The 267845-nt window shown below is 40.7% G+C and overlaps 1 protein-coding gene across 6 annotated transcripts; it reads left to right on the top strand.

The window, feature by feature from the left end:
• Window positions 1-36028: 36028 nt before the first annotated feature.
• On the top strand, window positions 36029-249553 carry DDX10 (DEAD-box helicase 10). 6 transcript variants are annotated; one of them, XM_075140022.1, is made up of 18 exons: window positions 36029-36283; window positions 41567-41627; window positions 41865-41995; window positions 43555-43713; window positions 44159-44279; window positions 45937-46126; window positions 48485-48611; window positions 49821-49983; window positions 51708-51792; window positions 65559-65660; window positions 74120-74207; window positions 80862-80950; window positions 96114-96579; window positions 160327-160440; window positions 162620-162781; window positions 183801-183857; window positions 232513-232646; window positions 248876-249553. In XM_075140022.1, exons 1-18 carry the CDS (start codon window positions 36074-36076, stop codon window positions 249063-249065), a joined length of 2649 nt encoding a protein of 882 aa, XP_074996123.1. In that variant the 5' UTR covers window positions 36029-36073; the 3' UTR covers window positions 249066-249553. The 6 variants fall into 6 exon arrangements, 5 of the variants coding, with proteins under 5 accessions (XP_074996123.1, XP_074996127.1, XP_074996126.1 ...); XR_012672021.1 differs by lacking the exons at window positions 232513-232646; window positions 248876-249553 and adding an exon at window positions 182596-182719 and having other exon boundaries at window positions 183801-183860; XM_075140026.1 differs by lacking the exons at window positions 232513-232646; window positions 248876-249553 and adding an exon at window positions 219534-219692.
• The last annotated feature ends 18292 nt before the right edge of the window (window positions 249554-267845 follow it).

Here is a 267845-nt window from a genome sequence, read left to right as displayed (position 1 = left end):
GCTCAGGAAGAATGCGATAACATTTTTTTCTGTATATCCATTGCAATGAACCTCATCAATGCCCACATTGCCTTAAAAACAATGTTTTATCTTATTGGTGAAGTTGTGGGTTTTTAAGTTCTTATGCAAACATCTGAAGTCAGGTTGGACAGGGCTCTGAGCAACCTGATCGAGTTGAAGATGTCCCTGCTCATTGCAGGGGGGTTGGACTAGATAACCTTTAAAGGTCCCTTCCAACGCAAACCACTGTAAGATTCTATGATAAAAAATAAATACGTGCATACAGAATACATAGGAAGGATGCACGTGTTCTTACGAGTTTGCAAAGGAAGTTATGTACTAGAGGCCTTACAAAGAAAGGGTGACATTCTCCCATAAATTTGGTGACTTTATAATTGTATTTATCCTGCATGTGCATTAAGAGTGGAATCATATTTCTAAGTTTCTGTCATCCTTTTTCTTCATTTCTAGCAATTTGATTGATTGGCTTTTTTTTTCATCTCCAAAATGTATGTTAGCATATTTTCAGTGCAGAGGGGAGCAGGGACAAGATATTCATTTAATATATGAGCAATGTATAGTCTTTCAGGTAATAACAAAGACGTTTGTTTTTCATTCCGTACAAAGTGATGAAATTATTTAGAAGAGTGACAAGTACGTACACTAGTGGCTTTAGAGAGATGCTGCCAGACATCACGGTGGTTTCATTGCCTTTTATCCAGAATATTTAGAGATCTGGGCATAGCCATCCTGTATGGTAAGAAGACCTTCTTTTTACACAGCATCTTTGGTATGGCATATCAGCATTACAAAATGTGCGTTGGATCATGACTAGAAACAGCTGCTATCTATGGAGTCTTCTACCAGGAACTTATTTTGTGAAAAATAACCACTTTTTCGTATGTCTCTTCATGACTCCACCTCACTTTAAAGTTTATGTCTTTTTCATATATGGATCATGATGGCAAGGATGCCTGTATTCCAGTATTTAGAGTCTCTGGCACCTCATGTGCTTTAATTTCTGTTGCACAAACCTAAGACAGGATACACGCTCTAAATTTTTTTCCATGATTTTTAGCTAACAGCTGTTCCAGGAAGATACAGAACTGTTTTCTTCTAAATAAGTAGCATTTCTGCTGTTTATCAACCTGAAACAGAGGGCCAAAATAGCATATGAGAGGCTGCAGACATGAGACATCTATTAGTAATGTTAATTGCCAATGCCACTAAAGAGGATGCTGACACACATACCTTAATTATAGGGCAAATTCTTCAAAAACTGCATTTCACAAATACTGTTGTACTAATGGGTGGTGTTAACTCCACTTATTCTCAGTGGAGGATTTCAAAGTGTAGGACTCCAGAAAGCCAGAGGGGCTGTTTCTAAAAGTTGATGTGTAGCTAGGGAATTGAGGGGAATTGAGCAGGGTTGGTTGAATCTTGTAGTGATTGGCCTTGAGGCTCGTATCAGCCTTGAGGCTTGGAAGAACTGTAAGGTCTTGTCTGTTCCTGTTGAACTAATTACTGTGTAAATTGTCACGCAGATTAGTGAAGGCTAGTTTAATTAACTCCCTGCGTTAAGTGAAAAAGGCTTCATGACAAGGCAAAGAATAAATATGAAGCGTCTTTCATTTAAAATGTATTAAATCTGCTTATTGTGTTTGAAATAAATATTTCTAACACTAACCTAGGTCAAAAATAGTTCGATCATACTACTCGTAAGAACAAAAGCAGTGCCTCTCCCTCTGTTTAACAAGCCCATCATTTGTATCTCAGTTTAATTGTAATTATTGATTTATGTGTATTAAGTTAACAACTAGAGGTCCAGCTGAGTTTCAGGGGACGTGGTGGCTTGCAGCGCAGTTCCCACTGCCACAGGTAGACATTTCCACGGAGCAGTCACTGGGCCCTCAGCTCCCACTTCAAAAGAGCTTTGGACTTTCATTTAGGCGTTTTAACTGTGAAGCGGTACACTTTGAAGAGTGCCTGGACGTCAACATCCAAACGCTGCTCGTGTCATTATAGCTGTTTGCGTGCTACGCAGCCTCTTGTGAGGCAAGGAGGGAGCCAGGACCGGGCTGAGCAGGTTGCAGAGTGTAGGCCATTGCTGTCCACCCTGAAACCGCCACAGGCGGTAGGCCTGCTCCCACAGGGACAGCCAATCTTCAAGGTACGCCACGTTCACAAGTCGCATCTTGCAGCCTGTGTGGCTGCAGACTGCTCCTTTTCACAATTTCCTCAAGCACTTCCTCTTGCCGAGTCTCTCATTCGCCTGCCTTTCCTCCCCATCCCTTGAGCGTGGGCCGCTCCCTTCCCCCGCTTTTAGACTCTGCCCTACCAACATGGCAGATTTCCTCACCCTACAAGTCATGCTTGCTGCTGCTGCCTCTCGCCCTAACGCCTTCCTACCCCATACATTGTCTATATGAACTCCTCAATTTTTTCCAGTGCAGGGTTGTTTCTGCTGAAATAGACTTGATCCCTTAGAATGGCAAAAGGGCATCATGGCAAAACATGATCTGGGTTTTCCCTACCAGAAGAAAGGTAAGAGTGATATCCCAAAAGCATATTAGCACTGCATGGCAGCAAGGAAAAGTGGCCATGAGAGAGACCTCTGAAATAGTGGCTGCAGTCTGACCCTTGCACTTCGTGACGCTACTCGGTGTGTTTGGTGCTGCTTTGGACAATGACTCCATGACACCCCTTCGTTTTGCTTTTTTGCTTATGACTGGCTGTCTGTCCTTCCCCTCCCTTACTTTTAGGATTCAGTTAATCACTAATTCCATTTTGAATACTCACGGGGACTGCACTTTCTCTGGACTGGAGAGAAGAGAAGATTGTGAGCAGGATTCCTCACAGGGCAAGACAGGTTGGGATTTTAGGGGGTTGCTGCAGCAGGCTGTGGCCTGGAGAGGCATATGAAGGATGTGGTTACCAGTACATCTCCGGAGCATAAGAGCACTGCTTGGAATGGGAGGGGGAACATGTTTTGTTGAAATGATACAGGATTTCTGCTTTATTGTAGGTCTGATATCTTGACTGTCAGAGCCATAGGTTGGCTAGTACTGCGTATAACATCTGCTCTCTTGGCAAAAACTATGTAACCTTCTCTTCCTCCTTAACTAATATGCATATAAACATACTCACCAGAGGCCAATACCTGGGACACAGCAGAATCATGCATTTAATATATTAAGGTTATATGCCAGTGCATGCAACCTATTAAGACAGGCTTCAGTAAAGGTAAAAAGAACCAGGCATGACTAAACAATAAGGAAGAGATGTTATTAGAAGCAAGAAGGCAACCTTCAAAACACTGAAGTCATATCCAAATGAAGAAAATAGAAAAATTTATAAGTCAGGGCTGATATTATATAAAAATAAAATTAAGCAGACCAAAAAAAAAAAAAGAGCTGGGAGGAGCAACGTGCTAAAGGACTCTAAACCAGCACTAAACCCTTCTTCAAACACATCAAGAAGCTCATCAGAGAGCCTGTAGGGCTGATCAATGACCAGGGTATAAAAGAAGCACTACAGAGAGCAGAAGACCTTTTCAGAGAACAAATTGATGTTCACTGTGGAAGAAACTAGGGAAACCCACATGCCAGAATATTTTTCCAGACAGGATCTGACTGAAACTGAAATGACTGTAAAAGAGATTATGTGACAAATTTGCAATATGAACATTAACAAATCACCAATACTAGAAGTTATTTCATCCAATGGTTCTAAGAAGACTTACCGTAGTCTGTAACTGCTCACTGTAGTCCTTGATACCTGAGGACTGGAGTGTGGCAAATAGATACCAGCTGTAAAATAGTTTTCAGAGAGAATCAAGGGAACTATGGGATTATGCTTCAGGCCTCTGGGCAAATTTGTGGAAACTGTAATAAAGGGCAGAATGAGTGGTTACCTGGGTTCATACAAGTTAACTCAGAAGAGTCAGTGTGGCTCCTAAAAAGGGAAGTCCTACTTTACAATCCTTTTTTTGAAGGGTGTCAGCAAATATTTGGACAAAGACAGCCAAATTGATCCAATCTGCTTGGACTTTTGAAGACTTTTGACAGTACCATCATCAGCGGTTTCCAAGGAGACTTAGTAGTCATGAGATTAAATAAAAGGTCCTTTTATGGGTAAATAATAGGTTACAAGTTAGGAAACAGAAGGTAAGAGGACTGGTTATTTATTAGAGTGGAGGAAAGTCACCACTGGAGTTTCCCAGAGCTCTGTGCTGGGATCTGTGTTGTTCATTACACTTTAAGTGACCTGGGAAAGAAGTGAGCGGTGAGGTGAGAAAGTTTGCTAGGTTGGTATGAAAGTTTGTGATATGAAGATATTCAGGATAGTAAGGACGAAGGCAGACTGTGAGGGACCACAGAGGCCTTTGTAAGACAGAGTGACTAAGAAATATGTGTGGAAAAAATACCCTAGCTTCACATATAAGCTAGCTTTCACATCTAAGCAATGGACTCTGAGCTGACTATTACCATTCGGAAGCAAAGTCTTTATGATATGCATAACCTGTGAAAACATCAGAAAAGCAAACCAAATATTAGAATTTATAGGAAAGAAAAATAAATCCATGGTTTGCCTACAGCTTGTATATGAATATGGAATTCTGTATGGAATATAGATTATATTACTTATTCATATACAATATTAACATAGATTCATCTATTTATATATTCTGGATATATATTCTGAATATATATTCATATATATTCTCTACATAGATGATGGAATTAGAATATGGAATTCTATATATTCTATATTTCTATATGGCATAGAAAGGGTGGAAAGGAATTGACTTCGGCATTTCTTCAAATACAAGAATGAGGGGCCACCAAATGGAGCTAACAAGCTGATTTCAATGCAAACAAAAGGAGATGAACTTGTGCAACTCCTTGCCAAACAATTTTATGGATGCAAAAGGCATCAAGGGGAGACTGTAGAAGTAGTTAAAAGAGAGATTCATTCAAGATTATTTAATAAAGAAACCACTCAAGAAAAACCCTGAGCTGAGAACAGACACATTTTGAGAAAGCTTCATGTATACTTGCCCTGTTCTCGTTCTTCCTTAGGCATTTGCTTACGGCCACTTGTGGCAACAGGACACTGAGCTGATGAGCATTTGCATGTTCTAACGAACATAGCTGGAGAACATGTATGTAAAACCTGGGGAGATGGGCTCACAACAGTATACAGTCGCCTCTGGATGGGCTGTGAATTGGACTAGCTGTGGAGCCTTAGCTGGGCATTCTTTGAGAACAATAATGCCTCAATGTTAGAGATCTGTCTCTGGGATCTCACCTGCCACACAGCTAGATCCAATAACTGCATGAATATGTGTTTTATATGGCTGCAGAGGGCTCCTTGTCTTAGATAAGACATTCCTGAGGTCTTACCTTCTTTTATGCCTTCTGTTCAGCTGTTCTGCTAATGTAATCATGACCAGCTGCCATGAGATCTTGTTGGAGTGGCCGTCCCCAGACAATTTCCAGATACTTACAAATACTACTACATGTTATATCCTTGGGAGCCAAAGAGATCCCCTGTTGATACCAGACATTCTTCACTGTCAAAGGCTTAAAAATTTTGCATCATCAACCACAGCTAACAGAGTGGTGTTAGAGTTAAAGCAGAGTGGTGTCAAGATATGAGGGCATACAGAGGGATAGGTGAGGCTGCTCTGTATGATGGGACAACTTTATAGCATTGGGACTAGGCCAATTCAAATGACTTGTGCATTTTTTACATCCAAACTGCTTACTGGAATTAGGTTCAAACTCAAAACTCCTTTAGTTGTACATTAATTCCTTATCAGGCCAGCTTTCTTGCTTATGCTAGACTCAGGCTTATGTGAACCAGCACATAAGGAATATAGGCAAGGCATGCAAATTCAGGTCCAAGCTAACATAACAGTATAGACATAGCTCAAGAGTCCCTGTGCTTCCCTCTGCATGTGTTGTTATATAAAAGCTAGCCCAAATCTGACTGCTGCATCATAAAGCCATCTATAGCCCCTGGAATTGCTATAGCTGTGTAGGGGGATCTATCTGTTCTTTCTTCACACAAAACTAACACAATTTTAAGAGCAGCCAGCATGGCTTTACCACAGATACCTGGCTGCCTTCAATGATCAGATGACTGCTTTGGGGATGAGAGGTGAGCAATGGATATTGGTTATTTTGACTTATCAAGACCATCTTTGGTACTTGAGAGAGATGGACAGGATGGGTGAACTACAAAGTTGATGAAAAAATGACTGGACCATCAGGCTGAAAGAGTTCTGGTTAGTAGCCGAAAGTCTAACTGGCAGCCAGTTAGGAGTGGTATTCTCTGAGTCAGATACTGAACCTGGTACTATTTAACTTCTTCACTAATGACCTGAATGATGAGATGGAATGCATCCTCACTACATTAGCAGGTGACATTAAATTGTGTGGAGAAGATGGTGTGCTGCAGGGCAGGGCAGCTATTCAGAGGGATCTCAACAGGCTGGAGAAATAGCCTGACAGAAACTTCTTGAAGTTCAAAGGCAAGTAAAAAAAAAAAAGGCAAGTAAAAAAAGGCAAGTAAAGCTCATCTATCTGGGCATGAAAAATACTGTGCCACCGTACCATTTGGGGACTGGCAGACTAAAAGGCAGTCTTTCAGGAAAGGACCTGGGGGTCATGGTGAACAACCTGAACATGAGCCAGCAATGTGCCTTTGCAGCATATTGGGCTGCTTTAGAAAGAGTGTAGCCAGCAGGCTGGGGAAAGTGGCCATTCCCTGTGAACTCAAGAGGCTGCATCTGGAATATTGTGTCCAGTTTTGGACTTCCAAATACAAGAAACATTAGCATACTGGAGCAAGTCCAGTGGAGGAGCACAAGGCTGACTAGGAGGCTACAGCCTGTGACACAGGAGTAGAGGCTGAGAGAAATGGGTTTGTTCAGTATGAAGAAAAGGTTAAGGGGATCTAATTGTTGTGTACAACTTTCTAGTGGGTGGTTACAGAGAGATCTTCTTGGACGTCCACCGCAAAAGGACAAGGGGCAATGGACATAAATTGCATAAAAAAATTCTTATTCACCATTATGAAAAAAAATCATAGAATCATAGAATGATTTGGGTTGGAAGGGACTTTTAAAGATCATCTGGTCCAACTCCCCTGCCATGGGCAGGGACATCTTCAACTACATCAAGTTGCTCAAAGCCCTGCCCAGCCTGACATTATAACAGGTTGTCTAGGGAGGTTGCAGGTATGCAAAACTTGACTGGGGAAGGCACTGAGCATCTAACATCAAAGTTAGCCCTGCTTTGAGCAGGGGATTTAACCTGATGACTTCCCAAAGTCAATCTAGATTATTTTATGCTTCTGTGATTCCCAGTGATTTATAGCATATATGTCACACTTAAATCTTCAAAACAGAGATTTGCAGAGATACATAACGCTTCTGTGTACTGACTGAAAGATGTAAATGTAACCTATTGTGAGAAAGTTTGTTTCATGGTATACATCAGCTCATCTTTTACTAGAGAATAATCACCAGATTATCAGAGATAGTAACTATCAGCAACAGTGATTGGTGTCCTTATAATCTCATAATTTCCAGTGCTGGGTGAAGAAGAAAGGTAGTATATCTTACAAAAATTATTACTTCAATTTTAATTTAATTAAGAAAGTTAAAATAAATGAAACACAATAAAAAATCACAATCTAAAATAAAGTTGCATAACAGAAAAACTTAATGATATCTTCAGTTAAAGTGTTTGAGCTAAAAGCATATCATGCTTTGTTTAAACCCTGAAGCAAGTACAGTTATTAATGCCCCAGAGAAAACTCTGGTTTTATTTACATGCTCTGTTTTGGAGGACAAGGTACAGCAACTATGATACAGCAAAATCAGAATGCCTCTGTGAATATACCAGGGGAAACGAATATAAATTGTGGAGGGAAAATGCCTTCCATTCCAGCTAAGAAGCAGATTGTCTAGAACTTAATTGTATCACAGCTAATTCTGTGATCTTTTTTAGCGCTTAACTCCAAGAGTGCTTTTATTGCAGGAGGATGACTAGGATAAGGCAAAATCCTTACTCTACTTGGTTTGCATAAGTACCCCTAACAGTGAAAGTTGGAGGAGTAGCCCGTTCACATCCTCCTTTCAAATATCAGTGGCTATTGATGTTGGTCAGCTATGAATACAGTATGACAGAAGAACAAACATAAGGACTAAAAGACATAATGACTAAAAAATATTTTACCCTTGCTTTTTTTATAGCAAGCAAGTTCCACCTGGAAGATCAGGTAAAAGACACATTTGTGCTTCAGTTCAACTCACTAGCTAATCCTCTTCTACATACATTGATGACGAGTCTAAATATCTTCAGCTGCCAGAGAAAGTATTCATTTTACTAAATGTAAACACTTGTAGTGTAGACAGCTCCCTTTAAATGGGTTTACCTTTATTTTCAATGAAGAGAACCAAATGCTTATAGTACACAATTTATCTCATTCTAAAGTAGACAACTAAAATAGGTCAGATGAATCATGCCTTAAAAGAGGCTCTTTCCATTGAATATAAAGGGAGTCTGGCATGACTAGCTCAGAAGTGTACACTGTGTATGTCTAAAGTTAGGTGAGAGGAATCCCATCCCACCTGTTTGTACACTTAATAAAAGAAGAATACCAATACAGTAAAAAATGAACTGTCCCCAGGCTCTAAAACAAGTTGTTTTAATCTTGAGCAATTCAGCTCTTAATTTAGGGTTTGATTCAACTCCCATTGAAGTCAATAGCTGTATGTTTTAAGAGGAATTTAATAAGGCTTGTCAATTATTTTTGTTTACTCACGCATCAAGGATATTTAACTAAATTCAATGAGAAATGGATACCTAATGCTTAATCAGAAAGGATATTCTATAAACACAGGTTATACTTGGAACAGGATTTTTTTGTAAATTAGTTTTTTTTTCCTTCCATCTTTTAAATTAAAGATGTGAGCAATATAGATAAATCCTTAGTGATAAATGTATTTAATAATTCTAATTCAAGTAACACCAGAAAGTACAGAAAGTTTTTTCCTGCCACAGGATGGTTAGTCCTTTAATTAATATGTGTAATATATTAAACAAAGTCCAGCAGGATGTTATTGCTCTGTTTAAGTGATGACTCTGAAACTTGCTTTGCACTGTCAGTTTTGCAGCGCTCCTCAGTGCTGGACCCCAGATAACAATAGGCATATGGTACTATTTACACGCAGAGTACAATGCAGTTATAGTTGGAAAGTTTGAAAAAAACTTTGGGAGCCTAGTGTAGGTGATGAAACTGAACAGCTATCTAAACGAAACCATTGAAGATTTACTGTGTAGCCTGGGTGTAATCCAGTCGTGATGTCGATGTGGGGAATTGAGGAAACGGTGGGCGTGCACGTAGATGACTGTGACCGTGACGTGTAACCAGGAGCCTCTGCTGGCACTAACGGGACAGATGAAGCCAAATGATTTGTATTCTCTTTCCTCCTTGCTGAATTCATACTGAATATCTAACTGGCTTCACGGTTCATTGATTTGCATGTGCAACTGGTACGGAGGTCTTGAAGGAGGGGAGAGTGGGAATTCTGTTGAAGGAGTTAGCATCTGAGTGAGAATAACACACTCTAGAGTTAGAGTAAACTCTAAACTTCTATTATCTAATTCAGTTTTTATTTTTGTCTGAAAATCTGCTTCAAAGTAATACAGGTTTGAGATTCTGAAGCCAGAACGTTACCAGGAGCTGTGTGAGCAGAGTGAGAGGGAAAGCTGTCTCTCCTTGCTTCTGCACTGAGAACTGTGCATTACAGCTTCCCCAGCCAACCCCTGTTTGACAACCCTGGTGTAAAGGCAAAAGAGGTCAGCTTGGAAGGATTCTTTTAAACGTATTAAAAACTGAGGTACAACTCCGCATATTAATAACAGGATTAAATTAAAAGAACTGGATCAGTATGGGAGTGGCTGAATGCAAAGGACTCTCTCCAGTGCACCTGGTAGTAAAAGAAGAGGATTTAACTAGATGGGGAAATATAAGCAGCTTCGAGAGGTTAGAAACAAACAATGATCCAAAATCAAATGCTTTTACTTTTATTCTCCCTGCCCCACTCTTGTGGCATGAGATTTTTGCTAAACAAGCAGTTCTCCTGTAGACTAGCTCTGCTGTGCCATTCCTAGCTTTCAATCCACTCAACATCCTGGCTACCTTTGGTTGCGGCACCAAATCCAGCCACTTGTCAATAGTCGGTCTGTGTAAGCGTGGAAGAGAGAACTGTGTGCTCTGCAAAGCTCTTTAATGGGGAGTCCTGAAGATGATAGCACGTGATGCTAGTAGGGAACTTCAGCACCTTCGGTGCTCTCCTCCCAGGTAAATCTGTGCTTGAATTGTTCTAATTGTGTCAGCCTGTATTTAAGAAAATTTGGTGCAGACTAACTGAAACTCTGGGTCCTGAAGGGACACAGAATTAAGACGTCTTTCCTGTTCCAATTTAATTAACTACATTAGTAGTTTTCCTGCAAATTATCACTTTGTTAGTTAACCTTGCAGACTTTATATTTCATACTGAAAGAAACATGAAGTTTGTGTGCATTAAAAGTAACAGTGATATGTAATCTATTACTTAGGTTTTTTACGAGGAATAATGAAAAACAGAAATTGTATCAATAATCCACAGGGAAACTGTTAGAGGCTGCATATATACATACAGATATAACTGCAGCATTTTCTAGTAACTTTTGATATGGTGACATGCTGAAAAATTTATATATGATCTCATTTTCCTGTAATACCATCCATAAATTTTATCTTATACAGTTCTATCTCATCAGGCAAAAAGAATTACACACAAGTTTTATAACACTATAAAGATAGGATGAGTTTCGCTTTCTTAATTACTAGAACAAAAATCCTAGTAAAAGCATTCTGATGGCACAAGAGCTGTCAAAATAACTTATTCAGTTTTAGCTTCTTGCTTTATTTACCAGCTCACATGAACTATATAAAAGCCTCTTTCTTAAGAGCAAATGAAGAAAACAGAACCGAGATGGCAAAGCCTTAGTAACAGCTGGGATTTAGCTGAGATTTTTATGTTCAGTAAACAATCATGTTCATCTACTCTGCTGGATTTGATGGTGGAAATGTTGCCATATGATCAGCATGGCAACAGTCATTACCAAATTAGTAAAATTGCACAATAATGATTTTGTGCCACATTGTGCTGGTTTTGACTGGGATAGAGTTAATTTTCTTCATAGTAGCTAGTATGAGGCTATGTTTTGGATTTGTGCTGGAAACAGTGTTGATAACACAGGGATGTTTTCCTTACTGCTGAGCAGTGCTTACACAGAGTCAAGGCCTTTTCTGCTCCTCACCCCACCCCACCAGCGAGTAGGCTGGGGGTGCACAAGAAGCTGGGAGGGGACACAGCTGGGACAGCTGACCCCAACTGACCAAAGGGGTATTCTATACCATATGACGTCATGCTCAGCATATAAAGCTGGGGGAAGAAGAAGGAAGGGGTGATGGTGTTTGTCTTCCCAAGTAATCCTTACGTGTGATGGAGCCCTGCTTTCCTGGCGATGGCTGAACACCTGCCTGCCGATGGGAAGCAGTGAATGAATTCCTTGTTTTGCTTTGCTTGCGTGCGCGGCTTTTGCTTTACCTGTTAAACTGTCTTTATCTCAACCCACGAGTTTTCTCACTTTTACTCTTCTGATTCTCTCCCCCATCCCACTGTGGGGGGAGTGAACGAGCGGCTGCGTGGGGCTTAGTTGCCGGCTGGGGTTACACCATGACACACATGTAGCATGGATGCTCTATCTAGTACCACAGGCTAATTTGCAAGGACGTGCCTACCCTGCAGGTCCTTTGATACCAGTCCTATTGCATTATAGGGATCCTTACATAATGGTGCTGGTATACCTGACAGCTTGTTTTTCAGATCAGCTGCTGCCCCAGGAAATAGAAAATGGCACTGGTAGGACTGACTACCTAAGTGTCTTAGCATGTTGAAAAGCAACATGTTGCATTACCTGAGTGACACACTATTACTCAGCAATAGCAGCAGCTGGCAGCAGCAGTGGAAGCAGTAGTATGGCTCCCAGCTGGACAAATAATTAATCTGGAGGGAGTTAGGAGCTGCCTATCACCCTTAACTTCTCTCCCCTGTATGGGCAGCCTCTGGTGATGGTAGCTACTTTTTGTATGATCTTAAAAATCATGATGTTGTTAGCAGCTGGACATGCTGCCCTGGGGATGGGGATGGGGATGGGAAGAATAGTAACGAAAAAACAGTCTATGTTTCTAAGGAGGAGCTGAATCCCGCTACCCAGAACAGCAAAATTTTTCCCTCTCTCCTTAATTTCCTTGGCACTGTGATGCTTGGCAGAAGATGCTCAAAAAGGAGGCAGAAATAATTATGTGCCTTTGCAATTAACCCTTGTCATGGATAACTAGGTCAGAGTAGCAAAAATACTTTTTCATTCAAATGCCTCCTCATTCCAGATCAGGAGCAAAACCAGTTCTTCCTCCATGCCCTGATGGTGACACTTGTACCTGTTTTCCATCAGCCCTGGTGACAAAGAGCAGATCTGTATTAATTCAGGACAATGAAAAGACTTTGTCAGCCAAGGCCAAGCTAGTTTGAGTGCTGACCCTGGCCAGCATCTGAGCCCCCACCCAGTCTCTTGCTCACTCCCCCCGAAGAGGGATGGGGGAGAGACTTGGAATAGCAAAAGCTGAAAACTTACGGGTCGAGATGAAGACAGTTTAGTAGGTGAAGCAAAGCTGTATATGCAAGCAAAGCAAAATAAGGAATTAATTCACTACTTCCTATCCGCAGACAGATGTCCAGCCACTTCCTGGGACGCAGGACCTCAGCATGCTTAACGGTTACCGGGGAAGACAAATGCTCTAACCACAGACATCCCCCTTTCCTCCTCCTTTCCCCGAGATGTTATTGCAGAGCACAATGTCATATGGCATGGAATATCTCTTCGGTCAGCCTGGGTCGGCTGTCCTGGTTGTGTCCCTTCCCCAGGCTACTTGCTGGTGGGGCAGAATGGGGAAAAGAAAAAAGAACCCAACCCTTGATGCTGTGCAAACACTGCTCAGCAACATCCAAAACAGTGGTATGTTATCAACACTGTTTTAGTCGCAAATGCAAAACACAGCAGGGTATGGGCTGCTATGAAGAAAGTTAACTCCATCCCAGCCAGACCCAGTACAAGTGCTGATCATGTTCTGCTGCTCTTGCAGCAAAAGTCATCACGAGAGAAGAGGAACATCTGTGCTGGAAGATGTACTTATAGAGGAGCCTGATGTGTCTGGGGATGGCATATCACTATGTCAACCTACAAATCAATTAAAAATCCCTAACATGTTAAGATGTCTGACTGATGCTTATCTGGGAGAGCAGCATACTGTTACAGCCCATGTTCTCTCCTTTTCTCAAGCGGAATAAATTATAATTGTACCTATGTGTATGTTTTGTCTGCATTCAAAATTCAAGCCATCAAGCACTACAGCTTGAGGGACCCAGGCAGGGTTCCACTGCTGGGTAAACGCGTGGAGGAAGCCGGCAGGGAAGCACAAGGCCAAGGGCATGGGGAGGAGCCCAGCCCAGGGCGCGGCTTCACAGGTGGGGCCGACACAGAGGGGTTCGGGCTGGGACCAGGAGTGGCTCCACTGCAGGGGTGTAGCAGGGGGTGCGGCCCCAGGCACGGCTCCAGAGGTGAGGTAGGCATGAAGACATGAGGTCCAGGGTGGGGTGGGAGAGCAGCATGTGTGCTGGCAAAATGCCCATATCCTGGCTCTGTGCCCAGAAAATGATAACAGAGGGAACCAGGAAAGGACCTACCAAATGACCTTCTTACCTGGGAAACCTAATTTTCGCTCCAGCGTGGGCTGTGGGCTGTGCACCTTGCTGGTGCACGAGTTGATGGAAGCAACAGCACAGGCCAACAAAACAAGCTCTGAGGAAGGCAAATGTCCAGTGGAGAGATTGAGTGAAAGATTAGGAAAAGTCTGAGGTAATAGTCTGAAGTTAAAGCAAAGTGTTAAATTGGAACCTGGAGCATCCAGACCCAACAATCCAGCATCGATGACTAGGAGGGAGGGTAGGAGAAACTAGTGAAAAGGATGGTGAGACAGCTGTGGAGAGTCTCACAAATCACTTGCACAGAGAGGCAATGCTTAATCTGACAAAGCCTACTAGTGCGTAGTTGACCCAGCAACATATTTGGAATAACTTTGAACTGGGAGAATACTTTTGACTAGGTCATTGGTTTGTGTTATGAAGGTAAAATATTATTGACTTAGTTGTAGGAGGCTTCAGCTCCACTCTAGTGGATGATCAAACCAGAGTGACTCCTATAATGGGGAAAGGGACGAATATTGATTTTGTTGCATGAGAGTCAGACTGCGTGAGCGTCTGAAAGCCACCGGGAGGTTAGGAAGAGCACTGGAGAGCAGTAGTACTGTGGCCTGAAGGGGAACCCAAAAGAAGGAGTAAGCCTTAGTCGCTGGCTTAGAACCTTCTTTAAATCTTCTATTGGATTTTTAATTCACATTATTTAATGACATATAATTCTCTATTATTATATAATTCCCATTTAACAGAAAATAGTAAACATCAAATTTGTGTTCATGCCTGTATTCCACCACGGAAATAAAATAAACAGTAATATCCAGTACTTGTAATTCTACATGGATCAGAAATTTTGATCTCAGACCTATCTGGAAGCAGAGCTAGGCTTCTGAATGTGGAAGTTAACCTCCTGCTGTCGTGTGTTGTTACTGTAGTTAGGAAACAGGACTTTGGATAGATGATTTTTTGCGCCCCTCACTACAAGAAGGACATTGAGGTGCTGGAGCATGTCCAGAGAAGGGCAAAGAACCTGGTGAAGGGTCTAGAGCACAAGTCTTAGGAGAAGCGGCTGAGGGAACTGGGACTGTTTAGCCTGGAGAAAAGGAGGCTGAGGGGAGACCTTATTGCTCTCTACAACTACCTGAAGGGAGCTTGTAGTGAGGTGGGTGTTGGTCTCTTCTCCCAAGTAACAAGCAATAGGACGAGAGGAAATGGCCTCAAGTTGCACCAAGGGAGGTTTAGATTGGATATTAGGAGAAATTTCTTCACCGAAAGGGTTATCAAGCCTTGGAACAGGCTGCCCAGGGAAGTGGTTGAGTCACCATCCCTGGAGGCGTTTAAAAGATGTGTAGATGTGGTGCTTAGGGACATGGTTTAGTGGTGGACTTGGCAGTGTTAGGTTCACAGTTGGACTTGATGATCTTAAGGGTCTTTTTCAACCTAAACAATTCTATGATTCTATGATTTACACAACCAGGATATGCAGAGAGAGAACAGATATTTTTTTTCCAGCGAAAACGATGTAACAAAATAGTCCTGAATACTGTCTAGCTGCTTGGGTTAACGGTAATAAACACAGTTTATATATACTGAGGTATTTGCAAACTGGCTGAGTAACCTTGTTAAATGGGGATCCACTTAACCATACACTTAATATCAATAATTTGTTAGTAACTTTATGAAATAAAATCTTGCTCCAGTGCAAAGTGACTATAAATTGGAGGCATTGTTAATAACAATACTAGCATATTATGTTCATGTGGTGATAATGTAAACTATTGTTCAAAGTACAAGGCAATGGGGCCATTGAGGATTTTTCTTATCTTCTGTCTGTTCTTCAGTCCCCTGAATATTACTGTTATTTTCCACCCACTCCTCCTAAGTTGTCTTCCAGATAAAAAGATAAACCCCGTATTTCCAGTGCAACTGCATATGATTTTACTGTAATGCTGGATTTCTAGATTATTTGAATCTCTTTATTCAGTGTTCTTTGAGTCAAATTGCTGGTGGGTTTTTTTCAGTACTGTTTATGTGTATCTGTGGGAAGAGTTTGTTTCTCTGACACCATTACATGTAGAAGCCTTTGCAGAAGACTAATGACATCAATTCATCTCACTAAATGTGGTATCAATGCAGGTATCCGTTTAAAATTTGTGAATGATGTCACTTCAACAGCTTCTGTATAACAATCTACATACCCTAGTACGTAGCTATGCTGTGGATATTTTAAGTGACAATGAGGCAAAAAACTACAGTGGTATCTTAGAAATTACAGTGCAAGTTTATTGCTTTAATTGGAAGCTCTTGGAAGACCAAAATGACAAATTACTAAATAAGTGCATAAATACTTGTATTTAAAAACAAAGTAGCATATGCCACTGGTTTTGAAGGATCCGTTTTCTAAGAAAGCAAAAGTTGGTTTTGTTTATTTTGAAACTCAGGAGAAGGGGAGAACTCATATATCACCAGTTCTCATCTCCTCGTATGTCGCAAAATCAGGCCTTGGGTCAGAAGAAAGGTGTCTAAAGGCATGTAGATGTATAAACAAACACAGCTTCTACGTCTGCACTCTTCACTGAAAAACTGATAATGTTGAATTCTATATGAGAAACTACTTTAATACTGATATCTTGATAACTGTTGATAGGAGCCTTCTACCTTTTGGAGACTATCCAGCCTGTAACTTTTAAAGGCTGCATTATGGTAGTAAAATGTAAGTCTCAAATGCTTCTGGCTTTTGTTCCTCTCTTGTCATAATCTGTTCTTCCTCCTTTTGTTGTTTCTATATTTACATGCTGCAGAGGCAAAATGATGTGGTTAAGTGATCAGGGTAATAAACTGTGAGCTTATGTTCAGATAACCGTCTCCCACTGCTGAAGAAAGTCATGAAGTAAATCCAAGACACTTATTTTTAAGTAAATTTAAACCATTATTGGAGCAAAATTTACACCCTGTTAATGTTGATCCTAGACAACAGAATATGAAAGAAAATTAAGCTTCAAGGTTTCCAGGGCAGCTTCCATCTATCCAGTAAAAAGTTAATCCAACAGGAATCTCAACTGAGACCATTGAGATACTTCAAAAGTAATATACTGCACATTCTTCTTGCACATTTAAGCCCCTAAAGACAACAGAAATGGTGATACATTTACAGCAAGGACCCTTAAACATCTGCAGCTCATCAGAAAATTAACTGTTCACAAGTTTTAATACTCTGAGTACAGCCTCCTCCTGGCAGCTGTGAGAACTGCGTAAGACTTGCTGTGAATCCCTTCTCCTCCACGCTCCCCTGCAGCGTGGTCCGAGCTGCGTAAAAGTCAGGGAAATGCATTGAATTTAAGCATCCCATCACTACGTGGGCAAGCAGGGTTTGAGGCCAGGTACTGCGAGGAACCATTTGCCTGAACTCTTCAGATAAATGCCTTGCACATCAAATCAGCACGTAGAGAGCTGATTTGATAGTTCATAATATGGTTAGTCTATAATTCCTTCAAAAGATAAAATTAACTATGTCTATCACAGGATTTATAAAGGCTATTCTGTCTTTTTAGAAAGAGTGTGTTTTTCAACAGCTTATTTTTCACTACATTTTTTGAAATTTGAATTGATGCTCACGTCCTTCATGAATTACTATGTATCTCCAAGGTCTTTATATGGCAAAGCACATTTTTCCAGTCCATACTGGGCAAGAACTGACACAGAATCTGTTCATCCTGTCCAAGGATTTTTGGGGGCCTAAAAAAATGCAGTTACCTATTCTGATCTGTAGCAGTTGCCTTGCCTGCCTCACAACCTTGAGGGTTGTGAACAGCTTCTAAAAATGTATCTGTGACACCACTCTGTCCTCCCTGTTGCATTTGTCGCCCATTGAACCCCTCCCTGGAGCCGCAGTAATTGGATTCATTGCAGAAAGGCATCCACGAACAGGAAGATTCTCATTAATATTACTGCAAGGAATGGGGTGGAGTGATTAGAACGAAGATGCAAAATAGCTGCTATCAAGAGCAAGGATCAAAGAGAAGGTGATGAATGGGCGGTTTTGGTTGTTATTCCTTTTGAAAGGTGACTGAAGGGAAAAGAAAAAAAAACACACACACAAAAATTGTTGTAAGTAACTTAAAGCTATTGGTCTGGATTCTCAGTCCAGCAAGTTCACTCGTGCTGCACTGTTTAAAATAATTCCACATTAGGGAAAATAAATCTTTTTCTTCTCCTTTATGAGAACATAAATAGCAACTCAAATGCCTCTTCCTTTTTCCTAAACTTAAACTGAAATGTCTCACTCTGTATCCTGGATTTTCTCCTCTGTTCTTTAGTTGTTTTCAAGCACGTGTTTTTTAGGCAAGACCTGTCTTTTATGTTATCTTTGTATCTCATTCAATAGCATAATATGCCATATTACGCTGATATGTATTACGCCAATTTTTATGGCACAACAAACAGTAAGCACAGATTTACAATGAAACACAGTAACAATAATAAATGGTAGGAAGAACAGCAGCTTTTTGTCACCCCAAACTTGAATTCATATTTGTTTTTCTCTAAACCCGTCGATACTATCCCGAGCACAGAGGCAATGCCCGATGAAAGGACACGTTCTTGCCATGGTGTGCTAATCACTCAGTGTGATTAGATGTGCTTCTTACAACTTTATTCACCCCTAAAAGGAGCTACTTTCTTTCCATGTCTGAAGTATTGCAGAGTGAAACCTAAGCCTTGTGGACATCTACAGCAAAACTCCATTGAGGACTGGATTTCAAGTTTTAGCAGTATTTGAGTTGCTGTGTTTAAAGGGATGGAAGTGTTCTGGGTCTTCTTCTAAGAGAAGCTAAGTTATTCAGATGTTCTCTGCTTTATTTACCCTTTCCGTGCAGTGAAGATGCTACTGTTTCCTGATGTCACAAGGCTGCTGAGGGACCAGATGGTATGGAAAACCCAAACTGACCAATACAGGTTGACGTGAATGGATGCATGCAGTTTTCTTCTGTGCCAGACAAGGAAAGCCAGAGCATAGAATATTTGCTTTGGACTTTACTGATGGACATGCAGTATAAATTCTTAACAGACTGTTTACAGTCTGGGGGGTAGAAAGCCAAGTACTGTTGCTATTAAAGCTCTACATGTAGCCATCCAGCTGGACAACATACACATACCCAACGTAATGGTATACAGCAATAGCACTGGGGCTTTTGTTGCTTTTACTTTTAATTGCTCCTATTTGTCCCTCATGGGATAATTTCTAGCTAGATAGCTAGATAGACAGTGAATGCCTAAATAAGAATCTTATAATAGATAGTCTCTTCATATCACTCAGATTTTATGGGTTGTAAAAAAGCCCATATTTGGTACATATACAGTTGGGATGGTTGTTCCCCATGTACATAATTTCACATTTATTTACATTGAATTTTAATTGCTGTTTTATTACCTAGCCAGTTTTTCTACAGTCTTCACAGGAAATCCTTTGTCACACTAGATAACATACTCTGCAAGGAAAGGTGAGGCGGGAGTGCAGAGTGACAGCGAGACAGGCAGGGACAGTGTCCTCCTCACTGACAAGGCACGGTCCCACAGTGCCTGAGCAGGGCGAGCAGAGCAGGTCTCGCGGTGGTCACCTAGCTCAGCCATGTCAGTCATTGCCAGACACACAAGTCTGTGGTGAGCCAGGGTCAAGCCAGGGAGTCAACTCAGCACATCAGGGTCCGTGTCCAGATCAATGAGGTGCATGGGCAGGCACCAACATACTTGCAACATAGCTCAGGCAAAGACCAGTACTAAGGCTCCTAACTCCTAACTCCTATCCTCCTCACTCCTAACTCCAATTTCAGATCACCTCCGAATATGTTGAAAATCATGGGCCAGAAAAGACCCAGATTGCCAGTGGTGCTTTCCCTTTACTCCTCAAAATATTTATTTATGCAAGAGGCACTTATAGCTTAAATATTGTTCAGGCATATTTGATTTGTTCCTTTGTGAGCAAAATAGGAGACTGCCAAGTAACATCTGCATAGATGAGTGCCGACAGTTGCATGGTTATCCACGTCCCCCCTGGAAGACATGCACCTGAGCTCTGCGGTAGGAAGTTTATGCTGCCAAACTCTACGGAGCGGCAGAGCCTGTTAGCTTAGACTGAGCGGCTGCGGCTGTGAAGCTCCTGCATTTGGCAGGAACCAATCTTCTGTACAGCCGTGCAGAGCTCTTATGGGTTTTTTGTTTGTTTGTTTTTATGAGTTGTTAAACCTGTATAATTTAAATCTGAAATAGAGATGCTAATTTCATTAAAGAATACTGAACATTTTGTGAACCGGATTCCAAAAAATAACCACCGAAAGATTTGTTTAGGCTTTAACTTTGCCCGTGAATCAGCCACATCTGCTGAAACAACCTGTTTCCTGAGTGTTATTGTTGATGCTAAAATGATTTAAAGGATTGCTAAATGAAGTGAAACTGGAACACTAATCTGCTGAGAAGCTCAGTGAAGCTTTTTAGGTCCATGTTTTCACATGCCTCTTATTGAGTCTTTACATTTGGTGAACATTAAACTTTCTGGGGAGGGATGTGGGACAGTCAGTTCCAGCCTGTAGGCACTTAAATGTCATGTCTACATGTCATGCTCCCATTATAGTGAGCGGAGATCTAGTCAATACAGCTAATGGACTCTAGAGGGGATTCAGATGACTAAATGAGATGTCTCTTTCAAAATGAGCCAAATAGCTCTACAGTTTCCAGTGGGATTAAACATAAGCATCTAGTGCCTTAGGGTATAGAAGCATCTGCACAGGGCTGGCAGATATGACATGGGGCATATGGCAGATCTGTGCCCTTCTGGAAAAGCAGCTGAGGCTCAGGCAGGATGCCTTACAGCATGTCAGATGGCAACAGAGCAACCGAACCAAGCCCCTCCATTTAGATGCCTATATGTATGTATCTACAGCCTGAAGCTGAATCCCACCCCCGGGATTTGATTGTTAAAAAATGTTAAATTATTATATTGGTTTGTCTAACAAAAGTATCCAGAATCTCCCATAAAAAATGTTGTTTTTCTTAATAATGTTTCTGGTTTTGCTTTTTCCTGTGTTCTTACAACCAGCAGTAGTACAGAAATGTTATTGTTAGATTCAGAAATCCAGCTATTCAGGCACATGGCTGTACTCCACCCATTGTGAACTGACCTTCAGTAGGGAACTGCACAGCTTCATCACGATACTGCTCCCTGAAAGGAAACCGTGTACCCTTTCCTTGCATTAGCCAGTGTGTAGATGAGGGGATTTAGCGCAGCAGCTTTTCTGTCTCCATTTGCTAGAATGCTGCGATTGCTCTCGTTTTTGGAGGTCACATGTGGCTACTCATGCTATAGTGATAGTATCCTTTTCACCTGAGTCTTGACAACACCTTCTACTTGAGAAATCTAGTACAACTGAAATAATAAAGCATGAAGACAAATTTATTTTTGATGTTGCAGTTATACACGGGATGAATTTGGTTTGACAACTGTACAGTTCATGCAGCTGTTATCCAGATGGGCCCGCACTGGATTCCTACCAGAGCACAAGTATAGGGATTGTCAGTAGGAATGGTTGAATGGTGTGGAGATGGGCATGGGTCCGGCCTCACCTCTGTCAGTGTAAACAGGTACTAGGAAGGTAGATTATCTTCAATTTCCTTTTGCCTTCCCACTTTGCCTTTCTGTGACTGATTCCCAGCCCATGTCTCTTCTCTAAAATTGCTCTCATGACCCATTACTATCAAACATGGGTCTAATAAGTATAAACATTTAAACCAAATTTAATTTCTACAGTCAGAAATATGCAAATCGGTAGGGCAGGCTGGGTGGATTACACTTCACAGCCACACAGCGCAGTGTTATTAAGTCATCATAAATAGGAGAGAAATGTGCACCTCAGAGTTGAGCAATACACCTAGCGAATAAACTACAGAATCAAAATAATAAACTATGACTTTCTCCAAATGCAAGAATAATCAAGCATATAAAAACAAGGATAATAAGGCATAAGTGCCTGCCACATAAAGGTGCAGCACCATTTTTTACATATCCGACAAACTAAATATATGGTACTATGCTAATGGGCTGGGAAAAACAATACATTAACTGTCTCTTGAAATGACTCTGAAATACAAAGAGCCCAAGAACTGTGCTAAATGCAAGTCCTTTTTTCCATAAAGTTCTTCTCTAATTAAAGGACAGCATTTAAGTGTGTCCTTTTTATATTAAGCCTCAGTAGCACCATGGTGTATACCATTCTGTTTCGGAAATGGCGTTCTTCCAAAATGTGTGATCATCCGAAAGGTTAACTAATCGTTCGTAATTTGATTTGTCAACTCTGTATCTGAGACAGGAAATCAGCTTAGTTTGCAAAAGAACTGTCAAACATGTTCAAAATTAAACACGTATTTATGGAGTTCCCTGAACTGGAGTAACAGCCTGTGCCCTGGGACTGTACATAGATCCCGGCCATCACAAAAAAGCAGGCTTAATTATTTAATGGTTCTTTTAGTGCGTATCTATTATGATCACAGTTTATTACTCATTTTTATTTCTACAGGTCTGCTACGGCCCCTAGTGGCTTCGATCTACCTAAATATCATCGTGGTCCTGGCACCAAAAGCTCTGAGAAGTGCAAAGTGCTACAGGGCAAACTGTAGGAAGCAGTGAAGTGATAGGGCCTGCAGAGCCTGGCTGTGTTTGACAGTTCTGTGAGGGAAAACAAGTTTCAGCAAACCCCGACATATATTTCTTGCAAGATTTGTCATGCTTATAATGTTTCAAAAAAACATTTTTGTTGGCTTAAAGGAAAAGTGTTTCAATTTTGTATTTGTTTTAACTTCTGTCCTGCATCTTTATAAAAAAACCCCTACATATCATAACATTTTGAAGAGACAGATGGTTTTATTTAACGATTGAAAGTGTGACACAGTAAGTCATTCACTTCTTAAATTACTTTCCATTTTATAGGTGGTCACCTTGCCTGACAATCTGAGTGAAAGCTTTCCCTTGACTATGGAAGTGTTCTCTTTGGCCAGGGCTTTCATCACAACTTTCCCAACATTCAGGTGGGCTTTCGCTGGCAAAAAGTTCATTTTGAGGGCCCTGCAGACTAAATCATGGATATTAGAATCACCAACAGCAGTTCCCTAGAACACAAAAAGTCCTTTGTCATTCCAGAAGAAATGTGTTTATGCCTTCTTATTAAAAAGCTCTTTAGCTTTTTTCCTAAAACATTCTGTTGTATCATACAATATTATCCAACGCTTCCTGACCAACAGTATCAATATTCTTTGGCATTTCTAGAGACTTGACAAGCTGGTTTTGCTTCTGATTTTGAAGAAACTTGGTTAATTTTTCCCCATCGCTGTTTTTCATATACATTGTGTGTTTTTGAAGCATCATGGCACAAAGTTTAACTTTCTTGTGTAAACTTAAATCTGTCCTTTGGTGGTTTTCATTTAAACATTTAGTAAGTTGGTTGCTGTCATTCTGATCAATATAATTGGCATTTAGTCAAAATCCTGGTAATCAAGAGAACAGCAAAGCATAAGTCCTCTCTCCTCTGCCAGTTTTCCCAGTCTGTTTCACCCCAGGTTTTCAGAGGATAATAGGCTTATAACTTGCATCTCCTAAAAGAATCCCAATTTGGAAACTTTTTGAAGGACAATTTTAAGAACCGAGGGCTGTTTCCATAGTGGTGGCTACTAAATTGTCCATGGCCAAAGAGAATGAGTGAAGGATTGGATTGAAGAGGGACATATTTCTCTCCATGGAGTTATCATTTGTCCTCTGGCAGGCTCAGGCTTGAAAAAGAAGCTTTCTAATATTATTTTATATATGATAGTTGGCTTTTTCAAAATATAAAAAGCAATGTGGACAGAAAAGACTTAATTCCAAAATTTTCTGTGGGAGGAACATTTAAATCCAGATACTGGTAAGAAATCTTTCAGAATTAACTCTGTGTTGCTGATGTATGTCTGTATTGCCAAAGTTGCAATCGGTAGTTTGTTCCAAGAGTTTTTAAGCTGGACCATGCGTTCGTGCTTAGAGTAACAGTATGACTACTTTTTTTCCAGAGCAGAATACATTTTGGATTGTCTGTATAAAACCAAATTCCTGTAATTGATATACTTGGTAAAAGCATTTTAATTTTATTACTTCCACAAGAAGAGCCCATAATGTCATCTGCAAAATCATATTTATTTTATTGTTGGGAAACAGCAGCTCATTACTAAGAGGAAACTACAAACCCTCAATTACACCACACAATATTCTTGGTCATAACTGACAATATTTATTCATCATAACTTACCCATTTGCTCAGACCAGGAATTACTGAAACAGAGTGTTTCTACTGTGTTTTTGAAAATCCAGTTTAACTTTTAACTTTTGAAATTTAATTTCTTGAGTATGGCCTTTTTATTCTAGGGCTACCCAATATAGGAAAACCCAATTCTTTTTTTAATCTTTTTTTCCGTACTCTTGTCTTTTTTTTGTTGTTGTTCTCCATTACAGACACCTAACGTGCCTCCTTTTTAGAGCTGCTTACCCTAGGTCTGCATAAGAGCGCTGAAATCTCTCTTTTAAACTGACAGCATTGATTTTTTTTCAGCTTGCAGTGCTCAGAGTAATACATTTAGGCTGCGGTGAAATGGGTTCCTGAACCTGTGGGCAGGGGTCGGGAGAGGCCCGAGGGGAGGCAGGCAGGGACAGTAAGGTCCAATAGTGCCTTCAGGGCCCTGACACCCACCCAGACATCCACCTCTTCTCTGAACAGTTCTGCCGACCACAGCTAATAATGCTCATTTAAAGTGATTTTTCTTTTTCCAAGTAGGTTTACCATTTTTCTGTGTCATACTGTACATCCTTTAGACAGATAAAAATTCATAACAATTTCTTATAGGAACATTACTTCTATTAAAAAGAACAGTCAGAAATCTGACTGCCATTTCCCTATTTTTTTCAAAACAGTCTGAAGTTACATTGTAGTACTGCAAATACTACATTGAAGATCCATCTTTTCACTGTGGGTATTTTCAAGCTTCCATGTCTCATTCACAGACACTCAAGCACAATCTTCAGATGCAAATTCTTACATGCTTTCTCTCAAATCTCCTGAGGCATAGCAAGTAAGCCTTGGAAGATAAGGAGAAGAGTGTCTCAGTTGTCTCAGATAAGTGAGAAGAGCCTCTCAGTTGAGGAAATTCTCCTAGCACTTGGCTGTTTCATTGAGAAAGGCTTTAGTGGTATTTCATTGACATCTTGTACTTCTGGGGTCACTTCCCCTAGTTTGCTGATTACCTCTTTAGATAGGTGATCAAGATTATGTGGAAAAATGGAAAGAAAACAGGGTAATACAAAAAAATCAAAGATTTAATGGAAAACCCAAAGTTTAACTTAAGCACACACACAATGTTACTTTTTATTTTTATTATTAAATAAAATCAACGCCTAGTTACCTTAAAATTCCTGTAGAGGTTTGCAAAGGAAATGTTTAACTGGGTATATGACACGTGAACGAGTCTGTGCAGCAGCATGAGGCACCAGGAATGGCACAGCAGGAGCGCAGGGAGTGATGCACGTGCAGCAAGCCACGAGAGTAAGACCAACCACGAAATGTACGAAAGAATGTAGGCAAGAATGGGGAATTGGCAGGATTTGAGTGTAGGGCCAACCGTACTAATTCCACGCCGTGAAGAAAGCCCCATAGCACAGATGCGGAGCAACAGCAGTATGACACAACTCAACTTGGCCCTGAGGTTTTGCCAAGAGAGAATATAAAGGATACCAAAGATCATGCACCATTGTCACCATTGAGGATGAACCCAGAAAAAGTGACGAGGGCTTGATTGTCGGGGCACGGGAGGGCTGACTGCTCCCCAGGAGCCAGGAGCTGGGTGTGGTAACACAGCCCCTGAGCGAGGGAGCAGGGCACGCTCGTGGGGGGCAGCTGCCGTCAACCAGGAGTCCAGCACATCAGACAGGTCTGTGGCGATGAGGCAGGTCCAAGGTCAAGCTGGGAAATCAATTCTCTGGCCAGGCGCAGGGTCAGGACCCAGATCAGGATCAGGATCCGGTCTGGTGGCCACAACCAGCGTCAGACACAGCCGTTGATGACGGGGCAGGTCCACAGTGACGAAGCAGGTCCCAGGTCAAGCCTGGAAGTCAGCCTGCAGCTCAGAGTCCCAATCAGTGGCGTCTACGGCCAAGGACAGGCACGGCTGCGGCTGAGCCGGGGACCAACATGACAGATGACAAAACTCAGGCAGGGCCTGAAGCCCCAGGGAGGAGCTGAAGCGGGGCTCCTGGGCCCCAGGGTGGGGCGTAGGGGGAGGCCTCAGGTGAGGCCGGTCAGGGCCATTAAGGCCTAGGAGTGCCCTCGGGGCCCTGACCTTGATACTTGGTGCCCTTTGTCCTCCTTGTCACCATAAACAACCCTGCCCAGACACATACATGTTTGTGCTTATGAGTAGGAAAGCCTGAGTATGCATGAGAGTGAAATCCATGTGAGAATGACTGCTACTGAAATCAGTCTTGTTTAAAATAAAAAATTGCCACCTTCTCCTATATGGTCTTGTATGGAGCCTTGTTACATTTATTGCTACAGCCATACTCCCTTCATTTCTCCAAATTGCAAGTAAACAACCGTGCTTGAATCTTTTATTTGTCAGCTTGTAAAAGCAAATTTTTCTTCTCTCTCTCTCTCAAGCTTTTTATTACTCAGAAGGATCTCTGGTTTTGCAACAGTTTTAGGGACAGTACTATTACAAGACAACTGAAGTAGTCTTGCACATTGTAAACAAATAAAAATTAAGACAGTAACATTTTTTCACGTATATACGGAAAACTTTTACAAACAACTGGCTGTTTCTCGGGCAAGCTCCTCAGGGTGAGAGGACAGCAGAGAAAACCTTTGCAGGCTCCCAGACCTCCAGCACGAGGCCGAGAGGCTCTCCAGCATTTTACCTTCTCCTGTGGGACACAGGACAGGCCGCTTTTGACTTTCTGGTTTTCCTTTCCTGGACCTCTTGGCTAATGAACAAATAAATCATTAAAAAGCGTGGGAAACATATAGGCATAATTAACAGTGTTCATTATGACAGCAGCAAAAGAGTTGTTTTAGAAAGAGGATGGCAAGATATTATTTTCCATATAACTTTTTTCATTGAGGATTTATGTCCGTAGTGACTTACAGACCACTGCTGCTGTTCTGCTATGAGAGAGATGAGCCTGTAGGCAAAACATAGACCAGATGAGCAAACTCAGCATGTTCAAACACAACACTTTTACCCGTACGTTTACTTACAAAAAGGTTAAACTCACTCCAGTGCTGCAACAGCAGAAATTCGACACAGGAGGGGTTTTGTTTGTTTGTTTTTCTATTACAGGCGTACAGACAGAAACGCTTGAAGTGGCAGCTGAGCCCTGCCACTGTCTGATCGTGTTAGACTGGGACCTTGTTTTGTGTGTGAAGTTAATGTGCTGTAATCGTGGGAAAGATGTGCCACCCCCCAGAAGCACATCCTTCGCGGTGGAACAGCACCTCTTGCAAACAGTTTTTCACCAGGTACTTTTGGAAAAAAAATTTTGTTTCAAGAATAAAACCTTCGGTATCCTTCCTTATTCATCTTAACAGCGAATAAACCCCTAGAGAAAACCATTGCATTCAAAGCTCTACCTGGGAGGAGAGATCCCATCGGGGCATATTTAATGGAGATTTTTCCAGCCTTTCCTGAAATTAGGAACTTGATGTATTTTAAAGGGAAAACAAACATTTCTATGATCACAGGTTTCCCCGATGTCAGGGAGGAGGGAAAACATCTTCAGTGATACACCCAACATATGTATGGCAAAAGTGGAGCTAATTAAGAGACACTCCCTTTTTCCCTTGGCTTTCTGGAATTCCAATCCTTCATCAGAGGCAGTAATTATTCTGGGAGTCTTTCACTGTTCCCCTCATCAATGTGTTTACTTCCTTCTTATGACATTGCATAAATACGTTTGTAATTTTCTCTTCCTGATGTGGCACAACTCTGCAGCCTGATTTTGTTTTTAATTCTGTGCGCTGATGAAGTGCCAAAACTGACTCATCAAATCGTTTCTGATGATGCAGACCTTCCCCGTAGGGAGGGGTTAAGAATCGGTGCTCGTAAAGATAGCGTAATACAAATTTGCAGGTTGATTAAATCTAGTTACTTTGAGAGATATGTGCTGCTGATAGAGACGGCCCTTATACCACCCAGTGTAAAACAACTCTGCGTGTTTGTAGTTTTCCCTGTGATATTCTACCAACCCTTCGCATAGTTCAAGGCTCTGAGCCAAGACCATCAAGACTGACTACAACTGTATTATGAAGGGTCGAACTGTTGTCCCTCAGGCGGGGCTCCTTACCTGGTGTGCAATAAGCCAGTCTCACACACAGAGCCGAGATATTTGTTTATGTCATGTCTGCGCAGAGATGGGTGCTAGGGGGTAACCCCAAAAGCTAGCTGTCCTGGTTCCAGCTGGGACAGGGTTAACTTTCTTCCCAGTAGCCTGGGGGGTGTGCTGTGTTTTGGGTTCGGTGTGAAAGGAGCGTTGATGGCCCATTGATGCTTTGGCTGTTGCTGGGTGATGCTTGCACCGGGAGGGGGGAGCACAGCCGGGGTGGTGGACCCAGCTGGCCAATGGGGTATTCTATACCATGTGACATCATGCTCAGTATAAAAACCAGGTGTGCGGGGGGGCTCGCCCCCCGTTCGTGACACGCGGTCGGCGGTCGGTGAGCGGTTCTGTTGTGCATTGCCTGCTTTGTGTATTCTGTTATTGTTGTTGTTCTCACTGTTATTATTACTGTTCTACTTAGTTTTATTTCAATTATTAAACTGTTTTTATCTCAACCCGGGAGCTTTCCTACTTGTGCCCTCCCAATTCTCTCCCCCATCCCACCGGGGGGGGGGTGATCGAGCGGCTGCGCGGCGTTTATTTTTGCTGGCTGGGGTTAAACCACGACAGTCCTTTTTGGCGCCCAACGTGGGGCACGAAGGGTTGAGATAACGACAGATTATTTAGAACATATTAAGGAATTTATATCTGGTGACATATTCGTTTGTTCTGCACCATGCTCTTGTTTTTACTGTACCTGTTAAAAATTGGAGTTGGGTTTTGTAGTCTGTTGTGCTCTGCCGTGATTAATGATGTTTTGCCTGGGAGATTTGTTACTAAAACGCTGGCATTGGGGGTTATTTGGTATTTGGGATTCGTAATGAAGCCGTTTCTGCATTTCGGGTACCACCTCATGGAGACCATTAGCAATTATACCTTTTCCTCCGAGAGATTTTTTATGGAGGAAATAGAGAATGGCACCCTCACTACCTTCATCTCCTTTGTTAAAATAACTTGCCAGTACCTTGAACATCCCTGGGTAGTTAAGATATATCTCTTGGTACTCCTTGGGAATATTGTTGTGGTTTTATCCAAGGTTAGTAAGCAATTTAAGAACGTCATCCAGAGATCTGCCCCAAGGTTGGATAGCTATGAGTGGCAGGGCGAGTGGGATAGCATGGGCAAATGCCTAGGGCGATGGGCACCCCCAGTGTTCTGGAACTTTACCCCTGAACAAGTGAAGAACCCTGAAAAATTAGTAGAATATTTGGAAGAAGTATGCTGTCACCCTGGCCATTCCAGGGAGACGCAAATCACCACAATGTGCTGGGCCCACGCCTACCGAGCCCTGTTTAACACCACTCAGAACCCCCAAGGGGAAGGAAACGTCTCTGCAGCTGATGACAAAGCAACAGGCCCTGCGGCTACCCCACCCCCCAGGGCAAGCACAGCAGCTACTCCGCCCCCTGCGACAGAGAACCAACCCACACCGGTATCAGTCGCCCCTATACAAAAAAGAAAATGCACAAGAAAATCAGCTCGTCTAGTAAGGGATGAAGATGAACCAGGGCCATCACGAGAACAGGAGGAGGAGGAGGCAGAACCCGTAAATGAGATGGTGACCACCCGATCCCTATCCCTGGGTGAGCTGCGAGATATGCGAAAAGACTTCAGCCGTCGTCCAGGGGAGCACATTGTCACCTGGCTGCTCCGATGCTGGGATAACGGGGCCAGTAGCCTGGAATTAGAGGGTAGGGAAGCCAAGCAGCTGGGATCCCTTTCTAGGGAAGGGGGCATTGACAAAGCAATTGGACAAGGGGCACAAGTCCTCAGCCTCTGGAGGCGACTCCTGTCAGGTGTGAAGGAAAGGTATCCCTTCAAGGAAGATGTTATATGCCACCCAGGCAAGTGGACCACCATGGAGAGAGGTATCCAGTACCTGAGAGAATTAGCCATGCTGGAAGTGATTTATGATGACCTGAACAACGAGCAGTTATCCAAAGACCCAGATGAGGTCAAATGCACCCGACCCATGTGGCGGAAGTTTGTACGGAGCGCACCAGCGTCACATGCAAACTCATTGGCAGTAATGACCTGGAGAGATGGAGAGGAACAAACAGTGGATGAACTGGCTGGCCAACTCCGGCAATATGAAGAAAGTCTCTCTTCCTCCCTACGGGCCTGTGTCTCTGCTGTGGAGAAACTGTCTCAGGAGGTCCAGCAAATCAAAGAGGATATGTCCTGCTTCCCCCCTGCACGGGCCAGTGTCTCAGCCATTAGGAGCAAACGTCCCTCTGCTCAAGAGAGGAGACATCGTGGGTACACACCCCGGGGCACCCTGTGGTTTTACCTGCGTGACCACGGAGAGGACATGAGGAAGTGGGATGGAAAACCTACCTCAGTCCTACAGGCACGGGTACATGAGTTGCAAGGGAAAACAACCACAAAAGCGGGTTCTTCCAGGAAAACCGCTGCTCCGGTCTCCAGCGAGTTCCCCAGACAGAGTAGAAGGGCTGATTCCACTTCCGACCTTAACAAAGGGACTTCTGACTCATACTTACAAGAAGTAGATAGCGAATATGATGACCAGGACTAGAGGGGCCCTGCCTCCAGCCAGGTGGAGGAAAGGGACAACCGGGTTTACTGGACTGTGTGGATTCGATGGCCTGGCACATCAGATCCACAAGAATATAAGGCTCTCGTAGACACCGGTGCGCAGTGCACCCTGATGCCATCAGGCTATAAAGGGGCAGAACCCATTTGTATTTCTGGAGTGACAGGGGGATCCCAAGAGTTAACTGTATTGGAGGCCGAAGTGAGCCTAACCGGGAAGGAGTGGCAGAAGCACCCCATCGTGACTGGCCCAGAAGCTCCATGCATCCTTGGCATAGACTACCTCAGGAGAGGGTATTTCAAGGACCCAAAAGGGTACCGGTGGGCTTTTGGTATAGCTGCCCTGGAGACGGAGGAAATTAAACAGCTGTCCACCTTGCCCGGTCTTTCAGAGAATCCTTCTGTTGTGGGGTTGTTAAAGGTCCAAGAACAACAGGTGCCGATCGCTACCACAACAGTGCACCGGCGGCAATACCGCACCAACCGAGACTCCTTGATCCCCATCCATGAGCTGATTCGTCCACTGGAGAGCCAAGGAGTGATCAGCAAGACTCGCTCACCCTTTAACAGTCCCATATGGCCAGTGCGAAAGTCCAATGGAGAGTGGAGGCTAACAGTAGACTATCGTGGCCTGAACGAAGTGACGCCACCACTGAGTGCTGCCGTGCCGGACATGCTGGAACTTCAATACGAACTGGAGTCAAAGGCAGCCAAGTGGTACGCCACCATTGATATCGCTAATGTATTCTTCTCCATCCCTTTGGCGGCAGAGTGCAGGCCACAGTTTGCTTTCACTTGGAGGGGTGTCCAGTACACCTGGAACCGACTGCCCCAGGGGTGGAAACACAGCCCTACCATTTGCCATGGACTGATCCACACCACACTGGAACAGGGTGAGGCTCCAGAACACCTGCAATACATTGATGACATCATCGTGTGGGGCAACACAGCAGAGGAAGTTTTCAAGAAAGGGGAGAGAATAGTCCAAATCCTTCTGAAGGCCGGCTTTGCAATAAAACGAAGTAAGGTCAAGGGACCTGCACAGGAGATCCAGTTTTTAGGAATAAAATGGCAAGATGGACGTCGTCAGATCCCAACAGATGTGATCAATAAAATAACAGCCATGTCTCCACCAACTAACAAAAAGGAAACGCAAGCTTTCTTAGGCGTTGTAGGCTTTTGGAGAATGCATATTCCAAATTACAGTCAGATCGTAAGCCCTCTCTATCACGTGACCAGGAAGAAGAACGACTTCAGATGGGGCCCTGAGCAACGACAAGCATTTGAGCAAATTAAACAGGAGATAGTTCAGGCAGTAGCCCTTGGGCCAGTCCGGGCAGGACAAGATGTGAAGAATGTGCTCTACACCGCAGCCGGGGAGAATGGCCCTACCTGGAGCCTCTGGCAGAAAGCACCAGGGGAGACTCGAGGTCGACCCTTAGGGTTCTGGAGTCGGGGATACAGAGGATCCGAGGCCCGCTACACTCCAACTGAGAAGGAGATATTGGCAGCATATGAAGGGGTTCAAGCTGCTTCGGAAGTGGTTGGCACTGAAGCACAGCTCCTCCTGGCACCCCGACTGCCGGTGCTGGGCTGGATGTTCAAAGGGAGCGTCCCCTCTACACATCATGCAACTGATGCTACGTGGAGTAAGTGGGTCGCGCTGATCACACAACGGGCCCGAATAGGAAACCCCAGTCGCCCAGGAATCTTGGAGGTGATCACGAACTGGCCAGAAGGCAAAGATTTTGGAATATCCCCAGAGGAGGAGGTGATGCGTGCTGAAGAGGCCCCACCATATAACAAACTACCAGAAAACGAGAAGCAATATGCCCTGTTCACGGATGGGTCCTGTCGCCTTGTGGGAAAACATCGGAGATGGAAGGCTGCTGTATGGAGTCCTATACGCCAAGTTGCAGAAACTGCTGAAGGAGAAGGTGAATCGAGCCAGTTTGCAGAGGTGAAAGCCATCCAGCTGGCCTTGGGCATTGCCGAACGAGAAAAATGGCCAGTACTTTATCTCTATACTGACTCATGGATGGTGGCAAATGCCCTGTGGGGGTGGTTGCAGCAGTGGAAGCAGAACAACTGGCAGCGCAGAGGTAAACCCATCTGGGCTGCCGCATTGTGGCAAGATATTGCTGCCCAGGTAGAGAACCTGACTGTAAAAGTACGACACGTAGATGCTCACGTACCCAAGAGTCGGGCCAGTGAAGAGCACCAAAACAACCAGCAGGTGGATCAGGCTGCCAAGATCGAAGTAGCTCAGGTAGATCTGGACTGGCAACATAAAGGTGAATTATTTATAGCTCGGTGGGCCCATGACACTTCAGGCCACCAAGGGAGAGATGCAACATATAGATGGGCTCGTGATCGAGGGGTGGACTTAACCATGGACACTATTGCACAGGTTATCCACGAATGTGAAACATGCGCTGCAATCAAGCAAGCCAAACGAGTAAAGCCTCTTTGGTATGGAGGACAATGGTTGAAGTATAAATATGGGGAGGCTTGGCAGATTGATTATATCACGCTCCCACAAACCCGACAGGGCAAGCGCTATGTGCTCACCATGGTGGAAGTAACCACAGGATGGCTGGAAACATACCCTGTGCCCCATGCCACCGCCCGGAACACCATCCTGGGCCTTGAAAAGCAAGTCCTGTGGCGACATGGCACCCCAGAAAGAATTGAGTCAGACAACGGGACTCACTTCCGAAACGCCCTCATAGACACCTGGGCCAAAGAGCACGGCATTGAGTGGGTATATCACATCCCCTACCATGCACCAGCCTCCGGGAAAATCGAACGATACAACGGGCTGCTAAAGACAACACTGAGGGCAATGGGTGGTGGGACATTCAAGCATTGGGATACACATTTAGCAAAGGCCACCTGGTTAGTGAACACTAGGGGATCTGTCACTCGAGCTGGCCCTGCCCAATCCAAACCCTTACGTGCTGTAGAGGGGGATAAAGTCCCTGTCGTGCATATGAGAAATATGCTGGGGAAGACAGTCTGGGTTGCTCCTGCCTCTGGCAAGGGAAAACCCATCCGTGGGATTGCTTTTGCTCAGGGACCTGGGTGCACTTGGTGGGTGATGAGAAAGGATGGGGAAGTCCGGTGTGTACCTCAGGGGGATTTAATTTTGGGTGAAAATAGCCAATGAACTGAATTGTACGATGTTAGTTATTACATAGTACTGTATGTCATCACTTTTATGGTTACCATATGCCATATTAACAGTATTACAGTAAGAATCACCCAGATTAATTTAGGATGAACGCCGATGAAACTGAGCAAGGTGCAACAATGATAGAACCAGACGAGCGCCCAGAACTGGCCTCCGCATGCAAGAGCCCGACACCACACACCATCTCTCCTGCCCTGCAAGACTGTTACAACAGATGGAACCCGAAGTCATGGACTAAATGAACTCAACGGACGTTTTAGAGGGATGGCCCATGGACTAAGGGAATGATATCTCTGTGTGCGTATATATCAAAAGGCAGGGAAAAGGAGCGGTGACTAATTGGAATGTATGGGAAAATGTGAGACCTGGGCATGATGTAGATGGTATAGAATAAGGGGTGGATATTGTCCTGTTTCCGGCTGGGACAGGGTTAACTTTCTTCCCAGTAGCTGGGGGGGTGCTGTGTCTTGGGTTCAGTGTGAAAGGAGCGTTGATGGCCCATTGATGCTTTGGCTGTTGCTGGGTGATGCTTGCACCGGGAGGGGGGAGCACAGCCGGGGTGGTGGACCCAGCTGGCCAATGGGGTATTCTATACCATGTGACATCATGCTCAGTATAAAAACCAGGTGTGTGGGGGGGCTCGCCCCCCGTTCGTGACACGCGGTCGGCGGTCGGTGAGCGGTTCTGTTGTGCATTGCCTGCTTTGTGTATTCTGTTATTGTTGTTGTTCTCACTGTTATTATTACTGTTCTACTTAGTTTTATTTCAATTATTAAACTGTTTTTATCTCAACCCGGGAGCTTTCCTACTTGTGCCCTCCCAATTCTCTCCCCCATCCCACCGGGGGGGGGGTGATCGAGCGGCTGCGTGGCGTTTATTTTTGCTGGCTGGGGTTAAACCACGACACTAGCACACCTCAGTTAACACACGGTAGACACTTTATAGTGTATAGAGCAAAAGTTGTCAGTACTTTTTACGTTTATGTTTAGTCGCTCTTGCTTCTATTGGTTCTTGCAATGTCTCGTCTTCAAGTCACAGTGTCCTCCTCCCCTCTTACCGCGCATATTCTGTGGGGAAGGGGCTTGGGTTGGCAGGGGGCTTCCCTGCCCGTGGGTGGGTTTTTACTGTGCTCATTAGGGTAGTTCACCCGTAGTTCAAGTAGTTGTTTCTTTAGTTTTATCGGTGGTTTCTGTTCTCTTAGCGCTTATCTTGGTACTCCCTTATTTGGCCGACTTATCATGTTTCTGCCCCCAAGGCCATGCCCAGTTAACTCTATACAGAGGTTGAAAAATGTGTTTTATTTAATTCCTTGCATACCTCCTCATTTACCTCACCAGAGCCTTCCTGGGATTCACCATTCTTGCTGCATCTAATCCCTCAGATAAACAATGTCAACGTAAACTGAAAGCTAACTCAAACATATGGATTTGATTAGACTATAAAACCACACATCAAACAGAGCTTAGATCCAGCATCTTAAACACACGGCACACCATACATCTTTCAATTGCTTTTTCTTTTTCCCCACATTTGTCAGTTTTTCCCTGTAATAAATTAGCAAATGAAGCATTAACAGACTTGTCACAGAACTCTTCCCCCGATCCCCCACACCACCATACTCCAGAGGATGAAATTTATGAGGGTACTAAGCACACACTCCTCTTCTATTACGGCGTTATTTTTTTTAATGGGTTTTTTTTTTCCGTTCCATAATCTCTATCCTAGAGCACATTTTGCATGCTGCGCCCACAGCTCACTTTTTTGAGTTGTATTTCACGAAGTGTGATTTTTCTTCAAGCCTTGTGCATCCTCTTCACCGTCCCACAGGCCGGGGACGAGCCAGGGCGCCCCGCCGCGCCCCTGGCGGCCGAGCCGCGCTGCGCCGAGCCGCGCCGAGCCGCGCCGAGCCGCGCCGAGCCGAGCCGAGCCGAGCCGCGCCGAGCCCTCCCCCGGCGGCGCGGCCGGCTGACGCGCTCCGGCTGCGCCCAGCCCCGCCCCCGGAGGCCGTGTGCGTCCCATGCGGGGCGGCGGGGGCAGCATGGGCCGGGCCGGCAGCGATGGCGGCGGCGGGCCGGCGGCGATGGACCCGGTGCGCAGCTTCGAGCGCTGGAAGAAGAAGTACACCCGGCGGACGAGGAGGCTGCGGCTGCAGCGCAAGGAGCGGAAGCGGCCCGAGTGGCAGGTGGAGCGGGAGGGCATCGGCCGCCTGGTGCAGCGCTACCCCGAGGTACGGCACGGGCGGGCGGCTGGTGCTGCTGGGCCGGGGCGGGGAGCGAGGGGCGTTGCAGGGCGGGGACGGGAGGGCACTCGCCGGGTGGGCACGGCGGGCCTGCGGGGGGCGGAAAAGCGGCTCCTCTCCTCGTGTGGCGTGTGTGGGGGTAGGGCTGGGGGGAGGAGGAGGAGGAGGGGGATCTCTGAGGGGGGGGTCCCGGGCAGGGGTGGGGAGCACTCCTAGTTGAGGGGGCTGTTCCTCTGGCTGTTGGCGGTGCCTGCAGGTAACAGGTTTGGTGGGTGGCACTGCTCAGTGGCAGGCAGAAGGGCTTTCACCTCCATGAGGCAGGGATGATCCTCCATTCCTTTCCTTTCCTTTCTCCCCCGAGGCAGAGGAGGAGAGGGCAGTAACCGCAGTCCCGGTGGTTCTGGTGGAGGTGACTGTGGGCAGGCTGTGGAGCCAGGGGTAGTGAGGCCCTCAGGAGGGGAGCGAGTGGTTGAGAGTGTGGTGGAGAAGCAGATGGGGGAATGGTTGTAACCAGTGGCACTTGACCCTTCTGACCAGGCAGCACGGATGTCTCGCCGTTGGAGATGGGACACGTTTGTCTCCATAGAAGATGCCCTACAGGCAAACATCATTTTAGAAGAGTATGTTGATTAACAGCCAGTCAGGAATATAGGTATTTGAATGTTAGAGCCAGGGTCAAGGGTGTTGGCTTTGTCACCCAGATTCCCGTGAACTCCTCTGAGAGATGGTCGGCTTTTGAGCCATACTGATTAGCAGAAAGTACTGTAATTGTGAATAACAGCTTAGATGTGCTCTGCCTGTGATGTTGCTCTAAGTCCTGCCAACTTTTGCTGAATTTGCAGCTACTGCTGGGAAGGAGCATAGCCATTGTACTTGGTTATGCAGCACTCAGTGTAGCTGATAGTAGAGACTTTTTGGTGGTTGTAATTTGATTGAGCAGAAAGTAATGACAAGAGGTATAGAAGAAACATGTCTGTTGCCACGGAGAGGTCATGATAGGTCCTTTGGTTAAGATTCAGCAAGTTAGTATTTTGAAGCTTCACACAATGTTGGCTTTACTGGTTTGAAAGCAAATGGTATGGTTCCAAAGATGGTCAAATTACTGTTTTAAATCACAGATCATTTTTCAGGGAAAAAAATGGACTTATCATTCATTGTTTTTATATAAAAATTAAAGATGGTAACTACATAAATGATTAATACATTTTGTTGTGGACAAATTTTGAGTCAACTTGTTTTGGCAATATTTTTCTACTCACTGTAGAAATAGAGGACTTGGATGCTGACTGTGAAAGCAGACTACTCGAATTGTTAGAGGCTTGTATTGTGCTGAGTGGGATGACCACTGGTAGGTATGTGTCTTTCATTGTGGAATGAAGAACCTCCTACATTACTACAGTACTGTTGGACTACTTGTTATAACCTAGACTTAGAGAGTTGCCTCTGCATGGTCTCTGGAGGGTGTGTGTCTGAGCAAGAGAGAGAAACTGAGTTAAAGCAACTTGGCAAAGACTGGGTACAGAGTTTGTGAACTCTCTGCACAGATCCCAGGGTGGTGGGCTTATTGTTTATATACCACATTGCAGTATATATGCAATAGATTGCTTTCTATTTCTGTGTATTTGAACACAGACAGGGAGGTGTGTAGTGAAATTAATTTTGCACGTTGTCAGGCCCTAATAGTTTCTACATTTGAGAATAGCTTGCATTTACTTGATAATGCCACACGCAAATTAGGCTGCTGCGTTACCTTTGGGTGCTATGGCAAGATCTAGCTATTCGTTCTTCTCTATCTCTTGCTTTGGAGTCCCATCACTGGTCATTTAATACTCTGAGCAGTCAATCACCATCAGTCTCGCAGATAAAGTGATCGAGTTCAGGGGATAGCTTTTCTTCTATTATTAGTATTAGTATACCATTATTAGTTTTCTATAATAGGCAGAGCCTGCAGAAGGCTTGGTACTTAAAACATATATAAGGCTGATCTAACAGCTCAACAGCTTTTCATTTGAGACCTCCTCTGGAATTGTTATCAGGAGTTGTCAGGAACATCTGAGGACCATTTTGCTTGGTCCCTATGTTGGGAGGTTTCTGTTCAGCAATCTGTTAGAGATAAACGATACCTATTAGAAATGCGCAAGTTGTGTAAGCTCGGAGTTTGACATCTGGAAATCTCAGTTTATGGATGCTAGTCAGTATTCATTCAAAGCTGGGTTGTCTGCCTTCCTCTTCATGTGCTCAGGCTTTATAGATACAGTAGTCTCTTTATTTTTTTCCTGAGTTCTGTGGTTTTTTTCTGTCCTGCTGCTATTGATTGTTGTGAACTTTGCCAGTGGAAGCTGTCACATCTTTTGATGATCTCCTATCAGCTAGAACAAACTTGAAAGTATTACATTTTTCTTAAGATCTCTACTTGACATCTCAGCATATTTGTAAATCATTCAGCCAACTCATGGACTCAAACACACGCTTTTGGGGGTTGTGTGTGTGTGTGTGTGTTTGTGTAATTAACAGCTCTCAAGTATGCTGTAGAGGTGAACGGAGACAGAGAAGTAAATTAGTAGGTGTGAGGACAATTAATTACTTTTTTAGTATGTTTTGTACCCTGTAGGACAGCTCTAAAGAATTAAGTGTACCAAGCGCTAGAGGTTGGTGAATCTGGTGAGCTTCAGGACATAGATGGACTCTTCTTGTCCCAGTCAGGTAGATGCAAGATTGCTGCAGTTCTGGGTCCCCAAGTCCAGCCTGCAGTGAGGGTGAGCGTGTATTCCCAGTCGGTACACATGTGTGCACACACACGTGCGGCCACAGATGAACACAGACAGAGCAGTGCCTTTATCAGCCCCTGCGCAGACACGCACAGTGCTTGCATACATGTGAACAGCGTGGGCGGCACATACTGTCCTCTCTTTCTGATCAGGATTAACATCCACTAGTGAAATACTTACCCACACGTGGAAAATGGGCCTCTCCGGTAGCTGGCATTGGCTACTCAGTCTGCCTCAGAGCTGGCCTCAGGTGCTGGCATCAGCACCCACCAACCACTGAGGTCCATGGTCCCACTCCGGTTGCCGGCGCTCGGCTTTCATGCTGCTGCCCACTAGTCTGGCTTGAAGGTTGCTGGTGGTCTCTTATGCGGGCTCAGAATAGAGAGTGTGCCCACAAAGAAGAAGGATAGAAAGAATGCAAGAGTAATTATTATTAGTAGTAAATAATTATTTACATCATTATATAAGAATATCTAGTAAGACTGCAGGGCTGGCTGTGGTGATGGAGTGCAAGCGTACTGACCAGCCAGGTGTTACCCAGGACCAGCCCTTTTTATCCCCTTTTCCCTCTATTTTCTCAGACTGGTTCCTCCCCAGTCCACCTTGTTCCCTCCTTTTCCCTGCCTTTGATCCTTCCCCTAAACATCCCATAAGAAGTCTTGCACATTCCCACAACCCCCTTAATACACGTTGTAGAGACGTTGTAGAACATCTCCAAATGCTTTTCCCCTGCAGCCCCCCGTGAGCCCCACACCCCTTCAGGCGCTCATCCCCGTCAGCCTGGGAGGGGGTGGCCCCACTGGCTCCTCGGGGGGGTTCACCCAGGGACCATGGGCTGTCCCCTCTCCTCCGACCGTCCCAGGGAGCAGCTGAGTCAGGGTGCTTAACTTGATGCGCAGTGATGACGTTGGTGGGGCTCCTTCCCCGATGTTGTCCACCAATTCTTGTGGGGTCTTTGTGTTCGCAGTGATTAATCTTCAATCACATAACCTAATGCTAAGTATATGCAAAAAAATCTTGACACTGGAACTGTAGGGTCAAAATGGAAAATGGAGTGGGGGAGAAATGTGTTTGTTATCTGGAGCTATTTCTTGAAACATCCTCATTGCTTCAAGGGATCTGAAAATACAGATGGACAGCTTGGCTCTGGTAAGGTTGTAGGGAGGCTGCCAGCAGTGTTTGCATGTGATCCTTGCAGATGAAGGAGTCCGCCTTTATGCACTCACAAGTGCAGGTGAGCTGCTTTTTTTCAGGAAGATAACAGCTGTGTGCTTTGCAGCATAGTAATGTTTCTTTCTTAAGCCGGAATGGTTAAAAGAGAAGGGGGGTAAGAGCTCTGAGTTCCATTTTATGGGATAGGACTATCATTACTCCATTTGCAGTAGCTTCCAAAACCAAACTGCTCCTCTGTGGATATTCCCAGGAAAATGAATTTATGCTTAGCGTGCATGAATCATAAATGCAGTGCTTGTTTCAGCCACGCAGAAATATGAAATAATTAGCTAGTTATCTGTTTTGCCACAGATATTTTATTATAATCTCTATTGACAGTTAGTCTGACTGGGACAGTTTTGGAGAAAAAGGCTGCAGACGTTCTGATTTTTGGAGATACTGTATGCATGTGAAATGCTTAGCATGAGATTTAATTGCAAGTTATGTCTGGGGCTTGTGGCATGCTGCATTGTAGAAAATTTAGACCTTGCTTGCATACTGCAATATCTTTTTAAAATGTGATTTTAAAAAAACTTTTTATTTTTTTTTCTGAAGAATACTGCATCCAGCTTTGGACCCCCAAATACGAAAAAGACATCAATAAAGTGGATCCAGTTCAGTGGAGGGCCATTGAAATGGTGGGGGCTGGAGCATTTGCCCTGTGAGGAGAGGCTGGGGGAGATGGACTTGTCAGTCTGGAGCAGAGATAGCTTTGGGGTTGGGATGGGGACCTTACAGAAGCCCCCAGTGCCCCTGGGGAGATCACTGAGGAGATGGTGCAGGGTGGAAGGATGTGAGAGAACAGGTGTAAGTTGACAGAAGAGAGGCTCAGCCTGGCACAATTTTTGCCCCTGAGGGCAGTCAGTCAGAGGCACAGGTTGCGCGGAGAGGCTGTCCAGTCTCTGTCCTTCAATGATTTCAAGACCCAACTGGATGAAGCTCTGAGCTACCTGGTCTGACCTCAGAGCTGACCTGCTGTGAGCAGGAGGTTGGACCAGAGGCCTCCTGAGGTCCTTTTCAGCTGAAATTGTTCTGTGATTTCATGATGATATGAGCTTTAAATTGCACTACTAGCCTGCATGATTAATGTATATCTTATTAGTTACTGAACAGTTTATGGTAGAAGAGAGGTTTGGCTTAGGTCAAACTAGTAGAGATTGCCTGACCAGCTAACTTGGACCAGGTCATACTAAATTACTACATATTTATATTAACAGCAACTTAAAGAATCCTATTTAATTTCTCTGTTATGCTTAGATTGTAAGCACTGATTAAACTTGTTTTGTTTCAGATAAATGCAAGTGAAATTCAAAGATTTTCAGATTTTCCGTTGTCAAAAAAAACCCTAAAAGGTGAGTACAAAAGTTTTTTTTTTAAGTAATTTAAATAAAAATGAATGTATAATGTATAATTTACCTGCATCTGAACATTTTTTTGCTTTAAACTAAGTTTTAGGTAAGTGTTGCCATGTACAGTGTTTTCTAAACAGAGGAATGCAGCTCTGAGCAAGACAAAAATAAAGATTTTTTTTTTCTTTTTTTTTCCCCTTCCCCTCCCACACTCTTCTCTTCCTACACTGCAAATACTAGGATTGCAGGAAGCTCAGTATCGCATGGTAACGGAGATACAGAGGCAAACCATAGGTTTGGCTTTACAAGGTAAAGATGTACTTGGAGCTGCAAAGACTGGATCAGGCAAAACCTTGGCTTTTATTGTCCCAGTAAGTAATTTACATCCTCCATTTGTACTTAAACCAAGTTATCTGGGAAGTATTGGATGTCAAACAGCTTAGGTTAATAGATCCTGGGAGAAAAGTTATAATTCACTTGATCTAAATGTTCCAAGAAAGCTAAGATACTAATTTAATAAAGCTGCTTGAGGTTCTGAAAGAAGTATATTTTTGGCCCTAAGAATATTCTGACACATAGAAATTCCATTTTGATCCTTACATTAGTAGACCCTGTGTGATTTAGGAAGTGCTTTGTTTTTGTCTCAGGAATCTGTTTTCCTGGTGTAACTCTAGTTGTCCAATTCTTTTAAAATTTGAAAACTAAGTGTATGGAATAGAATGGTGAAATTTCTTCAGTTCCTTGGACTTTTTTTAGATGGGTGGTTTTCACCCCTTTAAAATTTTAGGATTTGGACCTTATATAGCAAACTTAAGCTTAGTGATTGTGGACTTCCATTTCCTTGTCTTTTGTGGACTCCTTAGAAATCACTTCCAGGTGCAAGCAGGAAAACAGGATGGAAACCCCTGTCATGGATAATACATGTTTGACTGTTTTACTCGAAGTATCATGCTCTGCATTTCATTTCTTCAAGTTGCAGCCTATTCTGTCAGTAACTGTGGGAACAGGAGTAGGTGTTTTGAATACCCTCTCTGGTTGAGAAGACTTATGCTTTATGCTGGTTTTGTTAAAATTTATTTTTTATTAGTAAAGAATAAAAAAAATTTAGGTGGCTTCAAAGGATAGTTGTGAACTTGAGAAATAAAAGTGGCATTGCTCAGTTAGTTAATCTAGGAGTAGAAGTACTTTGTTTTACAAACCTTATTTTAAAACAGTTTTAGGGGAGAAAAGTGTTAAGAGAGGAGCTGGAGAGATGAAGAGTGAAAAAAAAAAATTAGTTGTACAAGGATGCTTAACAGCCTTCAGTATTTCAGAATGCTTCAGGTATTGATACCTATGAAACCTTTGTGTTAGGATTAGCTAAGACAGTGTTTCTGCAGTGTGAATTCATAAGAGGAGGAATAATCCTGGTTTGAGGTTTATGACAACTTTGTTTGGAATGCTCTGTGTATAGCATATGTGGATAGTACTGCTAATTAAATTAATTAAAGTAACTGGAATTAAAGCTGCAATAATTTACTTTTCTCTAGTTGCTCATTCTGTTTCTGGTTCCCACAAAACCTTACGAGCAGGGAGGTTTCTTGTGTTTTTCTACATCTGATTTCTATTCTCGTATAAATGATTAAGGCTTAATTTTCAGAATTTAGCAGAGTAGGATTAATTGTGCAGTAAAATGTTTACGATTTACCACCCATTACTGTCTGTCATAGATTGATGCTGGGGAACTTTGCTACAGCAAGTATCATTACCATCAGTTAGAATTGATATATAATCAAACTATGTGAACTGTATACTGATGTTTCTTCAAGTCGTTATTTTAATTAGTGTGGCTTTATCTTTTTTTTTTATAATACATTTTGATACAAATTTTTTGTTGTTACATCTCTTCCTTCTGAGATTTTTATAATGAGAATATGGTAATTTTTTTCAGGCTTTGGAACTCCTGTATCGCCATCAGTGGACTTCGGCTGATGGACTGGGAGTTTTGATAATATCGCCTACTCGAGAACTGGCATATCAAACCTTCAAGGTTCTGCGTAAAGTGGGAAAGAATCATGAGTTCTCAGCTGGCCTTGTCATTGGAGGAAAGGTGTGTCCTCTCTTGGAGTTTGCTGTATGGAAGCATAAATAAATGCTATATTAAGTGCTAGTTTAGGAAGGAAATCCTGGAAATGAAAAGTGAGGGAAGAGAGTAGTTAATGGGAACCTATCAATGACCCACTCATTTTCTTGTGTGTGTACTCTGTGTTCTTTGAAGCTTTTGCATATTTACAGTCTTTCCGGGTTACTGGATGGACCCTCCGGACAGGCCTTCCAGGACTATCCTGTTAATTTAGATTATTCTGAAACACTTTTTGCTCAAGCCACCAGTATGTGCATGCTGAAGAAATTGTGATATCTTTGTAGAAAGAGGAAAGGCTGATCCTTGACTATTCTTTCTAAAAACTATCAATATGTTAAGCTGGCCTGATCATCTCTGGTACTGGACTTCTTGTGTGAACAACTAGAGCTAAGCTGGTTTAACTCCTTTTCAGGATCTGAAAGAAGAGTCTGAAAGAATCCACCACATAAATATGCTAATTTGCACTCCAGGACGGCTTCTACAGCACATGGATGAAACTTCATATTTCTATGCATCCGATCTGCAAATGTTGAGTAAGTTTTTTAAGTACTTGAAAGTACTCAGAAATATTTTGTAATAGTTCATAATTGTGTGGAGCACTTCCTTGGGTAAAAAGTTTATCCTAGTCATGGTATGTAGATGAAATGGCATTTAAGTTCACACATGTGCAAATTAAAATAGAAAACAAGAAAACCCCTTTCTTGTGTGTACTTTCTCTCAAACAGTTGCTGAGCATGCCTTCCGTAGGATGATAGGAACAAGTAGGTGAGTTAGGAAGTGTTGTGGTTTAACTGGCAGGCAGCCAAACACCAGGCAGCCGCTTGCTCACTCCCCCCCGCCCCAGTGGGACGGGGAGAGAATCAGAAGGGTAAGAGTGAGAAAAACTCGTGGGTTGAGATAAAGACAGTTTAATAGACCAGAAAAGGGAAAATAATAATAATAATAATGATAGAATATACAAAATGAGTGATGCACAATGCAATTGCTCACCACCCGCGCTGACCGATAACCAAGTAGCGATCGGTACTTCCTGGATCACGCCTACCCTTCATATACTGAGCATGACGTCACAAGGTATGGAATACTCCGTTGGCCGGCTGGGCTGGCTGTCCTGACTATGTTCCCTCCCATCTTGTGCACCTAGCTCGGTCGGTAGAACATGGGAGCTGTCCTTGATTAGGAGAGTACTTAGCAACAACTGAAAACATCAGTGTGTTATCAACATTCTTCTCATACTAAATCCAAAACACAGCACTAGGAAGAAATTTAACCCTATCCCAGCCGAAACCAGGACAGTAAGGAACCCCAAACCAAATGTAGTGTCCCATATAATCCTTTAAATGTGTCTTGGCTAACACTGGCCTTTCCTTTCTGGCTACGGCTCTCGTGTTTTTCTTGACGTGATAATTAACTATATGGAATGTCCATTGCAGTGTGTGTGTTTTGGGCCTGTTCTAGAAAACACTTTTCTTTGAATTTTAAGACAGATTGCTGCTCCTTTCATTGTTTTATTAGCATTGTTAACATTCTTTTCATCCTTCCAAGCTGAATAAAAATTTCAGTGTAATGAAAAGGTTTGCCTGCCACTAAGAACTGCGTAATCTTTAGCATAGCTTGAGGAACTTAGAAGCAGTTAAGAAGCTAATGAAGCTGATAAAATGTGAAATTATGCTTGCTACACTTACTACAGTTCATGGCAGTTAGACAAGAACTGCATTAAACGTAGGCCCTTTTCTTAAAGCTTTGTCTCTGTGCTACTCTGTTTATTCCCTGTGTTTCAATGCTAAATTCAGCTTAGGTACAGGAGAGTCTGTTTTGCTCTGTCATGAATAGTACAGCACTGTTTTATATTCCGTGCTTTTGTTTCAGTAATAGGACAGGGGGTTTTTAATTTGCAGTCTGTCTGCAAATTACTGAACTGTTTACTTGAAATGCTATCTTTATGCTTCAGCATGTGAAACTGAGGGCTGTAGTGTATAGATCATTGCAAATCCTATGACTTCTATTGCACTTTTTTAAAAAACATTTTATGGAGTATATCTAAAGAGAATCCTGTCATATACAGTAATTAAGCTAGTCTCTGCAGTTTAAGTAGGCATGGATTTTTGTACTATATGGATTTGATGTATGTTTTTTTTTAATATAAATAAAGCTAAAACCAGATTTTCTCAAATATATGTCTCAATTCAGTTCTTGATGAAGCTGATAGAATTCTAGACATGGGGTTTGCTGATACAATGAATGCAATCATAGAAAATCTACCTAAGAAACGCCAGACCTTGCTTTTTTCTGCAACACAAACAAAATCAGTGAAGGATCTTGCACGGCTGAGTCTGAAAGATCCAGAATATGTTTGGGTTCATGAGAAAGCCAAATTCAGGTATGTTGGGATAATTTTTTTTTTTCCTGGGGGGATTAAACAGATGGTGATCCTACTTGCTTCTCTGACTGTTGGTTTCCTGAATCAGAAGTTACTTCATGCCTCCTTCTTGCAGTGTCTGATCCTGTTGTGTGCCTTCCTGAAAGCAAGGAATTTCCAGATAAGAGGGTACTGGTTGTGACTGATTCATTACAGGGAGGCTGAACCTGCACTTCCCTTGTGGCTCCTCAGGCAGTTTCACAAACTGGAAATTTTCTTCCTCAGGAGCAAGCCCCAGAGTGTGTTATAGCCTGGATGGAGTAGTGTCCTGGCTGTAGCACTCGCTTCTGAATTGCTACTTTTTTGTTGTTTGGCTTCCTTACCTCCTGTGTGTGCACACTTGCTGTGCAGAACCACCAGATGTGTTGCACAAATACAGTGCTTCTGTACGCTGTTGATAAATCTGGCTTTCCAAGAAAATGCTACTCTATTGGGAAAGTGCAGAATGATAGTCTTGTTTGTGTATTCAATATTAGGTGCCCAAAGGAAAGCATGTGGCATTAGAATCATAGAATAGTTGGGTTGGAAGGGACCTTTAAAGGTCATCTAGTCCAACCCCCCTGCTGTGGGCAGGGACATCTTCAACTAGATCAGGTTGCTCAGAGCCCCGTCCAACCTGACCTTGAATGTTTCCAGGGATGGGGCATCTACCACCTCTCTGGGCAACCTGTGCCAGTGTTTCACCAATTACTCCATGTGCATTAAGTCTTGCGGCTTCCTGACATGCTGGGTTTACTGTGCATATGAAATAAATTTGTCATGCCATACAGTGTGGATCAGAATGGGAAGCTCTTGTGAGAAGTGAAGTATATGGTCTGCCAAGCTCAAAAAATTTAATGTGTCACTAAATGAAAACAAAATGCATGTTGTTTTTCGGCACTTTTTTTTTCTTTTGAAATCTAAGTGAAGAACGTTACTTAATATTTTGCATTTCTGTGGGTTCTATCATCTAAGTGTCAAATTGCTTATGAGCATGTATGATTTTTTTCCTGCTTTTCTATGAAGTATGCATATATTTCCATATGTAAGACGCAGGAGAAAGGTGAAGCACAGTGATAAAAATGGCTTTCCCAAGAGCAAGCAAAAAATCAGCAAAATGAACAGCAGAATCAGGTTGAATCCTGAGGCAGTTTTAACTATTTGATTTGATTATCCTCTGTATTGTACTGCAAATACCTTTTTTTTTTTTTAATCAGTAGTACTACCAAAGGCATCTTAAATAAGCATGATTGCCAGAGAAAATTGTGTGGTTAATATCCTCTTAGCAGGAGAGGATGTACAAGCCTATTATGTAGTCTTCATTTTGAGGACTGACTGTACATCTGTTTCACAGATCTTGCATTTTTTGTGAAGTCTATTTTAAATGACATAATTTAAAAAAAATATTTGGGAGAGTGCAATTACATAAGAAACTGAATCAAAAAAAAATTATTAATTTGTTTTAGAATTTACTGCCTTAGTATACAATAGGTTATTGCCTTATGAAAACAGTTTCCTCTGAAAGAATTACAAAGCAAAAGGTGCTGTGGCATAATTCAAATTGATTAGCAGAAAAAAACCTGGAGCACTGTCTTATAATTTCATTCTCTCAAGTGGCACCTTTAATAAAATAATTTTGAATTCCCTTGGTCTGTTTAGGGTGAAGCAGAGGAACTGTGAGAGATGAGCATTTAGATGTATTTCAAGGACAAATATGCCAAAGAATTTTTTTTTTTTTTTTTAGTTTAGTTTATTTTGTAAAGAACGGAGAGGTGAGTTAAGATGACAATTCAGAGCTTTGCAAAGTCACTTTGCATGTCAGGGTGTAATCAGTAGAAGTACATCAATGCTCATTTTTTGTGTGTGATTAGACTGTGCTTTGACGTTGCCTTAACCACAAATGATGCTGTAATAGGACTAATAGACAAAATTGCATTTTAAGTCAAGGCAATTTGAATGCCGCTGCTTAGACATGGAAAGAGTTTGGCTTGCTAGTAGTAAATGAATTTAGAAGTAATGTCAAAAGTTGTCCCCTCCTCCCCGCTGGCTTTTAGTAAGGAAATAGATTAATCTTTCAAGAGTAGCTTTCTAGTGGAGCTGCTAAGAGTTATTCCTCAAAGTGGGAGAACTTTCCAGCCTGACTTTTTTTTTTCTTTTTTTCTTTTTTTTTCTTCTTTTTCTGGGTATTTGTCAGACACTCTTAACTTAAAAGAAAGGACAGGCAGCTCTATAGATACTGTATGCCTGTATATTCTCTCTCTTCCCTTCTTTTCTTTCTCATTTTAATGTTGTGGGAACTAACGGTATCTAAATGTACTTTTGGGGCTTTTTTTTTTTTAGCACCCCGGCAACTTTGGATCAGAACTATGTTGTCTGTGAGCTTCAGCAAAAAGTAAACATGTTATACTCTTTCCTGAGAAGTCACTTGAAAAAGAAGAGCATTGTGTTTTTTGCAAGCTGTAAAGAGGTATGGCTATTTCCTCCCCCCCGTACCATTTTAAAACTGTTAAAATTAAGATATTCCTGTAGATGTCAAGGCACCAGAGAGGTGAGATTCTGGACTAGTTTGCAACAGGAAATTGGGGGAGGAACCAAACATCACCTACTCCTGTAGGCACGTCATGTAGGGCTTGGCTGCTGGGAAGCTCAGCGACCCAGCAGGAAGGTCCTGGAGATCTCGGTGCACTCAGCCATTTTTGTGGTCTGCTGTTAAAAACGAATTCTAAAAGTTATGTGACTAAGGGCCAGCTCTTTCAGTTTTGTCTCATCACACATTTCGTAGTTGGGTTACAGAGTATTTTAATAGTTGTACCTATTTTCTTTACAAGCTTTTAAATCTGCCTATCTAAGAAATTGTAATTGTGAAATAGTGCAGGGAGAGGTTTTTCTTATGGTTATATAGGAAGTAATCCTTCAAGTGTAAACGTCCTGGGACTATTCTGTTGAAGTTATTTGATTGTGTTTGTATGGCACAGGTATTTATTCCTATAACTACTGCATGTATCGAATATTTTACAACATACAATGCTGTAGTAAATATTCATTGCAGTTCTTCCACTTGTGTGAGAGGTTACAATGTTTTTGTTCTGCAGTTGGCTGGTGAGTACAGTGAGGTGGTAGGCTTAGTTGTACATAAATTCTCCGAGCTGCAGCTGTACTGCAATATATGCAGCTTCTGTAATTATTTGCTTAAAAGCTGCCTGGTATAAAATAATGCTGCATCATGGTACTGTATGTAAAAGTAAACAGACTGCTTTTATAAGAGAAGCTGTTGAAGCTTGAAATAGTAAACCAAGACTGTGTAGACTGCTTTGAGTGCAAGCATAAGACACTACACCCCTCCAGTATTGTCTAAAAGCAGTGCTTCTGGTGGACTTTTGATGCTTCGGTCCCTTGCATACACCTAATTAGTCATGTCCCAAGTTGTTCTTGCTGTTACCTACTCTGGTTCCTTTTAGGAAATGCCATCAAAAGGCATGCCAATCTTGTGCCACAGTTCATTTCCTCTTTTAGTACCTGGGCATGTGACAAAGTCTGAAAATAGCATCTCTTGTCTCTGATGTGGAGAAAAGTGTATTTTATTTGATGTGCTAAGTCAGTTGCTATATACTGGATATGATCTTAACAAGTTTAACATTGCATGGTAATTTTTTTTTCCCCCTGATTTGTTGGGTAGGTCCAGTATCTGTTCAGAGTGTTCTGTAAGCTTCAGCCTGGTCTTCCTGTACTGGCACTCCATGGCAAGCAGCATCAGATGAAGAGAATGGAAGTCTACACTTGTTTTGTTCGGAAAAAGGCAGCAGTACTTTTTGCTACAGATATTGCAGCTCGTGGCCTGGGTATGTACCCACAGAAGCAATAGTTGTTCACAAAGGGATGATCTAATCCTGTTGAGACTTTATCAGTGATAGTATGCTCTGAAGACCAACCTGATTTGTAAGAAATGAAGCTGTAGTTTGCTTAAATGCTTATTAAGGTCTCTCAGAAGAGATATGCTTCTTGGAGTTCTGCCGTTTCTTTACTGAAGAAACTTCATTTGTGCTTATTTTTTCTTTTTGTCCCAGAAAGACCTATGTTGTCACTAGTTTTGTAATGACATTTGTTAGTGAGGTAGTCGGTGGAAGCTGTCTTTTATTTATTTATTTATTCATTAAAGTCTGTAGACAATCCAGTTTTTCCAGCCATGTTCTGTGACAAATATCTGGAACGAGGGAAAATGGAAATTGTGATGTATTTGCTTACTGCATGCCTTAAGGCAAGATTTCAGCAGTTTTAAGTATTTCTGATGTGCCTGTATTCTGCGGGTTATTCCAGAATATAAAAAATTGCTAACCTACCAGGATGTGGAAATGAAAACCTGAAGAAATTTTAATGTCTGAACTATGAATGGCATTATAGGACTGTATTCTTAAGGAGGCAGAAAAATAGATGAGGGGAAAAAGCAAGAATATTTATAGGACCTGTTTGCTTGAGTTTCTTTCCTCTCGTCATTACCTGTGAATTATGATTTACTTCTTTATATTTTCAGTGGATGCTTTGGACTTTTTTTTTTTTTAGTACTTGGAGGCATTTAGGTGTGACACAGAACTGTTTTCAGGAGTCTACTCCTATCCCTGGAAACATTCAAGGTCAGGTTGGATGGGGCTTTGAGCAACCTGATCTAGTTGAAGATGTCCCTGCCCATGGCAGGTGGGTTGGACTAGATGACCTTTAAAGGTCCCTTCTAACCCAAACTATTCTATGATTCTTTCAGATAGCAAACTCTGTTGTACAAAATGTAAGGTTTTATCAGTATGCTACAAAAGGAAGGAAGGTGCTCTAAAAACTGAAGGCAGAAATGAAAACTGTTTATCATACCTCCTACACTGCTGAAATCTCACTAGCGAGCATCTAATGTGGGTATGGTTTGGGTTTAGAGTGTAGGTATAATTGTGGAATACAGCGCAGCTACAGACTTGGTCAGCAAGTAACACAAACTTACTCAGATGCAAAGCACGCTGCTGTTGGATGAAGTGCAGCAGTTAGAAAATGTTTATTAATAATATCATTCACATTCAATGTTGGCTTCTTTGTCAGGCTTAGACCCCCTCCTGTCTTTGAGAGGGACAATGATACTTCTGTATGCGGATAGCTGAAGTAGTGCTGTCTCGCCACAGCTTACTTCAAACCCCGGTTGTGTAGGATATTGATACTGTAGGTGAAAAGTGTGTCAGATATTGTTATTTAATTATTAAATGTAGTGGTGTTTTATCATCTGTGTGACACAAAGCATGTCTGTTCTTGTCAAGTGTGAAATTATGTTCCATTCAGTGTATTGTCATAATTTAGGAAATGAGGACACCATTAATTTTAGCTTTCTTTGATGAAGAGGGTGATTGTTTACGATATGCTAATACATGCAATTAATTTTATTGTTATTTCAGAGGTTGCACCCAATGTCTGTAAATTGGTCTAAATGATGGTTCTTACAAGAATTAATGCTCCAAAATAATACATTGCTCTTGAATAGGAGGATTTTGAGTACAGTGAGCTTAAATTTTGACATATTTTTTTCTTTGCACAGATTTTCCAGCAGTGAACTGGGTCATTCAGTTTGATTGTCCAGAAGATGCAAACACATACATCCACAGAGTGGGAAGAACAGCCAGGTTTGTTTTCACTTTTTATTAAGGTTTTAATGTTTAAAACTAGATCGCTATAGGGACAGATAATTGGCTAAAGACTCACTTGAAAAAAATCAAGATATAAATTGGAAAGAAAAAAGGGCTGTTATCACCAAAAGACTCTTTTGATTACTTAAGAGTAGTGGTTTGACTTAATAATTCTTAGTGAGCTTCAGAGACTCCTTACAGGAGACAGAAAAAATATGCTCAGTTGTTAAATCTGATCAGGGAAGACTAATAATGAGGAAGCAAAAAATCTTCTTTTGCCCTTGGCAGGATTACCTCAAAGGCTGAGTTGTGCATGTTTGTGGGTGGAAAAGCTTGTTTTGCCACCGCCATTTATAGATAAACAAGGCTTTAGACTGTGAATCCAATTTCTCTGTGTCATTGAAGACTCTTCAAAAGAATGGAAATATTTCTTCCTTATTTTAATTTGGGGAGGAAGGAATCAAATAATGTTAATTACAGGTTAAATTTTTAATTTTCTAAGTCTTTTGTAGAATTACATTCTTAGGGATAGCTTTAGTTAAAATATTTGTGGCTGAGCCTTTGTGATGGAAGGGAGTTACCCAGATATACAATTGCAAACCTTGTCCTTGATCTCTGAAGTAGATTTTTTAAGAGAAACAGGAGTTGTTATTGTGTATAATTCAGTAGGTCAAAAACTTTACGCAATTGTCTGAAGGATGAAATGCAAGACCTGGCATTATATCTTGTACATAATTTAATTTGTTTGTAGTAGGATTTTATCATCTTTGTTGCAATATAGGCAAAAGTCAAACCTAATGACAGAACGGTTTCTTAGAATAGGACTTCAGCACTCTGCTCTATAGGACTTTGAAGTCTGTCTTTCTGGATCAGATGGCATTAAATTTTGGTGACTGTGACAGGAGTGTGTACTTCCAACCCTCTTTCAGAATGTGGAAGTTCTAGCCATGTTTTCATTGTAATTGGTAACTCTGTAATTAGCAATTATAATTGGTAATTCTGTCCCATTCTGTCCTGTGTTCTCCATTTTCCTATCTACCTGTCATAATAGGAGGGAATAATAAATTTTTAAATGCTTTTAGAAAAAAACTGTCTATGAACAAAACCAATGAATGTTATATATAACTAGATAAAACATGTAGCTATTTGGCTGAATTCAAATCTAGCTGTAATTTCATGCATCCCAATTGAGAGAAAAGCATATAGGCTTAGAATTCTGGGGGGGGTGTGGTATTGTGTTGTTTGTTTTTTTTTTTTTTCCCCTTTTTTTTAATCCTGTGTGGCTTCCACAGGCGGCTTGTAATTTTGTCTTTATGGCATACTGTCATCGTGGAAGGGAAAACAATGTGTTTGGCACTGTTTAATTGGCAGTTTCTGGGAGGCTTGTTGAGCTCTTCCCGAGCTGTGTCACCGAGTTAAAGCAGGTACCTCCCTGGAGTTATAATCCTCAGCCTTGTCCCAGTTCTCATTAGGTGCTGAGAAGAGTGATTGTAAGTAGGTTTAGAGAGGGGAAGCAGCTACATAAAGACAAATAACCCCCCTTTTCCACAAAGCTTTTAATAAAATGTCACTCTGATGAGGACGTTAGCCTTGCAACCTTAAGGGTCTGTCTTCAGCGGCTTCTTAAATAGAATCTTCTTTGATTGCTTGAGGGCCAGATTTAGGCAGAAAATTGGGGCAGCGAGTCTGTCCCGCAGGCCACGGGCTGTGCCTGATGCCTGCCCCTTGCTTCACCGGGCTGTCATGTGCATTTCCCTTTACGTGAATTTCTCAGTAGCCAGAGCTTACTGAGACTGGGAGTATGTCTGAGCAAGTTGTTTGAGCTGGCAGGGTGGTGACTGATGCTGCAAACAAATTCCTTCTGTAGGAAAAGCTTTATGGGTATTTTCTGTCTCTTAATCTGTTACAAAGATCAAGGAAGGTTCTGCCTACGCTGGGCTTTCACTTCGGAGAAAGATAGAGGCTCTCTCTGTCCTGAAAGTAAAGCAGTCCTGGAAAGTGATTTGTTTAGGGAACCTAACAGCATGAAATAAATCTTTGAAAATAAAACAAGGGAGAAGTCCAATACTTTTAAGTAAATACTGTGCACTAAGTAAATATACTACTGCAGTTTTAGATGGTGATAATGGAGAATGTACTTCTTGGTGAACTCTTAAGTGTTGAGTAGGAAACTTCACTTGTTTTCAGTAGCTACAGTTAGTATGAGAAGCTCGTGTTTCTTCTAGAAACTTGATAAAAATGAACTGAACTGCAGTTTAGTAGTCCTCATTAATGACGTTAGAGATAATTACAAATTTTCATGGGTTATGAGAGTGTATAATTGCATGGAATGAAGGCTAAATTAAATATCTCAGCTAATTAAGAGACTGTTAAACTGTAATTAAAACTGGGATGCCAAATACTCTGTTTACTTTTGAAATCATTATTTTGTGATACAAAACTAAATACGAAAGTCAAGAGAGAAATTATTTTGGGGATAGGACTGAAAAACCTTTGACTAACAATCGTGGATGTGTTCCCACATCTGTTTTACAGTTTTGCAAAACCTTATCTAAGATGAAAGATAATGATTGATTTTTAAGTGGATAAGACCACCGTGTTCCCTAAGCAGCATTTCACTTGCATTTCATTTTACTGAAAAACATAAATTGCAACTCCTGCATTTTTGATTTATGGTAAAGTAAAATCAAGAAAATCTGGGTGTTGTCCAGTAATGCTTTTACTTTGTAGTAGAATTGGCGTATCTTTTTTTTTTTTTTTAAAAAAAAAAACTTGAATGGTATGCTACAATTGGAGTGATTGGAAGCTATTTCTTCCAACTGCATTTTAAAGTATTTATTTGAAGTCTTAACTAGTTCAGTAACAGAATTTCTAAAATACTGACAATATCATGGCCATGCCCATAAATATTTCTGGCTATATTTTTGTCACACAATCTCTTAGCAAAGTCTGTCATTTAAAATACTAGATCACAGTGTTTTCCTGTGGGTTTTAGTTTCAAAAATTCTGAGTAAATAAGAGCTACTTGTAGCGATTGTCTGCAAAACATATTTCTTTTGACTTTTAATTTCTATTGATGCCTTCTGTTCTGTAGCCTATGAAGCCTACAGTGGAAAATATTCTTTGATCAATTTTGTGAAACAAGTTACAGTGCCACTAGGGGACAGCAGAAGATAATAATTTCTGAAGCACACTGATACTCACTTTTTTCCCCAGCTGTTTTTCCAAACAAATTATATGGCATAAAAGAAACATATATAGGGATGTTTTTCTTTCAGTCATGATTGCATTGATGAGTAGAAAAGACACCAAAAAGTCTATTTTGTCTTCCTATTCATGCATAAATATCTTGTATTTTGGATGTCCCTGTATCCTGGCATGTCTCAGTAATTAATTTCTTTCTTTCCTAGCATTACATTCCTCCCTCCACTCTGTTTTTGGGGTGGCTTTTTTTTTGTTTGTTTGGTTTTTTTTTCTTCAGAGGAGACTATTAAAAACTGTTACTTGAGTTTAGTGATCTTTTTTTAAAGACACTGACAGTGGAATGTTAAACAGAATACATCTTTTTGCTCTGCAGTTTTTATCTGGACTTTACATAGGCTTTAGGTCTGACTCAGGCTCAGACTTCTGATCGTATTTAATCCAGGCTCGTTGGTTACGTTTCTTAGGTGCTTAAACGGATTTAGGAAAGTCACTGTAATTTTGTTGTTGTCGTTAAACTTAGTGTGCATACAGGCATGCATATTCTGTCTAGCTCTACATATGTTTTTTTCCTTTTAGTAAATTACATTCTGAAAACAAATGGAATAATAAAAGTCCATCTTCCCAAAGCAGGATACTCTATTGCCTACCATCTTTGTACTGACTGGTATGATGATTAGAGCCAAGAAGTACGAATAAAGACTTAAAAGATCTATAGTCTTTTTGATGCCTTGTGAATCCTGAAGAACACATGCACATCAAATTTTGGAAAGGTGAAAGGGGCAGGTCATATAATGATCTTATTCTGTGATGAAGTAAAATGCTTTGAAGCCTGCTCGTTGGGGCTCTCCTTAAGTAATTCCACATTATGTGTGTGTGAAAGTGAGACTAATGAGCCTTTAGGTAATCCTTGCAAGTGGCACTAAAGCATTTAAAAATGTAAGTGACTTAATGGAACTATTTTTCAATGGTGGAAGCTTGGGAAGCTTCCCCCCCCCACCATTGGGAAATATATCCCAGGGATACATGTCTTGGGTCCTGAATAAACAGTACAGTCAAGATGGCAGCTCCTTGTTTGATTATTTTTTTTTAATACTTAAGACCCATTGAAGCACTTTTACTGATATTTCTTTAAAAATAAATGCCGTATTTGGACCATGTCATATTATGCTGCAATCAAGTCATTATCCTAACTCAAGTTAAGTAAAAATAGCTGCTAGTGGAGGTCACAAGAAATTGTTGACACCACATATTTAACTTGCAATTCACATTATTAAATTCTCTAAAATTAAACACTCTACCCTAGCTACATTCCTGACAGTGGCCTGCGATGCCGCAGTCGTACTGACTGGCACTGTGTTACCCATTAGAATTCTCTTCATAATGGCATAGTATGAATGTTCCAATACACTGAAATATTAAGTGGCTAAGGTTATTACCTGCTGACATGAAGCTATCCTGTAAGCTGTAATAAAAAATAAGCAAGAACATGTATTTTAATGCAGTAGGGTGGACACAGCTGCTGTGGAAAATGGATTGCTTACAGTCTAGGCTGGAGGACCCAACAACCTCCCAAGGCCTTTTGAATTCATTGAATTTATTCTGAGACGAGCATGATAAGGTTGGCGACCCACTGCCTATTCTTGTCCATTGTTTCTTGTGACTAAGTCTGTCTGGCAAACAAGGACACCTAGCCAGTACGACCGAATGAAGGGGATTATGGTTTTGTGGTATGAATAAAACCTAGTTGCATGGTTTTCAGAACTTTGCAATGGATATAAATGGGCTACTGTCCAGACAGGAAAAGGAAAACGATATTAAGTGATCGGAGGAAAACAAAACAAAACCACCCCCAAAATAAACAAACCCTGAAGCAATCTCTAACTTCGTAGCCATATTTACTAATTTTTTTTTTTCCAGGATACTGAACTAAGGTCTATGCAATGGAGAAATAGGAGTGAACAAAGCATTAGAAGTGAGCTAAAGCAAAACCAAAAAATGAAGCCAGCTTACTTTGTGTTGTTTATTTTAAATGCTCCATGGGATGTTGGGCTGTTCATAACCCATGGGAAAGAGCTCTTCTCCCTGGCTGAATCGAGGAACCGGCAGTGAACACGGGCTGTCTGCAGCGTTTGCTCGGTTGTGAATAGCAAGCACGCTTTCTGGTCTATTGTAATTTTTCTTGGGCTGCTTTAGTAGGACTTGCTGTAGATGATACAGCCCAGTTTCAGCTAGCAGTGCACACAGATCTCTTGTCAAAGATTTGTTGTTTTAAAGAAAAATATCTATTACAAAAAGAGACCATTGATCATGTAGATGGGATAGAAATTCTGATATTCATGCATTTTTTTCCTGTGCTCATTTGTCACTTAAAAAATAGAATAACAAATTACCACATTAGGGAAGAAACCCAGCAGTATGGTAAACAGTAGATAAAACTCTTCTTGCTCCTGGGCTTGGAGAAATAATGTTTTCTAGTTTTGAAGCTTAAATTTCACCAGTCCTCATTGTGTGAGAAGGCCCGGAAGGTACTATAATTGCAAACAAAGTTTTGCCTGAATTGAGCCTGGTATGAGAGACCTAAAGGTGTTACTTTGTTTAAGAAATATGTTTAAAAATGGTATTTTATATGATCAGATTTAATGGTTGAATTTTAAAACAAAACTATGAATTACTGTATTTCTGTAGAAGGCCTTAGGGGTAGATATGGATATTAGTTTCTTTTTGTTGAAGGATAGTGTGTGGGTGAACAGATTTATTCGTATGCATATCAGATTGAAATAGGTCTTCTCCGAATAAAACTGTCCATTTTGATATTTTTTGGATATATTTTTATAGGTGTTTTATGTTGTTCCTTTACATAAGAGTGCAACACAGACAAATGTCTGCATCAATACAATGCTTTTTTCTTTCACTACTAGTTACTTTATCAAGGAATTGAAAATAATTTAAAAATAAAACATAAATTACATGCTAGAAATAATAGAACTTGACTCACTAACTTTTTTCTAGTCTGTATTATGTTAAACGTGATTGTTAGGTTTTTAGCTAACCTATAGATTGGGAAGTCACTGTAACCTAGCTTCTAAAAACTAGGTGTATGTTTGCATACTGAGATGGTGATTCTCTCTTTTCAAGTACTACTTACAACAGATGAAGAGCTGTACTATGCCAGGTTTTTTTTTTTGCATCCTCAAGTCTCAATTGCAATAGTGTGTACACTAACAAATACCTATATAATTTCACTGGCATATTCTTTCAGTCTTTACAGGGGTAAATCTTTGCTCTAGAAGCAGGGATCTGTGCTGCTTTTTGAATGTTGCTTGTCAGTTATTCCACGTGATGGAATTGTCTTTTTTCTGGATTCTTTATGGAAACTAAAATTGTATGCAAAGGTTTAAAGAACATTATTGTTGCAAAAATCAAGCGTTCCAGAATATTTGTTCTGAGAAGGGTGTGAATGATGGGCAGTGAATAAATGATCACCGTACATGCTGAATAATTTGGCTTCACAGTGGAAGTAACTACTAAATAATTTTGTATTCATAGTTTGACAACCATTTCTGATGAACAAAGGGTCCAGTGGAAGAAGAGTGAAAATCTGTAATTAGAGTGTATCATAATGTGCACGCAAAACCAGGCAAATTTAGTGGGCTTGGTTTTGACACTATTCCACATGCTTAACTTACTGACTTTTGTGTTTTAAGGAAAGCAGTCTTTTGCTTACTTCTGGTAAGTCTCTAGCAAATTTGACCTGGGTGCAGAAGAGACAGCTGAGAAGTTGATTTGGCTTCCTTGATGCCCGATTTCCTTTCCCTGAAGGGATCTACTGTGGAGAGTTTCTGCAATACTGATGTTTCCAAAGGTGGCTTGTTGGCTTGGAATGCGAGCCTTTTTAGGAATGGCTTTGATTTAAGCTCACAAGTTTTGCAGTGATACCTTACTTCTGTGTCTTTTGGCAGATGAGATGACAGCATGTGTTGATACTATCCATCCTGGCCTAGTTAGGGTAAAATTAGATGTTTAATCAAGTCACTTGGTAAAGTCCCATTTAAGTTAGAGATTAAAAAACCCCACAAAACTTTTTTTTTTTTTTTTAAGTATAGAGGTGGTAGATTTGTGACCTCCAAAGCATAAAAATTGTATACTTACAGTTCCTTGCATGTTCCTGTGTGGTAAATACCTTCAGAAACATTATCACCTCTTTTATATTGAGTTTTCTGTAATGGGAATTTTTCCAGTTCAGGAAACTGTAATGCAAGTATCTTTAATCTGCAACCCTCCTCCCTCAAATTTTATGATTACCTCATTTTCTCCTTTGCCAGTTTTTAAAATACATTATTTTTTTCTTGCCAAACAAAGCAGCAATACTGCCTTTAACTCTCTTGAAATTTGGCATCAGCTTCTATCTTCTGCAATACAAATGTTAGGGAAACATGTTGCAATACATCTGTTCAAGACAACCTGTATAACATTTCGTGTAAGGTCTGCATATCCATGCAGGCTATCTTTACAGTTCTCTTTCCGTTGCTTTCCCATAATTTTTTTTCCTACTAGATGTCTGCCCTACAGCAGAACACTGGTGCCTGATGACCATCAATCAGATGGTTCCCATTCCTATTTTATTCTGGTATCGCCAGAATGACTTGTATGTCACTGACAGTTAAAATATGGTGCATTTGACTGAACTATTATGTTACGGTGGTCACGGCAAGGATGTAAAATTACTCTAAATGTAGTTGGAACAAGCTCAACTCTAGCTGCATGGCAAAGTGGAATTGATTAATAACCATAGTACATTTTCATCTGTTGCCTTTGTGATAATGGTAGTATTGCTTGCTTTGGTATTATTGGCTAGGGGCATATGCAGCCTTTGGCTGGATCTGATCAAGGGTAGGTTAAGATAGGTTAAGATTAGCGAAAATTGAGTGTCTGTTTGGCCTGCACAAAAAGCATTTTTTTCTCATCCTGTCCTCACTGAATTGTTGCCATGTTATTAGTTCCTTCATGCTTGATACCAGCTGCCAGCTAAGGGTAATTTTCAGCAAAAGTTTAAGATAGATTCTGTCATGGTGAATAAACCATCCTCTTGATTTTAGTGTTTTATTTTATTTATTTTTTGGTATGAAGTGAAACGATTTGGCATCTCTTTGTGTTTCTTTGCTGGGGAAATGGTCCTCTTGACATTTTAACCCATTTTTCTCTACTTCTAATTAGCCAGTACCACAGTGTCCTAAATAACTTATCCCATTTCCTTCTTGTCCAGCCTTTGGTGCTTGCCCTTGGTTGTAGACATCCTTTTTCTCATCTGCAGTCAGTGTAAATATATAATTCCTACCCTTTGCTTTATAGTGCTAATGATGATTTGTCACAGCTTCCTTGCTTGTAAGTCAAGATTGAGTTGCAGAGAAGTTACTTGACTTTTTGATAAGTATTGAAGCCAATAGACTCTAGAAAATACGACAGGTTTGAACTAGAAGTATGTGAATTTTTTTTCCCAAAGACTTTCTGCAAGTAAGATGCAATTTTCTGTAGAATTGGAATGAATTGTATCTGGTATCCTAAGACAGTTGAAATTGCAATGCAAAGATGAGTCCCTACTCTGATTTCTTTATCACCTTGAGGAGATGACAAGATAAGTAATCAATTACTACACAGTCCAAGAAAGTTTGATTACTTTAAGGTTTTTAATTTACTTTTCTCCAGCACAGTTGAGGTGCATACTTAGTGAATAATAAATCACCAGAGTGAATTAACCTTTTAGGACAGGTGTTTGGTTTTGGTGATGATGGACAACTTGAAGGTTGCAGTCAGCAAGAACGGGGAGAACTTCTAATGTCTTCTCATCTTCAGAAGAAGTAGTCCTCCTGCTGAAGAATTTCAATAGCTGAGGTTGACTCTTTGCTGCTTTATCGTCTATAAAGGTTTAAAGGTTTTATCTGTCTACTGAAAATAATTATAGAAATGTTCTTTTGTTGGCTTTAGTGAAGAACGTTATTCCCTTAGGATACCGAGGAATGTTCTTCTCTCCTATGTTTTAGGCATTGTAATGGAAACAAATTTTGAGCAGAAAATCTAAGTGTTCTTTTCTTTATTGTTTATGCCAGTTTTTAGCAGCTTATGCTTTCATAAGTTTGCCAGTATAGAAGCTTTTAGTATGAAAGACACAGAGAAAACACTTTTGAAAACTTAAATTTTCCACTGCAACCTCTCTTTCTGAGGATATTTTTAAGACCATAATTTTCTTATTAGCACGTTACCAAGTTGTTTTCTTTTTTGAGAAAGAAGATAATACTCTGCCCAAGTAAAACTCTTTTTTTTATAGGCTTGCATTTTGCTTTCTTTAACTGAACACCCACTGGGGACACTGAACAGATACAAACCTTCCCAGATGGTACTTAAGATAGTTTGGTTTTCAACTTTCTCAATTCTGTAATGATTTCATTTTCATGTTTAGCTCTGAAGAACAGCGTTAATATTAAGCTGTCTGTTTTAATTAATTAAATCACACTTACAATATAAAAATAGGCAAAGACTGTTCCTCCTTAACTTCAAGTATGTTTAAAGTATTGTCATTTAAAAGAGTGAATGTTTCCAAAATAGGTAAGGAAAAAGATTATGCTGTATAAATAGTTACCAGATGTCTTTCAGTCTCTTTGAATTTCTGAAGGCATCAGCTCTGAGAAATATTTTTAATGTTGTGGGTTTTTTTTTTTCTCAGTAGTTGCCAAAATATGAGAAACTATAGGTGTTTGGAAACCTCTGTCTCTTCTTTGTCTATTTTTATGTGATTGTTTTTTTACTTAGCTGTAGTACTATTTTCTCTGTATAAAGGCTTTGCAAGACTTAACATAAACGTTGAATTAGTTGTCGTCCATAGATACCAGATTTAATGCTTGTTTTCTTTTTGTGAATTATCTATGGAATGTGTCTTTAGAATTACATCTCCTGAATTTGTACTTTCTGAAAAGATAACTGAGTCAGCATATAATGTGTTCAGCGCTAATAACACAAAAACACCTTTCAAGGGTCAGACTGCAGGTTCGTCTGATCTTGCATCCTGTTTTAAGAGTGACCTCGTGGGTACTGAGGAAAAGCTTACAAGCAAAACTAATGTAGAATGGTATTTCCTGTATTATATCATTCCAGAGTTTGGGTTTGTGCCTTACAGAGAGGATATCTGCGCTCTCTGACCCTTGATGGGTATTTCTTCCATGATTTGTATGGCACAGGTCTTCCATAGTGTGTTGCACACTGAATAAAATAAATATAATAAAGCAACAATTTAAGAATGCCAAGTCAGGCACTCTAGGATAAGAAATGCCAGAAGCAACAAAACTACATAAATCACTTCATGCCTTTCACTAAATTTAAAGAATCTGCAAAAATCATCCTTTGTAGTTGTTTATATAGTGTGATCAAGACTTTTTTTGTCTTCTTGACAAATGAGGAAGATTCTTGTTAGGAGACTAAACAGGCATTCTTTCCAGATACTGGATTGTTCTCATAGCTCTTTTCGGAATCCTTTCGTTTCGTGGCATCTGTTTTGAAGAGAAGAGCAGAGCTGTATGTTTTTCTGTACTGTAAATTGGTGAGACTAGTATTGGCAGCAATATTATCTCTGTCTTCCTGTCCGATACAAGCCTTCAGTAGATAAAAGAGAATGTTTTCATCCTTCTTTCCGATGGTGCTCTGAGAGCTCAGGTGCTCTGAGAGCTCAGGTGCTTTTGATGAGTAATTAGATGCTTTGGAACTGTGATCATCAATTTTTTTTGCAGTGGCAGTGTCTGACATGCACCCACTTTGTGGAAATATCATCTGGAATTTGGCTGGGTTAAAATACGTAGAGCTTTCTTAGAAGGTGCACTTGGTCTATGTAAGCAAGTCATTCCCAACCTTAATTATTATATAAAGGGCCCAAACATTCATGGGGTGTTTGGTCAGCAGTGACTTACGTCCTCCTATGCTGTTGGTAAAGATAATAAATTGCCTTAAGCCAAGCATATGGGTTGCTTTAGAACTCTTTTTTAGAAAGATTCTACAAGCTGTTATTTCTGCATTAAGAACATCTTAGGTCTACTAATTAAATGAATTAAAATCAAGTTAGTATAGTTTTTGTGCAGTATCTCTCCCTTATCCACAACCCTAAAGCAGTATTTTTTGGGACAAAGTCCAAATGTCTTACCATTTCTTTTGGTACTCTTACCAAACCATATAAACCCAGTAAATTTACATAGTGTTGGTATGTGGCAGAGACTCTCCTCTTGTATCAATTTGATTTCCATGTAAAATTTCAAAATCTAGAACGTAAGGGTTAAAATCTCATGATGAAAACATTTATTAAACATTTTAAAATTATCTTTAAAAGTCAGTCCCCAAACCCATCATGTATATCATTGGGCAAAAAAAAAAAAAGGCAGGCATCCAAGAGCATTTTGTTGTGATTTTTCAAATTCATCAAATGAAAGCAGAGAGCTGTAATAAAAGCTGTCAGACTGTTTTAACTGCAGATTTTGTTGCTACTTCCATTGCTTACTGTGCTGTGACAGATAGTGTTTATAGTTTTCAAACAGTTCTGCAGTACTGTTTTTGCCAAGTGATAACTGTTTATACTTGGAGAAGTATATTCCATCTCTATTCCATCTGAAATGATTTTTATCAGTTAATGGTATGATTCTTGTTTGGTGTGCCTGAGAATATCCTTCTGCGCTCTCTGGCCTCCAACTTAAAAGCTCTCTTAAGCCAAGGAGTCTTGACTCTTAATACTTCCTTAAATAGCACTTATGTTCCCTTTTCTGTCCACAAAGACTGAACTGGTGTTTTCTTCTGTCACTGCCGAGCTTTTATTGGAAAGATATGTGACCTACCCTGGCACAGTCCTGTTCTCTGTGGTCCCAAAGACAAACTAATAACATCTCCCACCCTTCTGCTGACAGTTTATACCTTTTGTATAATATCCTTTCCTTGATGGTTCTCTTGGTGGGGAAGAGTGAATGCAATTGGAGTAAAGACCCAACAGGAGAATGTATGATGGAGTAACAGAAGCTGAAGATTTATGAAATGGCAACAGACTGAGTGGAATAAAGATGGAGGAAACAGTTAACTTTCCTTAAAGAAAACAGAAAGGACAAACCAGATATGCTTAAGATAGATGAAAAGTTTTACCAGCAGGTAAAAAAAAAAAAAGGCAAATATGACTGGAGTAGGAACGAAACCAAAGGCCTGTTAAGGTAGTAAATAATTTGATATGAATTGGCACTTGAAAAATAATACGATGAGAATTTTCTGTTTCAAATAAATGGAATACTTGTAGTCATAGCAGTTTATGTATAAGCTTACAACCTGCTGCTGCCTGGGGACTCCCCTGTGAGTAGCTCTTGGCAGTTTAGAGCTGCTCTACATAGTAACTTACCACTCTCTTACTTTGTTTTGTTCCACACGTTCCTCTCATCAGTTGGTTGTGAGTTGGATTCTGTCCAATTTTGGCCTATTTCTGAAATTTAGTTGGATTGTTGTTTTTTATATAATGGAGGACTCTATGCAATACTTTCCTATCAATCTGTATTGTAAATGTAAATGAAGAAATAATATATGTGTTACAATAGATATGGACAGAGAGATAATACAGATAAGCTAACTCATCATTACTACTTTTTCAGTAGGACTTAAACCCATTGTCTTATTTGGTTACTAATGCTGTTGGGTATTTTTTTTTCTCCATGAATGTCCTCAAGTCGCTAAATTTGCCAAAAGTAGGAACTAACATTTTCTTTCACAAAAACAAAGTGAACAAGAAGATGCTTTAGGAATAAAATAGAAGAATTTTTATTTTTTTGCCAACCGTGTATCTTGAGTAATTAATAACTTAGCTACATTTGATACAGCTGTTAAGTGCATTGAAGAGTGTACACTAGATATGATCTTACAGCATCAGTTTGATTGTATTTTTTCTTTTTCTTTTCTAAAAACTGCTTCTATAAATGAAAGAACTCTTGTTTGTATGCTTTTCTTTCAGTGATGCCTCTGTGACCTGTTAGAAAAGTGGCCTTTATTGAACATGCAAGTATGAGTTGTTGTTTGGTATCAAGGCACTTATGCTTTCCTAACCTTTACACTCCCAGGATGTGCAAAGGAAAATCAGTTGTTACCAGGTGTTAAGACTTGCCTATTGGTAAAGGGTGAATGCAGGTAGCTAGATCTTCTAGTATTGTAAGCTTTGATCGAGTGCCATTTGATTACGACAGAAGTATTTCTAATCTAGGGAAGAAAACATCCGCTGATCTGAATCTACGTCTTAGTCCCAGATGTTTAGGGCTCTAGGTGTAGTTTTGAAATCAGCTCAAGTGGAGGTATTGGCAAGTCACTTAACTGGTTTGCCTTTTCTTTTCCCTTTGTAAAGTGAGGATTTTTGTCTGCTCTTTGGGCTGGTTATAAGGAAGCAAATGTAAATTCTCATTGGTTATTGAAAACATCAACAAAAAATTGATTTTTTTGTTGAAAAAAAAAATTTTTTTGCATGTTTGCTTGAGGTCTCTCTTTTATGTTTTTTTCCCCATAATCAGATACAAAGAAGGTGGCGAAGCTTTGTTAGTATTGCTTCCCTCAGAAGAAAAAAGCATGGTGGAACAGCTGGCACAGAGGAAAGTACCTGTCAGTGAAATCAAGTAAGTAATTAATGTCTTATCTGTTATTCAGCCTTCTTTCTACAAGAATAATGTGTGATGAGTCTGTGACAATCCTGATGGAGTCAAGTGCTTGAATTGCCTGGAGCTGGACAAAATAGGGAGATAATTTCATTTTGATAGTGTTGTAGAAGGAAAAGACCTTGAGAGGTTACCTATTCCATCCACTTTCCCAAAGGCAGGATCAGCTGCAGAAGTCATTCTTATCAGATGCTTGTCTAACTTGCCAATGAATATCTTCACAATTTCCCAAAGCGATCTCGTGTATACTCAACAGTTCCTGCCATTAAGGTTTTTTTCTTCAAGTGTCTGATAAGCCTTGTAAGTAATTTAAGTGAAATATTTCTTTTGTCCTGTGCCAAGAATATATGGAAAATTATGTATTCTCTCACTCTTTGCAACTACTTTTTATGTAATTGAACATTATCATGCTATCTCTTTCTCTTCTTTTGCAGATTAAATAATTACAATTTCTTTAATCCGTCCTTGTATGTTTTTATACCTTTTATCATTCTCGTTTCTCTTACCTCTCTTTTCTTTTGTTCTAGATTGTTTCTCCAATTTGTCATGATCTTTCTGAATCACTTAGTTGAAGAACAGGAAATAAAAGATGTGGCTAAATGGTCATTTTACATACCAGAGAGTATTCCAATGGAGGCCTGTAGAGATCTATGCTATCTGAGTTGCAGAAGCATATAATGATACCATGTAAAAATAAAAAAGCACTTATATTTTCAATTTCTATTAAATGCAGAGTAATGGACATGTAGGAAAGACAAAAACCCTAACTGTAAAAATAATAGAAAAAACCCACACCACTAAAAAGCATTGGTGGTAATTTCTTAATTAGCAGCTATAGGTAGGAAGGAGTTCATTGTTCTTTGAGCCTATCAGTCTAATGCTAAATCAAAAGAGGAAACAGAATATGAAGAAAATATGGAAGCAGAACTGAAAGCAAGCCAGAAAACGTGGCATGAGCCTGACTCCATTTTGAATACTTATATAGTTCAGGTTACACCATGCCAAAAATTGTAGAGTGGAGTTAGAAGAAATCCAGAGAAGGATGACAGGGTAGAAAATCAAGTTTCTGTACAAGTGGGTATGAGCAAGGCTAGGACATTTTTACTTTGAAGAGCTGTGGTTTGAATGTAAAGATGTGGATGTCTAAGCAAAGAAGATAATTAACTTTATGCAGAAAGTATTTGTGGAATAACTGTTTTTGAGAAGAAATCAAAGTAGGGTGAAACTTTAAGTGGTTATTATTACCTTGTTGCTTAAACCTTCAGGTCTTCAGGCAAACTTAACTATACTGTATTCTTTGAATTCTAGTGTAACGAAGGACGGTAAGAAATTGCCACCACTTACACTGTTATCTGTTTTTTGTTATCGTTTCCATATTCATGTGTGTCAAAGCTTGACTTAAGGAATAAAGTGAACACATACTTTAGGACTTGTCATTATTAAAATCTACTAAATAAGAATCTTCATTAGCTAATCTTCATTAGCTTTTTCTATTGTAAATTCAATAATAGGATGCATTAAAGTAAGTCAGGATAGCCTGGTCATTGCAATTTGATATGATAGTGACTTCTAACAAACTTCTTATTTTGTTTTTACAAATGAAAAGGAGGGCTTGTGTGATCAGCTGTAGTTAAGGAGAAAGACGCAAGAGCTTGGAATGATAACCACAAAATACTGTCAATTCCTACAGAATCTTACTCTTTTATGAGTGCTTCAGTGTTCAGCTTCACTAGGCTGATTTTTCTGTTTGGTTTTCCTGAGGATTGCCATTTTTGATACCGTAATTGGATGTCATCACTCCAAACGTGCCACACCTGGGCACAAGTTGTTATTTCTGCAAAGCAAAGAAACATGCATATAGCATTTTCCAGATTTAAGGCTTAGTTTTATTTTTTTAAAGTATTTTTGATGTATGGAATATGCCATTTCAGAGGCACTTGTGAACTGCACTTGTGAATGCTGCTTCTATGTAACCAACAGAGTACACAGCAGCCAGTGAAGTAAATGCACCTTTTCTGGTCAAACACGGGTATCAAATCTGTGTAGAATATGCGTGAACTTCAAACATAAGACCACTTTTGCTAAAACAGTGAAAATAAGGACTAGAATGGAGTCAAATAACTCCCAAAAGTCTAATTGTGCTTAAAGCTTTCTTTTGATGTTGCTGTTTAATAAAACCCACACAACAACAACAACAAAACAAACAAAAAAACCCCCAACTGAATGTGGACAATATCAGTGAGGAAACTTAATTAAAGTCTGATATTTTCTTTTCCTTTAAGCATCATAGCGCTTTAAAAGGATCTGTTGTGTAACCACCACAGCCTAAGTAAATTGCCTCTTTTTCCAAACTTCATCTTTTTCCTTCTTAAAATGATAGTTATTAAAATAATTTATCTTATTTTGATATTCACTAAATAAATGTCTGATCTCATGGATATTATAAATATTTCACCTTTCTTTGACAGCTAAGCTTTTAACTTCTTGAGTAATGCAGTTAATTGTTTGAACAGCTTATCATAGAACACGGTAAAAACGCCTCTTTAGCCTGTATTCATTCATACAAATCAAAGTCGATATTTTTGTACCAGAATAACAATTCAATTTTAATAAGGCAAATGTTTTATTTCCCCCTAATAAATGTGTCTTCTACTTATAATCCAAGTTAGATGTGTCTCTGGAGAGACATCCGTGGCTGCATCTCTTAACACATTCTTGCTAATCTGATGTTACATCAATGGAAAACTCTCTGCTATTTTTTTTTTTAAACACCACCCCAAAAATTCATTCTTTTATCAAGCCAGTAGGACATATGTATAACAAATACATTTAAGTAACATTCTTAATTGGAATCATTATAAGCAAATTCAGGGCTTTTGATTGATAATATATTTTAACATCCTGCCCCGAGATCCAGTTTTTGAATCTGCAAAACATACCTTATTAGTATTTGTAACATCTTAATGAAGGGGAATGCTTTTATTTAGAATTGTCTACCTAGCATCGTTAAGGCTTAAATGGTTTAGCCTCCTTAAAAAAAATTCATATAATTACTTGTGGATTGCAAACAGTTTCATCCTAAAAGTTTTTAACTACAAATTTTCTTAGGTTGTTTACTTCTAGCCAGTTTCCCAATTAATACAACCCTGGTGTGTTTTGTCAACTGATAAATTGTTGAAGAAGTTCCATCAACCCATGGATAACGTTCCAGGTCTTCTGTTGAAGTCTTCTGGTGTTGTTTGTGTGTATTCACCTAATTATAGATTCTCAAGAATTGATTTAACTTGTGAGTTAGAAGATAATGAGCATTGCTTGTTGCCAACAGAGTTTCACTTTTCAAACTTCTGAAATTCATTCTGAAACCTTTTTGTTTCTAAAACATCACTGTCAATTAATGTGTTTGTTTTGCTGTTCTTGTTAACCTGTTACCTTGCATAGGGATTGCAAGAACCAGTTTTCTGTTACTTTCCTTGGTTTGTATTTTCTGACTTACAAACAGCTTTTAACATTTCTTTATTTCATTTAGACAGAGCTTTTAAAACAGTTCCATAATTTGAAAGGATAGAGGGGAATAACTTTTTTCGTTTCCTGAATACCTGTTCAAAAGGCTAGAGTTTGGGCTGTTTTCTTAATTTTCGATTTGTCGTGGTTTAATCTGGCAGGCAGCCAAATACCACGCAGCCGCTCACTCACTCCCCCCGCCACCCCCAGTGGGACGGGAAGAGAATCGGAAGGGTGAGAGTGAGAAAAACTCATGGGTTGAGATAAAGACAGTTTAATAGAACAGAAGAGGGAAAATAATAATAATAATAATGATAAATAATGATAGAATACACAAAATGAGCGATGCACAATGCAATTGCTCGCCACCCGCGCTGACCGATAACCAAGAAGCAATCGGTACTTCCTGGATCACGCCTACCCTTCATATACTGAGCATGACGTCACATGGTATGGAATACCCCATTGGCCAGCTGGGCTGGCTGTCCTGATTATGTTCCCTCCCATCTTGTGTACCTAGCTCAGTCAGTAGGCACGGGAGCTGTCCTTGGACTAGGAGGGCACTTAGCAACAACTGAAAACATCAGTGTGTTATCAACATTCTCCTCATACTAAATCCAAAACACAGCACTAGGAAGAAATTTAACCCTATCCCAGCCGAAACCAGGACACAATTTTAAATTTGAACCTGTTAGTATACCATACCTTTCTAATCAGCACAAACTGCCAATTTACAGGTAGTGCTTGTAATAATACATCTCTCTTTCATGTTTCAAACAGAGCAAGAGAAAATGCAAAATATGCAATAATAAATATCGTATTGTAGAGCATTCGAATGTGGCAAAAAGCTACTCTGAAAGTATTAAATATTATGTACATATTTATAAGGAGTCTATAATTTCAAAGTTTTAGGTACAAGCTGTAAACTGAAATTATTTTTGATAATACCTTGAGACTACTTCATCGCATCTGATTTTGTTGAGTAACAAGATAAGAGCTGCTTCCTAAAGAGTTATCGTAACAAATTTTGTGTCTGGAAAATTTTACCAAAGGAAGTGCAAGTATGTAGATACCCACAATGTAATATTGCTTTCTTTAATATTATGACAAAAATGTGGTTCTTGAAGAAAACAACCATAACAACAACAAACCACCTTTTTTTCTGACAGTGGAGGATACTTGGATATGTATTCCACATGACAATAATATTAATACTAGGGGATCTATTAAAACTTGCTGCCTCCCAATTACCATCATTACTGTAGGACAATCCACTGGTGTCACTAACCAGCGTGGTTATGCACCTGTACATGATCAGCTGGTGTGAGGCTGGCAACTCTGAGCAGCCTTCCCTAGGTCCCAGCTCTTCCTCCTCTCTCCAGCCTTCCAGGCTGTCCGGTGTAACCATAGGGAGCCACCTTCCAGGCTGAGAGCACAGAGCAAAACCTGCTGCTGCTTGGAAGCTGGGTGGAATACGGAAACTTTTGCTACATCATGGCACTGAAGGTGGTGATTGTTGAGCTTTTTTGTTTAAATTCCACTTTGGAGAGAATGGGGAAGAGAGACTATCTAGTTAAAGCAGTGCTTGTATCATGGTGTTAAAAACAGGGGAAATGAGTGGAAAGCCGAGCATGTATCGACCAGGAAATTTGGAGAGTGCTGTTTGACCAGTCCATAAGACCAAGCAAGCACAGTCAAGTGTGGCCAGTTTTGCAACTGCTAGGCAGAACAACAGTTCCAAAAAGTTATACTGCTCCTTAAATGCAAGGTTTGTACTTGCAGAGTAAGAAAAGGAAGAAACAGCCTAGTGAAAATGACAGACTGTAATAAAATCCCCTTCTAGTTTTTGCATAGTTGGTTCTAGCTCACTGGTTCTTAGCTGTTTAGGCAAGCTTATAAATTACGATAATTCATTTAAGTGTTTAGATTTTAGGTTTGTCTCTCCAAATAGTCACATGTATATAATTATTATAAAAAGTTTTATTTGTTCAGAAAGAAATAACATGCAGACTCATTAAAACCAAAATCCAATTTAACAATGACCAGTTTTCTTATTCTTGGAATCCCAGCATGAGACGAAACGACAGTGGGTGGTTGTCATGGTACAATGTTGGAGAGGAGAGAATCGAGTATTATGACTCCTTTTTTAATATTCAGTGTTGCAAATTTACCCATTCATTAACAAACACATAACCTCAAAATGTGCTTGGGCACCATATTCTTGGTTGACATTGCTTAATTTACACTACAGTATCTTGCCTTGCTTTTAACTGTAAAGCATCTTGTGTTTTGTGTCTTTTTCAAACCCTTTTCTTGCAAGTTTCAACCAAATTACTTAAAAATTTATATGCAGTCAACAAAATGTTACATGTTGTCTAAGATTATTGTCTATTATGCTTGCAGCCCCAAGGATGTATTATCTCCTATAAATAGTGAATCATATTCCTGCAATAATCAATCATTACAGAAAATAATGAGTAATAGCGAGCCCAGGCGAGAATTGGAACTTGGTGTGCATTCTGAGTTTGGCAATGAGTCAATCCTAACTACTCTTTGAGTACACCTCCAAGGCCAGTTTGCATTTACTTAAAGATTTCATATAGACCATATTTCCCTAGCCAGACGCTTTGCTGACATCAGGATACGACATCTGCTGTTTCTTTCCTATTCCTAAAGCCCGCTAATGCTGCTATGAAGGATAATCAAACTGATTAGTCATGTTTTGCTGCTGACTAACCTATGTTGGCCATTATGTGTTTGCTTATTTTCTTTAGGTGCTTACAAATTGTTTTTTCAGTATCAAGAAAAAAGTTAATCGTTCAACTTCTCTTTTTTTGTCCTCTTTGAAGATGACCACTATGGTTACCTGCCTTGTCTCCTAGATTTTTATCTATCTCAGATGAGTTCTCAAGAACAGATACAACTATGACTCAAAGTGCTCTGTCTTTCTCTCTAGATGGTATGGAGCAAATTGCTTTTGACGCAGCTGATTTATCTAAGTACCTGTTATCCCGTGATTTGTGATTCTGGTGTGAGCTTGGACTGTGCTGTAGCTGTCTGATTGCAGCTGCCACTTTGAGTGAAGACAAGGGAAAAAAGACACTGGCTAATTTAAGTGCCTTGAGGTCATCTTTTAATAGCTTTCCCATAACTTAACAGCAATCCCAACATTTCTCTGGTCTTACTACTGTTGTTCATGTTAATTTTTTTTTTTTTTTTGTTATTCATGCTATCCCTTCTTTACTTTTTGTATCTCATTTTGTGCTTGGATTTCTTATTTTAAAGCACTGTATTTGTGCTGGTTTTATACTTGTCTCCAGTTCTACTTTAAGCTTTCTATTTGGGTTTCAGGTCATTGTAAACACATTGATCTCATCTAACTAGCCTTTTCACTCTTCCTCCTGTATTTCCTCTGCAGTGCGGTAGTATACTTTGTGTTTGTACCTTCTAATACAATTCGGTATTAAGCAAGACACTGCTTTTATTTTGCTATTCTACCATTTTTCCTTTGTTAGGATCATAGATATTTTCATCGTCACTTTCTCAGTCTTGTTTTATAGAATAAAATCTAGAAGAGCCTTCTCTCTGTTTACTTTTTCTATCTTTGTTATCTTGTGTGCATTCCATCCTGCATTGCATTTCAAAGACTTGTTGGTCAGTTTGTCCCCCACTGAATTTTTCATGCCTCTTCTTTTCTCTCTTATGTCTATACTTTTGGAGCAAATTATGCACTGGCTTGAAACTGGAACTTGACTTTTTGATCTTTCACTAAAACTGTAGCTAAATGGCTCGTGTGCACTACAGTCTTCCACTGGCTGTATCTGACAGAGATACGAAATTGAAATGGTGAAGGAATAAAGCTTGATATCTTTATAAATTAAAGTATTCCTTGGTAATACCCTCCGACCCCTTGCTTAGTTGCTGCATTCATATTTAGTAAGAATAATAGATGATCATAATGGCTTATGTTACAAAAAATGACTATAAAATGTTTATTAATCAGAGTTATGTTTTCTAGACTGACTTAATGCTATGTGAAAAAGCTTTCTTGACTTCCTTCAGCAAAGGCTATGTTTTTTTGTACAGTATGGGATGATAGGGCACACAGCAGCAAGAACCAGAGTGAGAAGTCTGGTAGTTGTGCATCTCTTTCTGACCCCTTACTTGAGGGGTACCCTGCTACCGTGCTTGGTAGGTTGTATGATACCCTTGGCTGGCACTAGCAGATCAAAGCCAGAAGTAGATAAGAAAAGATCTGGGCAAATAAACCTGGAATAGTGTAGATATCACTGGAATAAGTGTAAAAATCCAGAGTCTGGGAGTGGAGTTGCATAACTTCTTACTAGGTTTAATGGCATTTTCTATAGTACAGTCACTGATCTTTATTCACCTGATCAATATCTTGCAGAGCTCTTAAATCTGTTTAATCTTAATGTCCTTTATTTTTGCTCATCTGGCTGTAAGAAAGAAGTACTTAAATTTCGGTATTCCCAGGGCAATAGATCTTATTTACGCTTTCAAAAATGCTGAGAATTTCCTTATGAAGACTGCTATCTCAGTATAAAGTAGGACTATAATTCATTATGCTTCTTCTATATTTTTTCTCAGCATTTCTATAAATCCAAGAAGTTCTTTACTGCTGATCTTGGCTTCGCTTTGGAAGACGTTTCACCACCTTCATTGAAAACTGTCTCTGGATAAAAAGTCTGAGCTCCCATTTGTCTTTTCTGTGTTATTCGTTTGAGGAGTGTATGCTTCATCCTCAATACGGTTCCATTCTAAGCTTGTTCAGAGTGGTAATAGCTTTATGCATATGAAAGCAATGCAAAAGAGGTGAAGATACTCCTGAGAACCTAATAGGTGCTTATTTTTCCATGTTCTAATAATTAAAGCTAACTTTATTTTTTTTTTTTAATTAGAATTAATCCTGAAAAATTTACAGACATCCAAAAGAGGATGCAAGCTTTCTTAGCTCAAGATCAGGAGTTAAAAGACAAAGCTCAAAGGGTAAGTCATCTGCTACACTATAGTTCTTGAGGATGCTAGTCGAATAGAACTGCTGTTGGAATAACTGACCTGCTTGTATGTGCCCTAGCAGCAGTGTTTGGAACTGCTAAATTGTTCTGATTTTTAAGCTTTAAATCATGGCATCAGTAGAAACAATAATCGTGTACTAGCGGTTGGTAGTAAGTATGCCTGTATAGCCTGTGTGAGTTGATTCTCAACACGGGCTCATGACCCTAATGCCTGGAGACCCAACCTGCTGTTGTGGGTGGGTACATATTTATTTTAAACTCTTGGGTATGAATTTAATTTTTTATTTAGTAGTCACTGCTTCTTATCTGTTTGAGGGTTTTTACTGTTTTGTTTGGGTTTTTCCCAGCTGTTTGAGTCCTGAACCTGGAGAGGAGTAATCCCATACACCAGTACAGGCTGGGACCAAATGGCTGGAAAGCAACTTTGCAGAAAAGGACCTGCGGCAACAGGTTGTCCTAGTGGACAACAGGCTGAACATGAGCCAACAATGTGCCTTTGCAGCAAAGAAGGTCAAGCACATTCTGGGCGGCATTAGGCACAGCGCTGCTGACAGGTCAAGGGAGGTGATCCTTCCCTTCCCCTCTACTCAGCCCTGGTGAGACACATCTGGAGCGCAGAGCTTGATTCTGGGCTTCCAGTACAAGACAGACATGGACATATTGGAGGCAAGACCAATGAAGAACCACAAAGATGATTGAGCACTGGGAGTATCTCCTGTATTCGGAGAGAAGTATAAATTAGATGGGGGCAGAGTCTTCTGACTGGTGCCCAGTGACTGGAGAGGAGGCAATGGGCACAAATTTATAAACAAAAAACTCCATTTAAACTCAAGAAAAAAACTTCTATTGTGAGGGTGGTTGAACACTAGAACACTGCAACTGTGCAGTTTCCATTATTGGATATTAAAAACTGGGTGTGTTCCTGAGCAGCCTGCTCTAGCTGACCTTGCTTTGAGCAGGGATTTGGACTAGCTGATCTCTGGAGATTCCTTTCAGCTTCAACTATTCTGTAAAGCATAAAGCTGTTAAATCAGTACAAATATTTTTTTTTTCATCATGTATCCTTGGCAGCACAATGGAGAACAGGACTGTGTACCCTTCTGACTGAAGTTCTTCCTGAGAGGACTTTTCCTGGGGAACTGATAGAACATTCTAAAATAATCAAAAAAGGTTACTGAAAAGTGGCAGATCTCATTCTTTGGCTTAAAAAGTTAAAAATATGAAACCATGTAGGCTTCACATGCTGACTTTCTTAATCGATTTTTATTGTTGTATCTCCTGAATATATATGACAGTTTGTCCTTTCTCAGTGGTAAAATCCAATGCATTGAATAAAGCATTTTAACTGTCATTTGGATTTAAAAGAGAAGCAAAATAGCTTAGAATAGCTCTTCCAGATAAGATGGAGAAGTGTGTGAATGGGACTATGAATGTGATTTCTTTGCTGTTCTGATTAATGTTGGGAGACTCCATGAACAATATGTGAATTTCATCAAGATTTTAGCAGGTTTGGGGAAGATAGGAAAACTTAAAATAACTAGGTAGGTTCCCGGACTAGAATGAGCTAGTTGTAAAAGATACTTTCCATGGAAGATGGCCTGTGTAACATTTCTGGGCATCACGTTGCCTCTTCTTGCCATGACTAGACACGTTTACTGATCTTTCCCTGGTTTTATAATATCTTTAGGCTGTGAACTTTTTGGGATAGAGCTTACTACTTGTTATCGAAGCGCTGCAATGCGATAGTTTTCTGAGGTTAGTTGGTTTGTTTGTTTTTAAACCGCATGGGTATCATGAGCCTATGAATTCTGTAGTTCTACCAGGTGTCTTCCAAACTATGCAAAATCAGGAGTTCAAACTGAGATGCAGGGAAACAAGATGATTAGAAGAAAAATAAGAAAATCTTTCAGGTCATATTTTTGTTAATACATATAGGTCAAATTTAAAGAGCACTACCAAAGGCCAAATGATCAGAAATTCATAAATGCCAAAGCCTGAGAAATACAAGTTCTACCCAAGGAAAAGATTGCAGAAATTCTGGGTTAGTGTAAATAACTTTTTATTTGTCTGAGCTAGCATGGGGATTTATGACACCTGAAGACATTCTGGTAAACCTGAGTGACAGGATAAAATGAAAAGGAGATCCTGAATGCTTAAAGATAGACTAAGAGTTGTAGCCTTTCTGCTGAACTCAGCTGTAAAATGAGGCAAGTTGCAATATTTAAAACTCTTAAGGTGAGGTTCATCTCACCTAACTTTAGATGTCCTATGTGAGCTAGTCTGCCTGAGCTTTCATTTATAGCTGGTAAGAAAGGAATAGGCACTTCTAGGATGCATCCTGACATAGATACCTTAAAAACCCTTTGGGATGGGTGAATGGTGGTTTCTTTGCACTGCAGAGGTAGCCTGGGTGACGTGACCTAGCTTGGATGCCTGCAGTAAAGACACTTACTGGGTTGGAGGAATATCATTCTTACTTTCCTAAACAAGGAGTCTTAAATCAAAGTGCCTGAGGAAGTCAGTGGGAGCTTTGTGAATAAAATGTCTAAGGCAATGTTCGAGGGACTGCTTTTAAAACTATTTTTGGTGTTTAGGTATCCCAGGTTTTTGTAGTGCACAAAGTGTTACTTGCAGCGTGTGGAATGTCAGTGTAAGCTTCATCCTGACGTTGCGCAGGCCAGATGTACTGGTGACATATTACGAGCATCTGCAACTGCCAGAGGAAGTTGCAGTTACCACCAATTTGTATCAGAAGTGACAGAGCAGCTGGTTGGGGGAGGACAAGAGTAGGAGGAAGCCAGCATCATCTTACTTGGAATGAAAATACTAACAAACCTCTCTGTTTCTGGCTTTGGCTTTTTAAGATCTCTTAAAAGGCAGAGAGAGATTCTGAATGAGGCAAAAGAAAATAATAAAGTTTCAAAATAGCACAAGAATAAAATCAAACACGGCCTGTCTGTCAATGTTACAGATAAAAAATTAATTTTTTTTAATTGCCATTTAATTACCCTTTCAAGCCATTTTTATTGCAATTTTTCATTTATGGGTAGCAGTGCAGTGTCATCTTGCAGATGAACTGTATATACGTTCAGTTTTTGAAAATCTTGACATATGGACAAGTGGTTTATCATAGAAGCGTCCCTCCTTAATAAGATTTGAGTGTTCAGACATACTATGCAAATATGCCCCAGTAGTCTTACATATCAATGTGAATAAAACAATAAAAATAATGCAAATGAAATCCTGACTTTGGATCCTTATCTGGAATGCTGGATTTCTCAAAGGCACAGACCTGTGCTGTCTACCTTGTCTGTTGCAAGCTGCTAAATTCTTGACATTTGTAAGAAATAAATTCCCTACCTGAATGGATCAGATAGCAGTGAAACAGCATAGCTATGCACAGAAGTTCAAGTAGGATGTACTTTACTGTTTTGAGGGCAGGAGGTCTAACCGATTGCGTCCTCTAAGCTTGTTGATTTACTCCAAGATGCTTTTACTTTGTTTTTTTTAAAAAAAAAAGAAAGGAAAAAAGAACAAAGAAAATTCTTGATTACTAATTGCTTCAACAAACTTCATGGTTCATTTGATAGGACATGGTTCCTCTGCTGTTGCTTGGAAAGAGAGGGTGAATCAGATTGGGGCTCCTTTGAAACTTTTGCAGTTCCTCTCATGGACTAAGGCTGCTTTTTGGCATTTCTTGTAATTTTAATATTTAATATGTCAATTCATTCAGTTCCGAAAATCAGTCTTTAGAAAAAATGTCTTTTTCTTGCTAGTTTGAATGTTATTGTGTAGGGGATACTGGGACACTGAAGTGATGTCTGTCTGTCAAATTCTTCTTCGCCCCCAGAGGGACATGCAGGGTGTTACAGCCCGAGATTCCAGGCACGCCCTGTTACTTTGAATTCGATCAAAACAGCACATACATTGAATTGTGTGTGTTTTAATATTTAAAACAATTATCCAAAAATACATCAATAAATCAAAATTTAAATGTAGCTAATTAGTAGAGCATAGTACTTTTTGTCTAATGTATTTCTAGTACTTGTACAGTAGTCTCAGGTGGTTTTGGGGGCCTTTAGCTACTATTGCAATAGAGCTATAACATGTTTCTGATGCCCAACATTAACATTTTCCATAATGGTATAAATTAATTCATCTAATAATATTTTTGTAAAGTTTAGTTATTAAAAAAAACCCTTGAAAGTGATATCAAAACAGCAAAAATGGCAGTGGACAACAGCAATTGATAGAAGAGCAGGAAAAAAGTTTGCACTGACTAAACTTGTTCTCCCTCAGCTGTCCAGTGTGTGTTTACAGAGTGACCAAGTCTTAGGAGAATTGAATAAAAACCAAGCGAGATGACAGTATTTTAGAAGGAGGTTGAAGTGAAGGTATTGAAATCAAATCAAAATCAAAGAAGTCAGTTGGTCTTTCTGTACTTCATTTCTCTTCTTGTAAAGTAGAACAACTCTTCTCTGCTGTATGTAAATTTTCTAGTTTGGGTGTAAGCTCTTGGAGTAGGGAACATCTTTTGCTGGAAGTGTTCACAATGCCTAAAATAATAGAGAATGAGGTCAGCTGCAGACTTTAATCATCATTATATTACTATTGAATGATCTTTGAAGCCTCTTGCCTAAATTAGATGCCCATTTCTTTGAACGTAGAGCAATACCATCCTGCATACAGTCCATGACAAACTTTAAAAATTGTTTTGAGTCTCAGCAGGCTGAACCCTGTTGACAGCTGATGAACGTGAGTTAGAACATGGGGCATTTGTTTGGTCGTTCATCCTTGGTTATTGTAGGGCTTGATACATGTGCAAAAGGTGTGTTCTTTCTTATCTATCATTTGTTAATTTCTAGACCATTGTACGAAAGAAATACTAATGAAGTAAGTAGATGGCTTTATAGGTTATCCAAAAGACAGAATGAGATTTCTAGCCTGTGGCATGTAGTGACTCATGTAGATCTTCAGATCTGCAACTCTCAGATTCACAGAAAAGATACTTCTTGTTTAAACTGCTTTTTTCCGTATGTCACTACAGAGAAAGCAGAGGCTCCGTCATTTATTTTTGTCACTGCTTGCTAGACAGCAAAGATTAATGAGATCTGTCAAATTTGAAGCCTTTTCTTAAAGGTTCTAGTTATCTTCATAAAATGATTAATAATTTAATGTGAGCGAACAAGTGTTTTATTCCACACCTCATTCTTGGTAGCAGCTGAATGGATTGTGCTAGCACCTTCCACTGCTAAAATTAATTGAAAGACATAATCTGGACAGGAAACTTTACCCGAAAACTTAGCATTTGGAAGAATAAGCAAATGAAAATTTACTTCTGTAATGAGGTGTTGGGCAGCTTGCAAAGTGTATCTCTTAGTTCTACATATCTTACAATTAATAGTTTTTATTTCAGTTTGCCAAGGGGAAAAGTATGACTTCATGACATTGCTTAATTTACTGTCTCATCTTTGTTTTCACTTTTTGGAAATGTTTTTCCTCTTATAAGCATTTAAAGAATCCCCATAAGAGATCGATGCTCCTAACTGTTGGGTCTTTTCCTCCTCTATCTCAGGTTAACAAGAAATAGTTTGGTGTTTTTTTTTTTTAAATGCCACATGAATTATTAATACAATAATTTTCTCTGACAGGTGCCTGTACATGGCAGAACAAGGGTGTGATTGTAATATGCTTGAATATAATCCTATGAACTTAATTTGCTATTGTTACTAGTGTTTGCTGGTTTAAGCCTCATAGGAATTTTGGTATGTGTTAGAAATTAGGTTACAAACAACAGAAATCCAAGGATCTTTTCTGATACTTAAAATATTCCGGTATTTATGCTGATGATGATAGGCAGAAATCGACTACGTAAAAGAAACATGAGAAGAATAAGAATTTTTCCCTTGGGGAAGGATGGAGGGAAAATACAGCACAAGATTAAGTTATTCTGTTATGCAGCGCTTCCAGTTTTCTTGGTGAAATTTTCTTGGTGAAAGTCTGGGATTAATTGAAACTTCAGCCTTGGACTGGTCTTAGTAAATATTGTATAGTGAATTTATGTTGGTCAGCTGAGTTGCATTCAGTGACTGTGTGTATGTGATGAGCTGATGGCAAATGCAAGGAAATATGAATTATCCTAGGCCACAGTGAAAGGCAGCTACATTGAGTTGAATCACTTTTAGTGGCTAAGATTAAGTCAGGACACCTCAGATTGATATCAACACAGTCTGTTCTTGCTTCCACATATGTCAGAATAGTGTAACAACATTCAGAAAAGCTGGTAGAAAAAATTGAATCAGTAATGTTTCCTTCTGACTAATTTGCCATATTTTTTTTCTAGCGAAAATAACATGACATACCGTTGGGAAATTCAGCCAATTAATGTGCATTTAATGAAATATTTGAATACTTGAAGTCGCATCACTTCTGTAGTACTGATAAATTTTGGCTGATGGGTATTGACTAAAAGAATTTCAGTCTGAAATCAATATTGGATCGCTTAATAGTGGAGTTCTATTTTGTGTTTGGAGCAACAGTATAATGTTAGTTTAATGGGTTGGTAATTGAATGGTTTCTCTTTTTATTATTTATTTCTCTTTAAATACTTTTATTTTTCTTTCAGTGTTTTGTGTCCTACTTGCGTTCAGTTTACTTAATGAAGAATAAGGAAGTATTTGACGTTTTCAAACTGCCTCTAGCAGAATATGCCCTGTAAGTATAATCGACTTGGAAAGTGAAAACTGTATAGTGAGAAGTTTTGCAGTGTATATGATAGATTTAAATAGCTGTTTTGACTCTGTTAACACACAGAATTGGACAGTCTTGTAGTGTATTTACAGCTTCATATTTATGCTGTGCTTTTGCATATTTTCAAACACATTCTAAATAGAAATTATGTGTAAAAACTATATATCTCTACAGAGAGAAATAACTCCTACAGCAGAAGGTACGTTTGCTATATACAATAGAAGACAAAACTTGTGAAGTAAAAGGATAGAGAGCAATAGGGTTGGGTTTGTTATTTTTTTTTCCAGGTTTGCTCTTCAGCCTCATAGTTAAATGCCAGCCTATAAAGTGAATTATTTAAAAAGAAATTGGACTATCTAAAAATGATATATTGCAGTCTCATTTTGAGAGTGATTGGGACATTGCTTCTTGGACATAAATTACTTTTCAGAAGATTCGGTGTGCTTGGTAAAGATGAAACATTTGCACTGGACTGAATAGCGTCTATTTTACTATGTCTATTTTTGTACATGTATGTGAACCATTCCACATCTTGCATGAGAGGGAAATTAATTTTGACAGGTTGACTTTACAGATGACAACCACCTGAGATTGTTTTAAGACGTGAAGTTTTCAAATAATCTCATGGGACATAGAGTAGTCAGAAGGGAGCAGGAAGGTACTCAAAGATGCATGGTAAATTAATTTTACGTCTGTGGAATTTCATACAGAGAAGACTTAAGTCTTCAAACTTGTCAGCACGTGGCATAATGAACTAAAATGTGACAAATTACTAGACTGTAGAACACCTGGTCTTCCTGTGCTGTGCTGCAATTAACATGATTATGTTTTTAAGGTACATAAGCCTATTATAAAAGATGCTTTCTTACTTTATGGACTGAGAAATTTTTGAAAAGGAGAACTAGCAAAAGCTTGAAAAATTTCACTACATACATTGCCTGCCCCTTCACCTTTGTGATTTGTCAGCATCTTTAAAACTTTATTGTAGGTACTATGCTGAATGTAAGGGGTAGTGGCAGAAGATTAGGACTAAGAGGGATGACCATACAAATTTTAACCAGTGTGTTAAGAAACCAACTGACAAGTGGTGGTAATGCTGAATTTTCAGAATCCCAGTGCCTCTTTCTGGATTTCAGCATGGTGTGCCATCTAGTATCTGATACTGATGTGGACAGATGTCGTGGCTTAACCCCAGACAGCAAAAAATAAATCCCACGCAGCCACTCGATCACCCCCCCACTCTGGTGGGATGGGGGAGAGAATCGGGAGGACACAAGTAGGAAAGCTCCCGGGTTGAGATAGAAACAGTTTAATAATTGAAATAAAACAAAGTAGAACAGTAATAATAACAATGAGAACAACAACAATAACAGAATACACAAAACAGGCAATGCGCAATGCAACTTCTCACTGACCACCGACCGGTGTCACGAATGGGGGGCGAGCCCTCCCCCTTCCCCCCCCCCCCCCCCCCCCCCCCCCGGTTTTTATACTGAGCATGATGTCACATAGAATCATAGAATCATAGAATCATACAGGTTGGAAAAGACCTCTAAGATCATCGTGTCCAACCGTCAACCCAACACCACCATGCCCACTACACCATGTCCCTAAGGGCCTCATCTACACGTCTTTTAAATACTTCCAGGGATGGTGACTCCACCACTTCCCTGGGCAGCCTGTTCCAAGGCCTAACCACTCTTTCAGTAAAGAAATTTTTCCTAATGTCCAATCTAAACCTCCCTTGGCGCAACTTGAAGCCATTTCCTCTTGTCCTATCGCTAGTTACTTGGGAGAAGAGACCAACACCCACCTCGCTACAACCTCCTTTCAGGTAGTATACATGGTATAGAACACCCCATTGGCCAGCTGGGTCCGCCACCCCGGCTGTGCTCCCCCTCCCGGTGCAAGCATCACCCAGCAACAGCCAAAGCATCAATGGGCCATCAACGCTCCTTTCACACTGAACCCAAGACACAGCACCCCCCCAGCTACTGGGAAGAAAGTTAACTCTGTCCCAGCCGGAAACAGGACAATATCCACCCCTTATTCTATACCATCTACATCATGCCCAGGTCTCACATTTTCCCATACATTCCAATTAGTCACCACTACTTTTCCTGCCTTTTGATATATACGCACATAGGGATATCATTGCCTTAGTCCATGGGCCATCCCTCTAAAATGTCCGTTGAGTTCATTTAGTCCATGACTTCGGGTTCCACCTGTCATAACAGTCTTGCAGGGCAGGAGAGATGGTGTGTGGTGTTGGACTCTTGCATGCGGAGGCCAGTTCTGGGCGCTTGTCCGGTTCTATCATCGTTGCACCTTGTTCAGTTTCATCGGAGTTCATCCTACATTAATCTGGGTGATTCTTACTGTAATACTGTTAATATGGCATATGGTAACCATAGAAGTGATGACATACAGTACTATGTAATAACTAACATCATACATTCAGTTCATTGGCTATTTTCACCCAAAATGAGGTGTCCTTGAGGTACACACCGGACTTCCCCATCCTTTCTCATCACCCACCAAGTGCACCCAGGTCCCTGAGCAAAAGCAATCCCACGGATGGGTTTTCCCTTGCCAGAGGCAGGAGTAACCCAGACTGTCTTCCCCAGCATATTTCTCATATGCACGACAGGGACTTTATCCCCCTCTACAGTACGTAAGGGTTTTGATTGGGCAGGGCCAGCTCGATTGGCAGATCCCCTAGTGTTGACTAACCAGGTGGCCTTTGCTAAATGTGTATCCCAATGCTTGAATGTCCCACCACCCATTGCCCTCAGTGTTGTCTTTAACAGCCCGTTGTATCGTTCAATTTTCCCGGAGGCTGGTGCGTGGTAGGGGATGTGATAGACCCACTCAATGCCGTGCTCTTTGGCCCAGGTGTCTATGAGGGTGTTTCGGAAGTGAGTCCCGTTGTCTGACTCAATTCTTTCTGGGGTGCCATGTCACCACAGGACTTGCTTTTCAAGGCCCAGGATGGTGTTCCGGGCGGTGGCATGGGGCACGGGATATGTTTCCAGCTATCTGGTGGTTACTTCCACCATGGTGAGCACATAGCGCTTGCCCTGTCGGGTTTGTGGGAGTGTGATATAATCAATCTGCCAAGCTTCCCCATATTTATACTTCAACCATCGTCCTCCATACCAAAGAGGCTTTACTCGCTTGGCTTGTTTGATTGCAGCGCAGGTTTCACATTCATGGATAACCTGTGCCATAGCGTCCATGGTCAAGTCCACCCCTCGATCACGAGCCCATCTATATGTTGCATCTCTTCCCTGGTGGCCTGAAGTGTCATGGGCCCACCAAGCTATAAATAATTCACCTTTATGTTGCCAGTCCAAATCTACCTAAGCTACTTTGATCTTAGCAGCCTGGTCCACCTGCTGGTTGTTTTGATGTTCTTCACTGGCCCGACTCTTGGGTACGTGAGCATCTACGTGACGTACTTTTACAGTCAGGTTCTCTACCCGGGCAGCAATATCTTGCCACAATGCGGCAGCCCAGATGGGTTTACCTCTGCGCTGCCAGTTGTTCTGCTTCCATTGCTGCAACCACCCCCACAGGGCATTTGCCACCATCCATGAGTCAGTATAGAGATAAAGTACTGGCCATTTTTCTCATTCAGCAATGTCCAAGGCCAACTGGATGGCTTTCACCTCTGCAAACTGGCTCGATTCACCTTCTCCTTCAGCAGTTTCTGCAACTTGGCATATAGGACTCCATACAGCAGCTTTCCACCTCCGATGCTTTCCCACAAGGCGACAGGACCCATCAGTGAACAGGGCATATTGCTTCTCATTTTCTGGTAGTGTCACCTCCTCCTCTGGGGATATTCCAAAATCTTTGCCTTCTGGCCAGTTCGTGATCACCTCCAAGATTCCTGGGCGACTGGGGTTTCCTATTCGGGCCTGTTGTGTGATCAGTGCGACCTACTTACTCCACGTAGCATCGGTTGCATGATGTGTAGAGAGGACCCTCCCTTTGAACATCCAGCCCAGCACCGGCAGTTGGGGTGCCAGGAGGAGCTGTGCTTCAGTACCAACCACTTCCGAAGCAGCTCGAACCCCTTCATATGCAGCCAATATCTCCTTCTCAGTTGGAGTGTAGCGGGCCTCGGATCCTCTGTATCCCCGACTCCAGAACCCTAAGGGTCGACCTCGAGTCTCCCCTGGTGCTTTCTGCCAGAGGCTCCAGGTGGGTCCATTCTCCCCAGCTCCAGTGTAGAGCACATTCTTCACATCTTGTCCTGCCCGGACTGGCCCAAGGGCTACTGCATGAACTATCTCCTGTTTAATTTGCTCAAATGCTTGTCGTTGCTCAGGGCCCCATCTGAAGTCGTTCTTCTTCCTGGTCACTTGATAGAGAGGGCTTACAATCTGACTGTAATTTGGAATATGCATTCTCCAAAAACCCACAACGCCTAAGAAAGCTTGTGTTTCCTTTTTGCTAGTCGGTGGGGACATGGCTGTTATTTTATTGATCACATCCGTTGGGATCTGACGACGTCCATCTTGCCATTTTATTCCTAAAAACTGGATCTCCTGTGCAGGTCCCTTGACCTTACTTCGTTTTATTGCAAAGCCGGCCTTCAGAAGGATTTGAATTATTCTCTCCCCTTTCTCGAAAACTTCCTCTGCTGTGTTGCCCCACACGATGATATCATCAATGTATTGCAGGTGTTCCGGAGCCTCACCCTGTTCCAGTGCGGTGTGGATCAGTCCATGGCAAATGGTAGGGCTGTGTTTCCACCCCTGGGGCAGTCGGTTCCAGGTGTACTGGACGCCCCTCCAAGTGAAAGCAAACTGTGGCCTGCACTCTGCTGCCAAAGGGATGGAGAAGAAGGCATTAGCAATGTCAATTGTGGCGTACCACTTGGCTGCCTTTGACTCCAGTTCGTATTGAAGTTCTAGCATGTCCGGCTTGGCAGCACTCAGTGGCGGCGTGACTTCGTTCAGGCCACGGTAGTCTACTGTTAGCCTCCACTCTCCATTGGACTTTCGCACTGGCCATATGGGACTGTTAAAGGGCGAGTGAGTCTTGCTGATCACTCCTTGGCTCTCCAGTCGATGAATCAGCTCATGGATGGGGATCAGGGAGTCTCGGTTGGTGCGATATTGCCGCCGGTGCACTGTTGTGGTAGCAATTGGTACCTGTTGTTCTTGGACCTTCAACAACCCCACAACAGAAGGGTCCTCTGAGAGACCGGGCAAGGTGGACAGCTGTTTAATTTCCTCCGTCTCCAGGGCAGCTATACCAAAAGCCCACCGGTACCCTTTTGGGTCCTTGAAATACCCTCTCCTGAGGTAGTCTATGCCAAGGATGCACGGAGCCTCTGGGCAAGTCACAATGGGGTGCTTCTGCCACTCCTTCCCGGTTAGGCTCACTTCAGCCTCTAACACAGTTAACTCTTGGGATCCCCCTGTCACTCCAGAAATACAGGTGGGTTTTGCCCCTTTATAGCTTGATGGCATCAGAGTACACTGTGCAGCAGTGTCTACGAGAGCCTTATATTCTTGTGGATCTGATGTGCCAGGCCATCGAATCCACACAGTCCAGTAAGCCCAGTTGTCCCTTTCCTCCACCTGGCTGGAGGCAGGGCCCCTCTAGTCCTGGTCATCATATTCGCTATCCACTTCTTGTAAGTACGAGTCAGAAGTCCCTTTGTTAAGGTCAGTGGAATCAGCCCTTCTACTCTGCCTGGGGAACTCACTGGAGACTGGAGCAGCAGTTTTCCTGGAAGAACCCCCTTTTGTGGTTGTTTTTCCTTGCAACTCATGTACCCGTGCCTGTAGGACTGAGGTAGGTTTTCCATCCCACTTCCTCATGTCCTCTCCGTGGTCACGCAGGTAAAACCACAGGGTGCCCCGGGGTGTGTACCCACGAGGTCTCCTCTCTTGAGCAGAGGGACGCTTGCTCCTAATGGCTGAGACACTGGCCCGTGCAGGTGGAGAATAGGACATATCCTCTTTGAGTTGCTGGACCTCCTGAGACAGTTTCTCCACAGCAGAGACACAGGCCCGTAGGGAGGAAGAGAGACTTTCTTCATATTGCCGGAGTTGGCCAGCCAGTTCATCCACCGTTTGTTCCTCTCTGTCTCTCCAGGTCATTACTGCCAATGAGTTTGCATGTGACGCTGGTGCGCTCCGTACAAACTTCCGCCACATGAGTCGGGTGCATTTGACCTCATCTGGGTCTTTGGATAACTGCTCGTTGTTCAGGTCATCATAAATCACTTCCAGCATGGCTAATTCTCTCAGGTACTGGATACCTCTCTCCATGGTGGTCCACTTGCCTGGGTGGCATATAACATCTTCCTTGAAGGGATACCTTTCCTTCACGCCTGACAGGAGTCGCCTCCAGAGGCTGAGGACTTGTGCCCCTTGCCCAATTGCTTTGTCAATGCCCCCTTCCCTAGAAAGGGATCCCAGCTGCTTGGCTTCCCTACCCTCTAATTCCAGGCTACTGGCCCCGTTACCCCAGCACCGGAGCAGCCAGGTGACAATGTGCTCCCCTGGACGACGAAGTCTTTTCGCATATCTCGCAGCTCACCCAGGGATAGGGATCGGGTGGTCACCATCTCATTTACGGGTTCTGCCTCCCCCTCCTCTTGTTCTCGTGATGGCCCTGGTTCATCTTCATCCCTTACTAGACGAGCTGATTTTCTTGTGCATTTTCTCTTTTGTATAGGGGCGACTGATACCGGCATGGGTTGGTTCTCTGTCGCAGGGGGCGGAGTAGCTGCCGTGCCTGCCCTGGGGGGTGAGGGAGCCGCTGTGCTTGCCCTGGGGGGTGAGGGAGCCGCTGTGCTTGCCGTGGGGGGTGGGGTAGCCGCAGGGCCTGTTGCTCTGTCATCAGCTGCAGAGACGTTTCCTTCCCCTCGGGGGTTCTGAGTGGTGTTAAACAGGGCTCGGTAGGCGTGGGCCAGGCCCCAGCACATCGTAGTGATTTGCGTCTCCCTGGAATGGCCAGGGTGACAGCATACTTCTTCCAAATATTCTACTAATTTTTCAGGGTTCTTCACTTGTTCAGGGGTAAAGTTCCAGAACACTGGGGGTGCCCATCGCCCTAGGCATTTGCCCATGCTATCCCACTCGCCCTGCCACTCATAACTTTCCAGCCTTGTAGCAGATCTCTGGATGACGTTCTTAAATTGCTTACTAACCTTGGATAAAACCACAACAATATTCCCAAGGAGTGCCAATAGATGTATCTTAACTACCCAGGGATGTTCAAGGTACTGGCAAGTTATTTTAACAAAGGAGATGACATCATAGAGGAAGGTAGCGAGGGTGCCATTCTCTATTTCCTCCATAAAAAATCTCTCGGAGGAAAAGGTATAATTGGTAATGGTCTCCATAAGGTGGTACCCGAAATGCAGAAACAGCTTCATTACGAATCCCAAATACCAAATAACCCCCAATGCCAGCGTTTTAGTAACAAATCTCCCAGGCAAAACATCATTAATCACAGCAGAGCACAGCAGACTACAAAACCCAATTCCAATCTTTAACAGGTACAGCAAAAACAGGAGCATGGCGCAGAATAAATTAATATGTTAAGATATAAATTCCTTAATATGTTCTAATTAATCTGTCGTTATCTCAACCCTTCACTGCCCCACGTTGGGCGCCAAAAAGGACTGTCGTGGTTTAACCCCAGACAGCAAAAAATAAACCCCACGCAGCCGCTCGATCAACCCCCCCCCCCGGTGGGATGGGGGAGAGAATCGGGAGGGCACAAGTAGGAAAGCTCCCGGGTTGAGATAGAAACAGTTTAATAACTGAAATAAACCGAAGTAGAACAGTAATAATAACAATGAGAACAACAACAATAACAGAGTACACAAAGCAGGCAATGCACAACGCAACTGCTCACCGACCGCGTGTCACGAACGGGGGGGCGAGCCCCCCCCCACCCCTGGTTTTTATACTGAGCATGATGTCACATGGTATAGAACACGCCATTGGCCAGCTGGGTCCACCACCCCGGCTGTGCTCCCCCCTCCCGGTGCAAGCATCACCCAGCAACAGCCAAAGCATCAATGGGCCATCAACGCTCCTTTCACACCAAACCCAAAACACAGCACACTCCCCAAGCTACTGGGAAGAAAGTTAACTCTGTCCCAGCCGGAACCAGGACAACAGAGGAGTCTACAGTTCTGTTCTCGGGCCTTTGTGCCAGGATTTAGTCCTTCATCAAAGTCAATTCTAATCCCAACTTTGAAAAGTTACTAATAAGTCATTGCTGTATTAAAATGGAAGAAACTAGACAGTTGTTTGGAGAGAGTAGGAGAGGTTTAGTCAAGACTCTGAAATATATGGAAGTGTAATCAAAAAGTCAGAAGATAATAAATCTGTGAGATAATTTGGAGATTCTGCTCTAAATGAACAGTTTGTTGGCACTCTTCTTCCCCACTCTCCAGACTGCTAGTCTACCTAAATACAGCCTGCAGTTCCCTGCTTTCAATTCAGTGCATATCCACTTATACTGTGAATCAGTCACTTAATTTATCTGAAAGGCCCTCGAAGTCTGGTATGTTTGAATTCTGCATTCAGAAGCAACCTTGGTTTACGTTCTGTGCACAAACTCATGGCAGAACCTGGAATGAGAATCCTTTCTTCCCTTTACCTTATGTGTGTATTCTCTGAAAAGTGTTTCAGCCTTTCTGTGGAGATTTACGGCTAGCTTGATAGATGTTACTCCACCAAAAATCCTGCAGAGAAAACAGGCTGCTTAATGCCCCTGTCAGGTTTGCATCTCAGACTGTTGCCCACCATCTCCCTTGCTCTCTTGCCTGGCATGTCTGTGCACTGAGAATCTCTTAAGCTCTGTTGATTGAGTCTGCAGAAAAGCTGTAGTCTTTTTTGTTTTTATATATTATATAAAATTGTTGTATATAGAGAAAACAATATATATAAAAAATAAAAAGTGTGTGTGCGCATTTCTGTACGCATATACACATATGCATTCATCACCTTTAAGCTATGGTACAATAGTATTCTCTCCAGTATCCTCTCATTACAAATTGCTATCAAGAATAATTTGCTGGAGGAAGACTTGCACAGGCCTTGTCTTAACGTAGGCAGCATTTAAGTTTGGTGAAGGAGAACCTCGATGCTTGCATAAAAGAGAAATTTGTCTTTTCGTTGCAAAACACAGCTTTGAAAACGTAAGAAAATGTAAACAAACAACAGGGTGGAAAGGGATAATTAGTTAGACTGGTCTCCTGGATAGGAGACAAGGTAAAAAGGAGGCAAGGATTCAAAATATTTTACTTCTCAGGCACTTTATTTTGTTAAATGCTAACATATATATCAGTCTCCAGGGGCAGATCGTAACAGGCAAGTGTGCTGGATGGACTGGTTAGTCACAGCTCTGAGGGGCTGCCAAGGAAGGTAATTTCTTCTATGATTTTCGTCACGTCTTCCAGGAGGAATGCAGCATATTTTTCTCTGTTTATCCCTGCATTGGTACATAGAGAATAAATAAAGCAGGTTGAAGCCAAGGTATTTGGGAAATGTCTGATACACACAACTTAGTACCCAGCTAGTTTTGCAAGTATTGCTTACAGACCAGTGTTACAAAGCAGTAGGTAGCTGCAGGTGCTGAAATGGGCAATACCAGGATGCATGATCCATCTGTCCACATCTGTCTGTCCTCTCACTGACCAGGGAAAGCACGCACTGCACTGTCACCCCACCCCAGTCCCCCTGGCTGTGGATGTAGGCCTGACCTTACTGCATGGTCAGGGCAGAGGGTTTGGTTCGTTGTCTTGCTCCGGCTGCCCTAAGCAAGTGCGGGGCTACCCAGCACATCCCCCAGGCAGCGCCCGTCACAGGCTTTGCACATCTCATCTTCCCTTTGCTGGTTTTTGGCCCTCCTTCTCGCTGCCCTTGAACTTCCTTTTCTAGATCACAGTCTCCTTCCAACTAAAAAGCTTGCTCCTAATTACTTTCTCCCAGTTGTTTCCAATCTTCATACACATGTAACCAAACTTAGTATTTGTCATGCTGTTACCTAGTTAATCTCAGCCTCGTATGGTGTAACTCATACGGACCTCAATATTCCTTCCAGTAATCTGTGGAGTTTTGGCATTTCTCACGCAACTCCCCCTCAGCCACCTGGAGATCCAGCCATCCCTTTCTGAGCTTTCAGTAACTGCTTCTGTAAGCTTCTGAGCTTTTTGATTCTGCCATACAGATCTCTGAACAAGCTGCAGTCTCCTCTTTCAAAGTCCAGGGTCATCATCCTTGTTTCTTCTAGGATCTTGAACTGCCTTTTCTCATTGTGCAGCCAAGCCTGCTATTGACCTTCACTCACCTTAGAAGTAAATGTACTTGCATATGCATGAGTAGCAGTTCCAGTAGAGTGCCTCTCAGAGTTGGCTAATCCAGTTAACTTGGAGAAATGGTCTTTAATGCACTCTAGAAATCTCTGTTGCTTATGCTTTGCTGTGTTGCCCTTTGAACCACGTGTCAGGGTGGCTCAGGTACCAAGAGCACCAGGGCCTGCAACTGCAACGTGGAGGCTTCTTTTAGTTTTGTAAAGAAGGCTACATCGTCAGTCTTCCAAGTGATTGGATTCCAACCATGACATCCTCTTTGTTCGCCTTCTCTTTGATCCTGACCCATAAACTCTTGATTAGGTTGGCCCTCCTTATTAGTAGAGTACCGTGCATTTGAGCTCCTTAATGTAGAGGGCTAAAGCTGGCTAGTCAAATAAATAACACAGCAAAAGCAATTTCTTTCTTTGTTTTGGTTATTAATCAGATCATCTGGAAAGCCTGTTAATTCAGACTTGTGTCACTTCAATTGATTTGATTTCTCCTGTTTTCAAATGGTTGCTCATCCTGTCTTCTGAAAATATTTTAAATGTTAAATGTAGATGTAGCATATATTGCTGCAAGGCAAGTAATACACATTTCTTCTCTTGAAATAGCTTCTGGGAGTATTTAACCTTTTTCAAGCTATTTTAAATTTTTGTCTGAAGCTGTTCTACAGTAAAAGAAATCACTGTGCTGTGTTTTTATGTGTTCAAATCATTCTGAAGAAGTTCACTAATGGAGTACATCTTACATTTAGTAAATGTAGTGACTTAATATTAGAATGAAGCACTAACTTGCATAAAATTGTTGTGCAGCAGTTCTGCAGAAGTGACCTCAGATTCTTTACATCTGGCTCGTATTTCAAAAAGGACTGGAAATCATCTAGGTGCAGATTAGGAACTCTTGTGACACTTAAAAGATTGTACTGGTCTTAAATTTCCTGTTTAATTTGTTTTGTGCAAGGACAGATTTTGCTCTGAGTGTCTAAGGTTCTGTCTTTTTAAAGAGCTAACAGAGATTCCCAGCTTTTCACCCAATCCAAATAGAGGCATAGTGAAGTTACCGTGTTAATGTAAACATACTCAAGATCTTTATATAAGCATAATTAACAAACCTCAGAAGAGGCAGTATTTTATGTCTGATACACCATTCGTTTGAATGAATTTTTAAAAATGTTTACTAGTTTTGATTTTCCTTATTCAATAGCAAACAAAAGTGGTGTTATTCTTAAAGCTGTACAGTGTTCTTTCTTTGGAGTTTTACTCTTTTAACTTATTTCCTGAAAGTCATTGTCAACTTGCTTTGAATTGAAGGAGGTACCTGAGCATTGTAGGTGTTTTGTTCAGTTAATTCTATGTATTCCCTGATCAGTGTTAGGCAATGATGATGTCTGGTCACCTCAGTTTCTGTTCATGAATGGAACTGTCACCTATACTGTCATTTGTAGTAGCAAAATAATCCATTGGTTTCAATATTGCTTTTAGAAGCTGATTTAAAAGGTCTTTCTATAAGAGCTTGCTCCCAAGAAGTCATTGCATTTCACGCCAAAATATGAAACAGGATTGTTTTTTGGTTTGTCAGCTGAATTTGTGTTGCCATTTTAAGGCTACCATAATCTGAAGACTACATTGTGGTGTTAACATGTTTTTAGTGTTCTCTGTTAGAATTTGTGAAATCTCACTAAATACCTGCTTTTTGTCTGTCTTTATGAGAACCTTGCGCATTTTTTATTCCAGAAGACTGCATGAATGCTAGCACTGAAATCAAAGAATAGCTGTAACTTTAGTCAGCATAGGATTGTGGTCTGAGTGGCATCTAATGAGTTAATGAAAACTAATATTGCCCTTTCTAGTTGATGGAAAGAAAAGCTGGTTCATGTATTCAGGTTTTTTAGTATAACTGAACTTTGGATTTGGCAAATGATTAAGAAATAAATTCTAAAGAAACTGTTGAATCTTACAATATGAGGAAACTTCTAGCAGTAGTAGAATGTGTTTGTCCCAAATTGTTCTCCGTTTGGAATATACTATAGAAAAGAGGCAGTAATGAGCCAAAATGCTGACATTTCTTTGAGAAGTTGTGTAATTAAAAGTGTTTGGGGATTGTTTGTACACAACTTTGTTTAAGCTTGTCTACTATTACTTTCTTACCAGATTCGACCTTAACACCTTCCCTCTCCCTCAAGTCTAAAGGGCTGTATTCTTTTGGTTCACATGTCATTTGAATTCTGATAGCACTAGTCTTTTTTGGTAGGATTGCTAAGTAGTGTAGAAAAATTGGCCAACACTAACTGATAATTAATTTTATGCAATTATTAAAGTAAGACATTAGTGCAGAACAGCAATCTGGCAGGTGGGATTTCATATTTGAATGAGAACAGCTGTGTTGAAGTCTCCTCCACATCATGGGCTGCTCTTTTTGATGTTTTTTAACTTTTCCTGTGGAGAGAGTAGTTTCTTCACCTTGTCAAACTTTTCTCTGCAGCCATGATCCTGATCTTTGATACTAGCTCTGGAGACATAGAAGAGAAGCTGTGATAAAATTGGAGTTTGCAACCCTGTGTACGTTGTGTCTGTCTGCATGACAAAGAGAAGTGAACACAGATCGCATAGTTGCCATACAGTACTACTACTTGCCGTACTTTATCAACAGTTGACAGCAAAGCTTCATGTAGAATAATGTTGTGAAATCCAGAAAAGCAAAAAGTGTTTCTCTTGCAAAGGATTTTTTTTGCTACTTTGATCCCCTTGCCGAAGAGATTGCACATTCATTGACGTTGCAGCAATCTCTTTATACGTGTTTTACTGTGCCTGGTGTTAAGGCCCAATTCCAGGTTTGAATCTCCTCCAGCTGCTGCAGTGAAGCATTACATCTGCTTTGTTTGGTTATTTTTGTTTCACTTAGACAATAGAATCACACTTTAACACATAGTTTCATTGCAAAGGTAATTAGTGTTAGCTGTCAAACACTGAAACAAGTTTAAGAATGCTGGTTGCTCCCATTTCAGTTCCCAAATGTGTTGTGTTATCCTCTCAGCAGTGCACTGTCAGTAAATGGGCAAAATACATTGGATAGAAACTTACTTTGATCATTTTTTCATAAAACTCTATTTGCTTTGCTATTGCGGTTAATTGCTTGTAGAAGAACAGTATTGAGTTATCTTAAACATACTTAACATATCTTATTATCTCAATATACTTAAACAAAATTAACTTTACATTAAAATTAAGACTTTATTTATTGAAAAACGTGTTCCTCATCCTAACAGTGTGAGCTGCTTTTTGGGTGCCTGTCCACTTTTCAGTGTTTTAACCTGTGGCCAGTACCAAAACTGCCCCGTTTAACCACAGGTCTGGTTGTGTTTGGGGTTTTTTTTTTGTTTGTTTGTTTGTCATTTAAGCAGGGTGCCTCTCATGTTGACTACTCTGTCCCATTGGCTACCATTAACAGTTCAAGGCTCTCCGGGGCCTACAGTCCACTCTTGCTGCTCTGCAGTACCGTTTGGATGCTTCATGGACTGTTTATAAGGACATTTCCACCACGGAGTATAGACTTGATTTTTCTCCTATGACTAACTCAGGTTTCTTTATTCAGAGCTGTGTGGTGAAGAGAAGACATAATGCTGTCTACTTGAAACAAGTAGCTTTGAGAGGAGAGGTGGTGTATAACTGCGTGATCTGAATCGAAAGAGACCGATCTTTTATACGTGTGTGTGCACGTGTACATATGTAGCCATTTTAGTTGGTTAAATATTTTACTCCCTTGCTAAGTGTATGTACTAGCCCTGAGTATTACAAATACTATGAGTTCTGTATTGTGTGTTTTTAAATGTATCTGTGGGCCTCTGTGTGTTCCTTGTGCAATACCGGTATCCTCCCACATTTTTTTATTCACCTAATGAGAAGGCTCATGAACTTTGAAAGAGACTTAAATATTGCTTTTTTGAATTTGGATTTGACAGGGTCAGGTGTAATAATAATGGGCAATTATGAAGTTTACTGAAGTCAAATGATCTGTTGGAGACAGGGTAGCTGTTCCCATGCAATGCTCTCCAGTGTTGTTGCTATACAGTATTTTTGCTTTTTGGCTAATTTTTGTCCCTTCATATATAGAGTACTAGTATAACTTTGAATTGTCATGAATAACTGGGTAAAATAATAGTATTGTCGGCACTGCTAGCTACGTATGCCATGAAGGTAAAGCCTTGCTGTAGAGGGATGCAGGCAGGTGAGATTTCCTTTAAGGGAGAAACGTCTCTCCCTTAGCTTTTTCTTCAATTAGTCATTTATCTGTACTGAGTTTGTTCTTCTAATCTTTACATCACCGTGAGATGGTGGGGTAAACGTTCTGGATGCACTGCTAGCAGTGAAGGACACTGACAGGGATCAGTGCTATCTCAGTCCTTGACATGACGTCTGTGTATTTTCAATACCAAATTACATTTGTGTTTCTTCCACCGTATTTTACTGTGAATCATAGATAATTTGCTCTTCTCTACAGCTGTTCAGGTTCTTTGTTTGCTTTCTTTCCTGGGAGGATTTGTAACTGTTCTTGAGAGTTCTCAGTTATTTCATCTTCTTTCCTCTCCCAATGTTCACTTGCATTTTTCAAGCTAGATTGTCCTGTTGTAGGCTAAATATTGTTTTGTAAATATGTTGGTTGAAATGTATCAATATGAATTACCATAATTAAAATTGAATCACTGGAGCCATCGATGAGCGCTTCTAATTTAGTCAAATTTTCTGTATCTGCCTTTCAGATTAATTTATGTTTAATTCCATGCTTTAGATCTCTTGGTCTTGCAATGGCACCTCGTGTGAGATTTCTTCAAAAAGTTCGCAAACAACTGTGTGCGAATGAGGCAGCTGATGGGACGGATCACTTGAAGGAGACAGAGCAAAATAAAAATACCCTCTCCTCAATAAACAAGGAAGGAGTGGAGAAATGCAGAACTAGTTTCACTGGAAAGGTGTCTGTTAACAAAACAAAGGAGAGAAGGGAAGAAACTGAGGAATGTTCTGCTTCCAGTGAAGGGGCTGAGGAGACTGATGAGTCTGAGGATGAATCGAAGGAGGTATCGGAGGAGGAGGAGGAGGAAAAAGAAGTTCCTGTACCAAACAGGGTTCCGAGCCCAGACTCCATGCAGTTCTTTGAAGATGACGACGATGATGATGATGATACTAAAGGTCTTGATTTGCTGACGGTGAAACGACGGAATGTTTTTGGTGTGGAATCTCAGGATAATCCAGCACGGGTAAGTTCACTTCATAGTAATATTTATGAATCTTAATGATTTTATATTGGACATACTCCAGGTGAGGAGGAGGAGAAAGGAGAAAGTTCTGCTTTTAGCAGAATACTTGCTTGAAGTCAGATGTGTTGTCCATATGTATCAGAGGTCAGAATTGCTCCCAAAAGATAAGTGGTGTGACTTACACTTTTATCATTTTATATTATTAGCAGAAAGTAATTTTATTTACCTAACGAATATCCTTGTAGTTGCTTTAATTTATGAATAACATAATTTGAATACCTGGGAAATTTTGACAGTTTTAATTCTTATCACTTACTAATTTGCTTGTGCCTCTCTAAAATAGCTGCCACTTTAGTCATAATTTTGATGCTGTACCACAGTTTATGGCACTGAGAAGCAAACTGCAATGCATGATGAGCCACTTCCCGATACAAATCGTAACAATCTTTTCAGTAATATAACCTTCAAGCCGTGATTTTTACTTTCAACAGGACCTTTGCTATTAGGAACTGAGCCAGTACCAGAAGGAGGGAGAGTGCGCACACTTCTTGTAAAGCATAGTTATAAAGACTTATTAAAAGTATTCGTGTAGATCTTCCATTTCCTTGGCGAGTAGCTTTATAATTCAGGATTTCTCTGTGTTTGGTATTCTGAGAAATGTTGCTTTCATTTAATCTTTTAATACAGTGTTATAGTAAGGATGGTTTTGGTTTTTTTTTTTTTTTTTATTATTTCTATGAAGCAGATTTGGTATGTGCATATTGTGAATTTTTTGTGTATCCTTTGCTATCTAGCAATTATGTAGTAAAGAGATCCAAGTGAAATAGCCATCTGCTTCAGCAAGATGTTTTTCTGAGCTTATATGCATGCAAGGGGAGCCTCCTGTTAAGCAAAGCGTTTATTTTTCCAACTGGTATTTTAAATCTTACTTTTTCTGTGCTGTTATTTAACATTAAAACATTTAACATTAAAAACAAATTGGTAACTTGCAATACTTTTTATATTTTTTTCCCCATTTGTTTATTTTCTGGATAAAAGTTTTGAAGTGATTATTACTGCATTAAGGTAGATCAGATCATTTCTAAAAAATTAGAAACAGCTGATTCCTCTGGAGTGTGAGAAGCACTGAGCAGCGTGAGTGCAGTTTTCCTGTTGCTGTGTGTTGGAGTCTCCTTCTGGGGAGGACTCGGGAACCAGTTTGACTACAGTGTACTGGATCATTGCTGCATTTCTAGGATGAGGCAGTGCATTAATTAATAGTATCAAATGCTGCAGAGAGTCTAGGAATATGAACATAGAGTGTATACTTGGCTAGATCAGTTACGTTTTTATTTTTTAAAATCTATTCTTTGTGCTAAATAAGGTAGGAGTCCTGTGGAAACATTAGTATGTGATCATCTAATTGGGAGATTGTAAGTATGCCCACAAAGGTTGAATTCAGTTTGCATTTATGCTTTTAATGTGTGTGTGATTGATTTTGCAATTTCACTATTCTTACATTATGCTTCTTGTTGACAGCAGTTCAACTGCCACTGTTGAGCTTCAGGATGTTTTCGTAAACGGAAATATTATATTCAGTTTCAATTTTTGAATAGCTGCTGTTAGAGACACCATCGCTTCCTCATCCTTGTGTCTTCCCTAGCCCTCCAGTGGAAGAAGGAGCAAGAGGAGGTGTTAGGCTGGCTCCACGTATCCTGTGTGGTGGTGCAGGGCACTGACCTTCGATCGTAGGTGGGGTGGGCTCATCCACCTTTGTAACAAGGGAAGGGAACTAGGCAAAAGGAGCAAGGGTTATTTAAACTGATGATGGCATAGAAGAGGATTTGTGTGACTTTCTTATAACATTTTGGTTTTGTTGAATGTCCGTGGTACCCAACCTAACAGTGAAAGGTATGTCATGGTGTGAAGTGAGACGTATCTGATGTTAGTTCCATTAATAGCGCGATTTGTGGCTCGATTCCACTCTTTCCTCTTTCTCTTTCTTAGTGTGGCCCTTGGCCGCATGTGTACTCAGTCTCTGTCGTTTTGTGACAGCAGATACAAAGAAAAATCTGTTCTCTCTGCGCTGCCGTGTAAAGGAAGAAACCTTGGATAAGGTGAAAGACCTTGGCAGATATTGCAGTTTTGTTATGAGCTTCTGAGCTCATTTTTAAGAGGCACTCACTAGGTGCCCTATTTATGAATTTTACTTAAATATGTCATGATTTTTAGCTGGTGATAAAACTCATGGGACTTTTTTAGAAGTACAGTGTTCTTATGCATAAAAAGAAGGTCAGCTGTATGCATAGAGCCATTAGCATTAGCAGATATGCAGTATTTAGCTGTTGTGTTAACATTGTGGAAATTATTTGTTTAAAGTGCATTTAACAATATTAGCAGTATTGATGTTGCAAAGACTGTAAGTACTCCTTGGTTACAAACTTCGTTTTTAATGCTAATTTTATGAAATGAGTTGTTGCATTTGGAAATCCAAAGGCTGTACTTCTTAAACTTCAGTCATTATTTATTTTGAGAACTAAGATTAAGCCCATAGTAGTTTTTTCTTGGTTTTGTTTATACTTTAATTTTAGTCATCTTGTCAGACATACCGCATGCTGTCAGACTTGTCTTCTGCTATTGAATTTTCTGTTTTAGGATAGAGAATATTAAACGCCTGAGTTCTTAAGATTGCTGTGACTCCCTCTCTGCTCCCCCATCTCTTGATTTATGGACCCCTAAAACTTTTCAAGTGGGGTCCTTACTGGCTGCTTGGAACACTGTAGTAAGCATAAGCATACAGAGGGCTGCCTTAAATAGTACTTGGAGATTCCTCGGAGTTAGTCTGGACTCTCAAAGAGCCTGGTGTTTGAATACTGTGGCTACGGAGGGAAATTATTTTATATATCATGATTCTGTCTCAGCTACCTGGCTTGCCTTGTAATCCAATAATATTACATATAATGACATTTTCTTACATTTCTCAGACACACAAACACTGTAAACCAAAATATTATGACCTGGATATGTACATGTTTATAAAAGCAGGAGAGAACAGACGAGGGTAAATCTCCCTAACTAGAGCTGATAGGGGAGTCTATGCCAAGAAGCAGAGAGTGGTAGCTAGTTGTAATGTGGACCTCACACGGAAAATGCCTCAAGGAAACATAATTTAATGTGTACCAAAGTGAGAACATAGTCCTCTAGAATTTTCTTCTGTGATGTTGTTACCACCCAGAGAAATCAAAATTAATTGTCAGAGTTGTGATTCATCTTGATTGCTTCTCTTACATTGACTTTTCCTTCTGAATGGGGTCTCTCTGCTTCTGTTCCATGTTATGAGATAGATTTTTGCCAATCTTGTGTTTATATACTGCTTTTTCTGTGTGAAGTGTCTTCTCGTTCCTCTTACTAGCTCTTACTAGCTCTTATTCTTACGCTTTCATATTAATTTATATTAAGCGTGTGACTTTGTCTCCACGGTGCCTTTCAGGAGGATGGTGAGATAGGAAATACCAAGGAGGGAAGAAACAATGGAGTGAGCTGGCTGACGCTGGTAGCGGCGTTGTTTCCCTTATGGATAGCCCCCTCTGCTTTTGCTGTAGCAGTGGGTTGTGTCCAAGAGAAGAAGGGTGCTCCGGCCAGCCCGCTAGCTATAAAAAGAGCATTATTCCTTGGAGACATGTTGCAAAGCTAGCATTCTGGCAGAGAAAATACAGAAGTTAGTTATTTTTAAGTTAAACAAAAGTCAATACTGTGATGCCTTATATACCATAAATTCTCCTTCCTACAGAACATAAGTGCCTTAGGTTCTCAGCCTAGTAACAGTGTGCTTGTGTATTTCTAGTTGAATTACAGCAAGTAATGATTTATATGAAGTACAGAATATTTGCATACAAGTGAAATAGGCCTACATTTGGATATTAGCCGAAGTGCTTCAAGAATCAGTGTTAAGAAAAAATACCTTTTATCAGCCATGAATGGAAGTGAAACCTGCTGACAGTACCTCAAGCCTCTTTTATGCACAGCAGCCAACACAGCCAACACAGAGCGCGTGGAAAATTTTAAAGAAATCACTTTCTTTCCATGCAATTTCAGTACCTTAACTACAACCAAAATTGTTTTTTAAGAATGTCTATGATGTCCAGTTATATTCTATGTAATTTTAAAAAGTCTTGTCATTCAGGAGTGCTTCTGTAAGCTACACAAAGGACAGAGCAAAAACATTTCTTTGCGTTCTTGGACAACTTTTGCTCTTGAGATTTGCAGGGATTTCATTCCCCTGGCTTTATTATTTTTAAGTAGAACATTGATGACTTACTTGCTAGGTTAAACTGTATAACAGAGGCTTTTCAGACAGTCCTTTGTAAAAACCCGTAATCCACGTTAAACTCAGATCCATAGGTCACTTACTGTTTTAATCTTTCTTCATTGCTCTTTCAGGTTAGCTGCTTTAGGACCCTTGTGTCTGCTCTACATCCATCTTTAGATTTCTCTCTAATGATTTCTATTTCAATTATTTTTTTAGCAATGTACTAAAAACTTCTGTAGCGTATGAAAAAGTTGCTGTAAATATTTGAGTTTCTTGCACTTTTAAGGCAGCATTCTAGATATTTGCATCAATCCCCACGACGTTTAGGAAAACTGGAAAATCTGTAGGATTAAAATTCTCTCTGAGTTACTCGTAAGCTATGTATTTCAAATAAATAGCTGCTGTATATCTCTTAAGGTATGTGTGTAGCATAAAATGGTCATCCTAAATATTTTTAATCATGTTTAAAATCTGGATAGAAAGTATAATTTAGGAATTCTATTTTAATATCTGCCGTTATCACAGATCTTAGCTTTCTATACCATAAGCTTCGGAGTACATAATCTTGATGTGCTGGACTTGACTTAGCTTCTGTGAAAAGTTTTACATTTGAAAGTGCTTTTGAACCATTGTGAACTGTGGTATTTTTGGTGTCCACAGTCCACCCTGTGGGCCTTTGTTGCTTTTGTAAATAAGAATCTGGCACAGAGAGATGCCAGATGTGTGTGGGACTTGCTTTGAACATTTTCGTTACAGCTCTTTGAAAAATACCTTCTTCTTTCAGCCAGGAAAAGCTTCCCCAGGTCTGATGGGAGGTGTTCACGAGTCAGCGGCTTTTTCCAGCTGGCTGCAATGTGCTGCCTGTCTTCTAGAGCAAGGGGCGTTCACAAGTTAGCAGCCACTGTAGCACACTCCTGAACTAAGCAGTGCCACCTTTTTATTTTAGTTACTGAAGCTGTGGGTTAAAAAAATCCTTAATTCCATATGCCATCTGAAGCAGCCTCACAAGCCATCTTCACTCTGCTAAACCTGCTGAAGTATCACATCATTTGCTGTCCTAACGAGAGGAAGCTATTTTGGAATCTGTTTCTGTGGCTAACGTGTACTGAAGTACTTTGAAACTTGCGTTTAACAATGTAAGTTGTGAACCCGTTCTTCAGCGATGATCTTTCAGGTGGATTGATGGTTCGTGCAGTGCAGAGTGACGTGAGCAGGCTGGAACGTTACTTACATGCTCAGGTTTCAGCATCAGGTGCGAATTCAGGTTGCAATGAGGCATGCTTTGTCTTGTGATTGAGTAGACCCGAAATGACTGAGAGAGATGCGTGGTCTTGTGTCTCAGGAAATATTAGGGTACTGTATGATTTAATATGATTCACTAAAATATCATTCATTACATACTTTTAGTAGGTTACTCAAGCCTGCAGTAATACCCTCAGTTTTAATTGTGCTTAATCACTGATTTATAGCCTTGTTTAATATATTGCAGCAGTTTCATAGATGAGGGTGAGTGAGCCAAATACAGCTAGGCAATTTTAATGCAGAGTAATCAATATTCTCTGAATCCATAGGATTTGTAAATTCTAAAATGCCACAATTTCCTTTAAAATCATTAGTGCCTGAATGCTTGCTGAGTGATGGCATTGGAAGTATTTATAACTATGACATAGTTTTTGGATAAGTGATTTTCTCTAAGTTGAGTGCTAAAATTGTGAAATGCTACTAGAAATTATACAGCACTAATTTTTAAAGGAAATCCTGAAATAGTAATAAAGTAGACCAACAGTGTGTAGTTAAAATTATGAGAATTGTTCTTTATTGTATGTGTGGATGTCTTCTCCGATACGCACATCTGCTACTGTAAGCATTGCTTGACAAACTACCTATGCACATTTTAAACAATATTTGGGGGCAGATTTCTTATCTGAGCTATGTAATTTTTAGCTGGAATTGTTTGATAATTATGGAAAAAAAATTGTGCTTTCGGTGATGATTCATCAGCTGTTAGCCAAAATGAGTCCCTGGGTAATTCATTACATTATCACTAACATGTAAATTGTAATTTAATTACTATTTTAAAAATGGAAAAATGTGTGTAGTACACTGTTTCCAAATAGTGACCTGCTGACTGATCAGGAGCTAGGCCAGTGATCACAGGAAATCTGCTTGGTCACGTGGAGCTGATGTTTTGATTTGTCCCAGCTGTGAAGAGTTGTAGTGTTGGCAAGAATAACTGTGTGTGGTTTAACCCAACAGGCGGCCAAACACCACACAGCCGCTCACTCACTCCTCCCTGCCACAGTAGGATGGGGGAGAGAATTGGGAAAAAAAAAGTAAAATTCATGGATTGAGATAAAGACGGTTTAATAGAACAGAAAAGAAAGGGAAAATAATAACAGTAATGATAGATAGAATATACAAAATAAGTGATGCACAATGCAACTGCTCACCATCCGCTGACCGATGCCCAGCTGGTTCCCGAGCAGCTGCCCCCCCGCGAACTCTGAGCATGTTGTCACATGGTATGGAATACCCCGTTGGCCAGTTGGGTCAGCTGTCCTGGCTATGTTCCCTCACAGCTTCTTGTGCACCTGGCCGAGCATGGGAAGCTGAAAAGTCCTCGAGTAGTGTAAGCACTACTTAGCAACAACTAAAACATCAGCGTGTTATCAACATTATTCTCATACTAAATCCAAAACACAGCACTATACCAACTACGAGGAAGAAAATTAATTCTATCCCAGTGTCCTGGTTTCGGCTGGGATAGGGTTAAATTTCTTCCTAGTGCTGTGTTTTGGATTTAGTATGAGGAGAATGTTGATAACACACTGATGTTTTCAGTTGTTGCTAAGTGCCCTCCTAGTCCAAGGACAGCTCCCGTGCCTACTGACTGAGCTAGGTACACAAGATGGGAGGGAACATAATCAGGACAGCCAGCCCAGCTGGCCAATGGGGTATTCCATACCATGTGACGTCATGCTCAGTATATGAATGGTAGGCGTGATCCAGGAAGTGCCGATCGCTACTTGGTCAGCGCGGGTGGTGAGCAATTGCATTGTGCATCACTCATTTTGTATATTCTATCATTATTTATTATCATTATTCTCCCTTTTCTGTTCTATTAAACTGTCTTTATCTCAACCCACGAGTTTTTCTCACTCTTACCCTTCCGATTCTCTCCCCGTCCCACTGGGGGGGCGGGGGGAGTGAGTGAGCGGCTGCGTGGTATTTGGCTGCCTGCCAGGTTAAACCACGACAGTCCTTTTTGGCGCCCAACGTGGGGCTCGAAGGGTTGAGATAATGATAGATCTGACCAAAGTGTGTTAAGGCAAAATTGTTATAAGCATCCATTATATTGATTGGTCACAATGTTGATGTATTGGCTGTCAAAGCTGTGGGGCTGGCTTTCAATGTTGGGTCATGTAATACCTTGCTTGCAGTATGTGTTCCCTTTTGTGCTGTTTATCATTATTCGGAACTGGGCCAAGATTATCATTTTGTTGCTGTTTTATGAGGTGATAAAATCATTGGTCATAAGTCTAATCTGGTATCTGTACTCGGCACTGCCGTCATTTCTGTACCTCGGGAACCACCTCTTAGAGATTATTGGTAATTGCACTTGTTCCTCCTCGGAGAATGAATTTAAGGGGGAGACGGGATGGGACACTCTCTCCCACTTGTTCATCTTCCCTTCCATATCGTCAGAAACTCCTTTTTCTTCTATCCTCTTCACAAAGATGTCCACAATATTCCCTGAGAATTTTGAATATCCTTGGGATGCTCAAACAAGCATGTTCATATTGGTACTATGTCTCCTGAATGTGGTTCAGGCCTTGTTTAGGGTTAAACAACTATTCAGGAATACTGTCCAGAGATCAACCCTCAGGAACAAGAAAAGAGGGAGGGCAAGCAGCAGTGCCTCATTCGGGCGGGCGGAGCGGCGAGTCTCGGGGGCGGCTACAGACACGGTGGCTACTCAAAACCCCACGACAGGCACTGCGGCTACTCCAACCCCCACGACAACCCCTGTGGCTACTCAAACCCCGGCAACAGTCACCGTAGCTTCTCCAACCCCTGCGACAAGCACTGCAGCCACTCAAGCTCCGGCAACAGGCACTACAGTTACTCCAACCCCCATGACAAGCACTGCAGCTACCCAAACCCCAGCAACAGGCACTACAGCTGAACCAGAGGACCAACCCTTGCTGGTATCCATTGCCCCTGTACAGAAGAGGAAATCTTGGAAGCGGAGATCAGGTCGTTTAGAAAGGGATGATGAAAGAGCAGGGCCATCACAAGGAGAGGAGGAGGAAGAGGAAGAACTCATAAACGAGACGGAAATCACCCGATCCCTATCCCTGAGTGAGCTGCGAGATATGCGGAAAGATTTCAGCCGTCGTCCAGGCGAGCATATTGTTACCTGGCTGCTCCGATGCTGGGATAATGGGGCCAGTAGCCTGGAATTGGAGGGGAAGGAAGCCAAACAGCTGGGATCCCTTGCTAGGGAAGGAGGCATTGACAAAGCAATTGGAAAAGGGACACAGGTCCTCAGCCTCTGGAGGCGACTGCTGTCAGGCGTAAAGGAAAGATATCCCTTCAAGGAAGATGTTATATATCGCCCAAGCAAATGGACCACTATGGAGAGAGGTATCCAGTACCTGAGAGAATTAGGCGTGCTGGAGGTGGTTTATAGTGACCTGAACGACAACCAAACGCCCAAAGATCCAGATGACGTCCAGTGCACGTGACCCATGTGGCGGAAGTTTGTACGGAGCGCACCAGCATCGTACGCCAGTTCGTTGGCAGTACTGTGCTGGGAAGAGGAAGAAGCACCAACAGTGGATGAGGTGGTTAGCAGACTTCGGGATTTTGAAGAAACTATCTCCTCCTCCCTTGTCTCGGCTGTAGAGAAACTGTCCCGAGAGGTCCAGCAACTCAAAGACAATAGGTCCTATTCTCCACCTGTACAGACCAGTATCTCAGCCATTAGGAGTCAGCGTTTTTCTCCTCAAGAGAGAGGATATAGAAAGTACACACCACGGGGCACCCTGTGGTTTTACCTGCGTGACCATGGAGAGGACATGAGGCAGTGGGATGGAAAACCTACCTTGACCCTAGAGGCACGGGTACGTGAGTTGCAAGGAAAAACAATCACGCAAGGGGGTTCTCTCAGGAAAAATGCTGCTCCAGTTTTCAGGAAAACTCTGTCTCACGACGGTCCAGTTTCCAATGAACAGTTCCCCAGACAGAGTAGAAGGGCTGATCTTACTTTGGACTGTAATGAAGGAATTCTTGACTCATGTTTGCAAGAAGTGAGAAGCGGATACTATGACCAGAACTAGAGGGGCCCTGCCTCCGGCCAGGTGGAGGAAAGGGACAACCGGGTTTACTGGACTGTGTGGATTCGATGGCCTGGCACATCAGAGCCACAGGAGTATAAGGCTCTCGTAGACACTGGTGCACAGTGCACCCTAATGCCATCAAACTATAAAGGGGCAGAACCCATTTGTATTTCTGGAGTGACAGGGGGATCCCAAGAGTTAACTGTGTTGGAGGCCGAAGTGAGCCTAACCGGGAACGAGTGGCAGAAGCACCCCATTGTGACTGGCCCAGAGGCTCCGTGCATCCTTGGCATAGACTACCTCAGCAGAGGGTATTTTAAGGACCCAAAAGGGTATCGGTGGGCTTTTGGTATAGCTGCCCTGGAGACGGAGGAAATTAAACAGCTGTCCACCTTGCCTGGTCTCTCAGAGGACCCTTCTGTTGTGGGGTTATTGAGCGTTGAAGAACAACAGGTACCAATCGCTACCACAACAGTGCATAGGCGACAATACCGTACCAACTGAGACTCCCTGATCCCCATCCATGAGCTGATTCGTCGACTGGAGAGCCAAGGAGTGATCAGCAAGACTCGCTCACCCTTTAACAGTCCCATATGGCCAGTGCGAAAGTCTAATGGAGAGTGGAGGCTAACAGTAGACTACCGTGGCCTGAACGAAGTCACGCCGCCACTGAGTGCTGCCGTGCCAGACATGCTAGAACTTCAATATGAACTGGAGTCGAAGGCAGCCAAGTGGTACGCCACCATTGACATTGCTAATGCCTTCTTCTCCATCCCTTTGGCGGCAGAGTGCAGGCCACAGTTTGCTTTCACTTGGAGGGGCGTCCAGTACACCTGGAACCGACTGCCCCAGGGGTGGAAACACAGCCCTACCATTTGCCATGGACTGATCCACACCGCACTGGAACAGGGTGAGGCTCCAGAACACCTGCAATACATTGATGACATCATCGTGTGGGGCAACACAGCAGAAGAAGTTTTTGAGAAAGGGGAGAGAATAATTCAAATCCTTCTGAAAGCCGGTTTTGCCATAAAACAAAGTAAGGTCAAGGGACCTGCACAGGAGATCCAGTTTTTAGGAATATAATGGCAAGATGGACGTCGTCAGATCCCAATGGATGTGATCAACAACATAACAGCCATGTCCCCACCAACTAGCAAAAAGGAAACACAAGCTTTCTTAGGCGTTGTGGGTTTTTGGAGAATGCATATTCCAAATTACAGTCAGATCGTAAGCCCTCTCTATCAAGTGACCAGGAAGAAGAACGACTTCAAATGGGGCCCTGAGCAACGACAAGCCTTTGAACAAATTAAACAGGAGATAGTTCATGCAGTAGCCCTTGGGCCAGTCCGGGCAGGACAAGATGTGAAGAATGTGCTCTACACCGCAGCCGGGGAGAATGGCCCTACCTGGAGCCTCTGGCAGAAAGCACCAGGGGAGACTCGAGGTCGACCCTTAGGGTTCTGGAGTCGGGGATACAGAGGATCCGAGGCCCGCTACACTCCAACTGAGAAGGAGATATTGGCAGCATATGAAGGGGTTCGAGCTGCTTCGGAAGTGGTTGGTACTGAAGCACAGCTCCTCCTGGCACCCCGACTGCCGGTGCTGGGCTGGATGTTCAAAGGGAGGGTCCCCTCTACACATCATGCAACCGATGCTACGTGGAGTAAGTGGGTCGCGCTGATCACACAACGGGCTCGAACAGGAAACCCCAGTCGCCCAGGAATCTTGGAGGTGATCACGAACTGGCCAGAAGGCAAAGATTTTGGAATATCCCCAGAGGAGGAGGTGACACGTGCTGAAGAAGCCCCACTGTATAATAAACTACCAGAAAACGAGAAGCAATATGCCCTGTTCACTGATGGGTCCTGTCGCCTTGTGGGAAAGCATCGGAGGTGGAAAGCTGCTGTATGGAGTCCTATACACCAAGTTGCAGAAACTGCTGAAGGAGAAGGTGAATCGAGCCAGTTTGCAGAGGTGAAAGCCATCCAGCTGGCCTTGGGCATTGCCGAACGAGAAAAATGGCCAGTGCTTTATCTCTATACTGACTCATGGATGGTGGCAAATGCCCTGTGGGGGTGGTTGCAGCAGTGGAAGCAGAACAACTGGCAGCGCAGAGGTAAACCCATCTGGGCTGCCGCATTGTGGCAAGATATTGCTGCCCGGGTAGAGAACCTGGTTGTAAAAGTACGTCATGTAGATGCTCACGTACCCAAGAGTCGGGCCAGTGAAGAACATCAAAACAACCAGCAGGTGGACCAGGCTGCTAAGATTGAAGTGGCTCAGGTGGATCTGGACTGGCAACATAAAGGTGAATTATTTATAGCTCGGTGGGCCCATGATGCCTCAGGCCATCAAGGAAGAGATGCAACATATAGATGGGCTCGTGATCGAGGGGTGGACTTGACCATGGACGCTATTGCACAGGTTATCCATGAATGTGAAACGTGCGCTGCAATCAAACAAGCCAAGCGAGTAAAGCCTCTTTGGTATGGAGGACAATGGTTGAAATACAAATATGGGGAGGCCTGGCAGATTGATTATATCACACTCCCACAAACCTGGCACGGCAAACGCTATGTGCTCACCATGGTGGAAGCAACCACCGGATGGCTGGAAACATACCCTGTGCCTCATGCCACTGCCCGGAACACCATCCTGGGCCTTGAAAAGCAAGTCCTATGGCGACATGGCACCCCAGAAAGAATTGAGTCAGACAACGGGACTCACTTCCGAAACACCCTCATAGACACCTGGGCCAAAGAGCACGGCATTGAGTGGGTCTATCACATCCCCTACCACGCACCAGCCTCCGGGAAAATTGAACGATACAACGGGCTGTTAAAGACAACACTGAGGGCAATGGGTGGTGGGACATTCAAGCATTGGGACACACATTTAGCAAAGGCCACCTGGTTAGTCAACACTAGGGGGTCTGTTAAATCGAGCTGGCCCTGCCCAATCAAGACTTTTACGTACTGTAGATGGAGATAAAGTCCCTGTTGTGCACATAAGAAATATGCTGGGGAAGACAGTCTGGGTTACTCCTGCCTCTGGCAAGGGAAAACCCATCCGTGGGATTGCTTTTGCTCAAGGACCTGGGTGCACTTGGTGGGTGATGCGAAAGGATGGGCAAGTCTGGTGTGTACCTCAGGGGGATTTGATTTTGGGTGAAAATAGCCAATGAACTGAATTTTATGATGTCAATTGTTATATGATACTGTATATCATTATTTCTATGGTTGCTATCAATGGTATAGCAGTGAAAATCACCCAGATTAATGAAGAATGAACGAACTCCGATGAAACCGAGCAAAGTGCAACGATGATAGAACTGGACGAGCGCAGCAGTACTGAAATGAGAACTTGCTTCAAGATGCAACAGCCCAACACCACACACCATCCTTCTGGCCCTGAAAGACTGTTATGACAGATGGAGCCCAAAGTTGTGGACTAAAAGAACTCAATGGACATTTATATATATTTATGTGTATATATGTATGTATATGTATTATATGTATATATATAAAAAGGATAGTGGTGATTAATTGAAAGGTATCGAAAAATGTGAGACCTAAGCATAACGTAAATGGTATGGAATAAGGGGTGGATACTGTCCTGGTTTCGGCTGGGATAGGGTTAAATTTCTTCCTAGTGCTGTGTTTTGGATTTAGTATGAGGAGAATGTTGATAACACACTGATGTTTTCAGTTGTTGCTAAGTGCCCTCCTAGTCCAAGGACAGCTCCCGTGCCTACTGACTGAGCTAGGTACACAAGATGGGAGGGAACATAATCAGGACAGCCAGCCCAGCTGGCCAATGGGGTATTCCATACCATGTGACGTCATGCTCAGTATATGAATGGTAGGCGTGATCCAGGAAGTGCCGATCGCTACTTGGTTATCGGTCAGCGCGGGTGGTGAGCAATTGCATTGTGCATCACTCATTTTGTATATTCTATCATTATTTATTATCATTATTCTCCCTTTTCTGTTCTATTAAACTGTCTTTATCTCAACCCACGAGTTTTTCTCACTCTTACCCTTCCGATTCTCTCCCCGTCCCACTGGGGGGGCGGGGGGAGTGAGTGAGCGGCTGCGTGGTATTTGGCTGCCTGCCAGGTTAAACCACGACACCCAGCCAAAACCTGGACAAACTGGGAGGGAGTCTCTTGCCTTCTGCAGGCTGGGCTTTCTGCTTTCTATCTTGGGTAAAGAAACAGCTACCACCTCTGCAGTTAAAAATCTCTTAAAGGAGCTTTGCTTTGAATAAGTGAAAGGACAATAAAACAATAAAGGCCACAGCCGCTATCTTATTTGAGTGAAAATTAAATAAAGTATGAATTGCTTTGGGCCAGCCTGGTGGGGAAGTCTTAGAGGTCTTCCCATCCTTCACTACATATACCACGCTGTTCCCGTGGTCGTTTATTTCAACGCAGAGTTGTTCCTCTCCTTCGCCCGAGTTGTGTGTTTGTTTATTCCTGCAGAAGGAAATCTTGATCTAGCTGATGCTCACCGGATCAAGATAGACTGCTTTGCCTGCTCCTTATGGCGTTGTGTTTTCTGAGTAGACTCCTGTGAAGTAACAGGCTTGTGCTTGAGAAGTGCAATGTGTGGCAAACATGCCTGAAGAAACTGGGGTTGCGTTAATAAATCCCTCAAAAACAAACAAACAAACAAACAAAAAGCATACAGATGGGAAGAAATGGTGGTGTCTTTGAGTTGGGGGGGGAACCTATGGGAAGACAAAAGGGCAAAGGTAACTTTTTGAGGAGCTAAATAGCTGTAATTTCTCTCAAATGTGTCCCCTACATGACCAAGACCACAAAATATTATTTAAAATGCTGTGTTTCATGGTAGTTTTCTTTGGTAATGTTGACCGTGCTTCTTGTAGAGAGACTGCAGTTGCCAGAGAGGCAGCTGGAGAAGATAAGCCAACCTCACTACTATTGTGATTAAAACTAGGTTCATCAACCAGCAGTGTGGAAGAGAAGGAGTGTTTGGGATACTTGTGTCATGCCAACCTCGCTATGAGCATGCTGGGAAGGGAATACAAACCAGTATCTATTTGAAATAACAGCTAGTACTGCCACTGTTCATTTTAAACTGGCATTGCCTTCCTTGTTTCTATAATCTCTGCATTGAGCAAAATTAGTATTACTTGATGTTTTGTTTATGTTGGCACTTTCTTATCTCTGAGTCAGAGTGCTAGAGTCCTCAAAACACCAGCTCTGCGGTGGCAGCTTTCCACCAGGTTCACAACAGAAGGGCCGGGTCTTGCAGAGCAGGAAAGGGCAGTATGTATGTCTCCATAGGTCTCTTGCTGCCTTGGTGGAGAAATAATGCATATACCTCATAATTTTGGGGAAATACTATTTTTACAGTCATCACTCTTCCGCCGTATATACAGTACTACTCTACATTTTGTTGGTTTGTACTTCCGGGTGATCTTGCATTTGACTGCTTTATATTTCATTAATGCAGAGCAGGGGGTCTTTCTGGTGGGGTCACAAATCCCAATGTCACTCCCAAACTTCTTTTCTTTTCTTTTTTTTTTTTCCTTTTTTTTTTTTTAGCAAAGAGAAGTAGAAGAACAAGCTGATACTATTAAAATGCATGTTAACAGCTGCATTAAGCCTTTCCATCTGAGGCTTGTTTGCATTAAGATACACTGAAAGTCAAAATGTACTTCAGCCACAGCTGTTTACAGACTTGCATTGCAGTAGGCATGTGTTCTGCTGGATGCTCCTATATTCCACCCATGGGAATTCACTGGTTTGGTCTTGCAGAAATGGGTAATTCCTCAGTTTGCTCATGTATTTTGGAAATTGCATGCTGACCTAGAATTACATCATCTCTGCTAAAGAATAAATCTCTCTGAACTGTTGCTGTTATTTCCTGTGATGTCTAGTTAATGTGAGATTGGGCATGGGAAGAGGGCAACTTGTAATAAGTTCTGTGAAAGTTTACACGTCCTGGCTCACGGATGAGTACTGTTTTTACAAGATAGGTGTTCATTGTGTTTTCTAATGTCCTGTTTCTTGAGGTTTTCGCTTCAGGTTGAAATTTGAGACTCATTTGAATTGGAACTGGGACGTATATTTGCAGAATGAAGTTAAAATTCCGAGTCTTTGTTTTCATAGTGTTTTCACTGCCATTTGTGAAGCAATCTTAGGGTCTCAAATAAAAGACTAGGGTGGGTTTTTTTTATTTATTTAACAGCTGTGGGTTATAGTAATTTGTTACTTTCTCTAGCTTTTGTTCCAATAGCTTCCCCAACAACGTTGTCTGGAAAGTATAAATAAGTTCTTGTTTATCTATTAATTTTTATGGTGGTCTCAAAAAGCTGAAGCTTTTTAAAAATAAGTATACCATCTGGAATATATTTATATGTATGCTACAAGTCAGAATGACGTGGTAACAAAAAAATAACGACCAGTAGCAGAAATCAAGAGGTGCTATCAATGAGAGACTATAGTAGGTCAGTGAGTGTTGATGCAAGTGTGTTTTGATTAGTGGACTGAAAAGAAATACTAATTTCCAGCTTTAGGACACCAATTTTGAATGGGCATTTCTAGTACGTACAGCTCTCCGATCTGTTTAGAAACAGTGCTGGAAGAAGGAGGCGCACTGTAAAAGAAAGCTCTGTAAATAGCTGAGACAGAAGCTATTGGGACTGATGTCAAGAGGGGATTGAAGGGAGAAAGGAGGGATAAGGTGAGAGAGCAGAGCTGAAAGGCCATAGATTTGTACGGGGATGACAAATGCATGAGGCATCTTTCCAGCCTGATCCCTGGGAAGCCCGTAGGATACGGAATCAGCAGATTCCTGTCTCTCTTAACGTCATGTTTCATGAAAATTTATACTACCTCTTTTGCACTGATTTTTTAAAATACGTGTTAGTGTGTTGCTCACTACCACAGTTTAGAATATTGACTACTCATCTGGTATGTGATTTCCCCCCTCCCCTTCCTTACAGCTCTTTAGTGCTACAGTAGTTACATTTTATAGATGTGAAGGGAAGCGGTCATCTGGTTGGACTTCCCTGGATATCATAACCCTGATATTTTACTCTGTCACTCCTGTGTTGAATGCAAAAATTGAATTTTGCTTAAGTGCACCTTTCAAAAGGCATCTTGTCTGGATCTGAAGACATGAAGAGATTCGAAATCCACCACTACTAGTAAGTGGTTTTAACTCATTTTTTCGTGGTGCGTTGAAGAGGTGAGCATGGGATTGAAGAATAAAGACAGCAGAGGAGACAGTAAGAGGACAGCCGCTGAAAATAAAGGTATTCCAGCAAATAGTCCTTTGGCCTGTAAGAGAGACTATTTTAGCACGCAGAAGAACGTAAGAAGAAAATGTGATACTGTTCTGGAGGAGGTGAATGATGTGATATAAATTGAAAATGCAAGGTGCAAATGCAGATTAAGGCAGCATTTAGCTGAGGGACACTTTGTTACTAAATGTTATCACATGTTGCAAGTGATTTGGAAGGCATCCCTTAGTTCCTTAGGTATGGCAAAGACGCTGTGGGTGTTGAAGGTTGAATATTTTGACGGGCTGAACTTCAGTCAAATTTCTGCTCCTTGCTGGTTCAAGTATTATAATTAGCTTAACAAGGCAAGCCTTAAATAAAAGTTTTATGTACCACGTCTGCAGGTAATTTTTCTCTCTTTGGTTTCAAGATCAGCATTTACTCTAAGCCAAGGAAATGTTATGTTTTCATTAGCCAGTTTTGTTCTTGTGGCTGTACTCTCCCAATTCTTTTTTAATGTTGGAAATGTAAAGCATAAATTACTTTGACTTCTCTCCATTTTCAAGAAGTATTTTATTCTTTTCAGTGTAGCTGAATTTTTCAGTGGGTCATTGAAGCTAATCAATCTTGATATTTCTCTGTTACGGCTAATCTTCTTTTATGGTTGGAAAAATAACATCTTCATATTTTATTTTACCTTTACACTTTTTAAGCACTTATGAGCAGTAATAGTCTTCTAAAACATGTCAGGATGTAATGTAGAACAGCTGCTAATGATTAAAACTAAGACAGCTATAAGGGAATATTTACTGGGTAAATTGAGAAGAGACTAACAAGTCAATAGTGGTATGAGAAATGTTGAATTCTTCTAGTGAAAAAACATTGGAAAATTGAAATCTGATTTTAGGTTGAGTCTTTCTGTCAAGTGTGAGCATCTCAGTGAAACACAAGTGTTGGCATGTTGTTTTCAATTTTTGCTTTAGTTGCTCAAATAACAGTTAAAAGGAATTTCAAATGATGCTGCTGTTACGTGCTCACCTTCGTGTAGCGTAAGTGCTGTGGCCTTCCAAAAGGGTAGGGCTGTCCTGGCATCCACACTGTGCTAGTGTTGGAGTAGGTGGTAACTGATGTAGTTGAAAACTGATCTCACTTGTCCTTTTTCTATGGGTCTTCAGCTAGACGAACTTCTTGCCTGTGTGGCTGTACCCGCCTACCAGCATTTTCTCTTGTACTGGAACTTCTTGACCATAATATCTTCAGAGCCAGGCAATTCCTCAGGTATTTTCTTGAAAAAAGATCTAAAGTAAATCGGAGCAGATCTTATTTTACGTCGTGATTTTGTGCCCGTCTGAACATTAGGAGGGAATCTAGAAAAGGGCACATTCTCTGCTGGTGCGAGATGTTGGCTACCAAGTTGATACAGCAACTGATACATCAGTTAGATAAGAAGAATATCTAAGAAGATACTATCCCCTTATGGTGAAGAAGGGAGGAGGCTCTTTGGGGTGCTTGAGTTTTGCTGGGGTGAGGCAGGTGACAGACTGGAAATCAGTTTTTTCCAGATGCTCGTCGTTGCCTGTACGGGGTTGTGGCTGTGTCCCCGTCCCCGTGGGGGGACAGGCGTGGGACAGGGTGCAGGCTGCCGCCGCTCTGAGGGGCTCCTGCGGGCAGGGCTGGGGCTTCGTTGAAGAAGTCACGGCTGCTTCCACAGGGCCCAAGGGGTAAGTGCTGAAACTGGCACTTGGCCTCTGCCACTAAAGGGGTTGAGCTACCCTGACAGTAGACATCTGTGCTTCCTTGTGTTCACCTCTGTCTGCGGCTTCGGCTTTTTCGGGAACAGAATGCTGCAGCACTCCCCCTCTCCTGAGGGAGTGGCTTTGTTGTGTGGGTCCTGGTGGGTTATACGGTAACTCTGAAGATACTCACCCAGTTAGATAAAGGAGAATTAATGGCAAGGAGTTTAGCATTTAAACTGGAGGAATAGTTGTACTCTTGCTTCAAGTCTAAATGTAAGGAGGACGCTAGGTCAAACCCACAAAAATTATGCATGTATAACTGTGTCTAAATAAAGCTTTTACAGCTAAAGAATTATTAGCTCTTTCCTCAAGTTATTCATCTGAGAAGAGCAGTGCTTCTAAAAGACTTCCCAACTACATTAGTTTTCATTTTTGCAGCAGGAAAGCTGAAGTCTACATTGAAGGATTTTTATAAAAAACAGATTAAATTCAGGTGGAAGTTCTATAGAGGTACATATTCAGCAGGTTAATGTTACTATTAAATATTCAAACTTTTAAATCTGGATTATTGATCAAAGTGTTCTTTTCCTTGTACATATTTCAGATAGTCTTCAATGATACTTGTGTTCCAGAGGTTTCAGAGGACTTGGGTTGTGTTGGGATGTAACCTAGAGCTCAGTACGGGGACAGAAGGACCGTAGGAAACAGTGTGTGTGAAAAAGTATGTCTCAGGTTGACTGTCAAGAAATGGAGTGCATGCATGCCCAAAGAAAGGGGAGGAGAGTAATGTTCCAGTTTGGGGGTGGTATGAGGGAAGGAATATTGTGCACTAGACTAATAATGTTGCTCCAAAATCAATAAAATACAACGACTATTTAATTTCCAAATGCCACATCTACTAAATTTGTTTCAAGACTAAACCCAAACTTTCATATTCTTAATTCTCTTAGGCACTTTTGAGCAGTTCCTTTAGAATTTCATCCTCCTTGAAATGTGGTGGGCATTTGTGATTCACAGAAAAAGTGCCATATGTTGCTGGAAGCCATGAATATATTTGCAAAGAGGTGCAAAGCTCTCAAAGCTCAAAAGTGTCTTTACAGATGTCAGTGACCATGGTTTACCTTGGGAATGTTTAATGAGGTAGCTCAGCATAATAACAAACCAGTTGTTTAGATATGGGTGACATGAAGTTTTTTCACAAGTATAGCTGTGTGTCTGAGCATAATGACATTAACGTAGGGTGACTCAAGGTCTTCAGTCATGAGAGATTATATAGCGGTTAAGGAAACTTAAGGTGGTGGGAGAAACCCAGATTTTTGTTTTTCACTGTGAACCTGTAACTGGTTTGTTTTCTTGTATTTGGTTTGTTTACTCTGAGCACATGCTATGAGCTCATTTTCCATGCTAGGTGAAAATACTCTTTTTTGTTACACATAGGTTGCTTAAAATTCATTCATTCTGTGGACATTAATGTCCAGTGTTAGTGAACTGGGTGTCTGTAAGCCCTGTTGCTTGCATTTGCAAAACGATGGAACACTGTTGAAGGTCAAAGCTTAAGTCTCATGATAACCTGTAATGTGAGTATGAACAGTGCTTTCAGGCTTTTTAAACTTACCCTTTCCTTTTTTATTTATTCTTTTTGTATATCTTTACAAGTAAAAGCTCTAGCTTTTATCTTTAGAGTGCTCTGAAAGCAGGACTTGCTGTCCTGCCTAAATTGATGAATTATAACTGAGTTTCATTGTCTTGAGACAGACTTTTGCCATTCTTACCTTCAGCCGAGGGCCTAAAATCTATCAACGGGAGCAGTTGAGGGCTATCCATCATCTGCCTTTTCAAACCGCCCTTTCTGAGATCCTGCCGGAGTGTATAGTTACTGCACTCGCCGTGTTCACAGCCTAAAAGGACTTGGTACGAAATAGAAACTCAGCGCTTGTGCTGTGAGACCTGGGGCATCTGAATGTCAAACTCTATCTGATGAAATTGCATTCTTCTCCTAATTTAATAGGATTGCAAGAGTAATATAGTTTAAATTTATAGTTGTCATAAGGATAAGGTCAGCAAGTAGATCAGAGATGAATTGGAATTGACCCTGTTTTCTTTTCACTTGAGTTAATTTACCGACTTACTAGGCTACCAGCAGCTCAGGACTCAGTGCATGACTAAGTTGTGTGACAGGTTGGGGTTGTCTTAAACCTTTTTTTAAAAAAGATGTGTAACTTACATACATCAAATATTTAACCCTTGTATGTTTCATATATACAAAGTGTGTATGTATATAATGTATAAAGATAAAATGTCTTATATAAATATTAATTTATATATATTTCACTTCGTATATATGTGTGTGTGTATGTGTATGTATATACATGAAAAAGATGCTGCCCAAATACTTCTGGCTCCAATGTCTTTCCTAAGAAACCTTATTGTTGAGTCCTCAGCACATTTTATATGGGGTTAATTTTGCTAATGCAAGTGGTAAGAGTCTGATGATTAACATTTTAATTTTTGTGGTATTTCTTAGTCTCAGCTGGGAGTACCAGCTCTTAACAGGAATTTTTCCATGTTTTGTTTTGTAATTGTTTGGAAGATGCCCTGTTTTAGAAGGCAATTAGCAAAGGCTGCAAAGAAGCAGGGTATACTCCTCTCTCAGGCAAATTTGGTATTGAAGATACTTCATATGTGGTTATAGGTTAAACTTATTTTTGTACAAGAGCTGTGCCTCACTTCATGTTTCCTTCTCTTTTACTTCCTATATGTTGTTTTTCTTTCGTTAGTGCTGACTGTATCACAAATGCAGGAGTTAGCTGATTCCGGAGAAAGAATTTCTCACTAATCAGTTTTCTTTGTGAAGAAAGATAAATCTGCTGATTTTCCCAGCCTTGTATTTAGTCTGAAATATTGGTCATTAGATTTTCAGGAAAGAGAATGAGTTGATACCATCTTGAGCTCATTTTTTTAATGTAATCAAGGCTGGATGTGAAGATTTCCTATTCATTCCAGGGATCAGTGGTAGGAGTTCCTGAACCACTTTTCAGGAATAATTGTAATGTAAGCAATCCTGTTTACCTTCAGATGTAGATTGAGATGTTGGAGGGTAGGATTTATGTTATGGCTGTGTATGGTAATGAGTAGCTAGACTTGAGGAAAGCCAAGTCATCCCTTTTGGGTTATTCAACCTACATGATTTCTTTCAGTGTATGTGGTTATGGTTAGTGGCTTGAACTTTGCTGGATGCCCCCTGTGCGCCAGGAGCAGCAGCAGAAGTCACCTAACTATTGCTTAGCGTTAGCTCTAATTACTTACAGGGAGGGAAGGGATTTGGGTTTTTTTGATTTGTTTTGTTCTAGGCAAATTTCTGAGAAGGTATTGCTCAACCAAAAGGCATATACAATAATAATATAAGTAAAAGTACATGAGGAATAGTAGATTTTAGAAGAGAAGGCAGAAACACACTGATATGTAAACAGAAATGGGTGTTTACCAGTGGCAATTAGAATTTTTTAGTTCTTCTGGGACACGAGTTAATTTAAAATGTATGAAATGTTAATACTTCACCTTTTTATTGTATTCCTTACTTCGCGTTGGATATGCTAATGGAAGTTAAGCCAGTTTTATCAGAAAGCTGCTGCACTTGTCAGACATTATTTTGTGACCATCTGTCACTTTTAATATTGGGTTGGCAAACCCCCAAATTGTTAATGAATAAATGAATTCTAAGATCTGAACGGGCTGTGCTTTTATCAGAAAGCTTTGGTGGCTGGCTCCATACATGACAGGGAACATTTCTAATACTGGGTCTAGACTAATTAGGCTACTCTAATATATGGGTTGTTGATGAAAGCACTTAAAACTTTAGCTGAAAGAATCTTAAAACAAACAAACAACAACAAAAAAAAAACAACCAAAAAACCTACCCAAGAACCCCGTCCTGAGATTCAAGTTGAGAAGTATTGCTGATCCCGGCTGTGCGGTCAGAGTGACGTGCCAGCTGTCCCAGACCTGGAGTTGACAGCTGACTGCTGTGGGCAGAGTGACGACTGGTAGACAACAGGAGAGATCATTTTTCATACTGTCTGGGGAGGGGGAAAAAAGCACATAAAATATTGTTGTTTTTTTTTTTTAATGGTTGCTCAGCACAGAATGAGAAAACAGTGAGGCAGCAGCAGCAGCAGCAGCAGCATCTCTTACTCTCCATGGAGGCGTTGCCAAACTGAGTGCAACAAGTGCTGCATTGAATAAGTGTGGTTTTTTTGGCAGATGAACTATTCAGTTCTTGAAGCTATGAAATAAGATTTTTTTTTTCAGGGTTTTAAAGGCATTGAGATACATGGATTAAAGTGGATGAAATTTTCTGAGTAGACTTAGAAGTGAGAAAAGGTAAATGCTTATTTCAGAAGGAAAGAGAGAAAGTTTGCTTTAGGAAGTGTTACAGACCGTTCTGCATGGCCTGGGGCAGGTCACCCAATCTTTCTGGCCCTTTCTGGCCTTTTTGCAAATCATTTAACATGTGTGCTTAAGCTTAAATGGTTATTCCTGTAAGTGCATTCACAGATTTACAGGAGCACATGTCTAAATTATGTCTTTACTCACCTGTGGAAAGAAGACAGTATATTTTTGAGAGGATAAATCGTATCTATTTTTGGAGTGCTCAGATGATTACAATGATGGAAGCCACGTAAGTTCTGGCATAAAACCCCCACATTTTACCAGGTAGGACCTCTGTGCTGGCTGCATCGCATTCTCTGGTGGCAACTGCCACATGTTTCGGAGCTGGGTGGCTTCAATGGACATGGTTAAAACTAATACTTCTAGTTGTTGGGAAAATTTCAGCATACTGATTTTTTTTTATTGTGTTTAACAAAAAAACCCCCACCAAAACCCAGCATCTGATTGTATTCTTAAATTGGAGGCTTCTTCCCTCTACACTTCTCTGATATGAAGGAAGTCTCTCAAAATTTGCCTGCAAGAAAATGTTTTGCTAAAAAATACCTGTTTGATTCCACAAGAATTCCAGAGCGTTCATTTTTATCTTTATTGGTTAGAAATAAACATGGAGAGAAAGAGATTGAACAAATGCCTTCTGCAGATTTTTTTTTCTGTTAGGAGATGATGGATTTATATCCAAATACCCTGTAATTCTGTAAAGTGTAATGCATTTTTGATCAAACCAAATTCTTGATATCCATTACTACCTGTGCATGAGTTTCACAGTCCAATTATGTATCATATGAAAAAGAATTTCTTGCCTTCTAGTTCAATTGTGATTTTTAAATTTCATATAATGTGTTGTTCTTGTGTTATGAAACAGAGTGCATCTCTGCACTTATATGCAATTTAAGGGCAAAGATTCATAATGTTTTTATTTTCTCTGCATATAAAAGTTATTTTAAATGTTCTTCACCCTTCCAGTCTCTCTTCTGTGAACTTCATATAATCGTTTCTCAATAGAGACAAAGCAAATTCATCAAGAAATCCAAATAAAGTTGTTGTTAAGTAGTAGCTTTAAGGCATGAATTTCTGGGAAGTTTGTAGCTTGGTGAGAGAATTATATTACTTCTTTCAACAGTGTAGTCATTTGTTCTAGTAGTATTTATGCTCCTTTCATTTTGATAAAGAAGTCATTGAAAGTTGTACTGCATAAACCGTAAAGCTGTTGGCCTTAGCAGTGTTCTTGTGCTGAAACTGTATGGTCAGAGGCATCCAAGCAAACAAACAGGAGTGGAAAAAACCTCACGCTTGACTTGCAGAATAGGATTATGGTTAGAAATTAAGTACTAGAAGTCTGGAAGGAAATACATAAAATGGATAGTAGAACAGAAGGCCAACAGCATCCTGGCCTGTATCAGAAATAGTGTGGCCAGCAGGAGTAGGGAGGTGATCGTGCCCCTGGACTCGGCACTGGTGAGGCCGCACCTCAAATACTGTGTTCAGTTTTGGGCCCCTCACTACAAGAAGGACATGGAGGTGCTGGAGCGTGTCCAGAGAAGGGCAACGAAGCTGGTGAAGGGCCTGGAGCACAAGTCTTATGAGGAGCGGCTGAGGGAACTGGGGTTGTTTAGTCTGGAGAAGAGGAGGCTGAGGGGAGACCTCATCGTGCTCTACAACTACCTGAAAGGAGGTTGTAGTGAGGTGGGTGTTGGTCTCTTCTCCCAAGTAACTAGCAATAGGACGAGAGGAAATGGCCTCAAGTTGTGCCAGGGGAGGTTTAAATTGGATATTATGAAAAATTTCTTCACCGAAAGGATTGTCAAGCACTGGAACAGGCTGCCCAGGGAAGTGGTAGAGTCACCATCTCTGGAGGTATTTAAAAGACGTGTAGATGTGGTGCTTAGGGACATGGTTTAGTGGTGGACTTGGCAGTGCTAGGTTTACGGATGGACTTGATAATCTTAAGGGTCTTTTCCAACCTAAATGATTCTATGATGCTACACGCTGAAGTCTTGAGTAATGCTGCTTCTGCTGTGCAAGAAGAACGTTCTCCAGCATCACAAATCAGTGGATATTAAAAGGTATATTCTACTGAGTTTCCATTAAAATATTCTGGACCTCTTTCAGTTTATAATTCTGCATATATCCATGTGTATTCAGAAAACAAAAGGTAATATTGTACCTTTTAGTAAATCAAAGCTTAGAATAAAATTTATTACAGAGATCTGCTAGAACCCTAGACAAACTTTTCCCAGTAGCTGGAGATACGAAATAAATTGGCACGTTATCTACAGAATTTCCCAGGAGAAAAGGCGCAAGGCTTAAAATCTGGACTGTTTTAGTGAAGAAACCTATACGTATTTCAGTCTGATACTGGAAGGACTACTGTCTGAATTGCCCTTGGAGACAAAGGCACGCATGAGCCTTTCTTTTAAGAAACTGCTCTAAGTTTATTTTGGTTAACAGTTCGTTGTTGACTGATTGTTTAGCTTTCTTAAAACAATCTTTAGACATAATTTTCAGTTTTGCTTCTTAATTTAGGGGAATAAGTAGTAGAATTTGAAAGTGATTTATTTGAATCAGAACCCCATGAAGCAAGATTAGGGTTTTTATTAGAACAAAAGTACAAATATTAAAGTTGCATTGCATCAGTGACTGCTCACATGACTAAATTTACTTGCAGTAAATGCCCTAGAAATAATTGTGAATTTTTTTGTCAGCCACAAGTAAGGGAGAATGAATAAGTTATTTTTGTTTGTTTTTCTTTTTGATGGAGAACAGAAGCATCTTTCCTATTTAGCTCCATAGTTATGTGCTAGCTAGAGCTATATCTTTCCTCCAACCCCGAATGTTCAGCATTTATTCCCTACTTCATTTTGAGCAGCTTTCTCCTTTTTAAAAGAAAAGGATTTTGAATTTGGAATTGGCATCCTTTGTTAGCTGGGAATTTTTTTGTATTACTATGCGGTATCTACTTACATATCATCTGTATTCCTGTGGGATGTTAATTTTGAGTAGTTACTTGGCAGACAAGATAGAGGAGACACAACACTCAACAAAAACACTCTTCTTATACTGTCTGAGTGGATGCAATATTTTCTTTTTAAATGAGAAAAGAGTACAAAAATCAAGTGGTATAGCTAGGCTGTAATAACTGCAGTCATGCAACCAACCTAAGGTCACACACAGCATGTTCATGTCTCTTATGCATCTGCCTCCTCGAGATACTGGGAGCGTGGAAGGGAACTCCTTCACTTCATTTACTGTAAAGTCTTATTTCATAGCTGTAGATTAAAATGATAAAGAATGGAGTCACAGCTGGAGCTTTCGTGTCTTTGTATTGTGAGGGAGCAAGCAGGGAACTGAAAAATGGAGTTACTAGAATTTAGTCTTGCTCTGTGCAGTTCTGCTGAAGACAGTTAATATATCCTCTTGAAATGCTGCTTTAAAACAAACGTTTTGTGTTCCTGTCGCCCCTTCTGAAAGCAAACAGATTTAGTGCCAAAAAGCCTGTGTAACTCAGTAGTTAACGGATGCAGACTCAGACTTGTCCTTAAAAGAGTTATAGTGCTGGTAAAGGTGACTTGGTACATTACTGCTTGTAACTTTTCCTGGCAAAGTCATTACTAACATAATCTTTGACATGAAACCCTGACTAACTTCACAGCTGTGAGAAAAGTTACCTGATAAGCACAGAGGAACTGGAGTTTAAAATATAAATGGATTATTTACATTGACAGTAGCTATATGTATGCAAATCTTTGGAATCCTTCCCTTCCCTACATAAAAGCAAAACCTGATAATGTCATAGGAATAGCATTTTTATGGGGAAGTTTTATGAAAATGTTGCATTCCGTTGTTAAGCATAAATCAGCTCTGTGACACAGGCTGCAGTACTGCAACTTACTTGCCAAATGCAAATAATACCTTGACCTTGGCAACTGGAATATTGATAAATTGGAAGTATATATATATACTTAAATGCTGAGGCTGACAGACCGCTACATGTGCATTCACTTTTGCTAGCATTTCCAGTACTCAAGCAAGGTATGCTCATGTGTAGGTAGTTTGAAATTTGAAAGTTCCTCTCCCTCTAAACAGTGTGAAAACCCCCAAAGCGCAGCTCAGGTCTCTAGCCTTTCTCAGAAAGCGTTTATTCTTGTGGCATGAACTTGAGTCTTAACCTTGTTCAGCTCATCTGGCCTGTGCCCCATGCTTTTAAAATAGAGTTGGTACTTATATCTGAAACAGGAAAGTTTAAAAGTAAAGTAACATATAAAATACATTTATGTAACCAAATGTGTGATGATTCTCATCTCGGAAATGCTTCTCGATAGCTGTGGCGGCAGCCAGCTTGCAGCAGCTATTGGTGCATTTCCTTGCATTCACTTGAGTGTGAAGATGTACTTCAAATAACCCAAAAGTTTAAAAGCACTTGGCTCATGCAGGTTGTTATCAAATAATTGAATTTGTAATTTTGTGGTTTAGTAAGACTCCATGAGTATACTTGTCTCGGCGATACGTCCCAAGAGTTGCTTTTATTATTTCTTGAACGACAATCTAAGTGCTGCGCTCAACCACCCTAATGAGTGGACTGAGCGTACAATTGGGGAAAGGAGCTGTTCCTGACAGCGTGTTCCCTTTAGATTTGGTTAGGGCAGTAAATAAAAAGTATGTAATTTGCATAAGCCTATTAAGTGGTATTCTCAAGGGGAATAGCAATGATTTCCGATGCTGTTTTCAGTGCTGACAGCTGATCCATTTACAAATTAGATATTGAAAAGGGTTCCAGTGAAAGGGTAAGGTGGATTGGCTTGTGGCTGTTACACAGCAGCATCAGGAAAATGCAGAAAGTGTAAGTCCTCCTGTGAGCAGTGAGAGCCCAGTCTCATAAATTTTCTGGAGTGAATGGAAAAACAAGTACTGTCATTTGAAAAGTAAGGTGATTTCAAAGATTTAAATGCAGGTGTAAAGAGATTAGTGAGCGCAGTATAAATTACATGTGGATCTCTATTTTAACCTGAGAGTATACAGATGTTTGTTTTTCTGCCTAAAATAAGTCAAAATGAATCACAATGAAATTGGACATATGTTATTTGCACTGGCTTGTTTAAATCTGTTTCACAACAAACATTTATTTGAACCACTCAAATTTGTGTGAGGAAAAAAAGCTTTTGTGCTTTATGGTGTTTCTTGGAGTGGCAGATTGAAGAAGTTCAGTACATCATCCTCATTAAAGAGGAAAGCTTCTGTATATTGTCTCTTTAAAACGGGACTTGTAGAGTAACTTGGCTTTGTAAAAGTCTATGAAAAGGCAAAAGTAAACCTTCCTCTAAGTATTTATATCGTTTCCAGTTTCTCATTTAGGTGTCCCCTATAGAAGGCCTCCCATTGTGCTACCTTACCATTTGAGAGGGTGACACAACGGTAAGGTTGGCCAAAGTTTGTGTGTGACTGTGTCTCCCAAAAATAAAAATGATTTGTTGATAAGCACAGTTATGAAATAAGTATATCAAAATCCTCCCTCTTTATTTAGGGATGGAAAATCAGTCTAGCCTGAATTGTTAGGATGCCAATATGTGCTCAAAATAGAGCTTTAAAATTTGAATAGGACGTCTCAGAAGCAAATGTTTGGATTTTGTTGTCTTTTAACACAAATGTATAAAAGGGTTTTCGGTACAAGTGGTTCTTAAAAATGTTGACTGGTGTAGAAAAATGAGCTCTAGAGACAAAAAGAGAAAAGATTTGGAGTGTTTTAAAACCCTTCATTATTCTAAAAAAATATTTGTCATAGCTTAAAGAGCAGATTTTAATTTGCAGAATAGCCAAAATGTTATTCAAAGTCAACATTAGATTGTGTTCCTAGGGTTTGAAATTATGATTTTATTAATACTGTGTAATTAAAATGACAAGTGGAAAATTAGGACTCAGCATTTGGGAATAGTTTTATTGATATATTTCATGATGTATTTTGTATGCTTATCCAGCCTGCAAGTGTGCATAACTACTTAGACTTTTGGCCATTGGTTGAAACTTAAATTAATGAAAGCCTTTTCGAAAGACATTACAGAATAGTTAGTAGTACATATTGACTTTACTGTAACGATTCAAACTATAGTTATCTCTGGTCCCTTCACACATTGTGAAATATTTGCATAGGTATCACATAAATGTTTTAACAAATATAATTCATATTTGTTGAATGCTTTTGACGTGCAGAAAACAGACTCCACAACCTAAAAGGTTATAAAGTAGGTATGTTTATTCAGCGCTGGGCAGCACAGGGGGTAGTCCCACCAATGTCGTGCGCGCCAGGGTACTTAACTTACAGGGGCTATATGCAATCAATATATACATATTCATTACATTCCTTAGAAAAGGTGGTCTTATGGTAATGAGTTCCTGGAAGTCATTTACATAGTCCAAGCATGCGCAGTAAAATTAGGATTAGGGTCTTTTCCTTCTCCGGTGGTCGTCCATAGTCTTCTTCACTGTGTCCGTTAGTTGAACTCTGGCCTTCCTTTGTCTATATATGGTCACTTAATTAACTCATCAGTTCCTTGACTCTTGGAATGTAACGAGGCATCAGGTTATCTTGTCCTTTAACACTTATCCCTTCACAGTTGTTCATTGTTAGTGATTTACATAGGACACTTATCTCATCACAGGTGTTACATAGGAGGCCTAACGAGCCAGCTCAAGGTCTATCCTCTCTTATCAAGTGGGAGGATGCACTACAGTAAGGTCTCAGTCAGGAATTGTTAGTTAGTTTAGTAATTCAAGGATCCTGTTGTCTACACAGCCTTTGTAACTTCTGCTTACAATATTTATTATGCTTATAACAGCATCTTGCCTATCCCAGTTGCTAGCTGCAAAAGATTGCACTAGCAAGCCAGGCAATGGCTCTGCTATTAACCCTTAAGTGTTAGCTCCCTCTATCACTTTCTGATTTGAAAATGTGGTGCCTTTATGCCCGGAATTAACATGTCAGATTATTGTTGCAGCAGTTTTCAGTTCTGTGCCAGTAAAACAGGCAGCTTTGGTTAACTGTTGCAATGCAGTCACCAGGATTGTAGCTTGTCAAGCAAGACTGCCTTGGTTTCAGCGTGGATATGCTTGCAGCAGGAGGAACTTTGGACTCTGCCAGTTTGCCTGCATAGCTAAGGTTTGCTTGCTGTTCTGTGTTTTAAATGGCAGGATCTTTAGCATAAAGGCTGTCATTCTTTTAAGCACTTGCTTGATCTCTACTGGAATTCTCAGAGCTGCATAGTATCAAGATAAAATATTTTTAAATAAGTATTTTGAGAACAATCCATTTGGAGAACAATCAATCACTGGAACAACCTCCCCAGGGACGTGGTGGAGGCCCCACCACTGGAAGTTTTCAAGATATGGCTGAACAGAGTGCTAGATACTCTCATCTAGGCTCCCTTCCCCATGAAAGGCTGGACCAGATGATCTTTCGAGGGCCTTCTATGATATTATTTTAACGTGGTTATGTGACAGACTGGTAATATACCTGGTGAACAGGTATGTAAACTGAGGAGTATCAGGAGCATCCAAAGTATGGTCAGGTTCCCAAGCATCAGCTGTTCAGCGCAATGACCTGAATTTGCAGCACAGCCAGCACTGCTGGGTGCCTGACACATCCAGCGATCACCCCCTGAACGTGGCTTTTCTGGCATGGCACTTCAGGGTGAAGTAACACACTTCGGTAAGCCAAAAACCTTATGGTTATACTCTGCAAAAATTCCAGAGCTGATGGTTGAACAGCTTTATACAATAATGTGGCATGAATGTGGCAAGCAGCACAGTGGTCCTAAGCTGAGCCACCACTGTCCCCAGTCGTTAGGGGTCTGATAAGAAGACATGAGCAAGCCTGACACGCGGGCTTGCTCTGGAGTGGCTTAATCCTTCATTTCCTCTATTGCAGTGAGGCAGGCAAAAAGCAAATATTGCTGCTGATTTCAGAAGAGTTCTGGGATGGGTTCTAGGATTACTGTGTTGCTCTCTTTTTCTTGACTTTGTGTCCAGTTTCAAGTGGAAATTGAAACTGGTGCAGGCAACTCTGCATACTGGTCTAGATGCAGGTGCAAATGCTGGAGTTGAGATTATAGATTTAAAGGTTAGGGACCAGAGTTTTGCTTCTTCAGGTTGTCATTTTTCCTGTAAGGCTTGATACTGTGCTGCCTTCAGGAGATTTTGGGGGGAAAAGTTTATTTAAAAAAGAAAAGTCGTCTTGTGGAAAACTTCAGAATTACTGGACTGCCCCTGAAATAGAGTTGAAAGTGTTGTATTCTTTTAGTGCTTTTTGTTATGAAAACACCAACAGGACTTATTTCTGCTCTTTCGAAGATGTTAAGGAATAATAGGAGTAGTTAAGTTTCAAAATTGTTTTGAAGCTGGTTAAGTAAAAGGATCTTTAAGGTAATTGTTATCACTTTTTAAAAGAGAGTCTTCATCCCTGTATATACTTTATTCTTGTTGAATATATCACTTTGAACTATATGGGTGCAAATGAGTTTTTTTTTAAAAAAAAAAAAAAAGGGGATTTTCTTTGGATTTCCTGAGATTGTATGGATTTCAGCACCAAGCCTGAATGATTTGCTTGTTCTGTACAGCACATACATCTCCTAGGGGCACACATGGCTCTGTGGAAGGGTGGTCGGGAAAACCTGAAGTACTCATGATCAAATCTGTGAAGTTAATTTTGCTGACTTGTTTACTTGAAGGAATGTTTTATCATTAAAATATGGGACTGAAGACATTTTTCATTCTACCCGTGGTGAATCTTCCCTTTGTTGGTCTTAAACAGCGTAACTTACTCTGCCTCACTTTCCTGTATTCCATGTAACAATTAGAACAAAATACTTGCCCAGATCAGTACTGAATTCCAGGTCAGTGGTGCCCTGATTCAGCAGCGTACTGAGACTTCAACTTGCCGTTGACTTACCTGTCCCCTGGTTGAGTCACCAAACTAAGAACCAAGCCAAGAGCCTTATACTGTGCTTAACTTTGAAGGCAAATTTTGCTGTATAAGTGCTGCTGTACTTGTTCTGAGGGTTTTTTCGAGTGGTACTTTAGTGTTTTAGAGGGATACTTAGAGCTATTACGTAGAATCACACAGGTTTGATCATATTTTTGGAGCACCCAGTGGAATTTCTCTTCCTTTAAACGATGCCGTTATTTTCATAGGGTTTAAATGATAGAGCCAGAGTGGGTCCTTAGAGAAATCCCCTGACCCCCAAGTTCATTGCAGACCAAGAACTGCTGTGTTAAAATGCTATTCTGGTTTTTAAACCTTCTCCCCTCCCCCCTAATGAACCTTGAGATATGGATGAGACAGTTTATTTCAATTGCCTTTACCTGTATAATTTAAGAAGTAGTGAAATTTTGTGTAAATGAAAGCAAATACTAGTTTGCATCCCCTGAGCCAGTGTCATTGTAAGCAAGTTGCTGCCTGAGTAGTATAGTACATATTTAATTTGGGGCCTTTTCCACTCATAAATATTCATAATTTAGCTGATATTAAATGAAATGGTTGGAAGTTTAACTATACAAAACTAAACTGAAAACTAGTTATGATGCTTTCTTAATTTGATGAAAATGTGATGACTTAATGAAAATTGTTTTGAATAGGAGTTATTGATATTTAAGAAGATTTTAAACTTGAAGAAAAACTGTGGATCTTCTGATATATGTTCTTCTTAGTTTTCCCTTTTCAGCCTGGAGCTTTTAATGTGTTTAAAAGAAAAATAGGTTCTTTATCTTTTTCTTGCTGTTTATTTTTGTCAAGAGGAAATGATTTGTACTGATATAGACATATACATTATAAAAGCTAAGGGATCTTTTTGTTGGTCAAGACCTGATGCATAGCTCAAGTGTATTACTCAGTTTGCAGATTGGCTACATACTTTGTGTTTTGCTTTCTTAGGAACAACGGCAGAAAACCTGCCATTCTTATTCTGAATCCTTACACTGATCGTTCAGTGATCGTGCTCTCAGCTTAAAAAGGGGAGTGAACATTGGCTTCAGTATTGAAGTGTCAAAGTTGCCCACGTCTTGCACGTGGAATGAGACTTTCTTGGCTGATTTCCACCTCCTATTTCCCTGCAGCTGAAGTTTGCAAGCCTTCCGCAGGGGTGCACTGTGCGCTTTTTTAACTTAAAGAAAAACTGCGCTTTGTAGGTCACCCCATCATCGTGTGCAAGCCAAGTCCCTTGGGATGGCGGGGGACGGGGGAGAGAGAGAGTGTGGTGTGACCCCACAGCTCTGTGGGAGCTGGTGGGAAGCCAGCTCAGCCCTCACCAAGTGCTCTGGCTTCTTGTGTGTCCTTTGTGCAAGAAGCATCAGTTGTGGCAGGTGTTGTTGGCCTCGTTCGCTGGCAAAAAAGCCTGCTGAGAGGTCTGAACTAGTGTCTTCTGTTTTAAATACTGCCAGGCATTTTCACTGATAGGGACGCATATTTCAATCTCTGCAAGGTTATAAAGTCCTGTCGTGCATTTTATAAACTTTAACAGAAGTACGTTTAATGTATAGGATAGTGAGTCATTGATTGTACAAGTAGATTCTAGAGGCCAGTACTTACCTGGTTGTTCCCCATTACAGATTGCTCATGTGTAATCAGATTAAGCTTTAAAATATTTAATTTGAATTATTTTTACTGACAGACTATATGACATGTTTTATATAGACAAAATATAAATGGAAGAGTACGAGTCTGACAAGAGCACACTGCGCCCATAAAAAACACACCGGGAGTTTTAATAATCTGAAATGCTCTTCTCTCTTTGCATTAGAAGTGACACCTTTAAGCAGCCAATCCCTAGAACATTTTGGAGCATTCATGCTCGTTCTTTACCTATTGCAGGAGTGCTTTATTTTCTTGGGAATTATTTACCATGTCAGGAACCTGCTTAAATGAGATCTAATAAGGGCATGTGCTAACATTGTTTGTTTAATTCTAGATATATCATTATCAACCTTCCTGGCAGGGCACCCTGGTGACACAGATGTGTCTCATTCATGTATGAATAAATTCCATCTCTAGTATATTGCCTTTGTTTCTCCAAAACCCTCTGATCCTATTTTATTTAGTGTCCACTGTTAGTGAGTTCAGCAGGCTTAATTCTTGTACATAGGCTGAATTTTGTGATGAGCCAAGTGATTATGGATTAGTTTCATGAGAACTAATGTTGGCAGTTGGAAGAAGAATCTTTGTCAGCAGATTGCAAGGCTTTTTTTGGTGTGCATATCAATTTAGCCAGCAAATACTGCGTGATGCTGTCAGTGGTCTCTAGCCCTTAAATGATTGTTTCCACCAAAATATAGATCAGTATGTTAACACTTTCTCCCATATGTGACAGCACATGGGCAGGCTGTGTTCTGTAAAAGACTGTATACCAAGCTGGCACAGTGAGGGGAGAAGTGGGGACGTATGAACTGGCAAGACACTTAAAATCTGTGAAATCTGTTGGCTTCTGTTCTTTCTTCTTGATAGAGTGGAAGTACAGAATTACTCTGTGGCTGCAGAGGCAAATAGTGCACTGCAGTAAGAGTGAATCTGCAGAGCAAACCCCGTGTCTACACTACACACATAAGGTTTTATTTTGGAGTTGATCTAGTCTATTCCTGCAGACTGAGTGCCCATAAGCAGACAGAGCATGTAAGGTACGCTCCTGGGGTGCATTTGCAAGTCTTGTTTCATCCAAAAGCAACCCATTTCATGCGCTCTGGGACTGCTCTAGTGTGCCCACCAAAACATGGTAGGTAGGAATAATTAGGAAAATAATTTCAAAAGCATCCTTTCATGCAAACTGAAACATCACTGGAACACCCTGTAATGCTGGTGGTATATTTTGTGGCTTAGTTTAAATTACGCCTTTTTTAGTACATTTTTTTTTTGTTGAGTAACTTTCCTCTCTACATATTATCGATTATCACTGACGTTTATTCAGCACAAAATGCCTGTGATCTACCATATCAATTTACTTTCATCCTTAGCATGGTGAATGTGCGTATACATGTACGCACAAATGTTTGTGCGTGCATATACTTCTGGTGAACAGTTTGTATGTCAGTAGGTGTTACAGTCTGTTTCCTCTGACCCAGTATAGTCCTGGTAGTGATTAAGGAAGGCATTTGGGATGGAGAGATGTCTCAGTATTAATGATTAACAGCATACACTGGGTGATGTCTTTCTAGCACTGAAACCAACTGTGACCATTATCCTCTTCAGCTGGGTTGTAACTGCATTGCCCAGGACCAAGTTGTCTTCCTTTCCCTGCAAATGGAGGAGTGCACTGTGCTTGGACAGGCTTTGGGGGACCTTTTCCTGACTTACTACTCTCATTAGTCCTTGCCTTATGAGATTTCTTCAAACAGTGGGACACGGTGACTTCTAAATGTATTGTTCTCTCTTACAAGGTCAGTGTTTTTTCACTGCGTGTTTATGCAGTTCATAATGCAGTTCTCATTTTTGATATTGAGATGTTACCGTAATGTGTCTTCTAATTTAAAGGAGACAAGGATTTATAATTGTTTGCTCTAATTTGCCTTTGAAAGCTTCAAATGTAAAATTTGAATACCCAAAGCTCCTATTAGATATTCAATTGAAATTCTGTGCTTCCATTGGGGACATAAAAAATGATAAGCTCTTAAAACAAAAGACTGGGATCATGAGAGAAAAATGATTTCACAACATGTCCAGCCCCAATCAGTGCATCCAAAAGTGGGGCTTATAATGTACAGTTAACCCTGAACAATCTGCACTGCTGTATTTCATGGAATTTAAGCCTCCACACCAATAGGAAACGTTGCTACTTCTCCAGATGCGTGTGTGGCTTTCCAAGTGTGGAGCTGACGCTGCCTGGTGGTATCAGCCAAATGGGGATTGTCTGCAAGGTTGGCCAGTAATGGGATTCTGGGAGCTAAGCAGTTGTTTTTCAGTGTTTTACTTGAGGGTTTGTTGGGATGAGGTAAAGCTATCAAGTTGGGTCAAGTGTTTGGCCTTTTACTCAGGACTGTTTGTCAGTGCTGGTGATAGGGACAAAACAGGGAAGGTTTGTGCAGCCAGTGCCTCCAGACTGCATGGCAATTGCGGTGTTAAGAATTCGGAGAACTCTTTAAGGTCTTCTCTAACACTAAAATCTGCCATAGCTTTTACAGGGAAGATACGGCAGATGATGTCACTTTTCTATTCCTTCTGGAAGTATAGGTACGTCTCTGGAGGGAAGGAAGAAATGAAATCTCTGGTTCTGGACAGAGACAAAAAATTTTAAATGCTATTAGCTATCTGATGCAGTTTATAAAATAGCATAGTTTGAATTTAATAGTTCTGCAGATGAAATTTACTGTACAAAAAAGTGTATTTCTAGAGTACAGCTAGAAGGCAAGGAGATTCTAGTATCAGATCTATGTGGAAACAATATCGGCTTTGTCAAGTCTTCATATCCTTATCTCTCTTCCTGAATGTAACTATTATTTCTACTCTGCAAGGTCCCACTGAACCTTGTAGGCCACCAGGATATTCGTCACTATACAGTTCTTCAAAATTTTCTCTTTCTTTTAATTCCTTCCATGTATTTGGTTGAAGTTCATGGATTTGCAGCATTTTCTTTGTGAACTGTTGAAATCTAAAAGAGTTTTATCATCTTGGAAAATTTTTTTTGGGAGCACAAAGTCTTGGAATGGACTCTTGGGTTTCAGGATTCAGGTTCCTACAACTGTATATAGAAGCACCATCATGTCTTTTTTTCTTCTTTTTTTTTTTTTTTTTCCTTTTTTTCTCCCAGTTCCATCTTAGGACAGGCTTAGGCTTCTTGCTTGAATTATTCTTTGGGAAGCTGTACTTTTACTTCTCTAATGATTAAAAATGTCTTCTGGTTTATAGCTTAGGGGTTTTTTTTAGATTTAATTTATATCTACTTCTTCCTGTGCAGGCTTTATTTTTAAATCTAAATAACTTAAATTTTGTATCTACTTTCAATATTGTAGGGGCATGTAATTTGATTCTATGTTGTGTGAAGGAGAGTTTTCTAGAGGGTTTATTATATTACACACGCTCATCCCCATGGTCTGTTTAACACGTAGGATTTGCTTGTGGTTGCTCTGTACTGAAGCCGCTCCATACCTCTGATTATCTGTGTCGCTTTGTTCTGTATCTCTTGCAAAGGGTCTGTATCTCTGAGGCAAGATGATCAGAGCAGATGTAGCTATCAGAATGCAGAGTGTATCATGAATATATAATGTTTAGTTTTCTGTTTTGTTCTTGATTTATTTGCTTTTTTGATTGCACTCAAGTGGTTAGCTCATGTTTGAAAAATTATGCACAGTAATTTTGAGATCTTTAAGTGGGTGATATAGCTAATGTAGAACTCATAAGTGTGTGGATACTGCTGTATAGACATTTTCTGTGTTATTTTGTGTTTTCTGTAATTCACTACATCATTTTATTATTGACTTGCTTAATATCACTGTGATCCTTCTCAATAAGTTTGTTGTCTACAGATTTTTCTAACCTAGTTATTCACTCTTGCTTCAAAATTTCTTGGGAATGTGGGGAGCAGTATAAATCCTAGTTTAAATCCTTGGAAAATTCTGTTAACAACCTTCCTACATTGTGAAAAATGTCCTTCACTGTCTTCTATAAAGTAACTTTTTATCAATGTCTAAGGGGGTCTACCCTCTCATCCTGCAGTATTTCATCCTTTATGTTCTTTCCTGGTCTTTGCAGGCTGTGGCTGCGGCTGCCTTACTGTTCCTTTTCCTCAGAAAATATCGTTAGCGTAGTCTTTGTGCAGAATTAATTAATTAGAATTCTGAAAATAGCAATGCCAAGACTGATATTCTGTTGCCAGAGCGATAAATGTGGGTAGTGGGCAGCAGAGCGGCGAGCGAGCAGGATGCAGGCGGTGACCCCTCTTCGGGAAGCAGCTGCAGGAGAGGTGCCCGGCTGTGCCGCCGGAGCCGAGCTCTGTGGAGCCTGTTGGTAGGAGCTCGCTGAGCTGGACTGGAGGCAGATAATCCTGAGCTGGAGGCAGATAATCCCGAGAGCAGCTGAGGGCCTGGAGATGGCCGTCGACCAGCTAGGCAGATTCAGCTCCTTGAGGTGCATTTGCAGTTCCTTTGCTCTCGTTGCCTTTTACAATTTTCCGCTTTTTTGTTCTTTTCTACTACAAACAAGCAGATAGGAACTTCAGTTTATCTCAGCAGTTCTTTCCTCCCTCCAACTGTTCTTATTTCCTTGCCTTTCCACCAACGATTTCTTTGGCTTTTTCCTTCCTCTCTTGTGTTATGCTCAGGGAGCCTGAAACCACACCGCGGCAGCTGCTGGTGTTATTTCGGGAGGTTCATTCATAGGCTACTTAGGCTCGCCGTTGCTTGTGCCGCCTACAGGCCGTTTAGGCTCTGCTTAAGGGATGTGTAACCTCCTCTGCAGTCCTGCACTTAAATTACACCAGTGTCTCTTCTTCAGCTTAAGTAGTAATTTTCCATGTGGCACTGTGTCAAAAGCTTTATTAAAGAACCATTTTTTTCTGCATTTCTTTTCTGAAAACCTTTTCTTTTGATAACTGAAGATTATTGCTTTAGCCTGGCATCTTTGGTCAACTCCCACTGAATCTTGTTCTATTTTATATTTTTATGTCTTCTGTTACTGTTTCCACCAAATGTTGTTCCAGATCCTTTCATCCTATTGAGTCACCTGGTGATAGTTGCTCTATTTTCCTTAGGTTCCATTTGTTACTACGCTGTATTGTTCTGAAAGCACGTTCAGATAATCTGTAACCCTTCATTCTTCCTACATAACAACTCCATCAATATTGTTCTTACTCTGTCTTTCTGTGCAGTCCTAGGAGTCAGTTCGGCTTCAGTCCTATTAGCTGACTTGAATGATTTCTCTTTCTCGCATGGATCCCTATTTCTGCTCCCTGTAAGGTTCCCAGTAAGTTTTCTTGTAATGGTTATTTATTCAAAAAGCTCTATAATCCTACAAGTTTGTCTTTGCTTATATATTCTTAAGAATTTCACACTTGTTGGCAAAACCTCTTTCCTAGTGAAGATGATCAGTCCTCCTGCTGGTCTCTAGTTTCTTAGTTTCTCAGCCGGTCCTTTTGGGGCTTTAATTTTTCATGCTCGGAGTATCCAAGGCAGTAGGTGCTGGAGCTCGTGACACTGATACTCTGCATCTGGGAAGCGTGGGTCCAGAGGGGTCGTTTCCTTGGAGAGAATGAAATGCCATCTTCAGGGACCTCAGGCCAAATTTGACTCTGTGAGTAGTGTTTGCAGTTCTCAAAAAACTGCCTTCCTAAAGTGCAAACTGATAGTTTTTAATTCTGTTTTTACTTGGATCTTATTTCTTTAGCGTGTTATAACAGGAATATGCACTGCTTTTCCTGTCAGCTTTCTGTAGCGCTTGGGGGAAAGGAAATGAGATTTCTTAATGTCCGTTTCACATCAGACATTATTAACCATTAATGGCCAAGGATGGCAATAAAAAAACCAAAACCTGAGAAAAATACATTCAGTACGAAGGTTATAATCTGTTAGTTCTCATAATAAATAAATAAATCTTTATTTCACATAGCCACCAATTCCCTTAATATACTTCATCCCAAACTCTGTAGGAATCGTGGGCTATTTTTATTTATTACATACTTATTGAAAGGTTTATTTGATGCCATATCCCTGATTTCTGTCCTTAAATTTTACTTTGGTCTCCTGAAAATACTTCTTTTTAGTAGTTTAATAACGGCAAATTATATTTTGTTAAAAATTATGCTAAATAAACCCCTTTTATTTTTTTTTACCTTAGCGTTCCTTCTTTTGTTCATTTTTTTGGTATTACTTTTACTATTACATTTGAATGACTCTGATAGTTATATCAAAATTGTCCAAAATTGGAAGCTTTTCTCAGACTGTCCAAATAAAACCACTTAAAAGTGATCATTGTAGTTGCTATAAACAAGCAAGCATTTTTGTTATTGGCTGTACACACAGAGACAAATATTCAAATCTGCTTTTAACAGATCATGAATCTTTGTGTTATCAATTAATGTAGAAATTTTTAACTTTCTGTTTATCTCCACTGAGATGTGTCACCTATACTCAGTGTATTCCTGTCCCAACTGATGTGCCTTTAACCTTTTGTGTGCCTCTAAGGAGCTCGTTTGTTTACCTTTAGCCTAGCATTTCTTTTATAACCTTCATGTATGTAAGACTGGAAAGGCTGGAAAAATTTTTACTGGAAAGTAAAAATTGCTTTACATTTTAGCTTTGCACTACTGTGTTGCTTTTTAAAAAAGTTTTTTTTCTTCTTTTTGCCACGTTTGCTGCCTATGGAAGTTAATTTGGTCTCTAATGAACTAATGCTGTGATTCAAAACACAGCTTTACTGCTCTGTGGTGCTGCATCTTAACTTTATTCCCTTTCTGATCGGACCTTATTGTTAAATCTTTTTAATTTCCTTTTTGTTTTTCATCTTTCCTTTCACTTTGTATCTTTTCCCGGTTTCACTGGGATAAACTCTTGTTTAAAAAAAAAAAAGTCATGCATGAGAAGAAACAATAGCATTATAATTATTATATGTAGAAGTAGTAAACAAGCAAATGCATGAAATGTTTTGGGGTAAACTGATCTTTAGAGAATGAAAAGGAATTTCAGAATGCCTGTTTGGATTAATGCTTTTTGCTTGTTTGTGTGTTTCAGATAGCTTCTATTCTCAGAGCTTGCCATTTGTCTTCTATGCTTTTTATTTACTGCGTTATGTAACCTCCGTTTGCTGAAATTTGCATTTCTGCCTTCATGAATACATTATTTTTCAGAAACATTTTGGGTTGATGTAAAGCTGAATTGAAATTCCTATTTATTTAGGAAATTCATCTCTGGAGGCTCCAGAAGAAACAATATCCTAGAGTGTTTAAGTTTTGGTATTTCTGAAATATTTATTGCTTTAAGAAGAATTTATAGAGAAGGAGAATAGTAGGAAATTTGCAATTAGAATAAAAATTGCTTTACAGATATAATTTGAAAGAAATCTAAGATACTAGAGGAAATAACCCCCCACTATCACTACCTTCATTAAATGATGCACAGGCAAAGGCAGTTAATTGATTTTTAAGCATAAAGCTTGCCTCAGTTAGAGGTTAACGGTTTGCATTTGAAAAAAGAGACTAGTATAAAGGCTTAACACATGCAGTTTCCTTTTTAACTGCTTACTAAAACAACTGATCAAATGCTTGCTATCAGATTTATTGCTTGCTTTCATCTTGTCTTAGCCACGTATTTCACTAATGTAGAGTGATATTTTAGCAGAGTGATTTGGTAATGGCTCAGCAATAAGGCGGTGTCTGATCTGGGCACAAAGGTTCTGCATTTGACATTGTGTTTTCTTATGTAGTACAGCATCCAGGACACAACTGATGAGGACTTGTGAACTGTAAAGGAGAAGGTTGGGACACAAAGGAGATGTGGTGCTTCACAGTGATGCTCACCCGGTGGCACAGTAAACGAGAATTTCCTTTGCAGACTACAACTGCTGACAAATAACACTGGAGAAACTGTGGGCGAGGAGCACTTACTGTAATCACAACACTGACAACGGGGAAGCAGCAGGATAAAAATAAACACCTTGCATTTCCCTGTGCCTTCCATTATTGTAGCAATGGAGATTTTTGTCTTATGAGCAATGAGAATCTTCTGTCTGTGGATACTTTGGGCTGAGTCCAGTAGAATCTAGTGAAGCATTTCAGCTCCAAAATGCAGCTAAGTTGCTGGTTCCTGAGTTTTGGTCTGTGGACCAACACTAATCCTTGAGGTTTATGGAATGAGGCAAGCTGAACACTACATAAGTAGCCTTGGAGGAAGCAGAGAGGCAAGGTAATAAAAAAGAGAGAGCATCTATCTTGAATTCTGTAGATTAGCAGTTCCTCTTCTACAGTGTAATGTAAAAATCTTGCATTTGAAGGCAAGGGAACACTAAAATTCTATTTTTTTTACTAACTAAATCAACAAAAATATAACACATGATTTGTGGATGTTAATAATGTACATTTTAAATAATCCACGCACAAGCCTGACTGGATGCAATTTTTATTTTGTTTAGCATAGATTATAAAGTCTCTAAGTAAAGGCTGGGACTTCGTTGCACTAGGCACTTAACATACTGCATATATGCTGTGGCAGAGTGGCCAGTTTAAGGCGAGAAAACAGGTGGACACAAAAGAGAGATGGGGAAACACAAGGTAATGGAGACAATTATGAGTGTCGTAATAAGCTGTAGTTCCAGTGTACCATCTGCCCAGCTATGGAGAGAAATTTTGTAATATCATTTTTTTTTATTGTAGTGCACTATTTTCTCATTCTGCCTTCAGGATGTAGCAATGCATGTGCATATATAATTATATGCCTGAGCAGTGTTGGTTGGTAAAGTTTATCATGGCGGCAGAGTTGTTCTTCAGCTCTCAGCTGGGTTCAACACCCAGATTTGCGGATGCCTGGGACCTGCTTATTGGAATTACAGTTGGTAAGGGGATATCGGTGAATGTTGATCTTTAATAATAATCCAATAATATTTGTTCCAGTCTTGCAATGAAGTATTTTTTTCTATTTCTGCATTACTGTTTTGACTAGATTTGAGGTTTTTAGGATTCTTACCCTGACTACTCAGCTAAGAGTAGTGCAAAAGGACTAGAGACATAAATGAGAGCACTTCTGTCTTATATGTGGTGTTCCCAAGTTTTGCTTGAATTGGAATAGTCACACGAACTTTTTTAAACCTATCGAGTGTTTGGCTTCTCTTGCCCAAATCATCCTTTAAGCCCTGATAGGCTAACTCAGCTCAATTCACCTAAGTAATGTTTGATTGCCCTGCCCCACCCCTGCTGAGAGTCCATGAAAGTTAAATGCTGGGACACTTACATCACTGTTTCCGTAAAAACCTCTTTCATCAGATTTGGAAACCTGCTGACCAGTTTGATACTAGGTTTAGGATCAAGCTGACTGTGGTGACTAATGCAACTGGATATATAGCAGGATGCTGAAAGTACATTTTAAAGAGAAAGACGGGTGGAGAAACAAGAGTTAACTAACTGTTAACATGTGATTTTGGAAGACTGGTGAAGCTTATTTTGCATGGGGAAAATGTGAAGAAAGATTATAGGTGTTTCAATAGAAAACATTATTTGACACAGCTGTTATCTTACCTAGTGATTTCCTTGGCTTTTTTTGGCCATTGTAGTAGTAGGATGCACATCTGAGAGGCTTTAACAGGGCTTAATGAAAAGAAGGTTTTATCATGTCTGGAATATTTTCAGGACTTCTGGCAGTGTCCTGTCCGGAATAATCTGGTGGTTGCAGGGCAGGGCCCACATCACTTACAGAATTTGTAACATTAGATGTATAAATATATCTAATCCCTGCCAGCATATCTGTGTCATCCGCTGCCTTTATGTAGAAAGTCAGAGAAGGTAGATAATAAATACCGGTATTGGTTTCTTGCAGCTTAGTCTAACTTCTGTCTTCTAAGCTTTTGTAAGTCAGAATGTCGTATGAATGTTTTATGCAGGGAACTTTAACCTGAAACAAAATTTTTCAGCAAGAATTGAATGGAAGTACATTAATGAGGTATGTCTGCTTATGAGGGCAGCTTAATATAGTGTGGGGAGAGTCTGAAAGGTGGTTCTGGAAAGAGCAAAAAGGGCAAGAAATCAAGATATTTGTGTGGAAAGACTGATGCTGGTAAGTCGTGCCATTTGAAATACAACTGGTGGTGCGGTCCAGTACCACGCCACCTTTTTGTGGTGGGGGTACCATAGCAGAGGGCATGTAAAGAGTATGAAGGTTTCTAGGGAAGAGAATATTTAGCAAGGAGCTGGTGCATTTTTGGGGGGTCCAAGTGAAAATTGCTAGAGCAGTGGTTGGGTAGGGGTGGGTAGGGGTGACGATAAGGATAATCACAAATTTCTCCTGGGTAGGCCAGTCATCCAAGGCTACTCCTGTAGAGGAGAAAGGAGGTAATGCTTCTCCTGGAGTTGATTCAAAGCCCCTAATGTTTACCTCCTGCTCAAAATCACCCCCGTTTGTGTGCAGAGGTAGCCAGGAGAGAATTGTTTTCCTTTGCTTCCTTGTGTGCTTCTCTGCTCTTCCCATTTGCTTTGTCCCCACTTTGTTTGAGAGCCTGTAAAATACAGTCCTGCTCTCTGCAGAATGCCTGATACTTGCTCCGTAGAATATCTGGAAGGAAAAAAAGAAATCTCTATAACACATTTACCCTGTACACATTTGATATTTGTACTGCATTACGAATTGTGCCTAATATCTTCTAAGTAAACATGGCTTCTCTACAGCTGAAAAATAACATATCAAACAGTGACTGTCTGCTGGGTTCTTTAGAGTGAATGGGCAAACCCACTAACGAAGCAGTTTGCTGCATAAGTTGTTAAAACTGGGCTACAGAAAATCTTTAGCTAAAACGGCTGGTGAATCATTGTCCCTTTAGATGTGGAAGTGACATAACTGCAGTTTTTTACCGGATCTGATGTGAAATCTCATGTTAATCCTTTACAGTAAAATTACTTTATAATAATCTAGACGGCAGAACTCATAACTATTATGTAGGTACCTGCTAGTCAGTAAACTGCTCACCACTATGGTTTTGTCTTGGGTTACATCAGTAACATAGAACCATAGAATAGTTTGGGTTGGAAGGGACCTTTAAAGGTCATCTAGTCCAATACCCCTGCAATGAGCAGGGACATCTTCAACTAGATCGGGTTGCTCAGAGCCCCGTCCAACATGACCTTGAATGTTTCCAGGGATGGGGCATCTACCACCTCTCTGGGCAACCTGTGCCAGTGTTTCACCACCCTCATCGTAAAAAATTTCTTCCTTATATCTAGTCTAAATCTACCTTCTTTTAGTTTAAAACCATTCCCCCTTGTCCTATCGTAACAGGCCCTGCTAAAAAGTTTGTCCCCATCTTTCTTATAAGCCCCCTTCAAGTACTGAAAGGCTGCAATAAGGTCTGCCTGGAGCCTTCTCCAGGCTGAACAACCCCAACTCTCTCAGCCTTTCTTCATAGGAGAGGCATTCCACCCCCCTGATCATTTTGGTGGCCCTCCTCTGGACCCGCCCCAACAGGTCCATGTCTTTCCTGTGCTGAGGGCTCCAGAGCTGGACGCAGGACTCCAGGTGGGGTCTCACCAGAGCAGAGTAGAGGGGCAGAATCACCTCCCTCGACCTGCTGGCCACGCTTCTTTTGATGCAGCCCAGGATACGGTTGGCCTTCTGGGCTGCGAGCGCACATTGTCAGCTCATATCCAGCTTTCCATCCACCAGTACCCCCAGGTCCTTCTTGGCAGGGCTGTTCTCAATCCCTTCATCCCCCAGCCTGTTTTGATCCTGGGGGTTGCCCTGACCCAGGTGCAGGACCTTGCACTTGGCCTTGCTGAACCTCATGAGGTTCACACAGGCCCACTTCTCGAGCTTGTCCAGGTCCCTCTGGATGGCATCCCGTCCCTCAGGTGTGTCGACAATCGCTTATGGCTAGAGGTGCAGAGTGCCCTGAAGCTAGAATGAAGTAATGATGAAAATTGTTTTGTGTAGAGTATTTTAAAATTGTAAGTAGTGTTTTTTTTCCCCCCTAGTTCCTCTAGTTTGAAAGAAAAATATCATTCTTAGATTCATTTTATTTCCCTCTATTTCTTATCTTTCTAGAAACATAGTAATTTTCCAAATAAGATTTTCAGAAGGTTCGAAAGGAGTCTCATGTCCCTTTAAAATTAAGTTCATTTCTCAAACCACCCAAGCAATTGAGAATCATGCTAACTGTCCAGAGTTTTGACGTCCTTATGATGATTTTGAAAATTCTATACGAGAAAACAAACTCATGGTGGCTCATTTGAGAATCCAAGTGTTACAATTTTGCAAGTGAAGGACTTAATAGCCCCAAATGTCAAAAAAGAAAAAATTGAGTCTGTCTGAACCGCAGTCCTTGCAAATGAGCAATCCATGAAAGTATGAACAAGTAAAACCTGATTGAGCAAATGTTCATGGAAAAGGCATTTATTTCTGCTGTGGGAAGTGTGCTTGCATTTTCAATTTCAATATTCAAAGTCAAGATTTTTTTAATAGCAAATACCTGCTACCACTTTTCAGCAATTTTTTTCCCCAAAAGAAGAGAAATATTTCCCTCCCTTTTTTAAGAAAATTTGGTTTACTGGCTGAATTTTTTTTTTTTGAGGTGAAGTATGGCTTTTCCTTCACCTACGTTTTATTTTAAGCAGTGAGGGTGGGACTTATCAAAAGACAAATTTCATTAAAGCAGTGTAAACAAGTGAGCAGATGGATTCTAAAGTTAATAATCTGTTTTGCATAAGCTTGTATTACAGGTAGGTATAAAATATATTAAGAGGAAATGTTTACTGGTGGACTGGCTCTGTGTAATATGTGTTTTGATTACTGGTTGTTCTAGTTTTATCCTAGCTAAAATATCGATCTTTTTGCACTGATGGCCTGTAGCTGCTTCATTATTTTTCCTGTAGCTGTACAAAATACTGAAACCTACTGATGTTCTAAACAGCAAAGTAGGTAAATAAGGTAATAAATTATGGCAGTTATCTTCTGGGAACTGCTAAATGAATAGAAAATGTATTATGGTTATGTCCTTGAAAGAAGCTTGCTTGTGCAACGTAGCATGAACTTTATATTGTGCTTCTTGTCATGTCCTGATTATTGACCACTGAATACCGTGAGATGCTTTCTCCATTTAGAAACAAATCAGTCAAGTTTCCTTACTTCATAAGGAAAGCTTCGTGTTAGACAAAGCATAAGAGATAGTTGCACACTAGACTGAAATGAAAGATTACCTTTTATCCATAATGATCTCTCAAACTCTGCTTGTCTACGTTAGCCTAAACTTGGATATGCTTTTTTATGTTTTTCCTCAGAGCAGTAGAAAATGATAGATAAAAAGAATCTTACCCACATTTCTGTAAATAGCTACAGGAATAAAATCTGTTGGATACATGATAAAAAGTTACTGCACCATAAAAAGCTGTACTGTTCAAGCATGGAAGCACTGTAAAAAGTGCTTATAAAAGCATCTCAGATTTTTTTTTCCTACCAGAGTAGGAGTAAGTTATAGGATCTTCTCCCTTTCGAGACAAAGCAAAACAATATCTGTGCAGCAATAGAGTGGGATAACCTCAGTTTCTGCAGATGTAGTAGGAAAAATTACTTCCTTGAGTTTTTTTCCTGTTGTATATGATTTTTCACAATCTTGGAAAATATGTATGAGATGCTGTAATCGTTATCTGAAAGGAATATACTTTGTGGTTCTAAATTCAGCAGCTTGTGCAGAAGGTCAAATTGGCTGTTCTTATAAAGTGGACAGTTTGCAACAGCCGTATCTGACTGCATTATCACAGTTACAGAACTTGAGAAAATACTTACTTTGGAGAAGAGGTATTTAAATTACTCTTTATCTCAAGTGGTTCCATCTTGGGTTACTGTTTTGAAGAGAAAAAGATCACTAGCAATGTGGAGAACATGGATGTCTTCCCACTCAGTGTTTCTTATTTAGAATCTTTTTAGGAAAGAATTTTTCTGTTGAAAAGTTTTAAGATGTTGTTTTTGTTTAATCTAGAATAAGATGTGTCAATGTGAATGCATATGTTTAAAATCCATTTTCCACATTGGCACTTGATCTGCCATTGTTCCTGATTTTCTTGCTTTTCCTAACTTTTTCTCTGCTGTTGAGACTCTCTCCAGCTGCCTTTATTTACATTCTGGAGTCGTGCACTTTCCAGGTAAGTGGTGTTTGGGGTTCTTCCAGCTGTGATCAATGAGTGGAGCCTGGCACAATGTGAAAACACTTGCAATCGAAAAGGGAAACATTTCTCACCATCCTAGAAATCTTGACTTTCAGACAGATTATTCTTAACTGAACAAATGTCATCTGCCGTATGTGACCCATGCATTCTCTGAAACTGCTTCAGAAACTATTGTTTTTTGTAAGAGATGAGTATTTCCTTTATCTCTTATGCTACCTATCTAGATTTTTCTTTGAGACCTCTAGTTAGATGGCAATAGGACCAACATGTTAGCCCATAGAGACTACCTGTAAGGAATAGATCTGTCAGCAAAACCTTTTTTTTTTTTAAAGTAGTGGTAACAGATTCCTAGGCATAAGCCTATTTCTCTCATCTGTTTCAAATTACTTTTTCATACTCCTGATTTTTCACTACACCGAGCTAGGCGAGCTTTCCCATCTCACTGGAGTGAGAATGAGCATGGGGCAGATGGGTTGTAGTGGCCCAGTTGTGCTAACACAAGCTGCTGCGTCTCTGCTGTATTACCAGCTCCAGGCTGTTTTCTTTGGTGTGCCTGATGCCTCCAGCTTTCTTCTTCGCTTAAGGCAATGTAGCAATTTGTGTGTGTGCCCAGGAGCTTAGCTAAGGCTCAAATGGGATAATTCTTTGGTGGTAGAGAAGTGCAGTAAAGTCCAGCCAAGAGATGTCTGTCAAGACAGGATTTCTTCATTTAGGGAAATTTCTAGGGAGACCACATTCTTTGCATTACAAAGATGGGAATTAAGCCTGAAAATGGACAACTTGCAGCTTTTTTTGGCAGTACTCATAAAAATGCTTCAGGAATGGGAGTGTGTTACTTAGTTTGTATTGCTTAAATTGGTATGGTCCAGCTATTGATCTCTGTACTCAATGTGTCCTGCAACAGAATTCCCAACAATTCACTGCTCTTCCAGTGGGAAGACTGGAGACATCTCTTTGGATGGCAGAAGTATCTTCCATAGCCAAATGTTGAACCTTTTCTTGCAAATGGTCTGGCACTTAGAGCTCAAATGGTAATGCCACTCCTCTATCCTTGCTTGTGCCTTCATGTGACCTGGCTGCAGTGTTGGCCTTGGTGTGACGATGGGGGAGAGATGGGGATGACTGATCAGTGCCACATGCCTTCCCTTTGCTGGATTCAGAGCATTCTTTGCTAAATCAGTGATGCATCTCCATCAACTCTGGTTTGTGAAACTTCATTGTTAAATTTTAAGGATTTTCAGTAAGCACAAGAGACTTCCAGGTCTGAACTGTATATTTTGGTGAATAGCTAACAAGAAACACATTTGCTCATATGTTATCCCTGTAGACTTATTTTTCTGTCTATGCAGAATGCAAAATCCACATTTATTCGAAAGTAGTACAATTAGATTTAAAGGGAGGAGAAAAGTGTGTAATGTTATACAAAAACACAGTTAATTTATGATGATGAAATAACTATAACAAGTAGATTATGTTCATTCCTTAATGTCTTTCAAGTCCAGTGCATGCCTCTATAAATAATTACTAGTTTGATTTCAGCTTGACTTTCTTCCAAGGATCTTTAAAATATGAGTATTATGACTCAGATAGGATAACCAGAACATAAGTCTTCCCAGAGACGGTACCAGAGTTGTAAATGCAGCTCAGGAGGAAAGATTCATTTGAGTGTTAGAATGCAATTAATTGCCTGCCATAAATTTTAAGACAATTAGTATTGTGAATGGCAGATGTTTGTTCCACTTCCAAAACAACTGTCATAAATGAATACAGAAGTTCTTATAAGCTTGGGAGGATGCTGTCATCCCAGATGTACTCTTAGTATTAAATATAATAAGGCATAGATTTGTTTAAAAAAAAATCTGCTCTGCTAAAAGGTTTTACCATTTGTAGTGGCTGATATTTTAAATGAATATGTAAAAATAGTGTGAGTTTAGTAGAGGTGTATTGCATGCTGTACTTACTGAAGACTTAATCAAACTCCCTTTTTGTATAGAAGGTCATTGTAATAGATGGAATTTATACTAGACTTTTTAACGTTTTGATGGGGTTTTGTATGCTTTTGAAAACTATACTGCCTGAAGACATGGAGCCAGATTACAGTCTAAGGATTTGTCTCCCATCTCGAATTGTTTAGAGATAAGGTGGGAAAGCATTACCTCTACTGTGTGGCTTATTAAGGTACAAGAAGTTGATGGTCAAAGCAAAAGATAGTTGATTCAGAACTACCTTCATGTAAAAGCTCATGTGTGTGCATAATTTCATGTCATGGTTAATGGAACAATTCCGTAAAAATACGTGGAACAAACCTTAATGCAGACTTAAGACAAAGAAATGGTCTGTTTTTTAAAGTTCAGTGGAAGTCATCATCTTGCCTATGTGACATCTCTGTGACATGAAAGATAGGGTCCTTCTTAGTATAAAAGTGGAACTGGTTTGAAGGGGAGGGGGGGGAAGTGTTCCTTTTTGGTGCAGTACTGAAACCCAGTGTGGCATCTAATTCAGGTTGCTCTTTTCTATTCAGTGCTTTAAAAGTTCAGCACTTTTTAGAAGTATTAAGCCTTAATGTTTCTGGAAGTGGAAGTTTGGTTAAGTAATCAGCTTCTGAAGTTACTGATAGTTAAATCAGTCATGTTTGGTCATAAGGTTTATAAATTCTGTAGACACACTGGATCCACATCTGACACCTCACAGCACAGAGCTGAAATGTCCTTTTCCTGATTTCTGTCTTTTTAATTTTAATACCCATCAAAGTTTGCTTTAGACCTTCTTTCTGAGTAGTTTGGCCAGGTACAAAATATGTTTGTGATAGCAGATGTCTTTTAAGAAGGCAACTTTTAAGGAATGCTGAGAATTCAGACTTCAAAGTGGGGTACTTCAGAGTTAAAATTTGTGCAACATGCTTTACCAGTTTTTCATTTCTATATTTTATTTAGTTTATTGTGTTCAAAATGAAAGCTTGGATATTTGTAACAGTTTCTCCACTGATGTTCTTAACGCTGGCAGTATTAAACTGTCATTTTATGCAACAGTGGTATGTGAAGAATATGCACAAAATAATAGCCATACTGAATACTAAAAGCAAAATTAATTAGCATCTTGCTGTAAGATGAGTGATTTCTTTCAATAATTCATAGAAATATTTCATAAAAGCCTGAAATATAGGAACATAAACACACTTTTGTGGAAAACAAAAGCATAATTTCTTATCGTTGTAGATTAAACTCTGTTCTCTAGTGTGCTTTTTGGTATTTCTCTTCTGTCTATTTATCAGTAGTACACTTTCTTTTAAAAATTATTTGGGAACTATGGAGTGTTGTATGTGCCTTTACGGAGGACTAAAGATATGTTTTATTGTGAAGCCATTTTTAAAAAAGATGATAGCAGAGCTACTGTATGAAATAGAAGTATTAAATTAAAACATTGTGGAACATTCTTTTTTTTGTTCACTTTGGCTTTGAAGACAGCTGAAAAGACTGATGATATTCAAAGATTTTAAACTAAATTTTAGCATATTTGCATTTACTAAAGTGACTGAAGATTTGTTATGGGTTCAAGTATGGATTAAACATGTTTTTTTCATTTCTTAATTAATGTTCTGTTGCAGCATTTGTTGTTGTTTTTAACTACAAATTGAGTCCTGATCCTTTCAGGGTCTAACGCTCTGATTAGGTTGAGCTTGGTCCCTGGGGTATCGCAAGGAGACGTATCAAACGTATCTGGTTCTTTTTAGAAAATTATTTCGGCTATTTTTACAAAAGGGTAGGATGATTTGCCTTTATTATTCCTGTTTGCAAGAGCTGTTTTTGAGGTTATTCTCTATCTTGGTTTATTTTCCAACACATATTTTCATGGTGAGTTTATACTAATTTATTCCTAAGATTGTTCTTAAGCTTAAATGTTTTTTCTCCCTCTCCTGTGTTTATCCCACATGTCTACAAGAAAGCTGTCGTATTCCCTGTGATGCTTCGTTTAGCTCTTTTCATTTCCTCTCAAAAGTTGGGCTCTTCATCCTAGTAGCTCTTCTCTGCACATGCTCCGTCTGAATTCATCTTGACTCTCTCTGAGAAGCTAGAGGTGTGCACAGTTTACCATGCGAGTTCACACCACTGCCTTCTGCAGTCGCATTAATCCTTATTGGCTTTTACTGGCAACGGCTTGCCCAAGAGGTCTCAGGGTTTGTATTTGTCTCTTCTGTGGCCACGAGAACAGTGGGGCTCAGTCATCCTGGGAAGGAAAGTGCCCAATTCCTTTTCTTGTTCTTCCTTCAGTTTGAGCTTTCATTTTAAATTTTAAATTCTGAATCGCCCTTGCACTTTGTGCTATTGAATTTAATCTCATTTTAATGTGTCTCATTTTCAAGGCTATCTCGTTCTTTTGAGTAACCTGTTGCTCATTCTCTTGAGCTGGCAACAGCTCCCAGCTTTGTGCCATCGGGGCGTTTCATCGCTAACTCCGCTGGGCAGAGTGGGGACCACGGGACTGAGAATCACTAGCACCCTGGTGATTTGTCTTTCAGCACAGATCATTGTAGTCACCACTTGTAACTAATTCTTGACCTTTTTTTTTACTTCAGCTAATACTTTGTAGTGTGGTACTATGGTTCCACTGAAATTTAAATGAATTAGTCCTGTTACATTGGCTTTGTCTAAAGAGTCAAGATAACATTTTTGTTACAAATGTGCCTTTGGCATTCCTGTGCTATAATATATTCCTTATTCCAATTTCCATTCCATTTTTGTAATCCATCATTCCTCCAAAACTTGCTTTTCTGCTTTGTGTCCTGTTGAGGTCAGCCTGAGGGACTGTAATGATCTGGAGTAGCCTGAGTCATATTTCCTTTCCCTTCACCATTTTTTGTAAGTATTGGTATTTCCAATTCTACATCACCTGTCACTTCCAGTAAGAAAGATTTTAAAAAAAAAAAAAAATCGTCTACCAGTTTCGTGATTTCATGTGCTAATATTTTCGGAATTCCATGATGGGGATTATATGATCATTTAATGCCTAAATTGGGAAAAAAAAAAATTAAAAAAATAATTTTTTTGCTTCCAAGTGAGCGGACAGTTTTCATGTCCTGGTTCCTGGAAGCTAGGAAGCTAGGCAAGCTTCTGCCTGTCTAGTACCTTAATAGTCTTTCTGAAAGCTGAGTTAACGTTGAGGTCATGGCAAGTTTATGTTCAGTATCTACCTCACTCATACAGCTTAGCAGTCTCACTTTTTTGTTTGTTTTAATTTTAGTTATGTTGCTGAGGAATTCTTTATTGCTTCCTTCACAAAGTCATGGCTTGTGACCCTCTCTTTATACCTTCATCTTCTCACAGTCAATATGTGTTCTTGGATGGTTCCTCTTTTTCCTCTGTCTACTCCTGTTTTCCATTTTGAGGTGATTATTCTATTTCAATCTGGACCAGAATTTCTGGTCCTCCTATCTAGATAAAAGCCTAAAGGTCTAAATCCTGCCTGAATGTTTTACCATAAGAACCTTTGTGCTGAATTAATGCAATTTTTATACCTAATTGCCTTGTTTATAAAGGGAAAGAAAGAAGATGACAATAAACTGAGCAGGCTTCTTGAAATGTGCACATTTTTCCAATTGTGTGAAGTGGTAAAGATATTTCCACCTTTGCTGCTGCTTCAGAAGCAACAGGGAAAATCTTAGTGTACTTCAGCATATCAGCCTACTACACTTTGGTCACTGTATCCTGGCAACTGAAAGTATTTTTCAATGAGTGTTTTGGTTTTTTCATCGGTCTATCGTTTCCTTCAGTCTAAAAATTGTAAAACTGAAAAATTCCAACAAACCATCACAGAATTCTAGAGGAGTGAGAAGGACTGAGAAAATAATAATATTTATTTTAAATGAAACAACATCACTTTCATGAGTCCTTTCTTCTAGCAACATCCCTTTATGCGTAAGGCATTCAAGACTGAGTTGTATGAAAACTATTGAAGGTGTAAGCTCAGAGAAGAGGTGTTTGGGACCAGCTGATGGTGGCCATACAGTGCATCCTTCACTTGTAAGTTTGCTCTGAGCCCTCCCATTTGTTCTTAACGGATTCTTAACTGTCTCTCATAACTAAGCACTGGGAGTTAGGCAGAGTTTAGACTATCTGAATATATATTGCTGAAACAATTGAAAACTTTTAATTGCTTCTGCTGGAGACAGGGGTGTGTATGATTTAAACTTTTAAAAAACAAGTTGAAAATATTAATTATGTAAACTTCTACATAAATTTGACCTCTTGTTAAAAGTTGACTTCTGCAAAGAAAGGAGGTGTGGAGACTTCCAGCTCAAAGGCAAAATGTTTCAAAAGATATTGGAAGGCAGATTTAAACTGCGAACAATTTTGGAGTCCTGAGACAAGTAGTTGCTAGTGCTCTGAGATTTAGTATCTGTTTATAGAGATGGCTATGCTTACAGTTGTCAAACTCTTTCATACAACTTTGAGTGGGCGTCCTTTTCGGCAGGGATTTCTCCCAGGGCATTTCTGTAGTGGAACGAAAGCAAAACCCTAGCAGACTGATTTAGTCATGTTGGCTGTACCGGTTCAAATCGATGTTGGACCCTCTAGTATTTTTTTCTCACCACAATTTACTGGGTTTGGAGAGCAGCGTTGCTCTATGTGCTTCGTGTACTTGCGATGGCAGTGACACCAGGCACACCTGCACTTTTTCTCATGTTTATCAATGCTTGAGATTCTCATTGCGTACCTTAAGATATCAGAGTAAGTTTTGCTATTCTTCTTACCTGGATTCTCACACTTATTTAAGGTGCATTTCTATCTTACAGCATGGCTATGGTGCTGGCTGGCCACTACTGAAAGGGCTGCATGTCCCTGCTTTGCTGGCTCCGTCTCCCTTCCAGGAGCCTGCAGGAGTGCTTGTCTGACCCCGAAAGCAAAGATAGCAGAATACAGTTTGCCGTTGTCTTAGTGTTAGCTTTCTGCCAATTTTAAATCCATGAAGCAGCTTTTCTCAGGGTTGGGAAAGGATGTGTGCTAGTGAAGGGCAGCGATGAGAGTGTTTGGAGGAGCGGCACATAGGAACTACAAGACCGCTTCTGGCAGCATCTTTAGTCTATAATGAATACATGGAGAAAGGAGTCAAAATACTCAACCTTATTTAAAAAAGGAAAATGATAGACATGAAATATTGTTTTATGGTTGTTATTATTATGGCTTCTCTGTCAACCTTTAGTTGTGAAGAAATTATGTCTTTCCAGATTATCCTTGATGGACATTTTGTTGGAAGAAACTGGCTATGTTCTTCTCAGGTCTCTCGCCAGCAATGAGCGACTGGCTCAGTTGACCCCTCTTTTTTTCTCTTCTTCTGTGTGTTCCTCATGTTTGCTGTACTGCAGCCTTTACCCCAGCTGGGTCTCCCATGCTGGTTTTTTTGGTTCATGGGATTGTGGAGGAGGCCCTGATGTGGTTCTGAGATAGGTTGTGCACTCCCTATTTGGGAGCTAAATTCAAATAAGCCTCGTCTTGAAGATAAGCCCTCACGGATTGCCAACTAGTGTTACCTCTTCTTTCTCTGGTAAGTGGCCTCAGCAGTGCCGTGCCCAGGTGGAGGCCAGATGAATGCTCTTACTTGTGTCGGCTCTTGTGCACTGAGAGAAATGCATTTAGAGGCTTCTGAAGGGGAAGGAGTATGTGCCATCTATGTCAATTTAAAGATGAAAAAACTCTTTAAAAAATAGTGATGGTTACCACACTAATCTACTGCTGAAAAACTTGCACTGCTCAAATGAACAAAAATCAGTTTGGGGTATTTTTTCAAAAAATATGCAATCTTTGCTGTTTGCGGTCATAGCCTGTGAAGGATGTCATTGTGGTGTGGTAATTAAATGGTCATAGTTTTTGGTTATAGCATGTGCAAAAGGAGGAAGAGAGAGAGCTGAGATAAATATATTTATCTTTGCAAAGCAACTATTTTGTTACTTTCTAATGGCAGATCGGAAGAATGTAGTGAACAAAATGTTTTAAGAAGCTTCAGCCGTGGCTGCCGCAGTGTTGCTGGGGCCATGCGTGGTGGCTTCTGAGGGAGAAAGGGAAATGTCATACTACTCATGGATGGTAAAATATATTCAACCGTAAAGAAAAATAGCATGAAAGTGTGCACTTCTCATCTCACCTTTTGACCTAAGATTTCTCTACAGAGTATTTTTAAGCCATAATTTTAATGATGTTATGACATTTATTTAAGCCTTGGCAGCCTTAATGATTATGCAGAAAAGTGTTGTTTTTTTTTTTTTTCTTTTAGAATAACTGTCTTAACTACTAGAAAATACAGTTGCATTAAAAAAAAGATCTTTATTCTTTAACTAAAAAAGCCCCAAATTTTCACTTCATGAAATGTCAGCTCAGCGTTGCCTTCTTGCTGTATTCAGTGATTACATTTCTCTGAATATTTCAATTTAACTGTCTTGCACTAAGATATTAAGTGCAGCCTGGGACAGAAGGAGCAATTCTGGTTCTTTTGGAGACTGAAAAATGACAAGTTCCAGAATGTAGCACATTCTCAGCACACCTGAAGGGCTTCAGGGCTTTTTTCATCCAAAACAAGGCAGCCCTCCCCTCCCCTTCCTACTTGTCTCCCCTCACCTCCATTTTGAGTGTGGGCCTTGTTTCATGTCAAATATTAGTGGGGGATGAATAGGCAGGATCTTCCAGCTGCTGGAAAGTGAGAAAAGATCTCAACATTGTCATTGCTGGAGATCTGTAATAGAACAAAAGGTGCAAAGCAGGTTCTCCTAGCTCCTCAACTCCACATTAATGTGTTGTGGGCTTTGGGTTGAGGTTGGTTTGGTTAGTTGATTGGGTTTTTTTTTGTTTGTTTGGTTTGGTTTGGTTTTGGTTTTGGTTTTTTTTGGAAGTGACAGACAAAAGATGCTATGTTTGAAGTAATTTGTAATTTGGTTCAATACCAAAGACACATGTTCATGCTCTTATTTCTAATTTGCCATGTTTTGCTGGAAATAGCGTCTTCATGATGGCCTTTTCTTGCTCACAAAAATGGAAGCTCTGGAGTAAGGAGGATGAATAGCAGCCAACAAAATAATGTTTTTTGCTTGTTAATTGATGTTATATGAGGAACACTCGTTCATTTTCTAAGATGTAGTCCTCAGCTTAGGTTAACTGCAAGCAGTTCATCTACTTCTCTTGCTGCAGAAGTGCTGGAGAATTTAATGATTACTGTGCGTTTCTGTTGGATTTTACCAGAGGAAGATTGTGTTGTAATGATGCATTACTTTATAATGACAGGGAGGGGTGGAATGAAAACATTTTATGTCTTGATCTGGCACTGCAGTTACTAGTGGTATTAATGATTATTGTACACTTCTTGTATATTTTCAGTCTGAGGCAGTCTTTGAGTTATTGGGATATCTTAGCTTGTACGCGTTTCTTTGAAATATATTTTTCTACCACCCTTAACCCCAAGAATAAACGAAAGCCTTGTTAATATGTTTGGTTTTGAATTACAGTCTTCTGGAATATCTTTATCCTTATTTAGCCAGGCATACTCAATTATAACTTAATTTACTTTTTGCCTAGAAATATGTAAAGTAGTTCACTATTCTCCGTTACACCTTTCTTTTAAATAAACTGCATGAGAAGTCATGGTCTTGTGTTGCTAAGGGCCCAATGCTTTAGAAAGGGATGTCGTTGCTGCTTATGCTTACAGGTAATGGAGATTTTTTGGGCTAATGCAATAGTTGTACTGAAAAGTTCTGTGCTCCAGTGCATTAAGTAGAGACATCTTTCAGAGTGAGATATTATCTAATTACTGTAACTCACAAATTTCTTAAATAGTGGTTTTGTCCATATTAGATCTTATAATGATAAACTTAATTATTAGTTTTTTGCCTTATTTCTTATATAATATTTTTATACTTAAAGATTTGGAAAATGAGGTGCAGTAATTTTGCAGATCAATAACAAAGCCTGTTTGTTGGCATATGCAGATACTAGAGTTGTACGTACAATTACATAATTTATAGTACTCAAATCAAATGTTTCTCTTGTCTGAAGCATTCTTTAAAATCTTCCTGTTCTGTGGAGGAGTCAGAGAGATATATTTTAAAAAAAAAAAAAAGGGGGGAAAAAAGAAAGAAAGCAGAGGGAGAGGGAAAGATAGGGAGGAAAAAAGCATGAAAAATTGATTGTGCAATGCTGCTCATTCATGGTTCCGTCTGGTATCATGGGATTTTATATCAGGGTAAAGCATTAACATTCTTTTTTTTCATTATAGAAAATGAAAGCAGTGAAAATTTTCTCAGGGATGGAAGGATACAGATACACTTCTTTTTTTTTAACCCAGCATTGGTTTTAAATTTGTAGATGATAAATGCTGCTGGAAGGATAAAGGAATTATATTTCAGAAGACGTTTCAGGAGTAGGAATGGTACCCAGGCATTTCTAAATTACCTGTAAAGAAACAAGAGGAAATAGTTAAAGCGGAAGTAAACCTCTTAACATGAATGGGGCATAGGGGTGTGTGCGGAATAAAAAATCCTTTCTCTCATCTAAATCCATAGTTGGAAGTGCAGAGCTACTGATGGAACCCCCAATGTCCTGCAAAGATAGAACATGTGTGGAGTGCTGGTTTTGTCTTTTGAGTACCAACCTGCCTATTTTCATATCTTCACAACTGTGTTGGTAAAAGCTGTGCTCAGTGATGTATATAGATGCTATGCAAGTTGGTTGGATAGTATCGTGAATTTAAGCTTCCTAATTTTTAACATTTAATTAAAAAAGAAAAAACTTAGAATACTTCACCAAAGCAAAATTAGCCTCACTTGTATTACATTAAAAAAAACCAACACATGCTAACAAAAGAAGCTTGTTTTTCTAGCAGAGGTTGGGGGAGTTGTGTTGTGGAAGTTGAGGGATGGTTTGAAGAACTTTGCAGTGCTGCTTCTCAGTGGCTTCGGCTGTTTCTGGTGTTCACAACAATTCAAGCGGCCTGTGGCTCGTGAGCAGTCAGCAGAAATCAGGAAGGACTGAAATAGCTGTCATTGCAGAGAAGTGGGCTGGAAATTAAAATAGAGACCACCTAGCTACCACAGATCATGAAGGAAAGCAGCATCCATACATCTCCTTGTGGTCATGCCGCATCCTAGGATTTCTGCTTCTCTGGTCCTTTATACTCAACGGGAAGACAGGTGGCTGGTTGAGTCAAATTGCATGACTAAGAGGAAGCTTTTTGGTGTTTAGAGTTTTGTAGGTGCTTGAAGTAATGTGGACTGGACTTCAAAGTCTGGTTATTTTGCTTCTCTTGATGTTTTCCTTCTTATGTTTTATAGTTATGCGTAAGGTGCTTCTATGGTTACTTACTTGTCAGGAGAAGTGAAAGTTTCTCTCTCCTCTAACTTTATCTCCATTATAGGTATTCAAAGCCTCGTAGTCTGAGTTTGGGAAGTTTATGGGGTTGAGAGGTAATGCTTTATGGTTAGGCTGCCTTAGACTAGTGGTTGGAGGATACTCAATCTTCTGGAAGCTTCATAGTGCCTGCCAGATGAAAACCATGTCTGTATGCTCTCCACGGCACGAAGAGGAAGACGGCCCTTCTCTTTGTCTAAGGTTTGGTAGCTTCAGTCTGGCAAGGCTGTGTCTTATTCTCTGGGGAATGACTTCTGAGTCTGAACTCAGTAGCTTGTCAGGGGGATTGACGTGCTTGGTGATAATACAAATGCGATAATACTTGGTCCTATTTCTTGGTGGGCAGTTTCTTGAAATACAAAACAAGTGTGTGAAATTGAGTACCACATTGATTTTTTTTTTTCTCAGAGGCGGTTGAATTCTGGGTAATGTAATAATGTTGGGAGAGACTGAAAAATATTTGCAGGTTACAGCACCATTCTTGCTAGGAATTGTAAGGTATAAGCGGGGGCGGGGGGAAGCCCACAAAACCCCTAGAAAAGCAGTAATGCTTGTTATAGCTAACGTGACTGGAAAATTGATTATAGCTTTTTTTTTCATTGATATTTTACCCCACCACAATAATGTAGTCCTGTCTTTAGACAGCTTCTGTAGTTAATATACTGTGCTTGCTTTCACAGGCTTGTTGAGTTGAAATTAGAAAGGAAAATATAGTTAGAAACAAAGAAACTTTACATTTGATGATTTGTAACATTCCAAAGGTCAAAGCAAATGTGTTTGTCTTGATTACGTTAAGAGACTGTAAGTGCTTTGATCCTGAGTTACTGAGGGTTATGTACTCAGTCTAAACTATTGACTTTAAAAATTGTATTAATAAGAAACATTATTCCATATTAGAATAGCAGATTTTACTGACATTTGTGTTTCTGATGCCGTCTTTTCAGAAAAAAAATTATAATTGAAAAATAGTAAATTTTATGTCTTAAACTTGTCAGTATCTTCATTTAGAAAACCTTTGTGATAGTTTCAGCTAAGAATATCAGATCTTTTAAGCCAGAAAGCAAAAGCCTGCTCCTTCTTGAGAAAAATGGAAAAGAACTTGCATATTAGCTGTATTGTTTCTGATTATATATCAAAATGTTTGAATTTTCTGTGCTTCTAAGAGCTAGTTTTTATTCTAACTCATTAAATAAGCCATCTGGCATGTGCATGTGCAAAAGGAAAAAGAAATTTAGGCTTTTGATTAGTAACAATAGAAAATCCCCCAACCCTGCAGCTGAGCCTTATGAAATTTTTATGAACTCGCGTGACTCTTTACTTCTAATGCTTAACTGTCATATACCATTTTAAAGAGGTTGATTATCACTCTGATCTTGTTTGATCAGTTTAACTATTGCCACATCTTCATAGAAGAAAAGGTGAGACTTGAGGGCCTATTTTATTGGGCATAGGGCAAAATGCCCGCGCTGGTGAGCAGCAGGTCGCCTCTTCTCGTTGGCAGGGAGGTGTGCATGCACCAGCCGGTGCTGTAACTTCTGTTACCAACTTGCGTTCAACCGCAGAATCCCTTTGGTATCTAGCAGCAACGTGAAAACCTGTGCCCAGATCACGCATGCCCACTTTGTTCGGATCGATGGCTTATTTGATGGTATAATCCAGCTTTAGAAATGGATTTACTGAGGCAGGTATTAGTTCAGCAGGTTTTGGTACACAGTGTTTTCCGAGTGGCCGGTCAGTGTGGGGACCTGCTGTGCCCTCTCAGCTCACTTGAAAGTGCCCAGGCCCATGCCTTGCTCTGGCGTTAGGGGCAAGGTCTAGTTGTCAGCAGAAACCCTCCATTCACTCACCTCTGCTGATGTGACAGTGCTTCTGCCCGCAAAGCCTGTGACCTCGGATTTCAGCTGTTTACTGCGCAGTTAGAGAGGAGTCATTGCTCCTGCCACAGTTGTATTCACAGTTGTATGAAGTGTGTTCAGTTTTGTAAAGCAATGAAAATAACCTAATGAAAACCACAGTTTAATTATCTATGAGGTGTGTAGAGTTTTATACTAATACTCCCTCCTACTCCTATGTGTTTTTTTAAAATTCTCATCTCTTAGCTTTCCTTAATGCTGTATATTGTAAATCTACCAAATTCATACACTGATCTTATACTATGCTTTTTAGGTATATAGTGAGGGAATTGAGCTTCCCATTTGTTTCCTCCTCCTCTTGTTCCTCCTCGGTGTTTGGAAATTTTGTCCTATCCCATTTTTTTCCATGCTACTTTGCAGTATCAACATACTTTTACTTCTCAAAATCACACAGAGGAGGGAGGGGGAGCAAGGTACAACTGGAAATACTGCCTATGTATGCATGCAAAGACAGCCCATTGCATATTTGTGCTCTTTAGCCAGGAAAACCTTTTCTAAACCAAGAAATGTAAACAGCTGAGATTCACATTTAAATATAATTTTACAAAATATTGATGTACCAATTTAAAACTTTCAGTGACCTTTTTTTTTACGTTAGCATATTATGCTGGTACCAGTAATACTGACAGTGCAGAAATGAAAGATTATTAAAAAAAAAAAAAAAGAAAGAAACAAGACCAAAAGCAACTGGTGAAAAAAAATGTGGTAGTGAGAAGTGTCATTCTACCACCTTGAAGTACATCTCTCTCTAAATTCTTCCTCTGGGCAATTCCTGTTGTTCTACTAAGTAGTCCGTATTTCGCGGTAAGGGTTTTATGCTTGTGCAGACTCTCAAACAATTTGTGTTTGTGGGATAAGCAACAGGAGTGAGGGAATAGCACAGCTTTCTGAGTTGTTGAAGATGTGCCAAAGATTTGTTAGTAGTAGCTGCACAGTGCAACAAAAATCGTATGGCAGTACTGAGGACCTAAGCGCTGCTACAGTTACTATTTTCTATAAAAGCATATGGTCATTACTTGATAACACAGCGCAGTACCTGTCACAAACCATTTTTTCTGTTAGGAAGACTGTAATTTTTCTCTGTTATAGTTCATATTTCAGTGCATTAGTGTGCTGACCATATGACAGTGACTTTCTGAGTTAAATTTTTTTGCTTCCTTTTATAGTGGATTTGGTATAGAACATGAAACTGATTAAAATGACCAAAATAAAAAGAAAAGTGAGAGAAAGAAGTTCAGTTTTTCCTTTTTCTCTGTGGTTGCTTTGACCACTTTCTATTATTTATCCAAAGCCTAGACAGTTTAGTGACTCTCTTTCAGGCTCTTTTTCCTGAGTAACGGAGCTTTGCAGTCTACAGGATGATGAATGAGTTGTGGGTCTTCTTCTATGGAGTCTCCATGTATTCCCGCAGAATATCTTTTGCTATAAAATACTTCCTGCGATGGCAGTTACTGTTTAAAATGTCCTCTGCGTGTATTGTGTCCTGTTAGGTGCCTGAACACATATGGCCTTTGTTCTTGAAAGGAGAGCTCTCGGAAGAAGAGCCGGAGGTCGGGAATCTCCACATTCTTTGGTTCCACGATGTTACCACCAGATGGGTGGCTCTGTGAAACCTATGTGGGCCATCTGTGGATGTGACTATTTTCCAGTGCATTTTACAGAAGTAATTAAAATGGTCCTCCCAGAGTTGCAAACTACCTCCAAAATGCGAAAATACTCTGGATAAATCCTCAGTCTCTGTCAAAAATAGAAGTGACCTCTTCACCTCTTGTTTCTAACAGCAAGATTGCGCGCACAAAAAGTAAACGTAACTTCAGTATCAGTGTGTTTTGTACAGGGATACTGTTTTGCTGATAATATTTGCTTTTTCTGGTGAGTGTTGCTTTCTCAGTGGTAGCCAGGAAAGAAGAGCCTCAACCTGTCTGGATTTCACAATCTCTGCTGACTCATTTATTGGTTTCCCTGGTGTCAACTTTTTTCCTATGATGCTAATAACTTTTGTGATTCTAAACGTTATTTAATGCTAAGTTTGGTAAACATCTCCTAGCACTGATGTTCTGCACCCTGATGGGACTGCAAGGGACAAGGTTCTTGCATGGTCACTTGTGTCCTTCATTGACACAGAAATAACTCAGATTGGTGTGCTGTGGTGCCTGGGGACAATGTGATGACAAGTGAGATGAAAGTGGTATCTCATCAGTTGTAGCTAATGGCTTCAGACAGTTATACTGGATTTCTTGTCTGATGAGGCTTGCTAACAGCGTAAGCTGGTGAATCTAGTGTCCTTCTCCCAAAAAGGTGAGGGAGATTTGAATGAGTCAGGTGTCCTGCTGCTGATAGGATTTAAGTTATGCTGAATTGTTAACAGAGTAAATGAGTTTTTCATGATATGGCCTGCTTAAAACTTTTATGAAAAGGCCTGTTAGCTAATTTTTACTGGAAATTACTCTTACTCATGTGTTTTAGGAATTACATTTTAATACATCTAATTGCTTTTAGGAAATTTGAATCATATACTCTGTGACTAGGAAAAAAAAAGTAAGAAATCTCATTTTGTTTTACACAGAATGCATCAAAATCAAAGATGAAGAAAAAAACAACTAAAACCCAAGAAGCCAAAAAAATCTTGAAGAAAAAATTCAAGGTCAACACAAAAATAGTCTTTACGGAAGATGGAGAGGTAAGGTCAATTCAAAATAACTGTATTTTGTTGGGAACTGAATTTGTAGTTTCTATAAAGACATAAATATTTACTGTTTATATCTGTATAAAAATATACGTTTTTCAGAAGTGTGTGGTTTTCGTAATTGGTTTAAGTTTTGCAAAACTGTTTAGCTTCCATTTAGAATTCAGTTCCACTGTGAAAAAGAGGAATGCTGAGCACCAACCTCTTTTCACCTTTGTATGTGTAAGGTACTTGTATAAGAGCTGTTAGTGGAGGTACGGGATGCACCTCTTTTCTGCCTATTCTCTTCAATTTCAGGTAGAATACAGAGCCTATTTTTTCCTTACAGAAGTGTGAAATGATTTTCCTGTAGGTATTTGCCAAAGCTCCCCCAAGTCTTGAGTTAATGTACTGGAATTAGAGGAAGTCCCTGGTTTTCTTTCCAGCATTCAGTATTGAAAATGTTGTTAGGAAAGCTAAGGAAGTACCAAATTTTTGCCTACTGGTGCTGATGTAGCAGTGCATTGAAATTTGCCAGTAATTTAATTGGATCTTTTCATAGCCTCTGGAAAATGTATTGATTTTATACAGAACAGAACTATTGTGGATGCTAGTCACTCTAGGGTTTCACTGTGGCGATAACCTCACTAGCAAGTCTCCACACTCCATAAACTTTTCCAACATTTGATTTCACAGCTTCAGATGCTGTGTATGTTGCTTTTCCATTTCCAGCGTTAAGAAAAAAAGTAGCTTTTTTTTTTTTACTCTAGATTAATTTCAGTAAGGCATAAACCGAAAGATAGGTCACCTTTACAAGTGTATAATTTGCTTTTGTGACCAAATAAAATACAACATTTTATATTGTGGGTAAAGGGAGTATAGCCATATAATCACTGACATTAAACAAAATTTAAAAGGTTTTCGAGGTTGACCCGTTGACTGGAAATTATATTTTCAGATATTTTTAGATATTCAAAAGCTGTTGTCTTATCTTAAAAAACATATGCAAATGTATTATGTATCCATACAATGAAGCAAAAAGGAGTGAGGATGGAGAGAAAAAAATTAGCACAAAGATTATAGTTAGAAAAGTAGCAGAATAGAAAAGGGGTGACTTATGTAAGGAAACGTAAAGTTTGCATCTATGGATGTTGTTTCTGCTTTTTTTCTGAGCTGTGTAAAACTATGCTTTAAAGTTTTACTGTTCTACTCCACATGCTTCTGTCTGATAAAATAAAACTCCTTTAATGTATCCTCCTAGAATATACAAGTACGCAGACTCCCATTTTATGAAAGCAAGTGGAATCAGTAGGTTGGGTTTATCAATATCCAGAAGTCCTAAACATGTTTAGTTTTGCATTTGTATCTGAAAGACATTCTATATTTTCTGCCATATAGTTTGTTTTTAAGAGTTACTACTCTACGAATCCATAAGCAAGAATGATTTTTGCAAAAACCACCCCCAGATGATGTCTGCTCATACCACGAGGTCATAAGATAGGTGGGGATGTTTTTTGGTGAACATGTAGTTAGTAGTTGTCTTCAGTTTAAGTTTCAGATATTTAAGGGAAGTTGGATGTGTTCAGCGTGTCATCCACAAGTTAAACTTGAATCATCAAACATTTCCAATCCAGTTTTCGTACAATAACCAGTAAAACCCTCCACAACTGTCGTCCTTGCTTCCCCCAAAACATGAACCTGCAGTCATGGTTTTTCGTGTACTGTGTGATGAAGGCTTATCTCATTTTTCTCTCAGTTAATATGTTGGAATATTGATTGTTTACATGAAAACATACTCTTCAGATTTACTGGTGTTTTGTTATGTTGCATATATTTTGGAGAGTCATTTCTTGAAAGCAAATATCATTTTTCTTCCAAAATGACTAGCAGGATTATAAATTATTTGTTCCATTAGGCAAAGAGAGAAAAATAGGGGAAGAAGTTCAAGTGAATCTATTAAACAGTAATATGGTGTAATGGAGACATTATTTTCAAATACTTATTTTTGACTGAATGTGATGTTAAATAAGGTATCCTACTTGTATTGTGCAAGGTTTGTTTGTTTGTTTCCATTGCAAATGGAATTTTTATTTAGTCTAGAAAAATAGTGTATTGCAATATTTAGGGCATCAAAACTTTGGTGTGGAAAAAATTATTTTAACCATTATTTTTCATGTTGACATGTATAATTCAGTTAGTGCAGCAGTGGCCACCTGTGCAAAAATCCAGTTTGGCGAAAGCAGATGAGGAAGATGATGCCAGTGGTATCAACTTAGATAAAGCGAAAGAGATACTGCGGGAAGAAGACAAATTTGACAAAGAAGAATACAGGAAGAAAGTAAAGGAAAAACACAGGGTAAGTTGATTTCTACCTCAACTACTGAAGTGCAGAAATAGGTACTGTGACATGGATTGCTCAGTGAGGAAAAATACTTAAATATATTGTGAAGTAAGTGTAGTACAAGTTCATTTAAATTCACCAGCTTTTTCGGGATTTCATTGCACAAAGGAAGACTGTTCTGACATAAGTAATTGGATAACACAAAGCCTTATGCAATACCAGTTGTTGGTAACTGATATTTAAAGTTGTAAATAATTTTTTTTACAACTTTATTTACAACTTTAAAATCTGGTAAGAGTTTAGTGGGAGCATCTTTTTTTTTTAATCGGCATTCGGTGGAAGGGTTTGTTTCACAGGAAATGTTGTTTGGCATACGTGCTCTAACAAATGCTGAAGATGTTTAGGGGAAAGGGGAAGTGAAAGAGTGTCTCTGAAATGTCTTCAGACTGCCACTTGCTCAACATTCAATATTACATTTCAGGTAGGCAAAAGTGCTAACTTTTTGCATCGGTGGTACAGGGCTATCCGATTTTATTTCATGAATTATTCAAATAGTGTCATGTAATTTTGGCTGTAATTTGAAGACTTCAGTATCTGCAGTTTGGCTTCTCTCTTTAAAAACCTTTAAATTGCAGACCATAAGTTTGCGAACTGCTTCTGTATTATTTGTCATGGACCAAAGCGAGTTTTCTGACCTTGTCACGTACCGGTCATATGGAGCACATCTGGATGTCTTTGAGTTCAGGGATCATTCTGTTAGTCATTGTGAGAAAGGTTTGGGTATCTCCAGATAATGGATAAATGCGAGATCTCAGGACTATGTGTTATTAAAGGCCTGCTTTATACTCAAAGCTTCTAATTTCCAAAGCATTAAAAAGTGTTGTTTTATTGCCTTGCTCTGCAAATGCTGACTTTATCCAGTTTGACGTTATCCACTGATTGCTGGTGATTAGTGCTAGATGTTCTCGTGTCTGTTAAGGTTTGTATTTGAACAAAACAATTTGGAGGGGATTCGAAAAGCTTCAAGTTACATTTGGGCACTGAAGCATTCCAGCTAAAGTCAAAGCATACTTCACACATCTAATTTGAAAGTCTAATCCTGTAGTCCTGTTATATTTGACATCTACAAAAAAATCTCACCTCTTCTTTAGCGAAGCACTGCATTTGAAAGTAGCTGCAAAAAAATAATGTTTTCTGTGCTACAGGTGAAATCATAGTCAATTTTATAGAAAACAATGCTATCAGTTTTCAAGGCTGCAGCTTAATAAACAAGGAGAGACTGATTTATGACTTTCCAATCAATCTGCTATTCACTAGCAAATTCATATACTTTGAGTGACGCTGTTATATGTTTGACATCAGACTTCAGTGATTAAATACTTCATTAGCTGATCTGTTAACAGAGCTTCATCATTATAATACTGAGGAGGAGAAATGACATTGATCAGATGTTTACTTTTGTTTTTTTTAAAAAAAAAAAATTAAACTGTGGAGATACTATGAAAAGAGAATGCCTCTTTCCAAAAGTGAGGCAGACAAAATGAACAGGACTGGCCACATCATCATTTTTTGTAATTATGGAAAGTGTAAAGTTTCTTGTAGCCTACCTTACTGCATGAGTGTTTCTCACATTGCACCTAATTATTATCCGTTATGAAATGAAATAAAAGAAATGAATGGTAGTATGACAAAAAGAAGGAAATATATTAAAAAAGAAAGGCTTCTGATTGAGGTACTGTCAAATATGTGTCTAGTTTTTAGGGCTGCCTTACTGCGTTCAGTCATTGCATGCACATTCAGATTTTTTATTTGTGGCTTAACAATTTGAGGTGAAAAATGCTTCATATGGGAAATTCTCTGTACATGATGAAGTATTCAGTTTCCTGATTGTCATTTAATTTTTGAAATGCTGTTACAAACTGTTTAGTATCCTAATTTTTCACTTACCCAATTTTAAAGGAAATGAAACTTAAAAGGACAGAAGGGGCAGGAAGGTGATAGGTGGGAGTTCAGGATTCACTTTGGTGGAACCTCATTTGCCTCCCCAAAGTCTCACTAACCTTATGGTTAAAGATGATCCTCCATCCTCACTTCAGAAGGCATTCAAGTTTGAGATACATTCATTTTGTGTATAAATTAATACAGACTATATAAGGTAAGGCTGCCACACAGATTGAATATATTTCTGTTACTCTACCTTATTACTAAGACATCCTTTATGTCTGGGTTTCTTGACAGTCAGTTGTTGCTGCTTAGGAAATAGCTGTAATAGTAACAGTTGGGAAAATCTGTCAAGTCCTCCTCTTTTGTCTCATCCAAGCAGAGACAAGCACTACTTCCTTTCTCTTGGGTAATGTTAAGCTGGATCAGAAGATCCACTCTTCCAGTGACCCATGAAGAAGCTACATTGTTATTACGTGGGGCAGATACTCAATTTTTTCTTAACAGAAAATATGTAATTAGTTAAATTCACACTATAGGGAGAAGTTCTATGGCATAATTTAGAAATCATAGATAAGTGTCATAGATAAACATTATTTTAGTGTATTCCATTTCAGCCATTGGTTTCTCACTAATACTTTTGGGGAATTTGTTGCATTGTCAGCAGGGCAAGTCATAGAATCATAGAATTGTTTGGGTTGGAAGGGACCTCCAAAGATCATCTAGTCCAACCACCCTGCCATGGGCATGGACATCTTCAACTAGATCAGGTTGCTCAGAGGCCCGTCCAACCTGACCTTGAATGTTTCCAGGAATGGAGCATCTACCACCTCTCTGGGCAACCTGTGCCTGTGTTTCACCACCCTCATCATAAAAAATTTCTTCCTTATATCTAGTCTACATCTACCCTCTTTTAGTTTAAACCCATTCCCCTTTGTCCTGTCGCAACAGGCCCTGCTAAAAAGTTTGTCCCCATCTTTCTTATAAGGCCCCTTCAAGTACTGAAAGGCTGCAATAAGGTCTGCCCGGAGCCTTCTCTTCTCCAGGCTGAACAACCCCAACTCTCTCAGCCTTTCTTCACAGGAGAGGTGTTCCAGCCCCCTGATCATTTTTGTGGCCCTCCTCTGGACCCGCCCCAACAGGTCCATGTCTTTCCTGTGCTGAGGGCTCCAGAGCTGGACGCAGTACTGCAGGTGGGGTCTCACCAGAGCAGAGTAGAGGGGCAGAATCACCTCCCTCGACCTGCTGGCCACACTTCTTTTGATGCAGCCCAGGATACAGTTGGCCTTCTGGGCTGCGAGCGCACATTGTCAGCTCCTGTCCAGCTTTTCATCCACCAGTACCCCCAAGTCCTTCTTGGCAGGGCTGCTCTCAATCCCTGCATCCCCCAGCCTGTTTTGATCCTGGGGGTTGCCCTGACCCAGGTGCAGGACCTTGCACTTGGCCTTGCTTGAACGTCATGAGGTTCACACGGGCCCACTTCTCGAGCTTGTCCAGGTCCCTCTGGATGGCATCCCGTCCCTCAGGTGTGTCAACCGCACCACTCAGCTTGGTGTCGTCTGCAAACTTGGTGAGGGTGCACTTGATCCCACTGTCTAAGTCATTGATGAAGATATTAAAGAGTACTGGTCCCAGTATGGACCCCTGAGGGACACTGCTTGTCACTGATCTCCATCTGGACATTGAGCCATTGACCACTACCCTCTGGATGCGTCCATCCAATCAATTCCCAAGGCTCCAATCTCCAATTTCCCCAGGGCTCGGTATTGGGGCCGGTCCTGTTCAATATCTTTATCAATGATCTGGATGAGGGGATCGAGTGCTCCCTCAGTAAGTTTGCAGATGACACCAAGTTGGGCGGGAGTGTTGATCTGCTCGAGGGTAGGAAGGCTCTGCAGAGGGACCTGGACAGGCTGGATCGATGGGCCGAGGCCAACTGTATGAGGTTCAACAAGGCCAAGTGCTGGGTCCTGCGGCCACAACAACCCCAGGCAACGCTACAGGCTTGGGGAAGAGTGGCTGGAAAGCTGCCCAGAGGAAAAGGACCTGGGGGTGCTGGTTGACAGCCAGCTGAACATGAGCCAATGGCATCCTGGCCTGTATCAGAAATAGTGTGGCCAGCAGGAGCAGGGAGGTGATCGTGCCCCTGTACTTGGCACTGGTGAGGCCGCACCTCGAATACTGTGTTCAGTTTTGGGCCCCTCACTACAAGAAGGACATGGAGGTGCTGGAGCGTGTCCAGAGGAGGGCAACGAAGCTGGTGAAGGGCCTGGAGCACAAGTCTGATGAGGAGCGTCTGAGGGAACTGGGACTGTTTAGTCTGGAGAAGAGGAGGCTGAGGGGAGACCTCATCGCGCTCTACAACTACCTGGAAGGAGGTTGTAGTGAGGTGGGTGTTGGTCTCTTCTCCCAAGTAACTAGCGATAGGACGAGAGGAGATGGCCTCAAGTTGCGCCAAGGGAGGTTTAGACTGGACATCAGGAGAAATTTCTTTACTGAAAGAGTGGTCAGGCCTTGGAACAGGCTGCCCAGGGAAGTGGTTGAGTCACCATCCCTGGAAGTATTTAAAAGACGTGTAGATGAGGCACTTAGGAACATGGTGTAGTGGGCATGGTGGTGTTGGGTTGATGGTTGGACTCGATGATCTTAGAGGTCTTTTCCAACCTTAATGATTCTATGATTCTATGAATTCCTCATCCACCTAACAGTCCACACATCAAATCCATACCTCTCCAGTTTAGAGAGAATGATGTTGTGTGTCAAAGGCCTTACAGAAGTCCAGATAGATGACATCCGTAGCTCTTCCCTTGTCCATTATGTAGTCACTCCATCATAGAAGTCCACTAGGTTGGTCAGGCATGCTGGCTGTCTTGAATTAGCTCCCTGTACTCCATGTGCCTTAGCATAGCTTCTAGGAGGATCTGTTCCATTATCTTCCAATGCACAGGGGTGAGGCTGACAGGTCGGTAGTTCCCAGGGTCCTCCTTTCTTTCTACCCTTTTTGAAAATGGGTGCAATGTTTCCCTTTTTCCAGTCACCAGGGACTTCACCCGACTGCCATGACTTTTCAAATATCATGGAGAGTGGCTTGGCAACTACATCAGCCAATTCCCTCAGGACTCTGGGATGCATCTCATCAGGTCCCGTAGACTTATTTATGTTCAGGTTCCTCAGGTGGTCGTGAACCTGATCTTCTGTTACAGTGGGAAGGACTTTGGTCTCCCAGTTCCCATCTTGCAGACCATCTGCTCGAGAGGTGTGGGAAGAGAAGTTGCCAGTGAAGACTGAGGCAAAAAAGTTGTTGGGTACTTCAGCCTTCTCCTTGTCTGTTTTTACCAGTTTGCCAGTCTTGTTCATCAGGGGGAGTACACTTTTTTTGGCCTTCCTTTTCTGGCTGACATACCTGTAGAAGCCCTTCTTATTATTCTTTGCATCCCTTGCCAAGTTCAGGTGCAGCTGTGCCTTGGCCTTCCTGACCCCATCCTTACACAACTGGGCAGTGTCCCTATACTCTTCCCAGGATACCTGTCCTTGCTTCCACTGCCTGTGCATTTCCTTATTGCCCTTTAGTTTGAGCAGCAGGTCTCCACTCAGCCATGCCGGTCTCTTGCCTTCCTTGCCTGATTTCTTACACCTGGGGATCAAGAGCTCTTGCGCTCTATGGAAAGAGTCCTTAAAGATCTGCCAGCTCTCTTCTGCTCCCTTGTTCCTGAGGGCAGTTTCCCAGAGGGTCCTATTGACTAATTCCTTGAACAGCTGGAATTTTGCTTTCCTAAAATTCAGTGTCCTGACTTTACTCTTCGCCTGACCCATAGCCCTCAGGACTGTGAACTCCACCAGTGCATGATCACTGCAGCCCAGACTGCCTCCAATCTTGATGTCACCAGTTAGCTCACTTGATAATCCCATCAGGTCCAGTATCGCATCCCCTCTGGTAGGGCTGTCTGTTATCTGGCTTAAGAAGTTATCGTCATCAATCATCAGTCCTTCATTAACGAAAGAATGCTAGGGAGAAATTTGAACAGCTTCACCGTAAAAAGGAATTACGTGGCCACTTTCACAGTGACTACCCAATGGTATTAAAAATTCTCCCACCTCGTAAGATTTCCCTTCCTAAAAGATAACATAATCACTCCGCAGCAGATACTTAGTGGAGTTTGAATCTCTGGCTGGCATCTCAGTGATGTGAAGGAAGAAGAACTACCCAAGTTTATGTATTATGACTGTACTGCAGAAGCTTCATCAGGTGCCCAATCGTTGCCTGAATTTACTGTTAAAAGTTTGGTTGTGTATGTAAGCCTGACGGGCTAGTGGTTTAAGTTATTTTTTAGCCTCATTTGGAGGGAGAGGATGAAACCTAAAAGAGATTCAAGTGTGTTACCAACAAAGGGTATGAAAGCAACAAAAAGACTAGGAAACTTCCTTATCTTATTTTCATGACTTCAGATTTTGCATAAGTACTCATGTCTTAGTACCCCTTCTTGTGTCATTGAAAGAGGAACTTTTGAAAGGCACATACTTTCATCCCATCTTAACATCCTCTCACTGTCATTCAGCAGTCCCTTTTATACAAAGTCTTAAATCCGTCACTTGTGACTGTCATTGCCTCTTTTAAAATCCTCCCTACTTCACTGTCAGCCAAAATACATCATGGCATAGCATGAACTCTGTCGTCTGACCTTTTCCTTTCTGCAGTAATGCTAATTATTTCATTCCCGTCTTTGTTTTAATTTCCTTCCCGCAAGCAGACTGCTGTAGATCTTTTCTTTGTCCATTTGACATCTTTTCTAACAGCCAGATGTGACAACTTGCTGTTTCTTGGTTTTCCACCTTGGTTACTGAATTCTTTTACGACTCTCTCTTTCTCCTTCCTAGCTTTTTGAAAAAGCTGTGGTTAAATTTTTCCTCTCTGCTTTTGCTTCAGATTTGTTCAAGATCTTTGCTTAACTTTTTCATCAGTTTAACTTTCTTCTGTTCCTTCACTTCTAGCAAGTTTCAAATGTCTGTATCTTGATTCATATTTCTTCCTCTTAATTCCTTTTCTTTCTGCTGCAGCTGATGCTTGGTGTAGTTTCCTGGTTTGTAATTTTGGCAGTTTTTATTTTTTCCTTTAAATCAATTTTTGAAACATGCTAACTCTATTAAAGTTATTATGTAGGTAGATTAGAAGACCACTAGAGACAAATGTGTTTTGGTTTTGTATAAACCAAATGTAGCAGTCTGCTACATAATTAGGTACATCAGTAATCAAAGAGTCCTCTGAAGCTGAATGTATGCTAATCCCTGAAGTCTCTACCTTGGCTTTAAAATGGTGACTAGAATAACAAAATAATTTACGGAAGGCTATGAAACCATATGTTTCATCCAGGTTTTTAAATCTTGCACATGGGTTCAGATTTTTATTTAAATATTGTGAGTGGATGTAGAAAAAACACTGTTTTTATAAAGCTTGGAATTTTGTAGGTCATCTTCCATTGAGAATCCCCCTTTTACGGTTTCTTCAGTATAATCTTGAAGATAAAAGATCTTTGGGAAAAAAAAATGAACCTCTTAAAATCAAAACTTGGATGAAATGGCTTTTTTTTTTTAGGTGAATATGGCCTGTCAGCTTAATGTGAACTGTCCTTGCAAAACTGTTTCTGATGAAGAGCAGAACTATTCAGAATGTATCCACAGGCTATTGCTTTTAAATCCATTTGTGAATGTCACTTAAATGAGCACAGTTTTCAGTATGATGAGAAATATGTTTTGGTGCATTCATGAGATGCTTGGATTAGATGAGATGTGTGTTGCAGTGCCTTGAGGCTTGTGGAAGCTTGCAATGCGTTTACACTATAATTAGGTTTCCTTCATGAGTCTCACATTTTGTTAACCTCTCCTTCCTCTCAAATGGGGAAACAATGAAAATCAGATGGATAAAAATAAATAAAAATCTGAGGTATAATTGTGTTGTAATTAATGCTTATTGAAGTTTTGGAAGTAAAGTAAATTTTAGCAGTTGAGCGCAAGGAAAAGGGCAGTAATACTGATCAAGATGATGTGAAAAGAATTCTGCATTAATGGATATTTAATGACAGCCCAGCGAGAGGTATAGATTTGAGCTCTTTTGAAATGTGTGAAATGTTATAAACAACAATAAAGGGAGAAGTGAATAAGGTATTCAGAACATGTTTTTGCACTCCGTTTTTCAAGTTTTCAACAGAAAATGTGCTGTTGTTAGGGGGAAAATAGTGGCAGAGAGGGATTAATATTGCTTCTTAATAACCTCTCTTTCTGTACACTAACTCAAGCTCAGAAAAATGCCCATTGGTGCTGGAGGAAAAAATGAATAGGAGCCGTATTTCTTACCTCACTTTCCAGCAAGTAAGATATGCTGTAAACTTAGGATGATCAACGTCAGAAGATGGCTAGAAGTAATTTTTTAATTTTATTTAATTTTATTTGGGTGGTATTAGTAGCAAACAAACTGATGCTGTCTTCAGGGGCCAGATACTGCAAGGTGCATGGAGTACCTCCCTGGAAGAAGTTAAACAACCATGGTTGTAGAGGTATGCAGCAGTTAGACTTCAGGTCACAGGGGGATCTTTCATAAGATACTGCTGTTGCTGGGAGGAAACTGGAGATATTTTGTAGCCGTTGTGCTAATGAAATGGTGCTCATTTGTACCTCCTGAAGTCCAAAGTTATGTGGGCTCTTAGTTCTGCTCATACTGTTCATAATTCAGTAGAAAATATAGAACTATTTTAGAAACTGTATTGAAACAGAATGCCTCTATTTGGTTTGTCTCCTGTTCCCTAAACGCATTTGTTAATGGGAGTGTAGATAGTTTTAATGCGGAGGACACACTGTGATATTTCACCCTTTGTATATTTGCTCTCCCAAATATTATTACTTAATTAACTCTTTCCAAGGCTAAAAGAGAAAATTCTTCATACCAGACTTTATGGAAAGACTTTTATAAAATAAAAAACTTGCAGTTTCAGGAAAAGTATACTTACCCCAGTGAATTTATTCTGATTAAAATTCATTCTTGAAAATGGAAGACTGCAGACTGGTAAGGGAAACCAAATCCCTTGGATTTCAACCCAGGAGGTTTCTTCTGCAGGTCTGTTAGATGGAGGGTGCTGCTGTTCCAGGTTACAGACCCAGCCCTAGCAAGGCTGCACGTGTATCGCACAGATGCACACACAATACACACGTGGGTGGCCACAGAGACAAGAGATGCAGAAAAGATAAACGCAGGCAGCGCTCACATAAACATGAGCAGCACAGGCAGCACAAGCTTATTCCTTCTTGCTGGCTGATCAAGGTTGAAGTTTCTAGCAGAACTACCAACACCCTCACTTCTTTGATTCACAAGCACACTCGCGTTCACCGATCCCGTAAATAATAGTGTGGGCCCTAAGTATGCACAATATTGATACCAATGCCATAGGGCCCTTAAACAGTCACTAGCCTTGACCGTGGGTGTTTCTAGGTGCTGGTCGTTCCACACAGTCTCACAATGCCTTTCAAATATTCTGTAATAAGTTTGCTCTTTCCCATGAGACTGATAGACGTGGATCAGCTTGTTTCTCTTGTTCTTATCAGTTACAAAGTTCTGTGTGAACCTTCTCAAGGTTGTGCTTGTGTAGTTCCTTTAATGCTCATCTGTCAGTGACTTAGGATTTCAGGTCTCTGTTACTGTCTGCCTTACTGCTTCTTAGGGTTAGTGTGTTTGGTGTCCAGTTGATTACTTTTTCTCCTTCTTGTCTTTGTCTCACTGTTAACAGGATATCCTTACAAACCACATTATTACATTCAAGGTATCCCTAGAGAGACCATCCAGGTAGATTTAAATATGGAGTTCAAAAGGAGTATTTTCTAATAATTTTTGCATCAGTATATGGGGGGGAGAGTAGGAGAGAGACTGTAACTTTATTAATTTTATATTAATTCACATGCAGTTCTTTAGAATCTTGAAAGGATGCTTCCTCTGAGGAAGAAAAATGGAGTTATACTACTAAGCATGATGTAACAGCCTCAGTACTGAGTTTAGAGCTGATGCTTAAAAAGCATGAAGATTTCTGGGGGCATTTAGGGGAAGAAAACGTACTATACAGCTATATAGGATATCTAGCATGCTTGGAGAAGAGTACTTGGAGAACTATGGTCACCTCATGATGACTGAAAATCTGTATGAATTGAATTGATCCAATGAAAGATGCACCTGATGTAGGAACTTGAAAAAGAGATGCAAGTTCACTTGTGAAGGAAGAATTAATTTCCTTTACAACCTGCAGTTGGCCAAAGGTTAGAATCAAACTGTGTGTTTATTTTTAAAAGCAGTAATGCTGGTAATTTTAACCAGTAGGAGAAGAACGATGTGACCAAATCAGTTAAGATGTCAGCTGATATTTACAGTGGATTATTTTTTCTTTGTGTATCTCGTGCCACACTACATTCCTTGGGGTTTACTTCCTACCGTAAGGCCTTTGTCTCTCCCTCCTACCTCTGGCCCCTGCCACAAGCCTCACCCCCTGCCGTGGCTGAGCAACCCCATGCGTTGGTTGGCTGAGCCATGGCCCGGATGGGAAAGCTCTTGGGGGAGAATGCCCTGTACCTTGCCCCTTCCTTTGGCAGCCCTTTTGCGGCCGCCCTCCAACTGGAGCCCTAGGCTCTGTCTCGCTCCCAATCCTGCTTTTGCAAGTGATTTCTGTTGATGACAGAGTAGTTACGATTTACACATTTGGTTTATAGTTTTATGAAATAATACTAACAGTACTTGTAGCATGTTGTAATAGGTCATTGAATACTAACCGTTCAAGAAACAGAAAAGACCCCCCAGGGATTTTCTTTATTTTATCAAATCTTTACTCATGATTAAAAAAAAAAAAATGCAATTAATAAAAAGAAAAATAGATGCTATACAGCGCAAACCATTCAGTATGCTGGAAGATAAATGCACCCATGAAAAATAGTATTTGTAGTTTGAAATCAATCAATATATTAATTCTGAAGAGAGATTGCATCATATTTCAAAGGAAATAATCTGAAGGGAAAGAAATCTCAGTGCAGTATTATGGTCTTTATTAAGTAAAGCACTTGAATAGTCTGTCACTTTGAGGTGAAATTTGTCAGATTTCAGTGCAATTGTACAGTTGGCTTAATGTGGTGCTGGGTGAGGACAATAAAATTCTCTCATGTAAAGAGTGTGCCAGCATAGGAGCAAAATATAAAGGGAAGAAGGTTGCTGCTGCGAGGAGCGTTGAGCTGAATGGCAAAGAAGAAAAGTATTAGAGATGGAGAGATGTGTAAAATAAATCAAGAGAGTATTACTTTGTTAGAAAGCCTGTCTGAGCCCTTTCATAGCTATTGTGTGCAGGCAATGCCGCTGTCATGTTCCAAGTGCAGAGCTATTACGATAAGGGGAATGGACACTGGCAGGTGAGTTGACAGACATCCCTTTTCAGTCTTAGTAGCAGCATCTGTCTGGCCTTGCTGTGCTGCTGGCAGAGGCAAGGGCTTGCTCATTGTTTGCTTTGCTTTCACTTCAACAGCTGGATGAGCTACACTTAAAGCTTGAAGTGCCCTTGACTGTTTTCTAAAAGTTTTCCAGCAAAATCAGAGTTCTTGGCCTCATCTTGTTGATGTGAAAAATAAGAAAATGAAATAACTGCAAATAGGTTGTTTGTGTACACCCTAATCATGTGAATGCCAGGAACATGCAGCTGGAGGGTGGGTGGAGGCTGAAGTAGTGCAGGCTTAATTTAACTTCAGCTCAGGTGGAGTTGCATTCTTAGTGTTGTAAGGGGAAGAACTTCCAGTGCCAGGCTGCTTGTCCTGCCGCAGGATGTAATGGCGCAATTGCCCAAAATGCTGACCTCTGTATTTCATGGGTCTTTGAGGCAACCTAGCAGCTTCTAATGGGAGCTGCACCCTTCGCGTGCTGATGACTTGGCTACTGCTGGGGGCCTGCATCTGCACGAGCAGGCGCAGATAGCTGCGGGGGTCTTCTGCCTTCTCTCAGACCTGTGTATGAGAGCTGGGTGTTTCCTTAAGAGCGGCTGCATTAAGACAGCTCAAGAATCAGTGACCTGTCTAGATTATGAATGCCCACTCTTAAATGGTATCGTCCCTTCAAAACTGAAAGCAGCCACAAATCAGATGAAGTGCACCTTCATCAGCCTTTTTCCTCTACTTTTCTCTAGAAAATACTAGCGTATTTTGCAGTGCAACTCCCATTGACTTTGTCATTAAGATTTTAGTTTACAGCTTTAAATGTTACTTTTAAAAACCGTTAACTAACTTAATTCCTGATGTAATTCTGTTGAAAGTGTATTTTAAATTGAATTAGGGTTACCTTTACCTCTCTCTGTGTGTTTGTGGGCATCCGGGTGGGATGGACGGTTCTGTGAATTCATTTGAAAGAATCCCTTTGACTTCTGTCAGTTCAGAATCTGGCTCAGATGCCATTTGCCCACAGAAAAGATGGTTACTGGACTGCCTCTGTATTCTAATTACTATGATTTAACATCTCTTTCTGATTGGAAGGCTGTTTGTCAGAAACAAACTGTGTGTATACATGTGTCCTACCTTGTGTCCCTTTCTTCCTCGGTCGATGAACATCCCAAATTGCTTTTGGACAATATATATATGTTAAACATACATATGTTTAAACCAGATGGCCTACTTACCAACTTTTAAAAAAATTTTCTATCCTTAAAACATGTTCAGTGTATTCAGATATTAAATGAGAAAGGAATAATTTTCAGTTTTGTCAGCTGGTTTTCTGTGTTGGTTTTGTTCTAACAATGTCCTTTTAAGGGTCAGTTTCTGCTAGTTTGTGTTTTCTTCTTTTAAATGAGGATGCTTTTTTCCCAACTGTCTCTAAGACCTTTTCCAGTGCTTGTTTAATGTTTAAGATTGTCACTGTGCTGTCTTTCACATGCTTTTGATACCACACTTTTCCTATGTTGTCTTAAATAGGCCATACTAGAACTATGTGTTTCAGTTTCCCTGCCTATAAACTAAACATCAGCTCTACATCAGCTCTACAGATGCAGTTTATGTAATTATGTTTATATAGACTGTTGTTTGAAGAGATTATTTAATAGCTTTCTAAAACCAATTGTTAAGAGATTAAAACAAAACAAACACAAAATAGTCAAAAAGCTTTTGCTTTTTTCCCTGAAGGTATTAAGATTTGTTTATTTAATAGTAACCAATTTTGTACTTAATTTCCAGATTTTTTTTGTTGTTGTTGAAAATAATACTCAAAGAAATACTAATAAGTTGATTCAATTTTATCTTTCAGTTGGGAATGTTGGTTTGTTTTGGTGGTTGGAGCATTGCTTGCATGTAGATGATTTGCTAATCTCTATAGTAAGACAAATATTAAACTACATAGCAATATAAAATGTAGCAATGGCCAAAAAGTAACTGCTGAAACAGAATTTTCTTACTCAATGTGTATTCAGTCCTCCCCCATTCTGTTTATTTTTAAGTAATTAATAAATAGTTCTCACTAATTCTAGTCTTCCTTCCATCCACCTGTGCAGAACAAAACCTCCATGGAAGAGGGCACAGTTTGATTCTGTGTTGGCTCATGTGTGTGCTGATTGTGTAGCTAGAAGTTGGTAATCTTGCTTTATGGGCTGATGCCATATTTATTAGAGCTGGATTGTCAGATACCACTTTGCTTGCAAGCTGAGCAGTTAAAAATAATAAAAATATATTTTGCATGTAAGCAGCACAAACTTGGTGTGAAATCTGAGAGAAGACAAATGTGGGATACCACAGTGTCATTTATTAAGTCACTTTTCAGAGCACATTTGTGCTTTAAAATTCAGGTGGAAACCAGCTCTTGAGTATGACGATGCCAGTATATAAGAGATGCTATGAATTTTTGAACAGCTGTGTGTGTATTTTCTACAGCACAGCTGACTGTCCCTAACTTTGTCCCACTAAAATAACAAGAGATAGTAAAATAGTAAGAAATAATACCAGGTACTGGTATAAACTAAGATGTATCTGCGAATGACAGACAGATTCTTCCAGGCAAGAGAATGATTTGTTCCAAACCTTGGCCACCTCTAAGAACTGTTATGTGGTAGACCATTACCTCAGCTGTTAAATAGAATAGGTTGGTAGCTCCAAATTATGGCGTCAGTTTGTAAAGGATCAATTATTAAACATGCAGTGTTAAAATCTTTGATCAAAACCTGCAGGAGTTCTTGAGCATTTAAATAAAAAGACTTCAGATGACTCAGATGAACGTAAAATTTCTACAGGAAATAGGTTTGCCATAGACTTTTTTAATGCTCTCAGGACTAAATGTGCCATAAGATGCATTAGTTGTATTGAATGAAGCTATTTCTTGCCTTTAGGTAAGCAAATAGAAGAGATCAGTGAAATTTTAGGCTGGTAAAACTGCAGTATATCACTAACAAAAGGAATTTATTTAATGTAAATCTGAGCAGTTATGACCTATGTACAAGTTCTTTAAGAGAAGGAAGGGAGGCTTTTATTGTACAAATTGTTTACAAATTAAAAAGCCGAAAGACAAATTACTATATGAAACAAAGCTGTTAATAATACATGGCAATAAACCTGTATTTTTAAAATATCGCAGTTAACCATCTGGACAAAGTAAAATGAACTCTTAATCAACTGTAGAAAGAAGAGAGTCAAAGGAGGGGATTTCCTGAGCGGGTGGGGGGGACCAAGGGGGACAGGGAAGAACTTCCAGCTTTCAAAATTGCTGGATTTTCTTTTTTTATGAATAAAAACTTAGTTTTTAAACTGTTTATATATGCATCTTACACATATTCCTAAGCTCACCAACTAGAGAGAGCTGCCATGCTACTATTCTTTTTTCTTCCCCTCAACTTGAGAACATGGGATGTAAATGTTAGAATATTTCTTTTTAATAAGTGTGTTGGAGTCTTGAGGGAGAAGTAAAAGTGGTATGATTTTTTGTTTTAAAATCCAACAGTGGAAGAAAGAGGAAATATGAGTGTGAAAAGAAGCCAGTGGCAGACTTCTTAACTTTAGGGTTAAGAACAGCGAGTAGCTTTTCCATGGAAGCAGCTTTATCCATGGATTTGGCTCGTTGTTAGGCAGAACTGGTTCTGTTGTCGGTTCTAGTGCAGGAAAGATGGAAGGATTCAGTAACCATAACTCTTCTTTGTTTAGTTGAAAGCCAAATGATTTAGCCATATTACGTGATGATGACTAAAAGCTTTCATCCCTGTAATTACTGAGGTTATTAACCATCCTTGTTAACTAGATGTGTAATTGGGGAGAAAAAAAAGATAATTTGCAGGAAATTTTAAAAAGCTGATCAAGAAGGTCTCTGAGCTGTGTAATACCATTAATGTTGGTTTTAAAAGGGTCTTGAAGCAACAGGAGTGTTCTGGAGGAGTTTGAGAACTACCATGCAAGTGCTTCTGAGGAAAATAAGCTGGTAACTCAGCCTGCTGTTAGTCCACACCAGATAATAGAATGACTGGCACAAGATTGTCTTAATGAAGAACTAAATGAAAGGAATATAATACTAACCAGTGTGGTTTTGTGGAAAGTAGGTGTGTGGTGAACTGTGTGTGTATATGTGTTTTTATCAGAGCAGAATCTGATAAAATCTTTGTAAATACATCTATGGAATACACTGAAATTTCTGCAAGGCTTTTCACTTAAGTGTTTTGATTAATAAATAAACATGGCACAGATTAAATGGACCAAAACCTCGGTAACTGGAACATCCTAAACCGGTGGCTTCTGATTAAGTAGATGTTTCAAAGCCCATGGGATTCAATAAAGCCCATGGGATTTATTCTATAGGAAGTGTATTATTTCAAGATTTTTTTAGTGACATGGAAGAAAGCTTTCTTGCTAAATTGGGCTCAAACAAAACAAGCTGTGTTTTAAGATAGGCAAAAATACAGATTTCTAGGAAGAAGAAATTTAGAACAAAATGTTGGGATTGAGAGCTCTTCCCTTAGACACATAGATCTTGAAAAAAATTTGGGTGATGTGGTGGTTGATCAGGTCAACGTGAACTATTGCAGTGGGATTTTTCTGACAGGACCAAAAGGGTTCCAGTTGAATTATTGAATATACAAACAGAAGTGACAGGTAGGGTTGGAGAGATGGTGAGATCTCAGATATGTCTGATCCTGAAATATTTAGGAAAGTAGACCTAACCGCTGAGAGGCATCTGGAGTTGATTTTCTTCACCTTGCAAGTTAAGTGGAAGCATGATCAGCATATATCTACATATGGACCTAAACTTTGGTAATGGGGGTTTCTTCAAACTGGTCGAGAGACCAGTTAGACAGTTTAGACATGGTCTAAAAATCAAAGATAAGTAGGCTAGACTAGTAACAGCAGTAATTAGTAACAGCAGCTAGTTTTGAAAGATTGTGGTGTACTGTCCTTCAGTGAAATGTTTTAAAATCTATGTAGAACATTCTTCTAAACCAGGATATGACCACTGTGGTAGATTGATTCAGTGATTTAGTCCTACAGCCTGTGTTGTGCTAGTCAGGCACATTGATCCCATCACCTCTTAAGTTCATGAACCTGTGGTTCTTGATCTAGCCAAACTGCTCTTTAAATGACATCTAGATAACCTGCATTTAGCCACTGTTCAAAACCTGCATACGCTGTGTTGCTGACCTAAGATGATAAATGATGTTCTGGCTACTGCCTTTAAGGTTAGATTGGTTTTGGTCTAAAGGGGCTGGAAGCACTTTCTTAGAAGTTAAGCTACAACAAATTATTGCATTGATCTTTGGTTAAACGTATTCCTCATCCTCAGTGTTGATAGCCCGGAAGGGATGTGGCTAGATCTTTCAGCTGTGAAGAAGGTGCTACCTGGGTGCAAGGGAGAGCTATTCAATATAAATGCAAAAGAAGATGTGGATGCTTGACTTCACCATTGTACATAAGAGAGTATTTAATCAGATCGTGATGTTTTAGAGCTTTATCTGACAGCCTCATAGTGCTCTGTTATGAAGTTATGCTATAACAGAGTGTCAGCCAGTAACATATATAATTAAGTATTCATACCTTGAAACATAATCTTTTGTTTTCCTGCCCTAGTAATTGGATTTTTCATCTCTAAATTATGTGCTGTTTTTACAAGTAATGATTTATAGCTTGATAGTACAGTGATAAAATCTGTCATTCTTACTGTGTTACACTTTAGGTATTCCAAGAAAATCCATACTTTTCTCTAATTTTTTCCCGTGTGTGAAAGATAATGTTGGACAGCTTAATAGTTACAGATAGTTACAGGCTTATCCATAGATGAGCAGAATCTATTCACATGAAATAAATAAATATCCAACTGTTTGACTGGTTCAGCTTTGCCTCATTTGATTACTTTTTACAGCTGTCTTACAGTACATTGTACATGTGTGTTCTGCATGGGCCCATATTTCTTCCTAGCAGTAGCAATGTGAGAATGGATGACATCGTAGTTAAAATACTCATCTGAGTCTTTGGAGATCTGTTTCTGGCTGTGCTGTAGCATTTCTTTGTAACCTAAGGCAAGGTAGTTAATTTCTGGGTTTTATGCAGTCGTATAAAAGGGTGTCTTTATTATGTGGGGATATTACCTTGGCATAGTAGAATATACAGTTGTCCTCTAGGTAATAGGAAATAAGGTCCTGACTGGGGAAAAGTATTTAAGCATTTGCTCAGCACACTGTATGTACTTACACATGTGCTTGAAGCTGTGTATAAATTTATGCAGTGCCTTAATAGGATTGTTTTCCAGAATTGAAGCCTAAGTTAAAGCCTGATGGCTATTCCTGCATTAGCAAGCGAAATAGCCAGGAAGAGCAAGATTGCGGAGTAAGATGGTGTGTGGTGGTGGTGGGTTACACTGTATTAGCTCTTATCTGGTGCTTTGAACTGAATCACTTTGAGGGAAGTCATTCCTCTGCTCAGTATTCATGACATCCCACACACCACCAGTACAGGAGGGCATTGACAAACTAGAGTGAGTTCAGCTGAGGTCCCTGAGATGGTGGTCCTGCGAGGAGAGGCTGGGAGAGCTGGGCTTGTTCAGCCCGGAGCAGAGACGGCTTCGGGGGCACCTGACAGCAGCCCCCGATGCCTACAGAGAGGTCATGGAGGAGACTGAGATGGAGCCGGGCTCTTCACAGCAGTGCAGAGCAAGAGGGCAAGAGATGATGGCCATAAGTTAAAACAGGAGGTTCAACATGGATGTAGGGGAAACTTTTGCTGTGTGAGGACAGTCACGTGGTGGCACAAATTGCCCAGAGATGTTGTGCAGTCTCCAACCTTGGGATTTTGACCCAGCTGGATGAGGCCCTGCACAGCCTGGCCTGACCTCAGTGCTGACCCTGCTGTGAGCAGGAGGTTGGACCAGAGACCCCCTGATGTTCCTCCCAGTCGGAATGATCCTGTGACCCTGTGAATACCCAGTGTTGGTTGGAGTGTATTAGCTGTGCGTCTGAAGACTGCCTTGTAGTGTGAAAAACAGTGGGAGCGGGCCTGGTTAGGACATTGACTTCTGAAATGCACTCCTAACTCCAACTTAGTGCCAACGTAGATGTACCCTAGGCAAAATCTGCTTTTGTTTTTCATTGACAGGGAACCAAATCTCCTGTCTCTCCCTCAAAAAAAAAAAAAAAAAAAAAAAAAAAAAAAAAAAAAGGAAAAAAAAAGTCTTGACAGCTTCTGTTGATTGCTGCTCTGTCTTGTTTTTCTTTTGTACTCCTGATTTCAGTCTCTGCACCTATTAACTTTAGAATCTTTTTGTGTCTTTACCATTCTTTAGAGGCTTATGTCTATTATGCTGTCTGACGTACTCCTCTTCTATGGCATTATTTCAATCTCCTGCTTTCATAGCTGTCTTTTCAGGGCTCTGGTGTAAATCCCTTGAGCAGGAGTTTTGACTGCTGCTATATTGGCTTAAATGGCTGAAGTTGTTGGCTGTGGCTGTAGTTAAGATGCTGTCTTTTCATATACCGTAGAATTTTTCTATCTAAAATTTTCTGGACTATCCAATTTGAAAGCTGCTTTTTCCTGCTTTGTAATATCTGGTGTGTTACTTTCTAGCTCTGTTCTCTTTCACTTTTTCAGCAGTAAGGTTTGAAAAGGATCACAGTTTTAGCAGAAAAATGAGAAAACCCCATTAGTGACCCCAAAGTGTGAAGAATGCACAACTAAACCATTTAAAAACAGAGTGGGTGAAAGTGGAAAACTTAAGTAAAATCATTAGAAAAGCATAAGTAAAAATGGTCAGAAATTAATACAAATTTGACTTGGAAGAGAAGGAATCATAACATGGATGGCCGTGTTATGACCACGAGGTCATGATGCTTAGGTCTAGCTTGTTGGAGGGCAGACTTACCTGTGTCCGTAGCAGACAGTACTTGGTCCTGGGGGCTTCTTTTGCCCCATACGATGCCCTTGTGGCCTTAAATGTAATTATTATTTTTATTGCTTTTTCTTACTTTAACAAACCTGAAATAATAAGACAGCTGTGTTGTATCTGTCTACAGTGGTGGTTGTTTTTGTTTTGTTTCATAGCATGCGTTGAATGCCCTGCCATGCAGCTCTGAGTGTATTGAGGTGTTTGTACCAGACAGCTTTGCAGACAGCATTGGAGAAGTGTATAAAGCAGAGAGACACAAACGTCATGCAGTTTTGTCCCTGACTTTTGGGCGGGGGATGAACTCTGTCTGTTTAGTTTTGATTTGAAGAGAAGAGGTTGAGTTACTCAGAAAGAGAGTTTGAAAGTAAGCTAACACTTGTGTAGTTCAGGCAATTGGGAGAATAGAAAATGGCACATACCAGACAAATGGCTCAAAAGAAACTGAATTTAGACGCCAATTTTGAAAATCTTGGCAGCTGTGTTCTCCTTTTCCCAGGTCTGCACTCAAACACACTGCTTTTCCAAACAACTTTGTGTGGTACCTACCAATATGCTTTGGTAGCATCATCATGATGGTATGTCTCCAAGACTGCTGGAGCTGCAGCTTTCTCGTTACTCCTGTGAGTGAGCTGAAGTGTGACTGGCAGCCTTCTCTGTGCTGAGGTGTTGCCCCTGGACTGATGTTAAAGTAATGTCCCCTTTTATGTGGACTCGGTTCTAAATGTGCTGATGTTGGGAATGCTCAAAGAAACTGAGAGTTGTACTCCATAAACATTTTTATGCTAGCATAAAAAAGTTTCAACACCAATGTCATCAGCATCACTGAGACAAAAGAAAAAGAGGGAGCGGTGTGCTTCTCTAAGGGACGTGTGCCCTCACCTGAATTTCTTACTTCCTGAAATAGATAATCTAAAGGATGTTCAATTGCAAGGATCTGAGAGAGTCTAAATTAGAGATAATCCTTCATTGGTTTAAAAATAAACCAATCCCAGTAAGAACAACAACAACAAAAAAGCAGCAACAAATGTCAATTGAATTAAATATCGCCACTTTTGCATGCTCAGAAATTGACAGGCAGCTTTGAATGAATTTTATCATTGCGTTTCGCTCATTTTCCCATAGCAGAATCCCTTTGGTGGAGGGAACTTAATGTTATGGTTTCTGAATCGATGCAATTACTAAGCAAATGCTATCGTACAGCGTTTGTTAATAATGGAGATACAAAAGCTAAGGAGAACACATTTTAGCTTTCACTCCCCAGTTGCTTTAGCAATTCTGAAATTAGGAAAATGATCATTTTAGTTTGTTAAGTGGATTGGATTTCGTATTAAGCCACTGAGAAGTAAGAAAAGTTAGATCTCTTGGTGCCATTTTAACTACCCTGTTTTAGAGACAAATACTAACTTTGTCAAAATACTTAGCTGCATCATTCCTTTAAGAGTAACAAGTCTCGGTGAAGATGAAATGTGAGTTTGAATCATTCTTGTAGTTTTATTTCCTTTAAGAGCAAGAAGAATGAATTAATATCTCAATCAGATCTTTTTATTTATCGCTTTTCATCAGTAACGTGTCGGGTGAATACCACCAGTATAGCATGTGTGCATTAAAAATACCTGGGTGGCTCCACTTTAATCCTAACATATTAAAAGAAAAAAAAGAAACAGGAGCTTGCTTTAAAACTGTGCATCTTGTTTGTTTTAGGAGAAAAGGCTAAAAGAAAAAGCAGCAAGGAGAGAAGCCAGGAATAAGAACACACAGGTAAGGATTTTTGCTGTGTTGATCAAGCTACTGATTGAAACATTTTTTAAATTATTTCCTTTCTTTAATAAGCAATGTTGTGATTAATGACTCTTTAAAGGCATTTTCTGTTTGCTTGCCTTTTCTTACTCCCTTGCTCTGATGTGTTTATAATGACTTGCTGTGGAAGATACTGAGAAAGCATGAGTGTGTGTGTGTATAAATATATAAAATGTTTGGAATTGCAGCCTCTTTATTCTGTGTATCAAGTGAGTTGCAATTTCAGCTGCAGTGCTGATGCCATTTTTTTTTTCTCTGAATACTTGGTCATGTTTATAACTTGCAGGCAGTAAGATACTTTTTTTTTTTCAAATCTCATTTAAACCTGTTTCTGCTGAACCTTTTCTTTAAAGTGTATTTCTTTGAAGTATTTACACTGAAGTTTATTCCTTCCCCTTGTTAGAGCCACAAATAAAACCTTTGCTATCCTTTTCTTTATATGTACGTTACTAATTTCCTAGAGGCTGTTCTAGTTTTTCATACTGCTTGGTTTGTGATAAACTGAGATTTCATTCAGCTGCAATGATTTTCTGGAATATGGACAGAGTAATGTGTGTCATTTTTCACGCTGCATCTCCTTATGCTACACATGAATAGTTATGGTTTGTTCTTGGCAGTTAGCAAATATCTTACTCCCTTGAGAAAATCGATAATGTTCTGTGTCCAATTTTTGCAAGCTGGCCGTGCGCTGGGAGGCTTAAGTATAGGAAGATGCTTCATTCTGTAGTTCTGAAGTGGAAAGTAATTATAGTTTAAGATGAAAAGCCTAGTTATACTAAGTATTAAGTATGATTCTGTCTTCAGAGATGGCAAGCTATGAGAGCTGTTGACTCCCCAATCAAGCAATAGAAATTTTCTGCATGTAATTGAATGTATAGAGATGCATACTTTTTAATGTATTGAGCAAGTATTTTAGGAAAATTATGGAATGAATGATTAACAAACATCTTAATATAAGGAGAAAACATTGAGCAAATCTGGCTCTATCGCATGTAAATGCTGCTTGTTAATTTTGCCTCTTTTTAAGGAATTAAAAAACCCCAATGTCATGTTATTCAGCAGCTAGAGAAATAAACCCTTTCCTTTCAAAAGGATTTGCTTGCTGATGTACTGCTCGTATCCTATTCTTTGCCAACCAAATGAATCTCTCCTGTTAGAAAATGAAGTTGATATCTGTTGAGGAATGATCTGTCCGTGTGGTGTGTGTGTTTGTCTGCGGGTACGGTATGGGTTAAATGTGGAGCCTCACCCCCAAAACTGCGTAAGATAAAGCTATAATTTGATGCAGCTCTGCCTCTCTTTTGTGCAACACTTGCACTTGGAAACCTGACTTACTAGTCCTGGTCTGGTGTGAGATTGGCATATGCTTTCTGTGAGAGTACCAACTGTGCAAACCTGCTATTGCTTTGACTTAATTTTTTTCCTGAAGTGCTTAGCTCACTCTCTGCAAGAAGGTGCAAGCCTCAGGAGCTGACATGTCTCCTTGATGAAAACTGTTGGGCTTTTTCTCTTGTTTAGAGGCTGTTTTTGCCAGAACTGTGTGCAGCCGAGTCCTGTCATTTTCAGCGGGGCTCATTTGAAGGGAAAAAGCTTCTGCTGGGAAAGGCTGCCAGCTTGGAACCGGGCCGTTCACGCCTGGAAGTGGAAGGGAGCAGTAGACGGTAGATAAAGGTGGCAGTTTCCGTCTGCTGGGTGTCTGAGGAATTAATTAAGAACACTCCCTGCTTCACAGAATCTTAGAGATGAAGCCACAGTGGTTGAAGCTCTCCATAGTCCATGTGGGATATGACTCAAGAAGCTCCTAGGAGACACCTAGGGGAAAAAAAAGAAGGAAACAGTAAAACACAGAAACTATTGAAACAGAAACTAGTTTAGAAATATATGCTGCCTAAATCAGGAGTTCAAAAACGTTCGCATTTTTACTAGTGCTTTCAGAATATGGCTTGTGACCCACTTACTCTGCCATACACAACTCCTTTGGCAATTAATAGAGAAAGCAATAAGTAGAACCAAAAAAGCAGAAAAGGTATTTTTAACTATATTAATGCACTTCAGCAACTGGAGAAAAGGGCTAGATCAACAATTATGAGCAGCCGGTCACTTCAAAGCAGCTGTGGTCATAATTTGTTGTTCTACATCTACCCGCTTTATTTCCCTTGTTTGTTTTATTAACTGTGTCTCTCTGACATTATAAACTCCTTGGGTTGCACAGTATTACTTATTATCTTTAACTAGTACGCAGCCCACCGAGTCTGTCATAATCAAAACGGCAATTTACTTTCCCATTCTAAACATTAAATAATAATTCATCAATTATGACTTTTGCATCTCTGCTTTAGTATAATTCTTGTTGTCCTGTTGTTGGTTGTGCCCTGTTGCTAACTGGGCAGGACCTGGCATGTTATTCTTAATGTATGCTGTTTTTTTCCAAAATGAAAAGGGAATTTATTTGGAACTATGGTTTACAGTTTATTTATTTTTACCCTTTAAACCATACACTTGTGGGATTTAATCTTAGTCTTAATTTAATCTTAGATTCTTGGACTGTAATACTCTTAGTTTTAGGATTTCTCTGTCCTGTACATGTTGATCCCTTTCCTGTGCCAGGAATCTTGACTTCTTAACATTTTTCATTTACTCTACCTATAATTTTTTAACTCATGGCCTACTCTTTTTAATAACAGCTTTCCTTCAGTTTTATATCACCATATTGTTTTGGGGAGGAGAGGGAGTATCTCCATTTTAAGTTGTGTGTGGTTTTTTTTTTTCATTCAAAGTTTTAATGCCTTGCATGAGTGCAGTTTTTTGTCTGTATGCCAACAAAAAGGAAAGATCACAGGAGAGATGGGCCTCCTGCTTTTTCTTCTGGTGCCACAGGAGCAATTGCAGGGAAGGTTTTGCTCAGCCTTCGCTGTGCTGGGACGGGGCAGGCTCCCTGCACCTGGAATTGAACAACCAAATTCTGGCATGCTCTGCTGGTTGTGCTTGAGCAGGGGATTAGATGAGTAGGTAGCTGCAGTGTTACTGACTCCACCTTGGATAAATTCCCATGCAATAAATAAACTAGGTAAGAAGTGAGGGCTCTTAAAGGATGCTTTAGAGAAGGTATTTCTTGGAATTTATAACCACTAATTAAATTTGAGTCCAAAAGGCTGTGAAAACAGATAAAAGAAGTTTTCTCTTATATTCATATTGAGGAAAAACTGGAAACTTAGTTTTGGGGGGATTTTTTTATCATCAGATGTTTAATTGTCTCCCTGTTTGGGAGAATTTGATGAGATATTTACAAATGCAGTGTTTTAAGATGGAAAAAAGTAAATATTTTGTCCTCACTCGGTCCTGATAAAATTGCAGTCCTCAAGCCCTCAAACAAATTTTGATACTGTTTGCTTGAAGATGGTCTTGAGAAAATTAGGCAATCATGTTGTCTTTTGACCAAGAAGTAGAGCATTGTGCAGAAGCAGCAGCAACATGGACGGCTGCTCCGAGGCAGTAGCTGGGTGTTACTTGGTGAAGCCAGCCCCTGGCCTCAAGCAGGACATCCCTGTGCTGTGCAGTGCTCCACTCTTGACTTTGCTCTTTTGCTTCTAGTAATCTATCACATACTGATTTCTTAGTATACATAAAGGACTTTTATTTTAGGTTTCAACCAGCATTTAAAGGTCTGTAGTCTGCAAGCAACTGTTAGCTGCAATGAAGCTAAACAGGGCTGTATTTCTCCTTTAGCGAGTTTAGTGTTTTGCTATCCTGATGCCTTAAGGCAGTATTGATGTGTTAAGAATCATGAAGTGAGGAAGGTTTCTTTTAAAGAAAATTATTTTTGTAGGAAAGGCATTTTCCAGAAGCAGCTGAAGAGGTCTGTGGGTCAAGGTGGGGGAACAGAGCAGGACTCAGGAGAAGGTGCTGTTTCCTGCGCCAGCACTGATGTGCTTTGTGATCCTCAGCTATCAACTCCCAATATCATGCAATAAATGATAACTAGCCCCTAAAAGAAGGCATCAGTATCTGCTAGAAATAGTTTGGACAGCATCTGTAAGCAGTGCCAGGAGGTAAAACTTGCTCAGTCATGCCAGTTTGGTGCATCAATTCAGCCATTGGCAATCCTATAGCAGTTACACCATGCTGCTGTCCAAAGCAAAACCGAAAAACCTGAAAAACGGCAGACTGGCAGTCCAGAGGCTGTTTACCCAAGGTCCAGAAGAAAAATGTAACCTGCTGAAAAACTAGGGAAATCCAGCTTGAACACATACTCCTTAATGAGAGGGTTTTTCTGTTTAGAAAAGAATGAAGAGGACAAATCATTGGAATAAAGTTGAGGATGGGGATTGTTATCAGAGCGGAAAACTGACCTCTTCTGAGAGATCCAAGCACTTGGTTGTCATGGACACTTTTTCATAGGAATGAATTCTTGCTGAATAATTGTAGAGCCTTAAAAAATCAACAGCAACAGCAGGATAAGAAGTATGCTTTAACTTTTCTCATGTCCTCTCTTTCTCCCCTGCTCTCTCCCCAACATATTTTGCTGTTCCCAGAAGAATTAGTACTTGTGTATGAGATTTTACATATTTTACAAAATATATACTTGATATAATTTTTATATATATATAAAAATTTAAGATTTTCATGGAGTCACAATGAAGTTAGAAATCTTTCTACTCTGTTATGAAGGGATTTATGGGAGCACATCTACAAAATACACCTGGGTGAGCAGGAGGCACATATTTGAAGATGTGAGAGATTCAGGCATTGATATCTGCCTGTATCGTGTCACTGCAAGGTATAATCCTTAACAGCATTCTGTTTTCTGCACCTTGTGCCATGCTCTGTTGAGATTTTAACCAGAAAAATACTTAAAACCACAATTTTCTTTTAATCTCCAGTACCCTCCATGGAATTTGAGATACACTTTCTGAATGTAGCTCAAGAAATCTTTGCACCGTGTGGCAGAATTCAAACAAGAAGGGGACAGAGTCAGATCTCTTGCGTATCTATTGCTAATAAGCCACTGGGAGAAATATAATCTTTAAAATATGATGAAAATTCTGCATCCACTGTGTATCGTTGCTATGGTTACTGGGAACTGACTTCTATTACCTGACAGCTCTGCTTCTGCCTTGAATTTCCTTTTCCTTGAGATCTAGCCACGACCTGTTGTTTAGGCTGGAGGCTCTAGATTCAGTGTGGATGTGAACAGTAATTTCAGTGTGGAAAGGGGTTTACAGGAGTGAAGGAGGAATTTGGTCTGTGCCTGCTGTGAATACAGGTTCCCAAATCCCTTTGATCAGTTTATCATTAAGTGTTCTTGGGAAAGTCTCATGGGATGCCCTGCATACTGATGGTTAATGGGGAAGGTGCTTTGGTTCTGGATCACCTCTCATGACCCTCTCATGCACACTGTTGAGGAGCCATTGCTTTAGCTCCCTGCGATTTCTGGAGCTGGAGCAGGATTTCAGGGCTAGACCCTTCTGATGGTCTGGAGGGTGTAGGGATTGTTTTTGTTTATGTAGATGTAGAGTTTATTTTGTTCATAGAAGACCTCAGGAGAGGGTTATGTTGTCCTGATACAGCCTCAGGACGGGCTACATCTTGTTACTGCTGTTTGATAGTTGCAAAGGACTTAAAGTTGTTCTTTGTCAACAATTATTCTTGATTCTGCAAACCACAAAGAACCGCAAAAAATGAAGCAATGATATTTCTGTTCAGCTACAAAGTCTTCCAGTATCTCTTGTGTGGGGAGCTTACAGCTGAAATTACCATGTGAATTAGTTCCCTTTTATTAAGTCAAGCTTCTCACTTTAAACAATTTAATTAACCTTAGTTTAGAAGTAGCTCTGGTCTGTTAGCTCTTGTGTTCTGTACGCATACCCAAAAACTGTAAGTAGCTTTATTTATTTATTCATTACAAGTTTGGGTTTGTATTGTTTTGAATTTCCTTGAGAAGCTCTGTGGATAAACAGAGTAATTTGGAATATCAACATTTTAACCTACTAATTTAGTAATTTCAAACAGGTTTCTTAAGGCAGAATCACGATTTCAGGTTGAAGTTGTTAAATGGAAAATAAAGAAATTGCTGATTCTGAACTACTTGTATTCTGAAATATTTTTTAAATCAACATATTCTACAATATTTAAGTTAATATTTGAAAATGGGTATTTTGTGCCTGTATGGAAATATTACCTGTATTTTGCTTTTTGAAAATAACATGTTGATGATTCCAGTTAATATAACACTTAAATTGCTTTAAGTAAAGCTGTAATAAGTCCTGCCTTTTCTGCAATTAAGAATGTACATGATTAAACCAATATTTTTGTGTCATAACCCTGAACAAGTAACAAGGAAGGATTCTTATTGATTGATTTGCCAATTATGCATGCTTCTGTGAACGTTTTCGTTGCAGCCACCAGCACACTGAGGATTTTAAATATATTTATCAGATTGACCATTTAAACTAATTGGCCATAGCCATAGCAATTGAATTTTGTGAGAATAATATTCACAACGGTTATTTTTAATCATATGTGGTATGTGATGAGAGTCTGCTGCTCTACATGCAGTAAGCTGATGATTTACCAGTTGCTGAGGTGATTTCTTCATAGTTCTGGCAGAAGCGTAGATTAGAGGGGCCGTGGACCTTGCACATGCCCTCTTACCCCCTGAATGTCTGCTGGGATGAGGTGGATGCACAGTGGATCAACACAAATACATCTTCATTACAGTATCTGAGATACCTATACCCTATGCTTTGTTTTGTGTGTGCTTTCAAATTTATGGTAAAGAGAGGAAATTTCTCTTTTTTCTTTAAACTTTTGTTGTTTTTCTTATTTTTGGTGGTTGGAGTTCTAGGGGAGCTTTTGATGAAAGAGGAACAGGATTTCTGGTATGCTAGGGAGCACAAAGGTTATTGTCTTACTTGATTGCAAATGATTTTTTAAATTTCTAGGGCAATACTGAAGAAATTTCTCCAGTAGCTAGATTAAACTCCAGGGACATTACACTGTTTAATTGATTATTTTTTAGGGAACTTTTTGTTTCTAGAATGTCCATGTAAGTTTGATAGCATTGGAACAGGAGCTTTGGAGCCATCTTAGACTTCCACTGCTGAGCTTCAGAGCTTTCAACCTCTTAAAGACTAAACATTTTTGTTTATTTCAGAATCAACAATATTTTGGCATGGGGGGGAAAAAACCCTCAGTATTTTTTTTAACAAAGGCTTATGATATCAAAATTGCAAGGTTGCAAATTGGAGTAAGTATGTGCCAACATATATGCATTTCTCTCTTCCTCTTGAATTATGTGGGTTTTGTTACTGTTTATGTGGATCGTATAGTTACGAATCCACCATCAGGTTCCTCCCTGCATATGGCAGTGTGGTGGAGCACAGGGAAAGCAATACGAGAGCTCCATTGCCTTTCTGAGGCTAATGATTAAACCCCAATAGCTAAGGTTATATACATTTTTCCTTTTCAATACACACTTCATCAATTCAGGCAACATATTTCAGTTCAATACATGTATCTAGAAAAACAGTAGGTATGCAAGAAACCAGACAAGAACTCTTTGTGCATTGCAAACACATATATTCAAGGGCAAAGACCTTCCCACCTGAGCTTCAGATTTCCATTTCAGCACTGATTGAATGTTTTCATGTTAAGTGTATAGTGTAAGTTCTGTAAACTTAAATAGGGGAAGAAGAGAGCACTGGGACTTTGCTTTGTGATCACTGTCCATCATATCATTTTTGAATATGCTCTCTTGTAAAGTGGCAAGCGTACAATTTAAACATAACTAGCCACTTCAATGTGGTTTGGAATTTATATGTAAATTGGCAGCTGCTTCTTGGCTTCCAAAATTTCTTGTTCAGTTTCTTCACTGGTTTGACACCCTCCTCAACGGTCCCAGTCTGAGCAGAACACAAATGGTCACTTTGCTACTGCCTTACTCTGGCCAAGGAATAAGAGGCAATGGACAGTGCTGGAGCAGCACATCAATGTATGAAAAGAAAGGGGGAGGGGAAAAAAAGAGTATCTAAAGCGTTATAAACAATCCTTTAGGGGTTTTCATCTTAGTAAACAGACCCACTAGATGAAGTTAATTATAATGATACTTCATTTGTTAATCTGCTCTATGCTACTAGTTAATAGTGTCTAGTAACCAGTATTTGAAATTTTTCTCCCTCTAAAGCATAAATTTTAAAGCTGTTATACCAAGCTCATTTGCTGTGTTCCATGTATGTTTTGAGCAGCAAATCAAGTTGTTGTTTATTAGCGTGGTGTTCTTGTTCTCTTTGCCTCACCACAGTCCTTTGATGCCTTAACCAAGGCAGTACAGTAGAATAGCCTGGAACTAAACTTTTGGAGATCTTAACACTCTTTTCTGCCTCCACCCTCAATCCTGAAGATGTGGGAAACCCTAGACAATCCAGAAGTAACGATTTGAGGCTTGTAGCAGCTTTCACACAAAGGTTTTATTTAGGAAGTGGAAATTCTTTCTGGATTGGTCGGTCTTTTTCTGTTCTGTTGTGAAAAGCATATATATTCAACATGCCTCAATTCTGTCTGAATAAATATTATGCGGATGGTTGCATTTCACAAGTAAGCTGGATCAGACTGTTCAAACTTCTTTATTTTGCACCTTGATTTGTTCTGGTATTACTCTGAGCCAGCAGTTCCCTTTGTGTTTGAAACTTTTTTAGATTATAGACTTCAGATGCAGGGACTCTACTTTACTGCATATCTCACATATGAGCTTCTTAAGAATGAGTTAATTGGCTGATGAGCAGGGTTAATCTTTCAGATGTTTTGATGATGCTGACATCCTCATGCAGTAAGGAATCGTAGTTAGTTTTAAATTAAGCAGCTCTGTTTTCTCAGCATCCCCCCTGTTTATATTCTTGGAATGTGTTGCTTGCAGTATTGTACATAGTCTGCTATAGCTACTCTCAGCAGTCGTAATTGCTACTAGTGATGAAAATTGATTTGTGCAATCAGAAAACCGTTATCTGCATTCTGACTGATAATGCTGCAGTTGCCAACATTTTAAAATTCTTCTGACGGCTGTTTTCAGAATAGTCCAGGGTCATGTAGTTACCAGGATTCCAGCTGCTTTATGCTGAACCTTATGTGAGCATTAAAAGAAAAGGAAAAAACTCTTAATGACTCTCTCAATATATTTTTTTTTTCCCAGACAGTTTTTAAAGATTTACTGTTTTGTCAGAGTCTTCCTTTGCCAGATATACTAGATCAGGAGTAGTGCAGTATCCCATGTTTTACCACAGCATGCAGTGTTTGTAGGTTTTCTGTTCTTTAACACTATCAGCTGCATTAATAAACCAAACAGTTTGTTATTAGGAAATGCCAAACTAGTATCTAACACGTATGGTTATTTAACAGACTGCATGGGGAGTGTGGTAAGCCCCGAACTTTCCCCAAATGGAGCACTACCTCATATTTGGAGGAGTCCATTAGGACCTGTGTCTTCCTGTGTTGACTCCAGGTCTCCCTCAAGTTTTTTTTTTTCCTTAAGGCAATGCACAATTTTTATTTTCTATTCTTCCTCTACTGAATGTTTCCTTTCCCTCTTGTTTTTTTCTCTGATCTTCTATGAAATTTTTTGAGGATTTCCAGGTTTCTTCTCTCTTGTTGTTTCCTCATCCCCTTTTCTGTTTCTTCTGAAGGAGCTAAATTCAAGCTCCTACTGCTTCTGTTTGGTTACTTTCTGCGTTCTGGAAACCAAGAGCAGGAGCAGTGGGGAACAGCAGGAGGCCAATTGTACGAGGTTCAACAAGGCCAAGAGCCGGGTCCTGCACTTGGGTCACAACAACCCCAGGCAACGCTACAGGTTTGGGGAAGAGTGGCTGGAAAGCTGCCCGGAGGAAAAGGACCTGGGGGTACTGGTTGACAGCCGGCTGAACATGAGCCGGCAGTGTGCCCAGGTGGCCAAGAAGGCCAATGGCATCCTGGCCTGTATCAGAAATAGTGTGGCCAGCAGGAGCAGGGAGGCGATCGTGCCCCTGTACTCGGCACTGGTGAGGCCGCACCTTGAATACTGTGTTCAGTTTTGGGCCCCTCACTACAAGAAGGACCTTGAGGTGCTGGAGCGTGTCCAGAGAAGGGCAACGAAGCTGGTGAAGGGTCTGGAGCACAAGTCTTAGGAGGAGCGGCTGAGGGAACTGGGGTTGTTTAGCCTGGAGAAGAGGAGGCTGAGGGGAGACCTCATCGCGCTCTACAACTACCTAAAGGGAGGTTGTAGCGAGGTGGGTGTTGGTCTCTTCTGCCAAGTAACTAGCGATAGGACGGGAAGAAATGACTTCAAGTTGCGCCAAGGGAGGTTTAGACTGGACATCAGGAGAAATTTCTCTACTGAAAGAGTGGTCAGGCCTTGGAACAGGCTGCCCAGGGAGGTGGTTGAGTCACCATCCCTGGAAGTATTTAAAAGATGTGTAGATGAGGCCCTTAGGGACATGGTGTAGTGGGCATGGTGGTGTTGGATTGATGGTTGGACTAGATGATCTTAGAGGTTTTTTCATCCCTAATGATTCTATGATTCTATAAATATAGTGATGCAGATCAAGAGAGATGACTCTGTTTTTCCCCATCTGGCCTGCACTTCCAGCTGAGCCAGAACCCCAACTCAGAGTTTGCTTAGTGTGTAGTAACGAGTGGAGGAGACTGCACATTTTTCAGCTATTCAGTGTTTTCATTTGCTTATGGTGTGAGTGCCATCCATTAGAGAAATGGATTAAAAATCTTTTGTCAGAGAACAAGTACACATAAACTGTGAGCTGGACTGTTGCCAACATCCTTATCTCTAGCATTTACTGATTTTTTGTTGTTTTTTTTTTTTTTTTTTTTTTTCCAAACTTTTGTATCTTTTGGCTATATTTCCCAGAATACTCAGGTTTCATTCTTTGCTAACATTTATTTTGTGAAGAGGAGTTGAATCCATGAGTTCTTTTCTGGACTATAAATTGTGATATGTAAATTGTCTTTTAAACTGTGCTAGAACTAGCATGGACTCACATGATGCCTGGTTTGGTTGTTGTTGTTGTTTGGTTGGGTTTTTTTAAGTTTTCTCTGGGAGGTGTAAATCCAGGGAGCCTCAGTGTATTTGTGGGACTACGTGCTGTTCTGGTCCCTCTCAGCTCAGAAAGGATGTAGTAGAAAGAGGTCCAGAAAACATGAGGAAAAACTCAAAAAAGCCTGACGTTAATAGAGAAAGAAGACAAGTGAGGGGAGATACCAAGACAATTCTTAACTGATTGAAGAAAGAAAGTACGGCTGTTTATTCTTCATAGGGAAAAGCCCCCCCAGTACAGTTCCTGCTGCACAGCATGGCACAGTGTGGATTTGGCCCAATGAAAGGATTGAGCTCAGTTTCCTCTCTTCCCCACCCTGTCCACCCTGTGCAGATGGCATTAAAAACTGGCAGGATGCGTGCATGAAGCTGAACACAGAGAACACGGAGCAGGAGGGTGCTGTTCTCAAAGCTTTTGCTTAAATCTAAGAGCTGCTAATCGAAGGCCATCAAGGGTTGATTTACAAATGCTTTGTTTGCCAAACATTTGAGATTGGGCTTCTTAGCTTGGCTCTTTAATTTCCTTAGTATCATTTCTGTCCTTGTCATCATTGGGAAATGCAGTTTGCTGTACTGTAACAGCTGAGAACTGCGACTTGTGTATGAGTTATTGCGCAGTTGGGGTGACTGGGCACATGCCGAATTCTACACACACGTCTTGCAAAAGTATGTTGTGGCATTCCTATCCATCCTTTTTCTTTTTCATGGTGCCTGAAATTCCCTAGATCTGGAAGTAGGTTCGCTTTGTGGTAACTCCTTAGATGCCCAGTTGTTAGTGGTGATTTCTGTTTCTTAGGTAACCACAGCCTGCCTTGCCATTTGCACGGTATTTGCCTGTAGTCTCATTTCCTCTCTTTTGTTTGTGCAGTTTCTTCATTTTTTGTTTGGTACTTGATTTTCCCCTTGCCTTTGAGCTTCCATTTTATTGAGGAACGGGAGAAATCGGTGTCTTCCCATGTGAGATTTTCTAAATTACTACTACAGAATTGAACCGTATCTATATTAATCTGAGATTTTTTTCCTCACATTGTTTTACATTTAGAGCAACAGCCAGGAAGGAGACCTTTTAGTTACAGGGTTTTGTACTTGTTTTGGGCTTCTTTTGTGCAGAACGTTCCAGCCATTGCCTGTGTGGTGGTAGATATCAAATATAGTCAACTGACCCTTCAGACTAATGAGAGGTCACCAAGTGCCCTTCTGTTTGTGACATGGGGGAAAAAATGGTCCCGTATCTTAAAAAATGGGTTACTGCACTTTCACAGTACATTGACACTGAGCTTCCTCTTGCTTTATGGATAAGTAGAATTGCCTTGTAAGCAGTTATGCAAAGCAAAGTTATTACTGACAGAAAGGCAGGTTAAGCATTTGTCAGTAAGGAGAAAAATCTTGATGAAAAGCTGAAAGAGCATCTCTAATCCTATTGCTACTTGATTTTTCTATGTGTAGTTATATGGATAGCAACATACCAGTTTTATGAAGTACCCCATTAATGTATGATCTTTAGGTTACTGTTTATGTGGTATAGTATTTCAGTATATTATATCAAAAATCAGTTTTTCAAATGGATGTTCATAAGCATTAATTGATTTAAAAAAAATTGGTCAGCAGCATGTAATAGGATTAGACTTGGTTTATACAAGTATATCGCTCTCCTCTGTTCATTCTTGTTGGACAATCTGCCAAAGCTTTGAAATTTTCAGCAAGAGAAATTGTGGGTGGACAAGGGAAGCTGATTGATTAATTACAGTCAGAGTCAACTTCGTTTACATGATTAACATGAGTGGCTATTTGAGCTGAAAGCTCATAAAGATCATTAGGCTTCATTTTAAATGGCAATCTCAAACAGTCCATTTTCTTTGATAATTCATGTGCTGTTAAAAATGTCAAAAGTTATTAGCATTTTTTATTTCCCATCACCTAATATTCTAGCAGATCACATATCTACAAAAGTAGTGCTTAGGGTAATTATCACTGTTCAGGGCATAGAGTTATGAAATTCATCCTTTCCAAGCACTTGTGCAGCAAAATTCTATGAATAATACAAAAGGTAACCCACTTCTTTGGTTGATATTATGTTATTCTGATTTAATTTTTAAAATCATTAATGTGCTATTGTTGTCATATTTAGTTTAGAAGAGCTCTCAAGTTCACTGGTATTATTTTTCTGATACCTGGTTAAGACTTGCGACCATTTCTGTGATGCTATTACCTCTAGAAAGTTAAACTGGAATGAAGTCTAGTTTACCTCGATGAGAAGGGCAAATGGAATAATTATCCCTGAGCTGGTTTGACCAGTGAGATACTAGGCAGGAATCACGGTCCGAGCACACAGTAAGAGTGAGTGCTGGGAAGTGGGTTTTTCTCAGAGCAGAGGCTGTAAGTGAATGCATCTTTCCTAGAGTGTAATTTGTCAGACTTTGGTCAGAAGATACTTTATACTCCTAGAGTTTAGTTTTTAGTTTCCTGTGCAACAGCAAGGAAAACTGAATAGGTGGATTGAATGATTACATGATCCAGTGAATAACACAGATCTGTAGATGCTGGTTAGTCTCAGTTGTATCTTATTTTGAGAGCTATTGCCTGCTTCTGTAGAGCACTAGAAAGCTCTGCTCAGGGCTTGGAATAGCTATTCTTGTGCTTTGTTACAGCTACAGTGAAAATAGTGTGTATAAAAGTGAAGATATTCTAAGAATTAATGTTTGCTCAGTGCTTTCAAAGAAGAGGTACTGGTGTAGGTTCTTAGTGCTACCTAAGTGGCTGATTTAGCTTTACTCTCAATTATTCTTCTCTGACTAAAGATTATGTCCTTTTAAGTGTAAACACATAAGTTTTGGGTTCTTTTCAAAAGAATTCTGTCCCCTTTGAGGTATGAACATTTTATTAAATCACTTTGTTTTGGAGTTTCAGTTAGGCCGTCAATCATGTGTTCATCATATCTATATTGGACAAACACGCAATACTAGGTTCCCAGCTCAAGTCTGCTCTTCCTATTTATTTATAGCAAAATATGAGCATGTTAACTATCCATTTGCAATATCTGAAAATGTTTCCCAGCGTGCTATCTTAAAAGGTTATTTTGTAGAGTCTTGCTTTAAGGAACACTTCTATTTACATATTAGGTTTTCAGTAACATTAAATACTTTTATTGTTACTTCTAACTGTATCACTGAACAGTTGCCAAATATAAAGTTTATGTAATGGTTCTAGCCATATCTTGGACCCACAAAGATTATTAGGAGTTTGCTAGTCACAATTATGCAGATATTTCACTTCAGTACCTGTTTACAGCGTTCCTTCCCGAGCAGCACAGCTTTGTACAGTGACAAAATCACTGTGATATTATCGTTATACCTAGAAGTAAAGAGTAGCATAAAGAAGGCTGCTGTGGCATTAAAGAGGTGAAACAAGTATTGGAAACTGGCTTCACTGAATTAGGAAAACGAAAAGAGAGCCTTGTTGAATATTTTGGCACTCGTTCATTCTCCCTTGACTTCCATCAGGACTTCATTAAAAACAAAATCTTTCAGGTATGATGTGAAGGGCTCCATAAGAGCACCTTGCTGCCATGATAACAAGCATCGTAAAAGTTGGCCAAAATTAAAGTTGCATGTGTAAGTAAAATAATATGTTATGTTGGTGCCTTGCAATACACCTACAAAAAAAAAAAGTCATTTTTTCTACTTCTGTGTTCCTCCCTGTAAGCCATTACCAGTCTCGTAGACCTTGGAGAGACTCTAAATGTTATCCCTATTTCAGCAGAACTATCCGCAAAGCAATTAGGAAAGCACAACAGCAAAGGTGTGAGCAAGTTTAACCGAAATTCAGAGGCTTCACATGGTGGAGGAACTAAGCCTTTACAGTTTGAGACTAGTTCTCTTGACTGTGAGTAGGTCAAAATGAGATGTACGTTAGACTTGACCTGGTGTACTTTTTGATGACTTCTGTGGAGCATCACTATTCAGTTCTGCCTTTTGAGAGTGATACATAAGAGCAGAAGAAAGAAACCTTTCTTTCCAAACAGGAGAAGAAGTGGAGGTTGATTTCCACCCCCCCCCCAGTAGCTGGAGCAGGGGAAAAAGGAATGCCCATCCTCCCTCTTCATTGCTAATTTTTAAATGTCCTTGTGCAGATTTCTGAGATTGGAAAGCTACTGCAGGAAGGAAATTTACTGTAAAAGGACATATATTTTGAGGCTTGATCTGGAGCGATGACACTGTGCTCTCAAGAACTTTTGGAATGACGGTACCTCATGTCATCAGATTGTGCCATTTGATGTATGCTTTGTTTCTTCTTCCTGTGTTTGAAATTTTCTTTTAGCTCTACAAAAAACATACTATTGTTTCATTTCTGTTTCTCCCTTCTTGGTCCCTCCATGGAGTCACTGTGTTTCATGGAATCCTCTTTTCGTTTTCTCGTGTTGGTTCATTATTCAAATATGACTGATTCTCTGATAATTTGACAGAAAGTGGTTGAAAGTGATGCTTTTTACCTCTTCTGACTTCTCAGTTTTAAAATAAAAAATCATTTTATATTCTTTGAAAAGTTACTTCCATGACTTAATCGTGAAGGAAAACTCGCCTTAACCAGGATGTGATCTGAATGACACCTCAGAGTCGTGGTTCTGGAAATTAAGCAGCTATGGCATTTTCTTAAACAATGTCAGCTCAATGTTCAGTTGTGGTCAGCAAAGGAATGATTAGAAAAGAAATACAGAACAAAACAGAAGACATGTCTGCAACACTGCATTTCTGGACAGCCCCTCTGTCAAAGGATATACAGTGAGTGGGACAGATGCAGAAGATGATGCGCAATGTACTGAATGATTTCCGCAAAAGATTCTGTCTTGGAATGTGGACACTTAAACCCACAGCAACACGTGCACTACTGCAGCCTGTTGGAAGAAATGACAGCAGATTTGAAACCAGGGGGAAATTAAAAATTGAAAGACAAAAAAAATGTAAATAGTTACAGATTTTTTTTTACAAAGAGTACAGTAACATTTTAGATCATATTGTGACTGGATAATGAGAAATCTGAAGTTTGAGTTGTGTTTAAAAATAGAACAGACAAATTTAGGGAGGTATCGGTGCTCCATAGCTGCCCAAATGCAGCCTCTGCTTCAGGAAACCCTCACCTGAAGCTGGAAAGGTGTAATGAGGAAGCACCCTTCTGAATGTCCTCTCTTGCATAATTTGTCTCTAAACTTTTGGTGTTGTTGCTATCACAGAGCTGTTGGCTTGACTTAGGATGACTGTTTTCATGCAGTCATTTTGTGCAGATGTAGACTCTTACACTGCCTTTCCTTTCTCACTCCTGATACCCAGATACCCAGAAATCCTTTTTGTAGGTTCACTGTGTCAATTGGTTTGGGCTTGAGCTGAACAAACCCACAGCTAGGTTGCATTTGCTGTCACTGAATATGATTTGCATAAATATTTGCGTAGAATTTATGCTTTGTTGATTGTATCTTTTACTACTTTTTTTCCTTGCGTTTTCCTCCAAAATCGTTACTTTTATTTACTAGGCTTCTGAAATGATCTTTTGTCCCATTTCATTTTCTTCTGCAGATTCCTGAATTTTTTGGTGGTTGTTCCTGTTTTGTTCACAAACTCTTATTTCCTCTGATAAATAAGAGAGAGAGGACATTATCGAGGTCTCTCCTCTTTTTCTTTCTTTATTATGAGCTAAGGTCACTGTTTTGCTTCTTAACAGACATTGTTAGTTAATTCCTGAAAATTATCTGGGGGATACTTTTGAGTGTTGGTCACATGTGTGATGGACACATCAGAGCGGATCTGTTTATTTTTCATGTGTGTTTCCCCCTTTGCTCTCTCAGATTTACTGGGTGTCTTCATATTTACTGGTTAAGCATTTTCTTGTTCCTGATTTGCCTTCATTTTCATCAGAGCTCTGTACATTAATCATTAATTCTCACAGTTTGGGGAACAAGAAGAATTGCAGGTCCCAGCAGAGTCACAGCACTGTGGTGTAGCTGGAGTCACAGAGCCCTGGGCAGACAGCGCACATGGCTTGAGCATGGTCACAGGATGTTCATGGAGGGTAGGCAGGAGGAAGAGGATGAGTAGCACTCTATGCTTAGGAGCTTCTTGACTACACGGTGCTCATAAACATCAGGCCAAACACAAACATCATGACAAGCAAGGAGCATCTCAGTGTCTAAAACTAATAAGGGAGTATATGGGAAGTGGAAAGGGGCACAGGTATTGCTTCAGTTCTTGGAAGTGTAGGGGCAAAGGCGGACTAAAGCCCATCTGGAGCTAAGACTAGAGGGCGACATAAAAGTTAAAAGGCTGTAGGTATGCTAGTAGCAAAAGGAAGTTCAAGGAAAATACGACTGGTAGGGAGACTGGCCTAGTGATGGACAATATGCAAAAACTGAAGTACTTAACTCCATTTTTTTGTGTTGGAGCAAAATATTCTCCCAGACCTCTGGATGTACAAGTATGATTTGGGAGAAAGAATGAGAGAGCCAATGATGGGAGAATAACAGGCTGGAGAGTACTTCAAGAAGTGTAGCATATTCATGAGAGGGCGTGGATGACTGGAAAGAGGCTAGTGTTATACTCCTCCCTAAAAAAGGCAAGAACAGGACTTGGAGATTTATTGGCTGACTATATTCATCCAGTCCCTTGGAAGATCATGAAGCTTGTCTGTTTCCAAACGTGTAAAGGACAAGAAGATAGTCCAGAACAGTCAGTATGAGTTTACAACAGGCAAACCATGCTTGACAACCTGTTTGCCTTCTGTAATGAAGTGACTGCAAAGTGGTCCATGTGGAGAGTAGTGCATGCAATTTACCTTGACTTTAGTAAGGCTTTTGGCCCTGCCTCCTGCAGATTTCTCATTTGGAAGCCGTGGAGGTATGGAATGAAAAAGCAGTCTATTTGTTGAAGCTCATGAAGTCCAACAGGAGAAGTGCTCATGCTGGCTAAGGACTGACTGGCAGTCCTGCTGAAAAGGCGCAAGGGGTTATGGTGAATGCGAGGTTGAATATGAGCCAAGTGTGAATAAGGCAAAACAGGTTACATTGGAAGACACGTGGTTAGCAAAATGAGGAAAGTTAGTATCTTGCTTTTCTGCCTCTGGGGCTGTATCCCGAATACTGTCTCCAGTTCTGGATTCTCCAGTTCAGGGTGGATGTGGAGAAAGTGACTAGGGTCCAGTGAAGTCTACTAAGATTGTCTGGAGTCTAGAGCACAGATCTATAAGGAAAGGGTAAAGGAGCTGGACTTGTTCAGTGTGGTGAACAGGAGGCTAAGGGACAATCTCATAGCATGTTTGAAGGGCAGTTACAGAGATGGTGCAGCCAAGCTTTTTTTGCTAGTGGCAAATGATGTAAATTTGCCAAAAGTTGTGACTCGAAAGTTTCAGAGTGGATGCTGGGGAAAAACTTGTTTACAGGGAGGGTAGTGCTGATGTGAAATAGGTTACCCAGAGAGGTTGAACCTCCCTACTTGGGGGTTTTTGAGACTTAAATGGACAAAGCTTCAGCTGACCCGATCTAGTGTTTGTGATAGTACCACTTTGTGTGGAAAATTGGCCTAGGGATCTCCAAATGTCTCTTTCCACCTACCTTTCCATATCTTTCCTGAACAGCATACTCAGTTTTGGTTCCTTCCTCCAATCTTTCTACTTCTACAGTTAGACCTTGAGGTTTTCAGTCAGTAGGAGGTGAGCAGATAGCAGGCAGTAGCTAAATCTGGCACTGAAAAAAATGACTGTGCCACCTGCTTGTTCCTCCAGAACTCATGTCTTAGCATTACACTGATACATATATTTTCTTTCTTTAAATAGTTGCATTTTTCCCAGTGAAATTATACAAAGCTTACATAAAGGTCCCAGTTGACAGATGTAAAGCAAAGAAACAGCTAAAATTAGAAGAGGTAAAAATAGAGGTTGGGAAGCTGTCTGAATGATCTTATAAGCAACAGATTTATGCTGAATTCTGCCAGTTAGGTCTGCTCTTATTTATTAGGTCAGACTAGAGCTCAGACAGAGTTCATAGAAAAGAAAAAAGTGTCATGCTGAAAAACATGGATTTAAAATTCTAATGAAGTCTGTCAAAAGTCGACACGTCTTTAGAATTGGTTGATATGGCAGGATGTTTGGATTTGGCTCTTGTCAGAAGGGCCAGGTCCACTGTTTGAACCTCAAGAGAGGAAGACAGATTATTTGTGAACTTTGAAGATAATTTACTTAGAAGCTTATCAGAAATGTGTATGATGCACTGAATAGTTGGTGAAAGGATTTTTGTGTTGCATCACAAAAAGGAATTTTCTAGGAAGTGTATTTGTGGGGGAATTGCATCCAGTTCCCTCTGTTGCTGGTGAATGCAGAGTTCATCCGTACCATGGCAGAACAGACAGGTTCCCGTATTTAATTTCTCTTTTAAGGAGACACCATATGGACACAGGTCAGGAATAAGCTTGGGGTCGTACTTCGCTGCATGCTGGCTTCTCTGTGCGAACATGTTTATTTATAAAAAGACTAGATAGCCATTGCTCTTCTGAGAGTGATCTACTTTGCCATGGGATGAGAGCACATTATGGGTAGTCAATTGAGGAGTCGTTGCGAGTTCATGCTCTAGTTTACCCTGTAGTGTTTTCTAATGTCTCCATTCTCATAACTGGTAATGCCAGTGATACTGAAAGCACTCAGAAAACACCTAAATGTAGACAAAGACTGAGATTTGTGCAGATAATATTAGTGACTTCTGATCCACCAACTAAAAGACCAATTCTGTTAATTAGCTCTGCTTAAAAAGGAGTTGACGTACTTATAATTGATTATTACAAATCCATGAGAGTAGTTTTCCAGATGCCAAAGAAAATCTGCTGTATTGTTTTTTCTGTTAGGCATTTGAAAGACAATTCCCTGTATAATTCGTTAGGCGTTGTGTATCAAAAACAGTCTTTGGTTGAAATTGTTCATATTTTTACAGATCACTAATTGCATTTGACTGTCAGACACTGAGTGAATTAAAATCCTAGAAGGCTTCTTGGTAGGAACACAAAAGAGTATTAAAAGGATTAATACAGCCTGCCTATGTAAAAGTGTTTGGGGTTTGTTTTTTTTTTTTCCTATATCACTGAGAGCATTCACAGTAGCATCAAAATATTTCAGACTTCTGGAAGGATATCCCTTTGTATGACTGCCTAGAAGATATGAAACAAAATATCACTGTACCTGTTAAAATATGGTGTCGTGGTTTAACCCCAGCCGGCCACTGAGCCCCACGCAGCCGCTCGCTCACTCCCCCCACAATGGGTTGGGGGAGAGAATCGGAAGGGTAAAAGTGAGAAAACTCGTGGGTTGAGATAAAGACAGTTTAACAGGTAAAGCAAAAGCCCTGCGTGCAAGCAAAGCAAAACAAGGAATTCATTCACTGCTTTCCAGAACATGCTGTTTCCTGAACAGGTAGTGGCAGCAGGATTTTCCTGGTTGCTGAAGTCTGGGAGTATTCCAGACAAGGAAAATATTTTGTAATTATGTGTGTTGTTGATGATTTGGCCATGGTGAAAGTTTTATGTTATAAATAGAATTGTCCTGCAGTTTTATAATTTTTTTAAATGTTTATCAACTAGACCTCAAAACAAACTGCAGATCTTTTCAATGTGGAAGATGTTTGATATTATATCCAGAATATGCACAAAAGAATAATTTCAAATACACAGCAAGAAATGGAAATTTTCAAGTTTGGCTTTCTTTTTTTTGTTTGATCTGCTGTCTCTCTGGTGATTTTGAGTAGGACTTGTACCTTGTCCCTCTGCATAATGATCTCTAAAATTACCTTTGGTAGCAAGATGCCTAGCAACTTTGAAATTGTCTTTATATAGTACCATCCTTAGAAGGGTACCTTTAGCTCAAGCGCTTTTCAGATATTTGAATCACAAGCTCTGTACCAGAGTGAAATAATGTTATAAACAGTATTAAAAAAATGAGCTACTTGCCCTGATTTGTGTTTCATTATCAAACAAAATCATACAGCATCTTTTCAGAACATTTTACTGTCTTCCTGGCTCTTAATTATTGGCAGCTTGAAACATCAAATAGATCTATAGTTCCTCAAGTTATTCATCCATAACCCTCACCATTCAATGGAAATATTTTGTCAGTTTTTGCATGTCACTGCTTTTAGACAGCTGTATAATGCTGAAGATGTCAGCGCAAAAGTCTCCTTGCCCATCAACCATTAGAGCTACAATTTTTCTGTTGTTATAAAACATGCATTTTAAGTATGATATTTGTAAGCAAGGATATTGTTGCCTATTGGAAATCGTGACAATTGTGGCCATCTAACTTATTGAAGGAGCAGGAGATGTCCTCTGTCCTTTGTAATTCTAGTTGTATTTAACAAACTGGCCTTAGAACAGCTTTCCCACTGTAAGGAGCTGCTAAATGAAGTGAGTCTGCCTTTAGTCTAATTGAAGGTATTTCTAGAACACTCATTGCTGGTGAATGTAAGCCTCATTTAAAGTAGTAGTATGTAAGTCTTCGCAGACTGGATTTTTAAACTGTCATTTAGCTCTGAATTCTGAAATGCTATTCCTATACTGGCTACCTAGATAGGTTAATAAATTGTTATGCAGTATTTTAGCCTATCTAAATTTTGCAAATCTTGTGACTGTACTACTGAGTGCCTTGTGATCTTTTAATGTGTTTTTCCTCACAGCAGTCTGTGATCAGGATTCACTTCTGTTCCCCTGTGCAAGCAAAGAGAGAGGGAGATACTGAGTGAATTCCTTAGACTTTGTTTCTGATTTCAGGCTGGAACAGAGAATTGAGCCAGTTTTCCCAAATGTTAGGCTAGTTTCTTCCTTGCTTGGTGGTCCTTCCTCTCTGCTTTCTGGAAGGCTTTTAAAAAGAGAGAAAATGTAAACATGGAATTAAAAAAAATTACAATGCATACATGATGTGGTGATGGTACAAGCATTTCTTCCAGCTGATTAGTAACTGTAGGCTAGGCCAAGTTGCCACTACTCTCGGGGTCAGTTGCTGTTGTGTTTTAACCCGGCAGGCAGCCAAACACCACACAGCTCTTCACTTACTTCCCCCTACCCTCCCAGTGGGATGGGGGAGAGAATTGAAAAAAAAGAAGTAAAATTCATGGATTGAGATAAAGACAGTTTAATAGAACAGGAAAGGAAGGGAAAATAATAATAATAATGATGATGATGATGATGCAATACACAAAATGAGTGATGCACAGTGCGATAACTCACCACCTGCCGACCGATGCCCAGCCAGTTCCCGAGCAGCTATTGCTGCTCCCCGGCCCACTCCCCCTAGTTTATATACTGAGCATGACATCGTATGGTATGGAATATTCCTTTGGCCAGTTAGGTCAGCTGTCTTGGCTATGCTCCCTCCCAGCTTCTTGTGCACCTAGCTGAGCGTGGGAAGCTGAAAAGTCCTTGCCCTAGTGTAAGCACTACTTAGCAACAACTAAAACATCAGTGTGTTATCAACGTTATTCTCATAATAAATCCAAAACACAGCACTATACCAGCTACTAGGAAGAAAATTAACTCTATCCCAGCTGAAACCAGGACAGTTGCTGATAACATCATCTTCCTTTTGAGAGGCATTTCCAAAGGTGTCTTCCAGGCCATGTTGTTACGTAGTAGGTTATCAGAATTTCAACAGCTTTGGCAATTATTTGGCAACAAACCATACTGACTTTCAAATGTGTGTAGATTAAAATTAAAAATCCATAGATGGATTATGGTGGCTTCTTGAAAACAACAAACATTTTGGTAAAAGTATTAAGTCCTTTCCAGGTATAATATTGTATAGCCTTCTTAACTTTTCATGAATTGATTGCCAACATTTTTATGGCACTATTTGCTGAGTTATGGCGGTAAAGTTTGCACATCACAATGTCAGTCCAGCAAAATAGAAAAAACCACGGTACTCAACCTCCGTAATAGAGTCTCATTTGGAGAGTTAAATTGCAAAGATGTAGAAAATGCTGCTGCAAGGCTTGAAGCAAATAGTCCTGGAGGCTCTGGGTATGGAGGGGCAGCTTCCATAGTACATATGAAGGAGGGGATAGAGGATGGTGGGCTATAACTTCTCCTTGGCTGTTTTGCCTTAAACGTTCTGGATTCTTCATTTGGAAGATGGGTCTTTGAAGTTCTCCAGAGAAGTCATATAATTTGAAATTGTGGTACTTACTTGTTTGTAAGCATCCTTGTGAGTCATCTTTTCTGGGAATGCTTTTTAAAAGGCAGTGGAACAGATTACATAGGAATATTCTTCATAATGATCAGACAATATCCAGTACTTTGAGAAACAACTGGAGTTTTTTTCCTTTTTGGTCATTGCATATTGATTTTGTAAGTTTATTCATCTGTTGGTTACCTCCCTTCTTGTAGCTTTGAAAGTTATTTAAAATGAAAAATTCTGTCCTAACCTGCCATTGGAGCTAAGGTCCTGACTTTATGGAAGCTCTTTAAATGCGTTTTTTAAAAGAAAACCTGAATATAGTTTTCCATTTTTTTAATATCTGATGATAGACTTTAATTTTACAGAAATCAATAGTAAGTATTAGTTTGGACAGTAGGAGGCTGGTTTTTTTTTTCCAAATCAAGTGTCTTCTGGTATTATACATTCTTCTTGGACAAAAAATATTTTAGAGTAGCTTAATACTAATAATATGGCTGTCACTGAACAAAAATGTTGATTTATTAGTTGAAAATAGTCTTTAAAAGTAATTAAAATAATTCATACCAATGTGTCCTGATTTTGGCTGGGATACAGTTAAATTTCTTTCTAAAGTGCTGTGTTTTGGATTTAGTATGAGAAGAATGTTGATAACACACTGATGTTTTCAGTTGTTGTTAAGTACCCTGTCAAGGACAGCTTCCATGCTACCAAGCAGAGGCTGGGAGGGAGCATAGCCGGGACAGCTGGCCCAGCTGGCCAACGGGGTATTCCATACCATATGATGTCATGCTCAGTATATAAAGCTGGGGGAAGAAGAAGGAAGGGGGGATGTTTGGAGTGATGGCGTTTTGTCTTCCCAAGTAACCACTACGCGTGATGGAGCCCTGCTTTCCTGGCGATGGCTGAACACCTGCCTGCCGATGGGAAGCAGTGAATGAATTCCTTGTTTTGCTTTGCTTGCGCACACAGCTTTTCTTTACTTAATAAACTGTCTTTATCTCAGCCCACGAGTTTTCTCACTTTTACTCTTCCGATTCTCTCCCCCATCCCACCGGGGGGGAGTGAGTGAGCGGCTGCGTGGGGTTTGGCTGCCTGCCAGGTTAAAGCATGACACAATGACATCTGTTTCCACGGTCAAGTGGTTAGAGAGGCTATCAAAAGCTGTATCAGTAAACTGTATTTAAAGGAATCATTGGTTTGGCTTCTATGATCAGGTCATTAAGTTAGGGCTAAAATTAAAAGGAAGTTGTTTGTGTACTTTTTACAATAATATATTTTAACATAATAATGATACATTTTTAATGTTAATTTTTTGTGTGACTTTTTCCTGCTTTCTCTGGAAGCTGAAGTTAGAATATATTGCTGAGGATGGTTTAAAGTCTGTTAGATACCTCATGGGTGCATTGTGCTCTTGGGATCGTTAGGGTTGAGGGTTTCTTTTTGTTTTGCTCTGTAATTACAGGTACAGCATCCTCTGAAAATGTTCCTCTACAAATTCCTAGCTCTCACAGGAACTAGGAGAATCTTCTTCCTGAGGCATTTTATAGTTGTGGGTTTTGGTGCTCGTATTGGATCTGAGGTTTCTCTTGTAAAGTTTTGGGAAGTGTTTTAGTATATGGCAGCAAGGTTATTATGGAGTGGTTGCCTGCAATTGTGAGATGCTGGATCCAGTGACCAAGACAAGCCCCTTCCATTCCTGCGTTACTTGAATTTTTGGTGCTATCTTAGATTTTGGTTTTAAGCAATTGAATTGTTATTTCTAAATAATAAATGGTAAAGATGTCAAAAGGCTGTGTGGTCCTATTTTTCTCTAGTTTTATTTCCAGAAGTTGTTACTGTCTTAGGGGAAATTCCTAGTATCTGAACTTACCTAAGGGCAGTTGTTGTGGGAAGAGGTTCAGTGAACCAGATGACACTGAAGATGGCAAACAAAAAGGAAATTTAAGCATGTCAATATATAAAATATTGTTGTATTGTCTAAGTTGAAATACCTTGCAAATATTTGTCGATGTAGTGGCGCTTCTGGCATGGTACTGCCTGTAAATACTGTTGCTCTGGATGTGATACTCATTGTCAGAGTTTAAATAAAAAATATAATCAGTTGCCTCAGATTTTCTGTACTCTAATCTCAATGACTTGAAACCGTACTCAGAGCAGGTGTTTTAATCTCTCTCTTTCCCTATTACATATATTATCAGACAAGAAAAAAGCTGAAATGATTAATCCCTAGATTATTTTTGCATGTTGGTAGGTGATTTCTTGTTGATGTTGAAAACCTGAGTGCTCTGAAAAGATGTTTCTTCAGTTGTTGTGACTTCCCATGTCTGAATTCAGCTCCCGTTGAAAAGAATGCAAAATGATCAGGTCTACGGAGTAGCACTTCGTTGAAATAAAGAGAAAGCATAATTGTAAAGCAAGCGGTTTGATGCGAATGTATTTAGTTGGAGGTGTTGCTGTCGCCTCCAGCTGTCCAAATGTTGTCCTGAATACTTTTTGAATAAACTAAACATCTTTTTTGCATATGTCCTTATGGCAGCTACATTAATCATAACTGCACTAGAACAGTTGCATACTGGCAACAATTTTAAATTTATTTTTCTTAAATGGGGAGTTCATAAAAAACCTACTCTATAGTGCATGTCTTTAAGTATTGCAATATTATAAATTAAACAATACATCAACTGACTCATGTAGCTACCTCTTGGGTGAGACACAGTGGACTTTCTAGGAGGAAAACTTGTACCCAACACCATCTGAGCAGTGAATTGACTAGGCTACATGGTGGCTGACTAAGAATTAAGATTTTTTTAAGATGAAGTAAAATATCTTTCTGTTTGAAATTTTTTTTTTTTTTTGAGTCGTAAATCACAGGCCATTTAATAGGGAACACTTAGAGTGCAGGTACAAACATCTGAACAACTAAAGAGGGTGTCATGGTTTAACCCGGCAGGCAGCCAAACACCATGCAGCTGCTCGCCCCCCCCCCCCCCCCCCCCCCCAGTGGGACGGGGAGAGAATCGGAAATGTAAGAGTGAGAAAACTCGTGGGTTGAGATAAAGACAGTTTAATAGAACAGAAAAGGGAAAATAATAATAATAATAAATAATGATAGAATATACAAAATGAGTGATGCACAATGCAATTGCTCACCACCCGCGCTGACTGATAACCAAGTAGTAATCGGTACTTCCTGGAACACGGCTCCTATTCATATACTGAGCATGATGTCACATGGTATGGAATACCCCGTTGGCCAGTTGGGTCAGCTGTCCCGGCTATGTTCCCTCACAGCTTCTTGTGCACCTGGCAGAGCATGGGAAGCTGAAAAATCTTTGAGTAGTGTAAGCACTACTTAGCTACAACTGAAAACATCAGTGTGTTATCAACATTATTCTCATAATAAATCCAAAACACAGCACTATACCAGCTACTAGGAAGAAAATTAACTATCCCAGTCAAAACCAGGACAGGGGGCAAGTCTCGTATATCCAGTGTGCTTTCAAAAAAAAATGGTTGGAAGCACAGCCTATCTCAGATATTCCTGATGAGTTCAGTAATTTGAATTTATAGTTTCCTTCTCATCTCACAGTAAGGAGACCGAAAGGAAGAAAGTGACTTTGTGATTTTTTGTAAATTCAACACATTTGCAAGTAGCCCATCATTTGTCAGATTGTACCCTGACTTCTAGGAAAGTAGCTGTCGGTTTAATCTGGCAGGCAGCCAAATATCACACAGCCGCTCGCTCACTCCCCCCACCCCTCCAGTGGGACGGGGAGAGAATCGGAAGGGTAGGAGTGAGAAAAACTCGTGGGTTGAGATAAAGACAGTTTAATAGAACAGAAGAGGGAAAATAATAATAATAATGATAGAATATACAAAATGAGTGATGCACAATGCAATTGCTCACCACCCGCGCTGACCGATAACCAAGTAGTGATTGGTACTTCCTGGATCACGCCTACCGTTCATATACTGAGCATGACGTCACATGGTGTGGAATACCCCATTGGCCAGCTGGGCTGGCTGTCCTGATTATGTTCCCTCCCATCTTGTGTACCTAGCTCAGTCAGTAGGCACGGGAGCTGTCCTTGGACTAGGAGGGCACTTAGCAACAACTGAAAACATCAGTGTGTTATCAACATTCTCCTCATACTAAATCCAAAACACAGCACTAGGAAGAAATTTAACCCTATCCCAGCCGAAACTAGGACAGTAGCTAATTGTTTTCTTTAAACAAGTCAGTGTAAATATTGTTGGCATTAAAGTGGCACCTTTATTTTATGGAACTGGCCTATTTGTTTAGGAAAACAAGTGCTAAACTTGAACAGCTTGTGACAAAATTTGTTTGATCCTAAAGATGCCTGCTAGTATTTTTTAAGTAAGTGTGAATAACTGCATATTCTACTAATTAACATTTATAATTAGGATTTATTTTAAAAGCCTATACCTATTCAGGTAATTAGCTAAGAACAATTGAGCCTAGTCTTCTTTTGAGCATCATCTAAACTAGGAGTAAAGGTAGGGCACTATAGATAACAATTTTTAAAAATTTTACAGGCAAAACAACTCTACTTCAATAGGCACAGAGCAAACAGTTAAATTCTAGGCTTCTCTGTGAGCTGTAGCCTGGTCAGTGTGATGCATGCTAAAATACAGGTGCTTTATCTTAACTAGATTTTAGAAGTTTAGATTGGAAATTTGATCAGCTATGTGTAATATCTGATTGTTGCTATGCCCATTTTAGCACTTAAAAATATCTTTGAGATCCTGAAATGCTGTAAGAAACTACTGTTGGAACAAGCTAACAGATTGGGATGTATGCAATCAGGATTAGCTGCATCTAGGAGAACATGGGCACATGACCATCATATTTTGGAACACATGACTGCGTTTTATGCTTTCACTTAAAGCAAATACACCTGTTTCCTCTGAGCCAATCCTAACTGGAAATTGGCTGCTTTCTGCTCATAACTTATCTTGTGAATGTTGATTACTGATGGAGACATGTCAGTTCATTTAATTAAGAATATGTTGGTACATATTGAACTAATCTTCTGACGTAAAATTGCTGCTGACCGTCTCCATAGGAGTGCTAGGCTGTGCAGTAGTGTGAAGAAAGCTCACCTATTGACTGAAGGTAACTGAAGTAGTTGCATATTTTTCTGCATTGGACCGTAGGGGATCCCATCTTACTGTGGTTCTGGGCAGGTTCAAATAGGGTAAATCATTCTATGAAAAGATAATTTGTTTGTTGAAAATGATGTTTACCTCTGGTTGGAAGTACTCCTGGAGAAATAAACATGCCTGATTTAAATTAGAGGGATAATAAACTTAGTTTTGTTTCTTATGTGTGAATTCATTGACATAATCAGTCTTTCAGCCCTTCCAGTGTAGTCTACTGGATTTTCTTTTGTATACATGCATTAAATATTATAAATTCCTGACTATAGGAAAACATCTAATTGGTATAGCTATGCAAATGTTCTCTAAATACCTGATATATGACAGAGTAATTCACTGCTCTTATCAACAGACTAAACAGAAATGAGTTGAAATGAAAAGAATAATAGAACAGATAATTAAAAGCAAAAAAGAAATCTTGAAAATGTCATATACCAACATGCATTGTTTTTGTTAAATGGACAAGCAAATTAGTAACAATAATTTTGGAGAGGTTAGCGAAACATTCGTTGAACTACAAAAGCATGAAAGGGCTCAGTATACGTGCAGCTCACTTTTTGTTAGCCAGTTCTTTAAATTGTGGAAAATTCATCTGGTCAGTGTGCAAAGGAGGAGGGAACATCAGGCTTCCGAATGGCATCTGTGAGCAACTAGTATGCTGTTCATAGGCCATGATTTTTGAAACAGTGTGAACCTCATTTGACCCTCTCTCTCCAATGCTTGATATTATTCATAGCAATCCCAGCCTGTGTGTGTGTACCTGCATTGAGCAATTCCTGTTTAATCCTTTGTCGGTAAACGTGAGAAAAATAATGAGCGTTAGGTCTCTCTCAAAAATGGGTATTCTTCAGTATGAATTTGTCCTGGTTTTGGCTGGGATAGAGTTAATTTTCTTCATAGAAGCTAGTATGTCGTGGTTTAACCCCAGCCAGCAACTAAGCCCCACGCAGCCGCTCGCTCACTTCCCCCCTGGTGGGATGGGGGAGAGAATCGGAAGAGTAAAAGTGAGAAAACTCGTGGGTTGAGATAAAGACAGTTTAATAGGGAAAGCAAAAGCCGCGCACGCAAGCAAAGCAAAACAAGGAATTCATTCACTGCTTCCCATCGGCAGGCAGGTGTTCAGCCATCTCCAGGAAAGCAGGGCTCCATCACACGTGACGGTGACTTGGGAAGACAAACGCCACCACTCCGAACATTCCCCTCTCCTTCTTATTCCCCAGCTTTATATACCAAGCATGACGTCATATGGTATGGAATACCCCGTTGGCCAGCTGGGCCAGCTGTCCCGGCTATGCTCCCTCCCAGCCCCTGAAGAGTCCTTGACTAGCAGGGTACTTAGCAACAACTGAAAACATCAGTGTGTTATCAACATTCTTGTCATACTAAATCCAAAACACAGCACTATACCAGCTACTGGAAAGAAAATTAACTCTATCCTAGCCGAAACCAGGACAACCTATTAAACTGTCTTTATCTCAACACATGATTTTTCTCACTTTTACTCTTCCGATTCTCTCCCTCATCTCATTGTGGGGGGAGTGAGCAAGCGGCTCTGTGGTGTTTAGCTGCCTGCCAGGTTAAACCGCAACAGAATTGTGTTGTAAATATATGTATATATTTTTAAATCACAATATCAATAAGGTACAGAGAGTTGAACATTCACACAGGATAACACTATTGCTGCACTCAAATCACCATTCAGTTGAAAAAAAAAGTCAGCATCCTCTCGGTGTTGGAAAGATTCCAGAATTAACTGTTCTCAACTACATTTTGTACAAATGTGCCATGATGACTCTTATTTTTTCCTCTAAAATGCCAGTTTTACCCATCTGGAGAATTACTCTGTTCAGGCCATTCATTTAACTCTTTTACACTTCTTGAAGAAACCAGAGATTTAAGGCTGATCTGCTGAAACCTGTTCAGACTTACTACAGCATATGCAATACATTGGTTCTTGCTATTCTACCTATATTGGAAAGAAGATAAAATTAATAAATAATGTACCTGCAAGTGGAGCACTTTGGAAAATCTCCATTTCAGTTTTGTCTTTATTCCGCCTCAGCTTAATGAGCCACATTTGTTCAAATTCAGAGATGTCAGTGAAACAGCAGCAAGAACATTTTGGCACAGTGGTTCTTGTATGTCTTGCAGTCAGCGGCTCTATTTAGCATGCAGGAGGTTTATTGTTCACTTCTCATTCTTTCCAAACGCTATGGAATATAATTTGGTGCATCTTCATTTCCAAATAAGTGTTCTTTAACAAAATGAAAGTGACTGTAGTGTGTATTATGCAAGCCATATCAAAAGCAGTGAGTAGATTGAAAAGGTGAGGAGAAATAAGAAAATAAAGTTAAGACCAAATTTGACAAACTGGTTGTCCAAAATTATCTCCAGGAAAATTCTAGATTGAAATTCTAGGTATTTCACATTTACAAAATGAAATTAATTGATCTTGAAAATGCAGTACGCTGCATGCCTGCGATAAAATGAATTTAACCACATTTTAGCAGTGAAGCACAAACAGCAAAGTTAGAACCAAAATAGCTTTCCAATATTTGAATTTCTTCTTATGCTAATTATTTGATGGTAGTTCTCAGTTTATCCACACACATCTTTAAAACATTTTACCTTCTCTTATTTGTGCTGTTTACGTATATGCAGCATTTCATCAGCATGTGCACACAATGTTTGTTATAGGAATGATGTAGTCAAGAAATACTACGAAAAGACTTATCTTCCAGGTTATTTTCTGCACAAAATCTTGACTTCTTGGAAACTTGTAATAAGCGCTGTATATTTTGTTTGCCTGTGACTGTCATCTGTTGCAAGATGCTTGTTTTGCACAACTCAATGCACACAAAAAGTGTTGGAAATTCTTTGTACCAGTACATGGCCATGCCCAACCTCTGGCTATTTACCAGTCTGAAAAGCAAGAGGAAATATACATGTAAAATCAGAATTTTCTGGTAGTACAGATTACTTCAGAGATTACAAAAAGGCAGTTTAAAGCACAATTTGTGCTGAATTAGTACTGAAACATTAGCAGGTGCTGCATTCTAGCTGTCCGATCTTCAGGAAATGGAGTGAAGTTGCTCAGCTAAATCAGAAGGTGCTCAGATAAATCAGAAGTTGTTAGTTTCTTCTCTTGGATACTAAGTAGGTTTCTCTCCAGAAGGAAAATAGCTTTCTGGTCTTTTAATAAAGCCATTTTTCCAAGAGAGAGTTACTTTCAGCTTCTACTTAATACTGGTTAGCCAGTAAATCTATGTTTGTGCATTTGATTGGTATCAAAGAGGAAGTGATGTAGAATTTGTAAATATAAACATGCTGATTCTAAGGAATTTCGATTTGGACTGTTCTGAAAAGACATTTATCCAGGTCAAAAGGTGAATTCTATAGCACTAGGCTCTATTAATAAAAACTGTTTCTTGGCAAATGTAGAAAGAGTAACCTTTGAAGAAAAGCATTGTAATGACAAAAAAAACCCCAAACCAACCACAAAACCACCCCTCTTTTGTGTCACGGTGTCAGCATAACATTCTCATAGGTTTCCTGAAGCTCAAAATAGCAATTCCTTTAAGCTGGGCTTCCCTTCTTGTTTTGGTAATTTGATGTGCTAGTTATTCTAGTTTCATTTCTTGCCTGAGAATCATTTGAAAACTGTTCATTTTGCGAGTGGGATATTTAGAGGGACAACACTTGATAAATTTGCTGCTGTTTTTTGTTGGGTGAGCGGTCCTTCATGCTCACGAGGCTGAGATCCTAGATTTAACAGGCATTGCCAGCTTTTCCTGTCTGGCAAAGATACAAGCACTTCTAATGAGTGACTGTGTGCAAGTTGACACAGTGTGTAATGCTCAGAACTGCATGCTTATAGTCCATGTGGTATTCTTGGGTTAAGTGATAGGACTCCATAGCTACAAGGTGGATTGCTTGTCAGAGAAAATGCAGTGGGGAAGACCTGGGAACACGAGTGGGATTAGCCTGCTGAGAGAGTTTCTCCTGCCTGCGACTGGAGGGGAACCACCTTTCTCTTGGCAGTTTCTGCCTTCACAGTAGAAGTGGCTGAGATGAACCTGAACCAGCTGTGAATTACACCACAACCCATGGCACAATCCAGAATCAAGGTCGTGTGGCTTCCATATGCAGGGCAGTAAACTGATAGCTCACAGGTCTGCTGCCATGCAGTTCTGCTGTCTCTGCTCTGGGAGACACAGCTTCCGAGAGAGAGGAGATATTTAGGGCATTTAGGACTTCAACCTTCTGAGCTTCATCTAGGTGCATCTTTGTGTTTCTTATTTGTGATGATAGGGAGTTGCGGAGATTCTTTAAATATGATGTATCACATGGAGAAATACAGAGAGAGTGAGACCTCATCTCCTTAGAGGTGAGAGATCCTCAGTACCAAAGGACAGGAATTGTGGAATCCGAGGGTTAATCTGATGCATCAGAGATGTCCAAGAATCTCTTTGGTTTTATTTTTTGATAATTTACTTCCTGACAAAAAAGTAATCCATGCCCTGTATCATCCAACAATCTCATTTATCAGGAAGTAGTATTTGGGGTGCTGAAACGGATTGCCAGTGAGGTGGCTGAAGCCCTCAAAGAGGTAGATTACGTTCAGTGGTGATGCCTCTTCATCACAACTGTGGAGAGGAGTTATGGAACAGTGACTTGAATTATGAAGTCCCTTTAAGAAAAGGCATTTACAAATAACTTTTTTATCTTTTTATAGTTATGCATAATGTGTAAAATATGATTCTGTGCCTATTTAATAAAAATAGACTTAATACAAAAAGCAAGTTTAAAACTCATAACTGGAGATGTCAGAATGCTGATCACAGGTCTGGATGTACCTCTTTCTAAATTTAGTCATATATTCTGAATTTCGTGATGGATATTATGTACTCAGTGCTTTGGGAAGTCATGCATAATGTAACAAGGATTTTCACTTAGCAGTACCTCTAGCAAATGTTCTCTGCGCTAATATTGTATGCCAAGCAGAATGTGATATAACAAATGATTTATTTATTTTCAATAGGTCAGTAAATTTTATCCTCAAAATCTTGTGAAATTGCAAGAACTTAAAAAGGAAGCGTAACACATTTAAGTTATATGCGTGAGGAGATAGGTTTGTGGATGGAATCAAATCACAACTCAATTTTATAATCAGGCAGCTCTACTGCGGCAGAAATCATTTTAGTTACTTCATAAAGCTGAAATCCTAAACTTGTCTGTTGTGAAGAATAGTAGTCCTGAAGAAGGCAAAAATACTATTTTCAAGATAAAATATTCCCCATGCAAAGATCATAGAATCATAGAATCATAGAATCATTAAGGTTGGAAAAGACCTCTAAGATCATCGTGTCCAACGTCAACCCAACACCACCATGCCCACTACACCATGTCCCTAAGTGCCTCATCTACACGTCTTTTAAATACTTCCAGGGATGGTGACTCAACCACCTCCCTGGGCAGCCTGTTCCAAGGCCTGACCACTCTTTCAGTAAAGAAATTTCTCCTGATGTCCAGTCTAAACCTCCCCTGGCGCAACTTGAGGACATTTCCTCCCGTCCTATCGCTAGTTACTTGGCAGAAGAGACCAACACCCACCTCACTACAACCTCCTTCCAGGTAGTTGTAGAGCGCGATGAGGTCTCCCCTCAGCCTTCTCTTCTCCAGACTAAACAACCCCAGTTCCCTCAGCCGTTCCTTATAAGACTTGTTCTCCAGGCCCTTCACCAGCTTCGTTGCCCTTCTCTGGACACGCTCCAGCACCTCCATGTCCTTCCTGTAGTGGGGGCCCCAAAACTGAACACAGTATTTGAGGTGCGGCCTCACCAGTGCCGAGTACAGGGGCACGATCACCTCCCTGCTCCTGCTGGCCACACTATTTCTGATACAGGCCAGGATGCCATTGGCCTTCTTGGCCACCTGGGCACACTGCCGGCTCATGTTCAGCCGGCTGTCAACCAGCACCCCCAGGTCCTTTTCCTCTGGGCAGCTTTCCAGCCACTCTTCCCCAAGCCTGTAGCGTTGCATGGGGTTGTTGTGGCCGAAGTGCAGGACCCGGCACTTGGCCTTATTGAACCTCATACAGTTGGCCTCAGCCCATGGATCCAGCCTGTCCAGGTCCCTCTGCAGAGCCTTCCTACCCTCGAGCAGATCAACACTCCCGCCCAACTTGGTGTCGTCTGCACTGATATGTGACTTATGTAAAGAGGACCAGGCACTTAGGGTCCGCCATTTCTCAGATGGAGAAATACTGCTATGGCTCTAAAATGATGATAATGTTTAACATTGTTTCAAAGTCACAGTTCTTTTTTTTTTCTTGTGTTTGTCTTTGTTCAACATAACAGATGAAAAAGGTTTCTAAGAAAAAGAAAAAAAAGGATTGGTTTTCATCTATCATTTTAAGTATTAGGTCAAGAATTGAAGAATTATGTAAATCTAAATCATTGCATGACAGCTAGTGGAGAAAGTAGCAATTGAATATAATTTTTATGTATAGGGTATGTTATGGTTGCTGGTTTTGGATTTTTGTCGAAATCAAAATGGTAAACACTAATGGCTGCTAATTGATCCTTTACGTGGCTTTGTAGCTTCTCAGACCCAAATAAATCTTGAGGAGGGGTTTCTAGGAGGTACTAATGTGGCCACAGGAGAGCCTGTATGTCCCTTCAGCAGTTTAGGAAAGATTTTTACACATTTATTTCTGCCAGTGATAAAACACTTATATCAGTCTGAGTTTGGTTGGGTTGGTTTGTCTGTTTGTTTTTCTGAAGAAGTGGTGATTTGCGTTAAAAACAGAAATTAAGGGTTGAAGTGTCATCCTACAGTCTGATGCATTGAGTGGATTACTGTTGGAATCCCGTAGGGACCTCAGAGATGCAGTAAAGGGCGTGTGTGCTTCTTCAGCAGCTCGCCGGGGGTGCGTAGCTTAGCGCCCTGAGGCTGTGCCTGTGCGTTGGGTGTTGCAGTGGTGGGATTAGCCAAGACCAGCAGAACCTCGTGGTAGCCTGGATCCTAGGGCTGCTCGCAGTTTTCAGAGTCGAGTGTGTGGCACAGAAACCAAACTCCCTGTGAAGGTTTTGTTAACGATATAACTGTATGGTTTGAATTTGTTCAATATGAAAACAAATTATGTGGAGCTTCCTCCATTATTTGTTTTGTGTATTTTATGCTGTGTCAAGGCTCTCAGCGCTCCATGAAGACTGGAGGGGGTGGACAGTGCCACCTCGAGCCGGAGAGCTCAGCTAAAGCGGGTGGCTGACACGGACCTCTGACGACCCCCTGGCATGGGGCACTGCTCGGCAGCAGTTCTCCTCTCCCACACTCTGCTGGCACGCTTTCCTTCTCTCTCCTCCTCCAGTTGCTACGTTTCTCCTCGTACATGAGAACATGAGCACTTGTTGGACTGATCAGTCAGTCTATCTTTGTCTGCTGGTTGGAAGCCAAACCAGCTGGGAAATGTGTTTGTTTTCTTAACTGGTGATCCATTCGGAAAGTAGGCTTGCAGAGTCTTTTTGTCCTTGAGCAGGACAAGCAACAGCTCTGCATCTCAGTTTTCAGCAGGCCAAAAATGTATTCTTCAGACCTGTATCCAGGCTGGTGGGCTTGTACGTTAGTTGATGTGATCTAGAGGAGAGAAATTAAGGAAATAGGTCAAATACTTGAAAAGTAAATGAGCAATCTGTTCTCAGACTGGTGCAAAAAGTAGCAGGTTTCTAACAGGGAGATTCAGTATAGACTCTAGAAATACATTCCAATGGTGAGATTATCTAAATACTGGAATAAGTTTGTGAGGAGACTGTGGGATCCTCATTACCAAAGGCTTCAAAACCAAAGGTAGGAATGATGGAATTGTACCTTATTCACAGGGGAGGGGGATGGAATCGGTGGCCACCAGCCCTGTTTTTCTGGAAGTGTTTATGTTTTCTGTTGACACAGCTGCACTGCAGCGCGTTAGAGAGGCTTCTGTGTCAGGATTGGAGATGTCCCAGCTAGAAAGGTGAGAGACACAGTTTTTGGATTTTTGCAACATGGCTATTCACTGGGTTTTTCCTCTGTTAGAGACCACTTAACAGTATTTGTCTGTGGGTACACTGAAATCATCAGTGTAGTGAGATTAACCAGTCATCCAGTTGCCGTCAGTCTCAAGAAGTTACTGTTACAGCAGTTCAGCTAGTTCATGTCTTTGAGCTTTTTACGGGAAATCTGAAATCTGGAATTAATTAATTTCATTAATTTAAAACAAGTAAAGATTCTGGAGAATCATGATATAACGCAGAGTTAAAGCCTAAACTTTACAGAATAACACTGTATGAACTCATGAATATTACATAGTGTCAGGCTTATGTTTTATTTGGTGTGTTTATTTTTCTTTGTAGTGAAGATAGTGCTTTTCATCAATGTGACCTATAGAGAAAGCGTGTCATGGAGCTGTACTAAATTCTGTTGCTGGTGGAGGTCTATTAGGGTAATAAAAGCCTTACGCCTTTATATCGGGTGTGGCCAATGAATTAATGAGAACTGGCAATATGTCTACACTCAGGCCAGTAGATCCTGTTTTCAGTTTGCTACTTCTGTTTCCAGTATTTACTAATGTATGGCAAATCATAATTGCAAGCAGATTGTATAACGCCAAAAAGTCAGTAGAGCAAATGAGTTGTTTGCACTGGAGTTCATAATGAGCAGTAAAGTTAGGCTAAAATTACTTTTCCTGACAGCTTTCTAAGCATGCTGTGATTTATTTTTAAATCAATGAGATTAACATTTATCCCTCTTGTTCTCCCTTTCCTTGACATTTTGTATGCATGTTGCAAGTATTTGGGGGAAGGGGGGTGGGAACCATCTTATAATTATTAAGAACATGGCAGCTAAAAATCAACAGCTTAGTAAAAAGCCCAAACCAGTTATTTAAATACATATTTTAATTTGTTAGATACATTCTTTTATTTTTGAGAACTTAAAAATGGTAGGTAAAATGAAGGTATTAAGGAATGATCTATGAAAAAAGTTACTAGAATAACCTAAAAATGAACAGTTCAAGAAATAAAGTTGCTGATAAAGTTTCAGATAGTGATGTGATTTAGAGAACAATCATTAACTGGGAAAATTAACTGTGTTTCCATAACAAGTTGTATCCTTTCCTGGTTCTGAAATAATATCTTCTTCATTTAGATATATTTATAAGTTCAATTCAGTGTGCAGTTAAAGGTTGGAAAACATATTAGAATTTGAGGAACTGGATTTGTTTGTTTATTCTTACTGTCCTCTTTCAGTCTGTGAATATAAACTAGGTTTGAGGCTGTTAGCCATTCCAAAATCTCATAAGATAGGATGCTCAGTAGTAGTAAATTTTGTTAGAAACAGAGAACGTATACCTTCATAAATGTTAAATTTACAATACAGCACCTGCTTGGATGAAATCAATTTTTCTTCCGTGTATCTGCTGTATTTAAGATGGTTCTACTTAAATTATTAATTAATAACTTTCAAATAACATACGTAGAAAATAATTAAAATTCTGGCTGAATTCTGTTTCAATTTCAGATGGAATAAGAGTCAACTTGACACTAACCATGATTAAAAAATGCATAGTAATCACTTGGCAAATAAGTGGTGGCTCTTTTATCATTTGCTAACATCATTACGGAAACGGAAAATGAAAAAGGAAAAATTGGGACTTTAAATAGTTAGCATAAAATAGTACCAAATTTTGTGTAAAGTCCAGTGTAAAGCAACCATGCTCCAGAATACTGAAATAAAAACAAAAGTAGCAGTGGTTACTTGTGTAAACCACTGTGTGAATTAAAAGTTTGCTGATTTTAATCAGCATTATAATTAGTGATTTAAAGCCCTGATTTAAACTGATCCACCCTGACTTTCCTATCTCTGATTCCTCGAGAAACAAATGTAAAATAGCATTGTTTTGGTACAGTATGAAAAGTTCAAGTTTGTACCTGCCTGTGCGATGTTAATAACATTATGTCCAGCCATACCGAAGTTTGATCGTTCAGACGGTTTTACCAAAATGTAATTTTCTGGGAGTCCAATAGAGCCATGTTTCACAAAAGCTGTTCCCACAAGAGCTAAATGCCAAGGTAATCAATCATACAGTGTACTCTATCCTGTTGTTATGGATATAATACATTATTTATGCAGTATAAAGATTTTTCAGATGTTGTTGAAATGAACAGGCAAGTGAATGAACTGTAAGGTATAATATGTCCTTAGCTGAAAATTGCAATTTCCCGGGTTAAAATTTGTAAAGATGCCTTCAATGCTTACAGCATGTTTGAGACTGATTTGCTGCAAGTATGGACTTTCGAGGAGTAGCAAGAAGTCAGTTAGAAATCTATAATATGCTAATTACATATATACAGATGAGTGCCACATCTTCTACTCTTAGTATTTGTATACCACTTGTATTTCAATTACTAAAACCAAAAGTTTTTACTCAGTCACCGGAAATAGCGTAAAACATTTTTGCAGCAGTACAAAACCCAAAGACAGGTAGTCCTACAGAGGTAGTGCAGTGTGGGTTCCTCAGTGAACCATTGCATATGATCATCACTGATACATTTAATGAATATAATTAGGCACAGGCTTAGGCTTTTGATGGAAAGTTGTTTCAATTTTCCCCTCACTGCATTGTTTCAAACATTTTGTTCTTGTGCTGAGAATGAGATGATAGTCTTCTTCACCAGATTCATTTAATAAACTGCGATATTTGTACGAGAAGCCCTAAAAGCCCCTGATAGAAAACAGTATAGTAGTGGAAAAAAAATTGCTTCCATAAATGGCCACATACTGAAATGAGGGCGACCTTCTTCCCTTCTCCCTGTCAGTTCTGGCAGTTCTTTCTAGTTGGCTAGCAGGAAAATCTGCAGTCTTACCTGCAGAGTAGTTTTCAAACTGTGATCTTGTTACACTCCTTGGCTGAAGAGACCTGCAGCTCAGGGACTTTCAGGGGTACAGGCACAGCACTGCTGTACTTACTATCCCTTGATAGATTTTTACTGCTGTTACCTACCTACCTACTTTTTGAGCCCATGTAAACTCTTAACATCTTCTGTATTCTTTGGCAAAACATTCATGGCTTTGCCACTAGAAGTGCCTTCAGGTGTTTAGCCACATGTTCCCTAGTTCTGTTTGCTGTTGTTGATTTAATTCCTCTATACCTGCTGCTAGCTCTTCTCCCTCTTTACCGTTTTTCTACCTTCTTCTCAATCAGCTCCAGTGCTGTTCTCCTGCCTTCTTACTCTTCCCCTTTCCTTCGCTTTCCCATTTTTTAAATAGCTTCAGTCAGCTCTTCTCTCCATCATGGTTCCCTTTGGTATCACTCTGTCACCTCCATAGATCCATAGATCTTGTCTTGATAGTCTTCCTCTCTTTGGTCCTCTCACCTTTGACTTACGGTTCTTCCTCGTTCATCTTTGATTCCCACTTCCACACTGGCCTTTCGTACTTTTCAAGCTGCCGTATTTCTTCATGCCCTTCTATTTATTTGCACATGCAGACATGTTTCAGGTCTACTCAATAAACATCATCCATCCTGTTCTTCAGCAACTGCTCTCTGATTGCCCTCTTACACAGCTCCTCTTCTCTGAGAGCCCTGACATTAATCAGCCTTCCTTTCACTTGTTGGTTGTTCACTTGGCCTTTCCATATCTGCTCCAATTTTTAGGGGGTTTGCAGACGTGACCACCCTCTGTTGTGGTGTCTGACTTCTCTAGTAGTTCCTCCTTCATAATTCCAGGAATCTCACAGTCTTCAGTCTGCTTCTATGACAATGTTTTGTACAGCTTTGCCTTTTGCTTTTTTCCTCTTCCTATCTGTGGAGAAATCCTGTCCATGAATACAAATTCGTGTCTGTACTAATGAGTCGTATCTCAGTCTCTCTACTCCAGCTCTACCTTTCTGTCCAAATTAAAATCTTAGCTGACTTTTCATGGATCAGGCAATTCTCAAGAAAAAAGTTCAACCTTCTTTGCTGTCTTCTTTCACGGTCACTGTGACTATCACCACTGTCTCTCACTTGAGCCTATGCCTTACCATTGCCATGGTCATTTTCTGGTGCTTACCTAAATCCTTCTTAATCCTCCTTTTGTCCCTTCATTTTCCACAAATGACAAATTACATATTACATGCTCTGTCTTTCCTGAAGAGGACCCTACTGTAGCTTCTCCCTGTACTAACATTCCCCAGCGCTATTGCACACATAATATTACATTTTATCTTAATTCCCGGAGGAACACTAACTCTCAGCAATTATTCTTAATTTGGGTTTTTTTTGCTTTGAAGTTGCTTTATGTTATTTTAGACATGAAAAATTGTGTTTCTTTCAATTAGTTGGTCTAAAAGATCTTGCCTCATATAAATCTTTCTTGTTCTTCCTACCTGATGTTTCTAATACATGCCTTTCCTATTAGTTCACGTAGATAAAATTATCAAGGGATATTATGATTTTCTGTCTTGACTTCTGCAGTGTCTTCTCCACCCTCCTTTATGAATGCCATTTTGCTCCATTAGTATCTATTCAAAATGCTGCTGCAAAGTTACTTCTCTTCATGTGTCTCCACAGGCCCTTAACTTTCAGCACTTTTCATGGCCTCTCATCTATCAGTTACTATCAAGAGATTAGTTCTCACTGAATATTGCCCGCTTGCTTATTTTTCAGCCACCACCTTGATATTTTTTTGGCCTCAGCTTTTCCTCACACTTAGCAAAAACTGCTGGTGGATGGCTGCCAGTCTACCTCAGACGCTTTTTTGATTTCTTCATCCAGGATCCCCTTTGCAGCAGTGCCTGTGGAAGTAGGAGAAGGCAGGTCTTCTTCTGTGTCATGCCCATTGCTCATAATCTTCCCCAGGCAGCTTGCTTCCTTGTCCTTCATCAGGCTATATTCGGCTGTTCTCTCGTGTCTTCTATCTAACCCTTAGGCTCTTTGGGCCAGGAGTTGTCTTTTGCAAAATTTTGTAAAAAGGGATTCATGGCTTGGGAAGGTGGATTCGGCAACAACAAAAAAATTAATAATAAATGACTCTGCAAGCGTGCATCGTCGGTCAGGCGCTTTCTGATTTACTGGTTACTTGTTTGCATATTTGAACAAATGTGTATCTATTGCTGCTGATAAATAGATCCTGAATGAAGGCAGACAAGGTTTTATTCTCACAGCAAGCAGTTGAGTCTGCTGTGAGCAGCAGTGCTACTTCTGGGTTTCTTCTCCTCACTTCTGTATGCAGAAGCACCAGTAGCAGTTAAAATAACTTCCGCTGCAAGGAATTAATTCGATTCATATTTTTCTCCCTGTAAATGTTCTATTTTTCGTATGTATTTTGTACAAGCTTTTAGAGTACGTGACTTAACCAGTACAGTGAAAACATGAAAGTCCTGTGGTGGGACAAGTGCTTAATGCCAATGTTGCTGTTTCTCGTGTACTGCAAACAAATCAGTTGTTTCAAGAAAAAGAGCAGAACTAACCAGTTTACAGAATTACATGACTTAGGAGATTTCCATTCTGATTATTTCATGTCAGTGCTGCTGTTGATCTGTTCATTCTTGAAAAATACACGTCACGAGGCAAAGGGTGGTCTTTGCTCCCAGTCTCTGCTGTGAGTAGTGGTGGTGGTGGGACACCTCTGCTGTGTCACGGCAGAGGATGAAGTTTCTTCAGGCTCATTCAAAAGTGCCAGAAAGCGATACAGAGAAAATTCCCTTGTGTAGGCACTGTCTCTGTGGACATCTGCCTCTGCTGAGGTTCCCTGGAGAAGACTGATGTGTTGAAATGTTTGAACACGGAGACTACTTTGGAGAATTGCTTTCTGCATTTGAGCTGACAGCCATGACTGCTGTGAACCTAAACGTGGAGAGAAAGGGAGTGTAAAGAGACAGTCCAAGGATATAAGTTTAAAAACAGTGTTCTGCGTTGTGGTTTTCTGGGTTTTTTGAGAGGGCCTTAGACTTTTGGACATGTCTGTTGGCATGTTTAGTTCTCCCAGACGTTTTTACTAATTTTTTTTTGTAAGGCACAGCAAATAAACCCCAATTTTTTTTCCTATACTACTTGCTCACTTGCAAGCAAAATGATACCTAACAACCTATCATTAGAAAGATTTCAAAATAAAAATTGTTTAGACTTTTTTGGTTTGAAGCCTTTGCATTATTAAATGCTTTAAATCAATTTTGTTTCAGACAGAGATTTAGTGTGCGTGGTAGCATCTCTGTCTAGCTGCTGGCATGGCAGGCACGGGAACCTTTATACTTTTCCAGACACGAAGCTAGTACTCTGTTAACTCAAATGCCTGAGACTTTGTTTATGGTACTGAAGATCCTAGGATCTTTTATGGCAAATAAAATAACTGTGTGCTCATGCCCATGTTTCATTACACTGGAACTATTAGCTTGCACTCCTGTGAAATCTGTGTACAAGCAATCTCTAAAATCAAGAATATATGCAGTAGGTTAAACTCTTCTGTTTGTCAGACTTTATTATATTCCAGTGTATATTTTGCTTCCGGTGCTACCTATCTTTTAAGTTGTATTTTCATGTCTGTAACATGAATTATATTTAAGTTAACAGTATAGTAGTTTTATCCTGACATTTCCCACCAAAATTATATTAGTTTGCCCTTTTGTTAAAATCACATTGATAATTGTGGCTAGTAACAACTTGAAAAATCTTGTCTTTACAAAAAGTATTCCACATGCGTCTTATAAGAGCAAATAAAAAAATGAAAAGCATAAGGTCTAGTTGTGAGATGTACCCATTATAATTTAAATGCAGATAAGAGCAAATAGATTAAAAAAACAGTCTTTGAATAGATTTAGAAGTTCTCAGCATTTCATTTTGAGGTAGATGATTTTGTAATTGTGAACTTACCAAATTATATTATCTTTCTCTATATGTATCATTATGTTGCTATTAATTCTGGTATGGACTATAAGAACTTTGTAGAGATCAAGTCTACAGATAAAACATATACTTACTACTATGAAAACGACAGAAGCTTTACTAATATAAAAAAACCAGAAGTGAATGTGTGGAAATTTCTATGATTTTTGTGTTTTCAATCATTCTGAGCTGTGCTTGTGGCAGGAGCCATTTCCAGCACAAATTGCTTTGCTATAGTTACACAGCAAAGATTTGAATGTCAGTCTGTATGCATCAGTGTGTGCTAGTTTGGAACACAGGCTTACCCATTCACTGACCATAAAATGTGGGGCATTTAGGAATGCCAAGAAAGAAAATTAAGTATTTTCGTGTACATTATTTGAGACCACTGGTAAAAGCAAGATTCTGTGGGCTAAACTAGGCTAATTGTATTATTTAAGATGGCAAATTGCTTAAAAAGAAATAAAGAATGACTGGATGAAATTGAACCTTTGTGTGACTGCTAGTGATTGGGAAGGGTGAACGCTTTGAAGATGAAGCTAAGAGTTATCTGTCCCTTCTACTGAAAACCAAGAACGATATTCTATAAATGGTGCGAAAACCAGGAGCTATGGCTAGCTCCTCCCAGAGCCTGAATATCAGTTAGATCATCTCAGTGCAAAGACTATGTCTGTCTGACTAACCTGCAACCTTGATTTCTCCAGTTCTTGGTTATCAGCCTTTCTGGTGAGACCCATGGAACTCGGCCAGTCCTTCTGAAATAGCTGATCCTGTTTGTGTCCACATCACCTCCTTTCTGTGGTGTTCTTTGAACGCATCTGTGTGCTTCAGACCAAGAGAACAGAAAGTCCTGCAACAACGATCTGTTCTCTGCTCTTCCCACATTTTTGTATATCACTTCCTACTTACCCATAAGAAGAAACAAGCCTAGGAGGAGTAGCAAAACCAATTGTGGAATGGATGCGTATGTCACCTATTAGAATTAATGTTCAATGTTGATGCAGATGACAAAGGGTAGACAGCAACAGGAAGAAAGCTTACATGACTTGGTCACAGTTCATGAAGGTTAACCTTAAACACCACGGCACACATCTTAGAAATGTGGTCGAAAGGTGGCCTTTCCCCTCTTAGCTTGCAAGATCCTTCCCTCGGTGGAAGTGATGCTTTCTGTGTTTGGATTTGAAGGCTATTGATGAGCGTTAGATAGTAGGGAGTGTAGTTGTCCAATTTCGGCATGGTTTAGGCATCTCTTTGTATGTCAGATCAGCACTTGGTTTGCTCCACTGTCTCCCAGTCTTCAGTATCGTCTAAGGCTTTGGTCTTGATCTTCAAAGCAACTGTTCGATCAAACACCCCAGCTACATCAAAGGCTGTATTTCTATTTGTGAACTGCCAGAATAGCTGTATTCCTTTGGGGCAATGTAGATGATGAAATATCAGAGCAACCATGCATCAGCTGGGGACACAGTGTTGTGGGTTGGGGGTACAGGCTATGAAAAAATAAAACCTGGGAGGCAATCAGGTGAATTCAAACTAAAATGTTTTACAGGAAATGCTACAAAGCCTCTCTGTTTGTGAATGTTTCCATCATAAATATAATGCAGAAACAACTCCCATTTTTATCTGAAAAATAATTGTTGAAAAGAAGAAAATTAGTAACATTTGGAATGTGGTCAGATCACGAAAGGGATTATGTTTTTAAATATCCTTTTATATGAGCTGTAGTATGCTAAATTTTTAAAAGTTGTACCATAACTTCCTAGCAGTATTTAAAGCTTACCTTTTCTTAGCATTAAAATCACAAACACCAGTTACTGGGAGAGGCTATATTATTAGCAAAAGCTAAAGGGAGCTGAATATTGTGTAAGTATGACTATTGATGGACTCAAATCAAGTCTGATCAACTTCTAAACAAACCTTAAAGGTTTTGTTTTTAGCTGATCAGAAATACTCCCCCACTGTGCTTTATAAAGTACTATGGACAGAATTGATAGGGCCAAAACAATTCTCCCCCTTCAGCCTGGTTGCTAGGAACTGATAAATTGCTTAAAGGGTTGAATATAAAAATTGCAACTCCAGACAATTTAATTTGATTAAAAAAAAAACTATTAAATTAGATATAAATTAAATACCATAATAAATATATATTCTATAAATTAAATCTTGGAAAATACATTTTTTTATGTATGTGCAGGTTTTCGTGGTATCATGGTATGGTTTTCAGTTCTCCCTTTTTATCTCATGGTAATAGATAATTTTCACCTGAGTGCCTAACACCTGGTAGAAATGAGACATCATTCTACTCTTCTGAACATTTGAGTCCTTTAAGTGTCTGTTTTCTTAAAAAGGTACATCAATTTCTTCATTTTAAGCTTCTCTTAGCCTAACATGTTTACCTGAGCTCCACCAGCCATTCAGCCTTCTTTACGAAGAGAGGAAGTTGTCATTACATCTTGTAACAGAGACAACTAGAAGTTGAATTGGACGTATTCTGTCGAGAAACGGGACAAAAGCCCTAGAGGAACCTGCGCTCATCTGATGTGTGTTTCCAAAACGACTACAGTACAGTAGAGGGTGATCGTTGTTGACTTGGTACAGTGTGGAGCGTTGAAGGCAATGAGGTTTCCAAAACCTCCAGCACAGAAATTTTGCTGAATTTTTTCAAAATGTTGAGTTTGCATAAGAAGAATCTCCTTATGCCTCAGAGGGAGACTATGTGATTGCAGAAATGTTTTCATCTCAATGCCATGTTCAAACTGAAAGTCTTTGTGCAAAGTTTCTGTGGAACTAGATTGCAAAATACATGGGCCAACTTGTCTGATATAAAAAAAGAGAGAGGTTATAACCCTTGAGCAGAATGAAAATAGCAAGGTGAGTGCCACTGAATCCCGTTCTCCTGACCGGCCTGAGTAATGTGAAGTTAAGTCACAAGATTTCTTTTTCCTGACTGGCTGATATAAATTTGAAGCAAGAGGGGAGAAATAATGAGTTTCTGTTGTTCAGCTGTGGATGATAAATGTTCATGTCCAAGTCCTTAACAATTTCAGGGACTTACGAATATTTTAATGAATATGTAACAGGTGATACTCATGATTCCTGATGAATTAAAGAAGCATCTTTGCCAATTATTTCTTTTGTTAGTAAGCATTACCTTGCACACATCTCTGCAGATTTTCTGCTGGAAAAAATGAATATGAATGTGTAACAAAAGCAAAGGTTTGATCTCTGTATGTGTAATTGACTTATATGTGCATACATAAATGAGAAAACTTAGGAAACAATGCAATCTTAATATTTTACTGAGGTAACTAAGAATACGAATGAACAGCCCAAGTTTTAAAAGATGACTGCCAATAACTGTTAGTATTACAGAACTCTGTTGCATAGTATCACACATACTTTGTTCCATACAACAGCTTTGTACGCTCTTTTTAAATTTTTTTTTTTAAATACGTAATTGATATGCACCAGTTGTATTGAAAGAATAGATGCAATAGGAGGGACAAGTAAAAAGCAAATACTTTATGCTTAAAAGAAATTGAAATAAACTATAATTTAATGCGGAATGCTTTTCAAATATGGAAATTCGTTAACAAAAAGGTGACCTTCAAAATAATTTTCTGTTGAGTTAGTAGTGCTCTGTAATATTGTACTAAAAGATGAGCTAGGAGATATTTTTTGTAAGCAAAAAAATACTTCAAAAAAAAACCCAAAACAACTTTGTTGTGATGTAGCACCTGAAGTTCCTGGTAATCAACATGCTTTTCAGTCAGTGGTTATGTTACCTTAGGTAATTTACAGTGCTGCTGAGTCTGGTGATGCTTTTAGTGATTTTATATGCCTAGCTATACAATTACCTTTACTAGTATTTCAAAACAGTCAAGAACAAAATGTGTGGTTAGTATGTTTTTCTTCTGCCTTCTGATTGCAAATCTGGCTTTTATCCCTTTCTTCTGCTTGCTTTCAGTGCACTGCAGAAGTGTCACTGGGCAAGCAATAAGGGACTCTTGCAGTGGTGGCTAATCTTACCCATCACCAGCTCATTTCCTTTCACTCCCTCTATATGCAGATATAAAAGGAACCTTTGGTATGGTTTTTGTTTGGTTTTGTTTGGTTGGTTTTTTTAATTTATTTTTATTGTGGTGAGGTGTGTGCACATAAGGACAGTGTTCTTTTGAAACCTGGAGATAGATGGAAAAATCAAATGAACTTGAAATATTTAGTGATGTGAAGTTATTCGTAGAATGAAGGATCATTTAAATGAATCCCGTTTTGGAAACTCAGCTGTGTGCATGTTGATTAGATATATAAACAAAAGGTAGTGATGTCTTTAATTATAGTTTCTTTGCATTTGGTTTTGCTTTTCAGCATAAGCATGGATCTAGCGTTCACGTTGCTTAGAAATGCCTGTAAGCTTTTTGTTTGCATTTTTGTGTGCATGAACAATTGCATATGCCCTCCAGTCCATCTGCTTTCTTCGTGCCTGTTAGCAAAAATTTATAAAAGTGGTGCCATTAGTTCAGGACTGCGTAGAGCAGAACCTGTATCTGCGAAAGCAGTCAGCTTTATTATATTATCCAAGACTTTTATGGAGCAGCATCTTCTGTACCCTCTTTGTTAAGGAATTCGTGAGGCGTTCCTGCACCCTGGGGAAACTTGCCAACGCCAGCAGCCCGTCCCGAGATGTGCTGCGGGGATGGAGGGAAGCTGAGCCGCAGAGAGGAGAGATGAGAGGGTCTGGGAGGAAGCCTGAAGAACATGCATCACTTGTGGTGGATGGCTGAAACTCCCTTAGAGCAATTAATTCAGCTTAAGCAGCATTTTGGTTTTTAACCTGGATGAGTTTTAAATCAGACGATTTCATTAAATACACTTCATAGCAGTGATTAATGTGTCCACAAGCTTGTATCTCTTTGCCAGTGTGTTTCTGAGAGACAGTAAAGCTTCATATTACTTAAACACTTGCTCTCAGATGACTGTTGATTAGTTGCTGTCCAAATCTCTGTTAGATTTGGTAGATTTAAAATGACGTTATTGGGAAAGTAGAATTTGAACATAAATCCTTGTGCTTCCTTTTTGAATAATATTTCTTCAACCTTTAACAGCCTTGGAGGAGAGCACTGATGATGACAGAAACAATTCCTGGCTATAATAGCGGTGGCCTTTGCGGTTGAGGGCAATGGTTTTTGTTATGGCATCCCTATTAATGGGGTTGTGGCAAGTAATATGGACTTGTTTGCTTGTCTTGTAACTCTCCATTTGTCACCTGGCAGGTTGAAGAAGAAACAGTGGCCTTTCTTGCTCACAGTGGAAGTGAAGAAGAGTTTGATCCAAGTACTCTTCCAGATCCTGATAAATACAAAGATTCTGATGAAGAGCAGGATTCAGAAAGCGAAGACAGCTATAGGTATGTACACATCTTCCACATTCATTTTGAAATGTTCATGTTTTGTTTAAATGTTAGGAACTCATTTTACAGTCATCCTCTTGCTCCTGTGACTTAGTATTTAAGTTTGTTCAGCACCTACCTCACAAACAGCAATCTGTGCTAAGGCTATGATTTTCTCTTGTGAAGCTTGTATAAGAAAGATTTTTGAGTCAGTGTTGAAGGGATCTTGGTGAGATTGTTCCGCATGCAAAAATCTTGACTAATTCCCTGGAGGTTTCATGTGTTTCAGAAATACGTTTCTCTACTGTCACATTACGGGTTCTGTTTGAAAAGAAAAACGTTGAAGTAATTTGAGGATTTGGATGAGCCCTCTCTGCGTGTGCTATATTAAATAAATTTGTGCATGGTGAAACTTGATAAGTTTTATGATTCAGTGTCGCTCAGATTCTTCAACACTACAAATGAAGTGGAATCTGAATTAGAAGTAAATATAGAATAAAATTAACAATGTTAAACTTTTCTTCTTTATTTAAAAGAGTGTTTTTAATTATATAAACCAGAAGATTTTGTTTCTTGTAGTTTAACAGAGAAGCACAGGGTGGGGGTGAGGATCTGTAGTTGATGGCAACATTCAGCACATACTGCAGGAAGACTGAGGGATACTGCATGTAGCGCTGTGTGGTTTTTGTTGTTGGCTTCACCGCAGCAAGAAGTCCATCTGTGTGTTTCTGACAAACAGCCTATCGTGTACCAGATTCAGAAACATGATCTTGACACTTAAATGGGAGTATAGATCTTTATTTTGCTTTCTTCTAGATGCCTAGGTTCATAACTCTCTTGCTTTTCATGTTTGAATCGGCTAAATCCTAGTGGCTAGATTGTCCCTAGCCCTGTGTCACTGCACGTTATGGGGGCACTATGTAGGACTGGGTGTTGGGACATGGATTTAAAGACTCAATAGCCCTAAGTTAGCAGGCTGGTGACCATGTCCCTTGTAGCCCTTTCATCAATGTGTTGGTCAATAAAACTGACAAGGATGGGGGAAATGCATTGCTTTTTCTGAGCAGCAGCAAATTGCTCCTTCTTTGTGCAAGGGGGAGAAAGAGGGTAACTATAAATCAATTATAGTTCCTTCTGGTTTTTCACTTCCCTAAGCTGATTCAGTATCTCCACTCCATGTAAAATTAAAAGCTGTCTAAAACATCAGTACAGCTTCCTAAAAACAAGCAGAAAATGAGACCCATCGTTCTTAAACAAGATTTTTCCAGTTTCTTCTGTATTCATGACCACTTGACTCTGCCCACCAGCTTTTGGTAGGGGAAGCACCATAATTTGTTACAGAAGTTATCTTTTAACGAAGTTTAAGATTCAGTATTTATTGGGGAGGGCTATGTAAGAGGATTTGTAGGTTGATTTTCACATGCTACTAGAGTTGAAATATGTCTGTCCATATTTGATAAATGCATCCTCTAGTGGTATTATATTGCTGGTAGTGGAACTAGGTTAATAGGATGAAACTTTATAAGGCAGCGATTTGAGCTAGAGGATCCTGTAAAACACCATTTTGTTGGAAGGGGCCATCTCTGTTTGGTCTAATATTAACTATGAGACAAGGGCGAGAAGGAAAGTGTATTTAGCAATTCTGCATTTACATAGGACATTAACGGAGGTGCCAAGAGAAGTATTTCAGGATACTACTGCTTCTCCATCTGGGACCATAGCAGTGCCGGTTCTGTTATTTTGCCTTTGAGAGCAAATTCTGAGCTGACTTCTGTAGTAATGCTTTGCTGCAGGTAACAAAGCAGAGGGGAAATCTTGATTGTTATTGGTAGTTTGTTTCTTGGAAGGAGTAAAACCAAGAGTTTATTGAGAAAGTCTGAAGTAAAGCTTTGGGAAGTGGTTAGAGACTGAGCAACACTTGTCTTGTTTATTGGTGTACATGTTGCTGCTGAAGGACAGATTCCTGGAATCCATTAAGCTGATGGACAACTGAGCTGGTGGGAAGGAGTTACCAGCAACCGAGTATAGGAAACCTAGTGTCACAACACTACCTATTAAATAATTAATTACCTCAGGCATTTCCTAATTACTGATAAATTGTTGCATACTTCCTGTAGGAAAAAGGTAGTCTTTTAGTGCTGCATTTCTTAAACAAGATTTTGCATTATTTCAACTGGTACCCTTAGGTAGGCTTAGCTAGGCTTAGCTGTCTTGACAATACAATGTTTTGTAGCATAACTACTTAACAAGTATTTTGAAAAAGTTACGAGGTCAGTTTAAAATTGGGAATTTTGTCTAGTTTACTTTCAGTATCATTAAGTAACCATTTATCTAGGGGAGATCACTTATGTCTTTTTTTATGTATTCATACATCGCTTTTTGTATTGATCCTTTTCCCAAAGAGGTCAGCTAGACTCAAGATTAGCTAAGCTTTAAGAATAAAAGTTGACAGAGATGGACAGATTTTTGGCAGTGGTAATCAGTGCAGATTTTTTTTGAATCTGTGGCTGATCTGACCCTCTGGAGTCAGAGTGTCTGCTCTCAAGGAGAGCTAAGACTCAGAGAAGGTCGAGGACCTTGGTCATTTCCCCTTCCTATGAAGTAGGTTGGAAAAGAAAGAACATACAAAAAAGGAAAACAGGAATTTAGTAATAATTTCTGGCAGAGTATTTTCCTCAGCAAATCTCAAAACACTTTACAAAGGAGGGCAGTATGATTTTTGTAGACAGGAATGTTGAGTCATCTAGTAACTCTCCTAAGATCATGGCAGTGACACAGGTCTGGGAATAAAATTCAGGCACCCAGAGGGCCCATTGAGTGCTCCATCCACTAGGCAGATAGCATTCCCTTTGAAACTACAACTAATCACACGTGGTAACTGATTTTTAAAAATATTTTTCTTGTTTTCAGTATGCCAGATTCACACATGTAAATTTAATACCACGTAGACACAGTTTAATCCTTTTTGGTTTTCCATTTTATTGGACTTGCCCTTACTTGAGTTAGTTTTTCAGGGAATATTTTCTTGGAACTTTGATGTCTACACTATTTCAGTTATCCCAAGGAGATTAGTCTTGATTATAATTTGGGCTGAAGAGAGTAACTTTGAGTACAAAAAATACACTATGTATATAAAATTCAACTGGAGTTGAGATATGGATTTTTGTCTGCCATGTATTAAGGCTTGTCAGGTTTTAATTTACTAAGTATATTTTAAATATGTTGTTTGGACTATGTTTGGAGGTGACTTTAGAATAAAGTGCAGCATTAGAACATTTTCCATGGTACACTGCTATCTACATGGTATCCGTGTATTTGAAATACAACTTAAAATTTAGGAGGGTTTTACCAATTAAATTTTCTTTTTTTAAATTATGACTTTTGCCTTGAGCCTGGCAAAGGATCATTTATTTGGAAGGTCGGATTTTATTTGGTCTTTGGAACTTAGTCACGTGTGGAAGCTAATTTGTCTAAAAATCATATTTCAGATTTTGAATAGGAGATGCCAAGGCTCATCACGTAAAACACATTTTATATTATAATTTCTTTAAGATGATATATGTATTTAAGATCTTTTATATGTTTGAAAATGTAGTTGATGGCCATTTGAAAGCTCAACATTATTCGGTTCTTTAAAAGGTGGTCTTGCAAAGAAACTGTTAAAAAATGAATTTTGTTATGATTTTCACATGCAATATCGGCACATTCTTGCCATGCAAACTAACTCTGCTGACTTACACAGTTACATTTTTTTTTGGCATTCATTTTATGACTACACAGTTGCAATTTGGTTTTGCTTCCTTAAGTAAAATGTGTAAATCTGTCATGTCCATTTAGTGCTCTGGGGGTTATAATCTGGCTGGGTCACTTTTTTGGTATCAGTTTGGGGGTTTAAGCTTTCCCTGGCGAGGACCACGATATTCTTGGGGTAACAAAAATGTCTCAAAGACTGCCATCGCTTGAAGCTTCATAACCAGCCTCTGTCAACTTCAGGACACAGTACTGATCTCAGTTGTTTGCCCTGACTTTTGGGGTTTTTTTGTATTTTTAATAATAGGAAAGGTCCTTAACTTCCTCCAAGGGGATTTTTAAAGGTTTTTGTTCATTTTTCTATTTTACACAATCAGACTGAATAATTTCCTGCTTTTCAGTCTTGTCTGTGTTTGCTGGAGGACTAGTCAATGGATAGTAGGTGTTTTCAGCCTTTGTTAAGAAGGCAAGAGAACTGAAATTTGGAAAATGAGTCAAGTTGCTTCAAGTTCTTCTGCAGGTTTTAAGCTGAATGGGGGTTAACAAGGACCCAAAGAGCAGTTTCAAACAGCCTAGCTAGACCTGACATTCAGAGGCCACATCAGTTTAGGCACTACTCCGATGGGAAGAGTACTACAGATAAACCTGCAATGTCAAGGACCACAATTTTGTGTTTATTAACAGCAGCGATTTCTGGAAGCGGATAGCAGAGACACCGGTATTATATTATAGCTGGGGACAGGCCGGGAGTGGATTTGTCAGTCATTGCTAAGGATAGTAATTAAATTGAAGTGAGTGGTGGGAACAGCCAGAGCAGGTATGCAAAAGGAAGTGGAGAGTAAAAAACTGTGGGATGCTCACGAGGGCAAGAGCAGTGGGCAACAATGTGCCAATAGATAGATTTGGAAGATGACAGGATCCAGGATAAAATTACATTTCTAGGAGTGCCTGAAAGGAGTGTGTCAAAATTAAGAGCCATTGATGGCTCCGGTGTGCAGCGCAGCATGTGGCGGTTAATCCCATGTTGGCTTGGGCCTGTCTAGGGAACATCAGTCATGTCTTTACAGGCTAAATGGATTTGGCCAGGGTGCAGGCTTAAGTACTGGCTTGTGACTGTTCGTATTGTCCACAACTGCTGTGACTTCGGATGGTGCCAACTAGAGCTCCTCTGGGCAACGTCCCAGTGTATTTTGGTGTGGTAGGACAGGCCAAGGACTGTTTCCAGTAGGCAGTGTTGATGAAACCACATTTCTTTTAGGTGTGTGTGGGTGAAAAATGTTGTGGTCTGTTCTCTAGCTGTGAAGTCAGCTTTGAGGCGCAGTGTAGGTATGGCTGGAGACTTGTGAGGTGCTCTGAGCACCCCTGAGGAAGCTTTTGTGAAAGCAGAGGCACAACTGAAAGAGGAAGATGCAGTGCAGGAAATTAATTCAGGGCTGGAAAAAGAGGAAATTAAGAAAAGCAAGAGAATCTGAATGACCAATAAGTGTGTGGGTAAAGGAAAGGGGTAATTGAAGAGGCTGGTGGTGATCATAAGGCCATGGAGAACTGGTATTGATTTTGCATGGGGGAGGAAAGAGGTGGAGGGGATGTATGCATGAAAGGAGGAGGGAGGATGATGGGGATCGGGTGGATCAAGAAGAATAAATACGAGAACAGGAAGAAATCTTGCTGCCAGTGGGAAGGAGGGGTTTCTGTTAAATCAACACTCATGCCTCATGCACCTCTCTTAGAGCTGTCACTGAATTGTATGATGAGTTGCTCTTGGGGCTGGGAAATATCGACCTAATGTTTTTAACAAAAACAAATCAGCCGAGAGTAGCACACAGTGAAATTAGGCTTTGAGGCTTTACAGACATTGTAAAAGGTCTCTGTTTAAGGGCTTGATTGTGCTGTTTAGCTGCAAAACTGGACATTGAGACATTGGATTGCTGTTGATAGAGATGTGATATTTTTACACCATATTCTGTTTTGTATTTCCAAAATTCAGAGATTTTACTCGAAGTGTTGGATTAAAATAGAAGTATGTTGGGCTACACTAGCTGCTACTTGCTTTAAGGGAGCAAAATGCTTCTGAAAGGGATAATTCAAAGCAAGTATGTGAGACCTAGGGTATCTTCCTTCAAAGTCTTTAAAAATAGACCATCTGTCCATGGTTTAAGAAGTCAAAAACATTGTTAATCTTTTCTCCCACCCCCCCACCCCCCCATTTTTTTTTTCAAATGAGGGGAGCTATAGAAATCATGAGTTAAATTTGCCTTTGAATAAAATTCCTTTCCAGCCATACCTCTACAAGCAGAGTAATTAATGACTCCAAGCGTATAATATGAGATTAATTTTTGTATATCTAGCAACATTCATCATATTTGGTTTAAGGCTATCAATGTAAATTGTTAATGAGGTGAAAAATTTAAGTATATCGAATAGGGTGGAAGAAAAGCAGCTGGATTTCTTAAATATTCATTTTGCAGTCAAATTGAGTTTCTGATCTTTCTAATCCCTCAACCTCTTTAAATAAAAATGTTGAGGAAGAGCAAAGTTACGATTGACCTTATCGTTACTGTCTTTAAATCTTTAATAGGTGCTACTGATCGCATTAACTCTTAGATCAGCATGGAAAAGATCTTGGACATGAGGGGAAAGGAGAAGTGTCTTAGTTCTGGTACTGTTTTGTTTGTGATTTTACGGCCAGTCACCAGCAGACAGGTGTGCAAGTCAGCAGTCAGTGCTGCTTGGTTGTGTACTTTGCTTTATTTATGAAAATTATGGGCAAATTGCAGTTTCTTATACTGTCTTCTTATACCAGGATGCTGATGTTGACCTGCTAAGTTTTATGTGATTCTTGATGCAGTTGACATTACATTGTCTTTTGAGATGATTCATCTGCAAGTCATAGCACTCCCTCTAATATGTATTATTCGGGCCATATCAGTGACTTTGTGAAGGCCAGAACTTAATGTTGTGATGGCCAGAAAAGCACTGTAAGACAGGCATTATAAAAGGTCTCTGTTTAAGGGCTTGTTTGTGCTGTTTAGCTGCAAAACTGGACATTGAGACATTGGATTGCTGTTGATAAAGATGTGATATTCTTATACCATGAAAGTCTTTATAATAGTTATGCTCTAGCTCACTATATGAAATGGACCTGATGGTAGCATTTCCTAGTGAAATTTGGTAACCTGTGCTCTGCAGGTCAGGCTAGATCTTTCCTGTGGTTCCTGTAAACTTGTGAGCTACAGAAATTACCTTTAAAAAAAATAAGAAAAAAAAAGGTAGTATGTCATCAGCAAGTGTCTATGTGAATGCAGGAGAAATGGGATGAGTATTTATTGAAATTCTGTAGTTCAGAAATTAATTACCAACAATTGGAGGATGGTAGTGGTCACACAAAAGAAAAGAAGAGGAACAGATTTGAAGAACGTGGGTGTCAAGTGAAGCTGAGGAGTGAATGCGAGGGTTAGGTAGGTCGTTAGCAGCATCTCCAAAGGCAGCAGCACATTTCAGAGAAGGTTAAGCCTATGACAAAGGGTCATACAGCAAATCAAAATGGTTTGATTGAAGCCATGGTCACCTCCAGCTGGAGCAGTTTCAACCCAGAGCAGTGATATTTGATCCATATGAGAATCAACCCCTGAATGATTTTGGTTTTCAGACTGGTGTATAAAGATAAGCTAACATTGCTTAGCCCAAATACACTGATCGGAAACTCCAGTGGTCCAGGGCGGGGTCAGGTACTGCTGCTTTACGGTCAGCAATGTCTGTGACGGGAATGGGGAAGAAAAGTGCTGTTACAGCTTCAGACATCTGAAGAGGGACAGGCGAGGAAGGAGAGGCGGTGGGGTAGCCCTGTATGTTAGGGAGTGCTTCGACTGTCTAGAGCTCAACGGTAGTGATGACGAGGTCAAGTGCTTGTGGGTAAGGATGAGGGGGAAGGCCAACAAGGCAGATATCCTGCTGGGAGTCTGTTATAGACCACCTAGCCAGGATGAGGAGGCAGACGAAATATTCTACCAGAGGCTGGCAGAAGTCTCCCAGTCGCTAGCCCTTGTTCTCGTGGGGGACTTCAACTTTCCGGACGTCTGCTGGAAATACCACACGGCAGAGAGGAAACAGTCGAGGAGGTTCCTGGAGTGTGTGGAGGATAACTTCCTGACGCAGCTGGTAAGCGAGCCCACCAGGGGAGGTACCTCGCTTGACCTGCTGTTCACAAACAGAGAAGGGCTGGTGGGAGATGTGGTGGTCAGAGGCCGGCTTGGGCTTAGCGACCATGAAATGATAGAATTCTCGATTCTTGGTGAAGTAAGGAGGGGGGCCAGCAAAACTGCTACCATGGACTTCTGGAGGGCGGACTTTGGCCTGCTCAGGACACTGGTCGAGAGGGTCCCTTGGGAGACAGTCCTGAAGGGCAAAGGGGTCCAGGAAGGCTGGACGTTCTTCAAGAAGGAAGTCTTAAAGGCGCAGGAGCGGGCTGTCCCCATGTGTCGTAAGAAGAACGGGCAGGGAAGACGACCGGCCTGGCTGAACGGGGAGCTCTGGCTGGGACTCAGGAAAAAAAGGAGTTTATCACTTTTGGAAGAAGGGGCAGGCAACTCAAGAAGAGTACAGGGATCTCGTTAGGTCGTGCAGAGAGGAAATTAGAAAGGCAAAAGCCCGGCTAGAACTCAACCTGGCCACTGTCATGAGAGACACAAAAAATGTTTTTACAAGTATATTAATGACAAAAGGAGAGCCAAGGAGAATCTCCATCCTCTATTGGATGCAGGGAGGGGGGAACATGGCCACCAAGGACGAGGATAAGGCTGAGGTACTCAACGCCTTCTTTGCTTCAGTCTTTAATAGTCAGAGCAGTTATCCTCAGGGTACTCAGCCCCCTGAGCTGGAAGACAGGGACAACGAGCAGGATAAACCCCCCATAATCCAAGAGGAAGCAGTTAACGACCTGCTACGCCACAAGTCTATGAGGCTGGATGGGATCCACCCGAGAGTACTGAGGGAGCTGGTGGTGGAGCTTGCCGAGCCACTCTCCATCATTTACCAGCAGTCCTGGTTAACAGGGTTGGTCCCGGATGACTGGAGGCTTGCCAGTGTGACGCCCATCTACAAGAAGGGCCGGAAGGAGGATCCGGGGAACTACAGGCTGGTCAGCCTGACCTCGGTGCCGGGGAAGATTATGGAGCGGTTCGTTTTGAGGGTGCTCACAAGCCATGTGCGGGACAACCAGGGGATCAGGCCCAGCCAGCACGGGTTCATGGAAGGCAGGTCCTGCTTGACCAACCTGGTCTCCTTCTATGACCAGGTGACCCGCCTCGTGGATGAGGGAAAGGCTGTGGATGTGGTCTACCTGGACTTCAGTAAAGCCTTTGACACTGTCTCCCACAGCATTCTCCTAGAGAAGCTGGCGGCTCACGGCCTAGACAGGTACACTCTTCGCTGGGTAAAAAACTGGCTGGATGGCCGAGCCCAGAGAGTTGTGGTCAACGGAGTTAAGTCCAGTTGGCGGCCGGTCACGAGCGGTGTTCCCCAGGGCTCAGTTTTGGGGCCGGTCCTGTTCAATATCTTTATCAATGATCTGGATGAGGGGATCGAGTGCTCCCTCAGTAAGTTTGCAGACGACACCAAGTTGGGCAGAAGTGTTGATCTGCTGGAGGGTAGGAAGGCTCTGCAGAGGGATCTGGACAGGCTGGATCGATGGGCTGAGGCCAACTGTATGAGGTTCAACAAGGCCAAGTGCCGGGTCCTGCACTTCGGCCACAACAACCCCATGCAACGCTACAGGCTTGGGCAAGAGTGGCTGGAAAGCTGCCCAGAGGAAAAGGACCTGGGGGTGCTGGTTGACAGCCGGCTGAACATGAGCCGGCAGCGTGCCCAGGTGGCCAAGAAGGCCAATGGAATCCTGGCCTGTATCAGAAATAGTGTGGCCAGCAGGAGCAGGGAGGTGATCGTGCCCCTGTACTCAGCACTGGTGAGGCCGCACCTCGAATACTGTGTTCAGTTTTGGGCCCCTCACTACAAGAAGGACATGGAGGTGCTGGAGCGTGTCCAGAGGAGGGCAACGAAGCTGGTGAAGGGCCTGGAGCACAAGTCTTATGAGGAGCGGCTGAGGGAACTGGGGTTTTTTAGCCTGGAGAAGAGGAGGCTGAGGGGAGACCTCATCGCGCTCTACAACTACCTGAAAGGAGGTTGTAGCGAGGTGGGTGTTGGTCTCTTCTGCCAAGTAACAAGCGATAGGACGGGAGGAAATGGCCTCAATTTGCGCCAAGGGAGGTTTAGATTGGATATTAGGAAAAATTTCTTCACCGAAAGGGTTGTCAAGCACTGGAACAGGCTGCCCACGGACGTGGTTGAGTCACCATCCCTGGAAGTATTTAAAAGACGTGTAGATGAGGTGCTTAGGGACATGGTGTAGTGGGCATGGTAGTGTTGGGTTGATGGTTGGACTCGATGATCTTAGAGGTCTTTTCCAACCTTAATGATTCTATGATTCTATGATTTGAGTCCACTGCCACTTGTCCACTAGAGCCTTTAGAAAATAAAGGTAACCTCAGAGCAGAAGCAAGATGTTGATAGTTGGTTTGAGTGCTTTTTCCTGTCAAAACTTCTGTATACTTCGCATGCAACAAGAAGAAATACTAAGCATACTGTCTTGCTGGTCTGGTTTCCATTTAAATACTTTTTTCCCTTGTTCCAGATTATGGTACTTCAGCTCCAAGACAGGCTTGTCTTTTGCTTTTAGTACTATTACACTGGTATTTAATTACAAGTAGATTATTCATCCCTTTTCCTGCAATTGTTTTTTATAAATTTAGTTTTAGAGCTGTTTTGATTTACATCAGTGGAATGACCAGTAAGGGAAATAGTACAACACAATCCATTTTCATTACCATTTCTATGTGCTGTAGCATTCTGACAGCAAGTAAGAAAGAAGCTGCACTGGGCTTTATGGAAGGGACTGCAGTAATTAATCTTCATTAGGGTCGCTGCTATGGCCTTGTGAATTAAAATGTATTACGTGGAAAAAGGTTTGTGACACAGCATGTTTGATTAGCAAAATGACAATATTTATGGGATAAATTATTCCTAACTTTTCTGAACTGTATTTTGTTAGCAGATTCATTCATTATTCCTGTACATTTCTTTGGGAAAGAGCTCGTGTGCACTGTATTGCAGCCTGGAAACTTGACTCATGGCCTGCAATTCAGTGGCAAGGGCGGTTTGTTTCCGGAGCAGTGCTGGTAAACCTAGGCTCCAAAGCAAGCTCTGATAAATGTTAGCTGAAGCAGAGCCTGTCTAGAGATCTCACAGTACCACATTGTTTAAACAACAGCAACTTGGCTGTGTGGCCGCACATTTCAAATGGCTGACTCTCAAGCACTTAAAATCTAAACCTTACAGCTGTCAAGACATACCTTGCAGCCCAGAAGCGAGTTAAATACTGACAATTAAAAGCTTTCTTTTTTTTCCTGGTATCACCTCACAACACACTTGTGACATTATTTTTTAGTAGTAAAATTAAGAGAGTTTCTTGGTGTATAGCTGTCAATGTCACAGTTAGGTCCCCTGTTTCCCAGATGCCATTCATATATGCTGGCATTTAAGGGACAGCATTCATAAACCGTGCTTTAGTGTTTGAGTAATAAACATTACCTATCAAATGACAGTACCTTCCTTTGTTGTTACAGCTGTGCAAACGGTGACCACAGAAATTACTGTGCTTGTTGATAAGTCAGCTGTTAGTACCTCCTCGCCTGTGTAAACACAGCCCATCCTAGTAAATCCTTCATCAGGCAGCTTCAGACCGCGCACATCGTTCAGGCGGCTGAAAAGCTAAATTGCACCAGATGGTAAAAGGAAGGAATTGTAATCCAGCTGCACATGCCGCTTTCTAAGTGTTATAAATAGAAGACGAAGAGATGCGCTGGCTTTGGTTTGGATCTGAATTGTGGGGTTGCTTTCTAACTGCATTGTTGTGTTAGAAAATAGTTCACCTTAGAATAACTTTATTTTGTTTTGGCTATTTGTGGACGCCAGCTGGTAGTGCATCAGTTTGTGTGTTTGTGAGGAATAAGGGACCATTTATGTCCATGGGAGGTGACCAACGATAAAAAGATTGGCTCTGCAGGGTGGGCCAACAGGCCTTCGGTCAATGGAGACCGAGGAGGAATTCATTTGACAATAAGTGCAGAAGTCATGCCCGTATAGCTGCCCTTTTACATGCGCACCTGAGAATTACACCTATTACATCTCCTCGAAAGAGTTTTCTGTCCAAACAGTTAAGGAGAAGCACCCAGATGGAGTACGGGATACCCCTTGGCATCATGATGCCAGACATCTCTCCTGGTGGTTTTCCAGCTTCCTTCTAATATTGCCATGTTCACCCTTTGTAAAAGCTACATCTCTGCTCCTCCAGAGTAGTACAGCCCCTCTCCACGCCACCCAAACCACCGCTGGTAAAAATCCATCCTGCAGGAACAGCGTTGCGGGTTGGACTAGCTGATCTTTAAAGGTCCCTTCCAACCCAAATCATTTTATGGACAGGCACTGTCTGTCTTCTCTTTGCATCTCAAAATTATGAACATCTTATTTGCACATTCTGCATTACTCTCTCCTTTCCTTCCTGAATTTCCTTTATCAAATACTGGTTTGCTTCTACTTTTTGTGCATCATGAAAACACAAGCCTTTCGCTTTCTTCATTGCTCAGTGGCTTTGCTGCTGCTGCTTCCTGTGTTATACATTCCTCCTTGTTCACCTCTCCAGCTTACAGCCCAGTAGGGGTCAAATTAGTGTGAAAATACACCTGCTAACGTGTAGATACATCTTTAGTATGCACTACTAATTGAGCACCATGATCCCTCAGTAATATTAAGAAACAGCTTGACTTAGCATAATCTTCTCAGCATAAGCTTCCAAAGCTTATGATGAAAATTAATCGTAATTGTATTAATGTGTTTTGTTTGTGGAAGAAATCAGAAAATCTCACAGTTCCTTCTGAATGTGTTTTATATTTAAATGTTATACCTTACAGACACGTAGGCCTATGGGCCTCTGAAACTCCAAAAATGAATACCATTTTTGGTACTTAAAGACTGCTATTTCATAACTTGTGAGATTTCTGCATTGTTGTAATTGGTAAGGTGTTTTGAACTGATGTCCTAAATGAAGCATTAGTCAGTTATGAATGCAAACTGGGCTTCAGAGTCCATTCAAATGCTGGAAATAATTGGCTCTTTTGCAAACAAGCTAAAATGCTTTTACTTAATGAGGTTTCAGCCTTACACTTTTAAAGTGAACCCCCATACTCTGTCCTAATCAAAGCGAACACCATGAAACTTCAGCCCAAACCCACACTGGCCACTTGGAAAAGTGAGAAGTCTTAGTGCTTTAGAATATTTTCATGTACTGTCAGTATAGCTTCAGCATTTATGGAATATCTTAAGCACCGCAGAGAGAAATAGAGAGTCCTTTCCCCAGAAAAGGAATAAAATAAACACTGGTAGCAAGCACTGAAAAGCCACCCCCATGCAAATGACAGCTCAAAGCCAGCAAAGTTGCTTTATCCTTTGAAATGTCCCAGTTTTAGGAAAAGTATTTGGTGCACAGTCATCAGCTATTCATAGAATCATAGAATGGTTTGGGTTGGAAGGGACCTTTAAAGATCATCTAGTCGAACCCCCCTGCCATGGGCAGGGACATCTCTCACTAGATCAGGTTGCTTTATGCTATTTCTTTTGGATAGGCAGGGAAGGAAAATATAAAGGCAGGGTGTTTTGTTTGTTTTAATTGTGGAAATGCAAGGTGTTTCTCATAGGATTTCCCTCCTCTCTGTGCTGTAATGAATAGGCAGGAGTTGGTACCATTCTTCCGTGAAAGGTGGGATGGACGAGAGAGGGAGGCAGGTCACACAACTGCAGTTCAGTGCAAGGCCATCAGATCTCATGTTACTCCTTCGTCTGGATGGAGAGGCAGCCAGAAAGCCCTGTGTACGAGCCAGGAAGCATTGTGCTACCGATCCCTCTCAGACACTGTTCGGGAACTTCTTGAAAACTGCCATGTTTTGAGTTAGGCTTGGGTTAAGCTGGTTTCCAGTGAGTGATGAAACCAGCATTTCACATACTGGTAACTAGTCCTACTAATGGAAAAAGGCAAGGTGGGCAGCTGAAGGTCTTTTGAATTGGGCATTGGGTTCCTGTGCCCTGTTGGTTCGAAGGACAGTATTCCCCAATTTGAGCTATTTGTTATAACTGGTATTTCGAATTGTTAAGTCTCTAAACAGTATTTCTGAATGAAACATATCACAAACATTACATTTACACTTAAGCAATTATAAAAATTAAGGCAATTAAAATTCTTGTCAACTTTTTTTTTAAGTAAATTGAATTTTCTGGGTAGAAATTTGCCAAATTTTAATTGAAAATCTGAATTAAATCATCTGCTTTAGAAAAGCCTAAACTTAGTCTTAGAAGCATTTAGGTTGGAAAAGACCTTTAAGATCATCAAGTCCAACTGTGAACCTTGCTCTGCCAAGTCCACCACTAAACCATGTCCCTAAGCACCACATCTACACGTCTTTTAAATACCTCCAGGGGTGGTGACTCAACCATTTCCCTGGGCAGCCTGTTCCAGTGCTTGACAATCCTTTCGGTGAAGAAATTTTTCATAATATCCAATCTAAACCTCCCTTGGTGCAACTTGAGGCCATTTCCTCTTGTCCCATCGCTTGTTACTTGGCAGAAGAGACCAACACCCACCTCGCTACAACCTCCTTCCAGGTAGTTGTAGAGCGCGATGAGGTCTCCCCTCAGCCTCCTCTTCTCCAGGCTAAACAATCCCAGTTCCCTCAGCCGCTCCTCATAAGGCTTGTGCTCCAGGCCCTTCACCAGCTTCGTTGCCCTTCTCTGGACACACTCCAGCACCTCCATGTCCTTCTTGTAGTGAGGGGCCCAAAACTGAACACAGTATTCGAGGTGCGGCCTCACCAGTGCCGAGTACAGGGGCACGATCACCTGGGCACACTGCCGGCTCATGTTCAGCCGGCTGTCAACCAGCACCCCCAGGTCCTTTTCCTCTGGGCAGCTTCCCAGCCACTCTTCCCCAAGCCTGTAGCGTTGCCTGGGGTTGTTGTGGCCGAAGTGCAGGACCCGGCACTTGGCCTTGTTGAACCTCATACAGTTGGCCTCAGCCCATGGATCCAGCCTGTCCAGGTCCCTCTGCAGAGCCTTCCTACCCTCCAGCAGATCAACACTCCCGCCCAACTTGGTGTTGTCTGCAAACTTACTGAGGGAGCACTCGATCCCCTCATCCAGATCATTGATAAAGATATTGAACAGGACCGGCCCCAGTACTGAGCCCTGGGGAACACCGCTCGTGACCGGCCGCCAACTGGACTTAACTCCGTTGACCACAACTCTCTGGGCCCAGCCATCCAGCCAGTTTTTTACCCAGCGAAGAGTGCACCTGTCTAGGCCGTGAGCCGCCAACTTCTCCAGGAGAATGCTGTGGGAAAGTTGTCTTTGAAGTTCCATTTTAATTTTTATTATATTCTTTAAAATACAAACATGAAAAACATGAGAATGCCATTTTGTTTCAGTTGACTTGTTTGGAGAGAGTGGTTTGGGGTGTGAGGGGTTGCATTCTGCCTTTTTTGATATGAATTCTCATTCTACCCTACAGCATAGGACAGGCAGCTCTTTATAACCTCTACATGGATATTATATCCTAGAACAGATTTTGTTAGATTAGATTATTTTCATCTTAGATAAGATGATTTATAGCGTATTTTCTACGTTACAGACAAAAACCACATGAAGATATGTGAAAGCTTGGACTTTCTTCCTGTTGCTGTCAAGTGGCCATGTGATAGAAGTGAAAGTATTAAAACAGATACGCGGCTGTTTTGTCTAGATTGAAGGCTGCAAAAGGCAATTAATTCAAGTCTTAAGAAAAGCAGCAAAAGCAATAGGTATTCACCAGGGAAAATAACTGGATTTGGGTTTTTCTCTTTCTCTTATGGTAAAGAGGTGGTTAATAGCTTCCAAAGAAAGAGGGGGAAAGAGTGGCTTGAATGAGATGGACCCAAATCAAAACTGTATTAAGTGTAGGATTCGCCAATGAAATGACAGTTCTCATCTTTTTATTTTTGTCGCACATCTATTTTAGACAAGATCTTGAATGCATGTCAAGGTCCACTGACACATCACTAAATCAGTTTGGTCAAGTTGTCTGTCACTCTATAAGGCAGCAAATATTAGATAAGGCTGATAGCAATACCTTGATATACTGTAATCAATTAAGACAGCAGAACATCCACCACCATCTCAATCTGAAAGCAGTTCTAAGTTAGACATTCAGAGTTCATCAGCTTCTATTGCTTCACCCTTCTGAATTGTAATTTTGTTTGCTCTTATCTTGACATAAATTTGCCTTGTTTAAAATGAATTGTTTGATTACATGATGATATTGATTACCACAGTTGTTAAAAAGACTAATTGATTTGTTTCTGCAGTGAACTTGAGGAGAAGAGTGGAAGAAAGAAAAGAAGTTATAGCAACAATAATGCAGCAGAAGAAATGCCACTGAAAAGAAAGAAGGCGAAATTCAGCCAAGAGGAGGACCCCTATTTGCCTTTAGATACTGGGCTTTCTCTGGCAGAGGATGAAGAGCTTGTACTACATCTGCTCAACAGTCACAGCTAATTATTTTTCTGCAGGTTTTCTTTTCTGGGACGTCTTCACAATTTTGTCAGTAGTCTACACAAGATGAGTTTGGCATCTGGGCAGCTGGGTACCAGTGGATGTAGATAAACGAGTTCCATGTGCAATGGGATTGCCTTAGATTGGCTTATAGATTATAGACAATATTTAGTTTGATTCATGAACCAACTTTCCAACCTAAACTCCCAGATGTCATTTTGCAGTAACACGTTCATAATTTAAAATCTCCAAGTTTTGAAGCAATTATCTTTTTTTATTTTAATGTTGCTTTAAATAAAAACAGGATGTTCCTTTCTTGACTGTGTCAGGTTTGATATTTTAGAAGATAAATGTGTACTAAAATTATTAAAGAAGAAGTACTGTTGACAGCTCAAATTATATGACTTAAATATAAAATGCATTTTTCTTCTGTGTATCATGCACATATTTTAAAAATATTTTAATAAAAATTTCTGAAGCCTTGGTGTAAACTTTTGGAGTCTCTTACAGCTTTGCTATGAAAGCATTTATTTATCCTTTCTATTATTATTTATCATTTCTATTATGATTCTGTCACTGGTGTTAGGCAATTCAGAAAACCACTTTTAGAAGCTAAAACTTTGAATCTTGCATTTGAATCCCCTATGAATGAGAACACAGTGATGCCACAAAAAGGTAGAGCATAACACTGCCTGATAAAATTGGTTACAGGGTGGATTTTGTGGCAGACTTACAACTGGAGCTACTTTTTTTTCTTATGACCAAATATAATGAAGAAAAAGAATTTATTTTTGAGTATATTTTCAAGTTTCATCCCATCAAACCACGGCTGTTTAGCGCTGCACTTTGCTGAACAGCAACAAGATATATGCTATGTGAGTCCTTTCCTGAGGAAGGGAAGAAGCGGGTATTCTCTCTGAAGCAAAACAAAATATTGCTACAATACCAAATTCTTAGTTATTTAAGTAGATTTTCTTCTCTTGCTTGCACCCAAATGCCAGCTATCAGCCAAATTCACTGTCTTCTTGCTTGCATTCTTGACTACTCCCTCAAGAATATTGCCACATTGTCAGAATAAAGCATGGTAAACCCTTGCAGGCAATATGGAGAATGATGAAAACTGCTGAGTTTTACACGTCTCCGAAATGACCTAGGCAAAGAGAAGGCTGCTGTGCGAGAAAACGAAGGAGAGCAGGAAAACCCAGTGTTTTGTTTGCTGACACAAGTTTCTTGACAGCGAACAGGCATGTAAAGTGATGATTGATTGTTTTCAGCAGACCCATGTCTTAGTGAAGTTTATATGGCAAAGTAGAGAGTAAAACACTGAGTAGGTACAAATGCCTGAGGGCTTTCCCCTGTTGCTTCCCTTCAGCAAATCATAAAGTACACATTGTCTCAAAAAGCTGTATCTGTTTGGTCGTCCCATCACTTATATGAAGAAGATATTAAAGTAAATACTCCTTTTTTTCCAATATAACTTTTTCCATTTTTTTGTTACAGAAGTCTATCAGCACCAATTCAGTAAAAGCCTTTCCTCCTCTCCCTGTACCCCATGCTATCTTTTAGCTCAGTTACCCAAAACTGAAAATATACTGCAAATTCTTGTCTCCAAATGTTGCTTCCGCTGTTCTGCCAGCAGGCAGGGTATCATCAAAACAATATTATAGGCAGAGCATATCTGCCATCTGCTCCTTCCTGACAATGTGGAACGAGAAGAAATGACTGAGTTTCACAAATAGCTAAACATGAAAGATGAGACCAGCTTGGCAGCTGATGCACAGTGTGGTTTAGTCTACGGTGCCACAGTGGGCCTGGAAAATTCTGTGATCTGGGAATAGTATTGCTGATGAATCTCTTAATGAAGAAGGATCCGATATGATGCTGTTGTGCCTGTGCTTAGGCTCCACCATGTGAACGGCTGCAGTGAATGTGTTGAGTGGTGTCAACAAATGCCTCTGCACTGGGGTAACAGAGGTCCTGCTCCTGCAGTCGTGGAGGACAGTGCAAGGGAGCACCAACAGCAGAAAGCTATTAAAAGATGAGCTGGATGTAGATGATAATACATACGGTGGTGTATACATCTTATTCAGAGGTATTTGTAGATTCATAGTGTACTTTGTGGTGATCAGTTGTCTTGTACATCACCTGATGTCTCTCAACTCAAATCTCTGCTCTGAGAATGTTGAACACAGTTTGTTGGGGCAAGTAAGTAAAAAACCAAAAGATTTGCCATTTCTTACTGGAATATTCTCATTCATATGCTGGAGTGCGAGAGAAGTATTCTTACCCAGTGAGCGGTAAGACAAAATCAAATTATGTATATTGGAAGGATTGTGCTGCACTTCTATTCTTGTGGTATTTTCAATGTCTGTGTAAAATAATTTTTCAAGTGCTCTTACTTTTGTATTTTGGGATAATGGAGTTTCTAATGTATTTGTGTTGTCTGATACAGAGCCGTTGTTTCTCCATCTACTTCAAACGTGGCTGTCCTTGAGGGGTTGCATATATCTAGAGAGTAACTCCCATAAGAATGGAGCCTTGTGAAAAAGTAGAGGGAAGGGGCTTAAGGCAGATGCTCCATGCGATGAGTGTGTCTAAGAATGGGGAATTGCTACATGTGCTAGAAAGAAGAAGACAAAAAAAGCCAGGATTCAGCATTTTGAGGCAGTGGCTGTGGTTCTGAGTTATCATTCCCGTCACTTGGTTTAAGAGGCTCCTCACCAGCCTTGCTTCTAGCTGTGCTTCTGGAATAAGAAAAGAGCACACAAACCAAATACTGATCTCATAAACACAAGGAGTGCCTTGACTGAAGGGTGTTTTCCAGGGAGCTCGTTTGCGTTTCACACCAGTGGACCGCTCAACCTGCTGCCAGAACACCTGGCATGTGTGTCCAGGGCTAACGGGCAGGTGGAGTGGGACCAGCTGGGGACACCACCCATCGTCTCCCTTTCTCCTGGTCGCAGGTACGGCATCTGCTGCTGTAGCATCAGAACAAATCCCAAGCTGTTGCAAGTTTGTACTTCACATGTGTTATAATCCCAGCTTTACACAGGAGAAATGGAAGTGTGGAAATAATTCGGCTTGCCTGTAATCAAAGACTTCGTTGATGACTTTATGTAGTTGAATCCACAACTCCTAAATCACTTGTGATTTAGCAAGAGCAGCCTCCCACTTGGCAGCTGAACTGCCTTCTGTGCAGGACCCTAGCCTGGAGATGTCGTGGTGTCTGGTGCTGTGAGCACCCTGCGATGCGTTTCAGGCGGCTCCTCACCACGAGGAGGGGAGGGAAAATCCCCTTTGGGGACTCCTTTAGGAGGGGTAGCAAGGTCTGATTATGGTGGTGAGTATTTTCCAAGGCCATTGGCCAGGATATATCCTTAAATCGCCAAGCAGGAAATCTTGTTTTAAATAATGTATTTTCATATTAGTTTGCATTTGTACTTTATATTAATAGCAGTTGATTTCCTTCTGCTGCTAGAATGGTTCCAGTGTGTTGATTTATACCTGGGTGCAGTGTTAAGACTAAATCTAGTACATTTAGGTAATTCTAAGGATATATATTAGGCATTTATATAATGGTATAGTTTAGTGGGCTTTTATTCAGAGTCAAATTTTCTCTTTGTTGCATACAAAATAATAGAGGCATTTGTTTACTGGATAATTTACTACAATTTGTTTGAAGCCTCTTTTGGATGGAAACTGGAAGTCACATAAAAGTTATGATAGCATTGAAGAGTTTGGGTTTTTTAGATTAGTTAAATAGACTGACACTAAATGTGCTAGCTACTGAAGGTGTCCAGCTTGCAGTATTTTCATGAGGCATATGTTGTTGCAAAGATACCATTCAGCCTCAGCATCATAGAAATCTCTCTTAGGTGTTCACTTTGTAAAAACCTTATTGATGCAGCACGTTAAATTGTGTGAAGAGTATAAGAAATTTAGGTTCTACCATCCGTGGTTGCAAATTAATATTTAACATTTTAAATGGGTATTTTCCTTTAGATAGTATATAAGTAGAAATGAAAAATAGTCTTTATTCCTCCTGCAACTGTCTGAGTCCAGCTAGAGCATTGACTGGTGTGTCCTGCTCTCTGACCAGACTCATAAAGAGAGAGAAATGCCTGAAGCAAAACATTAAAAACCAGAGAGCTGTGGTAGAGAACATTCAATTCAGACTATAAAAAATAGTACAAGATCTGAAGATAACTGAAGTGACCCTGTGGGTTCCTATAATCCTGGATACATATGATAAAATCGATACAAAATACAAAAAGAAAATACATCTCAGTAAAGGTTGCAAATGGGTATTTTTCCTTATCGTGCTACTCTCTAGTCTGGCCTGGTTGATGCTTATTTCTTGTGAGAGGTTGAGAATGCCTTGTAGCAGGGATGCTAAGCTATGGTAGGCTGTTGCTGCAGAAATGGCCACTGTGGTTCAGGATGTTGCTGCTTTTATGCTGGGGATCACTGCCCCAGCCGTAACCTTCCTCTGACTAATAACCTGAGGCTTAAATTAAGCTGGTTGGTTCTGTCCTGAAACAGATGAATCCTTACGCCATCCATTTTGCTAACTGGGCAGAGGGCTGATAACAGGCCGCTGAAGGACAGTAACGCTTTCCTGTGCGGCCGCCGCTTTCGCTGTTAATTTGCTGGGGACCTTGAGCAGAACGTAGCCAAACCTTGCACCTGGAGTGCTTCAAGCTAGAAGATCCAGAAGGCATCGTAACTCCAAGAGGAATACAATTTCCAGTCAATAGTTCTAGTAAGAAAAGACTATTACCTTCACTTTTTGACCATATTTCATTAGATTTGTTTCATTACTCTTCTCTGGTGTTCGCAGCTCCTCTGAATTTAGTCTCATCCTTTCAGATTAATTTTTTATTCTCAGAAGGATCTGCAAGTTTTATCTTTAAAAGGTGGAACTAGATGCCAGAAAATTGCATTGTCGTTGTCTTTGTAAATCATAAAAATTGCTATCAAGGCTTTAGTCTATACCAAGTGAACACTTCTATAATGAAGTACTCCTCAAACTTCAAAGGCAAATGAGTCAGTCAAGAACATCAATGAATTAGAAAGCCTAATGCAGAAGAAGATTCTTTTCAGGCCTGTTAGGAGGTATTGCTACGATTAAATCAGTAGCGAGAAGTCGGATCTGTTCCAAGAATGCCTTGTGCATTGCCTATTTTTGTCCATGTCTGGCCAGAAGCCATTTTTTGCAAAGAAAACTATTCATCAGATTCAGTCATGTAAAAATGATTGCTTAAATTACACTGGGCTATCAGCTAGTGGATTTACCCAGGAGTGGAATCTCTGGGGTAGATGCTATCTATAAGTTTTGCACATCATCTGAGATGTGTTTTGTCTATAAAATATAGATAAGTTTAATTAAACTAAATTAGTTTTGTTGAGCAGTTTTTGAAATCCTTTTGTGTGGAGAAGTAGCCATGCTGAGATTTCAGCTGCATTAAGAGGAAACTAATGAGCATTGTTCTCCCATGGGAGAGATCACGTATGGGATCCTGGAGGAAGATAATGTTCCCGGCTATGGCCTCTCCAGGGCTACAGAAGTCCTCTCTCTATGCACAGCTTGTCCCTCTGATGCTAAACCTAAGCTGTTATGAAAAAGCCGTGAGCAAGTACAGGCTGTAAATTGAACTCGCTGTTACCGGTGTTGATGTGCTTGAGCTTATCACACTTCAGGTGAAATGAAATTTGGCTCATTTTTTTGCAAGTCCGACTTGTATACAGTGTGCTGCACTTCATAAGGAAGTGAAGCGGTTCCTCCAATCTGTACGTTTAATGGCTATACTCATGTGATCCTTCCCACCAATTGCATTTGATTATACTGAAATGCAACTTGTTTTTGTTTCATGAGCTCAGTGAAAGCTAATGAATATAGCTTAGGAAATAATTTAAGCTTGCTAGTCACCACAAATGTCTTACAAATTGCACCTCAGCAGGGTTACAGGTTTTTGATGCCATTGCCCCGAGTACAGTTTTTATTTAATTGGAGATGTTACCGGGCCTTTGTGGAAAACACTGGGATTTGTTTTTGGTTTTAAGAGAACTTTGTGTTCCCTTCTTAAAGCAGATACTAACGTGAATCATTTCCCCTAGCAATGAGGTGAGTCTATTCCAGTACACTCTCAGTTGCACTCAGAAGCTTGCTGATGTGCTTCATATTGATGCCCTGACTTGTCAATAAAAGGGCTGCTCATGGGCAGGCAAGTGTGCCTTGCCCTGGGCCTGACCCAGTGCGAGCTCTGCCCCGGCTTCCAGCCCTGGGCAGACTGGTGCAGCGGCTGAAGCCTCGCAGTTACCCCTGCTCTCTCATAGGTAGCTTCTTTTATGAGTAACATGGGAGGTGGTAAAAAGTCTCTTAAACCCTCGGTAGAGCCATTTCTGACTAAGGTGACAAGAGTATGGGGCTTAAGTTACAAGACAAGCATGACCATCAAGTTGGGTGTCAGGGCTGTGCTGGTATGCACACCCCGCGCATTAAGTGGTTCATTCCTTGGGTGGCCCAGGCACCCCCAGGCTGTGCTCTGCAGCGATGAGGTGATGGAGTGGCTGGAGGCCGTGGGCCAACTTCAAACGAGACAATTGACTGAACCTTCACAATTCAGTATTTGACTCCAGGTGGGAATTTTGGACTGTGCAAGAAATTTTCCCCAAGACAGCTCCTGCTGTGTCCAGTCCAGGCTGTATGCCCGCATTAACATCTTGGGTGAAGTGTCCCAGAGACCTGCCTAGGCCGCTGTGTGCAGTTAAGACATTTGTAAATAGTTGATAGAAACCATTCCTGCAAAAATGGTCACACAGGACAGTCTTTTGTATGTAATTAAGATATTGAAAGGACGTTTTGTATGTAGTTAAGGTGCATCGATAGCGGTGAATTATGCACGTGGAAGGATAGTCACAGGACCAAGACCAGTTGGATGCTAAGAACTGAGCAAAACAGTGGTTTGAAGAGTCTTTCCTGATGCAGCTGAAGATGCTGCCACAAGGACCCTTGCAATGGAGACTCCTGTTGCCACCAGAAAGCAGCTGATCATACAGTGGGGAGACTTGATTCCCCATGTGAGTGTTACCCTGTGCCAACTTCCCAATAATTTGTTTTTTTTTTTTCTTTTTAACAAGCACTCAGAGTGTCTGTGCAACACTAACCTGATCAGTTTTGGCTGAGATGGTCATTAGTGGGTGCAGAGAAACGCTGGGAATTCAGTAAATGGTGTCATCCCACACAAGATCGCACACTCAAATGACCGCAAGTCAGCTTGCAGATGGATCCTGTTCACTGAAGGGAAACCAGATATCCTGCTCACAATTCCCAGGTCATGGTAAGCGGCACAATTCCTACCTGGGTGCTGCTAACCCTGCCTTCAGTGGTCCTGACCTGCAGGGATGGTTGTGTGATGGAGACCTGGGACATGCTTTAAGAAACACAATAGAAAATAACCAGCGAGTTCACGGTGAGCAGCAAACATCCCGTTGCACTCTAACACTGGCTGAAACGCACCGTGTGGTGCACGAGCCCCTTTCTTCCCCCAAGAGATAAATACTGATATTTGCCTTTATCTGACTACTTTTAGGGTTTTCCTCTGTAAATCTCTCCATCCTACATCAGGAAGAAAGGAACATCCGATAGCCTTGTAGGGAGCTATCAAGCTTGTCTTTGGCACCCTCTTGCCAAAATCCTTCCTCCCCTGCCACAGGGGAGAAACAGTTCCTAGCAGGGGCTCAGGGCTCTGGCTGATGCCCCTTGGCAAACCTGTGTGCCACGGCGTAAGGCAGTGACGAGGTGACACGAGGATGTCGGCTGTCTGGGGCTGGGCCAGGAGCTTGCTTTCAAGCCTACATCCTCACTGACAACTTTTTTTTTTTTGAACTCCATAAATTTGTTTTCCCAGTCTTACACCTAGCAGAAAGCTGGTGGAGGGGATTGCAAGGGATCAGCACGCAGTGGAAGCCCAGCGTGCAGGGGAAAGGCTCCGTTGCTGCCTTCCCTCAGGCTGTGCTCTCGTCCAGCGTCTGCTCTGTGGCTGTCACTGCTGGACTAGATGGTCGTTGACCCACACAGCTGTTCAAACAGTCGTCTTTATAAAGATGAGTTCTCCAGCTTAAGGAATAGAGTGCTCTGGGTAGGATGAAAAGCTTGCATTTCTTAAATATATGTAAGAATGCGCTAATCTAGTTCCTTGTCTAGTGACTAATTAAGCCCATTTACTCTTTCTGCCTCTTCTTGTAGATGCTGATACATTTTTTGCAAACTGATTTGCTTCTTCAGCACCTAATTTCGGCATAAACAATACCAAGCTGTTATGATGCGGGATTGCCTGGCTAAAAGAGCAGCTCTCCTCCAGAAACTTGCTAAATAAAATCAAGGGAGGGTAAAATTCTGCATTAAGCTCTCTTTTTTTCCCCATTGAATTTACCCTGCTAAGCATCTGAGGTTCTCGCTTCCATCCTCTATTTCGTATGGTGGAAGCGAAGGATGCGAGTGCAGGACTTGGTCACCTCTAGCGTGCTGCAACCCCCCCTGCCCAGGGCTGAGCAGCTGCCCCAGTCCCACCCTGGTGGGACCTGGATAGTAGCATTGCTTTGCTAAAGGAGGGCACCGGGAGGTGCCTAAGGCCCTAACAGTGGTGTCTGCATTAAGGCAGCAGTATGGGGTCTGCAGAGAGACAGAAAAAAACAAGCGCTGGGAGACCCTTGGGAGGACAAGGAATAAGAAAACACCAAGGAGAGCGAAGCCAGAAGGGGTGAGACTTTGGGGTGGGAAGTGGCCAGTGTCTTCTCCTGTCTCCTGAAGTCTGGCTGGGCCCCTCAGAGATGGCTTGGGTGGGTTTGGCCACTTGCCTTGCCCAGCGCTGGTGGGGGGGGATGGAGCCTGCAGCCCCTGGGCCAGCACAAGCTCGGGTTTAACTTACTGCAGATCATGGAGACGGTGCTGAAATCCAGCAGCTTCTTCGAGAGCTTTCCTTAGTGTAAAAAGGAAAACCTGCAGCTGCCCAAGCTGCGGGGAATAATGCCATTTCCTTCGTGGGGACTCGCTTATTAAAGAGACCTCCAGAAAAAACCAGCGGAGAAGCACAGCCACACCAGACGGGTCTGGCAGAGCGGGCTATTTCGGCTTTGTAAGCAAAGCGCCACACAGGCTTATAGTGCCCATCTTCAGGTGAGGTTATCTCAGGGGGAATTCGGCTGCCACCCCTCGTAACCTGGCCCTGGGTTAGTGCCCCAGAGCTGGGGGCATCCTGCCTGCCCAGGGCTTAAGTGCGCGGGGAGATGTCCTCTCCTGGCCCTCGGCGGTTGCCTGCTGTGGAGCAGCTCTGCCTGCCCTGCGGGTGCAGCCGCGCGCTGCCCGTGCGCGGGGACAGGCGTGTGCAGTTGTCCCCCCGGGCTGCCACGGCGGCCAGCGCCCACGCAGTCATTTGGTCTCTTCTGAAATTTGATTGAGTCCTCTCTGGTGATTTGACAAGTGTGATTGGCCAACCACGCCGTTTCGCAAGATTGTGTGCTTAAGATAAGCTCCTTCATTGCATTAGCTACTCAGAATTATTTTGAATGTTCAGAATATGACTCTGTGATAATTCAAGGTCTTAGACATTTAACAACAATTCACACTCACATTTCTGGTGGGTAATATTCAATATCTCATCTAAATATTCTCCTCTGTATTGTAAATATTCATCATTTTCCCCATCTACTCCTGACTGCCTGCACAGACACTGAAATTTTCTTTCTGTCAGTCAAGTCATAAAGCTTTAAGAGGGGCAGTTTTTCTCAACTAAGTGAAAATATCAGCTTGTCTATTTAGCTCTGCAGTGACGTTAGCATCCATTCTGTGTTCAGTTAATGTATGTGGCTGCAGCAGCCACAGCTCCTGCAGGAACACGTAACACCACAAAACCATGTGCTGAGTGTTTTATTAGGCAAATACAAAGCTCAGTGTTTGATCCTCTATGGTGAATCATCTAAAATCGCTCCCCACCCCCACTCGCAGCCCCCTACCTCCCCGTTTTCCTCGTCTGCTGTGTGTTGTGCACTACAGCCCATCTGACAGGCAACACCTGCTCTGGAGCAGACCAGCAAAACGCCTGCGGTCCTCCCCGGCGAGGGGCCGGCGGCGGGCTGAGGGCTGGCAGGGAGCTTGTGTCCGCCCCTGGCTGCGGCGGCTCTGCCCCGCGTGTTGCAGTGGTCTCCATAACACCCGTCTTGGTCCTGCGAGATGACGCACCTCCTGCTACAGCCTCCCAGCAGGCAAAACCTCCACAGACGCGCCGGGCAGTCGGGTCCAACGGGCAGACCATCCACCTTCTCCAGCATCTGGTTACCACCACCTTGGCACCTCTTGGCCCTCTGGGTTTATTCCCTGAGCAATCGCCATGTCCCCCTCCAAGCGCAGCCCTTGAAGCCGGGCTGAGAGGTCCCTCTGAGGACCACTGGGGCCGTGCAGGGCAGAGGATGCCCCTGCATACGTGTGCCCGCATGAGGATGATCTTTTCTGAAATATGGAGCCGCTGACTCCCAGGTCAGGGTCGTGTATTCTCCTTTCACCAGAGGTAAAGCTTCCCCCACATTAGTCCTTGCGTACTTCAAGGTCAGAGTCTGTGTCCAGGCAGCTCTTGTGGACCATCTGCAAAGTGTTAATTGGCTATCTGTGGAGAGTGTCTTTGGTTTTCTGTGCCTTTATTTTATAACTACATAAAACTTCACAGGTTCATCATGGTTCATGTGTGCTTGAAGTGAGGAATGTGTCACCTCTGCACTGCCAGCTCTCACTGTTGCCCATTATATGTCACCTGAAAAGTGCATAAGGTTCAGCGGAGCAGAGGCTAATGAGTGAAGGAGCAGATGTGCTCCCTAACACTCAGTGTCCCATCCAGCAGGACCACTGTCCTTGGGTGGTCTCTGGTTCACTGTGAGAACTGTGAAGAGGACATCCTGATTTTATTTTGCACGTCCAGAGCACATCCCTGGTGCAACAGGTGCTCCCTGGAGAAGTGGTACCTTACACTGACACTGAGCCCTGTGGGCAAGCATTGAGAAAAAGGTGCGAGTTCTTAAGAGGCTGATGTTACGCACAGTGTAAGAAAGATTACAGTGAATGGAAATGAACAACGATCAACTTAGAGAGAGAGGAGAACATTTTCACTTCTTGTGAAATGTGCAGTTGCCACGTCATTAAGAAATCATGATCTTGATCAGATTAATGGGTGATTACGCTATGAAGAGCAACTTTAGTATTATGTATGAACACTAATGAAAATCTGTCTAGCATGGCTCATTTCAATTAAAAATAGGTGTTTCAGCTGCCGTTTGCCAGGATGGGATTCAGCTGTGGCTAATGAAAGTGCACAGTCTCTGCTGAGGGTTTTAAGGATCCTGTTTTGCAGCATGTTACGCTCGTTTTATGGGCAGGGTTGTTGACCCCAGGTGAACGCTGAGCCAGCGGCAGAGCTGGGAAGAGAACCTGGGTCTTGGTATAATGGTTTTTTAGGTGCAAATCCTGCAGGTGCCTCTGGCTTTTGTTCCAAAAAGAGACACCAGGTTTGTTGTGTGCCTTGGGAGAGTCTGCTGTTAATTCCCCCTTGTTCACACCAGTGCCTGAAGAGCTGCTGGCACCAGCCTACTACCCTCGTTTGAAAACATCAGGGTGAACGAGGACCTCTCCATGTATTTATGATAGTGGTTTAAGTACTGCTTAAAGCATCTGAAAGTCACTGGGTCGACCCTTTGAAATGTCTGGCACTTTCTGTGCCTCAAGGTCAGCAATAAAAGTCCTGCTGATTTGTTAAGAGCGGAGGTGGCCTCAGGGCTGATGCTTCTGAAAAAAAGCCTCACTTTTGACCCCAGCTCCAGAGAAATGATCCGCCAGCCTGTGACCTGTCACCTGTGCTCATGCTGAGCAGCACTTACTGGTTGGAGCTGCGTTGAAGGACCTATATTTAGCCAAAGCATCGCGATAAAACAGCCAGCGAGGCTGTCTCGGGGGCAGCTTTGGGGAACCGCTTTTGTTTTCTGGGCAGTGGTTCAGTTGTATCAGCAATGGTGAGGAGGCTCGGATGGAGGGGAGAGCCGGAATTCAGCTACCGATGTCACCTTATGTATTGGTGTAGGTTTCTCAAAAAGTCCGCGTAGCTACTGATCCCTGCCTGGGAGAGCAGAAGGCAGGACAGGTTGGTATCAAGACTTCGGGAGAGCGTTTTTCTCACCTCAGGTTTCTTACAAAGACACATTCAGGAGAGTGAACCCAGCCAAGAAAAAGGGGCTGACTGTGACCCACCAGAGCTGGTGTATGGGGCTGGAACGGGGGACGGGGAGGGCTGGATTCCCCGGTCTGGGAGGGAGGGAGGAGGGGAGAGATGCATGTTTCACCAGTGACCTGGTGAGGGAGGAGTCCTGAGCACGTCCTGCTGTTGTGTGAGCTGGGATGATGGAAGAGGTATGCTCCAGTCTAGTGCAATAATGCACATTGGCCTTGGTCCTTAAAAATCCCAGTTTCTCCCAGCTTTACTGGTTTGCCAGTGGACTCTTGCTCTTTTCCCCCTCCCCTGAGCCCTTTCCCATCTTGCAAGGGGGAAGCTGCCAGGGCTTTTCAGCAACCTCAGTGTCAAAGCACAGTTATACCACTAAGTCCCCCTCGCATTTGGACGAGGAGTTGTTGGGGTTGTCTCCTTGCCCCCTCGCTTCCTCCAGGCAGCTGACCTTGTCGTAGAACACGACTGCAGAAGCACCGGCGCTTAGACATATCAGGATCATGGGCATTTAAAGCTGTTACAGCCGTGGTGGCAGTCTGTCCCCTTCCAGTACAGGTTGCTCATGTATGGGCAGTAACGTCAGAACTGAAGAGCCATGAGAAACCACTGGTGGAGCTCTGCAAGGGTGTGTTAAGGCTGCTCTGCCCTTATTGCTGGGAGGTGCACGGCACTGCTGCATCGTGGAGACTGCCCTGTCTCACCAGTGATGGTGGGGCTATATGTGTATGTGTCTTCAAAAAAAGGATGTAAAAGCTGGGCTGATGATGATGTGGCCAGCTGGGGCACTTTGGGGCAATTTTCTTGTATGACAAATCCTCTGCCTTTTTAGCCTTCAAGAGCGTGAGCTGTGTAGGGATGGGTTTCGTCAGGCTGCTTTCAACATCATAGCTGAGCCCAGTCCAGAGGGGACCTGTGGCCATTTCAGTGAGACAAATCATGCATGAGTCAGGCTCTGGGCAAGATTGGGCTGCAGCCTTTTACTGCCCTCTGGGAGGCCACCTGTGCTGTCCCAGAAAATGTGGTAGTTGATATATGGGAAAAAGCATTTTTGTTCACTCTAGATCACTTTGAAATTTTTTCTATGGCTTATAAAGAATAACCTATCTTATAAACCAAATTCTGCATGAATAACATCTCTCTGTTTAATATGTTGATCTGAACAGCAGCAACAGCCAGGTGGTGATGGGCTGTACGAGGGCTCTTGGAAAGAAAACCATGTGCTGTGTAAATTGATGCATTAGGAGGTAAGTGTGCTCAGGTCAGGCTGTGTGCTGAAATGCTTTGAAGTATCTTACAGCTTTGCAAAAATCCAGCAATAATCAGCCACTGACAAAAATAAATCTGTAAATTAGCAGGGACACCACTGATTGCTGTCTCATCACTTGATTGGTGGCCTTGCAAAGGCATTTTCTGAATTTGGTGGAAAAATGATTTTTGAAGGAGGGAAAAGTACTTGGCCGTTTTCTGGCACACATTGACCATAACCGTATGTGTGGAAATGAAACTGCGAAGGTGACTGGTTAATTTTACCAGCCTGTACCTTTTGCTTAGGAGCAGTTTCTGTATCTGTTATTCTTTCAGGAATTTGCACTTGATACATGTGCAATTCAACTGCAGAAGTAATTACATAGAGTCAGGAAGGGGCTATAATTCATTGTAATGTTAAAAATGAGAAGCTATTCAAAGGTGCCCTATATTCAGGAGAGAAAACAGAAAGTTCCTTTGTCTATGAAACAGATTTGATCGTGATCTGAAAATATTCAAGGTGGGACCTTGCTCTGGAGCTACTGTAGGCAACAGCAGCATGCATTAGCATCGAACATAGCCTCTGCGCTCACTCCAAGTTCACTTTGCTTTCCCTCCTGAAGCAAGCCACAGGTTTGCCATTGAAGTTGGTGGCTGGCAAGACAAGGATGCAGAAACTCTTGGAATGAGACAAGGGATTGATTTTGCATCTGCAAAACCTGAGCTCAGATGTGAAAAACCCATCCTAATCCCTGCACTGGTGCTGGTGTTAATTATTATTTATTAAACATAAGAGAGGCTCTGCCAAACAGAGACATGGATCCAGGCAGGCTGTTTCTGGGCCCACCCTCCACCTGGAAGAGATGTGCAGGGCATGTGGCACCAGTGGCCATGTCCCCAGAGGAGTACTTCCAGCCTCTGAGGTGTAGCCTGGGAGGAAGGTTTGGAAAGATTTACAAGGAGACAAACCCTGCTTGCCTGGACCAAGAGACTTCTGTGTTATCCCTTCTCTGTCCAGAAATGTAGCTGGTGGCTACCAGCATCACCCCAATGGAGCTGTGTCGGTTTAGACCAGCTGTGAGTTTGTCTGCTCAATATATTAATGTGAAACGTGAGCAAAAACCTGGAGCCTTCAGTGCAGGAGATGAAGGGACTGGAAATCAAAACAGATATAGGCATCACCTGGGAGCAGGGGGAGGTGGGGAAAGGGATGCCCTGAAGTGGATGCTGGGCTTTGAGTACTTTGAAGCCCTCTGGTTCGTGGTGATCTGTGGTGTTACTGCCCTGCCTGCGAGCTTGTTGCTGCTTCTCAGCGTATATTCAAACACTTCATACTAATGATCATTTATTGCAAGCAGTAATGCAAATGTGTTCTCACCAGTGATATGAGAAATCTGCCGTTGTCTCAGCTTTTCTTCTGGTTTGACAAGTGCTTTATAGCAGGTGATAACAGTCCCTGACACAGCCAAGACGCTCTTGTAGCATTTTGTACCTCTGTCAGTTTAGCTGGGCTGACTCGTGATCCATTTTTAGGGCTGATGAGAGATTTTTTCCAGGATTTTCCTTTAGTGTGTAGAAGCATTTGTGTCAGATGTTTTCATGTGGCAACAACCTCTCTTTTGATCCCTAATCGTGTGTCCTGGGCAGTGTCACTCTGAGAGCAAGGCTCCTCTATGCTGGAGCTCACGCCTGCTTCCCAGGGGCAGAGGCGTCCCCCAGCATCGCATAGCAGAACTGGGGTTGTTCCTGGTTATGGAACAGACCCAAGTGAATCTCAAAATGAAGTGTAAAGGCAGCAACACTGGCCTCGAGGAGTTTCAGATGCTGCTCAGATGGCCATGAAATACACGGAACTTCTAAGGAAGTGAACATTCATAGCCACTCTCTTATGAGAAATATGATATAGCAGAGGGATTGTAGGCAAATGCAAATTTTTGTTATTTTTGGTTTTTTTGGTATTGCAGACACATTTCCTTGGCATCAAGGCAGTGCTATGAGATAGCTCCTCAGAAAAATAAAGACAGCTTTGCCATGTAATGCATAGCTTGAAGCTCAGGACAGTGATTAGCTATTAGTGGTATTGCTGCTGTTATATAGGTGTCATTTCTTTGCAATAAGAAAGTACCAGAAAGAAGTTTGCAACTGTTGAAGGATGTTGCTTGAATATATATGGTTGGTTTTGTTTGGTTTTGGGTCTTCTTCAGGACTGATAACATTTATTTAATGATTGGTCCCATTAAAATTGCCATATTGATTCATTTGCTGGGAAAATAGATTGGTGGATATTTCATATCATACGGTTATATTGATCTTCTAGAAGCTGATGGGATGGCGGCTTTCATCATTGGACAGCACATTAACACCTTAATTGATATATTCTGAAAGCTAATTAGAGGCCAGCTGGATTTCTTGTGGGAATAATATTTATTTTTGATGTTGAAAAAGTGCTCCAAAGCACAAGTCATATGGTGTGATTTAACAGTGATTAAAACTTGGCTACCGACATAGACAACTTGAGGAAACTGCCAAGCAGCTGAGACTAGAAAGAATGAAGACCTAGATGTGTATAATTACTTTGTGTTCTGTCACATAGACACATATCTCCGTCTCTCTATCAGTCAGTGAAATATCTGGAGAACGGTTGCAGCACTTTAATTATTCACTGTCAATCACCCTCTAACCAGCACAGACCTGTGCCTGCCTGTGCCATGTGCAGCCTTGTCTAGACACTCTTTGGAGAAGAGGTTATTAAGGTCGCACAGATAGTACAGGTGACTCAGGAAACCTTAACTCTGCCCGCCCGTGGTATCCTACTGTGCAGCTTCTCTGATCATGTTTCTCACCTTATAAAATATAACTTTTTTTCCCCATAACTCATGTACCCCATCTCCCGTGCATATGCTTCCCACAGCTCACAGGGGAGAGAAAGGGGGAATGACCCGGGGACCCTGTCCTCATGAAAACCCTCCGGTGAGCACACAGGTGCCTGGGACAGTTAGCTCAGATGTAGCCATCTGCATCTCATCAAATGGATCCAACCACTAATTTTGTGCTGTCTGATCTTTTATATATCTGCCTCCCAATTTACTATAAAAGTTATCTTTCCAAATTTCCTCCAGTGCTTTGGATGACTCTGGCAAAGAATTCCCTGCATTTTCAGTTTACTACATTTGATTTTCTGTTTTATTTCTCTAGAGGGGAGGTGTTCATGATGACAAGGTTAAAGGGTTTCATTGAAAATTGCGGGTGAGCTTTACCCACAGCATGTCCGTTCTCCTGCAAAGAGCAAAGTCAAGCAGCCCTGCCTTCTCCTTGTGTGCTTCTGCAGGGTCTGCTCTCAGCATCTCATCCACAGACAGAACAATTTTCTTTTTATTGCTATTGAAGGCTGTGACTGTTTTTCAATTTTCTTTCATTTGTGGCAGGTACGAGCTCTGTCTGTTTTTCTGTAATTGATTCCTGTTCTCATTTCTCTCCTCCTGCCTTCAGACAAGCTTTGTGCTCTGCAGAGCTCTGTCAATGTCTGCAGCCGTGGAGCTCTGCCTGTGCAGCAGCTGCCTCTGCCCGGCTGCCAGCGCCTGCCCGCGGCACCCTGGCCGACGCTCGCGCCTCCTCTCCTCCCGCGGGGCCCACACGTGCCGTGAACCGCCCTGTGCTTGGAGGGATTACTTCATTCGTTTTTACAGCACCGTGTCCTGCTCCTGTGCTGCTTTGTCTTCGAGAGCAGGCAAACGGTGGGTGTGTGCTTGGGGCAGGCTGAAGTGTTTGCAAGTGTCTCTGACACAGGATGAGTTTCTCACGTTCCAACCTGCTCACCTGCAGCAGGTAACTCCAGTTCCCAGGGAACTGGCCTTCTGCATCTCTTACTGGCTCTAGTAAGGTCACTCATCTGGGTTAAGGAGCTGAGCGGCACCAAAGAAAGTGCTCGCTATCTCCTGCAACCTCAGTTAGTTACCTTCCGATGAGCTGAGCTAAGCTTCATTTCTGTGTTGCTTCTGCTGTAGCCCTCCTGATTTTGCCAAATCCCAGCTGTGTCTTGAGGGGCTTGTGTCAGAGAAGGAGTCTGAAAGAGCAACGTTGTCCTGCAGGGGACATCGCTGACCATCCAGGTCGGTCCCCTGCTCTGGCAGGTGGCTGCAGCATCCTCTCAAGACAATGCTTCTTACTTTCTGCTAATACTTGGCTGCTTTTCGCTCTCAGATGTAATCTCATCTCCCTTGACACTGGGGCAGCTGCAAGAGGAGAGAGAATCTCCTCAACATTTACAGAAAGGTTTTCTGTTTCTGCCCAACTGCAAAAAATAATCAAGAAAAGATTTTGTTTCTGTTAGTTTGGGCAAGGAATTTGTTTACGAAACTAAATTCATGTTTTCTCCTGGCAATGCTCTCTTGGTAAATCTCATGAAGTTGACATTATCATCCCTTTCCCAGTGGCTTCCCATTTAATCGCAAGTACAGTCTTGTAGCAATTGACCTCCAACGTTGACCAGTTCTCAGTTTGGGTAACCTGCAGGCTGTCCTCCTTCTCAGCCTGGAGCTGATCGTGCTTCTCAGCCTCAGCACAGGGACGATGGCTCTCAGCACCTTTCCCCAAAGTCCTCTGAGACCTGGGGCTCCTCTAACACAGGCAGTTCCTGAGCTGGAGTATGTTACCAGTGGCTTCCCCAAAGGGCTCCATCCTGCCTGGCCGGTGGGACTCTCAGGAAGCCTCTGCTGGAGGAGAACCTGGAGGTGAGCAGGGTCCCACGGCCAGCCCCGGCGAGGTGGCTGGGGGTGCCATGGAGCTCTGTCCCTGGGGGGCAGGCATGACCAAATCACGCCTCTGTCTCCCTTGCTGGGAATGGCTTAAGGGATTTCTGGTGCTCCAGAGCTGCTTGGCATCAAACGGCGCCGTTCCCTGGGGGCTGAAAGTCTGCTCACTGGAGTGTAAAGCTTAACGGATCAGATGCCTGTGGCTACAAATGAGCTGTACACAAATAGAGTCTGGTGTAAAGAAAATGCATTTGTGAAAGTCTGCTTGCAATGAACAATGGGGCAGGCAGGCGATGCCTGAATAAATCTTTTGACGCTTGCCGATTTGCTGGTGTGATTGAAAGCCCGCAGAAGGTGCCGGCCGGGGAGCAACATTGGGTTTTCCAGGCTGGCTTCATGCACTAGGTAATGAGATATCATTGAACTGAAATGGCTGTTAGAAACCTCAAAGAAGAGCCAGACTTGAATTCTTCACCTTGCAACAGTTAAATACATTATACAGTAACCGTGCTTGATAAAGCTTT

Source organism: Calonectris borealis, chromosome 1 (genome assembly GCF_964195595.1).
Source record: "Calonectris borealis chromosome 1, bCalBor7.hap1.2, whole genome shotgun sequence".
Classification (NCBI taxonomy): Eukaryota; Metazoa; Chordata; class Aves; order Procellariiformes; family Procellariidae; genus Calonectris; species Calonectris borealis.
The sequence above is the reverse complement of the archived record's forward strand: the minus strand, read 5'-3'. Positions and strand labels throughout refer to the sequence as shown.

Bases quoted from the DNA above. Each gene is read 5' to 3' on its own strand.
- DDX10 (XM_075140022.1), top strand. From the start codon at position 36,074: ATGCGGGGCGGCGGGGGCAGCATGGGCCGGGCCGGCAGCGATGGCGGC. The intron at 41,628-41,864 runs GTGAGTACAAAA...TGCAAATACTAG, and splicing joins GTCAAAAAAAACCCTAAAAG to GATTGCAGGAAGCTCAGTAT. The intron at 74,208-80,861 runs GTAAGTCATCTG...TTTTTCTTTCAG, and splicing joins TAAAAGACAAAGCTCAAAGG to TGTTTTGTGTCCTACTTGCG.